Source organism: Anas acuta, chromosome 3 (assembly GCF_963932015.1).
Source record: "Anas acuta chromosome 3, bAnaAcu1.1, whole genome shotgun sequence".
NCBI lineage: Eukaryota > Metazoa > Chordata > Aves > Anseriformes > Anatidae > Anas > Anas acuta.
In genome coordinates this window covers 40,958,787-41,190,713 of record NC_088981.1, presented here as the reverse complement: position 1 = coordinate 41,190,713, position 231,927 = coordinate 40,958,787, and the positions used below count along the sequence as shown (strand labels likewise).

General features: G+C 42.3%; 5 protein-coding genes and 2 long non-coding RNA genes across 20 annotated transcripts; 2 read left to right on the top strand and 5 right to left on the bottom strand.

Annotated features, from left to right (window-relative positions):
* Positions 1-5,831: 5,831 nt before the first annotated feature.
* On the bottom strand, positions 5,832-11,097 carry LOC137853910 (uncharacterized). Its single transcript, XR_011094829.1, has 7 exons — positions 10,445-11,097; positions 8,806-8,885; positions 8,190-8,250; positions 7,560-7,757; positions 7,166-7,286; positions 6,249-6,453; positions 5,832-6,165 (listed from the first exon to the last, which is right to left on the bottom strand). It is a non-coding gene; the product is annotated as an uncharacterized lncRNA (long non-coding RNA).
* An 8,733-nt stretch (positions 11,098-19,830) lies between these two features.
* MRPS10 (mitochondrial ribosomal protein S10) lies at positions 19,831-26,186 on the bottom strand. 3 transcript variants are annotated; one of them, XM_068676770.1, is made up of 7 exons: positions 26,033-26,186; positions 23,185-23,243; positions 23,008-23,080; positions 21,919-22,058; positions 21,347-21,455; positions 20,271-20,360; positions 19,831-20,016 (listed from the first exon to the last, which is right to left on the bottom strand). In XM_068676770.1, the coding sequence occupies exons 1-7, from the start codon at positions 26,066-26,068 to the stop codon at positions 19,930-19,932; spliced, it is 594 nt and encodes a 197-aa protein (XP_068532871.1). In that variant the 5' UTR covers positions 26,069-26,186; the 3' UTR covers positions 19,831-19,929. The 3 variants fall into 3 exon arrangements, with proteins under 3 accessions (XP_068532871.1, XP_068532870.1, XP_068532872.1); XM_068676769.1 differs by lacking the exon at positions 26,033-26,186 and adding an exon at positions 25,743-25,983; XM_068676771.1 differs by lacking the exon at positions 26,033-26,186 and adding an exon at positions 25,207-25,227.
* Positions 26,187-26,842: 656 nt separating this feature from the next.
* TRERF1 (transcriptional regulating factor 1) lies at positions 26,843-128,212 on the bottom strand. 7 transcript variants are annotated; one of them, XM_068676766.1, is made up of 17 exons: positions 127,742-128,211; positions 99,095-99,150; positions 59,367-59,464; positions 49,968-51,616; positions 49,305-49,351; positions 48,412-48,562; positions 47,230-47,478; positions 43,466-43,835; positions 41,445-41,505; positions 40,670-40,809; positions 39,843-39,946; positions 38,583-38,658; positions 33,255-33,343; positions 32,349-32,462; positions 31,399-31,587; positions 30,694-30,902; positions 26,843-30,033 (listed from the first exon to the last, which is right to left on the bottom strand). In XM_068676766.1, exons 4-17 carry the CDS (start codon positions 51,345-51,347, stop codon positions 29,712-29,714), a joined length of 3,501 nt encoding a protein of 1,166 aa, XP_068532867.1. In that variant the 5' UTR covers positions 51,348-51,616; positions 59,367-59,464; positions 99,095-99,150; positions 127,742-128,211; the 3' UTR covers positions 26,843-29,711. The 7 variants fall into 7 exon arrangements, with proteins under 7 accessions (XP_068532867.1, XP_068532863.1, XP_068532865.1 ...); XM_068676762.1 differs by having other exon boundaries at positions 49,305-49,354; positions 127,742-128,209; XM_068676764.1 differs by lacking the exon at positions 127,742-128,211 and adding an exon at positions 127,561-127,712 and having other exon boundaries at positions 49,305-49,354.
* Positions 128,213-131,175: 2,963 nt separating this feature from the next.
* Positions 131,176-134,929, top strand: LOC137853909 (uncharacterized). Of its 2 annotated transcripts, none has more exons than XR_011094828.1 (3): positions 131,176-131,435; positions 132,965-133,092; positions 133,464-134,929. It is a non-coding gene; the product is annotated as an uncharacterized lncRNA (long non-coding RNA). The 2 variants fall into 2 exon arrangements; XR_011094827.1 differs by lacking the exon at positions 131,176-131,435 and adding an exon at positions 131,711-131,869.
* Positions 134,930-144,192: 9,263 nt separating this feature from the next.
* On the top strand, positions 144,193-195,117 carry UBR2 (ubiquitin protein ligase E3 component n-recognin 2). 4 transcript variants are annotated; one of them, XM_068676757.1, is made up of 48 exons: positions 144,193-144,370; positions 147,822-148,081; positions 149,885-149,963; positions 151,505-151,618; positions 154,564-154,691; positions 155,653-155,791; positions 158,037-158,099; positions 159,308-159,428; positions 161,338-161,445; positions 162,327-162,415; positions 163,076-163,174; positions 163,249-163,347; positions 165,707-165,870; positions 165,966-166,065; positions 167,083-167,211; positions 167,813-167,996; positions 169,045-169,106; positions 169,906-170,016; positions 171,443-171,508; positions 172,210-172,332; positions 172,697-172,760; positions 173,061-173,185; positions 174,112-174,164; positions 174,417-174,519; positions 175,089-175,137; positions 175,517-175,671; positions 176,434-176,536; positions 177,348-177,457; positions 177,676-177,756; positions 178,547-178,728; positions 179,437-179,636; positions 180,499-180,592; positions 181,993-182,154; positions 182,920-183,017; positions 183,243-183,315; positions 184,092-184,240; positions 184,337-184,392; positions 184,835-184,931; positions 186,768-186,835; positions 187,103-187,238; positions 187,906-187,996; positions 188,267-188,397; positions 188,780-188,888; positions 189,151-189,207; positions 190,728-190,805; positions 191,089-191,259; positions 191,948-192,049; positions 192,842-195,117. In XM_068676757.1, exons 1-48 carry the CDS (start codon positions 144,293-144,295, stop codon positions 192,981-192,983), a joined length of 5,355 nt encoding a protein of 1,784 aa, XP_068532858.1. In that variant the 5' UTR covers positions 144,193-144,292; the 3' UTR covers positions 192,984-195,117. The 4 variants fall into 4 exon arrangements, with proteins under 4 accessions (XP_068532858.1, XP_068532860.1, XP_068532861.1 ...); XM_068676759.1 differs by lacking the exon at positions 163,076-163,174; XM_068676760.1 differs by lacking the exon at positions 163,249-163,347.
* An 8,175-nt stretch (positions 195,118-203,292) lies between these two features.
* PRPH2 (peripherin 2) lies at positions 203,293-212,566 on the bottom strand. Of its 2 annotated transcripts, none has more exons than XM_068675105.1 (3): positions 211,986-212,566; positions 209,005-209,258; positions 203,293-203,535 (listed from the first exon to the last, which is right to left on the bottom strand). In XM_068675105.1, the coding sequence occupies exons 1-3, from the start codon at positions 212,564-212,566 to the stop codon at positions 203,306-203,308; spliced, it is 1,065 nt and encodes a 354-aa protein (XP_068531206.1). In that variant the 3' UTR covers positions 203,293-203,305. The 2 variants fall into 2 exon arrangements, with proteins under 2 accessions (XP_068531206.1, XP_068531205.1); XM_068675104.1 differs by having other exon boundaries at positions 203,293-203,542; positions 209,012-209,258.
* Positions 212,567-219,735: 7,169 nt separating this feature from the next.
* Positions 219,736-222,497, bottom strand: TBCC (tubulin folding cofactor C). The gene has a single exon (XM_068676756.1). The coding sequence runs from the start codon at positions 222,345-222,347 to the stop codon at positions 221,253-221,255; it is 1,095 nt and encodes a 364-aa protein (XP_068532857.1). The 5' UTR covers positions 222,348-222,497; the 3' UTR covers positions 219,736-221,252.
* Between the last annotated feature and the right edge of the window lie 9,430 nt (positions 222,498-231,927).

Here is a 231,927-nt window from a genome sequence, read left to right as displayed (position 1 = left end):
GACCTAAAACAAGCTGCTTTTTGGTCTAGACTTTCAAAGACAGATAAGTACAAACAGCTTACAATTTTCTTCTTTTCTACCATGGCTGTTAAAATCACATTGACAAGTACAGAAGCGTAACCTTTATTCTTACAAAGATAATTTAAAATGAAAGCATGAAACATTGAATGGAAAGTCCATGATACAGAAAACAGAGTTTCAGAAGGGGGTTCGTGACATGAATATCTTTTAGCCCTGCAGTAAATCTGAATATCGACGTGATTAGACAGGGGTAGTTTTGTGATCACAGCTGCATGAAACCTATTAAAGGTTTGAAAACATTAAAAGCTTTTCACTCAAAGAAAGTTTCTAGCTTTACAGTTGTATACAGAAGACAGACAAGTGTTGCCTCAGTAGCTACGAATGAAAATGCAATTAAAACAACAACATAATAAAAAAGCATTAAATGTTCTCAACAGCTATTATTTTTGAGGGCAAAATAAACTTACCTGAGAATAACATGCTAAATGTTTAAAAAAAATATAGGTACATCTTCAGTGTAAGAAATAGAAACTAGACCAGCTCTTCTGGCTGCCTTCCACTCTATATATAGTTTATACTCTACTATAGTTTCTCTGAACATATTTTCAGCCACCTACTGCAGGTAAACTAATGAAAATTCTAGGTCATCATTTTTCTTAGGTTGGTAAAATGAAATAGGATAAAATTGAGAAAGAGCTTTGATGCATATCAGATGCTGTCTACTCTGCATTAGAAACTTAATCACTATAGAACATAAGAGACATGCTAAACACAGGGAAAGATGAAATAATACTGGTCATTCAGTGTGACAGGCTTCTGTGAATAGTTTCCCTTCAGATCTCAAAGGGTGACAAGTCGCATTAGCAGTGCTATCCAGCCTCTGCAGTGGAAGATCTCAAACAATCGCCTGCAATGTTAAAACACCTTAAATTTTTTCACATTTCCTATTTATAATTTAAAATAATAATAATAAATAAATAAAAATATTGCAAAGGAACAAAATTTGACTTGTTCTCCCTTCAAGTTTCCCTTACACAACACGGGATTAAACAGCTTGCCATTGCTCCAATAGCCACTAGATGTCGACAGAGACTAACAATCTAATGCACTGCTTCCCATATTAAATGAGACGCAGAGAAATAGATTTTGAGGTGTCCTTTATATTGATATATGCACAAGCAAATGTACACTGCTTGGCTACATACAAAATCCAATCCAATCTGGTCCAAAATCTGATCAACTTAATGTACTGGAAGAATAATAACAACCCTCCACACACAAACACTTCCAAGTTCACATACGCGCACATAGCTTATCACACTGTAAATATAATTTTTGAGGTACCATCTAAGCTGCCAAACTGTTGTCAAAGTAAGTTGATCTTCCTGCCTGAACGAGAAGTGAACCACACTGAGTGGTTACACATTAGACTGTAAAAAAAGGCTAGGATAATTCTTCCTCTTCCTGCTTTGAAATCAGCGTGATTTTATGCAATAAAAGCCAGTGAGAAGAGCTGTAGCAGATTCGCCATGACCTACATAGTATATGCAAATGGAACGCTTTCACTTTCCATGTTTTCTTTCTTGAGCAGCTCCCTTGTCTGCACAACATTTGTGTCTTGCTAGAGTACCTTTGTCTCCTCTGAGTTGAGAGGTACAACTGCAGCTCTTTCTTAATTTTGTGCTAATCAGGGCAGCTGGAAGGAAGAGAAATAGAATTTTCCCACTGAGAAGGAAAAAAGCTGAGAACTCCTTCATTCTGACAGGCAAGGGGAGGCTCAAACTTGCACTGCCGAGAGCTAGAAAATTAATGACCCTTTTTCTCTTTGAAGTTCACTGTCCTAAATATCAAGACAAGCATATACCCTAATGACAGCATCTCTCACAGTTGCACCAAAAAGAAAAACACACCTGCGGGAAAGTTAAGTGATTCTGTGATTCTGTGATAACAAGTCCTGCCAGATCGTGCTGATGTCAACAGATGCCTTAACTCTTTACCCAGCCAAATCAGGACGCCACAAAAGCCACACAGTACGTCCTAATTTGAGTCTCCCTCTACATGTTGATTGCTTCTTTTTAAAGAATTCAGATTCTCATTATAAATATGCCCTCCTATAATAGATCAAGTTCCAGACAGGAAAACTTGCCAGTATTTTAGTATTTTTAGAGCCACTTTTAACTGTAATTACCAAACCAGTAACACAGAAGAATCCTGTACTACTTATGAAATCAGCCTTATCACTTTGGTAGTCAACGAAATATTTGTACCACAGCTGTTTCAAAGAAGAGTTGATGAAAAACTCGAGGATCCAAATGATCTAAATGCTATTAATTTTGTTCAGAAATGTTATGGTAAGTTATGCTTTAATTGTGAAAGCATTAACATACACATGCTTCCATTTACTATTTACCTCAGTCCCATAAAAACTAGTAATTTTTTTTTCCATATCAAAATAAATCCAACTAGGAATGTCAGGCTGTGTAAAAATTAAATATATACAACTTTCAAATAGGGAGTCAAAATATGAGTCCTGAAGAGCCAGTATCATATCAGGTGTACACAAAGCACTTGAAGCTCCCCTGTTGCTTCTTTCTGAGTGTAGTTGTTTTACACTGCCAAACACCACCACTCCGCCCCCTCACTCCCTCTGCTCTAAGGAAGAGTGGGAGAAAACAATGGAAAAGAGCTTGAGAGTTGAGACAAAGGCAGGGAGATCACTCACCAATTATCACCACAGGTAAAACAGACTCAGCACAGAAATTAATGTAATTCATTCCTTATTACTAATTGACAAGAGCAGTAAGGAACTACAAGCAAACTAAAATAAATAAATAAATAAATCCACCTTCTTCTACATCTTCTCCCGGAGCGGTGCAAGGAAATGGGGGCTGTGGTCAGTCCATGGCATTCATCATCTGCCACTACTCCTGCATGAGGTCCCTCCCATGGGATGCCATCCTTCCTAAACTAATCTGGCATGAGCCTCCCATCAGGAGCAAACTGCTCCAGCACGGGTCCCCCACGGCTGGGCGGCAGCTCCCCCCAGACCCCCTGCTCCTGCGGGGGCTCCTCTCCACGGGGGGGCTGCAGCTGCGGCCCGGGGCCTGCTCCTGCGGGGGCTCTCTGTGGGCCGCAGCCTCCTCCAGGCCACATCCACCTGCTCCACCGGGGGCTCCTCCACCCACGGGGGGGCTGCAGCGTGGAGATCTGCTCCATGTGGGACCCATGGGCTGCAGGGGGACAGCCTGCTCCACCGGGGGCCTCTCCCTGCACAGCCCGCAGGGGAACTGCTGCTGCCTGCCTGCAGCACCTCCTGCCCTCCTGCTGCACTCCCCTGGGGGGCTGCAGGGCTGCTTCTCCTCTCTTTCTCCCTGGGAAGCAGCTTTTTTTTTGTTCAGTTATTTTTGTTCTCCTTTCTTCACTATGCTCTCACAGAGGAACAAGCGACATCGGTTCTTGGCTTGGCTCTGGCCAGCAGGGGAGCCGTTATCTAACAGGGGGCAGCTTCTAGATTCTTCTCACAGAAGCCACCCCTATGGCCCCCTGCTACCAAAACCTTGCCACGTAAACCCACCAGAGCAACTCTTTCGGTGAAGAAATTTTTCGTAAGAACCAACCGAAACCTCCCCTGGTACAACCTAAGGGGTTTTGTTCTTGTCTTGTCACTTGGGGCTTGGGAGAAGAGAACGATCCCCACCTCTCTGGAGCCTCCTTTCAGCTTCCTGTAGAGCACAGGAAGGGCTCCCCTGAGCCTCCTTTTCTCCAGGCTGAACAAGCCCAGCTCCCTCAGCCGCTCCTCACCAGACTTGTTCTCTAAACAATTAACAAGCTTCAGAGCCCTTCTCCGGACACGCTCCAGCACCTCGAGCTCTTCGCTGAACACAGTGCTCGAGGTGCGGCCTCACCAGAGCCGCGCACAGAGGGACAACCGCTTCCCTAGTCCTGATGGCCACTCTATGTCTGATACAAGCCAGCTGTAGAGATATTTATATACATAGATATGCAGCACTAGTACATGCTCCTTGGAACACTGGTCAAACTCTCTTCAAACCCCGTAAATTGATGGTTTCCTCTAACTGGCACTGACGCTTCAGCTGGATCCTCTAAATCCCATGTTACTGCTTCTGCTTCCTAAGCAGGTGACAGAAACTCCTAAGCGGAGAGCAGAGGAGTTGTAGTTCTGTATCCAGGAAATATTTGGAAGTTTGGAAGATGCTTCCCTTGCTCAGCTGCCTTCCCTACGTTAATCAATCACCCGATCTTTTGCCTTCCAGCAAAAGTCTTGATGCAGTTCTTAAGGAAAGTTCTTTCTGAAAATCCTCAGCCACCTCCGTGCACGCCAAACCTTTCATGGCACTGTGCAATGCGCGGATGGCAGCGATAAATCAGGTTGTGGAATGAATGGCAACGCGTGGGGAGGGAATTTTCAGGTGGCTTCGCGCTGTTTCGCAGGTCCCTGAGTTAGAGGTAATGAGGAAACAAGCGGTAGGAACAAAACCTTGAGCCAGGCTGAGATCAAGAAATGGCTACAGTGCTAAAGAGGACCTTTGGGCCGTGGGCAATTGCTGGCTGGCTCCAGGTGCGTGTCTGAGGGTCTCTGACCAACTGTATGATAGATTCGGGCGCGTGGACAGCACGTGGGGCTACGGGGAGAGGACATGTAGGAGTGAAAAAGGGCAATAAACGCCTCCTGTTCAAGAGCCATCAGGAGTCTGTGTCTTGCATCCCTTCAGCAACACAAATATTTGGCTCCGAGTCCAAAATGTCATGTATTTGGCAATTTTATTTATGGTAGCACTCCCCACCCCTCCCATCCCCTCTTTTCCCTCCCCTCCCCTACGCTCCCCTCCCATCCCCTACACTCCCTGTCCCTACACTCTGCTACACTCCCCTCCCCTAAACTACCCTACGCACCCCTACACTCCCCTCCCCTATACTACCCTACACTCCCCTTCGCTACACTACCCTACATTACCCTATGCTCCCCTCCCCTATGCTCCCCTACGCTCCCCTCCCCTATCCTACCCTAAACTCCCCGAAACTCCGCTCCCCTACACTACCCTATACTCTCCTACGCTCCCCTCCCCTCTACCACGCTACGCTATGCTACCCTACGCTACGCTATGCTACACTACCCTATCCTACCCTCCCCTAACCTCCCCTACACTATCTTACCCTCTCCTGCCCTCCCCTCCCCTTCCCTCCCCTCCCCTATGCTCCCTGTCCCTACACTCTGCTACACTCCCCTCCCCTATACTACCCTACACACCCCTACACTCCCCTCCCCTATACTACCCTACACTCCCCTCCGCTATCCTACCCTACACTCCCCTAAACTCCGCTCCCCTACACTACCCTATACTCTCCTACGCTCCCCTCCCCTCTACCACGCTACGCTACCCTACGCTACGCTATGCTACCCTATCCTACCCTCCCCTAACCTCCCCTACACTATCTTACCCTCTCCTGCCCTCCCCTCCCCTATGCTCCCTGTCCCTACACTCTGCTACACTCCCCTCCCCTATACTACCCTACACTCCCCTTCGCTACACTACCCTACATTACCCTATGCTCCCCTCCCCTATGCTCCCCTACGCTCCCCTCCCCTATCCTACCCTAAACTCCCCTAAACTCCGCTCCCCTACACTACCCTATACTCTCCTACGCTCCCCTCCCCTCTACCACACTACACTACGCTACCCTACGCTATGCTATGCTACACTACCCTATCCTACCCTCCCCTCCCCTGCCCTTTCCTCCCCTCCCCTCCCCTCTCTTCTTTTTATTCCCTCCCCTTCCCTCCCCTCTTGTCTTCTTCCCTCCTCTTTTCTTTCTTTCAGGTATCTTCAGATTGCTTCAGTCGTTCTCATAGCTCATATCCCTGGCTGATTCACAGGAACCCATCAGCAGCAACCAGAAGCGCTCCAGCTGCTGTGTCACTAGGCGAGCAACAGTCTCCAACTGGGAATCGCTGACTTCGTTCTGTGGCTTAGACAGGTGCCTTGCAGTTCCACCGTGGCCTGGACGTGTCCTCTTGCTGTGTCCCCACCTACAGCGCAGTTCTGCTTAGAAGCAGCAGCAGGCTTTTGAAGATGTCCCACTCCTTCCATTTTCAATGGGTTAGCTTGGCTAGCCGGGTGGTGTCTGTCAACACAAGACAACAAAGAGATTTGGGTTAGAAACAGCTAACTGAGTAGTTCCTTTGCACAAGGGCAAGGCATATTTACCGCTTCCTAATGGAGACTGCAGTGTCAGAGATAATGACGGGTCCTTCAGAGAGCTTTGAAATATCCCTTGGGGATGCTGAGTCCAGAGGACCAGAGGAAATCTGTCTAAAGTACACCATGGAAGCACTCTGAATTACTTCCTAGCACAGAAGCATCTATGCTGATCCGGCTTCAGCTGGTTTCAGTGTTCTTCTTCACCTACTACCTAAATTCAGATAAGAGGTCTCAATGCAGATGGAAAGATTGAGAAATAGAGAAATCACTGATGTGCTTTGAGAACTTCTAAGAACTGAGAACTAAATAAATCCAATGTTGTAACATTAAGGATTGGTTAGAAAAGTAAACGTTAAAAACAAGTAAAGGAGAAGGACAAGTAAGCTTTCTTAAAGGATCTACTATATTTAAAGGATCTTTAAAAAAGTAAATAAGTAATGAAATATATGCGCAGAGAGAGAGAGAGAGAGATACAGAAACCTAAGAAACTGCTGCGCAGGTTAGCTTCTTGCTCTCTTTTCTAAAAGTGCTAGTGAATACAGCATCTGTGTGCGTTACAAGCATTACCCTCAGTCCAGCACAGGTACACACGAGAGGACAGCCTGCAGGTTGCGGAGGCGAAGAAACTGCTCTGGCCGGATGTGAAGAGCCAAGACAGAAGTTGCTGTCAGGGAAAAGATACACAGAGGGGATGGATGAAAAACACGGAGTGTGCTTCCGACCTTCACAACTTCTAAGCAAGCGGAGATGAGGTTGTGGAACAACCAAATGAGCTGTTGATCGAGAAGCAGCCTGAAGACTGTCCTTAAGCAGGGCCTTGCATTCTTCCTTTTTATAGCATTGCTTGCCTTCAAGCGCACGATCATGACTTTATTAACTTTCTACCACTACAGAAATGCACCGGATTCTTTCACAACACTTACGGGTGGTAATTGGAAAGACTGGTCAGCATTCTCTATTTCCTTCTTCATCTCAATTCTCTTTTGGCCTGTGAAGCTTTTCAGATCAGAGGAGAAGATCCGCTGTAATACGGAGTTTTGGATACTGCAAAGGAAATGAAGAATCGTACTGACAACTCTTTTCAACCTCACCTGCAACCGTCACAGAAGAGAACACCGAAAGAACGCCGCTTTATCATGGGAAGCATAAATTCGAGCATAGGTGTCCTAGAGCTGAAGCGAGGTTAAGCAGGCTCCAAACAAGGGGAAGGAGCACACCCAGAAGCATTTCCATAAAGCTGTGTTTTCAAACAAATGCTTTAAAGACTTAGATTTTCTTACAAGTGAAGAATGAAAAAATAAAAAGAAAGAAAATTACCCGGACATACAGTTTTCCTCTAGCTTGCTTTGCTGCTTTCAGAATCTAGGGTTTTGATACTGCTGCCTCCTCAGCAACATCAGCAATTTCCTAGGAAAGCTGGTGTCCACCAGGTCAAATAGGAACGGGAAACCCCTCTTGCCACAACTTCACACTCGCACCAGAGTTGGCAGGACAGGCCGATGGACAGAGAAGTGTCTGGAAGAGTGTTAGAAAACAGACTTTAGATTTCCGTCCACCCAGGAAAAATTACTTGCTCATCCCTTCAAACCGAACTCTCAGTAGAAGGAGGTGATCCCAAGCTGCATTCCTGACATCTATGCTGCAAAGTCATCAAATGCGACATGTTACTGTACCAGCCTGTTACGAACAGAAACAGGACTTTGAGGTTATGCTGTTTGATTAGAATTAAGCTCAAAGAGTTAGTCCTTTGGTATGTTTTTTGTCTGCAAGTGTTTTCACTGTTTCCCAGACAATGTCTCCAGCAAGCTGGCTGCTTGCTTCATCTGTTCTGTTCCGTTCTGTTTTGGTTTGTTTTCTCGGCAAGGGTTCTTAGAGAAATGAGATTAAAGTGATCATATTGTATGTCCATCCATCCCTCCCTCCCCTTCGCTTGTCCAGAGCTTTTACCTTGTCCACCAGCTTGAATGAACTCGGTCATAGGCGCAGTTGTGTCCAAGCCATTCTGTTGCTAGACATGTTGTGAAAACAGACAGCCACGTAGTGGGGAGAGGACGTGCTGCTGTCTGCAGTGTGACCTCAGCGCTTACCAAACAGCAGGGAATACACAGAGAAGGGCGTTAGGAAAACTTCAGGCCCCAGACACATTTATGTGGAAAGCATATCTCCCAAGATAACGCTGGACACAACTGCATAATCAAAATGGATTCATTTCTTGGTTCATCCAACTCCTAGGCTTTAGTTTTAAAAAGTTTCTGTCTTGGCTTAAAGCACTCTTCCAATCTCTATTTCCAGTTACTAGGATTTCCTGAAATAGCTCATCCCATTTTTTTCTTTGTACAATCTCCCAGCCTCTTTGTTTTCCTCTCCCCAAGAAACTTAGCGCTGCTCTCTTCATACTTGACAACTAGATATGGAGCTGTATCAGCCAGAAGGAAGTTTCCTTCACACCTTCCACTTCTTACGGTATCTGGACCTTTACTCTTACTCGCCCTTCCTACATTAGCACAAAGAAAGCTGTTTGGGAGATCTGATGTCTTGTTTTCCAGAAGCTACCCTGAATCACCTTTACGAGAGCTGTCCCACGCTGCGAGCACAAGTCTTGCAGTCTGGCCAGATATTTGCCTTCTAAGTCGATAATCAAACCTGTCAAGTTAAGAACACGGAACTAGTGGAAAGGAAATCCTTTTATTTTGATCCAAATTCACTTTTTTTTTTCCTAGACCAAGACTGAATGGTGGGAAACCAGCAAAACTCTGGTGAAAAATGAAATGAAAAATGTTAAGGTCAGGCAGCTTGCCCACTGCAATTGCTACCCTGAAAGCAGATGGAGTGCATCTTCATACACCACAGCCTGAGACACTAGTTGACAGGGGGGACCCAGGAAACAACTGGGGACCCAGGAAACAACTCACATGACAGCAACTTTAGAGAACCCCAATTTCCTAAGATGCCTGTAGCTATGTGGAATAGTACTGCCTAGATACTAAATTCTAATTACCCATCCATTTTTCCTTGAAAATTAATAAAAAATTTCCTTGAAATTTAAAAAAAAAAAGTTATCTAAAAGCTAGATGTCCACTATGAGGTAGTTACAAGTGGACCAGCCATAGTCTGAAACGCAATCAAGTCAATATAAACCCCTCTTTGTAAATGGCAACTTATTTTTAAATATCTACAGAGACTTTTAGAGTCTATATTTATCAGAGAGAAATAAGGCACTGGTACAGTGGCATGCATCAGATCTATGCCATGCACTCCTACGATATATGCTTGAGGATGAGAATCTAAAGGCATTAAACCTAAAATAGTTGGTTATGAACCTCAACTTAAGACAGGAGAGACAAATCCTAAATCTTAGTGCAAATATGCTTTTCAGTAGCTGTGTTTTGCTTATCCCCCATAGCTGAACATGAGAAGCATTCAAGAAATCCAAGCTGGAAATGGGAAAAAAAATAATAGTGATATTAAAAAAACAAGGTCCACAGTTACAGACAAAAAAAAATATGTAAAAAATAAAATCAGACAAATGCCCTTTATTCTCTTCTACGCTGTCTTTGCCCACTTAGTGCAGAGGCATACCTTTGTAACTAGAACTTAATTCAGGCACAGATATGATAGCTTTGCAGAATCAAACAATCAACATGCAACTTTCAGCACATACTTACTTTTCAAAGTAAACATTCAAGAATAAGAACTAATTTTTTACAAGAACTGACAAGCATTATCTAGCTTCTCTATGCTTTGCCAACTTCACCTCGTTTTTACATCTTACTTCCAGGAGGCAGGCTTTTATATGAAGCTGTGTTTTCATACACTCAGAAAAGAAAACAAAGTGATTATGTCTTTGACAAGCCAGACTGCACGAGCATGACAATTATACTATACTGTATGTCTCCTGAGGGACAGGAGTTAATCACATCACAACATCATTTTGAGAAGATAAGCAATATCTTAGATGTTTTAAGGTTTTCCCTGTTCTGTACATCTAGCTGACCAAATTGGTGCCATAAACGATTGCTACCTGTGGAAAGCAGATTTGATTAAGTGAAGATAATCTGTGATATTGTTCTTTGGTCTTAGTAGCAGATGCTAGTTTTGATAACATCAATATATTGGAGGACTCGGGGCCCTGTTACAGACACGGTCAAAGAAATTCTCAAGCTCCCCAACCCATATCAAATTTTTAACCCAGGAGCACTTACCTGCCAGCTTCTGAATTTTACTTACTACCAAACAACTTCATGGGGAAGTAGCACCACCAGGGTTTTCCCATTCTGAGTAGTCACCACCAATGTTACTAGCTCATAGAGTGTCCCAAACTATTTCACAGAGATTGTAGAAAACACAATGAAAAAGTAACCTACTTAGGAACACTGATTCCATTTCACGAGGACGGTAGAAAAGCACCCTAAGTAACCTGAACCTCATACTCCCCTAGAGTGGCAAGTCTTCCCATACTCCTCATGCTTCCTTTATAGCAAAGGTCAAATGATCCCCACCTGGCAGATTTCACTTCACATGTGTGGAGTCATGAGACCTCGTGGAATAGGCTCATCAACCTAGGTTTCAATGTTTAAGGTTCAATTGCTCCTTATCGCTAATAGAAATAACCTGGCTTAGTGGTTAGAGTTGACCTAATGAATTAAATACAAAAGGCACATAAGGCTCATATTTCTGCTAGTCATTCTGTGAGGAAAATTAGTACAGAGCCTGTTAAAATAAGATCAATAAACTTAAAAAAAAAAAAAAGAAAATGACCTAAAAGGCAAAATTGCTGTCATAGATTTTCATCTGTCTAGTCACGACAGATAAAGAATATAGCAATCAGAAAGACTTTGCTTGACATTAATGTTGCTTAAATTTGCTTTTCTGAGATCTCTTCTTTATGCCGGACTTTTAAAAATCTAGCGCCATGACCTCCGACTGCAGTATTTACTTTGGCTGCACATAAACTATCACGTATAAATGCTAGGATACGGATCCTCACTCCCTGTTCAGGTCAAGGACCGGGCTGAAAGTTTTGGCTTCAATTTGGTTACATGACTACATTGCTGTTGTCATGGTTTCCCCTAGCCGGCCGCTAAGCACCACACAGCCGTTCGCACAGCCGTTCATTCGCTCAAGGCTTGTTGGGGCTGTGCCAGGGGGAACAATGGCAAGGTCGGGAGATAAGGCAATGGCCCGGCTGAAGTGCATCTACACCAGTGCACGCAGCATGGGTAACAAACAGGAGGAGCTGGAAGCCATCGTGCAGCAGGCAGGCTACGACTTGGTTGCCGTCACGGAGACGTGGTAGGACCAGTCTCATGACTGGAGTGCTGCAATGCCTGGCTATAGGCTCTTCAGAAGGGACAGGCAGCACAGAAGGGGTGGTGGTGTGGCTCTCTATATTAGAGAATCTTTCGATGTTGTGGAACTCGAGGCTGGGAATGACAAGGTTGAGTCCCTGTGGGTTAGGATCAGCGGGAAGGCCAACAAGGCTAGCGTCCTGGTCGGGGTCTGTAATAGACAGCCTAACCAGGATGAGGAGACGGATGAGGAGTTCTACAGGCAGCTGACAGAAGTTGCAAAATCATCGGCGCTTGTTCTCATGGGGAACTTCAACTTCCCTGACATATCCTGGAAGCACAACACAGCCCAGAGAAAGCAGTCTAGGAGGCTTCTGTGGAAGGTAGTTTCCTGACGCAGCTGGTTAGTGAGCCTACCAGGGGTGGCGCCCTGCTAGACCTTCTCTTCACAGAGAAGGACTGGTGGGAGATGTGGTGGTCGGAAGCTGTCTTGGGCAGAGCGACCACGAAATGGTGGAGTTCTCTATTCTTGGCGAGGCCAGGAAGAGGACCAGTAAAACCTCTGTACTGGATTTCCGGAGGGCTGACTTTGAGCTGCTCAGGACACTGGTTGGTAGAGTCCCTTGGGAGGCGGTTCTGAAGGGCAGAGGAGTCCAGGAAGGCTGGGCGCTCTTCAAGACGGAAATCTTAATGGCGCAGGAGCGGTCTGTCCCCATGTGCCCAAAGACGAGCCGGCGTGGAAGACCGGCCTGGCTCAACAGAGAGTTGCAGCTTGAGATTAGGAGAAAAAAAGAGGGTTTACAATCTTTGGAAAAAAGGGCGGGCCACTGAGGAGGACTATAAGGATATTATGAGGCTGTGCAAGGACAAAATTAGAAAGGCCAAAGCTCATCTGGAGCTCAATCTGGCTACTGCCGTTAAAGATAACAAAAAATCTTTTTACAAATACATCAACGCAAAATGGAGGACTAAGGAGAATCTCCATCCTTTACTGGATGCAGGGGGAAACCTTGTTACAAAAGATGAGGAAAAGGCGGAGGTGCTCAATGCCTTCTTTGCCTCGGTCTTTATCGGCCATACCTGTTGTTCTCTGGATACCCAGTACCCTGAGCTGGCAGAAGGGGATGGGGAGCAGGATGTGGCCCTCACTATCCACAAAGAAACGGTTGGCGACCTGCTACGGCACGTAGATGTGCATAAGTCAATGGGGCCAGATGGGATCCATCTGAGGGTACTGAGAGAACTGGCAGAGGAGCTGGCCAAGCTGCTTTCCATTGTTTATCATCAGTCCTGGCTATCAGGGGAGGTCCCAGTTGACTGGCAGCTAGCAAACATGACGCCAATCTACAAGAAGGGCCAAAGGACAGACCTGGGGAACTATAGGCCTGTCAGTTTGACCTCAGTGCCAGGGAAGCTCATGGAGCAGATCCTCTTGAGAGTCATCACGTGGCACTTGCAGGGCAAGCAGGTGATGAGGCCCAGTCAGCATGGGTTTATGAAAGGCAGGTCCTGCTTGACGAACCTGATCTCCTTCTATGACAAAGTGAAGTGCTGGGTGGACAAGGGAAAGGCTGTGGATGTGGTCTACCTTGACTTCAGCAAGGCTTTTGACACCGTTTCCCACAGCATTCTCCTCAAGAAACTGGCTGCTCTTGGCTTGGACTGGCGTACGCTTCGTTGGGTTAAAAACTGGCTGGATAGCCGGGCCCAAAGAGTCATGGTGAATAGAGTCAAATCCAGTTGGAGGCCAATCACTAGTGGTGTTCCCCAGGGCTTGGTGCTGGGGCTGGTCCTCTTTAATATCTTCATCGATGATCTGGACGAGGGCATTGAGTGCACCCTCAGTAAGTTCACAGATGACACCAAGTTAGGTGCGTGTTTCGATCTGCTGGAGGGTAGGAAGGCTCTGCAGGAGGATCTGGATAGGCTACACTGATGGGCTGAAGTCAACTGCATGAAGTTCAACAAGGCCAAGTGCCGGGTCCTGCACCTGGGGTGCAATAACCCCAAGCAGAGCTACAGGCTGGGAGATGAGTGGTTGGAAAGCTGCCTGGCAGAGAAGAACCTGGGAGTATTGGTTGATAGTGGGCTGAATATGAGCCAGCAGTGTGCTCAGGTGGCCGAGAAAGCCAACGGCATCCTGGCTTGTATAAGAAGCAGTGTGGCTAGCAGGGCTAGGGAAGTGATTGTCCCCCTGTACTCGGCTCTGGTGAGGCCGCACCTCGAGTACTGTGTTCAGTTTTGGGCCCCTCTCTACAAGAAGGACATCGAGGTGCTTGAGCAAGTCCAGAGAAGGGCAATGAAGCTGGTGAGGGGTCTGGAGAACAAGTCCCACGAGGAGCGGCTGAGGGAGCCGCTTGTTCCTCCTGGAGAAGAGGAGGCTCGGGGCGACCTTATTGCTCTCTACAGGTACCTTAAAGGAGGCTGTAGCGAGGTGGGGGTTGGTCTGTTCTCCCACGTGCCTGGTGACAGGATGAGGGGGAATGGGCTAAAGTTACCCCAGGGGAGTTTTAGGTTGGATCTTAGGAAGAACTTCTTTACCGAAAGGGTTGTTAGACATTGGAACAGGCTGCCCAGGGAAGTGGTGGAGTCACCATCCCTGGGTGTCTTTAAAAGACGTTTAGATGTAGAGCTCAGTGATATGGTCATGTTGTCGCTCATACCACCAACCAACCTTGCATGGCATTTCACGTTCCCCCCCAGATAGAGCTTGCCCTGAATGCCAGAGCAGACAAGGAAATAATGCCGGCACGTAAAACTAACTCGTAAATACATCTCTTTTCAGCTTTTTTTTGTTTTGTTTTGTTTTGATGCTTTGTGGGGCTTAGCTGTACTTCAGTGAGAAGAATGTCTTCTGGTGTGAACTGAAATTATACCTCTATGCCACAATGTCCCTCTATTTTATTTTTTTTTGGTGGGGGGGGTTGGGGAGGGGAGAGGAGGGTGTTGATAATTCCTTGTGGACACCTGAAGGAGTTGCAAAATAATAAAATTTAGGTGAAGGAAAAGTTCCTTCTCTTAATTTTTGTCGTCGTTGTTTTTCTTTTCCATCTGGTCATAAAATGAAGGTCCCATTTTCTGGCTTTTGGCAGAGTGCAAGCGTGCTGAAACCATTCACGTTACGTAGACTGTATTTGTCTGAAATGATAATATCATACCTATAGTCTGCTGCAGGCTCAAAAGCAGCCTATGCCTCCTGGACTGTTTTATGCCTTTGCTTTTGTTACTACGTCCTTGTAAGTCTTCAACAGGGAAATGAAATTACCCTATACAGAAGAAACACCATCCAGAAGAAACTTCAGGTGCTAGGGTCTGAATTTTCACCGAAACCAAAGGCAGGTATCTTACTGACATGAAGAAAGGGGCTTTAATCTATCCTGGTTTGCTTACTAATGAAGGAGCGTGAAAGAGATGCGTGTCCTTGTCTCTGAAGAGGAGGTGAAGGAACAGCTAGTGCAAGGAACAAAAAATTCAGTCATGCCGAACTAACAGGTGGTTGTATCCCAGCTTGGAGACCGCCACACAGAATCACCTAGGTTGGAAGAGACCTCCAAGATCACGTAGTCCAACCTCTGACGTAACACTAACCAGTCCTCCACTAAGCCGTATCCCTAAGCTCCACACCTAAACATCTTTTAAAGACTCCCAGGGATGGTGACTCCACCACTCCCCTGGGCAGCCCGCTCCAATGCCTAACGACCCTTTTAGTGAAGAAGTTCTTCCTAATATCCAGCCTACACCTCCCCTGGTGCAACTTTAGCCCATTCCCCCTCGTCCTATCACCAGGCACATGTGAGAACAGAATAACCCCCACCTCACTACAGCCTCCTTTAAGGTATCTGTAGAGTGTGATAAGGTCACCCCTGAGCCTCCTCTTCTCCAGACCGAACAATCCCAGCTCCCTCAGCCGCTCCTCGTAGGACTTGTTCTCCAGGCCCCTCACCAGCTTCGTCGCCCTTCTCTGGACCCGCTCAAGCACCTCGATGTCCTTCTTGTAGCAAGGGGCCCAAAACTGAACACTACTCAAGGTGCGGCCTCACCAGAGCCGAGTACAGGGGGACAATCACTTCCCCAGCCCTGCTGGCCACACTGCTTCTTATACAAGCCAGGATGCCGTTGGCCTTCTTGGCCACCTGAGCACACTGCTGGCTCATATTCAGTCAACTAGCCACCAGTACTCCCAGGTCCTTCTCTGCCAGGCAGCTTTCTAACCACTCAGATGGCTTTTCCAATCATCTTCAAACTTCCAAATCTAGAGGAACACTTTGGCTGCAGCCTAAAAGCCACGTGCACATAAGCTGCTGCAAGCCAGCCAACCTTCTTCCCATGACCTGCCAGGAAACAGCAATGTAGGCACATAACCAAATTAAAGCCAAAACTTGCAGCCCAGTCCTTGACCTGAATAGTGAGTGAGGATCTGGAGCCTGGCATTTATGCGTGATAGCTTCTACGCAGCCAAAGTAAATACACCCCGGGTGCCCTGAGCTGGAGGACCACGATGGTGGGAATGATCAACTCCCAACCGACCCTGAATGTGTGCGGGATTTGCTGGTCCGCATGGATCTATACAAGTCCACGGGTCCGGATGGGATTCATCCCAGGGTGCTTAAGGAGCTGGCTGACACCATCGCAGGACCTCTCTCAATTATTTTTCAATGATCTTGTGAATCTGGAGAGGTCCCAGTGGACTGGAAGCTGGCAAATATCGTACCAATTTTCAAGAAGGGCAAGAAAATAAACCGTGGCAACTACAGGCCTGTCAGTTTCACATCAGTGCCTGGTAAAATTCTGGAGAAGATGATCCTTGAAGTTCTTGAAGCGCACCTGGGGGACAATGCAGTCACTGGTCCCAGCCAACATGGGTTCATGAAGGGTAGGTCCTGCCTAACAAATCTGAATTCCTTTTATGATAAGATCACCCATCTAGCTTATCAAGGGAAAACAGCTGACGTGATCTTTTTGGACTTGAGCAAAGCTTTTGACACGGTATCCCGTGGGATCCTACTGGACAAAATGTCCAGCATACAACTTAACAAACACATCATACGGTGGGTGAGCAATTGGCTGACAGGCAGGGCTCAAGGGTTTGTGGTAAATGGGGCCGCATCAGGCTGGCGCATGGTCACTAGTGGGGTCCCTCAATGCTCATTTTAGGGCCAGTCCTCTTCAATGTTTTTATAAACGATTTAGATGTAGGACTAGAAGGTGTTTTGAGCAAATTTGCTGATGGCACCAAACTTGGAGGAGTTGTAGACTCAGATGAGGGTGGAAAGGCCTTGCAGAGAGATCTGGGCAGATTGGAGAGCTGGGCGATCACCAACCGCATGAAGATTAACAAGAGCAAGTGCCGGGTCCTGCACCTGGGACAGGGCAACCCTGGCTGCACGTACAGACTGGCTGACGAGATGCTGGAGAGCAGCCCCGCAGAGAGGGATCCGGGGGCGGTGGTCGACAGCAAGTTGAACATGAGGCATCAGTGTGTCCTGGAAGCCAGGAGGGCCAACCATATCCTGGGGTGCATCAAGCACAGCATTGCTGGTCGATCGAGGGAAGTGATTGTCCCGCTCTACTCTGCGCTGGTGCGGCCTCACTTCGAGTACTGCATGAAGTTCTGGGCACCACAGTACATGAAGGACATTAAACTGCTGGAGAGTGTCGAGAGGAGGGCGACGAAGATGGTGAAGGGCCTAGAGGGGAAGCCGTATGAGGAGCAGCTGAGGTCACTGGGCCTGTTCAGCCTGGGGAAGGGGAGGCTGACGGGGGACCTCATTGCAGCGTACAACTTCCTCGCGTGGGGGAGTGCAGAGGAAGGTGCTGACCTATTCTCCGTAATCACCAGTGATAGGACCCACGGGAACGGTGTTAAGCTGAGGCAGGGAAGGTTTAGGCTGGACGTCAGCAAGAGGTTCTTCACCGAGAGGAGGGTGGTCGCACACTGGAACAGGCTCCCCAGGGAAGTGGTCACTGCACCGAGCCTGTCTGAATTTAAGAAGAGATTGGACTGTGCACTTAGTCACATGGTCTGAACTTTTGGGTAGACCTGTGCGGTGTCAAGAGTTGGACTTGATGATCCTTAAGGGTCCCTTCCAACTCAGGATATTCTATGATTCTATAAATAGTGTAGTCAGAGGTCATGGGGCTAGATTTAGAAAAGTCCTGCATAAAGAAGGGATCTCAGAGAAGAAAATGTAAATAACATTAATATCAAGAAAAGGAATTCTAATTGCTAAATTCTTTATCTGTCATGACTAGACAGATGAAAATCTATGATGGCAAGTTTGCCTTTAAGGTCATTTTCTTTTTTATTCATTTCTTTTATTTATTTGTATTTATTTTTTTAACAGGCTCTGTACTAATTTTGCTCACAGAATGACTAACAGAAATATGACCCTTGTGCACCTTTTGTAGTTAATTCATTAGGTCACCTGTAACCACTAAGCCCCTTGTCAGGTTCTTTCTACTAGCGATAAGGAGTAATAGACCTTAAAACTTTGAAGCCAGGTAGACGAGCTTATTCCACAAGGTCTCTTGGCTCCAACCTTGTTAAGTGAAACCTGCCAGGTGTGGGTCATTTGACCTTTGCTGTATAGGAAGCCTGAGGAGGGGTGTGGGAATTGCCTCCCCAGGAGAGACTGAGGCTTGGGTAGCCTAGGGTGTTTTTCTCTCGTGGTGAATCGGGCTCACTGTTCCCTACTAGGCTGCTTTTCCTTCATGTTTTCTGCCCTCCCTGTGAAATAGAGACTCTGTGAGCTAGTTACATTGGTGGTACCTTCTTCAGAAAAACCCTGGTGGCACTATTTCACTGCAAAGCACTTTGGAAGTGACTTGAGTTCAGAAGACAGCAGGTAAGTGTTCCTGGGTTCTGTGGTTGTTACCGTTGAGGAGTTTGAGTACTTCCTTCACCTTGTCTGTTTTCTGTGAAATTACTTAAGTGGATTCTAAGCTCCCTTCCAAGCACTGGAGGAAAAAAGAAAAGGTGCGCAGAGTGGGTGGGTGGGGCGCAGAGTGGCGAAGAAGGAAAAAAAAAAAAAAAAAAAAACGAAAAAGGGCAGCACGATTAAGTTACATCAATAAAGAAGCAGGAAAAAGAAGTGAAGAGGAACAGGCTGGCAGAATGGAGACCAGGACGGGAACAGGCACATTGATTGCCTCATGAAGCTACATTCAGCCAGACTCAGCAAACTGCTCAGAGAAGCTCATACAGAAAGTCGCTGGAAACAGGCGCACTGTAGCTGGAGATAAGCTCAAGCTGAGAGAAGCGGAGCCACGCACACAACTGCCTCTCGCTGGTTAGCAGTTGCGCATTATGGGGAATCACACGTCCTTAGGAACAAAGACTGTCCTGGTACTTAAAGCAAGACATCTTGTTCAAAAGGAATGGAAAATGAAGACTGTTAAGTCATGGAACTTGAAGGATTATTTACCTTTTCTGATCGTATATATGTATAGGTGTACTCGATTTTAGTACGTTATGGAACTTAAAGGATTGTTTGTTACCTATCCTGACTGTATGTATGTATAGGCATACTTGGGTTTAGTATGTAAAACAATGTTCTGTATATTTAGAATGTTTGATGTTTGTGTGTGCATGTTGGTGGAGTGTAGACTCCCTGCACACTCAGCGCTGTTTACTTGCCTTTTATACCTTTTAGAAATATTTGTTTTATAAATATTACAAAATTCAGATTGAGTTGAGACCTCATTTATAACACTTTCCTCACAATAAAACAAAGAATTTAATGCAATTTGTCCTACCTGCAGTGACACATTCTATTATCCATTTGCTTTGCAACACAGTTCTACAGACATTTCATGTAAGTTAGAGACATAAGCCCATGGAAATCTCACATCTGTACTGCAATCACTGTGTTCTTCTTTTAGCAAGTAGTTAATAATATTGGAAATGAGTCTGTTGGAAGTACAAGAGCCTAAAAAACTCTCACGACTCACTGTTCCCTAAGATTGTTTCCTGACTTACTGTAAGTTAATAGGTAAGCTGTGTACACAAGTGGATTTTTATTTTTATTTTTTTTGTAATAGAGAAAAAAAGTCTAAATCTGGCATTCATTACCTTAAAATTACACAAATATGAGCAACTTTTTGAAAGTATTTCTGAATTCAGAAGCCATTCAGTATCACATAGGGATCAAGATTATAGATGAATAAATGGTAACTTTTTACAAATGTTACAGATGATCACAGTTCTTGACCACAGAGTGCAGTGAAACTTCTACACTTCACAGTTGTTCAGTCTACAAGTACTGGAGCTATGATCAAGAATAACTCAGTAAAACAAGAGCTTATATTATTTCTTTGTAAAAGAGAACTTTTATTTGTCAGCAGTGTCTTAGTAAATGAGGTTGACAGGAACACTACTAATGGCCAAGTGCCCATCGAGTTCATGATTTGACTTCTGTTTCTTCTACTTGAGGTAGTGTATCCCAAACTGGTTCCTGAATGTGTTCAGGTATTTTCTCTATCTTAGTCTAAAAGGAAAAGAAATAAACCATTTATTATACGAACTAGTTAACATCTAACAACTTCATTTAGTTGGGTTTGAGATATTTATCAGATTAAAAATGCCACCTAGTGGCGTTTTCAAGCAATACAGCCTCTTTACCTTTCAATACTTTGAAAAAAGGTCCTTTACAAACTACGTGCATTTCCTCTACTGACAATTATTAGTATTTACATTTGGACTTAATCTCACAGCAGTTAATAATGTGAGATGGAAACTTACCTTTTTTACTTCCATGGCAACTCCTTCAGGTAAGTTTCGTTCAACATACTCCAAGTACACTGCAGCAGTACTACCCGTTAGGTATTTTAACTAAAACAGAAGTAACGTTTTTTAATGAGCAACTAATATTTCAAACAGGATATAAAAAATGAGTTTTCTATAGCTTCTCTAGTTCTTGCTATGGGACCATGCATCTTACAGCAAGTATGGAGACAGTTAAGCTGTACATAACAGTTATGCAAGTATGAAATAGCAATTTCATACCACAGAACTGTGCATACTGCCTGTGATCATATGCATTGATTATGCTCGAAGTGCAACTATCTGATCAAATCAACTTGAGGTTATGCAAAAATTCACAGCTTTTGTATGCTCTCAAAGTTCAAGCTGGCTATAAATCCTGCCACTCTGGAATTCCACTGCATTCTTGATTTTCTGGTTTCTCCCAGACAGCTAAAGCTGTTGGTCTGCGGGCAGTGCTGCCCGACTGTCTGGGGACGTTATGCAAAGTCCCATTTTGCTAAGCTCTGTGCAATTACACAGTAAGAGACCCAGGGGCCACAAAATGCTGGCAGTAAACCTTTCTTCTAAGAAAGTCAACCACAGCTGCATTCTAAACCATACATAAGTCTGCGTCATCAGCCACAGAGCGAGTGGTTTGTACACACTTCCTTTCCTGTATTTCCCCCTTGCAATTTTTAGTTTGCTACATGATGCTGCATAGGGCAAAAGTGTCCAAAAATTATTAGGCAAACTCACAGAGAACAGAACCTTCGTTGACTGGTAGTGACAATGATTTACCTGCATCTTTTTCCCTTCCCGAGAAAGTTCCTATTCCCTGGATTATTGGAAACCAGGAACATAAATCATACAAAAGTAACTCTGATATCTATCTTATTTTTAACCATTCTTTCAGATAGTGATCAAAATCAGCCTTTTAGTCCAAAAATTATGTAGGCTGTACATTCAGAGTAACTGGTGTTACATTTGGTGTACCTAGATCAGCTCTTTTCTGCTATTCTCGGTACTCTCCTCCCCAGCCCAATTAATGTATATATATTTAACATCTTTCTTACCTCCAAACATGTGTAATGTGTTCTCATTTCATACTGAACTCTGTGCTTCTTGTAAATGTGTACAGATTTTAGAAGAGTAAATCGTTCTATCTTCTTTGGAGGTCTGTGTCTGAACAAAGCACAAAGAAAATGTTGTAATACTTAATGTTATATAAAGGATGCTAATATAAATTAACTGAGATTATGGTGAAATCCTTGTTCTTATTTGACGTTTTGAAGATCCACAGTATTAAGTGCTGGTACGTTTAGTATTAATCCATATGGGCACAGTTCATTCTCAGGTATTAACCAGCTTTAGTTCAAGGAAGCTACAACAGCTGTAACAAGAGTACTGTTGGTATTCCTCATGCACTTAACATGCAATCCTACTGTGGCAGTGCTGTGTGTATCACTGCTGCTGCTTCCCCATCATTGCACTGCTATCTAGAAAGTGTTAGATTTATAACCTGAGAAATGTCAGATTACACCCATTTCTTCTGAAAAAGGAAATACTTGTAAGCACAGAACTTAAGTTACAGTTGACAATGTGAAAAGCACCTGACACATCATCATGCTAGAGATCAGTTACTTACATTTTTTCAACAGAGATGCCAAGTTCTTTAGCTGCAAGCACTGCAAAATATTCATAGCTGTCCAACACAGCTTTATCGTGGCCTTTAACCAAAAGGGACAGTCTCTTGTACAGTGTTTCTGGCTCCTCTGAAATAGTCACCTGCATTTAAGAATGGATAAGAGTTAACACTCCATGTTCTCCTTAAATAATCCATGCAGTATGTTCTATGTTTTCTTAGCCTGTGTGCCACATTTGAAAAACAGGGAAGAAAAAAAACTTCACACACTGTTAGCTGCTCATATTCTTTTACCTGCAAGAAGCTGGCTGTATTATCTCGATTGACAGTCCTTAGTTTTATTGTCCCTGGTAAATGTGAGAAGTATCCTTTCTGTTTGTCCAGGTACAAGTCTGTGACATTCAAATTACAAATTTATGACTTTCAGTTCAAGCATTAATTTCTGACACCATTCATCCAAAAAGCCCTGGTGTGCCCAGGAAGCACTGCTTTTCTCACAGGTTTACTCTCCTGCAGTTTAGAGCAGTAAATGCTGTATGCAGCAGATGTGTCAGGAAGGCTGGAATCTAACTGTGGATCTAGCACTGCCTGTAAGAACTTGGCTTGTTTGCATCTATCAGAGAAATTTAACATGCGTCTGAAATCCTAGACAAATTCAAGGCAACCACATTCTATATATAAGATATACACCACACGCTTCCAAGAACTTTCCACCTCACCAGCCCTGGTTTCCCAGCTTCCAAACCAGAAACAAAGTACTAAAAGTACTAAAAAGTACTAAAGTACAGAAAGAAAGATTGGCTAAGATGCTGCAAGTGCTGAACTAAATGTGGCCAAAAAGCTGTTTTTTCATAGAGTTACAGCTGCATAGAGAAGGAAGAAGGTGACAAAGATGCAACTTTAAGCTTCAGGAATCTTTCTGGGAAAAAAAAATCCCAAATACCAATAATTAAAATGTTTTCTTTCTCTACGGCAAATTTGACGTAATTTAGACAGAACTTTAAAAAGATGAAATTGAAGGATTTGTTTTTTTCTGTATATCCTTTTTATTATTAAGACGATTTGCAAAATATTTTTCTATGAAACACTTACCAGAGGATTAGTTTTATGCTCCTGAGTTTGAGCATGGGATCCAGAGAATCGTACTCCCATCAAGTCACTGGTTCTAGATAGATGGTAAAGGGAAAAGTGTAACATTAGTGTTAAAGTTAGATTTTTTTAAGGGCAATTGGGGGGAAAGTGGAAAGGAGAAAGATCTTTTAAACTTACGGAAGAAAACATTGCTTTTGAATAATTCTGCTTGCATAATTGGCAGGACGAGCCGATGCCTGTATAAAACAAACAGTCAAATGGCTTTTTTTTTCTCCTCAAACCGAAAGTAGCCAGCTAATAATACAGGTTTATTAGAAGTTACTTTTATGCACCATGATGATACTCATTTGATCTACCAAAAGGTACTCATTTGATCTACCAACTAAGTAAGTTTGCTCTGTTGGAAAACACAGGAAAACAGGAGCACAGAATCATATTTTAGTATACAATAGGATCATGAAAACAATGACAAAAACACACAAAAAAATCATCAACCACAAAAATAACCAAGAAAACCCACACGCATGCAGGAAAGAAGCTAACAGCATGCAGCTATTATTAACGAGGCACCTGAATAGCAATCATAAAGTGTTTTTTATTAGAAAAACATATTTTGTGTGGCATCAGATACCATTTCGGCATATAGTAGTTTCCTGTTTAGACGTGCTTCCATAGGACAGTATCTATTAGCTCTATCAAGAGACAAGCCCAAGTAGGTCTTGCTGTTGTAAAAGCAGTTGAAAATAGTATCTTAGAAAGATACTATGCAAAAATTCAACCTCTGAATTTAATTTGAAATTTTCCATTCTTTTTTTAAGAAAAAGTTCCTTGTGTTTTGAACATTTGTTCTGTTGAGAAAATACAAATGGTTATAACAAGTAAATGAACTGTTGAAAAGATAGCATGATTTTTTGGTGTTAAAATGGAAACCCAACTGTTAATCAAGATGTAACCTTGCTGTCTGTCATACCAGATAAATCTCTCCCTTCTGAATGTTCATGTGGCTTCTAGCTTCCTACCAGTAACTCAACTTGGCAAAGTTAGAGACTACTCGGGGCAGGGGGACAAGGAACCAGAACCCTCTTGCTTAAGAAAAACTCAAGACTGTGCAGAATGAAGGCGCACCATGAACTGAGCCTACTTATCCAGCCCCTTGGTACTCTTATTTAACAGGTGCTGGGGTCATGGCTTTCAGAGAGAGAAGACAGATTCCCCGCGCACCAGTCAGAATTAACGCTTGTCCATGTAACCTTAACTTAGTCACTCATGAATATGTATAACTCTAGCTTTATGGTGCTATTAGGTCCATGTACAATTTATATACATGTATAATGTATAACGCAATGTATAACATATATACACGTATAACTTATAATGCAGTACGCATTATACATTAATTACAGATCAGCAGTGAATGAAGCCATTCTCTGAAGTAATTCTGCCTCGGTCACTGTTTACCCAGCAAATTCAGCATTCAGTAGGAAGGAAGAGGCAGGACGCTTTCCTGTTTACAAAGCTAATTGTTATCTGAAGAACAGACTGAGTGTCTCCCGTTAGGCAAATCCAAACTTTGTCAGATGATCACAGGCATTACATCTTAAGTACACAATACAATGAGCAACTTTACGAGCACAGAAGATTTGCCACTGTAGCTGATGCCCACCAAAATGTTTCCAAGTTCACGTCAATAACCCCTTGAGACCTAATACCCCAAATTAAAGAAACAGATCTGATGGAGTTATGTTGACCCTTGCACCTCCATTCTCCTGATGTGAAATCAGAATACCACCTTCCTTTCAGGTGGAAAACCCACAGTCATTGCCATCACCTGACATCATGTCAGAGCACTGATAACCCCTCAAGCACAGAAAATTTCTGTTCAGATCAGGGCTTAAACTGCGTGTGGCTGCATCCTACCCCAGATGGCAAAGGAGAGACCACGGATTGGGCAGACATGGGGTAAGTAAACTGCTGTTAAAAAAGGGCAAAAAAAATTGTAGCTAGAAGTTGTATTGGTGCTTTTGTGCTTTGTGTGTACGCAGTCTCTGATACATACACAGTCTGTTACTGTATCTAATTGGCCTTGTATTACAGATACATTATTTGCACATAAAGATGCACATGCTTATAGCACGTACACCCTGTGCTGCTGGAGACAGAAATTACAGTCTTTGTAAAATACAGATGAATAAAACCAACCATGAAATATCAGAGTTCCACCCCGCGTACTGAACCCCACAGCCTTCACGGTTCTGTGAGCACTGCTCCCACCACACGCAGCCCCCTTGTGTTGCTAACTGTGCATCTAAGTGTTGAGTCTCAAGCTTCTGTCAAATAAAACGAAAGGTGCTCTGTGCAAATTTTGATTGATACTTGGTGTACCCCAGGTAACCAAAACAGCATTCGGCGTGCATTAAAATCTGTTCTAACAGCTTCTTTCGCTGTCCGACTGAAATATTTGACGTATCCTTGCTAATGGCCGTTGTAGGAGGTGGAAGAGATGATCAAACTGCAACAGGATTTAATTTAATTCCCTGTTTGAACCAGTCCCCTGCACAAATCGTAACTATCGCCCCCTCTCGATGGCAAACAGCCCCGTTATTTGGGGGAGAGATCCTGAAGCGAGCAGGACGGGATGCAGACGGCTGGCTGGAAGGTGCAGACAGCACATGCACCGCGAGCATTTAGGGCTTCGGGAACCCAACGGGAAACTCCTAGCGCTGTATTTCCCTCACCTCGTGAACCCGGCCAGCCTCCCTGCTTTCCCCCCTGCAGCTCCCCGACATGGAGCTTCACGCCGGACGCGAGCTCGGTGCGCGACCCCGAGCCCCAGCCGCCGCCTCCCCCGACCCGCAGAGCAACCCGCCGCAGCCGGGCTGCAGCGGAGCCCCCCGGAGCCCCCTGCACGGACGGCGGCGGCCGAGACGCGGCCCCGAGCCTGCCCTTCGTCCCCGGGAAGGGGGAAGATGAGGGACCGGAGGCCGGGGGGCCGCCGAGGCGCCCCTGCCCCGCCGCACGCCCCCACCTGCCAGAGCCGCCGCCACAGGCACCCCGCCGCCATCTTGTGCCGAGCCGCCGCACAGCGCCCCCGCCGCCCCGGAGGAGCCGCGGCCGCCGTGAGGCGCCGGCACTGCGGCACCGCCGGGAGGGGGACGGCCACCGGGACGGGGACCGGGACCGGGACCGGGATGGGGACGTGGAGCCGCGGTTGCGCTCCCCGGCCCCCGGGTAAGGGCGCCGCCGCACCGGCTCTGCCCCTCCGCGGCCGCCCTCAAATCTCTCCGATTTTTCCAGGCATCAAGGGGAAAACCAGTGCCGCAGGGAAGAAAGAGGCTACGGGACACTCCTCCCAGCCCCGGACCGCAGAGGTGGCTTGTTTTTTAAGACGGTAGATCAGGCTTCGTCAACTTTATCCCCCCCCCCAAATAATGCGCCGTTTTCCCCTCTGCCCACCCACACGTATGCAGGTGAACACATTATTTTTTTTCTTGGAACGTTTTAGAAGCCATCCGAAAAGTTACTCGTGAGCTTAGATTCTGAGGTTCACCCCTCTGAAAAATGCTCAAATAACCTGTTAGCAAAACGCTGTTGGCTGGGTTTTGTGAAAATAAAACGGACTAGAAGCGTCTCGTCACGTAAACCCCCTCAGTCGTCACCCAGGTTCTTCGCCCCTTTTCACCAAGCACGAAGGGTGCAGGGGATGTGAACAAGCACTTAATTCGCACCACTAAGCCCTCCTAGTACACAACCAGGCAAGCAATAACCTGCAATTAAGCTGTGTGCAAGTTAAATGCTAACAGCAGGAACCTGAAACCAGCAGAGATCACAAGCTATATAAAATGCATATATTTTTTTATTTCGTTACTTCCTCTGCCACCTAAAATTAACAGTCTGCTTTTTACACTAAAGCACCTAAAATATTTACAACCATCTTCTAATAAAATAACAGTTAAATATTGAAAATAAGATTTTTCTCATAAAATATGTTTTCTGTATGTACAGGTTTTAGCAAAGAGGACCAAGTTCAATAGTGAACAGTTTTCCATCATCAACCATCAGTAAGAAAACATCTTCCCTGAAATAAAACTGTCCAATTTATGTACAAATAGGCAGAACAGCATCTGTTTCACATCAGCCAATGCAACACTTAAAGAAGTCAATGTTCGAGGCCTAAACTGTGTACTGTGTAAGACATGTGCATTTTTTTCTTTATGAATAACTTCTTTGGTTATTGTTGTTCTATCATCTTCTTGGCTGTAGAATAAAACAGCACCTGATTAGTATTACTGAACCAGGCATATATATGTACGTATTTATCACTGGGTTTAGCACAGATACCTGTCCAATTTGTGCTAGAAAAGTTCCGCTGTAGTTTCTCTGACACAGAGCTGCTTTTCAGAATCCAGTCCACAAGTTTTACTGCACTTCACTCTGTTCTTCAAGCAGAACTCTCACTGACTTCAGTTAACCACTTTGCTGAGACACTTGGTTTGCTTCCCACCACTGATACGGCAGTCGGGAAATGCCAGGGTGGAAGCCTTTCTCCAAAACCTCCTTGAAGTTCAAGAGCATACAGGTTTGAAAGAGAAAGAGTAGACTGCTCGATTGCTTCTGCCACAGGCCAACTCAAGTTACAGCTCACGAAAGCTTGCTAACTTTGCTAACACTAAGACTTGTGCACCCTACAAAATGTTCCATCCGTGGATTTAGTTGGCAGTACCCAGCTGAACTTGGGCTACACAGGCCCTGCAAACAGTGACGTGTCACAGCGTGGACTGGAACTGATCAGGAGTCTGCTGACTGGCAGCTCAGGAAAGGAAAGAAGGCTGCTGCCTGATCTCCTGAAATTCACAGGTACAGCAATTGAGAACATTGTCCTTTCTGCATGAGAGGGAGCAAAATTCTACCCACTGGTCAAAAATAACCGAAAAGTCTCTGAAACAACCCCCAAAACACTAAAACCACATACACAGGAACTTCACTAACCTGAAACTGAGAAGTGACTGCCATTCTCCTGAAGGGCTTATCTTTAGTTTCAGAACACTTGACCTGAAGTAAAAAGTTCAGGTCATTTGGCTTCACGTATTTGGCTTTGACAGAGAAGTCACCTCTCTGCCAGTGAATCCCACTGGTTTTGAAATTGTGGTCCAGTACTTCTATACAAAAGTATTGTGGTTTACCCTCATTTTGCATAGTTACACACAAAAAAAGATAGTAGAAAATAAGACCCTCCATCTCTCAGTCTTAAAACATTAGGAATGTGACAAAAAGACCTCAACAAAAAAACAAAACCCAACCCATAAAAAATTGGAAACTGGAAGATCTGAAATTGGTCTTATAAAATATTTTATAAAATTAGCAGTACCCTCTACTGTGCGAGATTACAAGAAAATCAGTGCTACTTGCTGTGAAAGCTCTAAAGTCAGTACTCCTTTTTTGTAATTAAAGGTCCACTCAGCCTAACTCCATTTCTTCCAGAGGTTCTAGATTTGCTCAAGATTCTGCAAGGTACGATTATTTTCAGATCTCATTGAGAGAACCACATTCAAATTTATATAAATGGAGTTAGACATCTGGCATGTGGGTCTGAGCCTATGGGAGGAGAAACAGTAAACAAACAGCAACATCATCTCACCTTCGGAGTGTGTGTTACTAAATCAATACCACTTGAATTTGATGCAATGAGGAAGACTGAAAATGGCACAAGAGCAACATTTCATGCACAGGAATACTAACTAACATATGCTGAAGGCATATACACCATCAATCTCTTCCACAGGCAGGAACATCTCCTTGTATTTGCCCAGTAAGAGTAAGCTGCTGCATTGCTCAAGCATATGTTCCTAAAACCACTGAGATGGCTATTCAACAGTGTGATTTATTGTCACAGCAAAATGTATTTCCAGTGCAATCTGATTACCAAGGCAGTGCTCTGATTCAGTGTTCCCATCAGATGATGTGAACCACAGCACAATCGTCTTCTTTCTTCAATCCTTGAATTAGGTCATTTTAAAATCAGCAGATGAAAACCTTCTTAAAAAGGAAGCTCTAAAACGCACAAGGTAACCAAAGCTTTTATGAACTGACTAACATGTATGCATTAAGGCAAGACAGAACTGAAAAAGTACTGTGATACTGCAGATGATACAGTCACTCCTGTATTTAATTCACAGTTAAAGATTTTTTTTCTTCTACCTCCCTTGAAATGACAGCACAAAGAAAAAGAATGTAATCATCTCCTTAACAGAGATGACATTTAGCTTCTAGAAGATGCTGGAAGTGATCCAGTGCAGGCAAGAAAAATGTTCCACCAGAAGTGTGCAAAGATATTCTTGTAAGTGGGGTAAAGTGAAACTTGGAAGGGTTAAAGACTAAAGATCCTACTGTGAGTGTCTGGAGGGAAATGACAGCAGAACTGCGAGCTTCTCTAATTAGTGGCCTTGGAAGATACCAGCAAAATAAGCCCAGATAAAAACACCTTGTAAGAATATTTGTACCAATTATTTATTTTTCCCCCCAAAACACAAATTAATAAAAAAAGGGAAAAAAAAAAAAAAAGCAGATTTCTTTTCTAGACCTGGATAAAAGAATTATCATTTCTCAACAGGTAGTTTACAATCAGTGGGAAATAAACGAACAGTCCAGGTTTCCTGATCGATGCATTCAGGGTGTGCTCAGTAGCTGTCTTTGTCAAACAACTTTATTTACAACTCAGCATCATCCTGCAGTAGATCTGCATCTTCATCATCTAATAAAAGGTCAGCATCCATGACTTCATTCTCTTCCATGACATCACCTAACTCCTGAACAACATCGTCGTCAATGTCACCAACATTTTCAACGTGTTTAACCAAACTCATATGATCCAGAGGGATCAAACTATGCCCAACTGGCCCAGTAGTTCTCGCAATAGTAGCTGCCATTTCTGCTGCCACTGCAGCTTTCTGAGCCTTCTGCCTTTGCTGTTCTTCGTGTTGTCTGTGTGTCTTCATATGAGCATTGCGGCTTTTGATTTTGAAAAATACTCTAAAATTTTAAAGAAAAAAAGAAAAAAAAATCAGATAAAAGTGCATTGCTTATGATGAAGGGAGCCAAAAAAGACTCAACAACCTATCAGTACATTTGCTTCCTTGTTCTGAAATAGAAGTCAGCGAAGCCTGCAGTGCCATGGTGAGAATTTCAGGGACAGACTTCCAGATTTGTACATCCTGACGGTATCAAAATGGCCTACTCAGACTGCTGAAGCTATTTTGCAGCTCCCACAATTGCTTCAGTATCTACGCACATTGAAATCCTCCCTGGACTTATTTTCACCACGTTCTTGCACAACAGGCAAAAAGTGAAGGAATCCCCTGCTAGAATGGACAAACTCGAGCACAGAAATAGAGAAAGTTGCTCATCATAGTCACATGCAAGCCTGCGATGAAGTAGGAAACCAGAGTGTCAGTTGTAGGAACTCCAGCAGAGGAGAAAATTCAAGAAAATTGGATTAAACGCTGCAGGAGATGCATCTAAAATGTCATGCAAACCTACCTCTGAAGGTTTTGGTAGGAGAACATGACATCTTAGGGGAAACTATTCTTTTGAGACCATTACAGCAGAATAAATAATTTGGTGCAACACTATTCATTTGGATTGTAAATAGGCAAATGCGGTGCGATACCACAGACAGTCATATCCACTTACTTGCCACACTCTTTACAAGGAAAAATTGTTGTTGGGTCGGTCTCACCACTCGTCGTGCTGTGGGCAGGTGAACTCTTGATGGAGCAGTATCCGCTCTGCGTACCAGATTTCTGCTTAGTGCCTGGAATAGTGCATCGTGGTTTTGTCACCTGGTTTGTACCTCCATGGATGCGAGCGTGGCCATTTAGCGCTTGTCGGGAACTGAACACCTAATGGGGCATAGGGAAGGAAAAAAACATCAAGAAAAACTGCACTAGAACAGGAACTACAGAAAGCTGAATGCATATGATAAAAAAACAACTGTTGTGTCAGATGCACACCATCTACTTGGTCATATGCTGCTTGCTTTCAGCTATATCCCACTAGAGCTACACAAACAAGTTATAATAAAAACTTGTAACTCAGTTATAATAAAAGCAAACCAATGAGCTATCTTATTATTACAGTTGTATAACAAAAAAGCAAACAGAGCTGTTACTATATAGTGCTTGTCATCCCTACATCATCTCAGGATACAACTTGGTGTAGAGCTCACCATATTGGCTGTATTTAATAGTATAAGATTTCAATGCAGATGAAATGACTTGTCCCAAGATATTCAGGAGGTATCACTGGCCAGGAATATATGCAAATTGATTTCCAAAAATCACTATTCGTTAACATACGAAGCCCCTGCTATTACTTAAAGATATGAAATGCACGTACAGCGCCGCAGTTTGGCATTTCACAGATGAAGGAGGATGAAGAAAGTGAAAGACTCTGAAGGGCAGGCAGGTCTATAGGTCCTACAAGAGGGATAGCTGGTGGGTCAGGAGACTTCTGCATTTCCCTTTCTTCCTTTCTGTCTTCTTCAATCTCCTCATCTTCCTCTAACACTTCCTCTTCTCCGCTTGTCTGAAATAGAGTGCGTTTAAGAAATACTAGAAATATGGCCAAGTACAGACAGCACAGGCTCGTAGAATGTAGAAACTGCTGAAACAGGTTAGCCAAGTCTGCTTCCAGGGTTTGGGATTTTTTCCCATTCTGGCTGAACTTCTGGTCTCGATGGAACCAACACTCCTTAGTGGACAAGCTACAGCTCATGAAGCTTCACTGCAGCACTCAGAATGCCCTCTGACTGTTTTATGGAGCTGTGGCTCCAGAAGGCTACAGATACCGAAGTGCAATACTCCCTTTTTTAGAATGGGGATGTACACTACATTAATAGTTGAATTAAATGGCTTTCTAAACAAAACATGTCTCTTAAGAATGCTTCAACAACCTAATACTGACCTCGCACACCAAGAATTCATTGCCAGTCCGTGTAAATGCTAGTTGTACCAGAATGGCTGAGCACTTTCAGGCACGTGCACACACGCACACACACACACACAGAGGAATAACTTACAGATGGTTACCTGTTTCATCAGTAGCAAAGCCATAATTGTTGGACTAGAGTTAGATAATGCACTGATTAACACACTTTTATCTCACTATGGAAACACAAAATCTTGGTGTAGCTGAGATCACAGAATGCTCACACAGAACATAATTTAGAATTGCGGAATAATTTAGGTCAGAAGAGGCCTATGTCATCTAGCCCAACCTCCTGCTCAAAACAGTACAAACTTCAAAGCTAGCAACTGTTAAACTTTCTTATATTCTTCTCCATTTACCATGCATTCCTCTCTTTTTTTCTCTAAACGTGTTCTGTGTTTCCGTCCCAACCGCAGGATTTTCTTCCAGGTGTAGTAGTATTCCACACATTGTGCAACCGTCTTAGACTTAACCTGTAGTTAAGGAATTGCAGAAATAGTCCGATCTTAGTTTCTCATTTTAATTCAAGACAAGTTTAATAGATCCCGAGAGGCAGGTTTTGTTTATCAAACATTCAAATGGAGTAATAAAGTCAATTTAAATACAACACAAAAAGTCTTGCAGAATCATTTTGTTAATTATTGCTTTTCAGTCAAATTTGTGTTGACTGTTTCAGCTTCAGTACATTTTTCTGAGATCCTCTAGACTCTGGTCAGATAGTGACCAAGAAAGTACATTTATAGCTCAAGCGTACAATACCACTGAGAATTAAGACTTGGTTCCCATAAACCCAAATGTTTTCCAACATTTTAGCTAACAGCAAGGGGATTTACTTCTGCCCCGAGACAGACACAACTCATCTTTTCTGCTTTGTGACAGAATGTGAAAATTAAGCCCAAACACGTTCTCTCTTTATGAGCATGTTTCAACCCTTTCTGGTGTGAGCTCAGTGCCTGTGACACGGGCAGCTTTCAACAAACTGCTGGGGAACGTGAAGGCACTGGGGGGCACCATAACTGGGGAGCCTTGGATTTCTGATGTGCCAACTTTTAAATTTAACAAGAGGAACAGATTATTTTTATCTTTTTACCAGTGCTGCAGTTGCATGCATAGGTACAGCAAATGGAAAACCCCACTGACAGCACCCTTCTACCTGCTGCTGCGTCTGTGCCTGCAGTAAGCGGGTCTGTCACTGGAGGGAAGATGAAGGGGAGCAGAATGCAGCAGATGGAAGCAAACAGTTAACAGAACAGAAACAACCTTACCATTTTCTGTACAAATATAAAATCTTTGCTGTAGGTGGACAGTGCCTCTTTGAACAGCCTCCTTTCTTGATGCGTCCATTTGTCAGAGCCTTTAAAAAAAAATAAAACACACACAGTGAACTCATTAGAAACAACAAAAACCTTCCACCTTTATGCTGAAGTAATATCTGGACCAAAAACTGGGAAACCTGAAGCACAGGCTGGCGATTGCTGCCACGCAAACCAAGTCTGGCTGTGCTGACTCCGGCCTGAAGCCCACCTCAGCAGCACTTCATCTCCAGCAGCAGCCCCAGGCAGTTGCCTAGGAAACAGTAAGATCAGGGCAAGCAAATACAACGCCTCTCCCTAATTCGTCCTAACCTCTGACCATTTATGGCTCAGGGGATTTCCTGAATCTGCCGGAATTTGCTTATGTGGTAACCAACCTTCTAAGTGCTGACCCACTCTTCCTTTCAATTAATTAAGTCTCTTGCATCCCCAACATGCTTTGCCAAGGGGGGTTTGCAGATCACTAAACCATCTCCATGAAGGATCCAGCTCCTCTTCTTTGATTCCTGGCTCCCAAGTAGCTTCACTGGATGACCCCTCATTATTCAAGTGGAAAAGAGAAATGAACCCATTCTCTACCAGCATCTGCATGCTACTGAGGATTTCATGTCCCTTCTGTCACTTTCTTTCCCCTCCTGAAGAGGCCAAGATGCTTCAATGCCTTTGGTCACAACTATTGTTCCTCTCCGAACCTTTTCAGTACCAAAACCCCCATCTAGTGATGAAGGGAACAGAAAGGCTGATAATAATCCACAGACGTGCACAGCGGCACCACCACGTGCTCTATTCTCTTAACATCTGACTTGTGCCTTTTTTTTAAACTGCTGTAAAGTACAAAGCTGATGTTTTCATACAACTACCATCATAATCCCAAGGTCTCACTCTAATGGATAAGTATCAAGCCAGAGCTCATCATTTTATATGTAATGCTTGTACTGCCTAATTCCCATATATGCCACTTTATATTCAGCTTCTCAGAAGTTCAGCTAGCATTTTGTTCTCCAGACAGCAACTCTCAAAAGGTCCTTTAGTAGCTGTTCACTTGTATGGCTTGAGGTAAGAGAAATTCTTTGTGATTGAGGCCACAAGCAGATAGAGATGGCACGGCAGTGTGGAATACGTGCAAAGTGCTTTCTGATCAGTTAATGGAAGCTGTACAGAAAGCTTTCATATATTATTATTCTGTTTGCTTCACCAGCCTAACTGCCCATGAAGATGTGAAATCAACACTTAAACTGAAATGAATTTGTGCTTCCTCGGTATCAGTCCTACAGAAGGAACACAGAAGTGCTCTACTGCATCAAACATCCGTGTCCTGACTGTAAGAGCGGGTGTTACATACATTAAAGGCAGGGTATGCAAGAAGCCATAAGGCAGACGCCTTTGAAATGACTCAGAGAAGATTCTACCACAGTCTGAGAGTAGCTGAAAGTTTCATCATTAAAAGAAATCCCTAATATTCCTGTCAATGTTACCATTCTCCACAGAAATGCTTGCCTCTGCACTGAACTCAATTAACTAGGGCTTGGCACCGTGTGCGGTATTGAACTCTGCAGGTTACTTATGTCTATAAAGAATATATACATTTTTCATTAACTGCAAATGTTTTGCTTCTCAGTGTCAATTCCCAGGCTCCTAAAAGCCCAGAGCAGGTATCTCACCACTCCGTTATATACTGAAAACTCCAAATTAACTTTTCTGCAGCCTGTTTTCTGTAGGCTTTTCCAGTACTGGCTATAAGCACGCATTAGTTATTTCCACAGAGATTTATGCTAAAGCTCTCTATCTAAGCGTCAGAGAAAAGCACCAGCTTCAAGCTGCAAATTTTATTTATTCTGTTACCACCCAAAGATCTTTTTGCTGACACACTGCCTTGCCATCTTTTCCATCCCAAACCAGTGCTGTTCCCTTTTTACAAAGCCAGCCATTCATTTGCATTTACCCTCCTTTTGAGCAGGGGTAAATGCACTGATCCAGTCCAGGGTCCTGGTCTACTTTACTAAAACATTTTAGAAAGCATGAAAACACCACAGGATGGATTTTAGTTTTCAGCAATCCTCTCCAGTCACCCTCTCCTGTCTCTACCCCACTCTCCTGAAATAATAATAATAAAAATCACTTCTATGAACTAATTTTTTGTACATCTATGGCAAATTCAGGCCTTACAGAGTTTCCCCAATAGCTATGGTATTAGCAGAGACCCTTATAAGATTACGAGGGTTAATTGGAAGTAACCTAATTAATAGAATAAATCCTGTGTAGGAAAAGAAACAGAAGAAAAGCTGTTTTTAACTCTGGTTGCTGGGAAACCGCTTTTGCTCTTGTTAGCTTGAGGGAGATATACAGAACGTGTAGAGAGAGATCTGCAATGCAGCAAGAAAGAATTTTGGACTTTGCAATACAGATCAAATTCTAAAACTGATCTTTATGCTTAGAGATTATCTATTTTATCTGCCATATTAAAATACTGGTTTTGAACTGATTGAACTGATTGTTTGAAAAAAATATATTCTGTGGACCGGGGGTCTTCAGGCCCAATCTGTGGGTTTCAAGGGAACCACACCTCTACTTGTGAGCCCCCCCGAGAAGTGGCTCAAATCCATTACATGTCACATACACTGGGTCTGAGCCTCACACCATCACAGCACCTATCAAAGTTTTCAGACTGCCTGAAGTGCAGACACCACTTCAGTCTCAAGTTGCGCCAGAGGAGGTTCCGGTTGGACATTAGGAAGAATTTCTTCATGGAGAGGGTGGTCAAGCACTGGAATGGGCTGCCCAGGGAAGTGGTGGAGTTGCCATCCCTGGAGGTATGTAAGAGATGCGTGGACATGGCACTAAGGACCCTGGGTTTGTGCTGGGACTCAGCAAGTTAAGATGATGGTTGGACGTCTTGAAGGTCTTTTCCAACCTGGATGATGCTATGATTCCTGCAATTCTCACTGCACGAGAACTTCAGACCTGAGAAATTTTGCTGCTCAAATGAAAAACCATTCAAACGTCTGTAAAAGCGCTCCTCTTGTATGACGTACGTGCTCCCTCTCTCTTCCCTAATGCACCATCCTGGCAGATGGCAAAGCATTAGGACACAGAGGTTAGGGTGTTCTTCCAAGCAGCCCGAGGTCAACATGCCCAGCTCTCTTGGTGGACAACAGAAACGTCTGAAGTTTTACAACTTGCTTCCCCTCACAAACCAACAGGTTTCAAGGACGAAGGTTTCACTGGCATCCCTGCCCATGGCAGGGGGTTGGAATTAGATGGTCTTTAAGGTCCCTTCCAACTCGAGCCATTCTGTGACTGTATGATGAGCTATCACTCACATCTTTATTCTAGGGCAATGCGTAGGATGAGTGTGGATATTTATTATTTGTGGAATCACCTGATCCTCAGGAGTCAGTGCCGCGCTCTGTTTTGGTCTACTCCAGCTTTAACAGTAGCTGTGCCTGTTAGCTGTGATTTCTGAATACAGAGCAGAAAGCCCAATGAGTTATCTGAAACAACTTGAAGTTATATAAAGCTATTCACACACTAGATTTTGAGAAATCCACATACGTCTTGAGTGCCTGATTATCAACCACAAAATCTATTATTCAAGAGCTGCATGGTGCTAGAGCTGAGCTGTCAATGTAAGTTGCAATCACATGTTGCATTCAAGAGCACTAGTAAGTAATGCTTCTCTTGTCGTTTTATGGCAGTAAAACCTAGGCTGGTGAGATTTTGTTTCATGCTGTGATAAGCAGACAAACTTCCTTTTCTGCTTAAGAAATAAATTAGTTATTTCTTATACTACTTATAATACTGTTACTCTAATGTCCAGAGCTCTCTGCTAGTTAACAAGGATTAGCATCATCTCATGTGAAAGATGAAACTAAAGTCTCTCCTGGCTCCTCCCAGCTTCACAACAGAACACTTTCTGAAACTACTGTGAACTTGCTTCAGCTTCAACTATCCCCCCTCTGCCACACAGGCAGTATTTTCTCATCTGTTCATTCTGCCAGTTCCATCTCTCACTGAGGATGAGGTTGCCGGGATATCCTTCATCCCCCTACTCTCCTCCCTCGGACCACATCACACACGTGCTTTGGTGTTCTCCCTCTAGACATGAACGCTCAGGGATCTGGTTACAGCTCCTGGCCAACATCCTCCTCCTCCAGCCAGCTCCACGTCCATTCTTAAGACTGCAGTGGAGCTGCCTTCAAAGGCAGTAGGCATCTCCCCCAGCCAAGACTCAAACTTGACCTTCACCTTTATTCACTCCTGTTACCAGTGGCCATCAGACATACTTCTGTACTGGTTCTCAGGCCTCAACTAGGAGTTCTTTGCAGAAGAGTCCTTGCTGCTTGGGAATCCCTGCAGTGAGCTGCTACAGCCAGCAAGTAGCTTGTTTTTGTACTTATGTGACACAGTGACTACAACTGGAAATGAGTATATGGCCCTGAATATTGTGACTGACCGACCACCAGAAGATTCTCAGCTTGTTTCCTGCTGAGCCTGAACTGGAGGTAAAGTCTCAAGTCTCTTAAATAAAACCCTGCTCTGTGTTAAAGCAGTTGCCAGTCACTGCAAAGCCCAGAGCAATAATATGGAGGACTGCAGAGGAGAGATGTGTTACCTTGAGCTATGCTTAGGTGACAAAACTGAAGCCCAATAACTTTAACGCCACCCTGTGTGTGTCACAGAGCACTTCTGCCTCAAAACCAAAATGAGGTTCTTGCTGTGTTTGTTAAAGCTGTCACCACCCCAAACTTGTTTCTTTTAGGCTGTATCCATGCCAAGAGAGGCTCTGTATTCAGCACTAAGACACTGGTGAGAGTTATAGCACTGTCTTTTTGGACGGATGCTCATGATTATCACATTCCCTTATCATGCACCATCACATCAAAAGAGAAAGGCATGACAGCAGACAGTTACACAGCACAGGAAGACGACCTTATTGCTATTAAATCAATCATGTATGAATAGAAACAGTTTTAAAGGAAGATCAACGAATTAAATTTTAGTTAAAAGAAAAAATAAAATACTCCAGGCAGTTTATAATCTGCAGAACCCTACACAGGAACATGACTACAAGGTTTCTGTCTGTCATTAGTCAGGTAAAACTGCCAAACTCGTAAATGAAAGGCTGGATGTACCACACAGCACTGTCCACATCGCCCTCTGTCAGAGGCTGCCATCCCTGCAGCAGACAGCAGAGAGAGCAGTGCGATTCTGCACACCGGACGGGGATGCCAGCCTCGGGCTCTGTGTACCAGCAGATGCAGAGATCACAAGGAAACCTACCGGCGTAGTGGTAATTTGCCAAAGGATGACACTTCAATCTCACTGGCTTCCTCAACAGCAGCTTCTCAAGAGTAACCTAAATGAATAAGCAGAAGGAAAAAAAAAAAATTAGCACATGCAGTCAGTTGCTGCATACAACTACATTCAGGAGACTACTTGGTAGGATATTAAATAATGTTATTTTTTTTGTTGTCACACAAAACTCACACCAAATTACTCCAAGGCCCTTTAACACTGTAGCTCACAGAAGAGCACCAAGTGCACACCTCTCCAGCCTTCATTAGCATAAATGTGGCTATTAGCAGCTTGCAGCAACTCCCTCCCTCCCGATTGTCACAGACAAATATGATCATAGTGTTTAACTTGATATTATTAATTAATACTAATATTTAATGGTTGATTTGGTAGCATTGTTTTAGAACACCTGTTTAAGTCACCATCTGTCAGGAATGACAACAAGTATAGGTAATTCTCCGTTGGATCAGGGAGAAAGATGATTTGTATATTCCTGATTTTTTTCCCCCAGATGATGCATATTCCCATACAGCAAATGTCGAATCCTGACAATAAGACTCAGATACCTGTCTCAGAGCCCCCAGATAAAACCAATGGAGCCTGACGGAAGTGGGATGCAAGTTAAAGGACACCATATTAGCTTATCTTGTGAGATTCATTCCAGGCCCATGTTCTGGTGCATTTTATTTTAAACTGGCTCTCCAGGAACTGGGGCAGGACCTTGTCTTTCCTTAACACTGGGCAAAAGGGATGTTTTGCCTCTTAGTAATGTTCCCGTCACAAAGCTAATGCAAACATTTGAAATGCATCATTTGTATGAGAACTGTATGCAATTACCTCACAGTACCAAATAAACAAGTAGATGTGATTGCTGCTAAAATATATATATATATATTTTTTTTTTTTATAAGGGCTAGAAGAAGACTAAGCTCTCTCTGACCACAAACCCTGTGAAATATCAGGTCTGGAGAAAGCACTGGGAGACAAAGTCCCAAGGCTATAAACCAAGCAATCTTATCTATCTGAAATATACAGTAAGCCTTCAAAGAAGGACTGCTTTGAAATTTAAATTTATTAAAGAATGAAAGGGAAAAGTCATTCCCCAAAAATGTTACAGGATGCTTAAAGCATCACTGCTAATCAATCAGAAATCTCCTTATTATATAACCATATCTAAATCCATTTAATAAAGCATGCTAATTTATCTGCAAAGAGGATCATCTCTCCCGTTTCAGCTTATCTTACCATAATATCTCCTTTTGCCTCAAAGAGGGAGTGCAAAGCATATTCCGAGTTAGTTCCTCCACCAGGTAACACACTGGAACAACTCATATTTAAGAGGTCTTCCACTGTTAGAAACAAGTCAACATTTTACTGCTAATACTGTACCAGTCAGTTAAACAACCCGAGCCAATGATTCTGTAACTACAGACAACGTAGTTCAGGGCAGCAGCTTTCACGTTTTCCCTCCCCAGGGTAATTTTTCTCCTGGTTTTAGGATCACTCACTGAGGAGGGGACGTGACTGGATTTTCAGAGCATGTCCCTAGGATGTGATGGAGTATTATAAAGCCAGAGGCAGAGACCTGGCTGTGAGCAGTGGCTTGCACAGATAGATATGGTCAGCGGTGCTGCTGCACCAAGAAAGCTCCAGTCAGGGCAGAGGAACAGAAGTGAATGAACTACACTTGAGCAGGAATAAACTCTGTTCAGGACTGTAGTAATCAATAACACCATCAAATTTCATCTCTATTATGGTCCCAGGAGAGGCCTAGGAACCAAGAGCTGCCTCTCACCTGTGATCTCTGCCCTTACCCCAGGCAGTGCAGTGCCCAGAAATCTCTTCCCAGCAATAACCTTTCCCTGTTGGCTGCCAGAGAACATTTCATCCACATTAAAGGCCCAGAATGTTGCTCTGAATCTGTAACATGCAGTTCTGGTCTTCTGCCCTGAGTTCTCGGTAATTAACACTCTCTTGAATGTTTTGTACAGTATACAAATGAGAAATTGATGGGAATTTCTTCAGCAGGCAGAGGGTGATGTATGGGTGTTTAGAACAGCAAGTCATCATACCCCTTTGTTGGAAGACTTTGTTCTCCAGTTCTGGCCATGGTTTCCAAACCAAAGTAGCCTTGTGCACATCTTTGTCCATTAGCAACCTGTCCTGCAGCTCAGGAATATCAGCCTGGAACCTGGACCCAATATTGATTCGTCTATAAGAACAAACAAACAAACAAGTATTCAAGCATGCAACATGCAGAAAAAAACGGAAGTCACATTAGCGTTCACTTTGTTCCCAACAAAACTTTTATTACACTGGAGCGGCAGGAAATTGTGTCAGACTGCTTTACGCAATGCTTTGCTCTCAGTGGGATAAGTATTTTGAATATTAGAGAGAACTGATCTCTCGGGGGGAAACCAGAATTTCCATACACAATTTAAACTATATTGAGACACCGTACCTTACAGATAAAGAAAACCCAAGCTGGTATATATACATGCTAATCATATATATCTACATATATGTATATATATAAAATACAAAAGTACTGGAGCAGCATATGTTCTCCTTGTGACCCTTTCTCCAGCCATCATTAACTGTTTTCCACCTTCAGTGGCTCCCACCAAGCCTCTCCTAGCATTTCAGAACCACGACACCCACACCTCCCACAGGCACTTTGCTCCAGGAGTCCTTGGCCATCACGCCGAGTACCCTTAAATGCATCCAGACCAACATGCATCCAGGCAGCCGAACACCACCTGCCCAGTTCAAAATATTTCAGGGCACGCACTCTAGGTTGGAGCTAGTCTATAAAAACAGTGACAGAAGCAATATTGTTTTTCTTACGGTTCAACAGTCTGTTCTCCGGGCCCAGGCGTCACTGGAATGACACTTCCATCAATACTATCTGAAACAGAGATTGGAGTGCGGGGTGATTACGACGTATTTTGGTAACAACAGTATCCCTGCTGATGCTCCACCACCCAGGCTATTTTGCCACCTTCCTATTAACATCCTGCAGGAATTGGTGAGACATCAGGCTACATCTGGGAGAGCTAGCAGCACCTGGGATGTGTTTGGCTCAAAATTACCTAGTTCCTGCATAATCAGGCGTACTTCTCGTGTAAAAGAGTAGTCAGGCACAATACACAGGGTTAAGTAATAGCTGAGGGGCTAAAACAAGTTCACTTTAAAGCACATACCACCAACAATAACTAACAGTTCTCTATACTCTGCTGGTCTGGAGGAGAACATTAGTCAGGGTGGCAAAACAGCTGAACACAAAGAACACACAATGATTTAGGTTCCTTAAAGCAATTCTTACTTTGGCTTTTGTAGCTGTAGCTCTGCAATACCTCCCCTCCACCTTTGACTGTACCAATCAACGCTGCACCTCTGATGTACCTTCATTCATAGCTACAACATCTTCTGGCTTGTTTGCCATGCAGTCTTTCCCCCTTTCAGAAAAGCTATTGCTTTAACTCTTCCTCACTCTCCCTCCTACCTGACCTACAGTTTTGTCCTATTCGACTCACAACTGTAACCTCTGCAAGTCAGAAGTGTTGATACTTCAACTGTTCTGAAAACATCCTTTCACTGAAGCACTGCGAACATCTTTTGTGAGATGAAATGATTTTGTAAATAATTCTGCATCGAAATGCAACCCCACCCCCCCAACCCTCCAGTCAGGAGTTTCCATTTTGCTTTGTTTTTTGAGGAAACTAACAACTAGATTTTAATGAGGTTATGAGAAGACAAAAGATTCGTGCACAAACTACTTTCCTGAAGGTGGAGATGGCCAGTCCTGATTTCTATTTCCCAATTTTCTCCAAAAAAGAGCAAGCAGACAGGAAGGAAAACATAAGATAAATCTGTGAGTCTACTCATGCCTACCCCAAAGCATGACAGGCTATGGCATTTACCCTTGCTGCCTCCAACAAAAAGCCACCCAGCATGTTTTTTCATCATTTGAGCAGCACTGGTGTGGTACTGCAGCGCAGAAAGGAGAACAGGGAACCAAAACCACATCAGCACTGGTTAAAAAGAGTTTGTCACATGCTTGTCTCCCAAGCCAGAGTGGCTCTGATGAGAGGAGAGATAGGTTACCGACCTCTCCAAGAGAGAAGTGGGAAAAGTGACAGGAGCTTCACTTTCTTTGGATTACAGGACACAGGTGGTGGTCTGGTAAGTAAGATTTTAGCTTACTCCTTGCATTTTCATGCTAATAACCTGCTCATTTTACAAAGCTAAGAAGGAGTTGAAAGAAGGGCAATGGGAGCTCTAAGGTATTGCTATGATAGCACAGGCAACCATCACAAAATACACAAGCCGTTGGTGACCGTGTCTGGAGTGACTCAGAGTACAGTTACCACCTCCTTTCTACTGGGAGGCTTCTTCTATTCTGTTATGGAAAAGTTACCCTTTCTCAATATTTAGACATAAAGACTGTCTAAATCGTTAAAGGTAACAAATGTCACGCCCATGTCTCTACCACCATGATCAGGTATGGTTAGCCACCTTTTCTTCTGAAGCACCAAAGAAAAACAAAACCCCAAGGCTCAAACTAATCTCTTCCCTCCATCTCAGACGGCCTTGCTGCATGGAGAGGCACAGCAGTCCTTCCTGGAGGCAGCCCACGGTGAAAGATCTCAGCCCTTCTCACTGGTTAGGCCCCTCTGTTCACTTCGTGCTTGTAACACCACCGCTCCCAAATCCAATGCAAAACCACTGAGGAAGACAGACTTGTCCTGTGACATAACACAACCAGCCACACGCGTGCTCACACATAAAACCCTCAGTGTGGTACCACCAGGAAAGAGCTCGGCGCTGTCTGCTACCCGCTGCCCCCCTGTAAACCCAGCACTTACTGGACCGACACAGGAGCACCCGTGGAGTGGGTGTGAGCGGCGTAAGAGGCAGCTGAGCGTGCGAGGTGCTGTGAGATGACGTGATGACGCTGCTGAAGAGCCCGGAGCCTTGCCGAACGGGACTAAGCATCGGTGGTGGAGTGTAGGGGGGGAGCTCGTGCGGCCGGTCCAGCAGATGATCTCCGAGGATGCGGGGAGAGCGAAGCTGACTCTGGTACAGCATGGCACCGGAATGGGACATGCTGAAGTTGAAGGAAGGAGGAGGTATGAAGAGAGGTTCGGGTCTGTGCCGATACTTCTTCTTGTCCTGCAATGGTTTTAAGTTTTCTTCCAATTTTGAAGCACTTTGATGAGTTTTTTTGCTGATTTCCTAAAGGAAAACATACAGAACTGTAATATTCAGCCATGCTTACATGTGGTTTGCATTGAACGCAATCCCCTGCAGCCTAGGGCACAGAATACAGCCACAGAAATGCTGTTACCAGCAGGCAGTTATTCAGGTACTGGTCAGTACGGTATCTGGTCCTACCCAGAAACCACAGAGGAAAGAGGAGAGCCTGGAAGAATTACCCTCACCTCCCACAGGGATCCCTCTGGGTCAAGGCAGGGCTGAGCTGGAGGCACAGACCTGGAGAGGCTGCTGCCAGCTTTTGAAGGTGCAAAGAGCAGCCCCCTCAGGCCATGGGTCTCCCACACCCTTCAGCTCCACCTGAACACCCTGGGCACTTTAATTTGCACTGAGTACACAAAGGCTATTGCAAGTTGCTTCACTATCCAGCCACGGTTTATTAGGAAGTTTATACGAGATGTTTTCCAATGCATTTATTTTGTTTGACTAGGAAGGACGTATGAGCTCAGTGAAATTACTGCAGCACTCAGCAGCAGGAAAGGAAGAAAAATGTAATAAATTCAAATTCTTCGCCTCTTATCACTACATTCCCATCAGCTTGAGCACAGTCCAGCTGCAACAAATCCTAAATTTAACTCTCTCCTCTTTTCTTGGAGGAAAAAAAGGGTAGTGAATAACCATTTGGGAAATTCAGGCATTCAAACACTCCTCAAATTTGAAGGTTAAAAATCATTTAATACTAAATCCCTAGAAATCACAGAAAGCAGAAGATACAACAGTTGTGCAAACCTAGGATCTGGCTATCCTGAGGGTGGGTAAGAAATAGGTTTTCAGATTATGCTTTAAAAACGTACAAAAGCTGGTAGATGAACACTAGTAAATACGCTGCTTTAAGGTGCACAGATTGGAGATCTATGATTAAACTGGAAAGCGGAAGAAAATTTTTGACAGACAAAACAGGGTTACTCCAGAATGTCTGCATCATCTATAAGTACTATTACTATGTAAAAGAATTACTACCATGTCTGTTTATACAATATATATCTTTACACCATGGGTGGTTCCTGAGAATCACATTCACCCAATAAAAATCATGTTAAAGAAGCATTAGCACTGTCACCCTTTATCCCTTACATTAATGTGTTCCAGCTTGTGGAAATGTTTTTGATTACAGAGGTCCTGTCCTCTCTGTTAGATCATGGCTGTATCCTCTCCAACAGCTGTTGATGGTTTTGCTCTCCAAAAAAGTTAAGTTTCAGAAAATTTTTCCTTTAGCGGAAGAAAAAGTGCAGCTTTGCAGAGAATTTTACAAATAACGATCATTCAGAACAGCAAGAGGGTGAGGGTTACCTATAGTCACAGACAGCCCGCCACGATGGTGAACATTTAGCGTTCACAGAGGTGAAAGTGTAAAGACTCTAAACTTAAGAAAACAACAACAAACTAGCAACCCCTCCAGCCCCCCCCAAAAAATATAAGTCCAGATCTATGTCTTCGATTAAAGGCTTGTTTTGTTCTGCTCTTTAAATGTGAAAGAGCTGGCATTCTTCTCACTAGTGTAAGATCAACTAACCAGCCAAGGTGACATCTCAAACAGTTAAGTACATCTAAGTACACCAACGCTATTTCCAAAAAAGGCCACACTGAATATTCAAGGAGATCTTGGTGTCCATGGATTTTCAGTGCAGAATCACCTCAACACTACTCTGAAGCTCCAGAAACTGATGTCCATTATTCAAGAATTTATGCTTCCATCTGCCCCAGCTCAACAAATCCACTCTGGGTAGACCCTAATGGACCTCACTTGACTGCTGGGTTCACCACACCCAGCATCCCATAGTCTTGCTGAAGACTTACTTCCTTCTGCTGCTTGACTTCTACTGATTCCATGAATTTGTGAGCAATTTTCTGGGCAGCTCAAAGCACAGTGCAAATGCAACGTGGCTTCAGTTCTTTGGTTAAAGAAGAAAATTAGTCTCCAATGGCACAATCCCTTTACAGAAGAAAAGAGAACTGCAGATCTTGTGGTGTTTGAATGTTTCCAGTGCTGCTGCTTAAATAAAAGACAGGATCTAGGATCTAAATTCAGGAAACTGAATTTAGTTTGCTTGGGCAATAACAAAGACTACCAAGCTTAATTTTGAGTGAATGAACATGCATTTAGCCAAACTCTGGCAGATTTAATCACAGTCATTTTATAAACGTTGCAGAAATACACAAGCCCAAGCCACCTACTCTGATGTCTCTAGAGAAGATCTCCCACTCAGAGCTCATGGATTCAGAAAAGACTGTCCCTTTCCTCTCCAGAAACTAGAAATAGAAAAGAGAAACTGCACTGGCAAGTTACAAGCTAAGTACTGTGAGATGCTGGTTTCCACAGTAGAGTGGAAGTTCGTGTGTAAAATTTCCATCTGAGAGGAAGAGAGTAAAGATTTTCTGTGTATTTAAATTAGCAGGCATGTCTGAGTGAAGGGTGAGGGGAGGGGGATAAATATACAGATACTACAAAGAGCCACCCATGATGGTGTATGCTGTCCCCTCATTTAGCCATCTGACTGGTGAGAAAATAAAAATCACTGGAATATTTCTCCACATTATTATATAGATAATATTATGGATAAGTAGAGTACTTCTACTCTCCAGTAATCCCTTATCATGGCGTAGTCTGCGAGCACGGATTCAAAACAATGAGCAGCATCTATTCCTGGACTGGACTGTGAACAAAATAATACTGCTTGCTCCAGGACTCTTCAGGAAAACAATAAAGAGTGTTCTCACATCTCATTCAAGGGCTCATCAGTTCCTCGTGCTACTTGACAATTTCAGTTTTATGAGCGAAATGAAAGCACTAAGCACAGCCATTTTTCCTATGTCAGAATTCCCAATGATTAACCCTTAGATCTGATGCATGCAGAAGGAAAGGGAAAAATGACTTCGTTTTAAAACTCCGAGTCAGCAAGCTTCGTATTGGCTCACAGCACGCACTAAGTACAGCACAGTGCCTTCCTATCTACAGCTGAAATGAGAAGCACATATATCTGACTCAAAAAACAGGAAGAAATAAAACTGCCGAATTTAAGCAATAACATAAAAACAAAGCAGCCTGAAAAGGAAAAAACAAAAACAGTAAAAAGATACCAAATCCCTTTGTTCTAGTGGGATAAAAAGAATATCACATTCCAATTTCAAATGGCTTATTTTCAGCTAAGTCTTGATTCCCCAGTAAAGAGAAAATTAGTATTTTCAAAGGACCGAGGAAGAAATGATACAATGCCATGGCCTCTTTTTGTTTTTTAGGCATCATTAGGATTCCAGAAAATACTCTAAAACACGGGCATTTTAGAACACAGCAGCACTATAAGCAAAGGGATTTAACAAGCACAGCACGGTTAGTGGCAAGAAATGCAGCACTCACAGAGGACGAGCAGGGGTTGGCCACTTTGGGACTGCACGGTGGAGAGTAAGTCATCTTCACGAGAACGGGCATCTCATCATCTGACACAGAGTTGGCAGGCTTGTCTTTGACTGTGGCAGTGCTGGCAGAGGGCTGCGTGCTGGGCTCGGGTGACAGAAGCTTTACAGGGACAGACACTGGCATGATGATGGGCGCGAGGCTATCCACCTCTTTAGGCAGCGGCTGCTGTGGTGGTTTCTCTCCTTCATCCTGTACAGACAATTAGAGGCTTTCAGCCCGAGTGAGGGAGGGCTGCTTCTGGATCGATAACTACACAACGTATGCACCGTGGCTGAAAAGAAGTGGCCAGGGTTACGAAACACACAACAGCCTTGCTTCTTGGACTCTTTGCCTTGAACGAAGTTGGCAGATTACTTGCAACTCCTATACAGGATTTAGCCTCGGTGATAAACAACCACATTAAGCATCTTTACAGATCACTCACAGAATGGGCAATAAAGATGTGCCCCTTTTTTTAGATCTCTATGAAGGCAGAATTCCCCATCACCCACCTAAAAACAAAGAGATACACATGGTGTAACTGTGGCAGCTCTTTGCCTTCCCGTAGTTCTCCCCATCAAGAGAGAATTTTTAAAATATCAGGACACTGAAAAACTGATTGACAGGCAAGTTATTTTTATTCAGAACAATTTAAACCCACATTTTTCATTTGGTATTTGTTGATACCTATAGAACTAAAACACTCGGGAAGAAAGCTGTCAAAGATTCAACAATCCTGCTCCTTCAATTAAAGCCTGGGAATGCTTCTAATAAACATCCCTTAGTCATCTAAGTAGTCCAAATGAAAATAAGGAAGACTTGATGTTCCTGATATTTCTAATATAATAAACAAACACAAGGGGAAAAATTCAGAAGCTTGTGCCATGACTTCGTCGTGTGTTTGTAATGTGCAGAGACACAAAGAGGCACAAACATTGTGCTGTCCTCCACCACTCTCTCACTTTTAAGCGAGACTTCTGGCCTGTAAATTAGCAGAATTCTGTGCATTTCTACTTCCACAGGGTGTGACATAAAACAGCGCCAAGGAGAACAGGTTTTCACAGCAAAGCAAAGCGTGGCAAAGCAAGCAAACATCAACATCGAAAGAAGAGAGTCAAATACTGAAGTAAAATGAACTGCTACCTGTTTGAAGTTAGGAGATGCTCGTACTCCTCCATGAGATCTCATGTGACCATTCAGAGCAGGCAAACTCTTAAACTCCTTCAAGCATATTGAACACGTTAGCTTGTTCTTCACATCAGCTCTCTCAGGAAGTGTTTCTCTGTTCTGGCCACTATTGTTTGTTTTTTATTTGTTTGTTTTTTAGCATGGAACAGAAGAAGAGACATCAGGTTGGCATGTTCCTTTCATTGCAGAGGAAGCTTTTTTGTTAAGGAAGTCAATAAAATTTTACAGCTAAATGTTTATGAAGCCACAGCTAAGCACAGGGTGAGTACTGTGGAATACACAGGTGATAACCTAGGCCAGCTGTTCCCAAGATGGGAAGAAGGAAACCTTCAAGTAGGAACTCCCTCTAACATGCTTTTATAAGGTGACCCTTGACATGGAAAAGTCTGAGAAGCCAGGAGATCTATTGTGACAGATCCTCACTTCCCCTCTGTGACAGCACTCAGCGAGTACTTGGATGTACTGCCCCTACTTAGGGCTGGGGGATGGATGCCTCAGCCCTGCAGAGGCAAGACCTTAAGAAAAATAGAAGGTCCCTGCTGCTGAAGATACAAATCTAAATGCATCATCGCCCTTCTCTTACAAATGCAACACCGAGTGCAGGCTGTTCCTCTGCCTGGTTCTTTTTTTATTTTGTTTTTTTTTGGGGGGGAAAGACAAAGCGCTTGATTTTATTGCTAGAAGGGTGTGGAGTGTAAAATCACACAAGCTTATATCCACAAAGCTAAAAAAAGATGTTTCTAGAAGAGTAAGATCTATGACCTACCCAGACTGCATTCTCCTCCCTTTAAGCTGCAGCACTGCTTTGTATTTCTCATATTTAAACCACTAACACAAAATATTAATACCTTTGTTCTGGCGACAGCGGCTGCAGTCTGCCGTCTGACAATTGCACCTGCTATCAAAGGAGGAGAGGGAAAACGAGGGGAAAAAGGCAAAAAAGATTTTTTCAGGAAACAGTAATACATAAATGAACATCCTCACAGCTTTATGCATGCATTTTGCATATGATTTTCTTAATACTACAGGTCTCTGAACTGAGAGCCTTACATGTATCCAGCAAATCAGTGCCCCTGTGAGCATGGCGAGCACAAGTTTTCTTGCACCCACCTGCTGTTCAAAGCATTCCCTCTGACCCAGCAGTGTTACTTTTGGAAACAAGGAGCTAAGTCTTCGTGCACATTCAGGCCCTCAGGCGTCAAAAAAGGAGCAGGAGGACCTTGCTGTAACCGGGTTCCTCCTCCCCTGAACCTGACCCCAAGCTCCCCGAACCCTCTCCAGAGGGAGCCAGCAGCCCCACAGCAGTGGTTTCGTGCTGCTGCCAGCCTGGCCTGTAGCCAAGCCAGCCATGCAGACAGCAAAGTCTGTTACCACAGCTCCCCAAATCACCCAAGCAATGCCCACTGCTCACATCGTACCTTCCCGGCTCTCCCGCAGCAGTTTCATTTCCATACCTGGCTGCTCTTCTACAGAATAAGTTTGTCTGAGCAGGGATCTGAAATGCCACCTACCTGAGGCCACCCGGCGCTGGGTGAGTCCTGCTGAGAGCTTTTGTTGTTCAGATGAGCTCCCGAGGGTGGCAAAAGAGTTCGATGAGGGACAGCGTTACCCACAGAGTTGATCTCCGGCCGCGCAGGATCTTCCGCTGTCTCTGGCGGCGTGAGGCCGACGTGGGAGTTCAGAGAGGGAGCTCTGCTCTCACTCGGGTATTGCTTCTGCTGGTCGTGCTGCTGCTGCAGCAAACCCTGCGGGTACAAGTGCCTGTACTGCTCGTGGGGGTCCTGGTAGCAATACTGAGGCACCGCTCCCAACTGGATGAGCTGCACAGGATGACTCGGGTCCTGAGGGTACTGGTGGGGTTCGTGCATAGTCTTTGGATCGGGTTCCCGGTGATACGGAGGAAGCTGCAGTTGCATCTGTTGCTGCTGCTGCTGGAGCTGCTGCATGACGGGTTGCGTTTGGTAATACTGAGCTATTTGCATCGGGCACTGCCTCTGCTGCTGCTGCCGAGTTGGCTGTGGCTGCTGCTGCTGGATCTCCTGTATCGAGAGCCGCTGATGTCCCTGCTGCGGCTGAGCGTAGTACTGAGCCTGCTGCAAGTGCTGCATCTGTTGCGGTAGGAGCTGCTGGGACTGCACCTGCTGCACGTGCGTCTGCCCTTGCTGAAAGGCGGAATGCATCTGCATCTGCGATAAATGCTGCTGGTAGTCGTAGTACAACTGTTGGTGCTGCATGACTTGCATTTGCTGCTTTTGCTGTGTGCTTGCAAAATTCTGGTGCGTTTGCTGTGGCACTGGTTGATATCTTTGTACACTGGAAGTTACAGGCTGTTGCTCAACCGCTGGCTTCTGGGACAGCAGCTGCCTGAGCGCACTGTCACCAGGATTATCCACCATCGTAGACTCGGTGTGCAAAACCTGAGCCATGTTGTTGACTTGAATTCTCAGATTTTGGTTAGCAAATACTTGCGTAAAGGAGTCCAATTTATGCAGGACCCCACTGGTAATTTTTTGCGACCGATTTTCGCTGGGTTGAGAATAAGGATATTGGTATCCGTCGTGAGACTCCCCCTGCCCGAGGGGGCTCCACATTGCGCTTTGATTACTCAAATTGTTCCTCGCTGGGACATGGTTTCCTGAGCCAGAATGTGTCCATGTTTGTCTAGGTGTATCCATTGACCCAAGACTTTTTGAACCTACAGGCAAAGCTATACTGTCTCTTGAATCTTGGGGAAACTGGGGGGACAGAGGGGACGCCTGGGGAGCATCCATAACAGATGTCCCGTAACTGTGGTTTAGCGATGGAAGGGAGTTCATTTGGTGCTGTTGGTAGTACAAGTTCTCGTTGCTGTTGGCAGCATGGTTAGTTTTATACAATTGCTGGTCCCCCATTTTTGGTCACTTCTGTTCCAAGCTTACAGGCACGCGAACCATTGAAATCTCTATGAACCCTGAGATAGCTGAGTGAGGGAGGGGAGGGGAGGGGAAGAGAAGCTAGGATTACTTATAGTTCAGCATGTCCGTGTGCATCGCAAGGACTAAGATTTCCTCCAGTCTGTCAGTAATTCCAATCGCAGACTCAACGTTGCTTCACATCTTCAAAAAATGGACCACAGCGCATATCTTACACAGACCGGTGACAGGTTCAGCGCGCCAGGCACCTGTGGGGCAAGAGAAAGGCAGGGTAAGTGCTGGCTTTCCACATAAACTGTTCTCCTTACTGCCTCAAAGCAAACTGCAAAATCTCCTGGTTCAAAACACATAATCATATGCAAAATTGTAGCAGCTGGGCTATTCCAGAGCAGTTAGATTACTTCATCTCATCCCATTATCCTGCTTCTTCTCTAGTTCTCTGATAAAATCATTCTGCCAGACCCATAAAGGCCCGTTCTTCTAAACCAAGAGTTATTTCTTCCTGAAGTATATGAGCATTCAAGCCATAGCTGGCCACATATTGCTCTCTTGTGACTAGCTTTAGCCAGACAGTTAACTATCGAGCCAAATCACCTTTTCTAGCATTACAGCTTTCTTGTCAGAAGCAACACATCCATTTTCTAGCATGAAATAACAGACGCCTGCACAAAGGCCTGAAAAGAAGGGTAAAAGAAAACCAGGGCTTTCAACAAAGCTGACAGTACTCAGATTAAAAGGACCTCCAAAAAAAAATATGTAATTGCCATCCAGGATTTGCACAGAGCCTTCCACAGCTTCTCACAGCTTTCAGGGTACCTACAGGAAGCATCCACCAGTGGAATGAAAACAAAGCATCACTGAAGAGTAAGATGCAAGATCAATGCTCATTGCCGTGACAGAACAAACAAAAACCCTAAAACAAGTAAATAAATAAATAAAAACACACCCCCAAATCACAAGCACAGTTACCCAAATGCAGCTGTGCTTGCAGCTTTCTTTGCTCACCTGTTTGGAATCTGATCGGTGCTAAGAGCAAATAAGTCCTTGGAAAGCTGTTATGGTCGCTCACCTTACACCAGAAGCACTGAATTCCAGCCTCTCTTCTCCTCTCTTACCTTTCTTCAGTTTGCATTATTTTAACAGACTAATTCATGCTAAATGCAACCATTTATCTTTCTCACCACACAAACTGCAATTCAGAACAACACTTCACCGACGCCTGTACCGTTTTCAATGAACAGCACAACAACAACACAAATGCAGTCACGTTACGAGGCTGTTTCTCCATCCCACAACACGACGCGATCGCTGTGCCTACAATCATCCACATGCAGGGAGGCACAGTGTGCCTGCACACATGAGTACGTTTCAACATAAACCGTGATTCTGAACTTGAACAAGAACACAACAATATTAGCCCACAACTTCAACCCTGCCCTTTCACATCTGCCTTTCTACACGTAACACTTTCCATCAAAGGCTCCTTTATACCGATCTCCTTACCTTTTTTTAACCTAAGAGAATCCTTGATGTGGATGAATAAACGTGAAGCCACAGATACAGACAATTTTAACCATTGCCAGATGCATATTAACGAGTCCTGTGCTAGCAACAGCAAATAAGAGCAATATATAGCTGCGGGCACAAAACCCCCTTTCCGTTGTAGCACAATGTATGACAGAAAACCATAGCTCCCAAGGAAGAAGGCTTTCAGTGCGTACAGTTTTTGTGTACACCATCTGCAACCATTAGTATGTAACTTTTTCACGTGACTAATAATGGCAGCGAATAATTGCAAGCTTATTTCCCCTTCCAGAAATATGCATCGCTTCGTATTTGCTCCGCGCACGCTCCCTTCCAGATTTTTATGGATGTACAATTAAGAAAGATAGGAGTCAACAATGAACGGCCAGCCTGCCAACAAGATTTTTTTTTAGCCACAACCCAACTTCAAAGACTTCCTATTAAAAGTTATGAAGAGAAACTAAACAAAGCCTGCACAAAGCATTCAAAGGGCATAAAAATAAACACTTGTGTGGTATTTCACACTGAAAGGCCATCGACTTTTAGAGGAAGAGGGGATCCTGCACAGGAATATCATCTCCTTTCATGCCTGCCAATTCCTAAAGCTCGGCTGGGACTCTGACCATCTTTCCCTGAGACCAGGCCACGAGTGGACCTGTTCATACACCTTTTGCATAGGACCTATGTCCTATCTTCGCTTCTTGATGGCATTACAGTTTACACCAAGCTCTCAGTTTTAGCCATTCTTTTTACAGTTTATGTGAAGTGACAAGCATTAGCCAAAGGACGAGACCTAACAGTGACACAAACCAGTGAAGGAGAGTAAATATCTTCAGGAGACAATTAAAAGACCACAAGAGCTTCAGGGCTAGGGCAGTAGGAGCACTTACTCCTAAAGCAGCCAATAACACACTTTAGCTAGAAAAACGACCCAAGCATCCAGGCAGGTCCCTGAACCTCTGTCACAGGAGGAGCACCACGCTGGCAGATGCCACCACCCGCAGCCACAGCAGCTCTGTGGGCAGCTGTTTGAAACCACACCAAACTCCACTTACAGCACTCTTTCACCTGGGGGTTTACCTCTCCCGGTTCTCCACGTACTGGTCAAGGTGTTCATGTTTCAGGCACAGCCAGTAATAAACCAGACCCTGAGACATCAGAATTGTTTTTAGTACCTGAACAGGCTTAAATTCAAGGGCATGATGCTATATGCTGAGTATCTGCAATCAAATTTAACGAAAAGCCCACAGAATACATTGTTTGCTGGATTAAAAGTTAACGAGGAGTATTCCGATGCTGTACGAAACATGATTAAGGCTCTAGGAGCACTGAAGTTAGTCTCTAGCCAAGTGAGAAGCCATTGGCAGCGTGCTGAATGATTTCTGTTCCTTCCAGTGACAGGAAGAAAAGGCTTTTTTTCTCCTTTTTGTTAAGCACACACTTCTGAACATCTCTAATTGCCATTTATCACAACAGCAGCTTACTACTAAATGGTTAAATTAAACAACTCAACTTCGGAAAGCAGCAGGAGTTTTAAAGCAGGAGCGGTCCTGCAGCCGTGTGCTCCTGTCCTTTCCAGCAGTCACTTACACTCTGAGCCTATTACATTTCTGACATTGCAGATATATCCCAATTACGCAATCGTTACGAAGAAACATGAAAACAAATGCAAAAGGACAGAAACATTTCTGCAGACTGCCTAGAAAGAGAAATGCCATATTTAACATTATGGATGGAATCTGGATGCAAACTAATGGAAGCTCAATTGATTTCAGCAGAGACGAGGTTTCACTCCAACTCTTCTCTCATCGTTTCAGTGTGGTCCCTGTAAGCTGCACAGGCTGAAAGCCACAGACATGCTAAGCTTGCCGAAATGCCTTTACACACGCCGACTGTCTCCCTCTTCAAAACACAGGCAACTCTAAGGCAATACAAGCAATAGTTGCTCCTGGAAGCGCGCCATAATTTAATTCTGGTATACAGAAAATGGAAGAATATTCTGATGTTATCAGTCTTCAGTAAAGATGATCCGATTTTACATCCTTCATAAATTGTATCACTGGAGAGACAGAAAATCCTAGAGAAAAAGGCAGGCAGCAAAAAGGGGAGGATAATTGTAACATATTAAAAAAAAAAGAAAAAGCTCTATCACACAACACAGAACCTGAAACCTGCAGAAAATTTCAACTCTAGTACACAACATATCAAGTCACAGTCACATTTTTCAGCTCCCTGAACCCAGCACGAATTTCAGAGCTAGACATCCACACCAAATAAGTCAGTGCTCGCAAGTTGTGCTGGGTGTGGGCTGCAAAAACAGGACCGAATGCCAGCCGACTCCAGTTTCAGAACAAAGTTAATGGAGAGGGATAACAAAAGACTGTAGGCAAGCACACGCTGAAGGAAGCAGTCTCATTAATAGGCTGTCAAATTATTATGGCACTGATCTAAGCTGTCTCAGTATGCTGCATGGCTGCAAATCAAAATGGAATTGGATCCTATAGTTTCAACTGACTTCAAAATTTTCAGCAATGACTTTACTCAAAAAAATCTACATGTTTTTACAGATGAACTACCAGTTAGTCCGAAAAAGGAAGACTAGATAAGAAGGCAGAAGCAAAAAAACACACACACACAAACAAAAAACCACAACCAAACAACCAAAACAACAACAACAAACCAACAACTCTTCCACACTCAACTGGCTTCTGCAGGACAGAGCACTTGCAGCTACTCACAAGCAATAGCATTAGCAGATGCTGATTTGCACAGTGCTGCCAGGGACTGTAACACATCAGTTGCAGTAAGTTTACTGTTTTCAGCAATTTAAACAACTTTGTTTTGCTTTGTTGGGTGGTTGTTTGTTCTGGTTTTTGTTTGATTGGTTTTTGGTTTGGTTTGTTTGTTTGTTTTGAATAATATTTAACTCAAAGCACGCCTGCTTAGAGAAATGCATCACTACTTTTTGTTCTTCCAACACCAGTCACGTTTTAATGACACCTTATTGCCCTTTAGTCAGACAGGCTGAGACAGGGCTTTCTCAGGTGCCCGTCTTTTTGCTATCAGAACATAAGCTTTGTTTTTACCACACATAAGTCAAAATCCAAAACCAGAAGTTCTCTGTTCCCTTCCTTCCTTTCTTTCATTTTTTTTTCCTACCACTTAGCGTCAACAGAAACAAAACAGGATTTATCTTACTCAATTTTAGCTTTTTTACCGGAATGTTTTTACTGGCTTGCTTTGTAACTCAGAACTGTGAGATGATTTGCTGTGCTGTTCCTAAATCCAGCCAGCCATCACTCACATCATCTATCTCTCTCTCTCCGATTTCTCTCAGGACAGAGACAAGTACACAGTAGATCCCTCCCTGATACACTCTCTTTTGCCAACACTGACAGCACCAGGAGCCCCCGACACCTGAGCTAACTGTACGCCATCCTTTAAGTAAATGATAGCACAGACAGGCGTGATTCTCAGCTGGGCACTACTGGCATAAAACCACCACTAAGAACCCACCGGAGAGAGCGTCTTTAAAACCCAGGAGAGATCTATGAGATGGGACACAGCTGCGTTTCCCAAAGCCAGCTTCCAGGAACAGAGCTGGCTCTATCCCTACGTCTTCAGAAGCCTTAACTCAGCTGGGAGAGGAAGAGCGGTATGTCTCAGAGACCCTCGTGCTCTTGCAGGCTGCCCAGACACGAGCTTTGCTTCCATAACTCTTCGTTTAGCTACAGCTCAAGCCCCAGCTCCAGTTTTTTGGCACAGGAAATAAGCATGTGAGAAAAGAGGCACAGAACTAAAGCAGAACCAATACTTTCTAATGCCAGGCAAGGTAGCTGGGAGAATTAGCAGAGAGAAAAGGAGATAGGGAGGTAGGAAGATAGTAACTCAAACATCACATCTACCTTTTTTCCTACAGAACTTCTGAATGAGTGTCGGATGTAACGACAAAGAGAGGCAAACACTGGAAACAAGGGTTAAAAGATGCAGAATTGTAGCTATTTTGGTTAGAACAAGCTGCAAAACAGCCATGTGGATTTCAAGGGCCACCAACAATTTATATAGCTATCTCAAGGACAAATACTTCATGCTGAAAACCTCTTTATCCCAGTCCTGGATAAAACTGTATGTTTTGTACTGCACTTCAATGCTATCTTTCAATGGTAGAGGTCTCAAATCCATGCCCCACATCTGCATACAAACCCCAAAGATGGAGTTGTTAGGCAAAAACACCACCACAAAAACACTCTGACATAGGAGAGCATACAGGAATAAAATACTTGCAAAAGCAAAAAGATGGAAAGGAACCAAAATACTTAGTACACTGGTTTTATAGAAAGCGTATCAGGAAAGCTAAACACTCAAAACGGAAGAGGAAAAACAGATTAGCTGCTTTTTATTATTAACACTGGTAATTCTTCAACAGTTGCACAAATCCTTCAAAAATTATCATTCCCTTTGCAGCTGAGCTCCTTCTGCAGTGCAGTTGGAAAGGCTGGTGAGTCTCATGTGGCTGCACATTTGAGCTGTTCCCATTTCCACTCTTAAGAGAAACGAGAATGTCCTAATTCACTTTAATAAAGAACACATTGGACTTGGGGGAGGGGAAAGCAACAACGGCACTGGGAGGGGAACCGAGCAATTTCTCCACTTCAATAAAGTTTAAAAAAAAAAAACAACGAAAAAACAACAGTTGATCATCTCAGGAAAGTCTCTAGAATAAAGGGGGAGGAGAGAGGAAGACAAACAAGCAGAAACATTTTCCTCTTCTTTTGATCTAAGTTATAAGTAGAAAATGCATTCTGAGGCACTGGTAATTTAATAAAAACTTTTTTTCCTAAAACTAACAGAATTCTTGTTATTCAAGAAGAGGAGGCTACTTCCTAAATAAAGCCATTAACTCAGTTTAGTTTAAGGGAGATAAAGTTCCACGGGTCCCGTAGAAATGAGGAAGGCTGCTTCAGCGCTCCGATCATCTTTGTTGTCAGTTAAGCAACGTTATGGTTTCGAGGTACTTTGAAGGTTTTGCAGAACTGTGGCTGAAGCAAGCACAGCATTATTTCATAAAAATGGCAAACGTTAAATGATGTGCAAATATAAAATGATAAAGTAAAACTAAAATATAAAACCTTGGCTGAGGCCAAAGGGCATTTGAATTGCATATCCCAAGACTAAGTAACTAAAAAGCTTACAGAAGACAGCATTTATTAAAGGGGCTGATCACCTCTGATAAAAACACAATGTTTTTTTAATATTCACCAATACATCATTGTATATTTGATCAAAGCTGAAGCTGTCTATGAAACTTTATTTGAAATGTCTTCAGCCAATCCAGGTTTACTGACTGCTGATGTGTTAAGAAATTGTATCACCTTCTGCTGAGTCCTACATCAAGGGCAATTCTTCCACATGCTTCCTCGAAGATGAACATGTCCTATGATCTAAATTGCCCTCAATTTCATTTTCCAGTTTACTTGTATTACTTAATTGAGCAATTTTTTTTCTTCAGAAAGACCCTAGTTCTGCAGACCTGCCAAGACCCCAGCATGAAGATCACAGGGAGAGAGGTCAGGCTTTGCCCACTGCCAGACATGGGTACATTACAATGTCTAGTCAATGTCTGTTGATTTGATGAATTTGTTGATGGAATTGAGAGAGGGGGGAATATTTATGCCTTTCCACTCAAACATCAATCCATCAGCTCTTGTTCCAGCCTCAGCAGTTGGCAAACAATATTTTAGTATAAGGCGAGCACCCTTATAACGCACTTTGCCAATTTCTTCCTGACCTCTGTAGTGTTTATGTTCTGAAGCTTGTAAGGTGATTGCCTTTTTCTGTGACTGTAACTGCCGTGAAGCAGTCAGAGAACATATGCTGGGATTTGCAAAAACAGGCAAGAAGGAAACATCCTGAGACAAATAAACAATTAGGAAAAAAAAAAAAAAAAGAAAAAAAAAAACAGGCAGGAGTAGCACGTGGGAAATAGCATATGGCTAAGCTTTCAATAGGGAGGGAACAGCTATTTTGATCCAGCATCTCCCCCAAAGGAAATCACATTTTCATAAATGCAGCTGCAGGACCCTTTGAAAAGTACCTTTAAAATACATCATGTTGGTACCTAGCAATGGGACTTGATAAAACTGAGCAGCTACGCTGAACTGAGCACCACAGACTCACTTCTTTTAATTAAGGTCACGTCGACTTTGCTTGTACTAGACAATAAAGCCAAGGTAGGCCTTTAAGACCTTTAAGAAAGATGTAAAAACACGGGGATCTCCTGTGCCATACATACTGAGGTACATAAAACAGTGTTTCACAGGAAAAAGCCAACACACAATTAGCCATATTTAAGAAGTCCATCAGTAAAGCTACAGAGACTCAGAACTGCGAATTCTGGGAAATGGTCAAAAAGCACCAAGCCACATTAAACAAGCAAGCCTAGTAGAAAGTGGACTTGTGATGTTGCAACATTACCTGATTTTTGATTATTTGTAAGACTGCTGTATCTTGCCGTGCCGTCTTCTCCATAACATTTCATGCTGCTTTCATGCTGTGATTTCAAAGTGATGTATCTAAACATAAAACAAAAGAATGGAAATTCATTTTTTTCCTGCATGGTTAACTTATAAAATATTACCAACTCATCCCAAATCATCAGCAGACCTGCAAGAATGAGCATCCTATTGTTAACACAACCAAATATTAACTTCTGTTCAGTATAGTATCTTCATCCTACTCTGTTCTTCAATTCATTACTGCAGAAGACATCTATCAGCTTGGTAATTCCCTTAAAAAACAGTAAAGTACCTACTTTTCCATATTGATAGCAAGGGATTGCTTTGTTGTCAAATCTCTGGGATTAATACATTCATGGTCCTTCAAGCTACAGACTGAAATAAGAGAAAATTCATATTTTCTTCCTACTCAGCTTGGCGCCTACTGCAAAAATGAGGAATGGGTTACGTTGACTCAATAAATAAAACAAGATGTTGTGTCTCTACTGCAGAGACCGTAAAGACTCCGCAGCATCTCACGGCTCTTTGACAGAACCCGAGGGCAGGCTGGATGCTCTCACGGAGAGGAGACCTCGCTGGCAAGCGTGACACAAACAAGAGAAGGAAGGGAGGGATTAATGAAAGTCAAAGGTGTGGGAGATACAATCAGGTTGTCACCCAGTTCAGACAAGATATCTAGACGAGGCATCTTCAATTATTTAAATGAAAGCAACGTATTTGTTTTGTAGGTGCTGCTGCCAAGACGGCTTTTAGGGAAGGCCCTGAATGAGGCCAGCCTGGAAACCAAAGGTGCGATTTCACCGCTCACTGATGTCAATGGGAAACTTTCCATTCGCATCAGGCCCTGCTAGGAGGTTTTGGAAAGTCACTCGAGCCGTAAGAGGTAACTATATGAACGGTGGCTCGCAGGAGAAGGGCACAGGTGACCCCATGAGCTCAACCAGCATCTTCCTCCTCTCGCCCACTGGCTGCTTGTCACCTTCCCATCAGACAGGCCTGCTGAAGGCGCTCTCTGAATATCTCTGGTGATGGGTCCCAGGCTCTGTGACACGACTGCACGCAGCAAGAAACAAAACCCCCAGAAGCAGCAGGTCCTTCCCTCACCCCCCACAGCAGGGGAAACCAACACAAGTGGCTCCCTCACCTGGCCCAGCACCAACCCCAGTGTCCCACCTCACGCCCCCCCCAAAGCCAAAGGAAAGTGGAGGTTCACGGCACAACCCCAACACACCTGACCAAAACACACACTGCAGGAGATAACAGAGCTCCTCGTGAAGCCTCACCAGCCCCCAAGGTGATTCTTTTACAGAACCCCTCAGCTGACAGTAAATGCTGAGAGCCTCGCACAGGGACACATGGGTTTTCTTGGAGACAAGCGAGTTCTCACATACGAAGTTACTGAGTCACAGTACCCGCAATTTGTGCATGCCCAGATCTCATTCTGGATGTGAGCTGAAAGGCTGCAGATGTCCCAGAAAGCACACCATTCCTTACCTGCTTGCATCCTTATCTGCTGACGGCTTTTCTCAGGGAAGCCCACCTTTTGAGAGTAACATCTTTAATAAATCTGCTTGTATGTTGACATAAGACTTTTTTTTAAGCTGCATCTACTTTATGTTTTAGCCAACTTCTTTTTTTATCCTGGTCTTCAACACCTGTAGATGCACGATGAGTCTCAGAGAGGACTGACTGCTATCGCCTGTGTTTGTAACAAGAAATATTCGGAAGTGGATGGAAAACCCAAGGTTAACTTTAGTGGAGACAAAAGGGAAAGCTTTTTTTTTTTTTTCAGCTCAACACGGCTGTTTAGAACTTGCCAAGATCTTTTTAAACATCATTAAAAAATAACTGCTTTATCATTAGCAGTGACCACAGTCACAGTACACGCTTCGGCTTGATTTTAGTTTATCCATCTGCTCTGGAACAACGAGCGCTTGTACTGAACCTAAAAATGCCAAAGTGTTCTGCAGACAGACCATCCCTGGCAGCTTCCTGCAGAGACCAGCCCTATGGACGGTGGGAAAAGCAACAACAGGAATGCCCGAGAAAACCCTTTCCTTATTATTTTTTTTTTCTTTTGGCTTCTTTTCCCACTACACCCCCTTTTTGCTCATTTATGTTCATTTATGCCGCTGAGTCACTCACATTCATCAGCAGAGCTACAAGAATACCCACACGCAGTTGTATTTAAATTAGCAGGCACGTGCAAAGCTCTTCTGCATAACACCACAGGTAAAGAACAAAACTTTGGACATTTCAGAGCCAGAAATGGTGAACTAATGACTGATAAATATTAAAAATAGTCTCAATATTAATTAATGCAGGACCAACCCAAACAAATTCACAAATAACATTTTAATTCCTTGACAATAGCTTTCATTAAATTTTCATCATCTCGTTTTTGAAGTTGATTAAAAAGCAGTGTAAATTAGTATTCCTTCACCATATTCTTCAGTTTTGTTCCTATCCCAGCCCCTCGATTCCAGCTATAACCTAAGCACAGTAAGGAGAAGAGAAGCAAAGTCTTCAGCAACATTTACAAATGAAGAGCTAAGTCAGAGATCAGCTATCCCATACACACAATATAAATTCTCATTCTTCTCTCTTCATTAGGATTGATGACACTGCTGGAAAATAAGGAGCTCTTAATACCTTTTATGGCAATGTAAAGCACCAACGAATTAGCACAGAGAGAATGCAACTAAATCAATTTTTCATCTCAAGATAGTAATGAAGGCAATTTCTTGAACCTGACTACGCTTATAACATATTGATCAGCAAAGCTCCGCGCTGAAAGTTACACTAGGTATTTTCCAGGGATAAAATGGAAGATGGCAGTAAACTGTAGACAAAACACCAAAGGCCAGGGAACTGCCAGGGAGCTACCCGCAGTTAGACCAGCCATGTTAAACCCCAGAAACCCAAAGCTTCCACCTGCCTGCAAGTTACTGAGAAACATCGCAGGAAGACAACTGACAAGGGCTAAATCAGTGGGTGCTAAACCCTTTGCACAACAGACTTAAGGAGAAGCAAAAAGACACACAGGTTATCTAGAAGGGATCACACAAACACCAGCAAACCCCTTGCAGCAGTGCCCTGCGGTGGCAACTCTGGGCCGCCAGTTTTGCTGCAAACCTCCACTCCCCTCAGCTACACGCCCCAAGTCAAGAGCCTTCAGAGAGATCTTCCAGCCTGCTGTGACTACATGGTGCTCCAGGACACTGGCCCCCTCCTGAACTTCTGCTGCTGCTCTGAGGCCCAACAGCAGGTTAGGACAAGATGAAGCTCTGTCCAGAAGAAGACGCTACACAGCCCCACCATGATGAGCGGTGGCACCAAGGCAAAGCCAGGCAAATACACTGCACTCTACTTGTCTTTGTCCAGCACAGGCCACGTGCTTCCAAAAATAATGCTACAGCTGCTATTGCTTGGCAGATTTTAGACATAAAAAGAGCAAGACAGATCAAAGATGAGGGTACACATACCCTCTATCAAAGTAAAATGAATCCAACGACACAGGACACACAACCTTAACAACAACAATATTTACTTGAACAAGATGGACTTTTATATCATTTGGCATCAGGAACTTAACTGACTTGCAATTGGGAACTCAGACTTCCCACACACCATCAGAGCATCCAAAGTGTGACCCTACAAGAACACAACTCATTTGTGATTCTCTTCTCCTCCTGCCCAGTGGCAGCCAAACTCACCATACACAGATACCAGCTGATAACCTTCCTGCAAATTGAACAAACCTCTTCTAACCCAATGAGACACAAGAGTTTTCTCCACTCTGTTTGCCATTATTTCTGTTACAAGGTTGACCAAGAGCATCCTTTTATCTGAATTGGTCCATCGTAATTAAACAGTATTTAAATTATTTTTTGGAAGGGAAATTAAGCCACCTTAAGGTATGAAGCGGATGAACAACAACTGAACATAACCGTAACAACTAATACCAATATAGGCAACAACATCAAGTGGCAAAACCAGCAACAAAATGTTGAAAGCACCAGAACTATTGTCATCCATTAAATTGGCTTGCTTAACTACTGCAGAAGAACACAGTCTCTATTCCAGTCTTTCTGGCATTCAGCTTTCTGACTGCACCTTATTTCCTAGAAAAGCCCTCTAGAAATTTAAATTCTCTTCTGAGGGCAGGATTCTTCTTGCATGCAATTATTTTTTTTTGACATGCTCATTTCTACAACTTCTAAATGCTCCAACAATATTGCATTAAGAGATTTGCTGTGGAAATGAATGTAGACAAATGGCACATCTTACAGATGAGATGCTCTAGTACAGATAGTTATGAATTCCAAAACGAAGTAGTTTTCCACATGTAGGATCCAGCACTTCAGAGAACAGATACTGCACTGCGCTAGATTATATTCACTAGATTATAGATCAAGCGGTTTTGATTTGAGCTTGAGGCATCGAGTTAGATGCTTCCCAGTCACACAAAAACAGATGACCAAGTTGAAACCTGGGAAGAGACCACCACAGATGTAGCAGATGCCTGCCCAGGAGATGCCCATTTTCAATGAGCACATTACATGGCAGCTCTGTGGCACTGGCTCAGTTCCCCTGGACAGGGTTCAGCTCATCCTGTCCAGGAGAAAATATTCTTTACTGCCATTTCTTGCATCTCTCACCACATAACTTCAAACACCTGCTGCAAATGAACTGGAGATCCAACACAGCTTTCTTCTACACATGTTTAATCTGTCTTCTCAGCAAGTCCATCATATGCACCAAGCTGGGCAGCAATGTTGTAAGGAAAAAACCAATTCAGTTTACAGATACCTCAAAAAGTACATTTATGTAAAACAAGTCTAAAATGACGTTATAAAAGCGTATTTTCATTCTGGTGTTTAATCTTGAGAGTGTCTTTATATCTTCTTACCTATGTGGTGTCACTTAAAAAGAATATTCCATTATGAGGTGTTGTCTAAAAGTTATAATGGTTCTTCAGTCAGTAACACGGCCTCAACACAGAGCAGTCAAGGTGAACAAAACAAAATTATACCAGTAATAGGCTGTCATCTGCTGGGGGATGGAGTGCTGGCACAATGCTCACGAGTTTGACAGGCATTTGCTGACAGCAGAATCTCAGATCCTGACACTCCTGTTTCCATCCCCTCCTTGGAAGTGTGTTTCAGTAGGCAGAGGATTGCCTGCCTATTTCTACAGCTCCTGTGTTTGGCTGCTTCCTTCCTGTCCATCCATTCCCCAGTCCTTTCTGCAAAAGTGATCCTGCGTCCAAGGTCCATGTTCTTCCTCCTCTCTCAGAGCAGGCTTCACTCCTCCGGCACACAGCGAGGCTGCCCTCCTCAGCCTCACCTCAGCTCTCTTCTGTCCTCCTGCAAGCTCATTTCTTCTCCTCTCCACACGCCAAAAACCCACAAGAGCCCAGAAAGGCTGTGTAGGAATGCAAGTGCCATCACCGTACTAGTAAGGTAAAGACAATGAAAAATACCTAATCCAAAACCCCAAATCCCTAGTACTCTCATGCTCGTTTTGCCCAGGGCTCTTTAGTCTCCTGGAAAGGACAGCAGATGCTCACTCTCCATTCCATTCTTCTTGTCATTCATGGCTTCTGCAGGTCTCCTAATCAGACATGTTCCAAACTGAGGTCCCCTACTAGGTTTTGTGACTCCATACTTGAGATTTTCCTTCTTTACCCTTCTTTACAACGTTTGTGGAGTAGGGGAGGTGAGAGGCAAGGTGAGGAGTTACCAGAACCGCACACAGTATTTAAGACAGGTGAACATCACACATTTACACAGAGGCACATTTACGCTTTCTGTTTTGTTTTCTATTCCTCCACAAATGAGTCCTGGCACCTATTTTACCGATAATTACACTGCCATTTTTACAGAACTACTGTAAGTACAAAACCTCTCCAGAGCAGTAACACCTGGTGCAGAACTCATCACGGCGTACGGAGAGCTGTGACCCCCCTTCCTCCCACACACATTACTTTCATTTATCTGCGAGCAATTTCCTCTGGCTTTTTATCATCCAATCACTCAGTACAAGGAGTTCTCCCGCAACACATTTCTGTCAGCCCTTCTTTTCGTTATTCTTAATACCCTAAGCCTACACTCTCGCAAAGATTTCAGTTCCTTACTTAAGCTACGAGGCGACTGAAACTGTTCAAACAAATCATCGCCAAGAACGATGTCAGTAAACAACCCCGCTTCCCTGAAAAACCCTTAAACTACACTTTCCCTTCGCAAAATTACTGGAAAACAACCACTCTCCTAAATGAAATTCCCCCATCGCTCAAAATAAAAGATACATCATCCAGCAGGCACTCCCTGTAACAAGCCTTAGCCCTCCTTCTTTCACTTTGACAGACTCAAGAGCCCCACAGCCGAAGGCCTGGAGCTATCACGCCAGGCCGCCGCGCCATCTCTGCCCTGCGAGGCCGGAGCAGGAGGCCCAGCGCCGAGGAAGGAGGGCTGGCGGGCCCCAAAGGAAGCCAAACAAACACGCAGACAAACCTACAAGTCTACCAGGCACTGCTCGGTTCCAGCGCTTCCATGCAGAAGGTGGAAGGAGGAGAAAAATCCCACCCCTTTGCAGGCAGACTCCTATGCAGTGCCAAGAATATTTTGAAAGACAAGATGTATAATAACTTTTTAACTGAATATTCATTTCTGAATTGAAGGGAAACATCTTAAGGGCGAGTGGGCGTAAGGAACGATCTCTCCTCAGAACCGTCGCACTATTTATTGAAGGCTGCGAATACCCACAAGAATTCAGCTTTGGCCTTCGTACTGTACACTAACAAGCTGGGTTTACTGACATTCACATCACATATGGAGCTCTGCTTCAAATGATCCCTTTGAAAGGGACAATTAAATCAGACAACTGGAGATTGAACAACCAACAGAGCTAATTAAATTCTTAAGTCCTGTTTGTGTATTTACCCAAATCTTCCTCTCCGTTCCTGCTGAGAAGTGCAATGGGTTGGCTTGGGAGGTTGAGGGAACAAAAGTCTGCTTTTTTTTTTCCTCCATAGTTACAGATCTGTTTGCAACAAAACTCTAGGCACTAAATCAATGCAGCCAGTGGTGGAATTCATCTTATTGTGACAGAAATATTCCATTTTCCCTAGCTTACATTTTAAATTGCTTTCTGATATACCAGGTTATTATTTTTTAGCCCCTTCGGTTCCTCACATAATTAAATGCCATGCCATTCAACTTTTAGAATTACTTTTACCATTTTCAGAGGCACATTGACACTCAGGAGCTTTCTCAGCTTTGCGTGATGAATTTATTCCCCACAAGTATTAGCTCCACGAAGTATCTTTTTCTTCATTACATTCAAAGTCCTTAGCCATCCCCATACAAATCCATTTCTTCCCCCTGTACAGACATTTCTGTGGAGAAGGTGCTATCTGCTGATCCCCAAGCTCCTCTCCCAGTATTCCCCATAACCAGAAATGCCACAAAAAAAGGCAAAAGGACTATGTTTTCTGGTATCATCGTGCCTTTAGCTTACAGGCATGGGAGAATGGTGAAGTAAGCAAAATGTAAGGATGCACCTTTGTAACTAATCCAGATTTTGCATTCAATATTTGCAAAACCAACAAGGAACGCTCCCAAAAGACCTCCTAGGTTAAGCTGTGAACATTTGCCTGATTTTCCCATTGGCACAGATACACAACCTCTGAGGCTTTGAGAACGGGCTTCTACAATTTGTCTTGGACTGCCTAAACTTTCAGAGCATACCTGCTCCCAGTCCTTCTAACCTACCTCTAATCTCCCACACTAAATGCATGTCTGGCAGCACAATGCCCTCTCCAATTTTGTCCGCTTGTGACAAAGCACACAGGACACCTTACAGGAATACTTTATGTTTACTTTCTCACTTCAGCATCAATAACATTCTACAACGAGCAAGTTCATCCTGCTTAACGCTTACCTGAGAGAAATGCAAGCAGAGAAACACAGATGAAGGTAATTTTTCCCTTCCAAGACTAAGGAGAATTATTTGGCCATGGGTTACATGGTTGGTTTATTTTTGCTTTGGGAATTTTTTTGGTTCTGGTTTTTAATCTTTTTATTTTGTGGACAACTGAGGAGAAAACAAAACAAACAAACAAACAAACAAAAAAAAAACAACACAGAAGAGTATCCTAAGAAAGGGGACTTAAATAAATGAATGGTTAAAGTCATATTTCTGTCAAAACTGCCAACTAGCTTCTTAGCAGAATGCTAGGAAGGATTTTCCAGAGAGCACCTAACAAGAACCAAGGAAGAAACCTTCTGGATAGCAGGCACAGCTCAACACCATCGTATCTTCTCCCAGGAACAAATTAAGCAGGTAACAAGAAGGTGATATTGATAAACCTGCCTGTCGTCTACGGCTCTACCTTACGTACTGGTTGACCAAGTCATCCTTCATAATTCCTGGCACATTACCAAACATCACACTTGTAACTGAAAACTATACACACCTGACCATTTCATCCTTATTTCAGCAATATTACAAACCACCTGGCACGCTACCCTGGATGATAATTCAAGAGCCAAAAGGCTCTGCCTGCATTTCCCTGCTGCCCAGCCAGTGTCCTGGCACAGCGCTGTGCACAACGGTGAGGAACTGGGGGCTCTGCAGCAGGGAGCCCAAGGATCATCTCTCCTTTCAAGCCTCCTTTTTGCCCGAGGTCACAGCGACCTGATTCTTGCAGGGATTACACGTAATTGCCCTCCAAGCAAATGGATCTGCGCCAAATGAGCCTCATAAAAGTTTTGGTTGCTAGGAGGTAGCAGGGGACGTATTCTGAAGTCCTGTTTACTCGAGCCTGTCAGGTACGTCTCTGGAATAACCACCCAGTCTGCTCACCGGTTCCTCTCTCTTCTCGAGCCATCAGACTTCTGCAAAGATCTGTGATTTCCCATCTGCTGTCATCTAGAGAAGCCTCCGTGAATTATCTCCCTAAACCGTCTGCAAAAGACCCCCAACAACACCAGAACAAGCTCCCGTATCTTTAAACAAACTGGGTTACATGCCCAGCATAAATTCTGCTCGGGTAAGTCTCTTACCTGAGCTCTTACTTCAGGCACTGGGTTATTCGGATGCCCAAGTACGAAGTACCAAGGCCTCAAACTTCAACAGACAGCAGTGATCACAGGGCTGGTGTCTGTCACCCCAATACCACTTTATAGAGCTGGCCCTGGATTTTGAGCTCTCTCAAAAAGTTTCTCTCAGATAGATACGCGATATTTTTTACATCAACATTTTTCATCAATTGTTTTATGTGGATATTAAGTTTCAGAGTGTGCTATCTGGAAATCTAGGCTGCTCCAGACCATGCTTTTAAAGACTTACTCTGTAATTCTCCTATCAGTTTGCAGGAGATGCATTTTATCCTCTGATTTAGAAATGCATAAAAGGATTTTCCATGCTTATCTTAGCTAAGATTGGATTTATCAGAGTATTTATTTATTGCATTGTTTACATGTACTGCGAGCCATCTGATGGGGAAATGGAGAAAAAATAAAAGCAACCTCCATCTTTAGAGCACATTATTTCTGACACCATTTCTACTTCAAGAGCAGCTCAGCTTTGTTTTCGGAGGAGGAGAGTAAGCAGACACAGACCAGTTTTTCATCATTTACTGAACCTCTGGGATACATGGCCCCTTTATCATCAAGTCCTAGACTCAAGCTGAAATGCTAATTAAAGATGCAGAAAAGGTAATGCTGTTTCAATAATTAGTAAGCAAGCAATTCTCAGAACAGTGTTATCTGATTTATCACAGGATTCTGGAAAGAAGATGGTGCTGCTGACACACTCGTGGTTTCCCTTCTGTTCACTTTTCACGTACAGCAGCCTGAAGCCTCTCTGGAGTATCTATCTACCCAAGAGATCTGACTGGAAAAGTAATTTGAGACTTGGAGCAGGATGGATGCTAACCTCCCCACTGATGCATCCTTGGGAACCGCCCAAGAATCCATAGATGCACGCACCATGACCAGAGGATTGAGAAGTAATGCTGCGAACCTCATGTATTTTTAGTTCTGACTGCGGACTCCTTCATGATTGAAGTATGTGACAGATAGTGCCATTTCTAACAGTCCTCATCACCACAAATACCAGCAAAGATAACTCGGGGCTGGAGACGGGGAGTGAGGAGGGAGGACGTGTTCTGAGTTGATTTACAAACCACAATTAAAACAGTAGGTAAGAAACAACTGCAACAGAAATTAAAAGTGAGAGACTTTGCAGTCATACAGAGCAAGTCAGGAGCAGAAGCAACTCGTACAATGCCAACCAAGCACGAGCAGGCAGCCTCTCTCAGCCAAGTGATGCAGCCAAAGATCTCTCTGAAGCTTCGACAGACAGGAGCGAAGTCCACGTGAGCAGGCACACAGAGGCACGAGTCTCCAGGAACCTCTCCCACAGTGAAAACATTCCTGCTGAGTGCATGTGGCACGCTTCCAGGTGGAGGCTGGCACTGTGTGGCCTGAAGCTCTTGAAGCCATGCCTTTGTCCCTCGGACTGACTTCCAAAGGCACAACACTGGCATTCAACACCACAGAGACACCATCGCTCCTCTTGCTCAAACCTCACGGTCCTCAGCTTGGGTCCGTGCTCCCACACGGTCTCTTCAGGGCGGCGGGGTGTTTTGCAGCACTGATGTAAGCCACAGGAGCTCAAGAAAGGCATCTCTTAGAAACAACCTCAATAATTAATTGGATAGCTGCATGAAAATAAATCCAATGTTACCAGGAAGAAAAATAAAAGCTAGAAAGAGCTCTCTTAAAAGAACTATACAGGTCCCAGCACTGGAAGTCAGGACTTACCAACAGCAAGGCTGAGGTACGTGTGCGGTGCCCGAACCCAGCACAGTGCCTCAACAGCCCTCCTCCAAGGCCTCATCCACAGGAGGAAAGCATCAGCCTGCATGAGTGTCAGGTGAATGTTCAAACCATGGTCATACCTGACAAAGACCTCAAGCAGAGACCTCTCAGGGAGGGCTATAATGTTATTCAAGGACTTTCTCCGATGTGTCTACAGCCTTCAGCTCTACAAGTGTTGTTTTATCTTGCAAAGGACAGTTCTTACTACCATGTTTCAGTTAAAAGGAGGAGAAGGACTGCTAAGATACAGTGAAAGTACTGCACATGTGATTTAAAGCTGCCTCCAAATACTAGTGTACAAGCATTTGTTTTCTTTCAGATGCTAAGAATTAGGCCAGAACAACCGTAATGTTATTTCGGCTTATGCAAAACAATGCTTTCACTTTTAATAAGCAATGGACCTACCTAGAAAAAATAAAAACTGCAAAATCAAATTGTCTTTATGGAAGATTCAGAGACGAGGCTTTTTGTCCTGATTTCTGGATAAAAAGTTACTGCATGAGACAAAAGATCATCAAAAGAGTACTCGTTTTTGCCTTGCTCTCAGTAATCTGGGCTACAAATTCAAGCCACATCCATTACTAGTAACTGTCTCTGGACAACACAGTGCTACTTAAGTCATGAAATCCTGAGATGGCTACACCTTAGACCTCTCTAGTTTGAGGCTTCTGGTGAATTTACTGGGGAAGGCAAGATCTGTGGTGCTTACATTTCTTCATTCTTTTCACAGCACAAAGAACAGCAAATATGCTCTGCTCACCTCCTCCATTGCTACAGCCATGCAGCTTCGCCCTACAGCCTGTGGTTGATCATTATTTTTATTTCTTGGGGGGATTACACAGCTCATTTAACCTGGGGAAAAATGCGTAGCTTAACTCCGTGGATGTGACTTCACTGGTCTGCTGCACAAGGTACAGGTTTTTCACACACACAAGATACTGGCATACTCTAGATGTCCCCGAGCGTAGGACACCTAGTCAGCAAGGGGGTTCTGGTTCATGCTATCTGAATGTTTCCAGATACATTCAGTTGCCAGACCTCATGTCTGTTTCTGAGCTTCTTAGAGGTTCTTAACAATATGATGTTGCTCAATAAAAAATAACAACAACAACAAATCATTAGCAAGACAGCAGATTCATTTCTGGTCTCGTTTTAGTTGCATCCTCAAACAGATGAAGTCTCCTGAGTATTGGGTTAAGATGGGAAGGAACTTGCCCTGGAGTTCAGAACGTCACAATTTCCAGCGGGTTCAAGTCTTGTGGAAAGTCCTAAACTATAAGACTTGAAATAAGAGGGAAAACCCTGACACATGTCAGGGCTTTAACTCCATTCCCATGCTTAAAAGTTCACCACAGACGACTAGTTCTGGCTTCAGGTGGCTGCTGGCATCTGTTAGCTTGTACCAAGCATGGGGAAGGAAAGATCCTGATAGCTCCTACTCCTGTCTCTGGTGAAGTAGTAAGAAGAGTTTTTTCCCCTTCCTCCCCACGGTGCTTTAAAAAAAATCATCCATTTGAATCAAATAACTTGCTGAATGACTCATGACTGTCGTTATCTGAACAAAATAGTGCCATGCCAGTAGAGAGAATCTGAAAATTAAAAATTATATAACCAGAGATGATTAAAGCGAAGTGCATGAGTATTACAAATTCTAGATCTTCAGAACGGATGCCATGCTGTATCTTCCTAACACTGGAACACACATATGTACTTATTTAGGGGCAGAGCACCACTCTTGGAAAAAATGGTAAAAATAACATTCATCACAGGAGGCAGGAATTCATCACATCAGATACTCTGTGAGGAAAACTCTCTGAATAAAGCAGATAATACCAAATTGGAGAACTGAAGTACAACAGAACAGTCATTTACAAACAAAAAGAACTTGCCTCTGTTTCCAAATTAGCAACCAACTGGAATTACATGTATCTAATGTTTTAAAATAAGCAGATACACAGAGATCTGGAGTCGCCCACCCGCTCAGATACACTGGGTTTTAACATTTAGTGAGAACCGAAGAAAATACACTACCTCTTTTCTCTTGATTTGATGCTACTTTTGGCACAAACCTTCCTGTTCAGAAAGAGATTTGGCTAGACAGCAGATGGAGCATTCCATTAAAACACAAGTGGCAAAATGTGCCCACCCTCCCAGTCAAAAACAGCAAATCAGTTCTCAGTAACATCTGCCTGCAGATCACAAGATGCTCACACGGATGCTTTCCCACAAAATACCTCTTCCTTACTCCTGTCCACAAGTGCTCTTCTTCATAAGTGAATTGTGGAATTTAAAAAAAGGTGAGAGGGCAGCTTCTGGAATGCCTCCTAGCACCACTCAGCTACCCAGAGATGCGTACACAAACTTTAATGGCACCAGAGGTAGGCAGATACATAAAAGGTTATAAATGTCCAACAGAGCTCTGGAGTACTTGGTTCAGTAACAAGCGACTGTTTCAAGGTAAGCATAGCTAGGAGGAAGAGAAACTCGGTTCGCTTTATAAAAAGACATGTGGTAATATTAAAAAAGAAAGAAAGAAAAAGAACAGAGAGCACATTAATTATAATGCTTCTGTGGTTCTCCTGTCTTTCAATTAGAAACCACTTTATTTACAGCTCTCCGTTCAGCAGCAGGCAACCCGACGAGAACGTTTTTCATGGTACAATTTCTAAAGCAAATAAAAGTAAAGGTAACCCTGGAGTGCTTTGTTAACTTATATAATTAGACAGGAAACAAATGGCACAAATGAGTAACGATCATGTCAGATGCGTTCAGAAAGACCACGTGGCAAAAAAAAAAAAAAAAAGAAAGTTGTATGACAAGTACATTTACCCCAAAGAGCTATCTAAAATAGTTCTTTTTCCACAAATATACGAATATTTCTTCATAGATACTTCAACAGGAATTTATAAAATTAAAAGCATCCTCCCTGCCCTCAAAACCAACAAGTGACCACTAGAGATAGGAATCTGTCTCTTGTGCTCAGAAGTCCACTCTCGCTGATTTCGGACAGATTGAGAAAGAGCCCTGAAAAGCAAGGCTGGGGTCTGCTCAGCCCCCTTTTTACTATTTGCAGCTAGAGCAGGACAGGAGAGGTGCACAGGAGTGGAGAAGATGTGTGGAAGCACACACGTGGGAGGCACCAGTGTACACACACACAAGCAGGTCACGAGCAATTACCCCCTCCCAAGGGTGGCTGAAACACCTCCCTGAAACCAGAGGTGCTCGCCAAGGACTGGCCTCGTGTCTCCAAACAGCAAAGCCCTGAAGAGGTGCCTCACAGGCCCTGCAGGCCACCTCGTACAGCTCCTCCCATGACCAAGGCACAGGCTGGAATTGCAGCACATGCATCCTTCTCCTCCCCAGCTGATGAACCCACAACTTTTCTCACTACTGCCATGTTCATCAGCCACAATCTCCAGGAAGAAAGAGCAGACCTGCTTGTTCAGTAAAAGGGTTTTATAGGAAAAAGTAGAATTGCACCACGTTATTTCTCCCAACCCCTCCACACGAGAATGAATTCATCCAGACTAAACTTCCATCCGACAGCTACTGGCCCTGGCCAAATGTTATGCTTTTACTCAGCAATGGAACATCATAGCGAAAAACTCTAAGAGCTATTTTTCATTTCATTTTTAAAATGGAAACAAAATAAGTTTGGCCTCTCAGCAGCACTTTTCCAAATCACGCCAGACCCAAAATTTTCCATATCTTGAAATTCACGAGGTTGCATCAAACACTCACAGTACGCCGAAAGCTCTCCTCTCTGGTTTGTCAGTTCACTTAAGAAATAAATGCCTAAAAAGTAAATAAAAATAAAACCAAAAACAAAACAGAACAACAACAACAAAAAGAAACCCAGCACATTTTGGGCGTTCCTTTGGCAGGATGTTTTGAGGCAGTTTCTAATATCCTAGAAAATGCCTATCAACAGCTGCTAGCGGTGCAGAAGGGATCTGTTTATACAGATGCTCAGATGCTAGCGAGCACTTCACCAAAAGGAGTAAGTGATGTGTGTCACTTCTGCAATCCATTTGACTGAGTAGTTTCAGTTTGTATTTTGCTCTTACCGGTGAGCAGATTTAGGAGCTGATTGCTATCAATTCACAAAGGCCTGCTGCATTTACAGAAGAAAGAAATGCAGGGACTTACTGCTTTAAGCTGTAAGCATTCCTTCAAGGACATTTCTTTGCTGAAAAAAGTATTTTCCACTGGGCAGGCTACTTAAACAATCTTTCAGACCAATGCTTTCCTTATTCTCTCTGAAGATGTCCCACTTGACTACACTGGGAAGTGGATGCCACTGATAGCACTGCCAGCCAGGTTGGCTTATCCCTCCAGGTACCCCACACAGGCAACGAAAAGGACAAAGTTCCCAGCAGAGGCGAGTGCCCTGGAGCACTGAAGTGAAGCTCCTGCTGAGCCGCCCTAAAGGACAGCCCCTCTGTCTTGCTAAGGAAATCAGTTGACCAAGTCAGGAGCCTGACCTTGGAACTATAACTCCTAATAACTACTGCTATTAATACTGCTGGTTTTTGCAGTTTATACCATAAACTGAGATGACAGTGAGTTCGGTGAACCCTTTTCCCTCTAAGTTAATCAATATCAGCTTTTGAGGGGCCAGATGTCACTTCGTTTTCTATAGGCTGAGGTCCAACAACCCACTGCTAACGAAGACAAGCGGCACGTTGCTGCAGGTTACAAGAAAGCAGGCTGCAACAAGGCAAGTGCAACTGCACTCAACACAGAGTAAAGGCTCCTGTAAGGCAAAAACAGCAAAGATCCAATGCTGCTCTGTCGTTACGCTGGAGAACCATGAATTTCATTTAACGCTGAAACAAACCAAACCCACCCACCCAAGTGAAACCCCCAAACACGTCCCATGCCCAAGCACCCATGCAAGTAAGGCTGCCCGCCCACCCACCCCATTAAAGCCACCCATTAAAACCCCCTACCTACATCAGAACCAGCTCTGGACACACCGAAGCGCCGCGTGTGCCATTCGCCCATCGCCGCAGCCCAGCTGAGTGGCACGAGGTGCCCAGTGCCGAGCACCCGGCCTCTTCCACTGGGCAGCGCCGTGAAGGAGAATTTTTGTGAGAATCTCAGCAGCCCGTAAAGCTGCTGTCGTGTGGCTGGTGGAAAAAAAAAAAATCCCAGCACGCAGTACCACTCCCACAAAAAATGGATAGAGCTTGTTCTTATATAAGTATGTATATTATTTAACACTCAAAAACAACAGTTCCATCACATCTATGCAAAACCAGAAGTGGTGAGGAGCTGAAGGAAAGGAGGAAAAAAAAAATCTACTCCATTGTATCTATCCATTTTGTTTATTTGCCTCAGGGCAAGTCAAGGGCCCTCAACACACTGCAGAACAAGGACCAATATCCATTTTCTTTTTTCTTCCTTTGTTGTAGCACAGGGTAGACTGAGGCGAGTATAATTCGCGCAGTATTTGCATCTATTAACTGTTATCTCCTAGGAAATTATCTTTTGGATCTGGGAAAAAAGCGATTACAAAACACCTTACAGGTGAGGTAAACAATTGCATGCCATCATGTTTTTTTTTTCAGGCACGCAATTGTTCCTGCTTTGCAGTCATCTGAATGAGTTTTGCTCTCCCTTAAATTAAACAAACACCCAGTGCTGAGATGCACGCCTTGCTTCTGAGGTGGATGTGAAGAAGAAGGCCTAGGTGACAAAAATAACTTTCAAATAGATGTTAGTATATTCATATTGCAAAGAACATAAAAGGAGGCAGGAAGCAGGGGAGGGAAGTGTCTCTCTTTCATATCATATTTAAGTGACAGTACAAGTAACAGGGACTTTTTTTTCCCCCTGAACTGCTCACAAATATGGGACCATTGCATAATCTTGCAATAATCTTGTAAATTCTATTCACATTTTTTTTTCTGAACATTACAGGAATTCGCAGAATTAAAAGCAAAAATCATGATTTTTTTTTCACTCATCACTCAAAAGAAACAGATGCAAAATAGAGCAAGTTTTCCTGTAAAAACAGCTTTGTCCTACTTTATGAACTAGTTATTGCTAACTGTAGCAACCTCCCCTCGCACAGAATATTCTGTAGTGCTAAGAAGCTCCTTCCATCTCCACAAACCAGCCACGATAAACAAGGAGGCTTATTGCAAACACAAATCCGTACATACAGGAGCGTTAACAGCTGGCTGATGAAAGCAGATGTGTTTGTCTGTCCCAGGCCTAAACTCATCTGGGCAAGCAGCACTGGGGAGAAGCACCCAGGGGAAGGGCAAAGAGGCACAACTTGGCGGAGAACTGAGGAAAGGAAAGGGCGGAGGGAATGAATGCGCACATTTTTGAGATTTCTCCCTGGTAAAAACTTGGACTAAGATAAATTTCGCTGACATTTCTGCAGATACAGGGAGAAAAATCTCTGGAGATTCAATGTGAAAAGTTATTTAAAACACGCACAAATTTCATTTGATAGTCAGCCTTTCAGTCAACCTATTTTCTGCACTTCAGTTGAAAGGGGGAAAAATGATTTTAATCCTTACAAAATAATATGGAAAAAGCACTTTCAATTTCGGAATGTTATTTTTAGAACCACATGGAAAATAGCCCTCAAGGATACCATCCCTCGGTGGCATCTTAGATGGTATGCATGAAAAGCATGCATCCAATAAGCAGATAACTCAATATCAACAATATAAAGAAACAACAAAAGCAAGTCAAACTCAATTCTACTTGAAGATGTGGCTTTCTAAAATACCACAGAAGGGAAAAAAAAAAAAAAAGGCATTTCTGCAGTAAAAACAAAACAAAAAAGATGAGCTTTGCATTCAGGACTAGCAATACAATCCATTACATCAAAATCGAGAAGCATTTTGTTTGATCCTCTTCCAGACCATCCTTGTTCTCGGAAGGTTTTTCTCTACCTGTTATCTTTTGCAGTTTTTCGTTCACATTCCTGATGGTTCTTTATAGTCTCTCAACACTATCCTGGAAAGCTTTTTAAAAATAAACTCCAAATTTGATCCAACAAACTCCCTAAATCCACCTCAGGGCCTCTGCTGTCACACAGGTACCTCCTCCTTCCAATCAGTTTTCCTTAGCTGGCCTACGCTAGTCCACTACACTCCGTTACTCAGATTTCTGAGCCTACCTTCAAAAAACCTGCACGGCTGTAAAATGCACCACTCACGCTTGTAATTTTGTAGGAAAGCATGTTACATCTTTCCTGTGTGAGAGCTTTGTAATTTATAAATATTATGGGGTAGCACAAGTCTTTCGAGTTGCCTTAGTGAAGCTTTGAACATATGAAGTACAAAAGCATGGCACTCCATGGTTTCTGAGGTTAAATACAGAGACTGCTGGACACCCTGATCGGACCAGCCTGGTGTTGCTCCCTCCACGTTCCTACCCTCTCACCATATTTCAAAGCCAAACTAACGCCGCTGTCTGGTTGTGTGCACACACGTGCATGCCCGTGCTCGTCTGTGCAGCATCACTTTCAAAGCGCCACTTCTTCTAAAGGAAAGCTATGGACTGGAAAGAATAAGCTCCTGCTGTGTTAAGCTATTTAATGCTCCAACACTGTAAAAGATTTAAAAACAAACCTTGTACAAGGAACTTTTCCTACAGTGGTTTCAAGGCAGAAATACTGGTTTACATGAACAAAACCCACTAACTACAGGCTACATACCTCGGTCAGAAATCGTGTCTTGGGAAGAACAATTGCTGTGTCCTAACTCTTGAGCTTCAAAGAAACTCTAAGAAATCTTGTACACGTTTTATGTATGGTTTCCCTCAACAGATCTCAAACCATCCTCAGGTATTACCATCCTACGCTAACCCAGCCAGATTGGGATGCTACAATGAGGAATAAAACACCTCCTAACAACCACAGATGCTTGAGAGTTCTCGCTACTACTTGCATTTGTAGTATTTACTTGAAAAAGATAAACTGACATTATTCACTAAACTTAACTACAGTCAAAAGCCCGGTAAACCCTACTTTACAGGAAGGAGAGAAACATACATTTATAAGGTAGGGCAAAACGGTGTCTATGTTAAGCCCAAGAAGAGTCAAAGCCTCCATTCAAAGCAGGGTATCAGCACCCAGCGGACTGATGGCCGTTGGAAGGAGTACGTCATTTCTTCTACAACTCCAGTATTTTCATTTTTGGTCAAAATATAAATGCCCTGGATTAAAGACACGCGTCTGGTGGAAAAGCTGAGTAACCTCCAGCTAGAAGCCAAGACACCTAACCCTAACCACCACCATCCCCCATCAAACCACAACTCTCCTTCAGGTAGACACAGAATAAAGCAGGACTATTACTGTCACTGGAAATAGCCTGGAAGATGTAGAAAAATGGTTTTCTGCATTCAAAAAGGACTGATCATAAATAAAACATTTAAGATATAACAAAGAGCAATGCAAACAGAGGCAATAGTGTCCTGAAGGTGGATGAGCTACAGACTTGCTGCACTTAATGTAAATATTTCCAACAGGATATGATTTTTCAAGCTTAGCTTCTCCAATAGAGAAAGCCTTCCTACTTTTCTCTTTACTGTTCATGAGTATTTTGGACTTGTCAACATAAGTACGGATTTTAAAAGGCTGTGAATTTGACTTGCAAACAATACTTGACGAAATCCTTTTAGGCTACTAAGAAAATTGAGTTTTATTAGGGAGAGCATTTATGTAGATTAGAAAGCAGCTGAGAGACAAAGAAAATACAAGAGAACAAAAGAAATAGCTTTCAGTAAGGCAAAAAAAGATCATGGGAGAGACGCCCTCAGCTCTGTATCAGGGATAGCAATGTTTCATATAATCTTGAACAAACTGGAATGACATGAAGGCTCCCCCTCACGTACACACACAAAAAAAAAAAAAAAAAGAAAACAAAAAACCCACCACTGAACAGTTGAAACTCCACAGATGATAAAATTATTTACAGTTGGTCAAAAACAGAAGACTGGAAAGAATTCCAGATGAACCACACAAGGCCAGGCCAAGGGGCAAATTAAATCTATGACAGATCAATAGAAAGCAAAGTGCATTTAAATGAAAAAAGTGAAGCGCTCAAAACTCATTGTTGGGTTTAACAGCAACTTGGAGCAACTCAATATTTGAATCAAGTCTTCAGCAAATAAATGAAAACCACTGCTAGATATGCCAAGATACAGCTGAGAAATATTCTTTTTTCCATTTTAGAGACGAAAGCATTCACATGGTTATCTAAGGGAAAACACTGACAACAGTGTTGTGCGACAGCACAAGTCAGTAGCACGTTTCCATCAGAATGCTGTGTTCAGCTCTTATCATTTGATCTTGAGAAGAGACAGCAGATGTAGTAAAAGGTTCAGAAAATGGAAACAAAAATAATTAGGGACAAAGAAAGATTCCTGTACAGAAGAGGCTGTGAAGTCTGAAGCAACTACACTAACAGGAGATGGATACATTATCAAGGATATACAAAAATAGAAGTGGAAGAGACTGCAGTACTCCTATACACTCTCCTCATGTAGAAGCAAGGGCATCTTTGAAACGGCAATACACTTACAGCTGCTGAAAGGAAATGTATGTTTGTTTAGTTGGTTTGGCTCTGTGGTGGTGCTCTGCTGTTCTTCATTTTATTTTTATTCAGTGCTCAGTTTGCACCATCTTTTGCCGCAAGCTATAATGAAGACCTCAAAGACTCAGAGAAAGACTGCAGTTTTATATAGCTCCTGACAACGAGGTAAGTTGCTTTAGACAGGGTAAAGACTTGCAGGGTGCAAGACTTCCATGGTGCAGGACCAAACACTACAGAACTGGTTCAGAATCTCCCCAGTGGGGCTGCAACACAGCTACCACCTTAGGACAAACGACATTTTATAGTATCTAGTATTGCCCTTCCAAATGGTAGGAAAAGGATACAAGCGGGTTGCAGACCTGGTCCGTTAATATACCTAAGTATCTTAAGTACCTAAGTATAAGTGCCGAGTGGTGTTTCATAGAATGGCTTGGGTTGGAAGAGACTTTAAAGTTCATCTAGTTCTTCAAGTTTCCATAGCACCGTTTCCATACGGTTAAGGCAGAGGAAGCTGGGAACAAGAGGATAATATAAAGCTTTGCTATGAGGTGTCAGCCTAGGAATGCTAGATCCAGTGTAGCCGATTCAAAGATACTGCTCACTTTGCTCAAGAGTGGTCTTTGAAGAGTTTGGAACAAAACTTGCACTTACTTTGCAAGATGGCAGACACAAGCAGCAGCTAGGTCGCATCAGGGCAGTGCCATTGCAGTGGTCTGGCACAAACGGCCTCCTTCAGACACCATCCCGCTGCAACACTCACAAAACTGTTCACATGCAAGGTGTTTACAAAGGGAGCAAGGTATTCTTGTCATTAGTACTAAAATGCAAGTTCTTCGTCAACTTATTCCTGAATGTATGAACCCCGTGTTATGCATGACAGTGTGAGATTTCTGTGTCTTGAAACCACACCAGAACTAGGTTAGCCTGGCAGGCTTGCAGCACTTCATTTACATATGAGTCAATGCTTCTGCAATACAAACATGAATGATGCATTCCCCATTGTCCTCCTATTTATACTCACTATTTAACCTGCAGGCATCCCAAGTTAATTAAACAAATCAATCCCATTGAGATAATTGTGTCTCAAGCAAATTAACACAATTATCCTTTTTAAAATAAAATCCAAGCAGTATCCATTGTATTTCTTCATATAAATCGTAAGTTTGTTCCTCCAATTCTAGTTTCATGGCCATCTAGGAACCCACCTTAAAACAAAAGGTATAATGACACATGAAACTAGCTAAACATCAGCCTACTACACCCAGCAGCTTCTGTTTGCATCACTCACTTATGATTTAGTCAGAGGTGTCAGTCAGAAATAAATGTTCATGGGGGAGAAGGAAACAGGGAGGGATCCGACTGTGCCAGGCATGCATGCTGTATTATTTGAAGACAGTCCCTGCTCCAGAACAGTAGTGGCAAGTTACAACCTCGGCAAGATAAGCAGTGAGCTGTTTAATTCAATATACCAGGGATTACAGACGTTCTTCATCTTTTGTTTCTCCAGCTCAAACTTACAGAAAACCCTCCGGAACAAAACACGTTCTGCAAATGACATCTTGGTACACAGACAAGACTGATCTAGTCTGGGCTCGTTTTAACTTGACTCCTGTCCAAAGCCTGGACTCCGGCATCATGGCAGGTAGGGTGAGCAGTTCTTCAGAGGGAAAGAAGGAAATGTGGAGGAACTGTGAAGACAGGATGGGCAGTCCACTCCAGAAAAGACACGTGAAGTGCCAAATCACATCAAGCACCATGAAGGCTGGTGAGAACTGTAGGCGGACAGGCTCAGGTATTTCCCATCCTCTTCTGGAGAGCTGTGCCTCCATCCCTCTCATTCACCAAAGCTGCTGCGACACGATACTCATCCACCTGCTGCTCCCCTCAGCACTCACAGGTGTTTTTGTTCCTTAGTCACGGCCTGAGTCTCCAACCAGCCGGCACCAGGGTGGCCGAGGCAGGGCACACGCTGCTCTCTCCTCGCCCTGGTAGCAGCAGGGACCGCTGTGCCTCAGGGAGGCAGCCTCAGGCTGGGGAGGCCTCACACTACCAAAGGTGGGCTCCTGGCAGGGCGACTGTCAGGGCTCGGCGAGAAGTGCTGAGTGCCCTGCAGCCAAAAATGGAAAACCCTGAAGAAGAGGCTGATGTCCAAAACTGCAGCCTTGTCAGCTGAGGCTCTGCTCTTCCAAGAGACCTGAGGGAACTTACGCAGCTTACTTATGACAATATGGACCAAGCCCCGGTCACTGCCACCAAGGTCACTGCTTTATGCCACACGGGGCTGTTCAGCACCCTGCCCAAACGTGGCAGACTCCATTAAAGCTTGCAAGAAACTGGAGGAAAGAAGCCGTCAAGCAGAGGCAGCTAACTGTGCGTGTGTGAGGGCAAGCACACATGTACGTGCGTGCAGGAGAGAGAGAGGGAAAAAAAAAACGTTAGGGAGTGCAACCAGTAATAACTGTCTTCTCGTGTCCCTTGGCGGATGATTCAGCACGGGGCAAGCGCGCTCCTCGCCGTGCCGCCTGGCTGCTAGGCAACTGCAGCAGCGCAGGGGCAGACAGGCATGGAGGGTGGCTCCTTCCTCCTGCTGAAGGAACCGAGGGGCTCGGCCGTGAATTAGCGGCGGGAAGGAGTCACTGACAACCAGTACCTGGTGCTGAGCCCCGGGGAGACGGTCCAGGGAGATATGAAGGGAGGAGAAGTGGCGGGTGGGTGACAGGAGGGCAGGGCACCACACGCTGATGGAGGTGGGGTAGGCAGGAGGTGATTTAATGGAAGGCTGCTTCCTTCTCTTTGCAAAAAGAAAATGTGTGTGTGGTTTTTATTTTTCATTTTTATTTTTCACCAGAGACCCACAGCTGGCAGGGACTGTCTGCAGGCCATGCGATGCACCAGGCCACCAAAGTGGGCTGGGTTATGAATGAGCCCTTTCCTCATGGAATTTTTTTTTTTCCAGCTTGGATCATTTCCATGACTTGGTTGAGAGGACAGTTGCCCAAAAGAATCAGTCAGTGCAGGCCAGGGTGAGCCCTTCAGGAACCCCCTGCTGGGCTGCAGAGCCGTGGTCCCCCAAGATGGCAGCTCCTCCTGCGCCACCAGTGCCCTTTCCCACACTCACAGCGGAAATCATAAAAATCACAGAATCATCCAGGTTGGAAAAGGCCTTCAAGATCACCTAGTCCAATCATCAACCCGATCTACCAAGTGCCATCACATCCCCTTGTGCCACATCCACATCTCTGAAATACCTCCAGGCATGGGGACTCCTCCATTTCTCCAGGCAGCCCACACACAGGTGTAACCACCTCCTCTGTGAGGAAATTCTTCCTCATGTCTCTAATCTAAACCTCCACTGGCACAGCTTGAGACCATTTTCTCATGTCCCAAATCATAGAAAGATGGCAACACAGGAGCCTTCACCTGCAAAGGCACGTGCAAATACACTAGCAGTACTCGCTGGCACTGTGCTGGGAAATGGCGGAAAAGGGACCAGGTGGAGTAGGTCCCTTCCACAACCCCTCATCAAGGAGTAATCAAGAGGGATGCTTAAAGTCAAGTAATAACATTTTGCAGAAGGTACGCAGGAGATGGTTCATACTCCGTGCTTCCACTGACTATCCTAAAAACCCAGAGAAGTTTCACTCCCTTCCTGCTAGGTAACTCATTGTATGAGTCCCATACTAATTAAGCCTTCAGCTAAGTCCTGTTCAAATCATACAGATAAGCATCTGAAGAAGTTAGTCCCAAAGCAGTACAGTGGGACAAACAGGCAATCCCCCCATCTTTTAATGACCATTCTGAACTGCTCACTGTCCTTAGCATTTTCATTACCTCTGTGGCATTGCCAGAAACATTTTTCTTTTTTTCCTTAGTAAGAATTAAAGCACTGTCTTATAAAAACATGTACTCTTCAGAAAAGTTAGGAGCAGCAAACTTAATTTATATGGCACACAAGTCCTCCACTAACTTGATTTTACACAGCACAAAAAAAAAATAAAAAATAATCAGAATGTCTGAGGATACCTGGCTTCTTATTATAAAAGAAAATCAACATCATGTCAACTCTCAACAAACAGCACAAACTTTTACCTATACATTTATGATTTATGAGCCAGCGTCAAAATGGATAATAGAGCAGGAATACAAAGTACTTTATTACAGTCTGAGAAAAAGGATAGCTATCTTATCATGAAGCATATTTAGAAAAACAGTTCTGTAACACAGGATCCACGGAGCACAGACACAGATGTCCTGCCATAAAGAATTCATTATTTACAAATATACTACAGAACACTCCATTTGCAATGAAGGACCATAAATTATTCATGCTAAATATGCGTCATAAGCGCAGACAGTTCCACAAAACAGGCAGTGGCATTTTCTCCGCCATTCTCACCAAGATCAGTGAACCAAAAGCTATGCTGTAACATCAGAAGCGCAACAGGTACTGAATTTTCATTAAATCACACCACCTCATTCTCCACAAACAGTCTCTTCACCAACACAGATTCCTGTGTCGAGACTTCTACACAAGAATTGCCACTCTGGGAACAAAACAGTGCAAGTCATTTAAAACATTAAATAGTGCATCAGTTTTATTTTCACTCCCATAAATAATACCGGATTGACAACTCCAGTCCACTGTCTGGGTAGCATTGCACAGCTCTACCTTGCGTCCTCTGCTCTGACCTGAAGAGGCAAATGCAGAAGCTGACATGAAACTCCACATGTGACCTCTGCCTTTCTGTGAAAACTTGGGGCAGCAGTTATTACACAAACTGTGCCACAGGGTTGACACAGTGATGGAAATATGCCTCAGTAGGAGATTAGATTAATACAAGCTTTATTTATACATGTAAACAAACAGTTGCCATAAAAAAAAATCCAGTTGCGACTGACACAGAATGAACCTGAATAACCTATGTAAAAGGTAGAAGGTTCCTAGTACATTTCCATGACCCATGAAGATACACCTATTTCCCATAAGATCAAGCAAAAGCTGCATGAAGCACTTGATCATAAGTTTGTCTGAACAGCTGCTGCTTTACAAAGAGCATTCAGTATTTCATTTTCTATTTTACTGGATGGTTCTTCCCCAACATGATAGCAGTACAGATGCAAAACCTCATTTATCTGACTCCAGCAACACCCCCCCCCCCCACAACTCATTCTCCTTTAACTACAGATGCCCCTCTTCACAAAGGTGGGTGAGCAGGACTTCAAGTCTGTTTTCTTCCTTTTGAGTCATAACCCAAACAGCAGCAGATTTGGTGAAGAGAAAAGAAACAATAAAACAAAGAAAGACCAGCCTACTGCAAGTGGTACCAGGAACAAATAAAAGCACGTACACAAACACTAGACTTGTAGCATAATGTCATTTCGTATCAGCTGGTCTCTATCCCTCTCTCACAGATCCTGAAACAGACGAGCCCCCTGTGACCACCTGGCTGGTCTTCCCTCCCCAGGTGGGCCACAGGACTATACGCAGGTACATCACTGCCTGAAGTCCAGAATACATCCATCAGCAGTAGTCCCCCTTGCTGAAAGCATTTACTGCCGATTCAAAAGCAAGTGATAAAGTATCCATCACATCCAAAGGGAGTTGTTTCAGTGAGAAATTCACACCATTTAATAATTTGTTACAACTAGTCCAGATTCATCTGGTTTCAGCTATTCCATCTTGCTACTTACTCTTCCTGCTAAGCAGGAGAGCTTTGTACCTTCTCTCCCCTCTATACATATTTGCAAAATACAGCTCAGACACGTCACTTAAAGTAAGCATGCAAGGCTTTTTTCTTTTTAATTTAAAAAAAAAAAAAAGAAGTTATCTAACAGTAAAACAGGTTTTCCAACTGTAATCGATCTCTCAGCTCTCTGAAAACATTTTGTTAGCATTTTTTTTCTAAAGCAGGCACGTAAGTAGTGGACTCAGTATTCAAGTAATGATTTTGTGCCATTATAGCCTGGTAATACTATATACTCCTACCATACACGTTTAGCTTTTGTGTCCAAAGACTGCATCCAGTCTTTTAGCAGCTTTACAAGGAGTCTGCATTTCGTTAGCTTTTTACCATCGTCCCAACTCCTTCCCACTGTAAACTGCCCTGCAGAACATAGTTAAGTCCTTCCCTCTGCATAACATACAGAGGTGGACCAGTCTGTGCTGCCATAATATAAATGTAAGCCTACACAAAAAGGGAATTAATCCTGTGTGAGACAAAAGGACATGTCATTATTTACTATATCCTTGATTTTTGGTGTCATTTTCAAATTTAACAATAACTAACTTTGTTTAGCATAATGATTAGTGACCCTGAAATAAATTGGTATCAGTTCTACCAACTAAAGGTTTGCAGTTACTTCTTCCTTTGCTTTCCAAATAATTCATTTGCCTCATCACCCCTTTATAGTTACTGCCATTATTTCTGTATCTGTGTCATAAATGTAGACATACGTATACGTGTCAGAAGTCCTGGTGTAGCATTTGTTCCTCCTGGTACAGAAGCGCTGAGGAGCACTGAAAACATGTATTTGATGTTCTCACAAGCACCAGTATGGCATGCTGGTGTATACTGGTCCATTCTGAGCACTTGATACAGTACTTCAAACGCAACCTCAATTTTCCCCTCACAGAGAAGATTCATGAGTTAAAATATATCCTGGTTAAGTGAATGCAGGATTGAGGTTTGTTGTTTGTTTTCCTTTTTTTTTTTTCTTTAAAGTATCTAATAAAGCATCAGCAACATTAACATTATGGTTATTAGTTTACTTAATATGATGATGTTCCATTAGACAAAAGATAATATAATTGTAGGCTGGAAATTAACTATGGAAACATGTTGATATAGTTATATGGAGTCATGAAACTTTTTCAAATGCAGGAGCACTGTGTCTACAATACAGTTTAAACAAGTTAACTTATCTCATCTGTATATGCATAATAAACTTTTGCTCCATGCTGTCATATCAGATACTCATTATTCCAGTATAAAAATGTTTTGTTTTGTTTTTTATATACAGGAAAGCATTTAATGAATATTTAAAAAATCCACCATTGAAGTTAAGTCAGTACAACTTGTTAGAACCTAGTGCTTCTTATGCTTTCAGCTCAAAAAGGATAATTCATATTTATAAACAAAAGTACTAATACAGTTATACTTTTTTTGCCTTATTTTAAGAGTAAAAAACCTTTATCTTCTAGACAAATGGCACCAGTACTGTGATGCTGTGCTAGAAATGCAGCACGCACAAAGAGGAACAGAGGCAGAAGAGTCTGAACCCAACATCACAAAGGAGCTAAACGTCAGATGATGTTACAGGCTCCGAGATGACTCTTGAAAAGCCGGGATTGACTCAAAACCGAAGTACCCACTGTTGATCAGCCTACATGGATTTATTTAGGGCATGGAAACAACGCAACACAGATCTAAAAGGCTCATTTCCTAGGCTAAAGTTTAATAGAGCTTTAACTTTTTAACGAAGTCAAGGTTTCAACGTATCTCCTCGGGTTAGCAATTCTTAAGTAAAACCAGTACAGTTATCCGTTGAACCCCAGTTCAACAACAGAATTAATTACTGGAATTAATCATCAGCCACAAAGCCTTCCCTAGGATATTTAACTGATTAGCTAACAACATACTTACCAGAGCTCATATTAAAAAAAAAAAAAAAAAAAAAAAAAGCTTCATTAGAGCTCAGGAGTTCAAAGGATGGCCAACTTGCCAATCAGAGGAGCACTGAGATCATCATGGAGCTGTTCCTGAAATAGCCAAGCTGAGGACTCACTTCTCTGAATAGGAGTTTTGTGTTTTGTTTTGATCCCCATCATAAGTCAAAGGGTAGAAATTTCCTCATTTCTGAGCGTGCTGGTATCCAAATCAAGGCGGTGGCAGGGCTTTCAATTCTCACCTGCTTGCAGGAAGTCCGCACCTCGCCGGTAGCAGCTAAAATAACTGAAGCACCAGATGAGTCTCCAGCCATCTGCTCATCTCTCCCATTCTCCATGAGCTGCCTTCAGACGAACCAAGAGGCTTTTGCAAGCATCAGGCCTGTGGGTGCAGAAGGGCAGCCTGGGCAGGGCAGATGGAGGAACTGCGACCAAGAACAGCTCTGCCTCAGAAGGACCGGCCGCAAGGTCCCTCCTCGCTACGAGGTGGGCCCAAACCTCAGTTCCACCGAGCAGAGCGGGTCAGGCCGTCACTTGAAAGGAGAACCCAACCACAGATATGCAGCTTGGTTGTTGTTCTGCTGGCAGGATACATATTGGCCTTTTTGCAGCTTCTCGAGTACGATCCAAATGACAAAGCAGGCTGAGAGACTGTTTCTTTAAATGCCAAATTTCTAATATAGGTTCCAGCCAGTCACTTAGCACTGTACTTGTCTTTTGTGGTTGCGTGTATTTCCTATTTAAGAAAAGGACTACAGCAGTTCCTGGTTTGTCACATTTTCTTCAACTAAGAAGTTTCAGCAGCAGCTTCCTCTGCGATGCATTATTCTGCATTGGTAAACATTGTATTCCCTCTCACTGGGCTCAGAAAAGCTCAGCCATCTACAAAAGGATTTACAGATGTGAGGCAACAAGATGAAGGAGTCCAAAGCCACATCCATGATGACAATCCATGGGATTTGTCCTCCATGCCTAGATTCAATCCTCTCTTCTCCATCTGCACTTACCAGCTCTTCCAAAATAACGAGCAAATGTTTCTCCAGCTACACAGATCTGGCACATTTCATTTTCCTTGTCATTTAAGAGATGCACACAAACTATTTGGTATTAATAGTAAGAACACTCTGCACTTTGTAAAGCTTTATTCAAAGCCTTCTGTGATCTTCCACTGAAAGCATTAATTTAGCACCTTCACAATAGTTGTGAAGCATGTCTTGTAGCTCGTTCCACGCAGGTGGAGGCTCGGAGGCACAGGCAGGCTGAAGCAGCTTGCTGGCAGTGCAACCACCAAAAGAACTCGTGTTCTGCCTCCCCACATTCATTCTGTATTTCAGCATTTCTGGCCAACGCTTGCTCCAGCACTTCCTGCCCCACGTTTAACTTCAGAAAGCATAGTCCCTTCTCTCCTCTCTCACTACACCTGCGTAAATCTCTGGCAGAACTTCCCAGACATCTTTTTTTTTATTTCCCCTCCAAGGACTTCCTAAGATTAAGCAGTTAAATCATTAAGAAATAACTTCACCTCCTCCTAAGAAAAACACTTACTCAACATTCTCACCACCTGTGTGGCCATGTTTTTACATCCCAGATACCAGCCACATTGGCTGAGCCTGGAAAGCTAACAGTAACCCCTTCCAAATGAAAAGAATACTCCCAGGGTCTGGTCTTTAAAAATAATTTCCCTGGATAAGCAAGAGACTGCTAGTAAAATATCACAAAAGTCTCAATTTGTTTTAAACAGGAGAAGAAGAACATAGAAGGTCAGTCTGCCTCTTTCACATTCAACTGTTCTTCATATACACTTTATGTAATTACATAACAGGATTGCTTTAATAAAAAGTAAGTAGAAACATATATAAAAGACAAGCAACCAGAAAAGGGTTAACATTTTATACTATGTTAATATCTGAGTAAGGAAATAATTTCAAATTTAATCCATAATGAAAAATAAAATCATGTACACAAAGACGGCAAGCGAAGTGACCATGGAGTTGCCTTACATGACAGACAGCACAGGAGCCCCTGACTGTCCATGGCTCACCAGCGCTTAAAGAACATTACCTGCTTGGACTCTCACACTAGGATCATCTGGGCACACATCTGGGCATCTGGGCACACAATCCTCTTCCTTGTTTTAACACAGCACTTGTATAATGCCAGAAGATACCTTGTCATTAACCGCTGCCAGATGTGGTTTTGCTGAATGGTGACCATTATTACTTTTACTCAAACCTCACACAGTAACAGGTCTCACCAGAAGCTGCTGGTTGAACTTCAGATCAACCGACAGATGTCCCTTATGTATCTTGTAAGGCTAAATTAAAAAAAAGTTTCACCTCCTTTGTTCTCTCAGGAAGGCTGAGCCACAAGGCTGTACGGGCTCAAGACTCCACTCTTCTTTGGGGCATTCAGAGCACACCACGCCGTCCTTTTCACTCCCTCACACCATATCCAGAAATTCAAGAAGCAAGAACACACATTTGGCTCCAACCCTCAACCCAAAGCTCAGGAACAGCTGGTCTCTCTGAGCAAGTGACCCACAGAGTGTGCATTTATCCATGGCGAGAGAGAGAATGCAGCAACCCCTCAAGGGCTCCCTAAGAGCCTCTCTTGGTACAAACAAAGTTTTCTAGGCAGCATGGTCCTTCCAAAAGCCTATCAAAGGCAAAAGTTACACAGGAAGCTGCACAAGTACATTCCAAGCACATTTTTCACATTTTTCATTCAGTAAAAGCTTGCTGGATATCCCAATAGCATCGTGTCAAAAAGTTCTACTTCAATTGCGTTTTGTTAGCGGGATTAATGGTATAGCTAGTTCAACTTGAGAGGACACATCTAGAGAAGACTTCATCACTCCTGCTTCAGCCTACTAAAAGAGAGAATATTTTAAGCTGCAAGCCAGCAGAAGAAAGACAAGAGAAAAAGAACAGGGGATAATTTGTTCTTTCAACTTGTCTATTCAAGAAATTTAGAGGAAGTTTAAGTGGGACACCACCAGCAAGTCTACTTGTTTGCCTGTCTTACATAGCACAGACTAGGATAAGGGTCAGCAAGCATACGCTTTTCCTTTTATAAGAAAAAAGCATGTAATTGGAGTAATACTCAGGTTTATGAAATGCACAGGATCAAAGTGAGACCACTACTGTTTAACAAAGGTAAAAATCCACCTAAGCCTACAGAAGACAGACACAAAGGAGAGCATTCCCTGGCTACCAGAAGATGGTTTTGGTGGGACGGTACCATCCCTCCAGCTCCCACAGACTTCCTGGGCCACCCCAAGCAGATTCCTCAACTCACTTCAGAAATGGGCAGTGAGTTGAATAAAACAAAGCTGTGTACAACACCGTCGTGGAAACAAAGGTCTTGACATTTTTCATCTCTAAGAGGTGTTCAAATACTATTCTCACGGGCAAATGCTAAAATGAATCATGAAAGCAGCACACTGCTAAGGCTCTGCGTTTGAAAGCAAAAGGCTAATGAAGTACTAAAGCACCACAGTTTTTTTCCTCTTGACGAAACAGAAGAGCAAAAAAGATCCCAACCCTGATTGCACACTTTGCAGAGAAATTCCTTTTCAAGGTTATTAACTTTTTTCTTCCCATTTAACAAAAATTACTTCAACAGTATAAAAATTGGAAATAACATTATCTCAGAAGCAGAAAGTTGCTCTATTCCTTATTGGTAAGCAGCACACAGACATACAAAAAAAGAAAAACCCACAGGAAATTGAGAGCTATTCATTTAGTTTTAGTCAAGTCTTTGCAAGACTGTACCTTTTGACTATTAGTCGGTGGTAATGCGCAACTGTCTGGTACTCAATCTCCTAAGAACTAGACCAAAAAAAGTATCAACATTAAATTTTACCTTCAAAAAAACACAAGTGGTATGAATACAATTCTCCAGAAAAATGCTACTTAGCAAAAACAAAACAACTACACCCCCACATACATACGATATTTAAAAGAAAGAACTCAAAGTTGCAATTATGTTCACACAAACCCAAACTGCAAAGTACAAGTAGTTCAATTTCGAGATTCAAAATCCTTTAAGTATTATCTCTAATGACAACATGTACCCCACTTCCTCTCACATTTTTCCTTTGGCATTTTGGGGGCCTGAAGCAATGCTATCCATTGCCTCTACCAAGCACCTGAAAGAAGGTACGACTGCAGTTGTCACTGGCACAGAACACAAAACCTGGAACAATCGTAAGCAGAAAGTGAGTCAGGTTACTTTCTGGTAAAGGCTTTTTATTTGTTTGATAGATGTAATTTACATGAATGACAACTAGCTTTGAATACAGCAATGCCACAAAAGTTACAAACTTATGGGAATCAAAAAGAATCACGAGAATTGCATCCTGGAAAGCAACGATCCTGTTTAAAAAGCCTGGGGGTCACGGCAGACACAATCTAGACACTGAACTTCCTGCACGACCCTGCAGCTAAGCAAGGAAACCCAGCCGCTGGACGGATAAGAGCATTATTTTGTATAAGGCTGGGTGGGAGGGAGAGCATTATCTAAGAAAAATAACAGCAAGAGCAACATGTATTTCTGGTCTGTTCACTGCAGAGAAGAAGGTTCCACTAGAATAGCTAAAGACTCAGAAAATACATCTTATATTGAGAGTTAAAGAGTCAGCGTATTTTGCTTATCAAAGAGGATAATGGTTATCAGTGACTTACTGACAAACTGGCTAGATGTCTCTACAAAAATTTACTCAGAAGATAAGGAATACATTAGTCAAAAGCAGGCCCCAAAAAGATGCTGCTGGGCAGAGGAAAACATTTTGAAGAGTTCAGAATTAATCTCCTCTGCCTGACGGTACTTAATTATAGCTAACTGATATGGTGTGCGGTGCGCCCAGAAACTCATCGGCAGCAAGCTGGTGAAATGCAGCATCCACAAGAAACACTTCATCTTACCCAGCCTACTAAAACTCTGCCCCACTGCTCTGCCATTTACATCTTCCCCATGCAGCAACGCCGTACATTCAGAAACGCAGACCTCCGCAGCAACTCCTACCAGAACCGCTCTCGGAGGACATCTTCAGAAGCACAGGCTGCTCCCTATGCACCACTACAATATTAAAATCAGAGTTCATCATTATGGGTCTTAAGAGTGCTCCATGGCCTCCGTTCAGAGTATTTAAGGCTTTTCCCAGCGCTCCAGGACAGAGCAGCAGAGCTGTGGATCAGTCCAGCTAGTGTCAATCAGTGCTGGAGGTGCCAATTTTTGTGTGGCTGGATGAAGGACACAAAGCAAGCTTCCCAAAGAATCACTCATGGCAGATCTGAGCACCGAAGCTTGTAACATTCAGATCTTCCTCTCCCCACTCTTCGGTTCATAGCAACTTGCATTAAACAAGGACACCTGGACAAGGCCCTGCACTGCATCCCCCCTACAGTTACAGACACAAAAGAGCTCGACATACTGCTGAATGCTTGGCCCAACGCTCTACTACTACAATCAAAGTACACAAAAATGTATACAGCACAGAAAAGAGAATTGCCTAAAATCCTTCCAGAGAGAAATGAACACAATTTACAACTTCAACATGTGACATTCTGTCATTTATAGTTGAGTGGACACCTCTGCAAAGTAACAACAGAAGTTGGGGGCTTTCTGCAGAAATTACCAAGCAAGAGTTCATGATCTGCACTAAGACAGAATGAGCAGACAACAGACGCTTATTCTGAGGACAGACATCTATGAAAGTACTCCACAGAATATAGGTTTCCTAAAGCTACAGCCCATTCCTTGGCGTTTATGATGCCAGCACATCACGAGCAATTTATTTCATTTCAGGGCATGCTGGCCAAGAACAAAGACAGCAGTCCAGCAGAGGACAGGAGCTGCAGCAGGCTTGGCCTCCTGGGCTGCCAGCAGCTTGCCACCCAGCAAGGACCAGTGACGGCCGCCTGTCCTTCCCTTCCCACCTTCAGACGTGTGGCATGGGGCAAGGCCTCAGCTCCTCACAGCATCCATCTCTTCCAGTGGGAACAGGACATTCCCACCCACAGCTGAGGGTCAATCATGAGCCAGAAAAGCGCATCTCTGAGGGAAGCTAAGTGCAAGCGAGCTTCTGGTGTTCTCAGAGCACGGCCACCAGCTCAGCCCCGGGACCTTGACTAGTTTTTTCTTTAATTTCTAGAGATTTTTTTCTTTTTAAATCTCAAATATGAATTCTGCAACTTTGCACTCACTGGGCTCGCCTCAACATTTTTAGATTTTTCTTTCTTTTTTTTTTTGTTGAACCAGTGAGTTACTGGCATATCTCGGCTTGGCAACAGAAGCCAGAGCTTGGAAATTGCATGGCTGCCACCCAGAATGGGCTGGAAAAGAAAAAAACAGAACGCTTCCCTACCTCTCTGCCTCAGCAGCACTGAAGGATTTCACCTTCAGCCTCAACTAAAACTTCCCTTTTAGATCTCCTGGCAATTTGTCCTTAATTCATCTAGGAAACGGCTGATGCGAAGAGAAGAAAGGCAAAAGAGGAGGTGTAGGGAGGAAGGAGAAGGGGAGGAGAGGCGGGCACGATCCAGATGGCCGGTATTGGTGGTTAGCACTTCAGTACCGAGAGTCAATCTGATCTGTTTCAATAGTTAAGAGGAACAACGACAACAACAAAAAAACAGCCCCCCAAAACTTTTGTGTTTTTGGAGCTGGGGTTTCTGAACAAAGTTTGAGATCGGCCTCACCACAGCAATGGTAACAATACATGGCAGGACCTGGGTACCTGAAGCACTGTGCGCAGCAATTAATCATTTCAGCAGTAAGTTATAAAGGAGTATTATCCCCTCTTTACTGACAGGGGAGCTGACTCAAAGAGGGCTGAGGGAGTTGCCCAAAACCACAGGCTAGTCATTAGCAGAGCTGCAGTTACAAGTTCCTGGCTTCCAGCGCTATTTTCACGCACTGGCACCGGCGGCCGCCCTGCCCAGCGGAGCGGGCACGCAGCAGGCTCCCCAGGCCGAGGGTCCCCTACCCTGCACGCCACATCTCCAAGCTCTGGTCAAGCTGTCAGAGCTGCAGAGGTGCCCAGAGATCAGCAGCAGCAGGGCCGATGCTGCTGTGCCCCCTGGGTCCACCCTGATGCTCCCCTTTGTGCCTGTTTGAGCCCAGGGACATGGATCAGAAAAATAACCCTGAGAAGGAGGAGCTCATAGCTGGTCCAGGTCTCGTACCCCAATTTGTCTCACTGAGCAGCCAGACAAATGGCAGAGATGGTACAGAGGGGTTGAGAAACAAGAAATATGCACCCCAGAAACTGTGAGGCCAACATTGCTCCTTCTTTGTGCTTACAAGCTCAGAGGGGAACTGCAGATCAGTTCACTTTTCAAGCAAAAACTGAAATGGCTCTTTCAATTTTAGCCCCATAGCTTGACTGTGCGTTTTACAGTGCTAATTTCAGTTTCTCTTAATTGCTTGGTCAAGACTGCAGAAAAAGTTACCTGCCTCTTACAGAACCAAGCAGCTCACAGCACTACTCTAACAGCGGAAGGTGACCTTTATCGTAAAGATAACTTGAGAAGTATAAGATTGGTCAATTTTCCATCTCGCTGTTTATCAAAGAAGCACAATTCTTACAACAACAAGCTTGGGAAACCTAGTGTGACAGAGCTGGGAAGGGGGAACTGAGTATTCCACTTTAAAAGCAGAACCATAGAAATTTGCTTTTCATAACATGGCTCCTCTTAATTTATACATAAACGTACATCTAGGCTTCTGTTATGTTAGCTGAATGTATTCCCCCCCACTTTCAGTATTCTGCCTAATATTAGCCTATGCCGAGATCTCCAGACATTCCTTCTAACTCACTTCATCCTTTGAAGCTGACAGTTATCTACACAGTCAGGCACTGAAGTAATTTATTCTTTCAGAAGTGTTAAGCATTTACAACTTGCAACATCAGATTGAGCAAATATTCAAATTTTCTGGAAGAAAAAGAAAAGGAAAAAGCATTTACCTTGATGTCTACATTTATGTAGATATTCCACCCTCCCTCCCCCCAACTTTGTTATCTAGAGGTTTTCCTTATGCATGAGAGATTTCCCATTTTCCTCCCTGTACTTTCCAGGTACTTTCCACATACTGTGACAAAACAACTAAATAACACAAGAAAGGGAACTCAAAATACCTGTTACTCTTTTATTCAAATAAGCTTTCTTATTTTGAACATTTTTCTAAGATGGCTTCTGGGGAGACAAAAATAATTCATACGCAATGTCAGAGAACATTAGCAAAAGTAATCTAGCAGCAATGCCACAATTTTGCACGTATGTGAATTAATGCAAGAAACCACAGTGCACCAGTTTAGACAAAAATCATTCTTTGACTTTGCCTGAATCTGGTCTCATCAAAATCAAGTGTTACTCCCACTAAAAAACAACACCAAAACACCCAAAATGAGAAAAGAACACAAATACTTCAGTGAGATACTCTGAATTAAACTGGTGTTTTCATTGCCAAGACTCATTTAAAAAGAACAACCAGAAATGTTTGCAAAACAGATTGCTATTATAAAATGCATGAACATAGCATGCCCCAGCCATTAATAACAGAATATACACCAACACACTGCTTTTCAGATAATCAATATTAATTGGTAATCTAATTTGGAACTGTTAAGACAAGCGGCCTTGGCGCAGCAATCCATCAGGTCGATGCAGTTTAACAGAGGGTGAAAATAGGCCTGGTAACTGTTACTTCCTTGTCATTTCCTTTCCAATATGACACAACGCCATCACAGCGATCAGAGTCATTTTCAGCTCACAAATGCACCTCTGAAACTAGATCAGCTCTGATAGAATGAATTTATGATTCTGATCCAAATTACCAGGCAGACCCTGTGTGAAGCTCAACTTCTCATTCACAAGGGTCCCCGGCTTTTTGGAAGAAAGCGAGATAAAGGCACAGGGAAATACAGGGGAAAGAAAAAAAAAATGCTGGGTGAGAGCTCTGGCACCCATCAACATCAGCAAAAGCTCGTCACATCTCATGATGCTCTCATGAATACTTCCTAAGTTCCACTCCAGAAGCAGCAGCAGCAGCAGGGAATGCGTTAGGAAATATCCATGAAAACTGTAAGTAATCAGGAGAAAGCTTGGGCACGAGGCACAGACAGGACCTGAGGGCAAGTTTGGAGCAGGATCCAGATGCCTGTCTGGAAAGATGAAAGCACAGAAGCAAATGGGGAGAGGGAACACAGTAGTTTAAAAAATTAACAGTAATAAGGGATGGCTCTAAGAACTAGGGGTGCCTGACAATGATGGCCTTAAGCAGGAGCATGAACAGGAGAGCCGCTTCTTCCTGCGAGGCAGGACAGGGAGTGGGACAGTGACACTTCTCTGCCCCAGGCTGCCAGGGAAGGAACAAATAAATGAAGTCCCTCTGAACGCCAAAAGATGAGAATGAGACAGGCATATTTGTAGCTCAGGATTAATTTCAACCCTGAAACAGCATCACACACTGCCAGGACAGAATCTTCTCTTCTAGAGGTGAAAGACGAGAGCCAGTGGGAAGTGTTAACTTCTCTCTCCCAGAATCTCATTTTGAAGCCAGTCCTGTGATTTCTAGGGACCTGACTCACGATTTGTACCTGCCTGGGGCTGGCAATAAAACCATGGCAAGAAAAGGTGTCAAGGCCTGAAGCAGCAGAACATGCTCGAGACGCAAAGCTCCCTCGGTAGCTGTTCTATGAGGTAAGGAGAGAGCAAGCTTGCCCTAGGAGAGGCATTAAAACAAACTGCTGCTCAGGTTAAAGCACGTACATTCAGGAATATCCACTTTGCAGTGAAGAACGATACTTTAAACAAAAATCAAATGACTGAGTTAGACAAACGAAATAATTATGAGGAGCCTAGGAAAACACGAGCAGCTGAGTGAGTGCTGAGGAGCACACCAAAGCAGTGCCTGCCACTGCCAGATGAATAAAATTCTTCCCCAAAATCGACAAAATCTGCTAAACCAAACCAACCTGAACACGAGCATTTAACCCATATAGGCCACACTCGACTCCACACATCGGCTCTGCGCAGGCGGTGGCTCCCCTATGGCGGCCACCACCACAGCAATGCCAGTGGCGGGCACATGAGGGGACGGCAGCCAGGCCTCCCGCACGGTCGGGCTGAACACGCTCTAAGAAGTCCTGAACACAGCCGTAATTCGTAATTCACCACTCTTGGAACAGAAGTAGGCCGGTTCCAACACGTGCGAGTGAGTGAAGATGGTTTACATAACAAGCGAGGTATGCGCTGAGGTGCTTTACATAATAGCGCTGCAGATTGCCAGACCTCTCACCTGAAGAGCTGTATTTTACCAGCTATATACATACCGTCTACTCAAAGGTGGCCTCATAAGCCATTAAATAAAATATTTATAATGTAATTCAGTGGTGGGATGAAAGGGTGTGGTTCGAATGGACAAAGGGGAAAATGCCCAATATTTGCAGAAGGCTAAGAACCAAGCGAGCTTTTGATTCCTGCATACTCCATGCTGGGCTGAGAGCCACCTAAAGTTTTCAGTTCTTGCTCGGGTAGCCACCCTCCAAAACAGTAACTCCACTAAGCAAACAAAACTAAAATGGAAAAAAAAAAAAAAGGGACTGTCTGCAACAGCTAAATCTCTCAATTGAAGGAAAAAGGCTTTTAATCCTGATCCTTGCACGATGACATAATATTTTTAGCTGTTTTCACTACACTTTCCAACCAACAGCCTCGAAGAACAAAAGGGATTTTGAGGCCCCTAAGTTACACAGAGCTCAAACAGGAGACGAAATGAAATGCATAAATGAATGAGGTGCATAGTGATAGGCTGGGCTGCAGGTTGAAAGACTGATAATTCCTGCATCATGCTACTACTGTATTCAGCTGTTTGGTGTCTGAATATAGTTATTCCACTGCTTTTAGTTTTAAAGACATCTACTCTTCTCTGACAGTAGAAAAGTCTGGAGCAGAAACTGAAAGAGAAAAAGCACCTATCTGAACACAGTCTTTTTCAAATGCTGTTATTAAAATTCTGCAAACTTACTTCCTTCAGTATATCAGTGACAGCAAATACTTGTTTCAAACTCAAACCTAAAGGTTTTCTGCTGATATACATTCTATCCTATTCAAAACAGTCCAATTTTGAAAATATTGCAACAGGAAAAACAAGTTTTAAAGCATAGAAGCTAAAACAGCTCAAAGATCTTTTTACTTTTCAGAAGTCCTGGGGGAGGGGGGGAATCCTGAACCCAAACAAAAATGCTTCTACCTCACATGTAAGTTTTAAGAAACTTTACAATATTAAGGTAAGCATGACCAACCTGGCTAAGCTCGTGCCTGAAAGAGTTGTATTTCTGTTGTCTAGACTTTGTATATCACTTCACCAGGAGAAAGGACTAGTGAAGCTGTACAGAATTGAAATGATCCCTGCTTTGAGATCAGAGACAGAAAAAATATATAAATAAACACCTCAATTATTTGCAGGGCTTTGCCAAGGAATGAAACAGTTGTCTTCAACCAGAACACGAGACCAGGGAGACTGTTCTATGTAAGAACATGTTTATCTTACCCTCTTCTCTTACCTTATCAGACACATCTCCTCGCCCTATTCAGAATCCAGCAAGTCACAAAATTCCATCTGCAACAAAAGGAAAACTCCATTAATACCACTCAATAACCTTATAATAGAAAGCTGAGAAGCAGTTCAAGAAAAAAAGTTAAACTTCTGCTCCCATTCCAGTATAATCCACACCCCAGGCAAGTCGCCCTCCTGTCTGCAGGAATCTGGGAAACCTGGATATAAATGTATTAAAGATGTTGTAACATGTTCTGTAAGAAACATGCTTTTCCTCCTTCAGAAAGGTTAAAAGAGGTGGCCAAAGTGTACAGGTTGCCCTACCAAGTCATAAATAAGTCTGCAGCATCCTCTCATTAAATTAAATGAACATCAAATTATATAATGTGCACAGTTGTAAAATGAGACCAATGGTAATGGCCAGAAATAATCACAGCAGCCTTATACTTCGTGGAGACAATTTTCTGTCAGTGTATCAAACCTGGGTATGTTGCACCTTTTATCTGCAGGCCAAGAAACTGTCAACACACAGTCCTTCTTAAATATGGTAAAGCATGCAAGACATGGATGTAACAAAGCTCTCATGCACAAGTTTAAATGATGCTGAACCCTGATCAAGTAACGTCTTACCACCTTTGCACACCAAACTGACAAGGAACAGAAGGATTTTTTTAGGTAAGCATAATACAATTCAACGTACCTGGGGTCACAAGGAAAGAGCGCCATGCACCTAACTAACAAAACTGCAACTTCTTAATAAGATCTAAATCCTGACAGACTGGGGCTCAAAGAAACAGGCTCAAACAAACAGGCTTCTGCAACACCATTAAATTAAGGGGGCATGACCTGCAATCCATCCAATTAGCAAACCCACACAGCAGAAGGGAGATGTCCAGCTTGACACCTTGAAAAGCATTAAGAGTCTGCCTAGAAAAAAAAAGTGTGAACCAAGAATCTCCAAACCCACCAGACAAATCCCTCCATATGTTCTGTTAGCACTCTGAGCGCTCTGCCCACCAGCACTAGAAGCCTGTTAGTCCACTGCCAAGCTGAAAATGACCAGAAATGCACAAGTGAAATTGGATGGTCTATGAGAGAACAGGGTGGTGGTGGTGGCTTTAAAAAAAAAAAAAGACACAAATAAAATTTAAAAAAAAAAAAAAAACTTTTTTCTCTATCTAGCTGTCTGGGAGGAGATAAGGCAGGAATGGAAGGATTTCAAATGAATTATTTTCACATTTACTAATTTTTTTCCTGCAACAACTCTACAAAGAGCATTCCTGTGCCTAAAGCACAAACCTGGATGCAAGGGAATCACTGCTTTTTAAGCCTGGATCTGACGTGCCTGCTTTGCATGCTGGCTTGGTTTCCCTCAGGCAGCAATTCCCCTGGGGAATGGCAGGGGCCTAGCGCCAGGTGATGGGGAAGGTGACATCCTCCAGTTCCCCAGCAGCAGGATGGGAGCAGTGGTACTGGGTCCCAGCCTGGGCACCCCTCTGTGCTGTGCTCTTCTTTTTGAAGTGTACAGCAGTGCAGACTTGTAGCGCTAAAAAGAAACCTGTCATACACTGAAAACCATTTCCTCATCTTTTACTGACACAATTTACTCCCTCTTATTTCCTCTTTTCAGTTGCCATTTGCTTCATTGAGAAATACCTTTTATTCATAAGGACATGGATCATTTAGGCTTTGGCATCACCAGAAACACCATACCAACATATTTCACTGTGGTATTTTTTTTTTCTTTTGTGGGTGTGTGTGAAGAAGAGATCTTTTGTCCATAGGACAAAAGGATTTGAGGAAGAAGAGAGCCACTGACCAGGAGCCCAGCAGAGCACCCCTGTGCTCCTACTCCCCTGCCAACCCAGTAAAATTCCTCACAGCTCAACCTCTTCCTGGCTATTTTCAGAGAAATTGCAGCAATGGTATAAGAACAATGGGGAAGTTTGTTTTACTCAACGAGCAAATGTTTTGCAGCTTCCAATGTAAATATTTTAATTAATGGATTTTTTTTTAACTGTCTACTGCCCTGCTAGTGTTCACCTTCACCCGGAGCTATAGGAACAGAGTCAGCACTTGACTTCTATAATAGGAAGAAACGGGGAAGTACAACAAAGAAAAGCAAGGCACACTGACTTCAGAAAAAGCACCTTCAGAAGCAAATCAACACTGACTGGGCATTTGCTGGGGGTCACTGGGATGAAAGAATGAAAGAAAACCGAGTCTGCCCATTTCCTGCTTCAGGCTAAGGGCTCATACTGGCTCCCATCAAGATAGTGGGCCTATTTTAATAGCCAACTTGTAGAAAACCACAACCTAAACCGTTTCCAAAACAACATTACACCCCACGACCAGCCTGCAAGAAGAAAAGCAGCGACTATCTTCTTGCCTCAATCACCAGTACGGCAGCTCCTAACCACACCGGCACTCTGCGTCCCCTGCACAGAGAGGCTCAAATCTCTTCTCAAGGATTCACAAGCAACGTGTTGTGGATCCCTCCAGCAGGAAGGGACCCAAATTCCCTGTCACTGGGCAGGGCTCTTTCGGCACGATGGACGTGCTCCTGTGGCGGTTCTCTGGCCAGACACGCCACTTCCATCCCCTGAGGGGACACGGCCTGTATACGAAGCCAACAGCAGATGGCTGGCATTCAAGACTTACTTTTTTCTTTTTAAATAAAGTCAGACGCGGATGGTGCTGTTCCTACTTTGCCAAAACCTGACTGGAACATGGACAGAGACATGTCTGAGTGGGGAAGCCCGGCCCCGCAGGATGCTCCTGAAGAGACTCAGAAACAACCGCACGAACCCACCCTGACTGAACCAGCCCCTCACAGGGCAGCACTGCCCTTGCCCTGCCCTCACCTGCATGGGGTTTTTGTTCCTCTCTCACCTCATTTTGTTGCTTTTTTTTTGTTCCTCTCCTACTGACCTCACCTCATTCAATGCCCATTAGCAACATCCTTCCACACCTTTAAATGGCAGCCCCCCCATCACCCTCCAGCGATCCCCATGCCATCCCCTGGATAAAATCCTTACCACATCCATCCAAAACCACCGCATTCATACCCCTCTGGCAGCTCAGGCGAGACGCTGGGGAGGCTCCCCAGGCGCTGCAATCCCCCAGCGGCCGCACAGGCCCGCGGCCCCATCGCCTCCGGACACCCCACAGCAGGAAGGCAGGCTGCCCGCCCGGCTGCAGGGCCCACTAATTGGGCGAGGAGCAAGCTCTCCTGATTGCAACGCATTGAGAACAAACCTTCCAGATCCCTAAATTAGTAAATGATAACTATTAACCACTCCCCATTAGGATGGGGCGAGGGGGGGAGAAGGAGGGGGGGGAAAAGAACGCCTGGCTGTTAATTGAGAGAGATACTCTAATTTGGCAGCAGCGGGAGACCCTGGGGACCACGAGGCTATTGCTGCTTCTGCACAGGCAATTCGAGTGCCGGGGAGGCTGGTGCTTCTGCGGAAGGAGGCAGACAGAGGCAGATGCATCACCCTCACGGCGTGCACGCACCGCGGTACCTGCCCCTCACGGCAGGACACCGAAGGGCAAGGCTGGACGGACGGCTGGACGGACAGACGGAAGCTCCCCTCGCAGTGGGGTGTCCAGAAGCACGTGCTGGAGAGACCTTTCCTGCCCCTGCCAAAGCGAAACTAAGCCTCCTGATCCTGCGTGAGCGTTATCAGTCACTGCTGTGATTGTACACGCGCTGATAATCTCAGCTCTGGTTTCCATGCCAGTGGAGACTTTCGTTTCTTTTTTAAACATTTTTTGTTTCTGATAGATATATATTTCCCCATCAGTTTTTCTGGCTATGCATGCAACACTAAATCACAGTAAGGATCGAAGAAGTATCTCTCTGCTCAACACAGAGCCCTGGCAAAATAAAACTTTTACCACTTTTCCTGAAAGGCTGAAGCAAAGAGGTGGGCTTTCCATTAAAGCACAAGCTCCTGAAAAGGTTTCCTAGCAAGTGCCCCCACTCAGAGAGCAGCCCAAGGCTTTTGCTGGTCCTTCCATTTTCCTCTCTGACCTCTTCCACAGAGCCACTGTGCTTGGCTTTTTCATGTGCCTGATTACCAGTGACATGAAATTCACACCCGTACCCATTCCTCTGCGGCCTTCTCATCAGGGCAACAAGCAGAAACGCTCCCTGAAGGAGCAGCACATTCATAAGTGCGCCATGCCCACGGGATGAAAAAAAAAAAAAAAAAAAAGAAAAGAAAAGAGAAAAAAAAAAAACAGATGAATGTTAATCTCTCCCCCTTGCCTCCAGCAGCAGTTTGTACTCTCCCACGCAGAGAAAAAGGAGGCTGTAACGTTTGTGGAGGCCAACTTGTCTGGAAAAACGTAGACTAAGAGCGGATGGCAAATTCCCTCCTATACCAATCCCCTTACAGTAAGGAAAGTGAAAGTCAGCCCCGGCGTTGCTGGTGGAACAGATCACAGGGGCTTTGAGGTGCTGCTTTTATGCAAACGGCAGAGCCGGAGTGCTCAGGATTGCATCAGTTCGACATCCTCACTGCATAAAATATTCTGCTCACACACAACGCACACTGTGTGACATTTCTTACGGGGATTATTATTATTGTTGTCAGAGTACATATTTTGTCTGATCGCAGGAACACAGAAATCTGTGCAACGCGCAGGAAGGACGCACAACCGATCCATTTGAGATGTTAATTCACAAACCCAGGACTCATCTGTAGCCTACCTGACTCCAAGCAGCTGCTTGCTAACCATGAGTAGGCAGGCAATAAACGCATCCAATACGGAGCTCGGAGCGGTTGCCAGCACACATTTCTTTAACGGGATGGGCCTGAAAGGTGTCTCTCAGCACGCCATACCGTACATGCGCCCAACCAGAGCCGGGGAGAAGCTCGAGGCAGGAAACTGAAGCGCGTCTTCGATTAGCGCAGCTCACTCGAGAGTAGTGCTCTGCTCAGATTTGGTTTTGGTTTGCAAACTGCACTGGCATTGGCTAAGAGCCTGTTTGTAGTTTTGTTTTTTTAAAAAATAAGCCCGCCCAAAAAAAACAAGCCAGGGAGCTAAAATAAACACCACAACACACATGAAGTCACCCTGCAGGAGCCGGTACCTTAAAGACCCCTGCGAGACGTGGAGACGTGCCTTTCTCAGCCGCTGTTTCACAGCGCCCCGTCTGCACCTCTCCCGTCTCCCCCGGAGCCACCAGCAGCCTCCTTGCAGGAGGATATGCAGGGCGAGCACCGGGGCAGCACCAGCCACCCCCGACCTGCAGAGTGCCTCCCCACCACCCCAAAGCACTCGGCTGCCCACTGAGGTGCCTTACAAGCAAGCAGAGCCCAGCATCAGCTTGGTGCCAAAACATCTGAGGGCACCTCAGCGGGCTCCCAGTTCTCGATGTTAATTCCCAGGGAACAGACCCAGCATCATCCCGCTGCACGAAAACGGCAGACCTGACCCTCAATGCACGCACCAGCAACTGCAGCCACGGCTTTGGCACTGCTGATACCTGAGAATCCCAAATCCAAAAGGATTCGCTGCCTTGCCCTAGCTCCAGGTAAATGACAGCAGCAGAGACGCACTGCAACTCGTAACTCCAGCAGGGGCGAGGTGAAAGTTCTCCTCTGGGTAACCCCGAGAAGAAATCTGAGCCCTAAAGGGAGAACTCAGAAGCAGACTGAGGGGAAAAAATGCACTATTTAACGTTAGTATTTATTAATATCTGGGCTTCAACTGCGGATAAACAGACAAGAATCTCCCTGCCTGTGCACATACTTACAGGACTGTTTACACTTGAAGTCCAAAAGGATGTCCTCATTTTATAAATAATTTGATCTGATGACTGCATCAGAAAAAAAGTGCAATTTAAGGCTACACAGAGAGGCAAAACACTTGGCTACCGATGCCTAAACGGGGGGGGGTTAAAAAGACCAACAAAACAGCAGGGTCCCTACAACTCAGCAAATGGTTCAGCGAGAGCCCAGCACGTAACACAGCGTGCGTTTGGCACACGCCAAGCTGTGCCTGCTCCAGCTTCAGACTCCCAAGACTTCATTTCCCAGTAAGTCATCCTCATCACTCTGCGTGACAGGGCGCTCTCCCGCAGGTAAGCGTTACTTACACCCAGACACGCTGTACTCATCCCATTCAGCAGGCACAACACACCAAAAGGGCACTCGCAGAGCCACCGAGCAAGCAAGTCACTAGCAGAGTAGGGACAAGTTTGTGCCCCTCTCCCCTAGGGAGCAGAAAAAAAGACACCTGGAGGATTTGCCGGCTGAGCTTGCCCCGTGCGTTTTGTTTTCCTTTGTCACATGCTCACCGATGTGTGCCTACATGGTTGTAGCTACAAGTGTGTCATTTGCTCAAGATCGATCACTTTGCATGCTAGGGCAGCCGGGGAAACAGAAACCCTGCACACAAGGAACTCATTGCTCTAGAAAAAATATTATTTCCAGCAAAAATTTGTTCTCCACTCCAGTCAAATGCACCAACTCAGTCTGCTTCCAGTTCTACTTCTCAGCGGGGAGAATACCTGTGATGAGCCACAAGAACTGCCTGAGCAGTCTCAGAAGTCATTCAGAGAAGAACATGCTACCAAAATTTTGAGCAGACTGACAAATACTATGGTCCACTGCAAGCCATTACGCCTACACCAGGTCATACAGCAAACACATTAACTCCAAGCAAATCTTCATGCAAATGGAGAGACAACCCAGAAGGAATAAGGCTTTTTTTTAATTATTTATTTAAAGCAGCGTATGTGTAATTCTGGTGTAGCTACACTTGGCATAGCTGCAGATACTGATGTGTTTATCAGATACTGATGCTGTGTCTGATATATCTGACAACAGAGTGGAACTCCATGCTTTTAAGAAGACCTATGCTTCTGGTCCAGAGGAGCAACAAAGACTGAATGAGTTTTGAGTTGAAATCAGTGACCACATGTGGTAAGAAAGGCTTGCCAGGATGTGATCCTTGATGATGACTTCATCCTGCACAGCTCCCTTGAAAAAGCATCAGCTGAGACATCTTGCCCAGAGCAGCTCCTGCAGAGCACAACCCAACCAAAGAGGAGACAAGGGTGCCAAAAATAACAATAAAAGTTTTTTCCCCTCAAATAATGAGGTATCCCTTATAATTCAGGCCTATAAAACCAGATTTGTCAAGTTCTAAATTGGGTTGCAGCAATATTTCATTACAGCATAAATCTTCCTCACACCCTAATAAAGATGCCTAATAATTTAATATGCTATAATTTATTTTTATTTTTTTTTAATCTGGAACTCGTCAAAAATTGCCTGAAATAGGCATCTCCTTTATACTTTATAGTCCCTTTTCCATATACATACAGCCTCCAAAATGTAACTGGCTCACATTCTTTGCATGGAAAAACATTTGCAAAGCACGGTTGTATTTAGACTAAGAAAGGTTGTAATTATCTCTCTTGGGCTTCTTAGGTAGGTCAGTGCACATCCTACACAGGCTTCTGTATTATCCCATGATATTCATTGAGCATCATTTTTTTCAGAAGGCAGCAGAACCCCTTGAAAATAATTACACAGAGTAAAAATTACAAAAGGAGGAAGAAAAAAGAAAAAGATTCCAGAACTTTTAGGACATTTACTTTTTAAATAATAGCAAATTTCGCAGCACTTTTTTGCTGAAATGGATTACTATGCAGGATTCTAAATTACAACTGGTTCATAGACTAATAGTTCAGTGGATAATATGCAAACAAAAATTAAAGAAAGGAAAACATATTTAAATAGGGAGAGAAAAATAAATATTGCCAGTAGTACTTGTTATTAAGATTTGGATTTCCCATTCCTTCCTAGCTAATCAGGCCTTCGATAAAACAGAAACCATTCTGAAGCAGTTACCGTAAGACGTCTGCATAAACCAGCACTGTGAAAAATTAAGAACATGACACATCAGTGCTATATAACATACGCATTTTTCTTTGTGAAGTGGATATGGCGAGAACCACTACAAGAAGTGAAGCTTGCTCCAAGTTTGAAAAGCAGTGATGTCACTTTCCTTCTGCTTCTGAGAAGCGCGCAGAGTTTACGTCCTCATTTCCTGCTGTCTCTCTTTACTTTTCTTAAAGGCAGCAACATACAAACAGCATCGCAGCACTTCAGCGCTGGGATGGTTGGAGGAAGGTGGGACAGGCCCGTTTTCAATCTCACCAAGCTCCTTTAGCAACAATTCAGTAAAACCTACACCACCCATAGTTAAAATAGAAGGTGGACTGCTTTTACTTGCTGTGTCTCTAGCAGTCTGCATGCAATTTTTGTTCTTAACCCCCCTCAGACAAGGGTGACCCACAGCGTGTTGAGAAGCTCATTCATGGTCCTGATCCGGCAAAATCCCACCACAAGAATGTGCCAGAAAGCATCAAAATCAAGCATGTGGCAACTGAGACGTGTCCGACCAACTGGAGCTTATTGCAGGGCTGCACAAGCAGGAGCAGAGCCCCCGATGCGGGCTTATATCAAGACAGCAAGTGTCACAACCATGTCACAGCTCACTGCCATAGCTTTCCAAGGCAATTTTAAAGGAGGAAAAATTAATGTATCTATCATTACTTACTATCTAGACATAAAATGTATAGAAAAGAGGAAAATATATCTTTTTTTTTTTTTTGTGAAATACTTTATGCTGGGGTAGGGCTGACTCACTTCTCCCACAAATGAAATGGTATCAACCAATTCCTAAAGAGCGAGGCAATCTCAAAGCTGTTCACTGGAAAGAAAAGAGGGAAGGAAAACAAAACAAAAAAAAAAGGGCTGGGTTCCTAATGTCACAGCAGTTAGCTAGCACTGCTTCCCAACCATCCCACTCCCTCTCCTGGGGCTCCCACCAAAGCAGCAGCAGCCTCCCGATAGTATTTGAGGCTCTGAGAGCTTCTCCAGCCTCCTCGCCCCACTGCTTGTGCTGGGGAGGCTGCAGGACGGAGGATGCTCTGGGCAGGGTTCGTGCAGCCTTCTGAGAAGCTGGGGGTTACCTTCTGAGGTTGCTGTGGTTTGGGTTTTTGGAGCCAAATGCTAGGACTGAGACTGCTAACAGGAAGCTCCCTGGTTCACCATTCCTCCCAGCATTCCTAAGGAACAATCTGTCTGAAAAAGATTTTTATTATTGTTATTATTTTTCCTTAAAGCAAGAACCTGGTTATCTAAGATTAATGCCCAGCCAGTTTCCCCCCATTTTTTTTATTTTTTTTATTTTTAAAAAAGAACTGGGTTGGGTTTTCTGGCCAACAAGGAAGTGAGGCTCAGCTGATAGCTGTTAAGCTGATGCAGATCTGCAGGAACTCTACCAAGTAGAGTGAAGTTATTCTGCATTTACAGCTCTGTCAATAAAGGCAAAATCCAGGAAAAAATGGTTTTCAGGTATTGAAATTGTACTGGCCTTAAAAACATAGTTGTAGCAGATTTCTGCTGACTTCTTTTTTCTGCTCAGATCAAGGGGGGACCTGTCTTAATTTTCATCTTTCTAAATGCACTTCCACTGGCAACTGAGTTAATTCAGGGCATCTACTACAATTAAAATTTAATTTTGTTATTCTACTCAGTGCTTTGTATTTCACATCTGCAGTTGTATACACACCAAGAACATGGTAGCATTTGTTTGGTTTTGAGCAAGTGGCATACAAGAAAGTAAACACAAATACCTGACCCTACATTAGCAAATCACTAATACCTCAAACACAGATTTTTATTGTTAGCATTCTTCTTGTGTGTGTGCTTTAAAGAACAACAAAAAAGCAGAAAAAAACACCAAACTCTCTCCTGAGCAGCAGTTACTCGCTGAGAAAAATGATGTTTGCCTTTGCTGAAACATTTTTATAGCTGGGAAAACATGCAAGGAATGGCTAAATTCATGTGCTTGTACGTTTATTAGCTAAAATATTTCTTCATGGAAGGTTAACCAATAGTTATCAACAGTTATGTCTAACGTGCACAGTCACTTAAGTGGTGCTGCCCACAAAATACTAGTGACAAGTATTGGTATAAACAGCAAGGGAAGGACGTGATAGTGTTTATTTCACAGGTGGATCATCTCACAAATGAGACTCAGAGCTTTTATAGATTTACAATTAGCAGTATAAATTTTTAACGATTACAGCCTTGGTTAGTCTTCGTACCTGGCAGAGTTTACATCTACTACTCCCGATGCACTTAGTCTCGATTTTGAGACCAAGACACTCCAATTAAATTATTTACATCCTGAACATTCACTACTGCCCTCCCTTTGTGTGTGTGTGATTTGAAGAAAAAATAGAAAAGTCTCCAACATCTCTTCCCAGAAGTATGCTTTCTAGGTTTTCACATACAGAGCAGACTGGAGCTTGCACCAGCTGATCTGTGCAAGCTTTGATGACTCGGTTTTCAAAATAAAAGCCAGGAAATTAGTCACGGTAGAGTAGCATCTCTAGGGGGCAGTTTGGGTGGCCACCAGCAAGATGTGCATGGCAGGGTGTGCGAGAGAGAAAGATTGGTATCTACCACTTCCTCTCTTCAGCCAAAAAGAAAAAAAAAAGAAAGAAAAAACTAGAGAGCTCTGTCTTGCCTGCTGCAGACGAGCCCAGAGGCCGGAGAGGGCTGATGCCGGCCTTCACACACCACCGGAGAAGCAGCAAAACCAGCAGCTTGGGTGGGGAAGCCCCCCGAAGCCAAACACGCACACAGTTACACCAGCTTGGTTAAATAGCGACCTCATTCTGTACCTCAGAGGGGGAGTGTTATAAAAGCAAGCCACGGACCGTGAAACATCAGACAGACCTGCAGAAGGACAGCCCTCCCCACTCATAAGCAGCCACTGGATACCTGCTCAGCATCCACACCCATAAAAAATACAAAATATCCTAAAAACTCACAACCTCCCTACAGCAAGCCTGCAAAAGAGGCCCTTCCCCCCACCCCACATGAGGAAAGGAGAATCCCCCCGCACCCCAAACCACTGGAACAGGAAATCTGACCAGGCAGAAGGCTCGGTTTCTTTAGGGTTCAGACCGTGCCCCAACGCGAAGACAACACGACAAAACTCAAGCAGCCGGCAAGAGGCAGAGCTGCTCCCAGAGAAATTTTAGAAGCTGAAGCCATCGGCTGCCACCCCTCAGACAAACCCGGACAGCTTGTTTTGGCCACGAGCCAGGGCTCAGTCGGAGCCGCTCAGCCCCAGCCCAACAGATTTCAGCGATTACACGAAACGCTCTGGCTGGTCGCGGGGCCGGCTCAGCGCACCGGGCAAGACCGCTCTCCTCAGGGACAGCACCAGAAATGGTCAATGCTCAACAAAAAAAAGGTGTTTTTAGCACTACCTGCAGAAGGCCAGCGCCACAGGTGAAGAGACAAGCAGCAAGTTTTCCTCCACAGACTGTTGGCCTTCTCCTAGCACCTTGCCACACCTACCCAACTCTACAACAACGTGTGTACGTGACAGATTGAATTTTGGGGGATCTTGGAGGATACTGAGATTCTCTAACCAACAAGTCCCACATCCTCCACCACAAATCCTGCCAGAGATGCTACAAAAGCAGGCGCAGAAGGAAAAGAAGGTGGGATGGCAGCCCAGGACCCTAGCCCTGCGTGCTGAAGGATGAGGAGCTGAGCAGGAAAAAGACCCCTCCAAATGCTGCCAGAGCAGCAGCACGCCACCAAGATGCAGGACCCAACAGGCTTACCCTAGTGGAAGTGTTTTGTAATAACCTATCTTTTGTATGCTTCCATGTCACTAACACGGGATGAAAGAGGAACAAAAAGGCACCCCGTGAAACCGAGAGAAAACCATGGAGGAAGCCTCTTATGAAGATAAGAACATGGAGAGGGAGGAGAAATGGATGGATGGACTTGCTGATCCTAAAGGTTTTTTCCAACCTGGATGATTCTATGATTTTATGAAATGGGAACCCACGGAGAAATGGGAACCATGGACTGAACCAGCCAGGCCAGAGAGGCAGCCAGGGAGCAACCTCCACAGCAGCTGTGGGATGGCCGGAGGAGAAGAAGAAACCCTCCCTTCCCTTCCAGGGCACCACCCTTCCTAAATCACTTTGAGCAACCACCACACCATTGCAGTACCCTGGCCTAACAAATGTCTTTCAAAGACCTCAGCCCAACATTTCCTCACTCTCCCTCCTTTGTCTCTTCTCACACCCTCCATCAGCCTCCAGGCTCCTCTCCCTGCCTCGTGGCTTTTTGCAGGTTCTGGTCAAGACAGCAGCACACAGCACCAAGACATTGCTCCCTCGCCAGAGAGGGAGGAAGAAGAGGAAGGGACCGGACAGAAGAGCCTAAGCCAACCTCAAGTGGCAGCAATCACAATTTGGCCAAATCCAATTAACCCACCTGCAGCCCTGTCTCTGGCAGACTGGTGACTCCAGACTGGAAGGGCTTTGCAGGAAACTGTTTTCTTTACGGACGCTGTTCTCCTTTATCCTCATTAACGTTACTTGCTTACTTTATTTCAAAAGCAGGGAAGCTAACTATCATTTATACTCAGAGCTGTGTAACACAACCAAAGTCTTCCCTTTCACACAGAAAAACACCTTACGAAACAGATTTTAGTAGTGTTCACCTAGAAAAAGGCCAGAGAAAGGGACAGAGTAAAAGGCACTTTTTTTCAAGCTTTAATGTTCTCCCCGGAAAGCTTTTCCAAACACCAGTATGAATTCTCAACAGATTTCTAGCCACATGGTAATTACATAGGCTAATTCCTTTGAAATTTCAAATGTTACTTAACAGCAAAAGGGCGATGTTAATAGTCTTATTTTTTTTAAGCTTTCTGGGATCATTACTTTACCCTAACTTCATACAGCCAGGAAAGAAGAAAACATACACAGAGAAAGACAGCAAGAAGAAAGGTAGAATGCGGCTGTAATTTAGTAAGAAAAGGAAAATTTGATGGATGAATAATGCAGGAATGATGGACTGAGTTATTCAGTTGTATGCAGGGATATGACCGCGTGACAGGGCCTGTATTTACACCACGCACACGTTTGGTGAGTTGGGGTTTCTCTTTCACCTCCTGCCACATTCGTTGCGCAGCCCCTACAGAGTGTTGTGCTCCCTCCTGGAGATGGGGAACCTGCCCTCAGCCCAGGCCCACGCACCTCCACCACCTCCCAAGTCGCACTGGCTTTCCTCAGGGACCAGACAACAAAACCCACAACACACAGAGCCTTTATAAATAAGAATTCGCCATCTTTTTCTGGAACTAAACCTCCTCATCCCAGGAAAAAAGATGACAACATAAAACCCTTCAGCATCATTTTTGTTTAAAACTCAACAGTTTCAAAACCAATCTTCTTCAGCTATTAAAGCAAGTCAGGAGGATACTGTGGGGAGGTTAAGCTCACACTTCAAATCCACTGCTTCTGATATCTGAGAGGTTTCATACGGATACTATCCCATAAACCCTTCAGCATCACATTTATGAGCAGAAGGACACATTTATTTCTTTGGATAGGAAAGATGGAGTTGATGACCAACACATCAGTGGTGAAAACTGCTATGCAATAAAAAAACCCACAGCCATGTGAATTTGTAAGTTCCTCTAACGAAGTAACATGTGCCAAGCCAAGCAATTCTGATGAATTACATTAGAAGCCTATAGACTCCTCAGAAATAATTAACTTGCACAGAGCTGCATCTGCACAAAGACACACATACACTCAAGAAAATAAATTCTGACTTCTTACATCCGTGTACTTTCACTGGAGTGTAAACCTATAAGATTATTAAGTATAATAAAGCTCTAAAATGGATGCTAAAATGGCATTTGAGGGCAGCATCAGACATTCCAAAAACATACATAAGCTGACTTCTATGTACTATATAAAGGCAAGTTTCAACTAGAAAGCCTTACTGTGATTTGTGGTACTTTAAAAGCACTTTTGTAACAATTTTAATAGTTTAAAATATTGGAGCTTAGTCCCAAAGAGATATAGCTAGCGCTAAACTGCCATTTTAATGGAATTTTTGCACCCTTTCTCTACGCTCCACTTTATAAATAAACCTCTAGACTTTTTATTGATTTTTTTAACATGATAGATGGAGCCTCTCTGGCAGAGTGGGCCAAAGAACAGCCCATGAAAAATTACAGGTTCGCAATTTGTGAAAGGGACAACAATAACAGAACTCCCCGTGGAAAACTATTGCAATACAATGCATATATGTATGTTTGCTCATTGCTTTTCAGATGTGCAGTGCATACGCTCAGATATATACATATCAAGACCTCTTTACTAAGTTTACTGTCAGAAACAATTAAAAGAGTATCACCCACAGTTACATCACGTGCCGTACATCTTTTGCAGCTGCAAAGCGCAAGCTTGATTCAGCGCCTGACTTGAGTAACGCTTGCTCTGAAGTGGTGTGGGTCACGCCACCAGAACTGCCTCAAGGAGGAGGAAGTCTTGTAGTAGTAGCTCAAGTCCAGGAGATGTAGAAGTAAAATCATTCAAGAAAGCTGTTATGTAAATACACCAACAGCTAGCCTGAGTTACCACAGTTAGCAGGTGTCAGAGCCTGCAGGGTCCCGCACCAGGCAGCTTCCCAGGATAGCGTCCTGCTGACCCAATTCTGCAACCAGCTCGGCCCATGGGAACGTCACCAAGCGCGTCTGTGGTCAAGCCGTGAGATCACAGCTCCTCCTGCAACCGAGCTGAGCAACATACGGCAGCAGCAGACTGAAAACTTACTCCTCGTGTGCACGGATGGGACCATAATGGATTCATAACCTACCCATATGAAAAAGCCAGGGTTAGTTCTCCGGCAGACAGGGACCCCTTGGCTCACATGATCCACATTTCAGTTACCAACATTTTGCTAAGGACAAGAACAGCTGATACCACAAGTTCTTTTCTTACACAGGGAAGGACAAACAAACTTAAAAAAAAAAAAAAAAAAAAAAAAAGGAATCAACAGAATGCCAGCAGCAAAACCTAAACTTTTTTTAAGTACAATCACAGATATTTTGCAGTATTTTGTCTTTCTCCATTTGGTTCATCTCTCCTTACTGCAATTTTTTTTTTAAACCTGGATCTATTCACTATATGTGTGTATTTGTGTGTGTGTGTGTGTGCGTGTGTGTGACTAGATTAAAAAGGTTCCTTGAACACATGACTGTACAATATTGTTTGAAATCTTTGCAGGATCTTGCAGACTCCTGTATGCTTAATTTTAGAAACAAGGACAACAACAAAAAATCAAGAACCCAACAACAACGTCTGCCATTTCCATATGTGCTCTATATTTTACTAGTTCTTTACCAGAAATGAAAACAAAACAAAGCAAAACAAAACAAAAAGCACCGCAAAAATATTAGGGGTATAATGTCTTCCCTGACATTTTCACATGCAAGATACTTCTGAGTTGCTGGGCTCCTAGAGATCTGCTACACCTGGCTGAAAGTTCCCCAGCTGATACATGAAAGGAATGGCTGTTCAGAGGGCTAATTATGGGGATGTGAAGATGATGTGGCAAAAGTACCTGGAATACTGGGGGATTTTTGCTGTGCAACGCCCCGGAATGATGTTCAGTGGATGCAGTAGCACTGTTTTAAGACCAGAATGACTGCAAATCTCTCCACATCCTCCTCTTAATAGTTGCTCTGCTTCAGATGATAGAAGGAAAATCAGGGTCAAAAATGGCTATCACGGTAGTAACCAACAGTGATCCAGTACACATGCACACAACCAGCTCAGGATGCTCAGCAATACATACAGGGGAAGATGGGGTCAAAGAGTGGGAGACAAGCAAAATAGAAATTTTATTTCAAGTCTCCTCCAGCCCACACCACCAAAGCCACCAAGCAGGGGTGCAGCACATGCCCAACATAGAACCTGTGGGCTGATGAACGCATAAGGAATGGTGTTTTTTCCCAGATTTAGCCAAAGCAGATCCAAAACCAGAACTACTGACTCCTCCTCAGAAGTCACAGCTCTGCAGCTGAACCATCGCTGCTACCAGCCATCCCGTTGCCCGATGACAAACATGAACTTCAGCGGCCAAGATTTTCAACCTGACATTTTTGCTAGCACTGAACTCACACGGTTCTTTTTCCCCATTAGAAGTCTAATTTTAAAATACCGCCCCGCCTCGGCTCGCAGGCACCTGTTCCCGACAATTATCAGAGAACATATGGAAAAGAAAAGAATAGCATATGGCTGTACGGGGAACTGCACTGGCGAAGTCCTCCCCTCGAAATTACACAAGGGACGTGTAATTTCTCTAGTTTTTTCTCAGAGGCCACCTCCACGCCGTGTGCGAGCACCAACATAGCTGCAGGCAGGGTAACGCCAACACGAGCCCCTGATCTCTCCCCTGGGTACGGCGGGTTAGGGCCATGTGCTTCTGCTCCCTGCGGGCATCCCATGTACCTCCTTCTCTGCCAAGTCCCTGACGGGGACTGTTACAGGAGAGCTGGAGCATCAAAAAATGCACAGCGTGTGAATGGGCAGCTGTAACTTTCGCCTGCCACGAGCCTGATGCAAAATTGCTGATGTACCTGGCCCAAAGGCCTCCTCGCCTTCCTCCCAAAGCAGGGGGAAGACGATGAAAGGCAGGAGGGAAGGCAAACCTCCACATCCATCATGGCAATGGACAGTTTTGTTATAATGTTTACTTTATTTTATAAGTAACTGGAATCAGTTCTGCACATGGAACAGTGTGGCTGGAAATTCAGGAGCCTGGATGATCGCTACCCTTTTGCTCTTTCTCTGCCTGTGTTTGGTACCACCATCATCCCAGCACCGTCTGCCACACACCATCACCTGGATCCGATGTCACGTTTCTTCCCTTTCTCTCCTGCATGTGTTTGTTTTTCCCGTGGGAAGCAACTTACTTAAAAATTGCCTCACATTAACAAAGGCAGCAACCAACTTTCCAAAACACCAACTCGCAGACAGGGGAGACCCGCACAGCCCCACTGAAGGGTCGCCAGGCCCACCAACAAAGTAAGCTCTGTGCCCACCAATGTCAAAAGGCTTCAGCCCAGAGCTTTATTTCTCACATGTAACTGTACAAAAGCGCAGTTATGGGTCTCTGAACCGAGATGAAGTTATCACCAAGACACGTGATGTAGGGAAAGACTCAGGACGTCGAGCTCGCGCTCAGCTAACAGCCCAACGGGGAGGAGAAAAAGGCCTGAATGCAGCCCGGCTGACATAAGCCGTGATGTCACTTCCATTAAAAAAAAAAAAAAAGAAATGATCTTTTTTCAGATCCAAGATGCAGAGATATGTAAATCATCTGGCCTCCATTTCAAATAAACAGTGCGAGATAACCCACAAGTTAATAACTCCTGCAGCCTTCGTTCCTGCTCTTCAGAGGGCTCCAACAGCGCTGCGGGATCAGATCATCGGGCGAGCAGGGAGCCAAGCCGCCTGTACGGGCACGCAGCTCCACGGCAGTCCCACCCTGCGGTGCCAGCACCGTCTGGTTCTCACTCTTCAGCACCGTGTTTGTTTTTTCTTCTCTTTGGGGAGGAAGTAATTTTAAGCAAACTATCAAAAAAAATAATAATAATCTTGCTCTAACAACTCTACAGCAATTTTGGTACAGTCATGGCTGAAATTTACAGTTCTCTAAGGATAGATTTAAGAAGCCAAGCAAAACAGGTTAGGATCAGAGAGAAAGGGCATCTAAGAATTACAAAAAATGCCCAGCTAAATTAAGAAAAAATAAAGTTTAGCCAAACAAAAAAGAACAAACCGAAAGAAAAGTCTGGAAGTACAAACAACTTACTAATTTTGGGTAATTCAGAAAAAGCTGCACAAGAATTTAACCATTTAAAAAATATATATTTTTTAGTATTTTCAATTTTTTAAATAGGAAGAAAAAAAAAAAACAAAAACTTTTTCCACATTTCCACAAAAAAGTCACTTCTTAAATACAAACTTTGCCTTAAGTGCTATGCATACCTATTATGCCAGTAAATATTTTCAGAACTTGGGAACATTTATGAGAAAATTCAACCTGGAGGGTAATCTTCCTGAAGTTTCTACTTGGCAAATGAAAATAGTGCTTTTTCACAGATGAATATCCTTCCCTGTAATTGTTATTCTGTTACCATCATGTAAATTGGTGTTTCAACCAAATGCAGCTTGAAACCTACCTAATGAAAAAAAAGCACAAAAATCAAACCAACCTGCACAGGACAGGGCAGAACAGTACTAACAACATGTAAGCACAGGTTTCTAAATAATAAAAAAAAGAGTTGTTGCATAATTTATTCACTTCCCTACTAGTTTCAGAGATTAAGAAAGATAGCAACACTCTGAGATAACTAAAAGATTTCTTTTGCCTTTAGCTCAGTAATTTACAGGTCTTCAGGTTTTGTGTTTTCTTGTTGTTGCTGTTGTTCAATGGGAAAATACTGTGGAAATAACATTTACCTGAATTCCCAGCCTACAAAGCTCGCTCACGGCAGCTCGATACAGCCGCTTGTCCACCAAGCGCCATAAAGAAAGACTTACAGTAAGTGGTGACTAATCTCTACAGCATATACTGTACGTGTATCACTGAGTCAGCTTGAAAGTTCGTTCATTCACTCGAACACCGCTTCTTCCATCCCCTCCGCTCTGATCTGCAGACAGATCTGCAGTCTGGCTGCGCTTCATTCAAGGAGAGGTTCTCATTGCCTTAATAGGCAATAGGTGCAGGTACAAAACCCTCCTGCTATGGCACAGGACTGACCTAAAAACCATGGAGTCGCCCACGCAGCAGCAGAAAAACAAATAAAGCGAACAAAAAAGGTCCCACGAGTACAAAGGTCCCCATGAGCACAAGCCCCCATGGCATGTGGCCCCTGGCTCCCTGCTACCGAAGGAAATGCTCAGTCCCCACCTTGGGCTGATCATTTGGCAACCTGGTTGTGCAAAGCAGGTGAGGCACGGCAAGGCCAAGTGGTCTGGCCCACCGGTACCAAAAGCAGCCCCAGAACAACACAGACACATGCTACAGACCGCTAGAACGGGCACATTCGACTTTGCATTTGATGGGACCTAAAATAAGGTGCCCCGCTCTTTTGTTCTCTTTTTTCATTTCTTGCAATTTACATACTTAGCAGGACGGATTTTCCCAAAATAACCTGAAAGTAAAAGTTCCTCCTGAAAAACTGTTTGTGCTAAGTATAGCGTGGGGCTTAAATTTAAGGATTTTCTTCACATAATTGAAGCGCATCGTCTGCTTTGTAATTACAACTCTTCAAGTAGAAGAACGCAATTATTACAGAGTAAAATAACTACAGCTAAGAGCTGCCTTAATACACTGACCCAATCTTGCACCTTCTTCCAAACAGTCACAGAAGTAGTTCAAGCGACTACAGTATGAATAGACATTGCCACAGATGACTAAAAATTGAAAAATTTGGCCCAATCTGGAGCACACTTAATCCAACGGAAGCCTCTCCATCAACCAGCTTTATGCAGTAATCTACATGCCATTTCCACAAAGTCTGCGCTGAAACCTTATGAGTTTTGGACCATCGCCTACTGGCTGAGAGCTGGTCTTTAAAGCCAGATGAGCCCATGTTATTTTAATGAACCCCTACTTTAACTAACGATCGAGTAGTTAGCCTAGGAATCGCATGCTACCAGACTTGAAGCATGGAAGTATCGTTCCCTTCATAAATTATTGCACTTCTGCAGTCCTAGGTTCTCATTTATATCTGTGCACTCGATAGTCAGATTAAAATTCCTTTGGACAGTTGGAAATCTTTGAAATACATGTCTGCTAGCACCTCGTTTTATCACCCCCTGCTCACGTTGAGCAGAACCTCAATAGGCAGGCAGCCACAGTTGGCTTAACACACAGACTTTTCATTAACAAAACAGCACTTAACCCAGTGTCTTTTCTCTGTGTACCTCCCTCTTCAGGTGTATTATTTCTTTAAATTTAAAGCCGTTTTTAACTTCAAAGACTAATTTTTACTACAAGCAAAATGAAGGGTAAAATTCACCCTCTGCAATGCATTTTTGGTTTTCAAGCATATAAATGGAGAAGCCTTTTTTCATTTTACCTGCAAGGCATGTTCTCTTATTCATGCTTTTTCATTATAATAGCAGCAACTTTAGAAAAGTATTAAAGTTCATTACGACCTAGCTCTTTCAAAATTTCATAGTGCTGGAAAAAAAACACTTTTCTTTAGGTAAATTTTGCTTCTCATTTTCTACTTCTCTCAAACACACGTAGGCAGTAACAATACTTTTTTATCTTGATCCATGCAGCTCAGATACCAGTTTACTCACTGACAGCATAAAATAAGCCTGGCCGATGAAAAAATGCAAAGAATTACTGCCCGTCATCCCCACTGAGAAGTTTCTTCCAGTCTTGCAAACACACAGCATCAGTGAAAAAGAGGGAGAAGCTACCTGCCCGTGCTTCTGCAAACATGCTGGCTTAGAAGAATTACTGCCACCTTAAATGAAGACATGCTCCTATCATACTCATAAATATGGGTTCAATGTAGTTATGAATATGAATCTCACTTTTCCATATATAAATTGTCTGCTAATTCAGCAACCTCCCTCCCCTCTGTACCTAATGTTTAGTACCTAATACTGCATTACCTTCCCTCTATACCCAATGCCAAGTGCAGGCTTACTGAAGTACATGTGGAAGCTTTGTGGGGCATTCCTGCAGATGAAGACTTCAGTGACGAGTGCTTTGCTGCCTGTGTCCAGAGAAACCTTCTAACAAAGCAGACACCTGGTTCCAACAACCTGCCCTATCTTGGTGTCACGAAGATGGTGGGAGTACTTCTGGACAGAGGCAAAAAAGCCATTGCTAACGCTCAAATGTGTACAAAAATACCGCATTCTGCCCTGTTTGGCATGCTACTGCTCGCATCAGTTGTGTTGCCAAAGAAAGTCAGAACTTCAAACAGTTTTACTCAGTCCTTTTTATCAAATGTGTCTTGGTTCAGCATCTCACCACTAAAGCATGTCAATCTCTGAGATGGTTTTCTGCCCTATTTTTGCCAGGAACTCGTTAGAATATCACTGCAAGTACTTGTTTATTATCATTGCTGTGATGCTGAATTCACGTTTTTACACTGATCAATAAAAACTAAATCAACACACTACACACCCAGCCCACACATGAAGAAAATTCATTTAACAAGGAGATCAAAGTTGTCTACCTTCTACTGCTGTAAAATCACAACCAGCCTGTTGGTTTTGCCAGTTATCTTTGAAGAGTGATTGGAAATGAACAAAAAAAATAATTCTGGAAGCACGTACTGAAATTGCAGATATAAAACAGAGATAGGAGGACAGATGCAAATAACCATGTGGGAGACCGCTGCGTGAATTCGAATGGCGTGGCAGGCCAGCGAGGCAGCAGTACCAACACTTCTGCAAAGCTTCCGCGTAGGTGAGCGTTAACTATTTCTTTTGTTCCATCAAAATCCAAAGGGTTGGCAACTGGACGGCTTCCACCTATTTCCCTCCACTGTATCGGGGGCACAAGCAGCAACCCAACTGCTGTGCTCAAAGCAGTTGGATTTGAGCTACACATAATGTAAACTTGCGGTTCAGGGGACTGTAACCTCCTGCACTCAGCAGACACAGCTTTGGTAATGGCCACAGAGCTCGTGTTTATTTAAAGTCCCACATCAACCTAGGAGCCATTGCAAAGGTGATACTTTCAGCCTCCAGAGAGAGAGTGAGGCGAGGTGCTCTCACTGCTGAAAGCAGCCCATGTTCAACCCAAAGCTGACCACCTCCCCGCAAGGTAAGCCCAGCTCCAACGCTGAGGATGAGACAAAGCGAGAGGCAGGCCAAAGGGAAGCAACAGCAAGATAATTAAGGAACTCATCCTAAACATCTCAGGACTTTGGTGGCCTGAATTTTTGGGGAAAAGAAAGCTCAGCTTAGCTATACAGGGTCTTTAAGTATTAAGACTTGTGGCAGATGTGAATCGCTCACAGACCAGTCAGTATCCAACTCTTATTTAATACCCCACTATTCTTGCTAACAGTGCAAGGCTTAACTTCAAAAAAGAGCAAACAACTATGAAATTTCCACGTGAAAAAATAGCAGTACTATCTACTAGTCGGTGGACTTTCTGGTACAAACAGGCTCTTCCACCAGCATGCCCTCTCTGTCTCCCAGAAGGAGCCTGCAGGGCAGCAGCAGAGACGCAGCACCGAGGGCACAAGCCCAGCAGGCAGAAGGGTCAGCAGCAACCTTCCTGGCATGGCAAGGAGCTACACACTCCTGCCAAACAATCCCCATTTACCTATTCCCACGTCATGCATCGCTGCACTGTCCACATAATCTTCAGCCTCTGATCAAAGTGAGCATTAATAGCATCTCGTCTTATGCCTCCAAACTTTCACAAATCTATAATGCAGCATTTCCAAATCTGCGGGATTTAAAAACTGTATTCAAAATTAAAGTAAGTGGAGTCACTTGGAAGAAAGTATTACAGCATATGAATAATATACTTCCTACTTAATGATAAATTGCATTCAATTCTGCATGCATAGCAGAGGGCTATTGTAACTTATGCAAAGCTCCTAGAGCATTTGTTTCACTAGGACCCCCTTAAAACCATAATCCTGCAAGAGTGCCCATATGCATTTGTGTCGTAGGACAGCAGTGTTTACCCCACTGGCTGCTCCAAAACTACACGCTAGGACTGTACTGCATGTTCTGTTAAGAAAATGAAAGAAGTTACTATTTAGGTCAAGTGTAAGATTAAGAGAGAGAGAGAGAGAGAGAGAGAAAAAAAAAAAAAAAAAAAGGTTGTTAATATAGCTGTAATTGGCATAACCCTCCAAATGTAAATAGAGATCCTTCCAAGAAAAGGCATTTCTAGTTTTGATTTGGCATGTGAAACATAACAATACTGGGAAAAATACTTTCCTGCTAATACAACTGGAGCTCAGACAGGACTCTTACCCACACAGAACTGTTGCAAAACCCCTCGATCCCCTAACATGCACTATTTTACCAGTAGAGTTTTTGGTTTAAAGGGGAGAATGTATTTCAGGCCATTGCTAAACCCATTAGCATTAGAGGTTTGTTTTTTTTTTTCTTTTAAATACAAAAACTAGAACACGGACTTCCCTCCTATCTTTCCCCACACCCCCCAAACACCCATACACTAAAAATATATAAATAAAGGAAATGAAACTTCCCCATCAATGAGAATAAGGGGGGGGGGGGGGGGCAGAGAACAAAGACAAAAAATGGGTCTGTACAGCACCTTTTTATTGCCAGCTAAGAATCAAACAACTTTAAGACAGAGAAGTTTTCAGCCATTACCAAATTTTAAATTGAATAGCCACTTACTTCACAGGGTTTGTTTTTCACAGCCCTATGCTGAAGGAATCATTTAGGATTTAATATTCAAAGAGAAAGTACCTGGTGTAAGTTCTGCATCTCAGACAGACCCTGTCATCCTTGAGGAAGCCTGAAAGCCTTGAGACAGGGCAAACAAAAATCTCCCACCTTTTAAAACACAGCTTCTGATAATTTCACACTTAACCCATACCTGTTTTGCTGGAGCAACCCTTCCCCAATCCGTATTTTTGCAGCCTTAACACTTCAGGATTTGCTGGAGGTTTTAGTACCCGAGTCAAAGCTTTTCCTCATCACAGAACACAAGATTTCTGATAAACAACAACAAAACAAATACCAAAAAAGAGCATCTACAACAATCTTGCTTTGCTATAAATGCAATGAAGTCTAAACATGAAGAGAGAGAGGAGGAAAAAAAAAAGGAAAAGAAAAAAAGGCAAAACAAAACCTTGCAGCACAGCACTTCAAGGACATATCACAATGCAGTCTCTATCAAAAATCTTACAATGAGCACTTGACAAGAGGAGGGAGGGGAAAGGCAGCAACCATTTTCTTGCTGGACTAAAAAGACTTGAGAAAATTTGTGATAAGGCCGCAGGACGGCTGATTTATAAAGGCCTCAGTGGTAGCTGAGGAAAACTCAGCATCTGTGTCCATGTTCCTGGAAAGTAAGCTGACCAGCCGAGGGAAAGCTGAATATCAGTGATCTGGACAAAATCCTAGCAAATTTTGAACTGTAAACGGGAGAAAGACAAGCCAAAAAGAAAGAATCAGGTACCTTTCGAGCCTACCTCATATCAGCATTTTGGGTCTTTCCAGAGCAAATCATCAGTCAACTACGAAAACTGAGGTGGGCTGTTTGTGTGAGACGCGTTACCCTTTGTTACGGAGTAAGCTAAAACCACAAGACTTGTTTCAGTCAGAACCTCAAAATACACCCAACACTACAGAACTCGTCCAAAATGTTGCAGCAGCCCCACTGTCATACGTAGAGCCTAATCTCTAAAAAATACCCCATTACAGGGTAACGGGGCATCCATTAAGAGCGTGCTGTGGGCCTCCCAAGCCGTTATCCCCCTGAGAAGAAAGTGAGACGAACTACGCGCCTGCCTTCTGCTTTCGGAGGCAGCAGGTTGTAGCCTGAGCACATTTTCCAGCTTTTCCCCACACAAATCAATGTCCTCTTTCTCTCAGCAGAACTCTCTGAAACTGAGGGCTAGAGAAAAGCCGGGAAATGTCACAGGACTTGGGTCAATTCTTCTGATCGATGCGAGGTGCATGCACTGTAAGGGTGAGCCGATAGCCAGAAGCCTGGCGGACCCGGCCCGCTGATGCTCCAAGCCCCTTGCTTCCAGCATGCCCACACCACCACACAGCCAAGCCGGGGAGGCAGAAAATTAACACCTGTCCTAATTGCTCTTCCCCTCAGAAGCCAACACCCAGCACGAAACGGTGTTGATGGGACACGCTGTGCTGCCTGCGGCGCCATCCTGGCTGGGCTCGACCACGCACCTCGAGGCCTAAGGGGCAACGTCTCCCCAAAATCTGCAAGGCAGCTTCACTCCTGAGCGTGTCCTGCTCAAAAGCCACTGGATCTCTTCAATCTGCCTGGTTTCAAGAGTTAAGAAAAATTAAAAAAAAAAATGACACAACTTTGGCCACCGTCCTTTGAGCCGTGCTCAGACACACTCTTTGAAGGAAGAGCCGCCTTTCTTGAAATATATTTGAACGTGCTATTTTTGTCTTTATCTTAGAAGGCCCGATTTCCCCTCACCGCCCTGCAATTGATGACAATAATAGGTTTCTCAGCACCGGACAAGTTATGAAGAGGTTTTAAACCTCCGCAAGCAGCAAAACTCACTGCCTCCATTTTTTAGTTTAGTTTCAAACCCAGCCCCCCTGCCTACAAACACTGACACACACGGCAATGGTCCTTCTTCTCAGCAGCTCCTTGGAAGCCAGTGCCACCACTGGTGCTGCTCGATGTACATAAACACGTGAGGGCTTGGAGGCTGCCCCAGGCAGAATTAACCTGTGTGCTCGGAGGTGCTCCTGTCTGCACCACACAGGAGGACCAGAGGCAAAAGGGTCCCTCTGATTCTAAAAGGAAAGCCAGATAGATCATGATTCCTTGTTGGAAGCCAAAAAGCCTCAAAAAAAGCCTAAGGGCTAAGTTCTTGCCCCTTCAACAATTACCTTACATCCACCAAACACTGCTTGCCCTTTTTTTTTTTTTTTTTTTTTTAGTATTTCTAAGGAAGCTGAAATGAAACTGCCTTATCTCACAAGTTGCTATGACACATCATAAAGAGACGCAGCCTTCCAACACCAGAATCTCACAATGACGCTACAGACCGGGGGGCCTCTCTTTAGGTTAGTACTGTCCCATTACAGAACTGGGAGAGGGAGAGGAACGCCTTCTCCACCACTTTGCCAAGCAAGTTTCTAAGTGACATATTCCCCACTAGAATGGAACAAACAAAAAATTACAGAAAGAGTTTAAAATATTCACAGCAGAATATTATCTCACGTTGCTTTAGGAAACTTGCAGTACATTATGTGACTGTTTTCCTTATACTCTTCTCACACTCCCTACCAGATGCTAAGTTACAATCTCAGTTTATAATGACAAACCTCAACACATGACTGGAAAAATTAAAATGGCCTGAAGAAGTACAAGCAATGGAGCTCCTGAGCTCCCAGCCTAGGAATTCCCTTTTCCAACCCAGCCCTGCTGAGTGCTACCCAAAAGTGAAGCAACCTGAAACAAGGACTCACTTTCCGGTCTTAAACACAAACCAGAGGCACGTGACCAGCGGCAACACAGAGGTCGAGAGCATTAAGTGGATAAGACATGGAGCCTTTTTCAGCCTCACCAAATGCAACGTGAGTCAGTGTTAGATAGGGAGGTTAGTCATGCTGTGGTTTATTTACGCTAACCCTGGCCAAGGCAGGATCCCTACCTGGCTGCCCCTGGGCCCCATCCCTCCCCGCGGGTGCCCCGGGCAGGACACACATCGATGGCAGGGTGATTAAGTGCTGCCCTTATCATTTCGCCAAGAGGCTGATCCTGCACTCTTCTCTCGGGCCAGCTTCATCTGAGTTGTTTTTCTATTAAAGTTGCATTACTCTTATTTGGGCTTTTCAAGACACTCTGGTTTGACTGCCACCCCGACAGCGCTGCCCAGCTCCTTGCTGGAATCTCCCAACTTCAGAAACTCGAGCTGCTTATCGACTGTAGCGGAAAATATCATAAAGGCATTTATTTGCCACAAAATTTTCACGTGCAGCATACACCAGCGCTTACTTTTTCCAAAGCACTATCAGCTATGGAAGGAAAATGCACATGACATGTTTTCTTCGTATGAAAAAATCACTTATCAAAGTTCTAAATAAATGCGGTCTGTTTGGCATGACATTATTAATTACAAAGCCACGCAGCTTAACTTCCACACCATCTAGGCCTCCATGAGCACTGATGAAGTAGCACCCTGGATGTTAAACATGCGCCTGGGATAAGCCTCAGAAAAGAAGGTAACATACCACAGAACTTGACGCCACGTCACTCCAGCGGGTATCAAAGCGAAATGGTTATTTCTAGATAAATATGTCTTATTAAGGAAACGGCTCCATTCTGAGCCGACGTAACATCCCCACGGACCACGAAGCAGATAAGCAATCACGGCGAACGGCAGCCTGTATAGCGTGCAGGAGCGGCTCACGCACGCACCGGTATCACAAGAGCAGGTCGGTATCACAACAGCGGGTCGTGCTATCGCGACGGTGCCTCCGCACATCGAGGGGGAGAGGCAGGTCCCAGCAGGGCGCCCCACGGGATGCTCGCAGGAGCAGCGGCATCGCCCTGCGGAGCAGCGCAGGGGGCAAGGCCCAAGCTGAAGCAGTGAACTCCCGTCTCTGCAGCAGACACAGCAAAATTATAGCCGTCGAAGATATAAAACTTTATCCCCGGTGATTACCTGCTCACCACGTTAATCACGCAGTTAAGCACTTTGCAATGTTTTCCATAAATAGTTTAGTTATGGGTCATCATATCTACTTTGCTGCTATTAGATTAGTCTGTAAAAATCTACGGACGTCAGCGGCGGCTGCAGGAATTATGGGCGGCGTGGCCGCGCTGGGACAGCAGCAAGAAGTCAGATTTTACCGGGCTGCCGTGCCGGCACCGCTAAGTTTCACACCCTGAATATTCAGGGCTGGGCTGGTAGGCATGAAAACCGATCTGCGAAGTCGGCAGAAGGATGAGTAGGCATTATCCATTTATTAACTGGTTAACTGCCAATTAATTTCCCTTGCAAATCATCGCTCTGGTATTTAAACATCTGGCTAGCAGTTTGTCTTCCTTACCCCCCCCCCCCCCCCCCCCCCCACACACACACACCCCGGAATTAGGACAGACGAGGAAAATCTCATCCTTCTGCGCCCCTCCAGCCACCTCCTCGCTGCCTGCCCCTCTCCTGGAGGGGGACAGCGGGGCAGAAACCCCGTCCCCACCGCGTCCCCACCGCGTCCCCGCAGCCTCGCACCCCGCAGCCTCCCTCGGGAGGAGGAAGAGGAGGAGGAGGAGGCTGCGGGGAGCGCCACGCGGGGGCAAGGGGGGGGCACGGCCACGCGTGGGGCTGCCCCTGGAGGGCCGTGGCCCCCAGCCCCGATGCTGTGACACCCCCAGGGGGAGCCCCCCCGCCGCGCTGCACCCCCCCGGGACCAAGCCCCCGGCCCCACGGCGGGCAGGTGGGGGCCGCGCCCCGCCGCCCCCCGCGGGAGGAGGAAGAGCAGGAGGAGGAGGAGGAGGAGGAGGAGGAGGGAGGCAGGGCCTCGCCTCCCGGCCGCTGCGGCCCGAGAAGTCAGCTGCAAACTTTTTTTTTTTTTTTTTTTTTTTGCAGCAGAAGCCCCAGCTCATGCAAAAATGAAACTTGCCAAGCGTTCCCCTACCTGGCGTGAAGTCTGCAACAAGTGCACGCGGGGCCGGCCGCGGGGCTCGGGTTTCTCTCTTTTTTTTTTTTTTTCTTTTTTGGCTTGAAATCCCCTCCTTTTCCCTCTTTCACCATGCCATCATTTTGGCGGCGCCCAGGGAAGGATCGCGCTGTGAATTTCCCCCCACACACACCTCCCCCCCCCCCCCCCCCCCTCCCGGCGCTGGGTCCTACTTTCTGGCGGCGCTGGGCCCCCAAACCAATATCGCTCCGCCAGGAAACGCAGCTCCCGGCCCGGCACGGCTCGGCACGGCTCGGCCCGGCACGGCTGGGCTCGGCCCCGCTGCCCAGCACACGGCCGGGACGCGCTCCCCCCCCAGCACCACCCCCCCCGGCCCGGGGCAGCGCCGCTTACCTCGGGCACGGCCTCGCTGTGCGCCACCCGCGGGGCTCTCTCTTCCTTTTTAATTTTTATTTCTTTCTTTTTTTTTTTTTTAATTATTATTTTTTTTCTCTGCCCCCCCCCTTCTCTTCCTTCTCTCCGCGATGCGCCAAAATCCCCGCTGTCAGCAAAATCGCTGTCAAATTCTTTTTTTTTTTTTTTTCTCTCGAGGAGAGAGGAGGGAAGGCTTTAAAAAAAAAAAAAAAAAAAAAAAAAAAAAAAAAGCAGAAGCAGAAAAAAAAAAAAAAAAAAAAAAAAAAAAGGGGGAGGAGGCTGCTGGGAGGCGACGGGATCCCTCCGCCGCCCGGCACAGCCACAGCCACCGCCACCGCCACGGAGCCGCCCGGCCCCGGCCCCGGCCCCGGCCCCTGCCCGGCAGCAGCAGCAGGAAGTCGGGGCGCTGCTGCCGCTGCTGCCGGCGGCGGCCGCCCGGCCCCGCGGCGGGGCGAGGGGCGCCCGCCGCCCCCGGGGCCCGCTCCGCCGCCCGGCAAGCCCCCCCCCCCCCTCCACTCCCGGCCCCTCCTCTCAGCGCAGGTGCCGCCGCCGCCGCCCCGGCAGCGGCTGGCAGAGACCCCCAAAGCCCCCCCAGACCTCCCGCTGCCCCCCTCAGGGCTCCGGGCGAGCCGCCCCCGAGCCCCCTCTCCCCCCCTCCTCCCAGAGCCCGGCGTGGTGCTGAGCGTGGAGTCGGTGCTGCCGCGCAGCCAGCCCCCTGCAACTTGCTGGCTGCGGTGGATTCATTTATTCGTGTATTCATTTCTTCAGCCGCGAGTTGCCCGAAAGCGGCCCTTTTTCCCTCAGTTTTTAGCCCCGCCGGCGTCGCGCTGCGGCACCAGCTCCCCCCCCCTTCCACCCCCTCGGGTGAGGGGCTGCGGGATGCAGCCGGGGGGAGCTGGGGAGAAACGGAGCCGCGGGTGGGATGGGGCCTGCCCCTGCCCCTGCCTTCACGGAGCGGGAAGGGGGGGGAAAAAAAGGAAAGATAAAACTCTCACGGCTTGTACCAGGAACAGAAATAGGTCTTTGGTGTTAGCGCTCCTGATTCAGCCCTACGTGGTAATGGTTACCAGCAGCCTCATTTTCTTTTTATGGTCATCCTGGTTTCCTGGTTGCATGGCACTTCCATTGGGCCACCGTTCTTAATAATTTAACCTTTTATGAGATTGTTTTGATTTACGGTGTAGATTAGAGCAAGAGTGAAGAAGCATGATATCACCCTCTGGCTGTTAAACTCCTTTTCCTTTGTACTACATGCAAAGGTCTCAGTTGTTTAAAATGTCGAGAGAGAAATGTCTTTCTTCTTTCTTTTTTTTTTTTTTTTCTGCCAGCCAGCTAGTCATTTTCTAATTTTATTTCTCCTTAAGTGAAAAATACCATTCAGATACTGTAACTTCTCCGTGCTGAGCTATGCAGAATCTATGCTGAGCTTTGGATTCAATGGTTAGCTTGTTTGCTTGCTGGAGTCCTAAGTCATATAAACTGTGTTGAAAATAGAATTAAAACCACAACTCAACATGTGCCTTGCCTCTGTTTGTTTTTTGTGTCTAGTCTGAAGCCCAGAATAGCCCGTATTGCTTGTGATTTCCAAAATGACTTTGGAAAATAAGCAATGTAATGTAACGCTATAGGTTTGTCGCAGCATCTTGACTTGCTCAGCTGATCCACGCAAACAAACCTGTACTGAGTTGGCCAGGAGATACCGGATTTACCTAAAGTGTGCGGGTTTGTGTTGCAGTTCTCCAAGTAGAAGCAAACACGTAGCATAACTTAAATCGGAACAGAAAGTCGTTATCGGGCAGCCTTCTGACATGCCATAAGCTCGGCCCTATTACTCTGCCATAACAAGCATATCCATAAAACTTCTGAATGAAATAAAGTAGTTTATTAGCTTTGGACAATATTTCAAGAAAAAGGTGGGGGCCACACCCCATTCTCTGTAGTCATACTGCAATTTATGAATTGGTCTCCATCAGAAGCACAAAGCCGTAATTGACGCTTGCAGTTTTCCTGATCCGTCTTCTAATCTTGGAGGATTTGAGGATTGAGCTTCCCGGTTTTGAGTAACAAAATATACCTATTTTCAGTATTGAACCTTGGGATAATTCTGTGGGCTTGCCATGATTTTGCTTAACAACATTTTGGCCATGGTTACTGGCAGGTACGTGTGGGCTGCGTGCCCCAGGCTGGCCGAGTGCCCACTGCCAGCTCGCCGCCGTCCCAAGAGGGAGAGCTCACTCCCTCGTCCCTGCCCGCTGGCTTGGCAGGCTGGTTCACCTCTCCAAAGCAGAAGAAGCCTCTCCTTCTGGGCTTATTTCCTGCAGTTTTAGCAGTTAGCTCTGTGCGATGGCAGCCGGGTGCTGGAGCTGCAGGGACGCCCGGCCACGAGTGGGATGGGGAGGGACTGGGGGCAGCCGCTTGCCCCAGCAGCAGCGAGCAGTCGGGGCGGCTCAGCTGCCTTGAAACCTCCCACTGCTTACAAACAACAGAAGAGCAGCAAGCGTCTTATGGTAACTGCTATCGCTCTGTCAGATTTTTGTCAGAGATTAATGAATTTTAATTTTTTCTAAGTAGGGCTGTTTTAGGAACGAGAGAAGTACAGAAGTTGGGAAGTGGCAGAGGTCTCCGATCATCCTTTGGGCTAATTCCTTTCCGGTACAGGGTTGCTGCGTCATTATCTTCCCAAATGCCTTAAGTTTGCTTAGTAGGCTTTGACTTGAATTTGTGGGCTTTTTATTTTTTCCAAAAGAAAAAAAGACAAGACTAAAGAAAAGCATGGTTATGGTAGAAGGCAACCTACCTTTGTTCAGCAGCTGGAGTGGTTAAAACAAATCCCTTAAGGCTCCTCAATGAATCACATGCATGCAAGCGTCTCGCTGGCCGGAGTCACAGCAGCCAAAACACGAGTGTCTGTCCAGTTTCTCAATTTTTCATGCCTCTTCCCAGACTGAATTTTGAATCGTGGACGTTAGCTTAAATAATGAATAAATAAACCAGGCCTTAATTGCCAAGTTGGTTGAACAAAACTCATGGTGGGGTTAGTTTTGTTTTAATAAGGAACCTGTGGTCCATACAGCATACCGATACAGGATTTAAGATTAAAAGCAAATTTGCTTTCAGAATCCGACATCCTACATAATGTGGGCTGTGGTGTTTCTAATTGAGTTTATAACTTGCTCAGTTAAAGTTTATCTTCCTGAAAAAGAGTCAATGTGGGGATTTCAAGAAATAGCGCGTATGCCCCCTGCTACCCCCTGTTTTGATGTAATTATCAATTGCTTCATGGTTAAATGTTTGAACCTGATTTTTCATTTTAACTTGTCAGCTTTCCAGCATGACGTTGCTGTTTTTTTTTTTCTCTTCTGAATTAGTTTGGTGTTGTCGGAATGGATTTAGTGAATTGTTTACCTTTGTCTCTTCCCTCTTATAAACGAGAAATACCGGGCCTTGAAGGAGTGACACTAATAGGACAAGAAAAGTTTAAAAAGCTGAACGTGTGTTTGCTGTGATCATGTTCCCTGTGCATCATAAGGGAAGTAGCCACAGCATCCCATATACCTGCATACAGAAAAACAAATGACAATCTGTGACGTTTTTTCTCAGAAATCAGCAAGTGTATCTATCGTTCCAGTTATCCCAGCGCTCAGGAAGCTCTCTCTGCTTGTCAGACCTTCAGGTAATGTTTGCTACCCTTGCCTTGCCTCCATCCTCCTTGCCTTTGTGCATATCAAAGCGTGGTCTTCCTCACTCATGCCTCCTCTCTCCGGGAAGCGAAAGGTATTGAGAGCTTCCAGGATCGAGCAGCTCTGACTCTCTGGTGTCACTTCTTACCATTTCCATTGCAAGTTAGGAAAAAAAGGTCAAGTTTGTAATGGAGCTGAGTAGCTTTTAGTAGGAACTCAGCAGGGCTCTGAATCCCTGAGCACTACCACGTGTCCTGCAGCCTGGCTAAAGGAGCAGGCTGCGTGGGACAAGCAGTCATCCCAGCGTGGCTGCTGAGAGCTGTCTGTTGTGCAGTGGAGCTGCTGCTCTGATCCCAGCTGCCTGGTGAAGTTACAGATTTCACCAGCAGCCTCGTGTCTGATCTCAGAGCGTGAAAACAGACTGGAGGTAAGACTTCTTTTCCCCTTCACTTTCAGCCAGATCGGTTTGCTGATTGCGCAGCGGAATGAACTGTGCAGAAAATGTGTCCAGGAGGGAAAAGTCTGAAAGCATGTGGCTGTCATTTAAGTTGCTTGTGGAAGCCCTGCCCGGTGGGTCTCTTTCCTTGACAGCTGAAACCAAATTAAATCATGACAGCTAAGGTCCTGCTGTCCCCGCCACAAGTCACTGCCCCCAGCTGTGGGGTTTTCTCTCCTGTTTGCACCAACACCAAAGCTTCGTGCTTCCCCACAGGGAGCCAGATCAGTGCCCAGCACCGACAGAAAGCCCGTGCGATTTCCCCCTGAATTGCTTCACTGAATCAGCCGGACGAGTAGCAAGGAAGGCTGTGCGCCCCAGAGTGGGATTTGCAGCAGCACTGGTTTAAACTGCTTTTAATTGTCATGAAGCCATAGCTTCTGCCTCATCTAGCAGATAAGATGCTCTGTAACAATGTCAGTTCAGGAAGCAAACTACCACTTCAGGAGGGGGAAAAAGAAGAAGGAAAAAGAGACGAGGGGAGGAAAAGAGAACCCCCCAGATCTGTGACTGCAGCCTCCTTTGCATGTACTGCAGTCAGTTCTGTAACTCCACAATTGACAGTTTTCTCTTCACTAGCACTTTGTGGAGTTTTTCGTACAGTTTAGAGCAGTTTGTATATGAGGACATCACTTAACTGCTTCCTCCAGGAAGGCCTGAGGGAGCTTTGGTCCGGCTCTGGGTGAACCAGGTCACTGCAGGATGGGGGCACTTGGGGTGCTGCAGGATGGGGACACGTAGCAGCTTTCTGTGGGACCCCAGGCCTTAGCCTTCCTGCCTCTCAGCTCAGTCACGTGCAGTGTTAAGCTGAAAAAAAAATAAAGAAAAAAAAAAAGTAAAGCCTGAAAGAGTGCTTTAGGGATGTTTTGGTAAAGAAGTTGCAGATATGCAAATCAGAAATAGTGCCGAGTCAGAGATTTTTTTTCAATGACTTTATTACTGTTTTGCAAGCGCGTGAGAGCTGTAGGGAGGAACGCGAGCTAGAGATGTTGGGAGTTTTAAAGGGGACATTCTTGTTTTGTTCAGTTTGTGTCGGTTCCCATTTCTCTTGGAAGAGCTGCCTCTACGGACATCCTGTCAGGAGTAATGTGTGGGCATGTATGTGCGTGTGCGCGAGATGCAGTGACATGGACCATCTTGCAGATCGTGTCCCCGTGAGTAATGTTCAAGTTTGTGTGGGTTTTTCACACACTGGAAAAAAAAAAAGAGATGTTTTATTTTATAAAATATACAATCATATGTATTTATAAATTTACAAATGTATATAACATATACATATATAAATTATGTAAGTTTATAAATTATGAATGTATAAACATCTAAAACTCATTTGTCTTCATAAAAATAACACAACTGAAAATCTCTTCTTTTTTTTCTTTTTTTAAAATATTTTCCAGATTTTAAGTTGATGGTGTGGTTTGAACTATTCTAAACTTTAAATCTCATGCTATTACAGGTTTTTGTATAAGTAGGTCTGATAGGATCTTACAATCAGGGACCCAATAATGCTCTCCTCATTTTACAGGTGGATAACCTGGGGAACAGAAATAGTCCACCATCATCCTGGAAACTAGCAGCAGTGGTGCAATAAGAAACAAAGCCTTCTAAGTTTTCCCTATGGTTATATGCCCAGTTTGAAGAGCATGGAGCTTTGCCTGATGTGCAAGCAGTAATAAGCTTTATCCTCTTGTCTTTGCATGCACTCCTGGTGGTAAGAGTTGAAAACTGCTGCATGAAGAAACATCTTCTAAATGACATTCTGCTGTTCTGCCGGGAAGAAATACACAGTCCTGTACACAGATAAAGATTCAGTTCAGTTACAGATGGAAACTGCCATTACAGAGAGACACCGTCAGCTCAAACTCCAATGAAATGCATGGACAGATTTAAAGTTGAGTTTCCTACAACTTCTGTTGAGTGTCACCAGCAGTCCTCATGAACTGTGTTTGCTCGGCTTTAAATTCCCGTCACGTGGTAAAATTGACATAAACAAGAAGAGGCTTGAGCATGGCTTATTACACAGAGCTGTGCTAACTTACAAGGTGTTTGTTGAGTGAGAGAAATCATAGCTTCTGAGTATGGGAAGGAAAAATTAAGTGGTTACATGCAAAAAAAAAAAAAAAAAAAGAAAACTCTAAAGATAAAAGGTAAACAGTTATGGAAAAGATGGGTGATGGGAGTAGAATGAAGCCTGGGATCTTAACTTCTAATTTCAGTTAATCTAGGTCATTTTCTGTAACAGAAGGATAATATCTAAATACAGATATGATTAAGTCAGTGTGGTTCCCTACCACAATGGGTACCATGTCCAAGTCCACATCGACAGCGAAAAACTAGATTAAAGGTTTCCAGTATATGTGGTGGTTTCAGTCCAGACACAACAGTATTATTTTTTCAGGATTTTTCCCTCATAAGTGGATACAACATTGTAAATAGCATACTACGTGTTGTTTGGAAAGAGCTCAGAAGGCTATCTGATCAGAAATATCTTAGTACTTTTATCACCCCACTTTCAGCATTTTCTCAGTTTTCTCTTCTGTATTCCTCAGCACAGAAGCATGTTATTTTGCTGATTTTATTCAGATTTGAATGTACTCTATGTCAGCCTCATTTAAAAGAAAAGAACCATTCACATGTTCTGCTCTGGACTTTCCCATTCAGAAATGTAACCTGAATTTTTATACAAGCCTGCTATAGTAATGTTTACAGGTCACCTCTAGGTCTTGATGCTTCTTGCTTATTTGTTTCTTACATAGGTAGCTGGGAGCAGATATCACCTTTTAAATGTAAGGATACAGCTGTCATGGTTTAAAAAAAAATACTGTTAACTAACATGCCTGCGCTAATATTGTATATCCAGTATATATACAATATGTGTGTTTATAGATAGTGATGTAAGGCGCTATACATCAAATTGAAATAAGCAGTATTGGTGCACATATTTTTATGGTGATGGAAACGCACTTACAGTAAACGACAAGCACATTTACATTTCTGTGTCGGTGTTTCTGTTTGGTTTCCCCCAAAACACTTGAGGAGCCGAGTCCTGCACTGAAAAGCAGAAAGCAGAAAATGCGATGGAGTTACTGTATAGCGGCAGGGAGACTGGGAACTTTGAGACACTCATAAAGCAGGTTAACCACATGTAATAGAGGAAAACCAATTTGCTCTATAGCCATGGAATTTTTGCCAGCAGCAGCTTAAGGGCAGCAGATGACAATTAAATCTAGGAATAAGTAAATATGTGGAGCCTTTCAGTATGTTTTCTGGCGGACAAATTTTGCTTCTAAAGACTAGGAAACTGCCTCAATCCCAATCAAATGGCTTGTGACTCTCCAAACAAATATGGAAGATAGGAAATTAAACAGAGGGTCCCCAAAACAATCTGGGTTGTGCTCCTGATGCAAAAGGTTGGGGCAAGCTTAGGTCTGTGAAACAAAACATCTCAGACTCTTGGGTCTGTTCTGTTGTGGAGAGAGCTAATGGTGCAAACCGGGGGCAAGATTGTTTTCAGAGGGGAAAAAAAAGACTTTTCTGGGTCACTAAGATGTGGAATTTTATTGTAAAAGTTTCTGAAGCTTTCTTCTAGCCACGTGTAGTACTGACTTGCTCTCCTGGATCTGAGAGCTCCCTGGGAACCCTCCAGTGACATCTGTGTGACCTAGGGGCTGGAAGGCTCGTCTCTTAGTCTGTGGTACCCACAGTATTGCCAGTGTGCTAGAAAAGCATGAAATATGGGGAGTTGCTTCTGGGGAGGGAAAAGAGGTTTCTCAAACCAAACCTTTGCTTTAGCTGATCCGTTGGTCTGCATAATCCATTCCTCTGTATTCAGAAAGTCTAGCAAAGGCAAGAGGTACATTTGTGTTTTTCTGGTTATATATTTTACCACGTCCGCATCCTCTCAGTGTGAACATCTCTGCGCCCCTCAGAAGGACAGGTACAGCTCCTTGCCTTTTTGTTTTGAGTCCCACGCCGCTGAATAATCTGGCAGCTAGTGATAGCTGAAGATTGAAACATTGATAATTCTTCTGTACCCCAGAGGGAGGCAAAGCAGCTAATTATACCTGCTGGTGCATCAGTTGAGGAAATCCCCAGATAGGCAGTTGTGGGTGTATTTCACTTTCTTTGCACTACTTGAATGATGTACTGGGAACAAAGGAGGGTGAAACAAACAAAAAAAAATCAGCCCCTAATTATTCATTCTGAACTTGTGGCCTTCTTAAAATATGCTCAGCCCGGGGAGTGAGCACAGGGTTGAGTGAGGCTTGTCCCAGACTTGTTAAGACTGCACCGTTAGAGGCCGTTCTTGTTGAAGCGCCTGCTGAAACCTCTTGAGTCTGTGTGTAAGGGTTGGTCCTGCGTGGAGGTCCCTCGCTAGTGATGTGCCAGTGCTTTTACCCTCCTGTTACAGGCTATCTGAAGATCTTGGACCTGTTCCACGCTTGAACTCCAAGCATCTTTGTTGTCTATCTGACCTTGCAATATGATAGGCTGGAAACTTTTACTGCCTGGCTTTTTGTAAGGCTTGTTTCACAATCTGGGTAATGTAGATTTCTCTGCTCCCCATTCCCACTTCTGTAATGTTTATCGTATTGAATTGTATGTCTGGTTTGGTGTTCATTTCTGCAGCTTCTGCCTACGTTTCACACAGTTCTTCATCTTATCTGCAATTGCTATCTGCACTCTCAATCAGCTCATCTCTTTTTATTAGTAATAGATCCAGTCAGTTCGCATGCTGCATATGCTTTAGGATGGTAATGTCTTGCCTTGCCAGCAAACAGATTTTAAGGCTGAGATAACCTATATGCTCGTCTGAGGGATGTGAAAACAATTTTATGAATATTGTTTACGAAAACTGGGTTTTGCACAGCTTCAGTAGTTTTCACGTTCTGTATCTGACTGCCCTCAAAGAAGCAACAAATAGAGCTGATGGCATTGCAAGCCCCTTGTTTACAGCTGGCCGTGACTAATTGAACACCAAAATCCTCAGCTTTTCCTTTGCTTACCACTGCGAGGACTGTTTTCCTTAAATTATCCTGCATCGCTTTTGCTCCAGTTTTACCTCCGATTATACCTTCTCTCCCTTTCCTAATTTTCTCTTCTACTGACGCTGTACTACGCATAAACATTCTTCATAAGGAAATCAGTGAGATGTTTGTAGTTCATTTTTTATGCCTTAGATTTTGTGCCCAGTACATAATGATCCAGTTACATCTCCACTTGCGTGCTGTGACCCCGGCTTTCCACTTCTCCCCTCTACTGCCAACAAAGCGAGTTTATTTTCTAATAACCTCAAGTGCCTCCTTTTATCCTTAACTCTCTACAGATGCGTCCCTCCTCCTCCTTTGCTGGTTTGAGTCTCTTTCGAGGATCCTCCGCTTGGGGTTTTGCCCAACTCCTGCCTGTCCCACATTGTGCTGCTGCCTGAGCCAGCAGCGGGCAGGCAGCTCCGGTCCTGGTCCCAGTCCTGAACCTGGCCCCATGGCCACAGGCAGCCCTTGCCTGCTGGTGGCTCCGTGGGGCTCATGGCCAGCCTTTGGGCGAGTGGTTTGGGAGCTGGCTGGGCGCTTTTCCCTCTGCAGACGGACGGATGGGCGCACAGAAGGGCCGCTAATTACTCGGTGCAGGCTTAACCATGGGCAGAAAAAGGGGGCTTTTGTGCGATTGTCAGCCCCTCCCCACTATTTGTACGTGTTGGTTTTGTGTTTAATAGGATTACATGACTTCTTTGCTCTAGATGCCAAAATGGATGGCTCCTTTCAGTAATAAAACAAAGCCAATAACCTGAAAGGAACCACGGCTCAAAAGCACAAACTTGACCTCTGGTTGACCTTGACATTTACAAACTCAAAAGAAGTTTTCTTTGAGCAGACAGCACAAGTCAGCCAGGCAGCGGGGCGGAGGAGAGAATGGTTTTGTTGCTTTTTGATTACATTGTTTAAACCAACATACTACATGGTTTACAATACTTCATTACAACGTATTAGGGCCTGGAGGTGATTTAATGTCTGTTTATAACTGAGACTGATCTTGAAATAAACAAATGAATGTTTGGAAAATGGATGAAGCCGTTCTGCTGGAGACAGCGTTAAATGCATCTCTGAAGAGTAAATTGTGGATGTACAGCACTTAAATGTTTTTTATTTCTACCTTCGGTTGTATTTTGGTAGTTTTATCTAACAAAATTAATCATGTTGTGGTAAAAAAAAAAAAAATTCTAATTGGTTAGGACCGCCAAGCAGCAATGCATTCCTAACAAATTCACAACTTAAAAAGTGTTCAGCCCTTAAAAATCGGGGAGAAAGATAAACTCAAAAATGCTGTAACATTGCACTAAGCACCATGGTGATCTAAATTAAATCTGTTACAACCTGTTCTAATTTAAAACTGCTGTTATGCGAACCAGGGGGAAAAATGAAGAGTTAGTTCACTTGTTCAAAGCATTTTCATATTCCCAGATAAATCTTTCATCCACCCTGTCTCTGCTCGTGGGCTCCCATTTCCTCTGCGTATCCACCGCATAGCTGAACAAAAACGCAGTTTCAGCTTGAGCCAGGGACTCTTCCTCCAGCAACTGGGTATCAGTTCTCGTCCACACAAGCCGGGAGCAAACAACATCACTGAGCGTCAGCCACCCTCGTGTGTCCGGCTCCTCCTGACGCCCAGAAGCTCCTCTGCCAAGCTGTAGGCCGGGGCCTTGCAGGAGGAGGAGCTGCGTGCTCTGGTTTCTTCTGCCAGGGGCCCACTGCTTGTCCTACTACGAGTCACTTCTGCAGGTGGTTTTCCTGGGCACCTCTACAGGTGGTCCTACAAGCCACTTCTACAGGTGGTTCCTCATGCCCAAGGCCCTACCCGCTGCTCCCAGGAATTTCACCACACGTTTCCCCTCTTCTAACACCTGGCTCGCTCCGAAAGTGCCCTTCATTTCCTCAGTAGCAGCCACCAAGAGGTTAAAGCCTGATTTGAGAGGAAAAAAATCTGAAGTTGTACGGCTCCTCCAGTCCCATCGCCCACACCCTTCCGGTCGCAGACTGGAGCGAGTGGGAGCTGCCGAGGGCTTGGAGTGGAAGCCGCAGCAGAGGACTTCTGCACTGCCATGCCTGTGCAGCGTGTTGCCACCTAGTGCTGCGAATATGAAAAAGCAACATTTTTCTTCTGCTGGAGGCTGAGGCTCCTCTGAGGTGGCCACCAAAGTGGTCGTGGCTTTGAAGGTCTACTTCTGGTGAGGACCATCTGGAGAGGAAGCGAGCAGCACTTGGGCTCTTACACCATGCCTTTAATCCTGACCTTTCTGCTCGTCCTACCCACCTCACCGTGCCCTATGCCGTGTTCTGCACCATTAGGTCCCTTAAATTTGGCTATAGTGAGCCCCATGAAGGAAAGGCCAGTTAAGGGAAAGGTCACTGCATAAGCCTGCACATTCATAGGCATCAGAGAATAAGCAGGGGGAAAGGGCGTTAGCTGCAGCAAACATTTCAAGTGGTTCTTCCACCTTCCTGGGTGTCAACATTGACCACGTATAGGCTTTCTTAGCACCAGCTCATAGAGCTGTTTGTGTTACTGGTGTGTCTAAATATACACCAGCAGCATTCTGAATTTACAGTGAAAACACATGAAGTCAGGGAAATTTTCTGTGTGTATATTTTTTCCTTCACTCCTGTGTTCATTTTTCCTCTCCGTATAACTCATTAACTGACTGTTATCTTAGCTCCCACGAATTCTCTTTCCGAGGCTAGCATTTTAACTCACCCGCTTCAGTTCTATACGGTTGACACATTACACTGCAGAAAGCAGCAAGATTATCATGGACTGAATTTGCACTGTATTTTTTTTTCTAAGACGCTGCGTGATGAGAATAAATCATGTTGTCGCCCTGACATGAGACATTAATGAAGATGCACACCCTCTTGCCCTACCCTCTTACTGGATGTTAAGTGAGAACCCTTTCACTGTCTTTTTTCTTCATTTTCACCGTGGAAGAAGCTTTCTAATTCTGCACATCGGTTTGCTTAGCAATATTGCTGTTGCCTAATGCAATAAAAATCAGTTATGTAACAGCCTTTGCTAGACTTGCACAGAATACTCACCAGAGGGGAAGATGGCCACGGTATCTTTGTGCTTTCCACTATGCCTTCTTTTCACTGTTATTATACAATATACTCTGCTCTTGAAAATTTTTCTTTTATCATGTTTTTCATGTTTAAAATACATACCCATAACCTAAGATCATGCAAAGGCAAAGGAGGGAAAATAAATATGCTTATTCTGATTTATTACTAAAAGGGTTGATATTACAGCATTTTTGCTGCAAAAGAACAAAACATCACCTACGGTTTGTCAGATAGTATTTTTAATACTCTAATTCTGAACCAAATTCTTAAAATAACCTGTGTTTGCAGATTACCGTGTGCTCTTTTGTTCTGAATAATGTCTTGCTTAGTGAACTATGTCTTATCAATCCACCAAGTACTGGGTGTCATTGTTCACCTCATTCACAATTCATCTTTTAATTAAGATTATCACAGGCAAAATTCTATTTTGGTCAGCATAATTTGTCATTGGAATTGGCAGCACAGAAATAAAAGAATTACTATCTGAATTTATCTAAAGACAATGTAGGAGATGGTGACTACAAGCCTACCTCATCCGGCACTGAGGAAGAAGGGAGGGAATGATAATGGCTTTAAAAAACATATTTGCAGTGTAAAAATCACTACTTTGGCCATTCAGTATCTACTAAGTAAACTGTTCTATCAAAATTACTGTTATTAAACATATAAATCTGAGTCTTACGCTTAGACACATGCTTTATTTAGTCAAAAGGATTGCTGACTTTGGGAAAATTAAAGAGAAATGTCTTTGCAGGGTTATGATCTTAGATATAGGTATGTAGCATCAACTTCATGCAGTAAAATGCTGATCATTTGCTTTAACAGTTAAACTTTGAAATTAAGTTACAACTACATCATTGTTTTAGAGAGCAGACATGGAAGGAAATGCTTTTCAAATGATGTTTTCTGTTTGTTTGTTTTTTAATTCTACCAGGAGATGAACCTTTTCCCGGTGAATGCAATTCTGAATCCTCTTAAGACTTACCTTTCCTAATGATTGCCAGAAGACCCCACAGATGTGGGAAAAAATAAGTAGCTTTTTTTTTTTTCCTATCTGAGTCTGTAAGAAGACTGTCCCTGCAGTCTAGATATGCAGTAGTTTTCTATTTGCATTCAAATTAATACAGCAATGCTAAACTGACTGCATTTAAGGTACAGTGAGCACGCCAGAAATCCAGACACTTAAAATTCCCTTCAGTGTCCCTTTATCTTATGATTTCATCCTCTCCTACTCTCAAATACTGTGGAGAACTCTGCAACTGGCCCTGAAGATGATCCCAGACAAGCAGTATTCAGCCAAGAAGACCATTTCTGTAACCAGAGCACCTTTCTGGAGCATGCACTGCTGGAGTCCCTTTCTCCTTCAACATAGTTGAAGCTTCAACATAGTTGAAGACTTCAGCTTGGCTGCTGCAGATGACATCTGTCGCGCTTGTGTCGATAGGCAGTCTTCTAGTATGGAAGATCCTGTTTCATTAGTAGCTTCTAAAATAGTTTTTAGATAGGAACTGCTAGTCTCCACTGCCATAATTAATATTTGCTCAATTATGCTTATATTTACATTGTTTTTAAAGGATGCAGCATTTATCAAAAATAATGGAATCTAATCAAATGAATTGACCTCCAGTCAGAGTGACATTTAGGTTCTGTTTTGCATTTTTCTTTCAGTTGTTGTTGTTTTTCTTATGGCAGAGGCAAGCGGGTGCTTAAACAGGTAGGCCAGAATGTGAAAGAGAGCCAATATCTGCATCTTTCATAAACATCATCTACAGCACTGTGTGCACTGTGTTTTATGCTGGCAGCAAGGTGAAACCCAGAAACACAGCAGCTAGAGCAGAGAAACGCCATGAAGATTTAATATTATCCTTGTTAAAACATCGCATTCTATAGATTTATTTTCTCCAATTTCTATTTGATAATAATCCTGGAATAAGTTAGACTTTTTGGCAGCAGATAGAGGTGGTGTGTGTCCCCAACCTTAATTATTGTTCTTGAATTTGAATAACATAATTTATTATGAAGTTAACGGCAGAGACTAGAAGTTATGAAATCTACCCAAAGTTATAAAAAATTACAGCCAGGAACTAGTTAGACTCATATTGAATTAACGGCTTTACAGCCTGCTGTCTTTGTGGGTCCTGCACCTTTCTGGGCAAAATAAAATTTCTTTCATGTTACTAAACCCCAGGATTTTTCCACATTTTCTATACACCTTGCAGGAGAAACCATTAAATCACAGCTTTCTTTCACCTTCTGCCTTCTTCCAGAGATGTGTCATCTTCTGTATTCCTTAGGCATCAACAGTGCATGAATAAGAAGCAGTGTGGGCTTTGCTGATCTTCTGAGGAATAGATAATTATTTTACATATTCTAAGAAAAATCATTCAAAAAGTGGCAAATGATTTTAAAATAAATGCAGTAAAAAGATGAACTCTATGTGTAGTAAGGGTACAATCAGACAAAAGGAAATTAAGCTTATTCGTAGAATACTGGGAGGTTAAATTAATATTCTAAATACAATTAGTATTCTAAATCCTTCTATGATTTTCTCATAGCACTGGCTAAAAGTATCCTGTTTTTTTTTTTTTTTTTTTTTTTTTTTTTTTTGCCATCAGCCTTTCCAGACGTGTATGTTTCCTTCATCTCAAAATTCACCAGAACTCACAAACAAAATATGTAAGTAAATGTGATGATTTATAAACCCCTGAGGTTTCAGGAACAAGTGCTTATATAGTATGAGTAATGCGCTAGTGTGCACTGCTGCCCCCTGACGCAAGGAGCGTTAAATCTGTTTGGGAGTAGCTGGACAATGGCACGCAGCCCACCCTCTTTCTTTTATTAATATATGGCCATAGATGCATTTATCACTGTTCAGACAGACAGAAGATAATGTCTCTCCCTTGGGTAACTTCATATTTAAATTATTAGTTGAGAGGAGCGTGAGGAGAAAGTAGAAGAAGTAAGACATAAAAGGGGAAAAGCAACTATGCGTGTGCACTATGAGAATGTTAAAAAAATGTTAAGGAATATGAGCTGCTAACTGGAACTGACTTTTAATGCATAATTTTGTTGTAAATGAGTACAATTTGGCAATGGCAACATGTACGGCCATCTCTGGCTAGCACATTAGGCAATTATAACTCTGTCTTCCACTTTCTACCTGTTTATTCACCTCTTCCACATTGTGTAAATTTGGGAGTGTAAACTGTTGGGAGCAGAGACTTCCCCAGCACTACTCGCTGCTGTAGGTTCCTCGTCTCCGCTTAGGTTTATGGAGAGTGCTGGATGGAAGCAAGACCCACTTTGTGCCCAACGCTGAGGTGCCAACATGCAGATGAGCCTGCGAGTACAACAGCGATACAACATTTTTCAGGAAAGGCTTGTGTAAAGCAGGGACACATTATCTGAAACTAAATAGGCTTGAGGGGGATGTTTGCTTGTTGTTTTTGGTAGTGGTGACTGTTTTTTAAGTTGCAGATGTGGAACTCTTCCTTAATGAGCAGCACTGCCGCTTGGGCAGTGCGTGGCACCCGTGAGGGCTGAAGAAGAGGATTTAGAGCTTCTGCAATTTTTGCACTTGGTAACATTTGTCTTAAAGCCATAGTCACCACGTTGGCCTCATTTACAGATTTTTGTTTCTTTTGTGGGTGGAACCTTTTCTTTGCTTTCATGGTCAGCCGTCAGGGTGATCAAAGTGTGTCCCAAAGCCTTAACCAGACGGTGTGTGTGTGCGTGTGTGTGTGTAGATGTGTGTGTGTGTAGGGGTGTGTGTGTGTGTGTGTGTGTGTGTGTGTAGGGGTGTGTGTAGGGGTGTGTGTAGGGGTGTGTAGGTGTGTGTAGGGGTGTGTGTGGGGGGTGTGTGGGTGCACCCATGGCTGTGTCTGTACATGTATGTGTACGTGTGTGTGTATATGTGGGGACACGTGTGCTCACATACGTGTGCAGATACTTGTGTTTATTGGTGTCAGTGTGTCTGTACATCCCTACACGCCTGCCCACAGCGGCCCCCTTGAGGCGCCGGCCCCTCTCCCCCCTCCCCCCCCGCCCCTAGCACCGCGCGCCGTCCCCCAGGCAACCAGCGCGGCGCCGGGGGGGGGCCGAGCCTACAACCCCCAGCATGCCCCGCGGCGCGGCGCCGTGACGCAGCGTACCGGAAGCGGGCTCCCGGGGCCGAGCGGCCGGCAGGGCCCGGTTCCGGGGGTCGCTTCCGTGACGGCGGCGGCGGAGGCGGCGGGGGCAGAAGATGGCGGCGGAGCTGGAGGCCGAGGTGCCGGCCTTCGACAGGGGCCTGCTGGAGTGCTCCGCCGAGGAGATCGCCGCGGTGAGCGCGGGCAGCGGCCGGGAGCGGGACGAGCCGGCCGTGGGGGTCTGCCCCGGGGGGAGGTGGGGGCGCTGGGGGGGGGGGCCCTGAGGGGGGGTGGGGACCCCGCGGGCCCGAGCCCTCCGCTGCTGCCCCGGTTCCTGTCTCTGTACAGAGCCCTGCGGACATCGGAGCCCCGCTCGCCCCCCGGCTGCGGTGTACCTGCAGCGCAGGCAGGGGGATGATGAAATGGGCAAATGTGCGCACTTAGCACAAACGCAGCCCGGGCGGCCTTATCGCCCTGAGCGGTGGCTGCTTTTCTGGGTCACGCTGCTGATAAAGCCGAGGTCCACCAAGCGGAGCACACTGGCAGGATTGCTGCGTAGGTACAGGCGCCATCGTAACCTCAGTCTGTGCTTTCTCGGTTTTATTCTCCAGCACAACTACAGTTTGTAGACCTACAGCTGCCAGTTCTGCTCTGTGTCAGAAGCTAAGCACAACCAGTGCTGCCTGGTTGTATAAGTGACCAGGGTACTTGGCTTCTAGCACTGTTTTTCTCCCCTTCGCTTCCTTTGCCCTCCTTTGCTGCTGGCATTGTTTTGCTGCTAACACAATCCCAAGAAAACAAACACCAGTCCACAGCAAGTTACAGCACTTTGCATTTCAATTTCTCGTTGCAGCAACTTAACTATAAATTTCCACAGAATAACAATCAAAAATGATAAATTACCGGTATCTGTAGCAGCACATGAACCTGGAGTGCAGGTGCATTTTTAGCTGTTACTTAGCTATTTTGTAGCTAGCAAAAACATAAATAATTTAAATTACACCTTTTAGCTTTTGAAAAGAGTAAATTGAATTGTTTCATGACTTGTTTGTATTACATGTATTGTTCTTCTAGTATCTCTTACAGAGATAGGGGTTTAGTAGGAACACTTGATGGACCATTAGATATTTGCTTACATAAATGTTATTTGAAAAATGCTTTTTGGGTTATTTCAAGGCTGTCAGAAGTTACTGCCAGGGAGTAATAAGTCTAAGGGGGGAGGAAATGAGAAATACATTTCCCTTTCTCAGAAAAAGCTTTCTTGGGAGAACAGAACATTGGCTTTTCTTACATGTGACTTCAGGATCGAAGACAAAGAAAGTTTGCCTCAATATAAGTTGTTTTCCTTGAAGAATACATGCCAAAGTTTTGAGTAGTTTTACTGCACTTCAGTACCTCCAAGGCAGTCATTTAGAAAAGCAGCATGACCTATATGTGCATACATAGGTATTGTTTAATAGCAATTCCATGTGCACAACAGCGTGTTGAGTTGCCTTCCTGGTGGTTCTTGGTGTGACATTTGTTCCCTTGTCCTAGCAGCCCATGCCTCCTGCCTTCCGATACTCTCCTAGCCAGGATTCAGAACTGTGAGCGCAGTTGTGTGTAGAACTGGATCCACAAAGAGAGTTAGGTGTGATGACACTCGGAGTTGCCACGCCTAACTTTCAGGCAATTACTCCCAGAATTTTGGGGATGGGAAAGCCATTTACTTGAGGAACAAGAATTTTCTCTGGCCAGGTATTTGCCTGAGCTTGTAGTGCAGCTAATAGGCACCGTCTGTTTTCTAGGCAGAAATTAGTGATGTGCTACTGATTTAAAAGGTGGAAATTAAAGGCACTTTGCTGAGAAAAGTGCAGGTGTAATTACTAACGTATCCTCTGGAAAATCATCTCAAAATGTTCCTATTTAATAGGAATCATGGGAGAGGCAATGTCAGTTCCACTGTGATTGGGTCATTTCCTGGCAGTAGTAGATATGATCAAAGAGGATGAAAAGATTCATGAGCAGGGGGGACAAAATCAAATAATTAAATTCTTAACGATGACTTTTTTCTTTTTTTTGGTGCAATATTGTCTGCATCCTGGTGGCAATGGTGAGATTATCTCTAAACTTTTAGGTGGATGGGGGTTTGGGGGATCTTTTCCCATGGACTTCGTTGGAAAAAATCCTGGCATTGACCGTCAAAGCAAGATCAACACAGAAAGATTTAGTCGGTTGGTTTTGATTTTAAGTAGGCAAACTGAGGGAAGGAGAAGTGAGGAAAGCATAATTTTATACTAAGAGCTGTATTGCCAAATAAATTTTTTTATATGAAGTCCTGAATTAGAAAAAAATAGTAAACGAAAACATTGCAGTGCATTAAAAACAAAATGACAAACCCAAACAAGCAAACAAACAAAACATACCACAAACTGCTACCCCTGAATGGCGTAAATGCTTTGCTGACTCTTTGTTTTGTGAAGAACTTACCACAACTGTGTTATCTCAAGCATAACTTCTTAAGAGTTCATCATATGCAGTTCGGAGTAAACCAAGCTAAAGCATTTGATTATCAAACCTGTTTATTTTGGTATAATTAATTCTTGCTTTTCATGTGCAGTTTCAGGTTGATTCTGGATTCTTTATCTGGAGTTGCCTGGGGGTATCTGGTTGTCATACTTAGAGTGAGAAATGGCATGACGATGAGAAGTGGCATGCTACGGCTGTTTATATCATACAGGATATAAAGTGCACAGTCGCAGTAAATGCTTGCTCCCATTTATTTATTATAAAAGCCTTGCAGCCTTAATTTGCAGTTTAGACCTTTATAAAAATGTAATCCACGAGGCTGGAGTAAAACGAGTGTTGGCTTTGAGGATTATTTTATACTCCTCTGGTGTGTGTGTATATGGGGGACACACTATGACACACCTAGAAAGAGCTGTGAAGTACAGGGGGGAAAAAATAGAAAGCTGTTTGTTGGCAGGTTATAGCAGGTACAGGAGTTTGGCTTTTAAAATCTATGTCAGAACAGATTTTAACTGATTGACCAAGAGAATTCATGCATGAAACATACTTGAAATAGTAATTCAGATGAGTTATTATTTTGGTGGTAGGAGAAACAAAAATAGACCCCCTTATTTTCTTAGTTAATTTGTTGAAATTAAATGAGGTGGCTGGTTACCTAATGTTGTGTTTGCCAGTCTCCTTGTGCTTTTTGTCTTTGCCTGCTCCGTGCCAACTCCAGGCTTCCGCTGCGCCTCTGTGTCCCCAGCTGGCAGCATCAGTCTGTGCGCCGCGTAAATGCAGCCAGCATACCCTTAAAAGTCACGGTGAGCGCTGGGATGTTTCACTGGTCACGCATCCTGCTGGAAAACCTTTAAGAGTTTGAACTCTTAGATCTTGTGTTTTGGAAAACAACAACAACAACAAACTGCTTTGTGTCAAAAGGATAAAATGTGCAGGCTGGTGAACAGATGATTCCTTTCCTAATGTCTGTCTTATGTAATCTGCTAGGTTTAACACTTAGAAGGAAGCAAGGCTTTCTGGTTTTGTAATGCCATTTTAGGTTTTCCAGTTAGAAATAAGAGGCTTCCTGATAGATAGAACTATGGTTGGTATTTTTATTGACGTTACTTTTTTTACTGTTTCCTTTTATTTTAAAAGAAATGGCTGCAAGGAAGTGAGCTTCAGAAAGAAGTATACCGGCATCTGGCCTATTATGTACCAAAAATTTACTGTAGGGGTCCCAACCCTGCTCCGCAAAGAGAAGACATGCTGGCACAACACGTTTTGCTGGGACCAATGGAATGGTATCTTTGTGGCGAAGATCCTGCATTTGGTTTTCCAAAGCTTGAGCAAGCGAACAAGCCTTCCCATCTCTGCGGCCGTGTTTTTAAAGTGGGAGAGCCGACATATTCTTGCAGGTAGTTCAAAATGCAATTTTGAAGCATGTCTCATTTGTGAAGTTACAGAACAAGTTTAGATAGAAATGTACTGTCCTAATGAAAAGGTAATACCTCAAATATCTTTTTAAAGTATATTTGTGGTAGTGTTTTGTGATGGGTTGGACCAGGGAAAAATTAACACACAATGGGATTGTAAATGTTAAAATACTAATTAGTATATTGTGGACTGATTTCTCTACAGAAGTAATGCAAGACAAAAAAAGTAATTCAGGTGAACTGAGTGATTTCATGGCATTAATCAGAAATAATTGGGCAGGTGCATATCATGGAGTTGAGGCATTTAAGAAGGGTTTTCAGGCCTCTCATCTTGAGGTGGAGGAGGTGAAATTTGTGGGTTCCTTAGATCCCTGTTACTGTTTCCTGTTGTGTTTTAAGAAATTGCTTTGGTTTATAGCTGGTAATGAGCAACAATGAGAGTTTAAATGAAACTTCTATTGAAGATAGAGAATACATGTTTTATGAGTTAACAAAATTTGTTAAAAGCAGCAGCTTTCCTTTCCAGTTGTGAAATTTACAGTTCTGCTTCTGCTTTAGTTTATCAAGCCCCCTCACTTGTTTGAGAAATTATTTTGCCAATGGTACTGAGTTTGTCGTAAGTTTAGCGCTCTGAAGAATTGATACCCAATTTTGTAGAACTAATCTTCTCCAAATTGTTGCAATAAGTGGTTTCCTTTAGTATTTTTTAAAAATGCAGTGTTTCACAAACATAAATTATTGTAAAACAGAAGAGCTTCCTATATTTCTGCTTTGACATTTTTACTTTCAGTGGTTCCTCTGGAGGAAAGAAACATGAAAATGACTTGGTACTTCATGCATATTAAGTTGTGGCTGCCTGATTATCTTCCAGTGATTAACTGGTCAGATTTATTTAGTGAAATGAAATTAAGAAAATTCTTGATAATAACATTCCATAGGATCTATAGTGTCATCTTTTGAACAAAATAAGTTATTTCTCTGAATTGTTGTTTTTAAAATAACCATCATAAGACACTGATTTTCCTGGTGGTCACTTTTACGTTGCATGACCTGTGTCCCTTAATTCTGAGGTGGCTTGAAAGCAGTTGCCGTACATAAGTTCATGTATTTTCAGTGTTGGTTTTTTCAGGGAGGTAATTAAAAATAATGCATAACTGTTTCCTTCATTCTTTTAATCCTTTTTTTCATAGAAATATTACTTCTGTCTAATGCAGCCATGCTTGTAGACAGGACTTAATTACGCTCTCCAGTCTTCTGGTTGAGGAAATTGCATTCTTGGACCTGTTCAGTGAGCTTGTAGGTCTAAACTTGGAAGCAGACGTTTGATGTAATCTGTTGTGTACTGTCTTTCTATTCAGTGTTCAGTAAAAAAAAAAAAGTCTTTGATGGCTGAAGGTTGTTAGTGCTAGTACTCTGTACTCAAGAGAACTTGCTTAGGTTTATACTGTGTACCTGTCTGCACTGCAAGCTGTAATCCACCTGTTTACTTGCATATATGCTTGTCTCACCTCTTGGAAGACAGTGGCTAAGTTAACCAACTATAAATGTTACCCGAACAAACTTTCTATAGACTCTTCCGTTTTGAGAGCAGGTATTTGTTTTTCTCCATTTCCATTTTAATTTTTTCCCCCTCCTTGGAGACCCTATCCCTTTCATCTTTCAGAATAACGTATACAGTAGTCAGAAGGCTGATATTGGTGATATTTGACCATTACCTGTTGTAGAATGTGTAATAAAAGTCTAAAAATTTGTTTAATGCTTTTTTTCCCTCTCTCCTGTTGTCAGAGACTGTGCAGTTGACCCAACTTGTGTGTTGTGCATGGAGTGCTTTCTTGGAAGTATTCACAGAGAGCACCGATACAGGGTTAGTAATACTGCTGGAGTATGTGGTGTAGTCATTAACGTCTTTGTATGTGTATGAAACTCCTTCTTTATAGTTCAAACTATAAATGTGTATTTACAGAATATATCCCTGGTTTCAAAACATTGGGTGCATATGACATTTGGAGTTGGTCTGTGCAATAATCTTGTATGAACTTGAGTGTTTGAATTTGAGTGTACCTTCTGAAGTTTAGTATTTTTAAATGCTGAGCAAGGACATTTTATGCACAACAACTAAACTTACGGATGTGTTTATTTTTAATATACGCCCTTGAGTGTGCTTTACAGCATTAAACTTGCTTTTTGCTTGTTTTGAATACGATGATTTTTAGACGGTGTTGAAAAACCTTTACCATTAAACTACTATTGTTTTAAAATTATTTCCTTTAAATGTCTGATATTAAATTCTTTACAATATCAGCAATTTTAGTTGTTTTTAAATATAACATGAAAATAACAAATTGAAACTGTAGATGCCTATGTCTACTGCTACTAATAGTGTAGATTTATGTATTTTTTTTATTTTTTTTTAACTAGAAGTCCTTGGTGTGTTTTTAAACCAGGACGTGAATTGCAGCCTTTCTGTAAATCGTTTTTTGACAATGCTTCACTGCACTGCTGTTAGTGTAACTATGCATTGATTTGATTTACATTGAGTGCTAGAATTTAGAAGGGAAAAAAAAAAACAAAAAACAAAACCTGCTTCAAGAAACCCAACCCAATTGCTGTTGTCAGCATGCTTCTAGGAGGTTTTTAGCCTGCAAGCTTGCTTAGGGAATTAGCAAGTCTAGATGACATCCGAAAGTGTAAGCAAATATTTCAAATGTCCATCCAACTCTATTGATACTGTAGGGTGTATTTGTATGTATAGAATATACCTTCCTGACACAAATAGGTGAAGAAAGAATTATTCTATGAATTATTTAATAGTTGTGGTTCAAAAACTGTTACGTTTATTAATTTGAGCTTATCTTTGCTTTAAGTAAAAGTTTATTAAAATAATGTGAACGGTACATCATTGCAGTATTCAGCTACTGCTTACTATGCTTATGAAGATTTATGATGCAAACAGTTTGTAAGTTTTTTCCAGGAACTCCTGTTATTGCAAACAGTGCATCTGTTCCTTTTAATAATGTTATATGAAATGATAAAGCTTTGCTCAGATGAAAAATGTGAGAATCTGAAGTAGCAAAGGTGGCATTACAAGTAGGTAATTCAGGAAAGCTGCACATTACTACCATGTTGTTCTGTTGTAAGCTGTGTACATTAATACACAGCCTTGGATGTGGGTAGAATAGGAGTGTTTGGACCTTTTTTTTTTCCTTGTGGCATAGGCAGGTTGAAGTATATAAGCTTTCAGCCCTCATAGAAACAGACACGATTTTACTTTTTTAAACAGGGTACTGGAAAAAGCTATCAGGTGTTGTGGTCATGCTTTTGTAGTTTAGCTGTGACTACTTGTGTTAATGTGCATGCATGGCTTATATGTGTGTTCACATGACTTTGTTTTAAAAATCATTTCAGATGACAACATCGAGTGGAGGAGGTTTCTGTGACTGTGGTGATACAGAGGCTTGGAAGGAAGGTCCTTACTGTCAAAAGCATGAACCTAACACTTCAGAGACTGCAGAAGAAGAGGTAGTAACAGTTAAGACATCCTGTTTCAAAACACTATTAACTGTTCACATGTTTGTATAAGAAACCATTCCAATGAGCTGATATTTAGTCTTCTATGCCAAAACATGAGCGTTCACAGGAGACTAGAGTAAATTTAATAGAAATATTCAACTGTACTATGAATTAGACAGTCTTACCAAACTTAGAGTTACTTAGAATGACATTTTCTACTTGAAGGCTTTATTTTGTATGTTGTTGGTTGCCTCTGCAGCTTTGGTTCTGTTTCTTTGTTTTTCTGTCTTATTCTGAGAGGCTGTCTTCCAGATTAAAAAAAAAATTGTATGTAATTGTGTGAATAAGCCAAATTAAGCTATCTGCGTAACCTATGTTCTAATTCTCACAAAATAAAGCACACAAATATTTTGAGTCAAAATACCTTGCTATTACAAAAATGCCTTACAGTTAAGATAAACGTCTACAAAAGCTTGTTTCCTATGGAGAAGGTAAATAAGAGAACATCTCTTCACAATTTCTTATAGCATAATGACTTAGATATATTAAATGAAGCTAGCAAAAAAAAAAAAGTTTCACTACTTAGAGTATGAATTCAAGCTGTTGAAATTAATGCCCCATAGAAAGCACTGTGCTTGCTAAAAGTCTATGTATGTACAGAAGGCAATTTAACCTATTTGTGGAGGAAAAAATAACTGATGGGTATGTAAAAGTGCAGTTACCATCTTTGACTTGGGAAGTCTTGTTGTCTTAAGGTAGCAAAGACCAGAGGTGCATTCTGCTCTTATATTCTTTCCTTAGTATCTGTTATTATGCTTCAGGAGTGATAGCGTCCAGTTGGACTTCTGGTCTGACCACTTAAAGCTGTTCTTATGCAATAGAATTTGTGACATTTTTTGAAGAGAATATATGAGAAAAAATTTCACACAAATTTTTCTGATCTGATGCTTTAAGTGAAGCTACTCTAACCGTATTTGCAGTTACGGTAGTCCTTGTAAAATCTGTCCTCACTGTCTCAACCGTTAGCAATTTCTGCATGGACTCACCGCTTGGCCTACCTGCCAGGTTACATTACTGGGCAGCCTCAGAAAACGTGTTCTGCGATCTTGGGTGGGCTGCTGCTGCAGTGTGCAATGATACTTATGGTGGCAATGAAAGATGGCAGTAATTTGATTGATGGAAAAACTTTAGGTACTGGGCAGGTTTTGTGCTTCTTTCCCGTAAGTGATGGGGATCGAGATCCTCCTGTGGAGCATTGTGTTTGAGGCAGATCAAGGATTGTTTGAGCGCACTGGTAGCCTGCTTTCTCCTTGCCCAGAGATGTGTCTTTGCTGAAGGTGTTGGGAATAGAGGCAGTGCAGCTGTTTAAGGTTTGCCTTTGCTGTTGGTGACTGATAACTCTGCACATCCTAAATAAGTTTTAAATCAATCAAAAAAGAGGAATGGTGGTTATTAACATTCCTGTAAAACTTCCAAATATCCCTAGAGTATGTTGGGGTGGGTGGTTGAATAAAGAGCATACAATATAAGTAAACTTTTTTTTTTTACAGTATGAATACAATGTACAGGATGACTGGAGTTTACAACAATTCACAGTACAGGTGAATTGCTGACTGCTGAGGGCCTGCTGTAAATAATGCAGACTTCTTCTGAAAAGTTTATTGTGGCCATTTTGATCTAGTGTAAGCTGTACTGAAATAGAACTTGGTGGTACACTGTAATCCTACAACAGAAGTTGTGCTACTGCTCCATATCTTTCTCTGTTAACTATTACACAGATTTCTATAGTATTCTGAATTGAGTCAGTGACCCAGTATCAGTCCATGTGGTCCAACAGGTGGCTTGCAGGCCATGCAGTTTTCCCTTCCCAGGTTTGTAGAAAAGGCAGGAATTGATTTGAGCATCAAAACTTTGAGAATTGATGGTTGTGTCTTGATACGCTTTTATTTGTAAAGCAGTAGGAGAAGAAGAAACCCGTTGCTGAAGAGGCTTTTAATGTTTTCTATTTGTACACAAATCCCATGAAATGGATTGGAAGGAAATGGCAGTGTTATCTGCTAGCTGACAGGGGGCTGACATATCAGCTTGTGCTGTTGTGGGAAAGGAGACTAATTACAGGTGTGTAACATGGCAGTGGATCTCTTTTTCTGCTCCAGAAAGAAGTTCCTTTGAGTTTGCAGGCTGAGGAGGACTTCTCCTCCCCTTTTCAGTTCCCTTAGCAGCAGCAACCCTTCCCTTCTGGCAGAGAAGGGAGGCTGAGTTTATAGTGGCTGCTGCAGATGTCAAATGGGGGCACCCTGGAGAGTGCAGAACAGGCACAAGTGGAGGTGTGTTCCCATGCAGAAGGGAACGGGTGTCCCTGAACAAGATGGACGTGTGGGCAGATACCATAGTGTGAGAGACTTCCATCATAACTCATGACCTCAGTGTGCTGGTGGTTGTACAGTCTTGGACAGATAAGACTTCTGCCTCTAAAAGCCTGGTACATATAAAAGAAGGCAACGAATGTATATTTTTTTGTGTTCTGCAGTTTACTAATACTGATAAGTGGAACAAAATATAGTGATTTCAAATTATATTTTTTGAAGATGTTATGGAAAAAAGGAGGTTCTGATACGGCTGAGGTTGAAAGTGGGTTGGTTATATTAGAAGGTATGCAGAAGTGAGAAGGAAAGTGAAAACACAGAAGTGTGAAAACTTAAGTGGGTGATCATAGGCAAGTTAGCATTTGGGCATTGAATGCTAGATTCCCACTTCGGTGATTTTCAGTGAAGAACACGAAAAGAAAACAGGCTGATTATTGACTTTGTTCCTTTCAAATGCAAAGTTATTTAAAGAAAGGCACCATTAAAGATGCTTACATCATCTTTGACACAAAGAAGTTTGAATTTGACAAAATTCCCTATTCTGAATGCCATTTAATTTCTCAATTGCTATTTATACTTATTTTTCAGGATCCTCTTGTGCACTTACCGGAAGATATGGTAGCAAGAGCTTATAATATTTTTGCTATCACATTTAAATATGCAGTAGATATATTAACATGGGAAAAAGAAAATGAATTGCCTGGCCTAGAAATGATGTAAGTATATAGGCCTTTTAAAGGCCTGCAGATATTTCAAGTGAAAAAATGTGAATTCTTTAAGCCTATTTTCTGTCTTTCCTAAAATTCTATCAGGACTATTTTGTAGGCTATAGACTAAGTTTTAATGGATTTATTTTTCCTCTATTTTTTATTTCTGGGTACATCCCATTTCTTTCCATGGAGTTGATGAAGCAATGTGTCTGTGATAACTTCATTTTCCTAATATTGTAAAGGAAATATTACTACAATACAATTCCCTAAAACAAGTGGTGACAATGAAGTTGAGTTCTAATGGCAAAAGCGTTATGTGCTTTTTGTGAGCCATTTATTCCAAATTTTGAAACATTGCATAATATTGTAGTATAGTATAACAAAGTATAGTCATAGATATGTAGTTTTTTTGTGTGTTGGCTTATTAGTAACTTTGTGCTGTATGAAGAAGACTGCTATTTAACAAAATGATGGGGTTCAAAAGATTGTACTGAATCTATGTAATCTTAAAAAGTTGTGGCTTTGAGGATTGTGGAGTTCTCTTTCAGAGACTACCAAGCTTTTGTTGAATAATAGAAATTTGTAGTACTACTGGGGAAACAGGTGTGTTAAAATAATGCCAGACCAGTGAAACCTCTAGGAAGTTATGGGAGAATGTACTGAGCACAGCTGCACTGGAAGGAAATATGTTTTCCTTAGGAAACTGCTGATTCAGAATCAACGAATTCTCAAAAATATTACTCAGACCTAAGTTCTGTCTTAAGGTTTTGCTCATTTTGGATTTAATTCTGCAGGAAAGTTGCATGTTCCTATAAAAGTTAGAGAGGGTCAGTCCTTTTGGAATATAACTCTGTAGCAAAGGAAGCCCAGGCTTGGGTTGTCTGCTTAGTGGAAAACGTTAAATTACAAGTTGATCTTTTAAACTATATTACTTTGAATTACATAAATCTGATGCTTGCTTTTGAAGTGAGAAGAATGATACCTACTACTGCATGCTCTTTAATGATGAAGTCCACACCTATGAACAAGTTATTTATACTCTTCAGAAAGCTGTCAACTGCACACAGAAGGAAGCTATTGGTTTTGCAACGACAGTAGATAGAGATGTAAGTAAATTCCTTTCTAGAAGTTTTATGCTTACCCTAGTGTTTATTTTATATGTCCACACTTAATTTTTTTTTCCCAAAGAGTATGGTTAATGTGATCGAGCCACATGTGTTAGGTCACTAACTTATTGACCAACCCAACTGCATTTAAGATTGAATATATATTTCAGCATCACTGTATTCTAGTAACTCTTATGAGTGTAGATACCAGAATGTTTCTTAGCCCCTCTGCAAAAGGCAGGCAGCAGCTTTAGCTCATGGCTTCCTATACACCAGGGAATTTTCATTGTAAGATCCATTGTACTTGCTCCAAGCAAGGGAAGAGAGTAACAGCTGTCCACTGTGAGGGATAAAATCCATAATTGGCTGCTTTTGTTCCTGTGCTTATGGAATTATTTGTGGTTTTTAAATGTTTCTTTTTTGTAATGGTTAGATGAAAAACAGCAGGAAAAGGTAAAGTGTTCTATACAGCATTTAGAGAGAACAATGAGTTCAGAATCATTACATACATTTCTGAGACCTAGTACATAGGTCTCAGAAACACTGCCAGTTATGTGCGTTGTCTGGCTTGTGTGAATTTTTTTACAAAAAGGCTTCGTTTCCTCTGGCTAACTTTCTAGGGACAGCTGCATCTTTTTGTTTGTCTTCTAAGACTGTTGCTTTGAAAAAGTGTCCTTTTATGTTTTGTTTCCTCATGCATTTTTGGGGGGTTGGGGCCGACGCAGGGGATGGACAACACAACAAGGAGCATCTCTTTCAAAATGGCAATGAGAACATCACTTTCGGGTGTTGAAGTGGTTAGACTGGAAAAAAAGGCAGTGGAAAAGGAAATTCAACTGCTTTATATTATGTAACGCTGAACTACATTTAATTTTTGTATTACCAGTACCCTATTTCTGTAATATCAATGCCTATATAAAGATTCCTTTGACTTAAACACATGCACTTTATTGTTGGATGGACTTTGGAGATTTTTCCCTGCTGCTCATCTGTCCTGCTTCTACATACATACAAATTCTTGTATGTATTGGCTTGGCAGTGTTATTGGATATTCAGGTGGGCAAACTTGAACTTTTTTGAGAAGCTAGGGATTATTTGCTTCAGGAATTCATGTGTCTGCACGTGTGTGTGTATGTATACAAAAAAAGTCAATGCCTGAAACTGTTTTGGCATCAGACAAGGACTAAAGTGTGAGTAAGCTGTCCTGTCTGTAATGCAGCAAAAATTAAACCAACTATCTCTATTTTAATTTACGTAATGACAGCATAGAATGTGGAAACCTTACCATTTTGAAATAAACTACGTGCCTTAGTAGCATTTGTTAAAAAGGTCAGTTAGCTTTAATATCTACTTTAAAGGCATTGAAATGTAGTGGCTGTGTCTTAAAATCACGAATTACTGTACACACAAGATTTTGTTTAGCAGGTAACTGCATATATGGCTGTCGTGGTTTAACCCAGCCGGCAGCTAAACACCACGCAGCCGTTCGCTCACCCTGCTCCCTCCCTCTCTGGGACGGGGGAGAGAAATGGAAAGTGAAGCCCGTGAGTTGAGATAAAGACAGTTTAATAAGACAGGAAAATACTACTACTACTACTACTAATACAATGATGCTAATAGTACTACTACTAATAATGTGTACAAACAAGTGATGCACAATGCAATTGCTCACCACCCGCTGACCGATGCCCAGCCTAACCCCGAGCAGTCCGGCCCCCTCCCCCGGCTAGCCACCCCTATATATTGTTTAGCATGACGTCAGATGGTATGGAATACCCCTTTGGCTAGTTTGGGTCACCTGTCCTGGGTCTGTCCCCTCCCAGCTCTTACTGCACCCCCAGCCTGCCCGTTGGCAGGACAGAGCAAGAAGCTGAGATGTCCTTGGCTTGGTATAAGCACTGCTCTGCAACAATTAAAGCATCGGGGTGTAATTGGCACTCTTCTCGTCCTAAGCCAAAACATAGCATTCTGCCAGCTACTAGGAAGAAAATTAACTCTGTTCTAACTGAAACCAGGACAATGGCATCGTTTTATTTTCTTTTTAAAACTACAAGTTGCATATTGGAAACCCAAATATCTAGCTACATGCAGTACTTTTTTTAAAAAATGAAATTTGCATGAAAGCAAGTGCAATCAAGTTGCATCTGAAACCTTTACTGTATCTTTTATACCAATGTAAACCACAGCATTTGACTTTCTTGGTCAGAACCTAGTATTAACATTACCTTTTTTTACTAAATTCAAGGGACGTAGATCTGTGCGATACGGAGACTTCCAGTACTGTGATCAAGCAAAATCAGTAATAGTGGTAAGTAACATGACCTACTTACTTGCCGCATGTTTCCAAAAGGAGGTATTGCTACATAGTTTTGTGATACTGTTACTGTCACGGCTCTTTACAGTAACAGAAAATGTTGGAGATACAGGATATACAAAGGAGATGTATCAAAAACACAGGTTTATGCTCTGTTTTTCTTTGTTTTTATACCTATAATTTAATTTGCACCCTAACTCATTTCCTAAGAATTTTTTCCTAGACTGCATCTGTCTTCAGAAAAGAGATCAGGAAGTTCAAATGTAATCTTTTAATTGCATGTCAGTTCAGATCAGTGAAGCTAAACTATTTTTTTCCTATAATATCAAATTGTTTGCCTTTTTGTGATAGCCCCAACCACTGAAATTGCAACTGAGTGATTAAATCCAAGTGCTAAGCTACAAATGCGTTTCTTGTATATATGAATGCATGTGTGTATAGTTGTACTCTATATTATAAGGTTCTTCCATGTAAGAACACAGGATTATTATTTTTCTTTAATTTTCATTTAACTGCTGCAGTGTAGTACTTAGTTACATGAAAGAATTTGTGTACGATGCTGCTACCACTAGGAAAGAAATGCTGTAACTACAGTTACTGTACTGTACTATTTAAAGTAGTTTGAAAACAGGATTGTATCTTTGGAGATGAAGTTGTGCCGTATACCTAGCTTGCCACCTATGCAGCCAAAGAACAAATGACTTCTATGTGTAACCTTATCAATCAGGCATTACTAGCACAGAGATGAAGGGACATTGTTTCGTTCTTGTTTTAATTCTGTGTTTGTTTTTCATTTTCGGAAATTGTCTGTGAATGGTAAAATTCTTCTTGGTGTGCTGCTGTGTGACTTGCATGTTAGGTTGTGGAGAACGAATGTGCGTGGCTGTCTTAGGCTATGTGTGGGACTGCTTATCAGTAAAATGCAGCAGATCAGTGTTTCTGTTGATAAGAGCAGAAGAGTGGAAAATGGATTGGCCTAAATACACTGCTATTGCATAATAATGTCATTAAAATATTAATAGGATAAGCAAACTTCAGATTTTTGATTTAGCTTCTTTTCCATGCAGATAGCAGTCATTGAAATATGTATTAAAATTATAAATTACTGAAATTAATCATAGGCATGTTGTATTTCTGTATGGTGATGTATGCGAGCCCTCATTAAATAAGCATTACCTTCTTTTTTTTTTCCCATTTTAAAGAGAAATACCAGTCGTCAGACGAAGCCACTGAAAGTACAAGTTATGCATTCATCCATTGTTGCTCATCAGAGCTTTGGTCTGAAGCTACTAACTTGGCTTGGCAGTGTTATTGGATATTCAGGTGGGCAAACTTGAACTTTTTTGAGAAGCTAGAGATTATTTGCTTCAGGAATTCAGTTTGCTTCACAATGTTGTCTGCTTCTTTCACATATGCAATACATAAGGCAAAACAATTAATATCTTGGTGGAATTGATCCTGTTTTCTGATACTGAAGTGCAGTTCTGACTTCTGTGTAAAAGCGCTACCAGTTTTGGCTAGTCTTCTCAGATACTGTTTTCTGTTTAGTTGATGTTGAACTTTGAGCTGAGAATCACTGTCAAACGTTGTATGCCGACAAGCTATTTTTCAGTCCCTAGTTCTTTTTAAATGAATGCAGTAAGCTGAAAATAACCTGTCTGCTTAGACAAAACAAAATTAATCACAAGTCACTTGATGAATGATGATGAAAGTGATTACTTATGGTTTGTTGCTGTGCAAGCAGAACAACAGAGAGAATGCAAGGATGTGGGGACTGCTCTGGGATAAGTATAGAAACCAATGAAGTATTAATCAGATATTTAGAAAGAGGCGTCTTCAAAGGAATCAAGATGCACGGTATCACTTTTATGGGAAGGCTCAGTGTTTGTTCTGGTGTGGTTCCTCCTTTGTCTTGAGTCAAAGTTGTGAAGATGTTGTGCATGAGCTGAAGTAAAAGGAAAATACATCAAACTGCCAATAGGTAGAGAAGCAGATACTTGGACTTAAGTGCACCCAATGCAGTTAATGTGTGCTATGCACCTGTAAATTTTAACAAGAATTACTAGCAGAGCTCTCTCTGCCACTGTAATGCCATGTATACATTCTTCTGTATAGGTGCAGGATTTGTTCAGAGATTATACGCATTATTAGATTGATACTTGAAAAAGTTGCCAAGATTTCAGGCATGGCTGCTCTATATCATTTTATTTTTGATAGATGAGTAGTTTATTTGTATGAATTTAGTTTTAAAACACACATGTCAAACTTTTGAAAAGTTATGGTAGCAGTTTGTTCAAGTATTTGGTTTCCCATAGCTTCTTAACAAATGCACCCAAACATACACATTCTGCTCTGTTTTTTAAGTAGCCTGTTACCATTCAATCTGCAATGTGGGATGATAGAATTGCAATGCTTTGGTGGTTTCATCTAAAATCTCCCTGGCCAGATGGAGATTGGAGGTAGAGCTGAGCTCTGTGGGGGCAGGGGACACGACCCTTTATGGGGGCTGACAGACTTCACGGAACTGCACTTTGCAGTGATACGGGACGCATGGCACCAAGCCACTGCCAGCTCACGCTAGCTGGGAAGCTGAAGTGGCTAAGCAGGTTGCAGAGATAGTGTCTAATGCTTGTAAGTCGTAATTTTGTTAGTAAATATATATTACCTGCAGTCCAAAGCCAGGTTGAGCACTGTTCATATGAGCATTGTGTTGTTTTGCAGATGCAGGCTTGACTGCGAGTGTAGAACTTGTATGTTCTTTTCATAGCAATTATTACTGCTTACCATTAAGAAAAAGAAAATGTAGAGAAGTTTTACAATAATAACAGCTAGTAAGTATATTTTAAAAAATTGCAGTCATATATGAATTATATTTTCCTTTTGATAGAACTGTAAACAGGAAAAATATGACCCAGAAAATTAGCCTGATGTGTAACTACTTAGCTTAGTAAGCCAGCAGCAGTTCTAAGGAAGGACATTTTGCATAACTTTGAAACAAATCATTGTTTTGGCAGTTTTTGTAAGGTTCATTCATGTTCTCTAAAGCTAGCATAAGACTTGCAAAGTATAAAATGTTTGTGTGTCTGCCAGCAAAGCATGCAGTGTTACTCAGTTGTCTAGTAAAAGATGGATATGCGGCTTCTACTGTGTCTTAAGAACTTCCAGGTATCAAAATAATACACAAAATTAGTTTTTAAGCTATTACTAACTTCCACCTGTTCTCTTCATTAAGATGGCCTTCGTCGAATATTGTGTCAGGTTGGTCTACAGGAGGGGCCAGATGGTGAAAATTCTTCCCTTGTGGACAAGCTGATGCTGTACGATTCTAAACTGTGGAAGGGTGAGTTTTGTCCAGCTTTTGGAAAATACTGACGAATGTTATGCATGACATTTTTCCCTTACTATATCTGCTAATTCATGATCACTTTTACCATAATATATAATTGCTTAGTTTGTTATAATGTCTCTCCATGGTGCACTTATATAGAAGACAAGAACACAAAGATTGTTTGGAGACAGAGGTTTTTTAGGTCTTATTTTTCAGAGTAGTCTGAAGTCAAGGCTAATAAACAAGAGACTGATTTGGGGTTTGTCTGCTTTGTTGGATCTCAGTACCAATATCATATCTACCAAAATGGCACCTTTTTTTTTTTTTTCTGTGTTAAGCAAATACTTCAATGGCTTTTGACTAACTGATCCTCAGAAAGAAATGGTACAGATGTCTATTTTCAAGCTATGTATGGTCAATTGTTATTTGTATTGGCAGTATTTTCTGAAATGCTGCTCAGGCAGACTACATGTTCAGAGTTAGATAAGCTGATTGTTTTGCAGAGTTGTTCACAACAAAGAAAAAATTATTGCGGTTCCCAGGATTTTCTATGTAGCTGCTTCCCCTTGTCCCTTTCCTGGTCCATCCAAATCCTCTGTTCTGACGAGTAGAGTTTAGTTCTTATTTGACTGACTTGCCTAATATTTGAAGGTTTAGGTTATTCAACAGCTGAATATTACTTGATACAGGAATAATAAATAATGCCACTTGAAGCATTTTGTTTTATGTGCTCATCTTCATTCTTTGCTACAACCTGACAGACTTGATCAAAGCAGCTTCTGCTCTGAAATGTAGACTTACTTCACCCTGTAAAAGTTTTCTTTTCTAAACGTTTCCATAATACATTGATAGAAAGTAGTGATATGTAATGTGTTGTTCATTTTTCTTGACAGGAGCTAGAAATGTATATCACCAGTTATTCATGAGTAGTCTCCTGATGGATTTGAAATGCAAGAAACTTTTTGCTATCCGCTTTGCAAGAGTAAGTATTTTTATTATAAAAAGCTATTAAATACCTGAACTGTCTAGTGAAGAGTTTAGTTAGCATATAGAGCTTCAAATGATGCAGAAGTATTATTTGGATGTGGAAAGTTGAAATGAAATGCTGACTACTTTATTTCTGTCTTCAAAATATTAGTTATAATGGCATCTCATCTGCTGGGAAGAAAATGAGCTTTCCACGTTCCAGAGAATTAAAGCAGTTCAGATGTTTTTTGTCTTCACCGTCAACTGTGCAGGCTATTTCTTTCTTGAGAGCTAATTGCATCTCATTCTTGAGGTGTAAGCTGTTAAAGCACTACTTGGAAATTGTGCTGAAATTCTGTTATGCAGATTAAGTACTAGTTACTGCAGAAATGCTAAAATGCCTGAAATCAGCACTGCAAAATTCTGCTCACGCTGCTGCAGATAAATAATTTTTTGAATAACAAACAAAATATTAGCCTTTATTGTGAAAATGAGTGAGTAGACCTCACATGTGAGCAGATAAATTGTCATGTTCTTTGTACAAGTTATCTGTATAATAATCTGTGAGAGCTATTCTTCCCTTTATCGTGGAATTAAAGTTTCCCAGAGCAGACATTTAAATAAAAAAAAAATCAGGTCAGTGTGGATTAGAGGTGAATTTCCCCTTGTTGTTTAGAATTACCGGCAGTTGCAGAGAGATTATATGGAGGATGATCACGACCGGGCAGTATCGGTGGCTGCTCTGTCTGTCCAACTCTTCACTGTACCTACTCTGGTGAGTAGTGCCTGTCTTTCTTTTAAAAACTGATAGTTGGCACTCCTTGCCTCTTTTTGCCTCCTTCTTAATAGAACTATGAGCGATTGCAGAGTGATTTTATGAAAGATGACCACGACAGAGAGTTCTCAATTGCTGACCTCTCGATACAGATATTCACAGTGCCTTCTCTTGTAAGTACTGAAAGACCAAAAAAAAGGAAATCTTTTTTTGTTAAAAGCCACTAAGAGGTTCTTGAATCCAGACCGCAGATTTCTTTAACATTACTGTGGAAATGCAGGGCACTGCTTGCTGCGCAGGAGTCAGACTGTTTACATATGTTGCAATGGGTTGAGAAGTTAAAGCAGTTCACCCTTGCAAAGTTTGGATCTGACTTCCCAGAATGGGCTGGGTATTTTTGATTTCTCTTTTTTTATTTTAGGGTTGGCTTTGTTTTGTTCTGTTGTTTTTTTTGTTGTTTTTTTTGTGTGTGTATGTGTGTGTGTGTATATATATATATATATATATATACTTGAATGTTTATTTAGAGGCACACACGTAACATTTACGTTTCTCATCATACCAAGCCATGGCTTCTGTTTGTAGAAATCTACGTTGTGATTTGCTTACTGCAGTTTCAGAGCATACCATTTGGGTTCAGTTCAATAAATGATCCTCTTTGTTTATCATAGTTTTCCAGTCAACCTAACTGCAGGCAAGAATTGTCTCATGATATTCATTACTTCCTTTGGTACTTCTAGACTCTATGCCTTCTTTCAGATTTCCAGTTAATTCTTTTTACAGTGCTTGAGGCTGTGTTTCACCCAGTTCACTAATACTGCTGGTCTTTCAGCAGCTTACGCTTGTTTGGGGAAAATAACCTTTTTTGCTTCAGTCTCCAGATAAGTCTGTCTTTCCTTGTAGTACAAAGTAATTTTGTGGAGCTGTACTGAAAATAAAAGTTTGATTTTACATAGCCAGATTTGCTTTGACAATGAATGCTTCTGAATGTTTTGAAATTCAATTGAGCTCTAAAATCCAACACTAGTGTAGTATTTATGATACTGTGCAAAGTTGTTTTTTTAACTTCCTAGGGGGCAGATGTTGTCCATGGAAATCTGACAGGATTTCAGGATTCTGTTTCCATGGGTCAGGGCAATGTTATGTTACCTCTTAATTTTGATGCTAACAATAAGAATGTTGCCATTACTCAGACTTACAGGTAGATTTATCCAACTATGATTATTCAAATGCTCGTGTGTTACTTTTTTGTTTGACAGATGGAATAATAAAATGTGTGTGTATACACGTATCTTTTTTAGGAATTTCTAACATTTCCTTTTTATTTCAAAAACATGCAAAAAATAAAGTAGAACAAAATTGTTATTGTCTAATTTTACAGAAGACAGAATAGACGGATGATATGATAATTATGATAAGCTCCTCCCATACAAAGTAAGAATGATTTTTTTCCTAGGTTTAGGCCTGTTTTGCAGTCATTCTCAACTGAATGAAAAAATTGAAGAATGTAATACCACCCACCACACCCCAGTAACATTTTCAAACTTACATTAGTAATTTGAATTTGAGCTCTCAAGTAGCTGCGGTTGTTTGGTTTGAGGGATGATAGGTGGTTCTGTTTACAGTAATTTTTTTTAAATAGTAACTATTAGATTTTTCCCCTGCAGTAGCATTTTAAAAACTGAATTTGTAGTATCATTATCGGCTGTAGAACCCAGAAGCTCTAGTCAACAGCTGCAGTGTCATTGTGGTAGACGAGAGGGGCTGATCTTCCTGAATATCCCAGCCACATATCGCAGCTCTCTGGTCCCATGACTCATACTGTTTACCTAGGAGAGCCAGCAGAATGAGGAAGTTCTGGAAGAGTTCACAAGTAGGAGATAGCAGTAACGTTTTAGTGCCCCCTACTCTGTTGTGGGTTGGGTTACATTAGGCTGGGTGTGGAAGACAATGTGGCAGCATCGGAATTTGTGATGCCTGTTGATTTGTTTTGTGCAACACATGGATATATGTGACAACCCCTGATGGAAATTAAAGGTCATTGCACATAATTTCCATGTGGAAATTGCACTGTACAGGTCCTTAGCAGTTCAAAAGACTTGCTGTTCACAGTGCTTAACAGTTTGTAAAGAGAAAAACAGAAGACCTGTCACTGCCCTAAAGGGTTCATACTTAAATTACATGAGAAGACACAACAGATACTTAAAGGGAGGTACAAGTTAATTATAAGACACATAATAATATGTTTTATATCATAATTACATAGGTTAGCAGGAGCCTTACCATGGTCAAATCTCTGTACAGAAGGGATCTGAAGAGGGAGAGATCTGAATCATGATAATTTCTGGCTAGATTACATTTTTCTCCTGTGAATATTTGGAAGACTGACTTTTACTATGTTCCTCGGTTTTAATTATTAATGTAACTACTTTGGATAAAATGTCATGTATTTTATAAACTTGATGGTGCAGTGTGAACCTCTTGTTAGTTGTGTCTGTTAATTACAGCAAATTTCAATATACTTTGGTGTAGGCTCGAATGCTAATAACAGAAGAAAATCTTATGACCACTATCATCAAAACTTTTATGGACCATCTAAGACACCGTGACATCCAAGGCAGGTTTCAGTTTGAACGTTACACTGCTCTGCAGGCTTTCAAATTCAGGCGTGTTCAGAGCCTTATTTTGGATCTCAAGTAAGTATACTAACTACATGCTGATTTGATCAATTTGGGGTGGCGGGGGAGGAGGGAAGATTAAAATTAACACTTGTATCTGTTAATGTACTCAGGTATGTGTTGATAAGCAAACCCACAGAGTGGTCAGAAGACCTGAGACACAAGTTCCTAGAGGGTTTTGATGCATTCTTAGAATTACTCAAGTGTATGCAGGTATGTAAATCTGTGAATTACAAAATTTGCACTGTGTTGAAGATTAAAGCAGGAAGCTGTCTATTATGATGTAAAAACTGAGGAAATTAATGTACTATATTGTAAACACAATGCAGTATGTTTTAGTAACTTCTGGAATTGTCATGTTTTCCTGAAACATGTCTCACCAAACTTTTCCTGATTTTTTTTGTTTGTTGTAGAAGGCAGTAAAAAAAAAGAGTGGTTCAAAAGGAAAAGTGTCATTTTGGGCATATTTTGCAGGTGTACAGGCAGATAAGACAATTGTATGAATGAGATCTATCCCATTTTAACTAATATTCCCTCTTAGTGAAAGATCCGTATACTACTTTGGGGTCATCAGAGTTGCTGCTTTTATTAGAGAATATGTAGTCTGCGCCATACAAGTAGATACCTTCACTGTGAATTTTTTAACCTTTTCGTGTGCTCTATTGAGGAGTATTTTAAAACCAGTGTGGCTTTTACAAAGACAAACTGACTGTGTGATCAGTGAGGTGTAAGTCAGAATCACCCCCAGTTTTCTATACTTCAGTGGCATGCTTTTCTTGATATTTAGCTTGTGTTAGTCTGATAAATTTTTAATATGGTCATGCTGGTATATGACCATGCTGTTTTTACTACTTATACTGAGATCTGATTAGGTACTTGAGTACTTGATCTTTAATTGGTGTTTACCTACGTTTAATGTATCCCTAGAAACCACATTTAAAAAGCAAAATGGGTGTGTAAGATGATTGATGTATGCAAATGTTCTTTGTAAAGAAAACTCAAGGTGTTAATAACAGAGCTAATACCTGAAAAACCTGTCCCGGTATTCTTCTCCACTTCTTGTTTCATTTTATTGTTATTTAGATGTTTATAATTCCTTTCAAGATGGTCCCGAGTTTTTCTCGTATTAGCAATATATTTATAAGGACAGGTAGCCACTGTCCCACACTTAATGCTAACGAAGTTATTTCAGTGATATATTGTTGAAATGCACAACTCTTTTTGTTTAAGGGTATGGATCCAATAACTCGTCAAGTAGGACAGCACATTGAAATGGAACCAGAATGGGAAGCAGCATTTACACTGCAGATGAAATTAACACTTGTTATTTCAATGATGCAGGACTGGTGTGCTTTAGATGTAAGTTTTTTCTGAATTGTTTTTTCCATGCGAATATGTGGCTATGGGGGTGGTGGTGGCAAGAGGAGGGAATGAACCATTAATATGTGTAACAGTTGAACAAAACAATGTAACTGCACAATAAGCCAAAATATTCTGTGAGCAGGTACACTTTTTTTCTATTTAAACACGTCTTTTAGGGCTTAAACTGACCAATATGTAAGCATGTGGTTAAGCCTTAAAAAAAAAAAAAGAGCTCAGTTGCATCAAAAAACTGATCATCACAACATTTGGGCCATAATTAGTATTATCAGAGAAGAGGGAGTTAGAGGAGCATGCCCTGGATCTACCTAATGCTGCCTGATTGTAAATCAGGTTTTTACTGCATCTGTGTTGCAAGTTTTAGCAATAGTCAGTTTTGTCAGGCATATCTGGATGAGTTTCATGGTCTGTGTCCCCTTTAATAATTCAGATCAGTATGTCAGATTCCTTATCTTAATTTTGTAGGACTGTTATAAAGATTAAAAAAATATATATATCAATACCTGCTTGTTGTTAGCTGTATTACTGCTCAGAGCTCTGTGTTGTTTATAATCTTTGTAAACTGTGATCTTCCTTTTAGGAAAAAGTGTTAATTGAAGCTTACAAGAAATGCTTGACTGTGTTGATGCAGTGTCATAGTGGTTTTACGGATGGAGAACAGCCTATTGTTCTCAGTATGTGTGGACATTCAGTTGAGACCATCAGATACTGTGTTTCTCAGGAAAAAGTTAGCATTCATCTCCCTGTTTCTCGTTTACTTGCAGGTATGAACTAGTTTAAAAATATTTCAGGAAATGAAAAATGTTGCATAAATATAATTTGCATTTGTATGTACATAATGAACCACACAACAGCTGTTGAGAGTCTGAATAGGGTGCATTTCAGCCTTTTCCTAACTGTTTGATAGCCTTCCTTAAGGCAAAATGTTCCCAAGTGATGGAGAAGTTGTTATGGTTTCAGGCCTGGGGAAGATTGTCTCATGCCTCTGCATTTGTCAGCGGTGGGTGTTGTAGGAAGTTACAGCTGCTTTTGTAACTTACATGATGCAAAAGAAATGCAACAAAATACGGTCTGTAGATGACTGTTTTTGAAATATGGTTAGCTGTCAGATTGAATAGACTAATCAACAGTCTGTTAGAGAACAGATTAATCAGATGTGTCACCAGAAAAGTAAGCCATGTCTTTTTTCTACTTTGCTGGCCTAATTTTTCTACTAATTTACTGGCCTAAATTGCTGAACAGTTATGTTTAGGGAGGAAAAAAAGTAAAAATGTATTTTAATTTAAACAGAATCAGATAATAATAAATTAACAGGTAATGAAGTGAAAAAGATAGTTCTTAAGTAAAATATTATGCAGCTCAAGCTTGAATAACTTTGAATTTTTGAATTTATAAGCAAAACTCTCATAGCTTTAAAGCAAAGCAGAAAGCCTTTTACAGGGGCCTCATTACAGTATTTTATAAACCTAAAGATTGGTAGGAAGGATGACATATCTGTTGTTGATAACTTGTCTTGATAGACCAAGGATACTTGGCTATCACTGAGGGGATATGACACAGAAAAGAAAGACAAAACTCTTTCACTGCAAGTTTTATACATATACAGTGGGAAAAATTTTCCATAAAATGTGTGTTTTGTAACAAGTCTCCTTAGGAAATACTTGTGTAACTCCAGGGTGATCATTTGCAGACTTGCTTGTGGTTATGTCCAGAAAATGGCCTGATAGAAAATTAGGTGATTTTTTTGTCCTTTCTGAATTATAGTAAATATTGTACGCAATATGTATGTATGTGTTTTATTTATTCATACAGGCTTGCATGTTTTGCTGAGTAAAACTGAAGTGGCATATAAGTTTCCAGAGCTGCTACCCCTGGTATGTAATTAAATGTAGTATATTCATTAAATGTAATTAATACTGAAGGTGACGTTGCTTTTATGAGCATAGGATATTATTAAATAAAACAAAGGACTGTTTTTGCTATGCATGCTGTTTACAGAGACTATCTTTGCTAGATAATTTTATCTCTTAAGAGATTAATATTTAGATACTCGTGACTGGAGCATACACAATTAGCTTTGCTCTCTTGAGTAATTCAAGACTTAGGTTTAAGGTTTGTATTTGGTTCTTCATTCACTACCTTCTTTTTATAGTAGAAATTGTTTTTAGAAACTACTGTCAGGACCTGATTCCCTTCTCCTTGGTATAGGTTGTAATTTACTTCCCTTCTTGTTCCCTTCCTGCGTGTTCTTACTGATCCACTGTCTCTTAATAGGAAGTTAAAAAGAACAGGATAAATTAAAAGAGGGGAAAAGGTAACCGGCAGAAGAAATCTCTGCCTTTTAACAGAAGAAATGTTTAACCTTTGAATGAAATAAAATGACAGTGTTATTATTGATAATGTTGTTTTAAAATACAAAACCTACTGTCCTTAAGAATAAACTAAAGCCCTTGTGGAATACTTCTGTGGAGCAGTAACTGTGTAAGGCTGGTTAAAGCTGATTGGGTAGGTTGTAAACAAATTTGTCAAGTCTTTGTAATATGTGCTTTGGATTTACTTCTCTCCTGTATTCCCATACCATTTAATGATTAGAAATATCATCCTTCACCCTTTCAAGTCCCATTTCCTTTTTTCTCCTTATATATCAAAATATTGCATTTTACTTTAATGCAGAGTGAACTTAGCCCACCTATGTTGATAGAACATCCTCTCCGATGCCTGGTGCTGTGTGCCCAAGTACATGCAGGGATGTGGAGAAGAAACGGCTTCTCTCTTGTTAATCAGGTAAGTACATAGTAGCTGTGTAGTCACTGTTTTCTGATAGCTCCCCAAGGTAACTTCAGACCTCAAAAACTCTCATTTTTAAATTGGTTTGGAACTTTACTTGCATTAACTTCAGTAAGATCTGTGTGAGGTAACTACTTAAATCAGCACTTGTATCATTTGAGTATTTGTTTTTAAACTGATCTTTGATGTCTCAGTCAGAAGCCGCTTTTTGTGGTCTCAGGATTGCCACAGTTCTTACTGAATTTAGTGCTCCGTGTGTAAGTATAGCGCAGTTAATGTCCGCTAGCCTTTTTGCTGTATACTGTCCAATAATAGCAAGAAGTGCAGAATTAATTTATGCATCTTTGAAAACACTTTCATCGCCTTCACATAAATATTTATCTCAAATATTAAAATAAAAACAGAAATAGTAATAATCCTATATGTGTATAAGGTAAGTGAAATCTAGAGGCTGTGCAGAAGCATTAGAACCAGCACAGAGCACAGTGTTCCTTGGATTCTCTCTCATTTCTTATTTCTTTCATGATTCTGGAGAAAGTCTCTGTCCATCTCTAATTTTAATGTTTTTACAAAGTAGATCCTGAGGTGTTTCAAGCACACCTACTATAAACTGGGTTCTGTAGTGTCAGTGCCACCCACCAGGGTAATGATCTAAAGTGTACTTTAGTGCTAGGAGTACTTGACTTAAGCTGCTCCTCCTGCTGATGCTTCTTGCCTTTAAAAAAAAACAAAAAACACTAGTGTAAGGTGATTATCATTATTGAAGCTCTACTCATGTACAATTAATAACAGCACTCAACCTACTACAGACATGCACCAAATCTGAAATTTCAGTATAGCTTTTCATAGAGGAATGTATCTATTTAATCCCGCTGGTTGTGGGATTCCACAATCCCATCATGAAGTAAAGAGATGAATTTAGCTTAGGTACTGTGGCTCCCACAATCTAGAATTCCTTTCTTTTTTGATTATGGAGAGCTCAAGTTCAGACAACTACTTCAGGATATTTTCTGAGAAGATTTTATGGCATTTGAATTGATTGGTTTGGTGAAGAGAAGGAAGGCATGCCTGTCTGCTCTATGTAATTCTGGTGAAAAATGGTGTCCCCCTAGAGGGAAGTTCAGCACATGGAAGGTTGGACAGCACATGGGCTGTCTCTGAAGTGTTTATACACACACACACATATAAAAACTTACAGCTCCACGTGATTTTTCCTTCTAGTCACATGCAATCTAGACATTGCCAATACCCAGCTATATAAAAACACTTTCTGCTTCCAAATATATTTGTATATTTTTTCAAATTACTGTTTCAGCTTTTTATTTACTAATACTGTATAACAAAGTTTATTTTTCTGGATGAAAAATACGTGTAGATGGAGTATAATGGTTGTAAATCTTTGTTTTTGTTTTTTTTTTTTCAGATTTATTACTATCATAATGTGAAATGCAGGAGAGAGATGTTTGACAAGGACATAGTAATGCTTCAGGTAACCATGTATACCAGTTTGCATTTTATCAAGTGTCTTTTGACGCAGGCTTTGTGTACATCTGCTTATCCTTCATCAAAACCTTTTAATGGCAAGGATTTTTTTTTTTGTGTGCGAGGACTTGTTCTTACTGTATCTGTGTATTTATGGAAAAATTTGTGGAGGAAGTACTGTTATAGTCCTTCACAAATAAATGGAAATAAGAATGTGTGACTGTATTGAAACATTCTTCTCTGCCAGAATGCTTGGAAAAGCTTGTTTAAATCTTCCATCCCTTCTATTGATGCCTGGAATACATTTATTTTATTTTTTTTATTTTAAGTCTTTGTGCTATATACTACTTCTTATTATGCCTTCTAAAAGTTGGATCAGCAGGAACAGAATAGTAGAGACAAAACTAAATTAAACAAAAGTCTTGATCTGATTTTTATTTAGATTGATATGGAAGGAATAACCCTGAATATTTTACATTTAAAAGGCTTCATCAAAAATTAATAAAGCATATCACCCTGCATAGTCAAATGTGAGCTGTCAGTTGCATTATTGGAGTCATAAGAGAGTACCTTGCTTAAATCTCCATGCCCAGTATAAAGAGGAATGAATCTTACAAAGAATGTACTGTGAACTGTATGTGAATATAAAATACATTCTAAAATAACACCCAGTCTGGTTTGTGTTTATAATCATTTTTTCTTTAATAGACAGGTGTGTCTATGATGGATCCAAATCACTTCCTGATGATAATGCTGAGTCGCTTTGAACTTTATCAGATATTTAGTACTCCAGACTATGGCAAAAGATTTAGCACAGAAAATACTAACAAGGTATTTTATGTACACTTTTTATGGAAAAATCTACAAAATTGTTTTCAAAAATATGCTGAAGGCTTTTGTGCTACTTCTGTTCAGTTTCTTGCTAAAAATTCGAGAGTTATTTTGACCAGTTCTGAAATCCACAAATATTTTATATGTCGAAATGATAAATGTCAGAAACTGCTGCATAATTTTTGCATTGTTCAAGAAGTTTAAGGCAGTTGTGGCTTCATTACAGTAGAGCTTAATTTTGGATTATTAAGAGTGAAAAAAGATAATGTTTTGAAGCACAAGAAAATGCTTTCAGCGTATGGAATAACTTGTTACCTTTAATTGAAACATGTAAATTCAATTGTTTTTCTTTATTTTCAACCAGGATGTTGTTCAACAAAATAATACTCTTATAGAAGAGATGCTTTACCTCATTATAATGATTGTTGGTAAGTTCACAATACATTTAATACATTTTTTCATGTCTGTTTAATGGTTTGGAATGAGCGTTCTTCCTTGTTATCTCAAGTTCAGTTCTGTTTTGAACATGCTGTTGTTCTGATTTTCTGGTGAGGAAAGACTTGAAACTAGCTTACATTAACGTAATCTTAACTTTTGAACATGGGTGGATGAACACAAGATTTCACAAGAGACTTACTTTCCAGTCTTTTCCTTTTAAATTACAAAAGAAAAAAAGTTTTAAAATAGTAAAATAATGCTAATAAAGCACTATTATATTTTGTTTACAGGAGAAAGATTCAGTCCTGGAATAGGACAGGTAAATGCAACAGATGAAATCAAACGAGAGATCATCCATCAGCTGAGCATCAGGCCAATGGCTCACAGTGAATTAGTAAAGGCATTACCTGAAGATGTAAGTAGCTTGAAAAACAAAACCTTCAATTTTATAAGGTGAATTGGTGAATTTTTTTACGTGAGTTAATGTCCCTTAATGGGAGCAGCGTGATCATGCAGAGTAAAATTAACATGAGTACAGAGTAATAGTTGTCATGGAGAAGGTAGGTGAGGGCTGGAGAAGATGAAACTGTATGAAAGAGGCAGGAGCCTGAGGGCTTCTTCAGCTCTTCTCTTTTTAATACTGTTTCTTAATCAGGCCATCTGGCCAGTAGTATCTGCAGTCTGCTTGTAAACTCTAAATAGATGCATGCAATTGGGTTGCTGGAACTATCCAGAAATGTAAACTGTTATTTTAGAGCCTGACAATAATTGAGAATTCATGAAATCAGGAGCAGTGTAATGACTTGTGTAACATAAATGCTTCATTTGCATGGACATTCATTTACTTGAATTCCAATATGAGTGCTTTTGTAGGATAGCAGTCTTACGTGCTTTAGGATATTTATTAAGTAATCTTTAAACATATTTCAGGGCGTAGTCAAAATTCAAAAAAAATTCTTTTACTATATTAGTACTACTGTTAATGATAAATTCTGAAATATTGTTCATTGTTCTAAATACTTTAAACTTAATTTGAAAAGTCAAAATTTAGAGGAGCAGTATGATTTTAAGGAACATTTAAGGTTTTCTTCTAAAGTTTATTATGACAAGGAAAAGTAGTAAAAATTCAATGTTTAATTTGGGATGCTTTTTTCAAAATACTTTTTGCAAATACAGCATTCATGAACATATCTTTTATTACATATTTTAGTGTTCTCTGGAGCGTCAGTAAAATTACTTGTACTGGATGTGTTTTGCATGCTCATCTAGTGTCGTATGGTGTTTGAATGGGTTTAATCCAAGAGCTATAGTAACACAGTCTTGCATTTCCACTCAACATAGGAGAACAGAGAGACGGGAATGGAAAGTGTGATTGAAGAAGTGGCCTGTTTCAAGTATGTTTCCCTTTATTCTAATGTTTTATTTCTTAAAATTAAATACATAAATTAGTGAGAGTGAGAGAAAAGAAAAAAAAAAAAGGAGGTCTGGGCTATGGTGTTTTTCCCATGATTTTACTCAAGTGCATCATTTAGTACTCATTTTAGAGTGCCTATTGAGCAATGTATTCTAGCTGTTTTATTTAACCATTTATGCTCAAATGGTAGTAACCAATGCACCATATTTTTTTTAATACTTTTTCCTGGTAGGAAACCTGGATTAACTGGCAGAGGGCTGTATGAACTAAAACCAGAATGTACCAAGAACTTCAATCTGTATTTCTACCACTTTTCAAGGGCAGAGCAATCAAAGGTAACTAACAATTTGAACCTTTTGTATTTGTTTCCTTTCATATTTTTTTTTCCCCAGAGCTTTACTGTGTGAGGGCGTATTATCAGATGGTATTTTTTTTAAAAGATAACTAACTTGAGAGCATTGTCAAAATTTGAGATGCTGCTGTGATTTCTGTGCCATCGGATCTTATGTCCTATACAGAGCTTCTGAAATCAGTCAGTGGGGCTTTAGGAGTTGGTCTGCGGATTCTCTTACATGGTATTTAACTAAAAGTAATTTAACTGTCTATATTTTCACTTTACCTTTATGGACATTTACCATTCTAGTTCAAATTTGTCTTATGATCTGTATGCTAATAAAGAATGCAGACCATTTCAGGATGAAAGATTAATTTCAAAGATGCAGACATATGATGTTCACAAGTAGAAAGTAATACAAACTCAAAAGACATGGAAACTTGTTCCTTTTGTTTAAGGCTAAGGAAAAGAGGAAAGAAACAGCAACAATATAATAAGGACAATATAAATTATTTTATTAGTTTTATGTTTCTACAGTTCTTGAGTAGTATTGGCATCATTCTCTTTCAGGCCGAAGAAGCACAGAGAAAGCTGAAAAGACAGAACAGAGAAGATACAGGTATTTTTTGAGAGAAGATGGGAGGAATTACCTGTCAAACCGTATATTTTAAAATCTGTCAAACCTGAAATTTTAAGACTAACGTTCTGTTCTTGGGTTAGCCAGGAATTTGTGAAAATGTAGCAATTTCCTTTCTATCTTCCTGGTCACAGAGAGGAATCTGATCCATAGTAGAAACAGCCTAATGAAGCACTTATTCCTTCAGCTGTTGTTACATTCAAGCAATGTTGAATGTTACAGCCTATTACCTGCAGTATTATTTATCAAGCAACTGTATGGCTTCCTGGGTTAAAACGTTAAGCTCTTTGCAAGTCTCATGTTTTATATGGGTGGTGCAAATTTTAAATGCCTAAGCGTGAAACATGAATTTCCCTTTCAGCACTTCCACCACCAGCTTTGCCTCCTTTCTGCCCACTTTTTGCAAGTCTGATTAATGTTCTGCAGTCCGATGTCATGCTGTGTATTATGGGAACTATACTACAGTGGGCAGTAGAGCACAATGGCTATGCCTGGTCAGAGTCCATGCTGCAAAGGGTATGTCTCCTTGTTTTAAAACTATGCATGTGCTAAAAGAGGAACATAGATTTCAGCATTTTAACATAGGTTTATAGATTTGGGTTGCTTACTAACATATTCATAGTACTATGAATGAGAAATAAATGGTGTTTTCTGATACAGAAGACTAGGAGAAAACCCCTCTGTCTCTGATTCAATTCCTAGAATGAATGGAAGAAGGCTAAAATTCTAGCAAAATTCACATGGGGGAATAATGCTGCTTAGATCAGCTGTAGTAGATTACACCTTTTTATTGACCTAAAAGTTATTATTTTTATAGTGTTTCTAGAGTCTTAGAATAAATAAATAAATAAAAAAATAACTTTTTGTCAGTTAAATTTTGTACGTGATAAAAAGGATTTTCAAAGTGCTTCGTGCTTCTGTCCAGAAACTTGCAATAGTAACATGCAATTGTTAGGAAGAAAGCTTAAGAAATATGAGAAAATACTGAAATGTATCCCAAGCCACTGAATTCCCACTGATTAGACAGCACAGCAAACAGAAAGACACCAGTGGTATGAAGTGTTTATATCTGGCGAAGTTTCAAGAATTTGTAGACACATACTGTTAATCCCATGTAATGTAGCTTTGGAACTACATATATAGAAATAACTTCAGCTATGGTGTTCTTATATAATTTTACTGTATACCTTCCCTGTCTATTAATGAATTACCCAAACAATGTAAAGAGATTATATGAATGCTTTAAGAAAAGGACTGAAATTGCTAACTTTTCTCTAGGTTTTGCATTTGATTGGAATGGCACTACAAGAAGAAAAACAACATCTGGAGAATCTGAGTGAGGAGAATGTTGTAACATTCACCTTTACTCAGAAAATATCAAGTATGTCTGTCTTCATTTCCATAACAAATTTTAAGCAACTGAAAATGCTAGTACCTTATATTCCCTTCTTCTGGAATGGTGTTTACGAGAGGAGTATGTCTGTTAATCCATCAAAAAGTGTTTCCAACATTGTAGATAAATTTAAGAATTGTTTTGTGTACTTAACAGAAGTTGAGTATATATGTATTCTTCACATATCTGTAGCAGTGATGGTAGATATGGTAGCAGCAATACCTAATCTCTTCTGTAGTAGAGAAGAGAAATCCAGAAGTAGAGTAATTCCCATGAAATCTACTTCTTAATATCATCATTAATGTTCTTAACAAAGATTGCTGTGTGTGGTCAGATGTCACAACTACAAAAATAGAAGTTGCATTCTTAATCATTTAATCTTTACTGTCCTTTGTATCTTCTAATTAGTGCCTGTAGTTAAGATATGGAAGCTGCTTCCATTGGAAAAAGGTGGGAGATGCAAGAATTTGACATGGCAACTCCCAGGTTGTAAACATTCAAGGAGTACATAAAGTGCATTCTGCCTTGTAAAAAAAAAAAAAAAAAAAAAAAAAAAAGTGGGCAAGGCTTCTAAAGCATTTTCCTGTAATCTTTCGGGAAGTAGAGGGTATTCGTTAAGATTGGGAGGAATGAAACTTACATGTTTGTCTGTTTGTTGAAGGAATTCTTTAGGTGTTGAGTATATGCAAGTGTTGGTTGTATTCTGTTTTCTTTAATAGTAGCAAGTGATTAGTTTGTCAGATAAAAATAAAATCAATATAAAATATATAAAATCAAAATAAAATCTCATTTTTCTCAGGACCAGGAGAGGCACCCAATAATTCCCCTAGTATACTAGCAATGCTAGAAACACTGCAAAATGCACCTCATCTGGAAGTGCACAAGGACATGATCAGGTGGATATTGAAGGTAAATCTTTTGTATAATTCCTCAAAACTATGGAAAGAACGTTTGTTAAAACTTTCCTATTTGTACTGCAATGGTTTCCTTATTTCCCATGTTGATTTGTTGTACCTACCTCTTTTTCCTCTTTTGAAATCTAACACTACGTATTATCTGGCCAGCATTATAGTATGCATAGTTGTTATATTCATGTTGCAAACTGAGGTTTTGTTTTTCTTCTACAGACTTTTAATACCATTAAGAAACTAAGAGAGAGCTCTTCTACGAGTCCTGTGGCTGAGACAGAAGGAAATGTTATGGAGGAGGTAAAAAACAAGCTGTAACAGCTGATCTGAAACATGTCTAGGTTGTGACTAGCCATGGACTATGCTTCTGATTGCTGTTTTGAATCAAATATGGGAAATGTCACTTTGGAATCGTTAAGTCTATCCTACAGCTTGTAGATCAGGCAAACCAGTTTGCAAGGAGGATGTGGATTCTCCTCAGAGAAGGCCACAAAGATGATCAGAAGGCTGGAGCACCTATCCTACGAAGGAAGGCTGAGAGAGCTGGGGATGTTCAGCCTGGAGAAGAGAAAGGTCCCTCTGGGGAAACCTTACAGCAGCCTTCCAGTTCTTGAAGGGGGCTTATAGAAAAGAGAGAGAGCATCTTTTTACTCAGTCAGATAATGATAGGAGAAGGGGGAATGCTCTTAAACTAAAAAAGGGAAGATTTAGGTTAGATATTAGGAGGAAATTCTTCATTCAGAAGGTGGCAAGGCACTGGTACAGGTTGCCCAGAGAAGCTGTGGATGCCTCATCCCTGGAGGTTTTCAAGATCAGGTTGGATGAGGCCCTTGGCATCCTAATCTAGTGGGTGGCATCCCTGCCCACGGCACGGGGGTTGGAACTAGATGGTCTTTAAGGTCCCTTCCAACCCAAGCTGTTCTATGCTTATGAGCCTAAGAAAAGAGGGTGCAAAAACTCCAATAGTCTCTCTTGTCTCTATCAGATTCTAATTGCGTACATGTTAGTGTAAGTACATATAGCAGTAGTTAACATAAATAGTCCATTTTAACATTATTTTTAAATGACTGATCTAATAATACAATTTCAGAGTTCACGTGATAAAGACAAAGCTGAGAGGAAACGAAAAGCTGAGATTGCCAGACTGCGTAGGGAGAAGATAATGGCTCAGATGTCGGAGATGCAACGGCACTTCATTAATGAAAACAAAGAACTCTTTCAGCAAACTTTGGAGGAGCTCGATACTTCAGCTTCTGGAGGACATGATAACAGGTAATGAAATCTTACTTGAACTTTTCCCTTTTAACTTTTACATCAGCTTGGTCTATTGTTACTGTACTAAAAAGTGCCTATTTTAGTCTTGATGGAAAATTATTCAAAAGTGTTTTTTGAGACCAAAAAGAGCAGTAAGTGGAACACTTTCCTTGCAGTTACTGACAAGATGGTGAAAAAATGTTGATTTCTCCCTTCTCTCCCATCCTCACAGTACTCAACATAAACAAGCAAATAATTTTGTTTTGTATAAAGTCATCCAATAATTTGTTGATAATACTGAAAAGGCTGTGTTATTAAACATAGTAAATTGGAACTAGATGATCATTATGCCTCTGAGGATCTGGAAGAAAATTTGCTTGTAGGCGGAAATACAAACTGAAGCATGTTAGTGATTTTGTGGGGAAGTGGAAACTGCTTTCAGAATTTATGTCAGGCAATTACCATATAATGGTAATGGAGGGTCACAAATACAATTTCTTGGTTATATTGGAATGGGTAATACACCACTGAGAGGATGTAATTTTTTTTTCTGGAAAAGTGTTCTTGTATAACTTTTTGGCATGTATTCTTATGTCTCCAAAAAGGTATGTTTTGTCAGAGCATTTAACATAAATTTCAAATGCTTACTAATCACATTTAAAGCATAATCTGATTGTATTTTCTTTTCCAAATCATGTGCTCACTAGTTTTCTTTGAATGTTCTAGCCCTGTAATTTCAGATGCAAAACTCACAGCCTTGGGTCCAGAGCAAACTAGAGTAGCTGAACACAGGCAGGTTGTTATGTGTATACTGTGTCAGGAAGAACAAGAAGTTAAAGTGGACAGCAGAGCTATGGTCTTGGCAGCATTTATTCAGAGATCAACTGTGTTGTCTAAAAACAGAAACAGAATTATTCCAGATCCTGGTAAGTAGTATTCAGTCTTTTTTAATATTAATGAATGTCAGAGTCACTGTAATGACCGTGTTGTCTCTTAAGGCAGTAGTGTCATCTTCTTGAATGTGAAATTGTGAAAGACTTCATTGTAATCAGTGGCAAAACTCCCATATTTGTAGTGATGTGGAAGTATGTATTCTAAGTCTTAATATGAAATAACTGCAAAACATTATCTAAAAAAAGTTCTGACAGCCATTTAGGATAAACTATTTGTAACTATTAAAAAAACAAACACATCCAAGTTCAGAAGTTTGTTCTTAAACTACACTTATAGCATTATAGAGGAAAGAAGCACTAATGTATGGCTGTAAAAGCACAAAGATGGTACCTTTCTTTCTTCGAAGTTTTATCATCTGTAATGCCTGTTAGCAATGATCGTTTAAAAAATGCTTGGATTTAGGTATCTTTGTGAAACAGCTTACTTCTTGATTAATGCCATTGTTACGAAGCTTTCTCTGGATTCTATATATGCAAACACATGCAAAAAATACTGAATCATCTTGCATTCTGATCCTGAAGTTTAATGTTCTCAGTCTCCTTATTTAATGGTACTGAACCACCAAAACCGCTGATAAATCTTTCACTTCTACCAGGGCCCAGAAGCTCCCAAAACCTGGTTTGAAGTCTAAGTACATGACACAGACTCAAAACAAAATGACACAGATTCAAAATGAGCTCAACAGTTTCAGTTGTGAATTAGTAATATCCATTGTGGTTCATCAAATAAACTATACTTTTGTGATAAAGTTTAATGTGAAGGGAGTAACATCTGCAGTTAAGTCTTTTTGATAAATGTCAATTTAAAAGTTATTTGTTTTTATTCTGAATGCAGAAAAATACGACCCACTATTCATGCACCCAGATCTGTCCTGTGGAACGCACACAGGTAGCTGTGGACACATCATGCATGCTCATTGTTGGCAAAGGTAAAAAGCTATGTTTAAGTTTAGTCCAAATAGCATGTCATGTTATTTGCGTGCATTAAGTTTAATTGCAAAGCTAATACCCTAGTAGTAAGCTTAAAAAGGAATGTCTTAAAGGAATGAAAGCAGCTTTCTGCTTTAAAATTAAATATTATAAACATTTTAAAAAAAAGTTTCATTTTCTATCTGACATCACAATGATGGAGAATCTGAAGCTGCACATGACAGCTTCCATTCCCTTTGGGTATTTATCCATATGAGTAATCCCCTGTGGTGCACACTAATCTGAGCTTCAGTGCTTCAGTGTTCAAATGTTTTAGTTTTTTTGCTACTCAGTAATAGACATGTTCCTGCTCCTTGTGCTTTGTACTGAAATTTTAAGTGACAGCGCATCCCTTGCACTCTTAACTCTTCCATCATGTTTCATTAGAACTAGAAGCATACGTGACCTAGTTCAAGCTCATCCTTGATACAAAGTCATTGTTATGCCTTGCTCTGTGTTTTTAACCTTTTTCAGTTATTTTTATCCCTTTTGAGGGGAGGGGATAAAGATAAAAAGGTGCTTTGTGCTATGTGATGCCGATGCTATGTGGTTAATGCAAGATATTCATGCCACTGACTTCAGTTAGGCCCTTGCTTTGGTCCTTGGCATGGCTTCTGAAGTGCCCAATCTCAAGTTTTACCTTTCATGTGAGGACTGTTAGGAGCTTGCAGAGGTTCTGTTCTGTGGCCCCTTAGGCACTGGAAGGCCACAGTGAAGTCTCCCAGGTGTCTTCTCTTCTCCAGGCTGGACAACCCCAATTTTCTTAGCCTGTCTTCATAGGAGAGATGCTCCAGCCCTCTGATCAACCTCATGGCCCTCCTCTGACCTTGTTCTAAAACTTCTGTGTCCTTCTTGTGCTGAGGACCCCAGAGCTGCACGCAAAGCAGAGCTGTATATCAAAGTAGTGTATTCAGTTCATTTTCATAGAAGATTCAGAGATAAACCACCGGTTGTTCCAGGTGCTGCTCTGTTGTGGTCTTCAGTGGAATATGTACATGAGTAATGCTTATGGTGTCTCCCTTAATTTTGCGTGAAACAGGATTTTTTTGTTTAATTGTTCAACATTCTTTCTGACTTTCTCCCCCACCTTTCTCATAAAGGGATATTGCTAAAGTTCTGGCTAAAATGTAATTGTGATGGTCCAACAAACTTCAGGATCTGGGGGCATTTTGGATGCCAAAAACTGGGGATAGCTTGCAGTCAGTAATAAGTGATCAGCCAGAGGGTAGAGGTTTCTCCTTTAGATAATTCTCTTAGTTATCATTGGGGAAAAAGCAAACCAGTGTCTTTAAGTATTCGTATGTTTTTATCTTAAAGTAATATGTTATTGATGTCATTAATATCTTGCTGTTCTCTATAGGTATTTTGATGCTGTTCAAGCAAAAGAGCAAAGAAGACAACAAAGATTACGAGTACATACAAGTTATGATGTAGAAAATGGTGAATTTCTTTGCCCACTTTGTGAATGTTTAAGCAACACCGTTATTCCTCTGCTTCCTCCACCAAGAGTTTTGTTTAACAGGTCTGTTTGCTTTATAAATGTCTTCACACAGAATAAAAAAAAAGGGGAAAAAAAAAAAACAAAACATACAAAAAACAACAAACAAACAAACAAAAAAACAAAACAAAACACAAACACACAAACTTCCCAAACCACTTAAGAATCCCAAAACTCCAGACAATCCCTAACTAAATTCAGTATTTTGTCTATGAATAGTACCTTCAAAATTAATTCTTATTTGTTATAAACTTATCTCATGAGTTCTGCTTTTATGTTGTGGCATCGGCTTGTACGTTTGAGATGCGAATATTGTAATTTTTAACAAATTTTGCACTAGTGGAAACTGTAATGGGAGTCACAAACACTATAAAGTACAGATCGAGTCTCTCACTGTTAGAGCAATTTCTAGGATTCTGCACAGTTTAAGACCAAAACCAGCAACCCCCAAACCCTCCTACCTGAACCAAAGGCTGTTATAATCTCAGGAATAGCAAATTCTCTTTCAGTTATTTTTGTCTTCCAAAATGTTTAGTGTTTGATTTTTTTCAATCATCTCAAGTGGATTGCTTCCCTTGTTTTGGTTTATGGATCATTCTTGGTTATTTTATGATTTGTAATGGTATGAGAGGACAAAAAAAGTGTAGGACCTGCAGGAAAACAACTGAAGATAAAAAAAAAAATGTGGACAAATCTTTTAGAAACAAAATAGTGGAATACCTATGAAATATTCTATATATAATTTGTCTTTAAATAATGTGTGTTCTGTTTATATATATTTTTGGACAGGTTAGACTTTTCAGGCCAACCAAACCTCTCTCAGTGGATCAAAACAATATCCCAGCAAATGAAAGCACTGTATTTACTTCGAGATGAAGACCATTCAAGTAAGTCTGAAGAACTCTGTATATCTATATGTGAAAATGTTACTATACTCATGAGAAAGACCCAGTATTATGGTTCTACCACTGTGGAGTTGAGAGATGCTAGAAAAGTGGCAAGAATAGCCTGGAATTTCAGTTTCTGGTGATGTGCTTCTGCAACTTTTTATAATGTGCAAACTACATATAGTTGAATAATCAGTGTTTTACTTCTTTTTTTTTTTTTTACAGGTAATTCTAGTAGTTCAGAAAAAATGGATCAACTGCAATTACCTGAAGGTTTTAGACCAGATTACAAACCGAAGTATGTATTTTATGTCTTAAAAAACCATTAAAGTTTCCTCTCAAAATGATAAAGTGAAAATAGTATGTGACTTGTGTAAGCTATGAGCTCGATAATTGAGGTGAAAATAGTAATTTTGCTCTAGTTTGTAAAGTTGATGCTATTATTATGATGCTATTGGACTTCAAATTACAAGTAGTAGATGACTTATTAGAATTTGATGTGAAGTGCAAGGGTGCAGAGAAGACCCTGTAGTTGTATAAATTTCAGCACCAGGATTAGCGTTTTTTTCTGTATTACATGTAATACAGGAGTCATTGTTATAGCTCAGCACAAGAAGTAAAACATTAAGAAAGCCTGAGAAACAAAGCATGTTAATATGTAATTTCAGCTATTATGTTATGTTTGTATTTCAGTCTACCACTTCTTGACTTAGGAAGAAAATGTTAATTATTTATATGGTATGGACATGCATCTGCCAGTTGCACACAAAAATGCAAGACGCTTGTCCCAGCTGATGATGGATGTTGTCATCAGTAACCCACAATTTAGTCTTGACTATTATCTTTGAACACTGGATGTTTTTAACACTAAAAAATGAGACTGGGTCCAATCAAAAAATAATGGGGAGTGTATCTGGCACAGAAAAGAGGTTAAAGAATCCAAAGACTCAGAGACAGACACCATAGTTCTTAGTTAAATACAACAAATCTACAGGATGAACGATAATCATTAAAAATACTATGCTGACAGCAGGGTAAATGATGAATTAGTAATACTGTTTTCTTTTGTCTTAGGAATCCATATTCTGAGAGTATAAAAGAGATGTTGACAACTTTTGGTACAGCAACATACAAAGTAGGTTTGAAGGTTCATCCAAATGAAGAAGATCCACGTGTACCAATAATGTGCTGGGGAAGCTGTGCTTACACGATACAGACCATAGGTACTAATGTGTTCATTCTGCTCCTTATATATGTATTTTGGAATTCAGTTAGATTAACCGTGCTAATATATTTTGGTGTCTTCTTGTCTTTTCCAGAACGAATTTTAGCTGATGAAGATAAACCATTGTTTGGTCACTTACCTTGTCGACAGGTAAGGATTAAGTAGCAATTCTTCTCTGAATTAGTGAAGAAAGAGAATTGTGCTTCTTTAATGCAGAATGTCTAACTTCCAAGTTGTGGTTATTTGATAGTTTTCTTTGTTGGATCCCACTATTTAGTCAATCATCTGATTATTAATGTATTCAAAATCAGTATCTGATTATCAATCTATTATCTATCAAAGCTATTATCTATTTTCATAAAAGCACTGTTCAGTAAGGCCAGGGTTCTCATGGCAGCAGTGAAAATAATACTAAAGGGAACTTGTATATTTGCGTGAACATCGGTATCTTTCCTGTGTGCTTAAAGATGCTCAGACAGCTCCAATAAGCTACAGCTGAGGGGCCTGAAAAAATGCTGTAAGTAAAAAGGCTGTTTTCATCTTAAAGAACTTGAATAACTGTTGCAGTGTCTTCTTTTCTTTGTGTTTAAAGGATGACTGCCTTAAATCATTAACAAGATTTGCAGCAGCTCACTGGACAGTTTCATCTCTTTCAGCTGTACAGGGTCACTTTTGTACTCTCTTAGCATGTAAGTTCACCACTTTATTCTATTTTTTTAACACAAGTAAAGATACAGAAAGATTGTTTTGTATGCAGAGATTTTAAGTAACAGACCAAAAGCTAGAATTTTCACAGGTGTACCCATATATTTAGTTGTACTGTGGAAAAAAAAAAGCATTTCTGTTAGTCTGTAGTTCTAAGATGAAGGATGGGTATCTTACTGTGAAGGAATTCTACTGATTTTTTTTCCCAGCTTTTTTATTGCTACTTTTAGAATGATACCTCAAAGAAAAGAGAAGAAAGTGTGGTCTTTTACACTTAAATGAAAAATGACGCACTGGAATTTTAAAAAGGAAGAAATTAAGGTTAATATAGAATTGAAAGGAAATTGGATGTTTGTGGAGGTCTGTAATATATCTACAAACTTTTCTACCTTTGAAATGTACGATCTGTGATAAGATGGTTCTTACTACAGTAGCTGAAAATTTTGAGAAAATCCAAAGTGTTCCAATTTTGAATCGTTTATAAACACAGCTGAAAGGTCTGAAGCTCAGCCTAATGTTGAAGTTGGCTGAGTACATGATGTCTTTTTTAAAGGCTCCAGGTGATTGACACTTCTGAAATCAGACTTATGCTATCTAAACAGCACAGTATTTTTTTTTACTGGTTAATAACAGTACTGAGAATTAAATAGAGTAGTTTGAACATTAGTGGGATTCCAGTGTAAAATGTTAAGTTCCATGGTGGAATTTGTCTTTTCTAAAGGGAAATTATAGTTAAGTTGAGAGAAGAGGAGCAACAAGTGGAGTATTTTGAAATAGGATACTTCTAATATTTACCGTCAGTAGAGCAGAAAAATTTCTAAAATGCACGCATACACTGATATTACTAGTGGAATTAATACCACCTACTTCAGCAAACAGTTGACAGCTTTGTGAGAGAGAAAGTATTTCATATCAGTTCATAGCACTATAATTGATTGAGCCATTTTGTATGCATAGCTGAACAAAAAAATATTGCCAACTCTTTGACTGGAAGTTTGTAGTACACCATTCTGCATGGTTTGGTGTTTTTCTTTGTATTTAAATCTTGAACCAGTTTTTCTTTGAAGTTCTGCTTCCCTTCAGTCCCTCTATACAGTACAGATACTGCTTTTGTTTTTATGGAAAAAGTGTTTCCTAGTCTTTTATTTTACAAGGTTAAGAATAAGGAGAACTATCATTATCCTTTGATCTGTCAGAATTCTGTGAGCTATTCATAAAGATAACCTATTGAACAAAAGCTTGCTTATCGGAAGTCCCTTGTTCCGGTCATGTTTTTCTTATGGAAGTACATTTCAGGATTTTGGGCTGAGGTCTGTGCCTATAAGCTTATGAAAGTAAAGATATTTAAAATCTGAGCGGTGATGAAATGTTCGTTAATAGAAATAGTTTAAAAATATGTCAGATCTTAAGCTATTAATATTCTGTGACAGTGATTTGTGTTTCTGTTCAGTCACTCATAGTTGAGCATATTCGTGGGTCAGAACTTGAAATAGTATTGCACTTTGTCTCCCGCTGGAAAAAGTACCAATTAAGGACAGTCACTGTTGTATTATTAATGGCAGCACTAACTTTATGGTAGTTAGTTTGGGTTTGTTTCATTCATTTCAATACAGTGTAGTCAAGTAGACAAAAATCTTGTTCAATAATGTTGAACAACTCTTGAATTCTCACACTTCTGGACAAAAATGACACATCTGTATATTAAGTACCTTAAGCATATTAAGCAAGGAGATGGCTCTCATAACTGACGTACACTAAAATGTTTTCGTATACATAAATTTTTAATTGGTAAAACTTATTTTTCTCTTTAACATATTTAGCACTGGTGCCTAATGAAAAAAATGGAAATCTTCCATGCATACTTGATATCGACATGTTTCATTTATTGGTAAGTATACCATAATATATATTAATAAAGCAGGGTTAAAACAAACAAATGTATACTCTTTGGACCTCCTTAAAAAAAATAAATAATGATCATTCCATTAAGTAATGGCTGCTTAGCTTCAGAATTAGCCTTATGAGTGTATGCTGCCTTAAAAGGGTATAGCTGCAGCATAAGTAACAAAAATGAAAAGATTCAAAAGGAAATGGAATATATCTGTTTTCTTTCTTGTTTGTCTATTTATTTATTTTTAATTTTTAATTTTTACAGGTAAGCTTGGTGCTCTCTTTCCCTGCCATACATTGTCAGGATTTTTCAGGGGTTAGTCTTGGCACTGGAGATCTTCACCTGTTTCATCTTGTCACAATGGCACACATAATACAAATTTTACTTACCTCATCAACAGGTAATGCTACTTTCTTTCAGCTTTTACTGAAATGATTACTTGAGTCTGTACTTAGAAAACACTTCAGGTGCTAATGGTAATTAGCACGCAAATTAAAATACATGCAGTTTACTGTAGCAAAATAAAGCTGTTGGTGCTGTCTCATTCAGTCCATATAAAGCATGGGTAAATTGTACTAATTGTACTGATGATAGCTCATTCTTTTGTCTTTATTACTTAATGCTGGAGGTTTTTATTTTGTTTTTTGGCATAGCTAGTCACGAGTCCTGCTTTCCAGCTAATGTAGCTGTGCCTGGAAGTTTTATTGCAGAGACTTGGCTTAGGTTTTCCATAATTAATAAGCTGCAGTGAATAAGGAGTCAATGCCTCTTCTGGCAAGAGGAACTGGATAAGGTATAACATGCCAAAAGCCAAGAACTCCAAGCAAGTATACTAAAAACCCAACCAAGTTGAACAAGTAAACCAACACCTCATGGAGTTGACAGTAGCGTATACTTACCACATAAGTACAGCAGAAAACTTGGGATAACTATGATGTACTGCAGAAGAGTTGGCCAGTGGAGTGTTTTGCTTAGTCTTGGTCTTTTTCTCAAAACTTGAAAATTTACATTCCTGCTGATTGAATTGTAGAAGTAACTTTTTTTGTTGTTATTCCTTTGTTTTTCAGAAGAGAATGGCATGGATCAGGAAGACACTAGCAGTGAAGAGGAAGTAGCTGTGCTTACGCTTTATAAATTTCTTTGCCAGTGTACAGGAAGGTAAAGAGGCAGTCTTTCAGTGCTTGAGAAAACTTGCTGGGATCTGAAATATCAAGAAAATTTGCCTTAATTTACCATTCAAGTTACTTAAAATTTTATGAATCTATTTTAGCGTTCTTCTTAGAGTCAGTTTGGAAATGAGCACTAGATATAATTCTTGTTTGAACTGAAGTCAATAAATTACTACGAAATATGACTGAAGACTTAGTAAATACGGCTGTTAAAATGAAATGATTAAATAAAAGAATTTTCTTTCTGTGTTCTCTTAAGTGCCTTGAAAGAAGTTTCCTCAGGCTGGCACCTGTGGAGGAATCTAAAAGCTGGAATCATGCCTTTTCTGAGATGTTCTGCTTTGTTTTTTCATTACTTAAATGGAGTCCCAGCACCCTCAGAACTTCAAGGTACTGTCTGCTTAACGCTCTTTGTACTAAAACAACTTTCCAAAAGACACAAAAATATTTTGACAGAATGAATTACATTTCAACTTTTTCTGAGAAAAACTAATTGAATGAAGGCTTGCAACCAGTGCAAAACTGTATCTGTATGATAAGAAAAGGTGCAGAGCAGAGGTTAGAGCAGACAGCAATTTTCCATCATTGCTGTCTGGTGCCATTATCAGAGTTCTTTCATACTACATACTGCATTTTGGGCATGGAGAAATACAGTTTAAAAAAAAAAAAAAAAAGAAATACAGCTGTGCCATCTTGGGCTGTATTTTGTTTAGTGTAGATAACGTCATTCAAAAAAACTCGATTATGAGATTTTTCCTTTTTTTTTCTACAGTGAATGGAACAAGCCAGTTTGAACGTTTGTGTAGTTATCTTTCCTTGCCAAACAACCTCACTTGCCTTTTTCAAGAAAATAGTGAGATTCTGAACACCTTGGTAGAAAGGTAAGGTGGGATTTTATGCTTAGTTTAAACATAATAGAGAGTTCTGCACAAGATAATATTGTAAGTATTCTCCCAGGAGTCTGTATATTGAAGTGGAAGTGAATTAGATTTTTAAAGCCATTTGTGAAAGAACTGTTACCAAAAAAAAAAACAAAAAACATTTTGTTTGTAGAGATTATGGAATAGATGTACTCTGGAATTTTTACTTGCTTTCAGAATGTATTATCTCTTTAATTTAAAGGCTTTTTTTTTTTTCTTGTAGTTGGTGTAGTAGCAATGAAGTAAAAAGGTATCTGGAAGGCAAGAGACATGCTATCAGGTAAACATGGAGAAATTTTAAGCAGACGGGAGAAACTTTAACGTTGAAGTTTTCTTTGTGTTTTTTTTTTTTTCTGAAAGGATGTTTCTAGGAGCATAATATTAGTCCTGTTTTATTGAGTGGCTGAAACACTAATCCATTACGTTAGTGGATAAGCAAAGAAATATTGAGATTTTGTAAAGGAAGTGAAATAACAGGTTACGTTAGTACATTTTAATGTCAAAGTGAAATATTAGTTATTTAGGCTGATCTACAGTAATCAGAGGCTATGGCATTTCTTCTTTCATTTTCTATAGTAGATTTGTACGTGATTTTAAAATGTATGCTGTTGCAAGCAGGTGTGTATAACTTCTGTTGAAAAATACTAACTGTTGAAAATCATCTTACACAATCTGTTTAAATAATACAAATCATTCAGTAAAATTAACACCAAGTTACTTATTTAAAAAAAGTTTGCTTTTCATGCACATGTCTTTGCTAAGCAATTACATTAAATGTTTTCTGAATTCAAAGTGTAGTGGGCCTAGAATTTGTAGTATTTTATTTTTGAAGGTTAAAAATAGTGGTCATCAGTTATCCAAATAATTATAAGTGAATATTAAGGTCCCAGTGCTGTCATTACAAACATACCCCTGCATTTCACTCTATTTTACACATTACATAAAGTCACTTTTAATATTGAATGTGCAATAATTTTAAGTGACAAAACTTAATCACTTCAGCTGTTAAATACCAGGCTGTTAACAAAATACCTTAAACAGTAAGAATACTTTTGATTGCATAATTCATTTTCTGTTGTTGTGATTGAGATTTTTTTCTACTCGTTCCTTTTGATGTTTCTTAAGTCAGGTTGTATATAACTTAGTGTTTTTTCTACTCAGCATGGTTCTAGTACATTGCTTATTACTAATCTCTATTTACATTTCATAGTCTAATTTGTATTATTTGTAAAGACAAAGAATATTAAAATGTACAGTATCTGCTAAAAAATTAATTGGCATTGGAACTTTATTTCTAAGGATATTAATATTTAGTATTAAGTAGGTGCTTTTCATTGCAGGAATGTTTCAGGATGCAAGTTGCCTAAGTTGGAGACCCAGACTATTTTCCATTCAATATTAGTGACAGCAGGAAAATGTAAAGCAAATTGATAAGGGATCAGAAAAAATATTTTAACACCTTGAGTGACCTTATCAGGAGGTGTTCCTAAAAGTACATATATGAAATGTTTTGCCTACATTTATTCTCAAATCAGTTAAAAAAAAAAAAAAAAAAAGGAAAAAAAAAAACAGTACAAGAAAACTGGAGGTAGTCTAACAGATATTAGAAGTGGGTTCCTTTTTTCTGAGCTGCCACTTAGTGTTTGAATGGTGATGAAGAGAAAAACTTAAAAATAAATAAATAAATAAAAATTTAATTGCAGATGCTGTTTAGATGACTTAAGAAAACATGATTGTCCATGAAATCACTGTGTATTGCTTATTAAACTCTGAGTGGTTAATTTGATTGTTTTGTTCTAGCTATGCAAGAGAATCCAACAAGTTAATAGACCTTCCAGATGACTACAGCTGCCTCATTAACCAAGCGTCTAATTTCTCGTAAGTTGTACACAATTATAGTGAGGACCCCTAAAGTCTTCTGCTCCTTTTGATGAAGTGGAAAACCTTTAACTTAAACAGGTTTTTTGAAGCTTTCATAGACTCATGGAGTTAATGGCAAGTACTGAGTGTCATCTTTTCCAGCAAAAACGCTGTATTTCAGTGATATAGAAATTGCAAGGGTGGATGTGTATAACTGTATAAATGTTTTTAAAATCTGTTGAATATTCTTACGATGCAGAGATCACACATACAACAGGATTTCTTTTTTGCTTAATAAAAGGTGTCCAAAATCAGGTGGTGATAAAAGCAGAGCTCCAACATTGTGCCTTGTGTGTGGGACCATGCTGTGTTCTCAGAGCTACTGTTGTCAAACTGAATTAGAAGGAGAAGATGTTGGAGCCTGTACTGCACATACGTACACTTGTGGTTCTGGAGTGGGCATATTCCTTAGGTAAGGAACTGAATACCTCTGCTTATATTGCTAGGTTAGACAGTGTGTGGACATTAATAGTTCTATAAACCTGATCGTAGGGGTGGTTTTTGTTAATAACAAAGTTGCCTAAAAATTGGAGTATATTTTTCCTCTTTATACTTTGGTATGTCCACAGGTTGTTTCTTTGAAGATGGAAAAATCATATTTCATGTTGAAGTAGATTTGTGTTCTGTGTGTTAATTTCCACTCAAGTATTAAACAAGGTGAATTCCTTGGCCCTTTTGTTGTTGTTGTTAAATTTGTTCTAGTTGTCTTCCTGTACAATTAATCTGCAGTTCTCTTGGCAGCATTGGACTGTAATATTGCAGTAATTGTCTCAGGTCATTATGTGCATACAAGGGAAGGTTGGATAATACTGTTTGCACTTTGGCAAATACTAGTGAGAATTGAAATTGCTTTGTTTTCTTGTGGTTGTGTGGAGTACTTTATACAGACTGTAAATAATACATGACTGTTGAGAGTTATAACAGGAAGAGAGTAAGATCTTTATTTAAAAAAAAAAAAAAAAAAGCACCTTTAAAAATCTTCCCATGCAGGCTACACAGCATGAAGATAGTTGAGAATTAGAAAAACAGTATCTACGAAAGTATGAGAAACTATGTGCCTAAAAATCAATAGGTAAAATCTTGTCTGTGTTTCTCTCTAGAGTACGAGAATGTCAGGTGCTATTTTTAGCTGGAAAAACAAAGGGCTGCTTTTATCCTCCTCCTTATCTTGATGACTATGGAGAGACAGACCAGGGACTCCGGTAAATATTATTTTTAAAAATACCTTTTAAAGACAGGAGTTCTAATGCTAACTGGCTTGTAAAATATACTCTGCTACCTTTTTATTTGAATAAATATTACAGATGATATTATATTTTGACATGTGCTGCATATAATATTTGCAAACATTTCAATGGTACTGTGTGTTTTTATGTTAAAAGTTGGTGGAAGATCTTTCCTAAGTTAAAAACAATTGTCTTGAAGTGTAAAAAATTAAATAATTTTTAGCATCTATAAAGTTGCCTAAAAAATAGAGCTGAAAACTGTGTGTGTATATATATGTGTATATATATATATATATATATATATATATATATATATATATGTAGGGTATTTATTTGTATCATCTGTGCTACTTTAATATTAAGTGAAAATACTGTTAGATTACTTTATACCAATGCATCGATTCTTTGTCTTCTGTCTCTGCTTCCCATGAGCATAGTTTAGGGATGATACTGTTTACACTTGCTACTTCTGAAATTTGTCGAAATAATAGAATATGAGTTGGTTCAGCATGGAAAGATTGCTGAAAGGCTATGTTCAGATTTCTGTGAACTGTACATGAGATTTCCAAAAGCTGGAGGGAACCCTTGAGCAGTGAGGGTGGCAGAACAGATCGGGTAGCGTTCCAGTTCACTAATGAAGATATCTGTTGGTTTGTTCTGTTGAGACAGTAGCATTAAAGGGTTATCTCAATATTTTGTGTCATGCCTGAGTGTTTGTGCTTAGCCGCAGCGTTTTGTCATTTCTGATAAGTATTATCTCTTTTTCAGGCGTGGAAATCCCTTACATCTGTGCAAAGAAAGATTTAAAAAGATTCAAAAACTCTGGCAGCAGCACAGTATCACAGAGGAAATTGGACATGCACAAGAAGCAAATCAAACACTAGTTGGCATTGATTGGCAGCATTTATAATGGTTAACTGCTGAAGACTGGAACTTTAAGACTTTTGTAACCCAATAAGCTTTTCAAAGGAGGGATTAGGAAAAAAGGTCTGAGAAAATAAAATAAACCCAGTCCTTTTATTTAATCTTTGTTTTACAATGTATTTCATAAAGACACCAGTTAACATTAACCAAGTAAACTTCTTTCTATGTACGCAAGTTTTATTAGTCATATAATTTGCACTGTGCTTCCTTCACAGAAACCTCTTGGGTTATAAAACCTGGGCAAATGAACTTGAGTTTCTGATAGAAAAGAATGACTCTTTTTGGAAGTCTGACTATGTTTTTTCTTATAAACTACAAGAGCAAATGACTGCTGAAACAGAAACTAGATAGAGCACAATTACAGATTGTGTTTTGCCCCTTGCTAGTAATCTGAGCCGTTTTATTATTTATTATTCTGCATTTTAATACTTAAGCTGTGTGTACATGCAATGGAATGAAGTAAGGAAGCAAATAATGTAGCAAATGGATGTTTCTGTCTGCATCAATGGATAATTCACTCTTACACTTGATGTATCTAAAATGATTGTCATTTGTACTCTCGCAGCTTTCTTGCTTCCAGTTGTTTTTTTAACAAAAAAAAAAAATCCTAACACTAGCTTTATGGGTAAAATAATTTAATTTAAAGCTTTTTTCCAGAGCATTGCACTCCTTAGAATTATGTAGTTTGTAATTTGAATTTAGCTGGGAAACCCTTTCATGTCAATTATGTGATTGGTTCTAGGTATTCAAGGGTTGACATTGTGCTTTAGAAGATATTTTAAGATAATGACAATGCGTAAAAATGTAATGAAAGCTAATTTTGTTAATTTGCAGAAGCACAAAGGATATTTTCTTCACTTTTGTTAAGAGTCAACTTTTAAGGTGCAAATCCTATCTACTTTTTGTTGCAGATGAGCTGAATGGTTTGCTCCAGCTTTGAAGGGCCACAATCAAACTGCCCACATTTTTGCATTTGTTCATTTTTTTCTGTTGTACCATCAAGTATATTTACTTTTTGGCTTGATTTAAAGCTCTGTAAAGATGTTTGCATATAGTATATTTTATAAATATATTCTATAACTGCGCAGATTTGCACTTGATATGAGGGTGCCTGAAGGCAGTGAGTTTTCTAGTTGTATGTAATTAGACCACCAAGGTGTCTCTAAAAGGCGACATTATGCTTATTGATTTGAAATAAAATTCATTACCTTTATCTCTCCTATATTCTGACAAATTAGTTAAATCTTAATTCACACAGTCCTGTTCCTTAATAATCTGTGGTTCTTTTAGGTAAGTCTCACTTTCTGACTACATCTTCAGCCCAGATAAGCAACCCCTTTTACTGTCTGCTCTGTCTTCAGTTACACTTGCTCTGACTGGATTGTTTCTATTTTTACAGATTTAATGCTTCAGATAAATTTTGTATATTCATGGTGTACAGGGCAAACGTTTACTAACAGTCTTGAATGAAGATATGAAATAAAGAAATTTGGCCAATGCAGATTCCTTTTTCTTCAAAACAGCAGAGACTGCTCGCATTCCTACTGCCGTTTGTAGATGTAATCCTGTATCTATTGTCACTTCTTGTGAAGAGACACGTGGAAGTTGCATGAAACAAAACGGCATTAATGCTTCATCTTTGCCTTCCCCTCTGTAAGCTGGTTAATATATCAACAGTTTTCTGCGCGTGGTACTTAAAAATCACTTTTTTTGGTGATGTTACTGTTCCTTTGCAGAGAGTTGTCTTACGCTGTATGCCACTGTTTTAGATAATGTGTTACTGCACTGAGAAACTCCTTTTCCCTGTAAGCATATCGAAAAGATAATTGATGATACTGACAAATTTCTCTGTGCAAAGCAAAATAGTGAGAGCAAGAAGGATTTTTTTTTCTTTGGAATCAGACTGAGATTGATTAGGTCGGTAAAATTATGACTGCAAATAATTGCGAAGTACACCAGTAATTTTTTGTAAGCTTAGTCATTCTTTACTCAAGACTTCTACTTTCTGATTTGTTTTGCATGTGTTTGTTAATTGTAAAAATATTTATATATAACATTGTTTCAGTATCAGGGAAATAATATCTGTAATAAATTGGGTATAACTTTATTTGCAGATTCCATGTACAGTCTAGAACGTATTGTGTGTTTGGGGGAGGGAGAACACAAAACCAAGCCAGCCAAACAAAACAAAAACAACACAAAGTCCAAACCAGAAAATAATCACAACAGAAAACAGAAAGCTGAAAGCATCAAATAAATGCTTTTGGCGTTGAAATTAAATAAATTATTTTTAAACGTTGTTTCTAGAATTTTGCTGACCTTGTTCCTTCAAGTGTGTCACCTTGTTAATCACAAGCTAACAAATACCTGGATGTGCAACATCTGCAATTCCCTGGCTAAAAAATTAAGATGATTATATTATTAGTGTCATTTGCTTCAGTCAGCTAAACCTTTCTTGACCTTTCAAAAAGTCTAATCATCTCTTTAAAGGATTGCAAATTGTATTTTATAAAGTGATGAAGGTTGAGGTTCACATTCGCATTTTTTACTGTGTTCAAACTTGAAGATAACACTTGGTACTTTCCCTAATCTGCCGTAGGAGGCTCTTTCTTACTCTGGTGGAAGTACATGACTGAGATAACAGCTGATGCCTTCTGACTTGTGCCAACAACCTGTGCTCCCCACAGCTCTCCAACTACTTTACCTGTGATTACAGTGGGAATTTGTTGGCTGAGGTGCAGTGCTGCTAGCAGGTGGATTCTCAGCCTGTTTCCGTCTCCACCTCTCCCCGAGTCGCCTCCAGCTTCTGTCCGTGTCCATCACCCTGGTCTTCCTGCTGCTGACTGATCAAGTCAGACTTGGGCCTCCTTTTCCACTCCAGCGCTGGGAAGGGCTGAAGGACTCGGTGTCACCACGCTACATGGTTAACCTCGTGTCAGTAGGAGGGTGGATGTTAGCCGTCTGGCCATGGGAGATGATCTAGTTGCTGTGCTTGTACTTCCAATGTGAAGCCATACCAACATTCAGGCTCCAGGCTTGGCCTCTCACTTCTGTATATTTTATTTTATGCTAAATGACTTAGTGTTTTGTTTAGAGGCTTCATCCCTCTGACCATTTTATCCTAGGCCTTTAATGCCTAGAGGAGAAGCTGGATGCTCAACCTGCTGTGAAAGTATCTCTAGCACAAAGTCTCAGTTGCTTTTCCACTTTTGAAGATGAGATTACTAAAGGAGAGATGCATCTCAAAACAAGTTAACTTGTTTTGAAGTATTTTATGGCTAGAATATAACAATAGAGCACACACAACATGCTAAAACCTCATTTTCTCCCTCTTCCAACTGAAGTGCAGATCAGCTTCTGAAAGTCAACTGTACCGTGGCCTTTTTGGAGCTCAGGCTTCCTGGTCTGAATGTGCAGGCATTGATCAGTATTTACCAACTTACTGCTGCTAGTCACATCCCTGTTTATCACTATGGGTCATTCTTTTAACCCTTGCTTGATGATTTCTTCTGCTGTTCTGTGCGTGTACATTTCTATTCATACTTCATTCACAGCAATTTAAACATTTCATCTATGAATCTTTGTATGAAAAAATGCACATTCTTATCTTGAAGCTGCTGCATATTTATACGGTTTTTCTGCTCGTCTGCCACCTTTTCCCCTCTCCTGGCACGCAAATGTTAATGTCCAACTCTTTCATCTTTGCGTCTTAATGGAGAGATTTGTCAAACGCTCTTCTCTTGGAGGAGAAAAAGAAGAGTTTCCGCAATGCACCAGGTGTAGGAGCTAAGCCATGGCAAGTACTGATCTTCGTCTCCATGGCAGCAACGATTAAATGTTACTTTCATCAGTTTGTGAATATACATTTCCACAGCCTCTTTACAGACAGCATGAGCTTGGAGGCGGTGAGTTTTCCAGCCTGTCCTTTGCGTAGGATCCTTGAATGAAAGCCAGGCTTGCTAGCGGGCACTAGGCAGGCTGGGACAGCTGAGCTCGGGTCCCGAAGGCCATCTGTGCAACCTCTGGGGGTGCTTCAGGGACTCAGGAAAACAAGGTTCATCTTGTTTCAGGGACTCAGGAAAACAAGGTTCATCGCTTTGAAACCAGCCCTGGTTTTGAGGAGTAACGTGTGGAACATTTCTGTACGTGCAGCACTCTGAGCGTGGAGGATGGTAAAATGCATTAATAAGTCAGAGAAAGTGTTGCTTAAAAATAGCGAAGAGAGGGAGATCAGCAATATGTTAGCTGATGTAATTCACTGGTGTCCTCTCACAAGAGATGCCTGCATAACAAGTGCTGTTTGCGCCCCATAAAGGCAGCTCCGAGGAGCCTGTATTTTGTTGCAGTGGTCGTATTGATGTCCTTAGATCGTGCAATTCAGCATGAGTATACTAGAAGAAAAAATCTGCAGTAATGTTTGGGCATCCATTTGATGCTATTAACAGGCCAGGAGTCTCACCTGCATGTATTTTAAATCTTTAAATGTCAGACTTTGGTAATTCATAAAATGCTCCGGCAGCTGGGAGCTCAGACCATTGCATGAACTCAGAGGCAAAGTGCTTTGTGCTTCTGTATGCTACTTCCTAATGTAAACTTTAAGCTCTCCTCCATCTTTACTACGAGCTTGAGCAGGATGGAGGGATTTTGAGTGTTTTTTTTTTTTTTTTTTTTTCTCAGTAGTGTGGTAGATGTGATAGCAGCATGTGCGCCAGGTGCTCAGCAGGAAGGCGAGGGATTAACTGCTGGTAATGTCAGAGTAAGGGAGATATTTTAAAAGCAAACCTTTCCCCATGGTTAATACTTCAAGTGGTTGAGCGGGTGTGGAATAAAGGTTATATGGGTGTTGGAAGGTGTCCTGCCCATCTAAGACAGCAAAACCAAGAGCAAAAGTGCTGGCGTATGGCTCGTGCCGGGGCAGGAGCAATAGTGACAGCAGAGCAGGGTCTCTCCTCTCCCTCTCCTCACACCTTCAGCATCCACTCCTGGCCCTTCACCAGTGACCCGGCCGTAAAATACTTGAGGAGGGGGCATGCCCCCAAGGAGCCTGTGCCTGCATGAGCAGCGCTCCTGACCCGGGGCAGGACACTGCCAGGAGAGACAGAGCAGAGTCTTTGCCCACTGGAGCCAGGGGCTGCTGCGGTGGTGAATGGCAGAAACACCTCTTTGGGATCTAGACATTCCAATGTGAGTCTTCACCTCAACAAAATGCTTCCTGAAATGAATTTACTCCGTTTTTAGCATTGTGAGAATAATCTGAAGTACTTTAAAACAAAACAAATAAAAAAAGATAAATGGAGAATAAACTTAAATTCTAGGCCCTAATTAATGTAAAATGCTGGGGTTAAAACGAAAGATGTCATAGTTTACTTACAATATAGCAACATTACAGAATTAATGCTATTTCTGCTCTTAAGTTATGTAATTAATGAAAGGTTCACTCATCTGTTCCTTGTTTGTGTTTGGCACCTGTGTTTTCTATCTTTGGTTTGTTATTTGTGCCAGACAAAGCCTGGGTGTAAACCAGGAGAACTCCCACCCCCTTGAAAAGCATTTGCCTGAGGCAGAGCTGTGCTCTCTGGAGAGGTAACTTCGTCTGGGACGGCCGAGAGCAATCATAACAGGACACCTCTGTGTTTTGGGCCTTTGCGTCTGAGCAGGTAAACCCCTGAGCACTCTGCCCTGGTTTTCAGAAAAATTTGATGTCTTTCATAAAGAACAAAACTTTACCTTCACCCTCCTACCAAGGTAGCCCCTTGGGGAGCTGTGCGCCTCAGAGCTGTGCTGGGAACCAGCCCTTTGGGCTCTTCCTTGCCCTGTCCCCCGCTGGGGCTGTGTCTCACCCACCTGCACGTGTCTGTCCCCACGTTTTGGGCTTGTGGCTCTCGGCCCTGCTGTGCCAGGAGCACAGCATTGAGCTGCTGAGGCTTGGCGGCCTGGTGAGGAGCTGTTTTAACCAGGCCACAGGCTGCAGACCTGCTCTTTGATCCCTGCTTTCCTGAGTTTTCCTGGGACACCTGATTCCCACACAAGGCTCTGCACTGGGAAAATTGGCTTTGGGAACAAGTGAGTTGTTCTCAGCAGGGTGTGGAAATGTGCCCTGTAAGGAGCTTAGTCAATCGGTGACCTTCATGTTCTGCAGGTGCTTCCTGCAGCTCTCCCACCTCACAGACACACTTTGGGTCGAAACTCAGTAATACCTGTGAAGTGACATGGGCCTATCAACAGCAGGTGCTTGAAGAGGGTGGCGTCTTACTACTGGAGTGTTTCAGTCAGTTACCCAACACAACAGAGCTGGTAATATTTAAAAAAAAAAAAAAAGTGTTCAGTGTTTCAGATTTCATTGCAATAGCTGCGTTCCTGTTGCCAGAAATACATTTGCCTAAGCCTTTGTCTCCTGCAGGGGGCTGTTACCACATGTCACCATTCTATTTTTCTGGCCTTATCTCTTAATTAACTAATCTCTAATAATGCTCTTTACTTTTTTTTTTTTTTTTTTTTTGAATAAGTATTTGTGATCCGTCCCCATTTTACATCGATCCTTGTATGCACAATGCTTTTTTTTTTAACTGAGCAAACACGTCAGGTGAAAATAAATAGTTTTAGGGAATCCTCCTTTCTTTATGTCAGCCTTGAAACCCTCCCCTGAGCACTAGTTCATGCGCAATCCCCAGGAGCCTGATATAGCATTCCCATGCTCTCTGCTAAGCTGCGTGCATGCAGTTGTCTGGTATTATAAAATGTCCAAGCTCATGTAATGCATGGAGGCTAATCTCATCAATTGTATTAAGGCTACTTAGGCATTAATAGCTTTAAGGAAGCTGTTTATATTTTCTCCTTTAAAGCATTTAATGAATGTTCTATGTCCATTCAAACAAATGTCACCGTAGCTGCTGTTCCTGTGCAGCCATACGTTTTGAAAAATAAATGATATTTCTCAGCAGTTGGCACTACAAGGCCTGGGGTTCGATCTCAGACATGGGTACTTGGATTTAAGCCAGTAATCCATACGGAGGCACCGAAAAAGAAGTGGCCTGGTTTGTTTGAGTTAAGCTCACATCCTTCTGAAGTTTATTGATTTGAAAATCAGGGCACTGCTCTGGAAGTTCTTGGGTTGCTTCAGGCCAGCAGGTCTGGGTATGTAAGCTTAAGGTGTAAATTTAAAATAGTGGAAATGTTTTCCTTGGAATGTCTGTTACAAGTTTGAATTAAATGGGGTGGAAAAAAAAAGGGTTTATAAACTCAGTTTAGCTGATTGCTGATGATCCTGAGGATGCCACTGATTTCAGTTGAGCACTTGAAGTCCAGACCCATGAAGACGATGTAATTCTTTCAAGAGAATGGTCTACCATGCTCTAAAATGGTCTGCCAAATTCCATTTCTAGAAAGAGGAAAGTGATTTAGGAGTCTACACACCTTGATCATATGACAAGTGGCAGTTTTTCTCTCAGAGCTATTTGTCAAGGCGAAAATCTTCCTTATAGGAGTGCATAAAATGGGTCAAAAAATAAATTCAGAAGCAAAAAGCAGTAATGCAAATTAAAGAAATCTGTATTAAATTGTATGTATTTAAACATCTTCTTTAAAGAGGTTTTTACTTGCAATATAATTTTAATACCTAAACTTACATTTGCAGGCAGCACAGATATCTTTATCTAGAACAGCACTTGCCATCTCACAAGAAAATATATTTAATATTGGACGAGTGATATATTACAAGTAGTATTTTACAGAGCAATCATGTTACAATCCTGCAATAATCATGAGATGTTACAAAGATCTTCATTAACCAAGAGGCTTTATTTTAGACAGCATTAGCATACATACTATTCATTCTTACGTGCATGAAACCCCAATTCCAGCTTTATTCCTCTTAAATGCGTCTTGGATGGTCTCTTAGATATACCTCCAAGATATACAATGACACTGTTGCTTTTGGAACTGGCTCCTCCAAGGTGGTCTTGAAAGAATAATTTGACAATTTGTTATGTCTCTGGCAACAAGGTGAATAAAATAGAGACCACAGAAAGCGGAGAGTTCTGTCTAAAGGAATGGCCTCAGCCAAATTTATAGGACAGCAATAAATCTACATCACTTTGAAAAACCTGATGCCTGGTCAATTAACCGCTGTGGATCACAGCACACTGAAGCCTTGCAAGGAAAACTGTAATCCTTGTAATGCAGCCCTTATTCATCATGTATTTCTTCCAAAAAGCTCTTCTCAGATAAACGTGGCCATGCCATACGCCACTGAAAACCCTGTTCATCTCTTGCGGGCCAGCTGAGCTGAGCAGCTGCCTGTACGGGTTTCTTACCAAGAAGGAAGCATCTGCTCTGTTCTACCCAGTTCTGCTGTGCAGAGTTTCCCTCAGCAAAGCAATCGATGATAGGCTGTGGTGAATTGCAAGTTGGCTTTTTATGTTGGTGCCCTCGTTCTAGTTGCTCTTACGTGCACAAGGACAGACTCAACTTAGCCTTTTTTTCTTGTTGTAACTAAAAGTTTTGGTCAGCTTTTTAAAAAAATAATAAAATAAATAAATGGAAGGGTGCCATAAATACCTGCCAAATCGAGCCTTGCGTGCAGCTGGCCATTGAGACGCAGACCACGGCTTGATGTACAAACCCGTTCCTCCGACCTGTGGACTGCTCTGCCCATCCTCAGAGTTACTTATCAGTTCAAGCAGAAGCCGGAGGAACTGTGATTCTGCTGTTCTGCTGGGGCAAGTGCACACGTGATTGCAAATGAAAATTAATGAGCTGTGCAGTAATGAGGCAGCTGCAAACATGGCTTTGTTTGAAGACTGGCCACCGGCCAGGTGGACAGGACCTGCTGAGAAAACTCTCCCAGGTATGCGCCAGGGAAGGAGAGGTTTTGCACAGCTGAGCAATAAAAAAGTGTGGAGCGTGGCTCTTAGCTGAGGGACAGAGATGTCAGGGCTGGTGTGTGGAACAGGTAGGGGTTTGCTCTCTGGTTTCTTTCCCCCTAACTGAGCTTATCTGGCAGCTGCAGAAAGACACAAGCTGATGCCCTGTTCCTTTACTGGAGGCTGCACACCACAGCCAACTTCCCACGTTTTGTTGCAGTTATGTATTAAAAAAAAGTCCTCCAGCTACGACCAACGTTTGCAGAGATGTACCACATGCAAAATGTACCTTTCCTTTGACTTAAAAGATACAATGGTGGGCACCATATCACTGATGAGGGAAAATATATGTTGCAAAATTTGCATGCTGGGGACTGATTTAAACTTGCTTTTCCCTGGCCTCAAGGTTTGAGGCTTTGAGTACTTGTGGATGAATTGTATCCATTTGCTAGGACCCTGGAAAATATTTAAAGTGTTAGTTCCAAGCACCCCCCCCCCCCTTTTTTTCTCCCTTCTTATTTTAAAAGTAGTTGGGCTTGAATACCCTGGAGAAAGCTATGAGATTACATAGTTTTAAAAAACATCCAGAATAGCCATAGCTGGCACATGCTTATAGCGTTGATTCCACCCACTAGAAGAGGAATCTTCTAAGCTTCTGCTTGTTTGAGTACAAGATGAAGCATGTCTACAATACACTAATTCAGGATATACTGGCTGAAAAAAAAAAAAAAAAAAAAAAAAGCAGAAACAAAACCCATAAATCTTACCTTGGTGTTGTTTTCATACTTGTTCTGTTTCATTAAATTACAATGTTTGCTTAGTACATAAATTATCAGTATAAGTTTGCAATTTGTTCTATTCTGTACATCTTAAGAATACAGCAGAAAATACCATTGCTTAGCACATTAACAAGAAATCACATTATATGAGAGGTTTGTCAAAAAACTATGTTATATACAATTCTGGAAATTGTTCTTTCTTTGACTTCTAACATGTTATTCTCCAGAAAACCAAGCTGTTTGTCTTTAAAGCTAAGGTACATAGAATATGATGATAAACCAACCTGAGGAAAAAATACTAACATTCAAATTTCACTTTTAATTTCAAAACAAAATAGAATGGATCAGTGTGACAACAGCATTTTTATTTATTTTTTTTTTTTTTGAAAACTAACCATCCCTGGTAAGGGAACATGTGAGTATTGCAAGTCCTAGTGGGGTCATTTTCCCCCAGAAGTTATGAATGTGGTGTACTCGTAATGTGGATAAATGCATTATCCCAATGTGCACTATGCTGTATGCTCCCATATTTAGATAATATATATATAAAAAAAGCATGTGTAGCAATGTGTATTCTGATGGTTGATACACAGCTTTTAAAAAGTAGGTATTCACAGTTCTCAGTTTTTTTCATTCCTCTTTTATCAAAGTCCACATCACTTAGGAGCTCAACTGACCGTTGTGATGGCTGGAGTCTTCCCAGCTTCTTCTCCTTCAGCCCCTTCGGCGCCTGCTTCCACCTGATTGAACTTACCAATCTTTTTCAAGCTCTCCAACGCAGACTTCAGAGTGTCCTTCAGGCTGTTCTCTAGAATCCACCCTTCACTTTCACACTCGGGGTCTTCAGGATTTGGGATGCTTTCCAGAGCGGTGTGCAAAAGGCGCAAGCCAACCATCACTGATGTCTGCACCATGCAAAGGAGAAGACAGAGACTGTCAGAAAAAGCTTCCTATCCCTGTCTTCCACCCTGCCTCCAGAGGTTGTTTTTAGTCAGTTTCTCATCTTCTAACACCAATGAGAACAAGTGACCACTTACTGTTGCTAACAACCTCATAGGATTTGTTCTGAAAATGGTGGATGATGCGTCTGTTATCCTACCCAAATTCCCAAGGAAGTGATTACATCTGGTCTTCCAAAACCATGATGGGTTTAAAGAAGTTGGCATCCTTGGAATTGTTTACATGGTGGCACCTCTGAGAGCTGCCCTGGACCTGCAAGGTGCTGCTTGCTGCTAGGCTTTTGAACTGGAGATGGAGGAAACTTGCAAACTGCCTCAGGCAGCTGGGCAGACTTGAAGTTGGGTGTCAGGCACATAGTGTGGCCAATTGCAAAATTCACGCTGGGCTTTTGGATTCATTTGAAACAAGGGACTGCTCAAGCATGTGTTTCTGTGGACCATTTGTTAGCCTTTTTACCCTGGTCATCCTGCCTGTGTATGATCGGTGTCTCCAAACTCTTGGAAGACTAAACCTACCATTGGTTACCCTCAACTTTTTCTACCTTCTACCTACTGAAGGTTTTTCTGCCTTCACTAGAAAGGCCAGAAAGGGAAAATCATTGGTCAAACAAACCAAAAGGGAAAAACATTGGTCTAACAAACTTCACCAAATACTTCAGTATCCAAATGCAACTTCTCATCCTCTTTAACATAGGAGGACAGGACACCTGACTCCTTGGTCTTCAAAAAAGGTTCTCATGACCCTGAATCTGGAAATAGTCTAATTTTGTTGTGGACCTACCTAATACAACAATGACTTTAACCAATTGAAGCACCACTCTATAAAGGCCACAAGAAGGGGTAAGTCATATCATTCTAGTCTCAAGATTTATAGTGTTTGACATCTTCCTTTCAGTGAGACCCAGTTTTCCTGCTCTCACGCCTGGTACTAATATCTGTTGTGAGTAAAGTTTAATATATTAACAGGTCTGGACCTAAAAGCCTATTTCCATGTTGCTCTCTGCCTGTGCTACCTCACTGTATGTCAGCAGTAGCTTTTTCTAATGATTGACTTACTAAGTCCCACCGTTTGACAGCAAAATTAGATGTACTCTCAGGCTGTAAGTCACTAAATATGTTTTTGCTTTAAAGAAGAAGATGCTTGTGTTCAAGGCAGCAGCTGATCTGCCCTTGGATGAGATTCTGTAGCATTTTCTCTCAGTTTAAGACTTCCTTTTCTTAAAAGTCCTACTCAGAAAGAGTTTTGAGTCCCCAGGTGTAAGAGGCTTGCTAAAAGCTGTATGAAATGCTCAGCCTCTCATCACCTCCTCTGACCTGAGCCTGTCTTCTCTGCCAGATGAGAAGAGGGTCCAGAAAATTGGAGACAACGATCTGTTAAATTAATCTGTTTCCCATATGATAGCATAGGGCCTTGAACCATCAGTTTTGCTAAAGTACTTTATGTTGTAAGTTATGTATTTCAAACCTTCCATGCAGGCAGCTTTTCAATAGTCACATCTCTTTCCATTTGCAAATCCTGGCTAGGACACTTAGAACTGCATGCAATGCACGAATCACATTATCAGATAAATTATGAATGAAAGCTGGACTTGTCTGCTACCTCAAAAATGCCTCAGCATGCTTCAGTTTTGTAGGGATACTTAGAGTTGACCTAAGTCTGTAGAAATATTTTGATGGACCTTGATGAGCCTGAGAAATGGGCTGACAGGAACCTCACAAAGTTCAACAAGGGGATGTGCAAAGTCCTGTACCTGGGAAGAAAAAACCCTAGGCACCAGAACAGGCTGGTGACCTGCCTTCTGGAAAGCAGCTCTGCAGAAAAGGACCTGGGAGTCCTGCTGGTCACCAAGCTGAACGTGAGTCAGCAATGTGCCCTTGTGGCAAGGAAGGCTAACATTTTCATGAGCTGCATTAGGCAAAGTGTTGCCAGCAGGCTGAGAGAAGTGGTCCTTTCCCCTCCACTCAGCACTGGTGAGGCCACACCTGGAGTGCTGGGTTCAGTTTCTGGGCTCCCTAGTACAAAAGAGACATGGACACACTGGGGAGAGTCCAACATAGGGCCATGAAGATGACTGAGGGACTGAAGCACCCCTTCAATAATGTAAGCCAGAAAGAGCTGGGGTTGCTCAGTCCAGAGACAAAAAGGCTCAGAGGGATCTCATCAACATACATAAATACCTGAAGAGAGGATGCAAAGATGGAGCCAGACTCCTTTCAGTGTTGCCCAGTGCCGGGGCAGGAGGCAATGGGCACAAAGTGGAGCACGGGAAGTGCCCTCTGAATGTCAGGAAACATAACTTGAACATAAAGTTGGCTAAGCATGGGCACAGGTTGCCCAGAGAGGTTGTGGAGTCTTAATCTTTGGAGATGTTCAAAAGCTGCTTTGACATGGTCCTGGGCAACCTGCTCTAGGTGTCCCTACTTTAGCAAGGGGCTTGGACCAGATGGCCTCCAGAAGTCCAGCAGAGAAGGGTCCCACAGCTAGCCCTGTCTTACTCAGTGATGATTTACCCTGGCCAGTGAACAAGCCGTCATGAAAACTCTTGTCATTTTACAGCAGCTTTAGAGTGGCAGGAAGAACAGGCCTGTGACATTTCTCCAGGGCTGGGAGGGCTCATTAGGTCTGCATCTGGTGCATTCCCCTGCACCACAGCATGCTTAGCCTCTTGATCTATACCAGTAGATCCTACTCAGTTCTCCAAGTTTGTCCCTTCTCCCCTGCTGCCTACGGGCAGGTTTTCAAGATTATTGTGTGCCTCTTCTGGTGCTGAGTTCCCCCCTGGCACATGATGTGCAGGGCACATCCCACTCTGTGCCTCTCCTGGGCTGCCAGCTCCCAGAGCTCAGCACTGTGCTCCCTCTGTGGTGCCACGCATGAGATGAGTTTGGCACCACACATTTTATACAGGTGAAGGCCCTGGCATGGCTGGGGACCACTGCTGCCCTCCCACCCTTGATTTGAAAGGCTTTATTCCAGCCCCCAGTTTTCTCTTCGCTGGTTGAGGCAGGTCACAAAGATGGCCTGGCTTGCTCTGCTTGACCTTCTGCAACCAAGCCCATCTGTTTGCCAGGGTTTAGCCGGAGGCGGCTTAGCCAGGGCACCGTGTGATCTTTTTTTGTCACCCTCATGACTGATTGTCACTCCAGGGAAGCCTACAGCTTTGCTAGTAAAAGCAGTATGCAGATAATAATATACTTCCAGAAAATACAGCGGGCTGCATGTATTTAGTTTTTCCAAATAGAAGTCCTAACACTTCAAAACAGGTTTGTACAGACACTTGAGACCCCAAGGCGGTGCCGCAGAGACTTGGTGCCTGGAGGTAACAGTGGTGAGGAGAGCTCCCCACGGGCCCTCAGTGCCCCAGGCCCTGCTGGCAGAGCCCTCGCAGGCCCCACGGTGGTTTTGGCCACACAGGAGGTGCCAATAGCTCTGGTTTGCACCAGTCCCAGAGGCAAAGTAACACAGGACACACTTTTGTGTTTGCATTTTTCCCATAATTTCTCAGCAAGCTGGCTGAAAGTGAAACACAGCATGTAGGGCCCACAGCCCCACTCCCACCGTGTTCCACCCTGGTGAGGCTGAAGCCTGACTTCACCAGGAGCCCAGGCCTCTGCTGCGCTGCTACTCGGTAGAAAACCATTTTCTACCCTGACTGCAACTTAAAGAAAGTGGTTGTATTCCAAGGGAGGATAAATTGCTGTCTGCTTCCTGCTTTGCTTCCTCCCTTCAAAGTTTCCCCTAAAAGCAGAGAGAGTTTGAGACCAAGAACTGGACCTGTTACTGTGGTATATTAGGTGAGTCATAAATATCCGGGAGGGCCAATTAATATAACCTGGGACTGCAAGTGCTTGCGAGATTTTTTTAAAGCTTTGCCCTGAATGTCCTCTGATTACCTGAAAAAAATATCTCACATTTCATTTCAAAATAGATGAAGGAAATAGAGAAGATCATATTTCTCATTACTCCACAGGCTGAAAACACTACCAGTGTGGAATTTGAAAAGTTAGAAATAAAATGCTGTATTTTTATCGCTGCTATTAATGTTAATGTATCACTATCACTGCTCTCCCAGAAGGCAGCAGAGTTATGTTATGGCTTCTACTCACGATTTTTCACAGCTGGCTTTAGTATTTCTGTGCAATTTTCCCCTGAGCTTTTGAATCCCCTTCTGATTTTCACATACAGCTGAAATTGCCCTCTCCTCAAGGACTCAACACTTGAATCTGTGCTGATAGGCGCCAAAAACTTCTGTTTTCTGACCAGCATAACGATGCTACAAGTAGGTAGGACATCTACCAGGTGTGCAGAGTAGTTATTTTTACAATAACACAACATGGAGTAACTTTGTGATGGTTTTATTTTCCCACTCGGTTTGTAGATTATTTGGGTAGATGTTTGTTTTTTAAAAAGCATATTCCTCCCAGGGAGGAGTAGACTTATGCTTGGAACAAAATACAGTGCATCTTTTTCTATTTGTGTTTATCCAAATTTTGAGAAAAACAGCCAAACCATTTCAGATAGGAGATGCAGTTGGGCAGCAGCCGTTTCCAGTGTCAGAAGCAGCCTGCTTTGCTCAGCACCCTGCAGCAACCCTTCCTTTCTCTTCCCTTCCCTTCTGCCTCCCAGCCCTCACGCGCCAGCCCTCGTGCCCCTTCCATCCCATGCTCCTTTCGCATTAGCATTGATTAAACACCACAGCGAGAAAATTGGCTGTCTCCTAAGGGCAGAGGGACATGTTTTTCTCACATCTAATGGACAGTATTTTAGCAACTTCAGGTTTTGGTGCCCTCATCTGTACTGGGCAGTATTTTCACCTGTTTACACATATACAACAACTTCTGGAAGTACACTAAAATAAAATTAATCTGTCTGCTTTGCCTAAACCCTTTGTGTGTGTGTGTGTGTGTGTGTGTGTGTGTGTGTGTTTGTGGCCAAAACCATTAATGGAACTGATGGAGAACCTTAAATCAAATGCTGATCTGAAGCTGGACACTCTGCCTGTGTTATTTTTATCACCGCATAAAACACTTAATTACACTTTCTGTCCCACAAATTGATGCCATCTCTTTCTGATGCACTGCTCTAAGTACTTTCTATTCCCTACTAGTGGGAACCTGGGTAGAAATAATATACCTGGAGAGCTGAGCTCTCTGCATAGGGCACAAAGCTGGTCCATTTATTCGCCTTGCTCTGGGGATGCTCAGCCCACTACCAGGCTTCCCATCTCTAGGCTGGGACCTTCCAGGCCTGCTCAAGATGTCCACTGCTGTGTGGGATTTCCTTGCCACGGAACAGTGGCAGGTGCTTGATGTATTTTACACAGATTTTTGGGTCAGAAGTAGACGTAGGTCTGGCCAAGCTAGAGCTTTGGCAAAGCAGAGTGAGGGAGAGAGGGCACCGTGCCAACAGGTTACCTCGAAAAGCCAGACGAGGAGGACGACGACACCCATGGAGCTCATCATGCTGCTGTAGTAGTGCAGGAGGGCTTCCCGGCAGCCACGGCCCCAGAGGTTGAGCTCCTCTGTCTGGTAGTCGTAGCTGTAGTGAGCCGAGTTGTTGGTGACCTGGTACTGGATGCAGGGCCTCGGGGAGCTGGGGTTGCAGCAGCTGAAGGGGACGCCATCAACCAGGTACCGTCCATCCACGTTGCTTTTGATTCGACTGCATGCAGGCAAGGGCAGAAGGACGTGTCAATGCACACATACATGTAAAGACACACTGCAGTGAACTTGAACATGGAAGGAAGCAAATGAAACACAGATTTTCCACAGTGCTTCCTAGCCATGCAACTTCTCTGCATCCCTATTTTAGAGAGTAACATTCCTCTTGGGTGGTTTTCCTCCCTACAACCCTTCTCCATGTCAAGGTTGCTCTGAATCTATAGGTAACCCTTCTTTATGGACACAAGCCCTCTTGAGTGAGTTCCTCAAAGAATGTAATGTTTAAGAAAAGTAGCGAGAAAGTTAATGAAAAACAATCAGAAAAGAGTGATTGATCACTGCATAGCTAGGGTGGAAGGACTGCTGGAGGCGACCTGACTCACAACAGCCTTAGGACCCACTATACCCTGCTAAATCATTGATCCAGCAAATCTAGTATTTTCTCTTCTGTGACAATAGCTCCAGGAAGGGGCTATGCGTTTATTATTGGCTTGGGAAGGTATCCAGTATTTAAAACATGAAATGTGTTTCAGCAACAAGATGTTCAGAAATTCCTGAAGTCCTTGCAGGAACTTCCCAACTATAATTCATCTGAGACCATGGTTGCTCTCAATAAATATACATTTAATCTGGTGCCTTATCAAGATGTTTAGACAGGAGATATTTAGAACATGAGTAGTTCCACTGGGGCTACAGAAGAAAACTATAATTAGAGCACTGTAACTCTAATAAATACCATTTTACTTAGAAAATGGTACAGAATGGAGAGCCCTGGTGATTTAGAAAGGAAACAAACAAACAAACAAACAAACACTGAGAGTTACTTGTAGCTTTTAATAACAATATTTTAAATTTGCGTTATAGAGAGAGATGATGACAAAAGCCCAGTGAAGCAAAATTCCACTTTGCAATCAGTGCCTAAATACATCAAAACACCAAATGCGGTTCATTCCCATTGATGTGTAAATGCTCCACGAGATCCAGAGAGATTGGATCAGACCTTAATTCTACAAATAACCTAAAAATTGCATTGCAGAGGATGGACTCCCACCTTCCCTAGAATGAAGGAGAACTTTGCAACTGACTTGAAAGGGGCCAGAAGATCCCACCAGGAATACGAGCAGAGTTTGTGCCTCACCATGTAGCTCAAACCTTGAATTCACTCATTAACATCCATCTGTGAAATTTTAATGCCCTATTTCCTGTTTCAGCAGCACAAAGAAATTGCTGTGAGCCTCAGTCCCAAATAAGACATCGTTTATTAAGGACAATATAACCTTGTTTTCCCTCTGTGCTTTGTCCTTCCACTGCTAATGGATTAAGTTATAGCTCTCAAATCTCCATATAATGCTGGCAAGGTGAACTTATTATGTTTTCAAGTAGTTATTTATACCCACAGGCATACCTTCGCAGTGCAAATACTCCCTTATTAAATAGTGAATGTATCTGTTACAACCCTGCAGTGCGATAGGTTAACCCTGTAAGAGTTTTCACTATACCGTCCTGGTTGAGAATTGTAAAAATCTGCAGACCACCAGCTAGTCGAAACAATATGCAGAGAGGCACACAAATGAAGTAGCCTTTACACAGTTGAGCAGGGATCCTACGAGATGCACAAAGCTTTTTTCAAGAGTACTTCAGACGTTTTTAACATACCCAGTATATTTAAGAAGCAAATGGCTTCTAGTTTTCAAGCCTCTCTGTGTAACCATCCAGTACCAACCTAACGAGTGACATTCCCAAAGAAATCAGAATAAAAATCTCTTCCTCTACAGCTTAATTTATTAAAAGATTGTGGCTATTTATGCTCAGCATTAATTTTTTCATTTCAAAAGTTCATTTGTTCTCATGTTTATTTTTTACTTGCGCTTACTGTGCCTAACCTCATTTTGAGATTAATACCTCTTTACACCGACAATAGAGCCATTAAGGTGGTTCTGGTCAACAATCAGTTCTGGTTTGCATAGAGGAAGCTAGTGAGTTTTCATATTAAGTTTGAAAAAATAAGCATGAATATAGATTTTATACTTTTTTTTTCCACATGTTTAAGAACATACAGTGCACCTGACTGTAAGAGACAGTATATTAAAGCTGGGAACATTGATGGATGCTGACAGACCCAAATTGACACAGTGGTGAAGCAATCCACTGAGTGAATTTAAGAATGAATTCTAAATCTTAAGGATTGAAAACACACGAGTTATTGGTAAAGCATTTCTGTTTCTGCTTCTTTTCATGAGATTCATTACTTACCAATATCTAAATTGGAGTTTTAGAAGCGGTGTCAACCCAGTGGCCTCTGCATGGGAACTTAGGTCTTGTGGAAATCTGCTTTAGGTACAGAGAGGTTCTGATACTTTGCTGTTAGCCACACGCTTGATTTTGGGAGTAGGAATGTGTGGCTTGGTGTAATGAGTTTATAAAGAGGTAAAAGATAGAAAAAAAAAAGATATTTTTTAAGCCTGTTTACATTGCACCATGTAAGAGTGGGAATTGCATTTTACTGCTTTGCATTTTACATTTTGGATAATGTTAGAGGAATCTGGCAGAGGAGAAGGTAATCTCGCTGAGCATTTGGCATCTCTATTAAAGCAAGAGCAGAGAAAAAAAGAAAAACATTTTATACAAGAAAACCCTGCAGTCAGCATCTGTTGTGATGTATGTTTCTTTAGGCTAATGCTGACCAAATCATGACACTATGCAATACAAACCCCACTAAGTCACTTACTCTTTCACTTCCTTGGAGCTGAAGTCCAGGTATCTGTTGCTGATCCACTGAATTTCAAACCAATCTTTGAAGCCATTGTTTCCACAGCATTTGAACTCAATTTGGAGCATGTCGATTGTCTTCTTCATGAAGCATCTTCCGGGGGTGTCTGTGTCCCGGTAGAACTTCATGCCGTTCTTCAGCCCCTGAGCCAGCGTGCTCTCCAGAGAGCCCCGCATGAGAAAGCAAATCAGAGCGACGAAGAAAATGAGTATGTTGAAGAGGAAACATAGTGCCAGGTAGGGTTTCAGCAAAGGTTTCCACTTGGCAAATTTAGTGGGATCCAGAGAGTCGTAACAAATTTTGCCAGCAAAACCATTGAAGGCGCAGGATAATATACCCATCAATATCAAAGAATTGGGCACAAAATGGCTTTCAGAATTGTCCATCACTTCGCTTCGCTTGCGGAGCTCAATTTTGAGGAACAACCCCATGCTAAAAACAATGATTCCAGCAAACACTGAAAACCAGTTCATGAGCCATAGTCCCTGGGCTAGTTTTACCCGTTTCTTCTGGTTGAATTTGACTTTCAGCAGTGCCATCTTCGCAATACGTGAGGTGTTGAAAGGTTTCGCAGCCTGAACCCCTCTTCTCCGTGTAAGCGATTCGAGGAAGAACCATTCAGGCGTTTAGAAAGGCTCCGACCGGCACAGCCTGAAGCGAGATGCTGCATGGCCCCTCCATCTTGAGCTCCCCGTGCGTGGGTTCAAGCAAGCAAATACTCAAAGATTCAAATTAACTATTTCTCATTAGTAAGAATAATGGGCAATTAGCGCCTACAACTATTTCTGGTGGTTCCTTCCAAGCAAAGGAGAAACAGTCTCAAGGTTTCAAATGATTTGATCTGGATCTGCACGACGTCATTCTAATACCTTTAATCATTTGATCCAATTTGGAGACATGTCTGTCAACAGATGAGTGGAAATAATCCCTCATTTTACTATTTAGTAGATTTGGGCTTTCTTGTGATAGGCTGCTTGGCAGAATGTGAAAACCCAGCGATATAAAAAGATCCTTGTTAACAGAACATGGATGGTTTGAGGGAAAGGGAAAAGGGCTCTGAGATAAAAAAAAAAAAATGCTTTTTGAATACATAAATACACTTCCTCTGCGTGACCCTGATTTATTCATACCTACAGCCAGAAACACCTTTCCAGTCCTCATCCTCCCCTGTTTACCCGAGACGACATCCCGTGGCTTATGCATTCTGGAAGCAGCTAAGCATGTCGTTTACAGTGACCTAAAAAACCCAAGCGTGGCATTTTCTATTTACTTTCAGGCTTTGTACAATCTCCGGGCCTTGACAGGAGGGAAAGCGAGAGGAAAAGTTCAGAGAAACTCAATAAATAACACACACGTGTGTGCTTGGAAAAGCTCTGCGGTGAAGAAAAATGAACTTAAACAAAGGAAAATCTGATCCCACTGGGCTGGAGCCAGCACAGGGAGGGAGAAAGGGGCTGCCCTAGGGTGGGGATGGAGCCCGTGCCCTGGCTGTCCTGGGGAAGGTGGTGGCACCCGCTGCCAGCACGGGGCCTGCCTGGCAGGAAAGCGAGTGGAAAAGTGAAACACAGCGCTCTGAAAACAATGCTTTTGTAGAACAGCTGCTGCCTGGTACCACGGGTGCTGCTTGGTTCTTGCTTGAGATCCTGAGATACTGGAGGTTTCTCGAGTGGTGATGAAGGGTCAGGTTGCTGTGTTTTCCTGTGCTAAGTCAATAGCAGGTCTTAGTGATGGCCCTCCCCTGGCCCGTCTGGACCTGGAGAGCAGCTAGTAACTGGGCTTTTCGTAAAGCAGGTTGGTTGTGTCACTGCTGCCCGCACAGGTGAGCGTGCAAGGGAAAGGAGGAAGGAAACTGCATTGGGGCTGTTCTCTCTGCTTGCTGAGAGGTGGATGAAAAGGGCTGTTTCCTGGGAGAGTCTCTTAAATACTTTTGTGCAGAAAGCTATAGCACTGAAATAACCTCTCTCCTGGTTTCTTTTATCCTACCCATGCAGTGCACTTTACTACATTTCACTAACTTCTCCGGAACTCAGCTGGGCAATACAAGGTAGTTTGGAGGGTGTATTTATCTGACAGCCTGAAGTCCATTATATATAAATGAACCTGTTTTTTTTTTTCTCCTTTTCTTTTCAGTGATGACAGAGTGAAACTTTGGTAAGTGTAAACAAACAAACAAACAAACAAAACACAGGACTATGAATCAGAGGGATATACAGTGAAACATGTTCTGCTCTGCAATTAACAGGACAAGAAATAGTAAAACTGCCCACAGCAGATGTAAGCCTGGTGTCACTCTGGGTACTGGGAAATTTGTATTCAGGGGCATAGATAAGCCTTAGCACTGCTACCTTAATAATTTAACATTCAGATGCCCACAATAAATCTGATGAATCAAAATTGTGTGATTGGATTGTGTGCACTGTGGTGTTTCCTGTTACTTCAGGAAAAGAGATAGTGAAACAGAACATGTAGCATAAGCCTCAGAGCTCATTGGGGCCTTCAAATCCACCGCCTTACTCCTCTCCTTAATGAAGGTATCAGAAGTCCTGATAAACCACCTGTAAGTGGTTAACACTTTCTGGGGGATGATCCCTGAATCACCTGATGCCCAGGAAGGTGATTCACAATTAGGCCTCTGAGACTTCAGGTGATTCCTTTAAAGTCATCACTGGGAGTAATGAGCACAATTAAAGCAACCCAGAGTTAGATGTTTGCTGTGTTTATTTAAGTAGTTTCAATAGGCCGATACAACTTGATGCAGTAAAAGCTACTTGCTTATCAAGTTGAGTTACCATACTGATAAGTTTTAAAGAGGATTACCAATGGTAATTCATGTGCTTTTGCTTAAAGTAAAAAATAAAAATGAAGTCAGTGCTTAAAAAGTTGAGAGTTGATGTTTCCAGCCCATCCCAGACAGAGGTGGCAAGCCCTGCGTGACCTTCAGCAAACTGGTGAACTGAGGGGTGTCTTCAGCACGGTAACCTAGGGAAGAGGAAGATTATGGGGGATCATAAAAAAATGTGGTTTGGAGTGTGGACAGCATGGCAAAGAAAGATGGTTTTGTCTGTAATCCACTCTTCTTGTAAATATTTACCCTGGCTGGGATTGGTCTTTAACTGGGTAAGTTTACTACCTCCTATTTCAAATAGAAAATCTTGAAACTGATCCATAGAAGACAAAGGCTACTTGCAGCAAGGATGGTTGAGTTAATGGTCTCCTCAGAGGCTGCATGTTAAACTCAAACACACAATTCATGCGCTGTTCCAGAGGAAAAAAAAAAAATATATATATATATATATATATATATTTAAATGATTATTGATCTGCTAGGACTCCCTGTGGAAGTGTTCAAATTCAAAATATTGTTCCAGAATTGTAATATCTACTGATAACAATGTAATACTGATACCTTTCCAAAAAAGCTAACCTAAATGTAACACACAATGTTACCAGTTAACTTTGGGAGGGGAGGAAAAAGTTGTTTTTAATACCTATGATTCAATCTGGTATTTGCTATACAGTCTGCTGCCCAGCCTTGGACCTACCATGCTCCTTACCAAATCTTCATGAAAGTGAAATATAAAAGGCAAATTCCCTTTATACAGGTATACCCTACATGCCTAAATTATTAAAGTGCTTTTAGTTGGTAGTAAAAATAATTTCCTGGCCTAATATGCTTCGTTCATGCTGCTCTATGATGTGAAACAGTTGGCTTTCTTACTGGTGGTTGCTTTGTTTTTTTCTTCCTTTAGAAGTGGTTAGGTGTCACTGCAAGGATGAAGGTGCCCCTTTTAAACATCATAGGATGTTACTGTGTGGAGCTAAGCAATTTGTTTATGTACTGTGGTTCATGGTTTTGCTTGGGTTTATACCCACCCACATGGTGTGTACGAGGACAGTGCTAAGGCACAACGCTGTGAAATGGCTGTGTTGTGTGGTACGGATAACAGGAGGAGGAACAAGTCTGATTTGTGACTCGTCTCTCCTGCGTACACCAGTAACTGGGTGGGCTGCCCTGTTTGTGGCATGTGAAGTGCCTGCAGGCCCTGAGGCTGGGAATGGAGGCAAGTGGCTAAATCCAGTGCCTGGGCTGGTGTGTGCCCCGGGAAAGGTGAGGAGGGGCACTGGCCCCTGTGGCTCCCCAACAGTACTGGGGCGTACGGTGGGGTCTTCAGCGTGGTTTTGCTCTGGGTGGTTCCCAGCACTTCACCCGTCCTTCATCCACAGTGTGCTCAGAAAACACAGTCTGTTCTTGGACCACGAGATGCTCATTGTGAGTATTTATTTGTATGATTGTGATGCCTAGGGTGTACTGCTCACTGCTGAAAGAATAACTTATAAATCAACGTCTGTACTTGCAGAAATAGGGAAGAAATATGTTGGGAATTTAAAGGAGCTTCCAAAAGGATCACAATAGCCATTATTACAGGAAAACAGCAAAACAGATGGAACCTGAACTCAGATAAATTAGAACATGTTGTGAAAGGAAACGCTGAAAATCCACAGGCTTCTCTTGCTATTTGCATCTATCCTTGTGTATGATGAAATTGGCTTTTTGGAACAGTGCAGCCTATAAGCTCTCTTGTGTGGCTGTCTGATCTGCAATGAGAAGGCTGTACAGGGGAAAAAAAAGCCTCAGTCACAAGTGGGGAGGGCCTGATGGAAAGTAGGAGATGAGGGGAGAGCTGAGCAGCAAAAGGATGATACGCAAGGGAGGGAAAGACGTGTACTTGTCTGCAGGCAGCTCTCAAATCCAGCAAACCAACAAAAATCAACAAATACCAACACTCAAAGATCTGCATAGTGCTGAAGAACTCTTTTTGAATAAAACTATTTTGTTCTCAGACACGTGAGCTGTAAAAAGCTGAGTTAGATTGCTGCTAATGAAGTTACGTTTATCTGCAGATTTCTGTAAGGTCACCAGCTAGAGCATGGCAATCCAACCAGCTTGTTTTTTGAAATTTTTTAAGAGTTAGCTCTCATGACTCTGGAAAACTGCTCCATGCCTCAGTGCTCTGCACAGTTCAGAAGCTTTCTGACCATTAGTTCAGGGCTAATTTTCACCTAGTTTTGTTGTGCCAGTGTTCCTGTTATCCTCATGATATAGTCACACCGTGCCCCTGGCAGGCGTTTGTTTTCCAGCCACTGAAGCCTAGCAGAAATTGTTGCTGTTATTACTCTAGGGGATGTATTTCTAAAGAAGCTCCTTATTTATTCTGGAGATGAAACAAACCAGAGCTGAAGACCTTGAGGAGACATCGTTCACTCCAGTCTCGTGTTGTGCCGGTTACATGACTGGGGTGCAGCTCCCCACCACCCGCAGCACGAGCGTGAGCCTGAGTTCGCCGGCTGGCCACTAAGCTGTGAAACTGCTCCGTACAACCCAGGGCTGAGCAAAGCCTCCTTAACACGATAACCTCGGGAGGAGGAGATTCTTGCGAGCCCTCTGTAGCAGGTTAGACACGAAGCAATCCCAGCTCCTGGCCTACAGGAGGCTGGCGGGCGATTTTCTTCGTGTCAGCATTGCTCATTGTACCGAGGGAAGAAAGGGAGCGTGCTGCCCTCCTCCTCCAAGCTGCGATTAGCAGAGGCACAAAGCAGCTCTGGCCAGGCTGGCATTGTGTCTCCTTGACCCAGGAGAACAGAGACAGCCCGGCACACCTCCCGGGACCTGCTGCTGCACAAACCCTGCCCAGCCCTGCCTGATGGTTCTCAGGTGCAAGCTTCAGAATTACAGCGTGGTAGCCAAATCGCTGTCCAAACAGCTCAGGGTGCATCGTGACACGCTCCTTATTGTCTTTGAGGTTTGCTGGAATGTGATGCACGAGCTGCTCTGTCATAAACTCATCTAGAGACAAGATGGCACGCGGGTCCTGACTTGTTAAACCCATCATAAACCCCAGGTGCTCTCAGTGAACCTATTTCATCACGTACCTGCTCAAGAAGTATTCTGACCTCCTGAATGAAGTGCTTCCAGCTTACCTGCAAATACAATCAAGCTGCAAGTCTCGTGAACCAGCCTCTTAGTCTTACGGTGCTCATTGTTTAGTCAGTAAGTGGTTGCAGTGGAATACTCTACACAACTCTAGTCTAGAGCTGCCAAAGCATCCCCGGTGTCCTATTTCCAAAATGTACACTGAGTACATCACTAAAGATTTTTTTTCCATCTTAGAGGAAGAAATTAGTTTAGTAACAGCTGGGAAATTTTAAATATGATTATTATATATAACTACCTGGTTAAACATTTTTGTATTTACTTCTACCATGCTTTTAAATAACTTTGTCAAAAAAATAAAAGTGAATGAGTACACAATTCTCAATACGTCTGAGTTCCCACTTCATGCTAAATTTGACTGAAAAATGAGTTTTTCCTCAAGTAGCTGACTGTACTTCTGGGACAGCAGCTGTTCTTCTCTCACTTGCACTGCAGTTGCTGGTCCTCCTTTTGCTTCCTGGTAAGGCTCGCAGAAGGCTGGCTGTTCCTGCACAGGTGAGTAACACCAGAGCTGCCTGCACTCCTGCTGTCAGCAGCATTCCTTCTGGGACACAACAACCTGCTAGTGCCTGTGCTGTCTGTGATTTCCTCCTACGTGGGGAGATGTAGTTATTTGTTAAAATAACTCAGTGAACAGCAATGCATAGGTGCTTCTGTTTCTTCCATAAAAAAGACTTGGGAATGTTGTGATTTCTATACTGATACAGCCTATGAATACACTAGAAAAAAACTTCTAGTGCTTGCATTCATATCCTGCACTATTAATGTAACATTTCTGTTTCAGGAATTTACATTTCTCCTAGAATAATTCTGTATTGGGAAATGAACATTTTTTAAAGTGAATGGAAATGTGCAATTACCTGTATATATATTAAATAGCTTCATAAAAGCATGTAAAAAAATTAGCTGTTCTCATACTTGCTGTTCTGAAATTGCATTTTCTTGACTCGTGTCATGCTAGAGAAATGGATTAATTTACCTATTATATATTACAAAAGTAACGCTAATCTTTTAATGGAAAGTAATTGCCTGGAATGTCTTCAGCAATTTGCTGTAAGGTTATATTCCTGAAGGGTATTATCTAATAACTTTGGTTTGACAGAAGTACTTTGAGAAGAGCAACGTGTGAGAACTCAGATCTTAATAACTGACCTTTGAAAAAGATTTCAGACCCAAGTTCAAGTCTAAATTCTGTGTTTTTAACATGTTCTGTTTTTTTTTTTTTTTTTTTTTCCAGACAATACCATGAACTAAGGAGGGACAGCTAACACAGCTACATGTTTACAAGCCAGTTTGTGAGGTCTCTGAGAAGCGCACATCCCCGACACCTGCTGCAGCCCAGCAGCAGCATCCACTTGTCCAGCTGAGCCACTGTCTGGCACCACAGGACATGAACACGATGCTTACACAGTCTCTACCCAGCAGAACAAAGGCACCTCTGTGGTTTTTACAGGCTCAACAGTTTGCTACTGCTAGACTAGAGGATGCTGAAGGGATGGATTTGTCACTACCAGCAAGCGTGGGGAAGAAATATTAACTACACATTCAGGCTCTGTACTTAATTTCAACACATCCATCTAATTTAAGGGACTCCATCTAATCATATCCCTTTGACACCAGACATTAACAGCTCCGTACATTAAGGCATGACTAAGGGTGTTTTCTTTAAATGGATTTATGCTGCTGTCACTGTAGGGAAAAATCACCAGAAACAACTCCATCCAAAACAAATATATTTGAAATGCAAAATCCAGTTCAGACAGAAAGTATACATAACAAAAGTAAACAAAACTGAAAAGTTGTGAAAAATATTAAAAAAAACTTTTTCCTTCCCCCTTTAAATTAAATATGTTGAAAACAAATTAATTTTTTTCTGTTGCTCGAAAGCAGTCAAGTACTCAAGTGAAGTTTCAAGTTTTTCATGGCAATGATGCAGTTTTTGATAGTTTAATTAGTATTCATTTTCTGTTAGAGGCACATACATCAGGGCAACAAACATTTTGCAGAGTTCTCATACAATTCTGAGCTGCTGCTTAGGCAAGGTAAGGAGTCACAAGCTAAGGATGTTTTTGAATACTGGTTATTTCACCACTACCAAGTCACTGTACAAAAAGAATCATAACACTGATATTTTTACTGGTATTGAATATGACAGAAGAAATGGACTTGAAGTCACTGTGCACTAAGGGCCTTTATGCAAAGTAATGTACTATTTTAGAACTGAAATATCACGCTTGTCACATTTTAATTCCCTCTGCCAACATTGCACTTGATATACAGAAGCAGAGAGATGATCGATGATCATGTTTATCTGTGATCACAGCCAAGCCTGCTGGCTGGTACACAGACAGACCAGTGGGATGCACCCGGACAACTCTGCCCTGAGGCTTCTGTCACGTTCACCAGCACCTACTGCGTGCCCTAGGAAGCCTGCCCACATCTGGTTTTGTTTCAAGTTAAAACTGTTTGCAGAAGGAGCATCCTTTCACATAGCATTTTCAGTGTGCGCAGATTCAATATTTCTGTAACCTCTACAGGCTTGCTTGTTTCAGCCAGTCATTAGCATAGCAGGAGAGCATTCAATTTTCATTAGACTTTTTCCTCTTTATCTTGCTTAAGTCTAAATAAAGACAACTGATGGATATCACCCATCAGCAAGCAGAACCTGGCTCCCCATTACATCACAGCCTGGTTCACCTGTCTGATACACTCTTCCCCACCTGTAAAACATCCCCCTCTCATCTTTTGTCTCTGTTGCCTCACTGAAGTCATCTCCCCCATACCCATGACTGGTCAGTAGTTTCAGCACCACAGAAATACGACAGATTAGGCATTTGGTCTTTTTGTCTGACTCCAACTTGTACTACTTGCAGGTAATTCTGATTCTGTCCGGGTGAGTGAAAGCAGCACAACAGCTCTAATAGAGGCTCACCATTATTTGTGTACTGTGCCCCTTGCCCCACGTTAATTAAAAATGCTCAGCAATGAGGTACCACAGTAGTTGGCTAATTCCACAGTGAAATATAAAGATTATAGCAGTAAATTGTTTAAGAATAGTAAACTACATTTGACTGGTGCTTTTTGGTTAGTGAGGCCAGTCGTACATTGTAACTCATAATTTAAATACCACCTGCAATCACTTTATGGCCTATCAGGGCAGAACTCCTCCTGCTTATGAATCAATGCGTTTACATCAGGATTTCTCCACCGGTAGGTACCCAGCTCCCCTGCGGTCAGTCCCAGCTGCTGACCCTCTCCTCCTCGGGGATGAGGCACCAGTTGGGCGAAGGCTTGTCGCTCGCCAGCCAGTCAAAGTCATCCACCAGGTTCCAGTTGTTCCTGCTCCTGTCCAGCCCGGACGACTCGAAATCCCCCTCGATCCCCGGGTAGCTCCAGGCGTAGGGCGCGAAGGACACCTTGCTGCAGTCCTCGATCACGGCGCGGCTGGTCACCTGTATGTAGAAGCGGCTGTCGCGGGTGCGGTGCGTGCGGAGCTGCTGGCAGGCCACCACCAGCTGGCAGTCGCTGCAGCCGTCCACCAGCACGGAGGTGGACACGGGCCCGCAGAGCACGGTGCAGCCGCGGCAGTCCCGCACCCGCAGCGTGTTGGCGTTGCCCCGCAGCCGCACCCTGCAGCCGCGCAGCTCGGCCAGCACCACGTCGCGCTGCAGCAGCTCCGAGGGGCCCAGCTCCAGCTCCCGGCCCTCGGCGCCGCTGAAGCCGCACAGCGGGGGCCCGCCCGGCTCCCCCTCGGCCACGCCGCGCCCGGGGGCCGGCGGCTCGGCCGGGGGCTCGGCGGCGGGGCCGGGCTGGGCGCCGGGGGCCGCTCCCTTGCGCAGGGCGCGGAAGGCGAAGCGCTTCTTGGGCTGCAGCTGCTGCCGCCGCTCCGCCAGCGCCGCCTGCAGCCGCGCCACGGCCTCCTGCGCCTGCCGCAGCTCGTAGGGCGCCAGGCAGCGCACGCTGTCCGTCAGCAGCTTCTGCAGCGCCTGCAGCCGCGCCGCCGCCTCGTCGGGCGGGCCGGCCGCCAGCAGCTCCTCCACGGCCTGCCGCTCGCGGCACAGCGCCGCCAGCACCACCTCGCTGCGCTCCTCCTGCACCGCCCGCGCCTCCCGCTGCCGCCGCTGCCGCTCCACGCCCTGCTGCCGCTCCGCCTCGCGCCGCTGCAGCCGCTCCGGCAGCACCGGGGCCGGGGCCGGGGCCGGGGCCGGGGCCGGGGCCGGGGCCTGAGGCGGCTCCTCCGCGGCCGCCGCCGCCCCTCCTGCTGCCGCCGCCGCCATCTTGCCCGCTCGCCTCCCCGCCGCAGCCCCTGAGGCGTCGCGGCCGCCCATTGGCCGGCGGGGCGGGGAGGGGCGGGGCGAGGAGGGAGGGAGGAGCCCCGGGCGGTTCTTAAAGGGGCCGGCGCGGCGCTGCGGGATGGGTGAGTCCGGGCGGCGGGCGCCCCGCGGGCTGAGGCCTCCCGCCGGGCTGCAGGGCCCCGCCCCTCCCGCCCCTCCCTCCCCGCGCCGTGCGCGCGCGGAAGTGCCCCCTCTCCGCGCCCCGCCCCGCCCTCTCCGGCCGCGCGCGCAGCGGCCGTTGGGCCGTTGGTGGGGGGGGGGAGGGGGAGGGGCGCTGTGGTGGGCGCGGCCCCGCTGAGGGGAGGGCGGGGGGGGGGCGGCTCCTTCCCTTCCCTTCCCTTCCCTTCCCTTCCCTTCCCTTCCCTTCCCTTCCCTTCCCTTCCCTTCCCTTCCCTTCCCTTCCCTTCCCTTCCCTTCCCTTCCCTTCCCTTCCCTTCGGCACAGGAGCTGCTGGCAGAGGGTGTAAGACAGAGCACGACAGAACATGGAAATAAATCCCGCTCCTACAAACTGTGTGCCCCTTCTCCTGGCATGTCAATGTTACCTGCAGTACATTAACTGACCTGACGCTACCCATTTGTACAAAACCACGATAGCCCAGAGGGTATTCTCAATGTGCAGCCCTCTCGTGAGGGCTTGAGGGGCTTTTCCCTCATGATTTTTGCTTGGAAGTGTTGGGACTGTTCTATCACATAGAGAGCCTCTAAAACTTGCCATCGTCACCTGTCTGAGGAACACAGCTTAATTTCCGTGTCAGACATGGTACAACATTGTTAGGGGGTAGGAGTGCCCACACATGCAACGTGGTGACAGCCCGCTTAGGGTGACAGAAGAAGGGTGGCGAATGCCTGTAATACTTGCAACGCACAAGGGGCTTGCAATAAAATATATTCTTTCTTTGTCACTCACAAAATATAAAATTAAGGGATGCCAAGGAGCTGCCTGGTAGAGCAGGTTGGTAGAGTGTGCAAAGTACTGCAAGGTCATTGCAAAGTATTTGTACATTGATCCACAGCAAGCCGGAGGTGATGGTCTGTGAGGCTGACGGATAAGGGTGGGCAATGTGGTGTTCGTGTGTTATGGCACTGAGCTGTCTCACTGCTGCAAGGTTAACCTGAACAGAGCTTTGCTTCTGAAGTATGAGGCTTTAAGGCATAACAATGAAAAGCTCTTATGTCATAGAAAAGGAGAATGCTCAGTCATGAAAAAGAGAAGGAAATCTTGAAGCATTCTCACTTGATTTTCTCTACTGGTATATTTAGATGATGCACTTGGTAAGTCTTTGGCATTTTTGCTATTAAATAGTCAAATCCACTCCTACAGTAATGTAAATGTAAATTAATTCACTGTAAGACAAAAACGATCCTTATTTGTATCTTGTTTCATAGGAAAAGGGTGTAAGTTTCACAGCAGGCCTTTTTGCTCCCACCAGTGTAGATAATACTGATAGTAGCTGTGATGCAAGTTCTTATCCCATACATGAGAATATTCATAGACAAACAGACTTCTGCTGTTTTTTCAGTGTGTGTAAATATTATTGCAGTATGGCTTTGTTATTCTTAAAGAGATGTGACCACGTGGATGAAATACAACATGTAAAATACATTTATACAGGAAAAAATTACAAGCAAACACTAATGTACACTGGTCAAAAAATATAACTCTCTATTTTATGCTGTGGTATAATGATTATTTTTTTATGACATTCAGTCACTCAGAAAGAGATTTATTTTTTTTTTTCCTGGAGCTGATTGGAGGTTTCAGTTAATGAGGACCAAGTACACTTGTGAATAGAAGCTTTTGGGACAGATTGGAATCTTTTCACATTGCTAATGCACACAAATTATTTTGGGGTTAGAAGTAAAATAACCCCAGATACATGACAGTAAAGTGTATGACCATAATGAAAAATCCAAAAAGGAGCAATAAAATTCTTCCAACCATCTCATCTCGATACTCCAAAATTACTTTCCACGCTAACAATTTGAGGTTTTGGTATAATTGATATTGGTGTGTATATATATATATTTTGTGGTAAGCAAAGGCTGACAATTTTCTTCCTGACTTTGCTGGCAGCAACATTTATGTTTTAAGGCTGTTTAACATGCTCCAATATAAGCCATAGAAAATAGAGGATTTACAATTTCCCAAGCAGTAACCACACCTAAATATCAGCCTTATAGCTTGGGCTTGGACTCACTTCGGTAAGCTGCTGCAAGCAGTCTAGCTGCTTGAGAATACTGGATAAAAGCCAGGCACATAGTTCTGCCTATAATTTATTTATTTATATTTTTCCCTGGACATGCTTTAGTTCCTCCCTGCTTTGGAAGTAGTTAATACTCATTCCAGTCACATCTTTTGCTGTTGCCTGGGTTATATACTGTTATTTATCTTACGGGAAGTTGCAGGTTGCACATGCTTACTTGGAACTGCAAAAGCACTGTGGAAGTCCAAAAAATAAGCAACTCTACACATGCTTCTAGGTTTAAATATGTATCACATGGATATAACTCTTGAATGCTGTCTACCTGGAAATATTGTACTGATTTAAACTATGTCAATAGCATTAACGAGCAGTCTTCTTGAAGTGAGGCGCATTGCATAGGTTGAGTGAGGGTTCAACATCCTGTCTCATTCCATCATTATTTCAATAAGAAAGAAATACATTCAAGATCAATATAGGCAACTGGGTGTCTGTTAAGAATCCACACAATGGATTCTTGAACCTGAGGTTCCTGAGCTTGTGAAAACTAAGAACTTTATAGTTGTGGTGTAGTCTTGAGATGTAGGTTTGCGTTCTCTCAAACAGAGGAAGGAAGAAAATACAGCTGTTCCTTACCATTGGTACATACGCCAGCACTGTCATTTTTTATCTCAACGACTGTACTATACATGTGTTGCACCATAAAACACAAAAGTGCTGTTTCATCTTTTAGCTGTGTTTTCAAGAAAAGCGGCAGCCTGTGTCTTGTATGGAGTTCTTATCTGCTAGATGGGATCTCTGAATGCCTGTGCGATTGGGCTTCTCCAGAAGAGATTAGCAGATTAACGTAATTACTTCTGGCTACAAAATAGGTACTTCACTGACTTCCACAACTTCCAGTAGTATTCCACTGCCAGTTTTAGTACGGTCTCTTTGAACTTTTCTGGCACTGTGATCAGCCATGTTAGATGTAAGCTATATTATGATTCATTGAAGATACTGTTTACTACATTTTTCATGGTGTATTGGGGCTTTACTAAAACAGCCTGTCAAGGCTCTGTATTTTTTTGTGTTCTCTTGAAAAAACATTAACAAATTCCTTTAACATGATCGGCATACCTTTTTTATTTTTATTTTTAAACGTTTGTTTGGACTAATATATTTTTTATATATTTGGCCATATGGAAGGGCAAGACAATGTAAAATATGTGTACTTTTTAAATCACTAATTAGAGAGTTGAAACAACAACTGTAAAACTTATTTGGTGCATCTTAATTGCAGTGAGTAATGCAAAAGCTTTGAAATGTAATCCTTGGGAATGCTTAAGACACTAATTATATTCCGACCAGTCAAGGTGCACTTGTTTTGAAACAAGTCTGAGCTGGTCCCTTCCGAGAGCCTGGTGTTCCCAGTGCCAGAGGTGGAGAAACAAATTCATTTCTGTGAAAATGAGCTATCCTCCAAAGGCCAAGACAGACATCAAAGTGTACCATTTTATGGCAAGAGACACTAACAGATTAATAGAGTGAGGCCCAAATACACTCAACACAAAAGCTCAAGAAGAGAAGAGATCTTAGGTTTGGTCCAGCTCTAGCTTCTAACTGATACTTAGGACCCTAACTTGCTAATTGACCTAATTAAATTCCAAAGAGCCAAGTATGTAAATGACAGATGCTGTCTTACGGACTCTCTGCTTATGCTATGCATCCTTTGAGGTAGTTATTAGTTCTAATGTTCCTCCCTAGGAGATTTTTTTTCAGTGCCTTACTTTAAATGTCTTTTTTTTTTTTTTTTTTTTTTTTTTTTTTTTTAAGGCATTTCAGAAAACTATGTTCAGTTACAGGACTAGCCAGTTCCATGGACTGCTTAGGTTCAATAGTGTTTCAAAGTTTTCCAGTTTTTTGGAATTGTGAATCTTAGTTGCAAACCTATTCCATTTCTCTTTCTGAGTAACTTCAACGGAATGAACTTGAAATCATTTTATCCAAGTTTACTGATTCTCGGTAAGCTCTCCTATAGTTTATTCATAGTTAACAAAACTAAACTTTTTTGCCTTTTTGCCTTTTGCTCATCCAATGAAAAAATCTGGCAGTTATCATTTTGAAGGACTGCCTTCTCATTTGACCTTCATTTCTAAAGAAAGTCTGAGAATAAATTCCATTCATGTTGATGAACTTTCTAATGATAATATTAAGACTTACAATACAGCAATCTTAATTCACATCCAAATCTTATACTGTTGGTTTCTAGTAGGGCTCAATAAATATACAAGTAAAAGCATTTTTTCTCAGAAGTTGTGACTTAGATGAAGCTTTATTCATAATGTCCCTTCTTTAATTAAGACTTCCTTTTTATCTAAACTGTAAAGGATAGTTTAGCAAGCTGGTATTTCTTTCCTGAACACAAATACTTTTGGAGTGACTTAGTGTTTCACTGTGTTTCTGTGATCCCTGTAATGCCTGGTTTCGTGCTTTAGATCTGCATTTTGTACTTAGGTTCCTTCCATTAACATTTTTTAAAAATTATTATTATTATTAAATCCATGGCACCTCAGTTGTATAAGGAGTGGCCCTTTTGTCAGCTTCATTGCCTGGCTGCTGTTTCTACTACTGCTGATATTTTATGTTTAAGCCTTGTGTCTGTGTGCTCATTATTTACCTGATTCGTTCCCATTTGTCTCTGCTAAACTAGCTATTAATACTATACAATCTTCTCCCAATTTTCTGCCATTGTTTTGTAGTTTAAATTTCTTCTACAAATTTTGGCAGTGTTATTTGTTGAAGATTATTTCTCCAGATGCTGTAGTAAAGCTCTGTCTCTTCAGAAGTGTTTTTTCTCAGTACACTCTAGTGGCTGAAGGTTTTAAGATTATTTTAACTCGGGAGTAGGAGTTATTAATCTTTCAAATTCAATTCTCCTTTTTAAGGTACTCTAAACTGAAGAATGAGACTCCATTTAAATAACCTGGAGCATGATATAGTTATTCTTGATCTGTTCCACTAATAATTTTCCATTGTAATTTGTTTCAGTGAGAGGTCCAGTCACTACATTTTTGTTTCTACTGATCACCTTTCATAGCTCAGTTCTACCTCTCCAGAATTTGTTCGTGATTCATCACGGAACAGCCCTGTTTGCCTTCACACAACCTCCAGTCACATAAACCTGTCTTTCTCCTGGTATTGGTGTAAATCACTTGTTCTTAGTTACCTCCTCTTGCTACCTACACCCTAACCAATCACCCTTCTGGTCAGGTACTGGCTAGGTGGTCTTGTGTTTGACGTGGAGACTGATACTGGAGTCAAGCAACTATTGTGTGTTATGTTACGCAATTACGACACTCATTTTATAGGTAATGTTTTGTGCAAGGCCGCACCTCGAGTGCTGTATTCAGCTTTGGGCCCCTCACTACAAGAAGGACATCGAGGCCCTGGAGCGTGTCCAGAGAAGAGCTACAAAGCTGGTGAAGGGCCTGGAGCACAAGGCCTGTGAGGAGCGGCTGAGGGAGCTGGGGTTGTTTGGTCTTGAGAAGAGGAGGCTCAGGGCAGACCTCATTGCTCTCTGCAACTGCCTGAAAGGAAGGTGTGGGGAGCTGGGGGTTGGCCTCTCCTGACAGATAACTAGTGATAGGACTAGAGGGAATGGCCTCAAGTTGTGCCAGGGAAGGTTCAGGTTGGAAGTGAGGAGACATTTCTGCTCAGAAAGAGCAGTCAGGCACTGGGACGGGTTGCCCAGGGAGGTGGTGGCGTCACGAACCCTCTGGGGGGTTTTAAGGAAAGGCTGGACGTGATGCTTAGGGAGATGGTTTAGTGGGTGACATTGGTGGTAGGGGTTGGTTGGACCAGATGATCTTGGAGATCTCTTCCAACCTTAATGATTCTAATATTGAAGAGATGCTTTCTATGATTAACTGAAATATGTAATGCTTAGGAAAATTTTACTGGTGCATCCTATAAGTACTGGTGGTAATTATTCAAAATTTGGCAGTTCATATGGATATCAAAGAACTGAATTTTTCACATGGCATGTTGCATTTACATACGAAGTTGAATTCCTTGTCTTCCTTCCTGGCACTATATGAGTGCCCTACTTTTCAAGTGCTTTGACCTCTACTTCTGTATTGCTTGTAGCTTCTAATGATGACCTATTTGTTACTGTGCCTTCAAGCTCAGAGTTATTTATGCTCATCTAAATTAGTAATTCTTAAAAGCAGTATGCAGTTGAAGTGTTGCATCTGCTGATCAGCTCACACGAGAAACATATTAAGGGATGGAGGGATAAAGAAGAATGGGAGGAAGGAGAGCCGTAAATAGAGCTGAAGTAGCCCACAGTCTACACTTGGTGCGAGGAAAGCAAGACTGCAGTGGAGTAAATGACATTCTTTTCCATCCGATATAGCTCAGAGAGGGTGCAGTGGGTCGAGGTTATAAAACAGCTATTCATGCAGGACTCTTAGGATGACTGTGGAATTCATTCATTTAATGCTTAGTCCTTAAATTCTTTCATATGAATCCTCTGCTTCGGGATTTGCTTTTGGGGTGGTAATGTAGGTTTGCACAAGAATAAGAATGTTTACAACGTAAAGGTGGAGAAATGGGCTCTTGACCTAGGAGAAACTGAAGGGCAGAATGAATGGGGAGAGTTTTGGAGCGGCCTTATGTTCCTCCTCTCAGTAACTCAGCCTACTTCTCGCTTCTACACATTCTGTCGTTTCAGGGCTACGTATCTCAGCTCACTCCAAATGTGATTTGGTGTCTTTGCACACCTATGAGAGCAGCAGTTGTCAAATTGCATGGCCACAATTTGACAGCTGATGTCAAAATATATCCAAGTATTATGTTGTGTGACGGGTGCACACAGTGTTCCTGGTAGCTGTACTTAAGAATTACTACGCCAACGTCTGTCTTCCAGAGATTTCTCCTATTCCTTTTTGACACTGGTCTTTCTCCGTATTTCCCCCTACTCCTCCTGAAACTGCTACATGAAAATGAATGAGAGAATGAATGAATGTGATTGAGGAAGCTACAGAGAGACAGCAACCAAATGTGCATTGCATGCCATTTGGAGAATAGGGCTGGTTGAAAAGGACAGCTCTGGACAGGTGACCTTGGGGTGTAAGAGTTTTGACACATTGGGGTCTTCGGCGCTAATGCAGTAAGGCAGTGAGAAGAGGGGGAGCTCCCAGGGCAATGATAGTTCAGATGCATCATGTGATCCTCTTAAAAAAAGCATGAGTAGCTCATCACAAAAGCACAACTTTACAAATGTGGCTTGGAAAATTCTGTTGCACACCAGCAAGTGAGTACAGCGCAGCTGAAGACCGAATTCAAACTTCTTAGTATTGGAGGTAACTTACTGAAGGTAATTTTGCTTTAAGGGTGTATTTCAGTGTGACATAAGTCGCGTCCAAGTCTTGATTTTGTTTTTTTTTTTAAGTAACTGTTTCTACCTAGTCAAATTTGGTTTTGAACAGATGCAGTAAATATAGAATTATATGCAAATTTGCTACTGCAGAAAACAAAGCTTTAGTGGGTTCTGGTTTGACTTTGTCCACTCAGTGGCAATGTAAAGGGTTTTCAACCGTAAGCTCGCTGACGTGTAGGTCCTGAGAAATGGTACAACTTCAGGTGCCTTACTGCGGAGACATCACATCTTCCATTTTCGTACTGTCCCTGCCTAGCAAGGTTATTGTCAGTGCTGCTTTTGAATGTCATTTGGGGGAAATAAGTGTAAATTATGGTATCATCTTTTACAATTTACAGAGGCTTCCTTGTGTTTGTTATGATGAGGCAAAATCATTGTCCTACTTCTTCCTCTTCCGTGTTTGTATTGCCTGTTTCCTGTTTGTGGTTTCTGTAGGACTGGGAGGCTGATAGCATACTGATCAGTTATCTGCCTCGGAGTGGTGCCCCTCTGAAGCAGTTCCTTCCTGTTAACCAAATCAGAAGAACAACCGTGGTGTCTCCCCAGTTCAAAGGTTCTTACTTGCGCAAAATTCTCTGAAGTCAGCAAGGCTGAGCAGGCTTTCATTCAGAGCAGAGTTTTACCCCTGGAAATGTGTGCTGAAGTTCGGGTCCCTGAAGTGTGGCCTTTTCGATTTTCTGACGCTAGTGTCAGCAGTAAGAGCAATTAGGACGCCGAGCTCTTTGACATGCGGTGTCCACATCCCTATCGTTGACCGTTCACACCCGCGCTGCCTTTATCAAAAGTGAAGTTTGTAACTGGCCGCTCCGCTCCACAGTGCTGTGTGTGCGCTCAGTCTGTCCAGCCTGCGTGATGGCTCTGCTGGGCTCCTGCTACGGCCTGGCCTTTCTGCTTATAGAGCGGGCTGAAACAGCACCTACATAGTCTGCGGTGGGCATGCAAGTAAGTGCAGGTGTGTCTTGGATTTCGCCTGTTTGGGACCAAGCTTGACCTTTGCTTCTCATATTATAGTATGAATTGGCTGAATATAACCAGATTTTAATAATAATAATAAAAAAGTAGGTGCTTTTTTGTTAACATAAAAAAATCTGTCTGTTTCGTAGAGGAGTTCCACCTAGTACAGTGCCCATCCGTATTTTCATGTCATTGTGTTTGAAAACCAGAAGGGTACTTTTTGAGCTGTAAAGCTAATAAAAAAGAATGCTACTTTAAACCCTTTTCTCAAAGGAGTTTTAAGAGTTACTTTATTTTTAGAAAAAAAAAAAAAAAGGCTGCTCTCTGTAAGACTTTGGGAATTACAAGTACCGGCAGGAAAACGGTCTTGAAAAAGATTCGTGTTTTAAAAGCATTAGCTTACGTATCTCTTCATGCTAAGAGTCAGTTTTCATTTTTTTATTTTTTTTTTAATATGTAAAGGTCAATAAATATGTAAAGGCTTGTAAGGTCATCTGAGTAAAGAATGTGTGATTGTATTTTTAATGAATCCTGTGAATATCTTGTTGAATTAGCCTTGCACCACCAAAAAGCTTTGAACAAAATTATTCTATTAATGCTTTTAAGTGCGAGAAACTGTGTAAGCGTAGCAGCGAAGGGTCGGTGCTGTACGCTTTGCCTCGCGCCAGCATTTTTAAGTTACCTGAAACTTTTTAAAGCATTTAAGTTACCTGAAACTTTTTTACAGCACTTGGAGTTCGTGCCCTTTGTTTCAGCCACGGGAGATGAGAGAAACAGCCAAGAGACTTAAAGCATTGCCACTCACAGGAGGGTCCCATCCTAGCTCTTTCAAGGTGACCCTGCGCTGTACCTCGGGGGGTCCCGCAGTGGTTTTACAACCCCGACGTGGCGGCGAGCGGGCGAAACAAACTTTTACTTCCAGTTCGTCAGCTCTCGGTTACCCCCCAGCCCCCCGGCCTCTCCCTCACCCCCAGCACCTGAGCTCTGCCGTACGG

Bases quoted from the DNA above. Each gene is read 5' to 3' on its own strand.
- MRPS10 (XM_068676769.1), bottom strand. From the start codon at position 25,793: ATGTCGGGGAGCTGCAGGGGGGAAAGCAGGGAGGCTGGCCGGGTTCAC. The intron at 23,244-25,742 runs GTGAGGGAAATA...TGTTTTATACAG, and splicing joins AGGCTGGCCGGGTTCACGAG to GCATCGGCTCGTCCTGCCAA. The intron at 20,361-21,346 runs GTAAGAAAGATG...CTTCTGTTTTAG, and splicing joins CACATTACACATGTTTGGAG to TTAAAATACCTAACGGGTAG.
- TRERF1 (XM_068676762.1), bottom strand. From the start codon at position 51,347: ATGGGGGACCAGCAATTGTATAAAACTAACCATGCTGCCAACAGCAAC. The intron at 40,810-41,444 runs GTAAGAAAAACA...TTGTTCTTATAG, and splicing joins GGAGAACAGACTGTTGAACC to ACGAATCAATATTGGGTCCA. The intron at 30,034-30,693 runs GTAAGTGGATAT...TTAAAATTTTAG, and splicing joins CCTTGTAAAGAGTGTGGCAA to AGTATTTTTCAAAATCAAAA.
- UBR2 (XM_068676757.1), top strand. From the start codon at position 144,293: ATGGCGGCGGAGCTGGAGGCCGAGGTGCCGGCCTTCGACAGGGGCCTG. The intron at 165,871-165,965 runs GTAAGTATACTA...TAATGTACTCAG, and splicing joins AGCCTTATTTTGGATCTCAA to GTATGTGTTGATAAGCAAAC. The intron at 172,333-172,696 runs GTATTTTATGTA...ATTTTCAACCAG, and splicing joins GCACAGAAAATACTAACAAG to GATGTTGTTCAACAAAATAA.
- PRPH2 (XM_068675105.1), bottom strand. From the start codon at position 212,566: ATGGCACTGCTGAAAGTCAAATTCAACCAGAAGAAACGGGTAAAACTA. The intron at 209,259-211,985 runs GTAAGTGACTTA...GCCTGCATGCAG, and splicing joins AGCTCCAAGGAAGTGAAAGA to TCGAATCAAAAGCAACGTGG. The intron at 203,536-209,004 runs GTTGGCACGGTG...TGCAGACATCAG, and splicing joins CTGGCTTTTCGAGGTAACCT to TGATGGTTGGCTTGCGCCTT.
- TBCC (XM_068676756.1), bottom strand. From the start codon at position 222,347: ATGGGCGGCCGCGACGCCTCAGGGGCTGCGGCGGGGAGGCGAGCGGGC.